Source organism: Mobula birostris, chromosome 11 (genome assembly GCF_030028105.1).
Source record: "Mobula birostris isolate sMobBir1 chromosome 11, sMobBir1.hap1, whole genome shotgun sequence".
Taxonomy (NCBI): Eukaryota; Metazoa; Chordata; class Chondrichthyes; order Myliobatiformes; family Myliobatidae; genus Mobula; species Mobula birostris.
In genome coordinates this window covers 23,462,810-23,751,167 of record NC_092380.1, presented here as the reverse complement: position 1 = coordinate 23,751,167, position 288,358 = coordinate 23,462,810, and the positions used below count along the sequence as shown (strand labels likewise).

The window sequence follows — 288,358 nt, the reverse complement described above, 5'->3', positions numbered from 1 at the left end:
TGAGATTCCAGGAGGGCTGGAAAATTGTAAAGGCCACTCCACTCTTTAAGAAGGGAGGAATGCAGAAAAAAAGAGATTATAGGCCAGTTAGCCTGACTTCAGAGGTTGGGAAGATGTTGGAGTCCATTATTAAGGATGAGGTGTCAGGGTACTTGGAGGCACATGTCAAAGTCAGCATGCTTTCCCTTCAGGGGAAATGCTGCTGGAATTACTGCTGGAATTCTTTAGGAAATAAGAGGCAGGATAGACAAAGAAAAATCAGTGGATGTTCTATACTTAGATTTTCAGAATACCTTTGACAAGGTGCCACACATGAGGCTGCTTAACAAGATAAGAGCCTATAGTATTAAACAAAAGATACTAGCGTAGATAGAAGATTGGCTGACTGGCAAAAACGGGGGCCTTTTCTGCTTGGGTGCCGATGACTTCTGAGGTTCTGCAGGTGTCCGTGCTGGGACCACTTCTTTTCACGCTATATGTCAGTGACAAGATTGGCAGAATTTATGGCTTTGTGGCCAGGCTGGCAGATGATATGAAGATAGGTGGAGGGGCAGGTAGTTTTGAGGAAGCAGAGAGGTTACAGAAGGACTTAGACAGATTGGGAGAATGGGCAAAGAAATAGTAAATGGAGTATAGTGTAGGGAAGTGTATGGCCTGACAGAAGGAATAAAGGCACGGGCTTTTCTAAATGGGCAGAAAATTCAAAAATCAGGGGCGCAAAGAGGCTTGGGAGTCCTTGTGCAGGATTCCCTAAAGGTAATATGCAGGTTTAGTCAGTGATGAAGAAGACAAATGCAATGTTGGCATTCATTTCAAGAGGGCTGGAATATAAAAGCAAGGATGTAATGTTGAAACTTTATGAAGCGCTGGTGAGGCCTCATTTGAAATATTGTGAGCAGTTTTGGGCCCCCTATCTTAGAAAGGATGTGATGAAACTGGAGAGGGTTCAAAGAAGGATTATGAAAATGATTCCAGGATTGAGTGGTTTGTCATCTGAGGAGTGTTTGATGACTCTGGGTCTGTATTTACTAGAATTCAGAAGAATGAGGGGTGACCTCATTGAAACCTATTGAATGGTGAAAGACCTCAATAGAGGAGAGGATGTTTCCTGTGCTGGGAGAGCCTAAGACCAGAGGTCACAGCCTTAAAATAGAGGGACGTCCTTTTAGATCAGAGATGAGGACGAATTTCTTTGATAGATTGTCGTGAATCTGTGGAATTCACTGTCACAAATGGCTGTGGAGGCCAAGTCATTGGGTAGATTTAAAGCAGAGTTTAATAGATTCTTGATTAGTCAGGGTGTTAAATGGTACGGGCAGAAGACAGGAGAGTGGGGTTGAGAGAGATAATAGATCATCTATGATCGGATGGCAGAGCAGACTATATACAAAGTCAGGAATTGAAAGGTTGAACATGGTGGGACTAATGTTCTGAGTTGTGTATATTTTAATGGAAGGAGTATTGTAAGAAAGATGGATGAGTTCAGGGCATTGATCAGAACATGGAATTATAACATCACAGGTTCCACAGATGTCTTCTTTTTACATTATATTTCAATGATTTGGATGACAGGACTAATGGTTTTGTGCCCACGTTTGTGGACAATACGAAAATAGGTGGCAGGGCAGGTGGTTTTGAGGAAGCAGAGAGGCTACAGTAGGACTATATTTAAGAGGGAGTTAGATATGGCCCTTGTGACTAAAGGGATCAGGGGGTATGGGGGGGAAGGCTGGTACAGGGTTCTGAGTTGGATGATCAGCTATGATCATACTGAATGGCGGTGCAGGCTCGAAGGGCCGAATGGCCTACTCTTGCACCTATTTTCTATGTTTCTATGTTTCTATAACTTAAACCGATTAGGAGAATGGGCAAAGAAGTGGTAGAGGGAAATGCATGGGTATTCACTTTGGTAGCAGGAATAAAGGCATGCTCTATTTTGTAAACGGGGAGAAAATTAAAATATTAGAGACGCAAAGGGATTTGGGAGTCCTCATACTCCCTAAGCATTAACTTGCAGGTTGAGACAGTGGTAAGGAAGGCAAATGCAGTTGCTTGTGGTTTTCAAGAACGAGAGGTCAAGGGAACATACACCGGTCCTCAGCGAGGGATGGGAAGTGGAAAGGATGAGCAGTTTCCAGCTCCCAGGTGTCAACATCTCCAGGGATCAATCCTGCCAACATATTGATGCCGTTACAAAGTGGCTATATTTCATTAGGAGTTTGAGGAGGAATAGTAGGTCACCAAAGACACTCACAAATCTCTGCAGGTATATTGTGGAGAGCATTCTTACTGGTTGTATCATTGTCTGCACAAGATCGGAAAAAGCCGCAGAAAGTTGCGAACTCACCCAGCTCCATCATGGGCAATAGCCTCCCCTGCATCCAGGACACCGTCAAAAGGCAATATCTCAGGACGATGACATTCATCATTAAGGAACCCCATCACACAGGACATGCCCTCTTCTCATTGCAACCATCAGGGAGGAGGTACAGGAGCCTGAAGACACACACTCAATGGTTGAGAAACAGCTTCTTCCCCTCCGCCATCAGATTTCTGAATGGACACCAAACCCATGTAAACTATTTCCGTATTTTTCCCCTCTTTTTTTGCACTGCTTATTTGATTATTTATCATATATATATACACACACATATCTATACACATACATAATATACATACACACATCTTAATGTAATTTATAATTTTTATTATTCTATTGCGATAAATTGCTGCCGCAAAACAAATTTCACAACATACTGTATGCCAGTAATATTAAGACTGATTCTGATTCTGATTCTGCAATATCCGTATTCATTTCAAGAAGCATCCGTTAGTCTTGCGAGACCATGGATCTGCGCCTGGGAAGTCTTCACTCTCCAGGGCGCAGGCCTGGGCAAGGTTGTATGGAAGACCAGCAGTTGCCCATGCTGCAAGTCTCCCCTCTCCTCACCACCGATGTTGTCCAAGGGAAGGCCATTAGGACCCATACAGCTTGGCACCAGTGTCGACACAGAGCAATGTGTGATTAAGTGCCTTGCTCAAAGACATTTCAAGAGGACTATAATATAAAAGCAAGGATGTAATGCTGAAGCTTTATAAGGCATTGTGCAGACTACATTTGGAGTATTGTGAGGAATTTTGGGACCCTTATCTAAGAAAAGATATTGGAGATAGTCCAGAGGAGGTTAATGAGAATTATTCCAGGAATGAAAGGGTTAACGTATGAGGTGCCTTTGATGTTTCTGAGCTTGTACTCACTGGAGTTTAGAAGAATGATGGGGGACCTATTGAAACCTACTGAATATCAAAAAGCCTGAATAGAGTGGATGTAGAGAAGTTGTTACCTATAGTGGAGGAGTCTAGGGGCAGAGGGCACAGCCTCAGAGTAGAGGAACATCCATTTAAAACAGAGATAAGGAGGAATTTCTTCAGCCAGAGAGTGGAGAATCTGCGGAATTCATTGCCACAGACAGCTGTGCAGGCCAGTTCATTGAGCATATTTAAAGTGGAGTTTGATAGGTTCTTAATTAGTCAGACAATCAAAGGTTATGGGGAGAAGGCAGGAGACTGGGGGTGAGAGAGAGAATAAAGCAGCCATGATGGAATGGCGGAGTGGATTCAGTGAGCTAAATGGCCTAATTCTGCTCCTATTGCTCTTCAGTCCCAGCCACCCACATGCACAGTCCTCTATCCGTATTCTTTGGCCTCCAGTAGACCTGGATTCAGACAATCACTGACCGCGGGGAGCCACTGACCTTCGTCGATGTTGGTCTGTTGGCCAGCAAGCAAACTGTGGATGTCACTCATCCACATCACCGACCTTTGACGCGGAGCGGAGACTTAAGACTTATGACTCTGGTGTGTCAGCTAATTCCCCCACATTACTGTCTTGAAAACACCAACCTGACCTATAACTGCCCTCTCTATCCACAAAACCATCACCACCATCTCAACAAAACACTAAAATAAAAACGGCTAAAGCTGAGCCACAACCTCAACAGAAGTCGCAGCTCAGCAAAATCTTGAGCCTCACTGTTAGCTCTGGTATGGAGCCATTCAAAGTTAAACAAGATGGATGAAAATACAAAGATATTTTGAGACAGAAAATGGGAAAACTAGGCGTATGAATGGGCAATTCAGCCTTTTAAGTTTGTTCTATTGACCAATCAAATTTAATATCACTTGATCCCTTCATTAAATATCCAGCTCCTCAGTGGCCACTTTATTAGGTATACAGGTACACATGCTCATTAATGCTAATATATCTAATCAGCCAATCGTGTGGCAGCAACAATGCATAAAAACGTGCAGACATGGTCAAGAGGTTTAGTTGTTCAAACCAAACATCTGCATAGGGAAGAAATGTGATCTCACTGACTTTGACCGTTGGTGCCAGACAGGGTGGCTTCAGCATCTCAGAAGCTGCTGATCTCCTGGAATTTTCACGCACATCGGTCGGTAGACTTTATGTAGGAGGTTGCAATAAACGAGAAAACATCCAGTGAGCGGTTGCTCTGTGGGCGAAAGCACCTCTTTAGAGGTCAGAGGAGAATGGCCAGATTGGTTCAAGCTGGCAGGAAAGCAACAATATGTCAAATTAAAATGGGTGTTACAACAGTGGTGTGCAGAAGAGCAACTCTGAACGCACAACATGTCGAACCCTGAAATAGGTGGGCTACAGCAGCAGCAGGTCACAATCATACAGAAGTGCACCTAGTGGCCACTTTAATAGGTACCTTCTGTACCTAACAAAGTGGCCAGTGAGTGTATATAAATAGAATAGACATATATTATTTATTTTTTTAATGACTTGGCTTCTAATACTTTCGATGGTAGAGAACAGCATCGCTCACACTAGGCAACTCAGTAGAGGCAACAGCAAGGGAAAGCTTTGCATTGATAGAGACAAAATCAGAACATCTGACACCACTTTGGAACTAGCGAAGTGCTTTGAAGTTTCATCGCAGGAATAGCAGGAGCCAATTTGCAGAGAGCAAGCTCCCACCAAGAGCAAATGAGATAATGTCCAGATATTCAGGCTCAGTGCTGTCATAGGAGGAAGATTAATGATCAACACAGCATGGGAGATTGCCCCTGCTCTGCTTTGTGTCATGATGCCAATGGATCTTTTACGTCCACCTGAGCAAGCAGGCAAGCTCTCGACTCCATACCACAGCCAAAAGGCAGAACCCCCAGCATAACAGCACTGAAGTGTCAACCTAATTAAGAACCTGGTGGCATGATGCGAAGACAATAACCTATCCCTCAACGTCAGCAAGACGAAGGAATTGGTTGTTGACTTCAGAAGGAGTAGCGGACCGCACGACTCAATTTACATCGGTGGCGCGCAAGTGGAACAGGTCAAAAGCTTTAAGTTTCTCGGGGTCAATATCACAAATGACCTGACTTGGTCCAACCAAGCAGAGTCCACTGCCAAGAAGGCCCACCAGTGCCTTTACTTCCTGAGGAAGCTAAAGAAATTTGGGCTGTCCCCTAAATTTTTATAGATGCACCATAGAAAGCATTCTTCTAGGGTGTATCACAACCTGGTATGGAAGTTGTCCTGTCCAAGACCGAAAGAAGCTGCAGAAGATCATGAACATGGCGCAGCACATCACACAAACCAATCTTCCATCCTTGGACTCACTTTACACCGCATGCTGTCGGAGCAGTGCTGCCAGGGTAATCAAGAACATGACCCACCCAGCCAACACACTTTTTGTCCCTCTTCCCTCCAGGAGAAGGCTCAGGAGCTTGAAGACTCGTACGGCCAGATTTGGGAACAGCTTCTTTCCAACTGTGATAAGATTGCTGAACTGATCCTGACCTGGATCTGGGCCGTACCCTCCAAATATCCGGACCTGCCTCTCAGATTTTTTGCACTGCCTTACTTTCCATTTTTCTATTTTCTATTTATGATTTATAATTTAAAATTTCAATATTTACTAATTTTTACTATTTTTAATATTTAATATTTGTAATCCAGGGAGCGGGAAGCGCAGAATCAAATATCGTTGTGATGATTGTACGTTCTAGTATCAATTGTTTGGCGACAATAAAGTATGAAGTATAAAGTATAACTTGGACGATGAGGATAGACCTGAACTTCTGGCCTTCAGAGCCAGTGTTTGAAACAATATCAATTCAACTGTAACCAACACAAAGGTGGCCGCTAGCGTAACAGATAGCGTGACACCTTACAGTGCAGGCAATCGCGGTTGGGGGTTCAATTCTCACTACAGCCTGTAAGCAACTTGTACCGTCTCTCTGTGACCATCTGGGTTTTGTTCAGGTAGTCCGGTATCCCCCACATTCCAAAGGCGTACCGGTTAGGGGTAGTAAGATGTGGGTTTGCTCTTTTGGTGCTGTAAGTATGGTGACACTTGTGGCCTGACCCCAGCACGTTCTCAGACTGTGGTCGCTGGCGCAAAACAACACATTTCACTGTATGTTTCAATATTTTGATGTACATGTGACAAATAAAGTTAATCTCTTCTCTAGCAACGCACACAGAGTTTCTGGAGGAACCCAGCGGGCTAGGCAGCAGCTATGCAAGGGAATAAGCAGTCAACATTTCGGCCAAGACCCCTCATCAGGAAAGGTCTCAGCGCAAAACATCACCTGCTTATTCCCCTCTGTAGATTTATTTATTGAGTTGCACCGCAATAAACCCCCCGATTTAATCTCGGGACAATTTACAGTGACCGATTAACCTACCTACCAGTACATCTTTGGACTGTGGGAAGAAACCCATGTGGTCACGTGGAGAAAATACAAACTCCTTACAGACAGTGGTGGGAATTGAACCCGGGTCTCTGGTACCACAGAGCGTTGTGCTGCCTGTCCAGCATTTCCTGTGTGTGCTGCTCTAGATTTCCAGCATCTTTCTCTTGTGTGTATAATCTCTTCTCTCATCACTTTTCTGTATGGACCAAAACCTCCGAAGCAAAGTCTGTTCTTCAGTCAAACAAATGTAAGAAGAGCATTAAAAGATATTAACACTACCACCTTCACGGCCATGCAGGGCCATCAACTTCTTTCACCGGTCATTGAGGGCACTCTGACAGTCACCACCATTTTATAATCCCATTTTATGATCAATTAGCTCTCACCGTTCCTTAATAACATAGTAAAGTATTTTTATTGCCACTTATTAAACTGAAACACGATAGGAGTTTTATTGTTTTCTCATGGGTAGGGAAGAGGTCACTGAATATACTCAGTGGCCACTTTATTAGGTACACCTTTACACTGGCTTAATGCAAATATCTCATCAGCCAATCTTACTGCATAAGAGCGTGCAGACATGGTCAAGAGGTTCAGTTGTTGTTCAGAGCAAACATCAGAATGGGGAAGAAATGCGATGAAAGTGACTTTGATTGTTGGTGCCAAAGAGGCTCCGGACGCACCACATGTTGAAGTTTGAGGCAGATGGGCTACGGCAGCAGAAGTCCTCACCATCTTCCACTCCTGTACCTAATAAGGTAGCCACTGAGTGTATACCTCTGGTCTTTGCTTCCAGAGGAGAGAACTGCCCACAATTGCAGATTGAAGAGTCCACCAACAGAGTAGCAATACACTTCAGTTCTGTGGGGTACAGGCAGCTAAGTGTACCGTGGGAACTCAGCGGTTCAGGCAGCGTCTATGGAGAAGAATGAAGAGCCAAGACTCTTCATTGGGACCGGAAAGGAAGTTGGGGAGAAGTCAGAATAAGGTGGGGGAGAGGAAGGAGCACAGGCTGGAATTTGATAGGTGAGTCCTATCCTACTTGAACCTTGAACTTTGAATCCGGGTGCGGGGGAAGGTAGCTGGGTGGAGAAGGGAGAGGGATGAAGTGAGAAGCTGGGAGGTGATAGGTGGAATAGGTAAAGGTTTGAAGAAGGAGGGATCTGGTAGGAAAGGAGAGAGGACCAATGGGAGGAAGGGAACCAAAGGGAGGCGATGGGTAGGCGAGTCCCCTCACTGAGGCTGTGCTGACCCAACTGTCACCACACATTCCGGTGACAACATATTATGCCCCCATGCTCAGCAAAACAACACAGAGCACAACAAAAACCAACGAGATAACAACAGCAAAACTAGCCCCATTCCTCCCTCCCACCCACACACACACACAGTTCTTGAACTCCAGGACAGGCCATCTTCTTCCGCCTCCACCCAACTTGGACTCAGACTCTTAAAGTACAAAGGACTTGAACTTGTAGACATTGGGCTTCAAAATCCACATGGACTCGCAGAGCTTCCTAGATCTGGGGCTCCAGTCAATGAACCTTGACTTTCTGAATTCCAGTTTGACCCTGGGACCTCTCTCCAGGTTATCTTCACTCCACTACTTCGGACCTCCCCAAATGTAATCACTCCACCATTGTTGGTCGTGCCTCTGAAATTCCCTCCCTACATATTTCTTTCCTCTTCTCAGGTGCTATTAAAATAGGCCTCATTGACCAAGCTTCTGATTGCTGTCCTAAAGTGGTTTGGCATTGTTTTTGTTTTGATTATCTCCTTGGGATGCTTTTACAAATATTAAAAATGCTATAAAAAGGAAATTCTTGTTAAAAGACCCGACAGAAGAAGATAGTTTTCTAAACCACCTTGATTGGTTCATTGTCATTTTCATAGAGTCATAGTTACATAGCACAGAAATAGGCCCTTTGGCCCAACTCATTCGTGCTGGCCAACCAAGTTACCTACTTGAGGTAGTCTCTTTTGCCTGCCTCTAAACAGAACGTAGAACAGTACAGTACAGCCTCTTTGGCCCAAAATGATGTGACAACCTTTTAATCTACTCTAAGATCAATCTCACCCTTCCCTCCCAAAAAACCCTCCATTTTTCTATCACCCATGTATGTAGCTAAGAGTTTAGCAAGTGTCCCCAATGTATCTGCCTCCATCACCATCCCTGGCAGTGCGTTCCATGTGCTCACCATCTTACGTGCAAAAATCTTACCACTGATATCCCTTATGCTTCCCTCCAGTCACCTTAAAATGATGCCAATTTATATTAGGCATGTCTGTCCTGGGATAAAGTCTCATAGATCCACTCAATCTATGCCTCCTATCATCCTGTACGCCTCTATTGATTCATCTTTCATCCTCCTTCAATCCAAAGAGAAAAGCCCTAACTCACTCAACCTATTTTCGCAGGACATGGCCCTTCAATCTAGGAAGCACCCTCGGAGCTGCTGGCTCTCTCTGGTGCCTTACAGTCCTTCAACATGGGGATTGAGCATGTTTGAGCCTCAACCCACCAGTTACTTTCCAGGACAATTCACTCTTCCTTCCATCTTCATGTTTGACTTCTGAGTGCCTATCGCTTCATCTGAGCTGATTCCTGACACTAAGGACAACAGTTCCCGAAAACCGGGGGAAGATTATTATTAAGAGAGGCAGATGATGCTGAAGATGCTGTAGTCTGCAGCAAAAAAAACAAACTGCTCAAGATTCAGATTATTTTGTCAAGTGAACATTAAAGCATACAGCGAAATAGGTCATTTGCGTTAACAACCAATACACCCAAGGCTGCACGGGAGACAGCCCACAAGAGTCATCACACGTTCCAGTGCCAGCATAGCATGCCTACATGCTCGGCAGAATGGCACAGAACACAACAAGCAACCAAGCAATGGCAGCAAAAGCAAGCCCCTTTCTTCCCTCCCACCCAAGCACATACACACTCCATTTAAACCAAGCCATGTCTACAGCTTCCAGTGGACACAGTTTTGGCCTGCAGACACTGGGCTTTGGCCTCCCCAGCGGGCTCACAGAGACTCACAGACTCAGCTCCAGCCCCCAGCCTTCCGATTCAATCTCAGTCCCCGGCATCGATCCCAGGACGTGCCAATCTCCGAGCACTAGGCCTCAAACTCCAGAATCACCCGCGAAAGGACCCCTGAAGATGGGCCCTTCAACTCTGGTCTCGCTGATTCACGAATCATCAGAACTCGTTTCTTCTCAGCAGAGGTCGCAGCTCGACGCCTTCTCGAAACATGCTGGAGGATCTCAGTGGGTCAGACAACATCTGTAAGGGGAAATGAACAGTCAATATTTCAGGTCAAGATGCATTAAGCATCCATTGATCAGTTCCTTCTACAGATTCGGCCTGACCGCTGAGCATCTCCAAAAGTTCCTATTAGTCGATGTTGATATACTGAATCAGAATCCAAATCAGGGTTATCATCACTGAAATTTGTTGTTTTGCAAGGCGATACGTAATAATTTAAAAAACTGCTATAATTTACAATAAGAAAGGCATCGCCTTTTGAAGGTGTCGCCAGGGGAGGGGAGGATTGTACCCACGATGTTCTGCTGAGCATTGCTGGCATGCTATGTTGGCGCTGGAATGGGCTGGCAACACACGCGGGCTGTGCCCAGCACACTCTAGGGTGTGTTGGTTGGTAACGTAGGCAACGCATTTCAATGCCCACGTGACAAATAAATGTTGACAGAACTGGCTGAGTTCACAATCCCCTGCCGGTGTTTTCCAATCCCGCGGACTGGAGCCTCCATACCGGACAGTGATCCAGCCAGCTAGAATACTCTCCACAGCACAGCGGTAGAAATTTGCAACTGTCTTTGGTGTGATATCAAATCTTAAATTTCAAAGTAAGCTTACTATCAAAGTGCAACATATACAACCCTGAGATTCATTTACTTGCAGGGATATTCAATAAATACATAATTGGAATAAAAACTGTATTAAGATCAATGACGGACTGCACCAACTTGGGTGCTCAATCAGTGTGCAAAAGGCAACAAACTGCGCGAATTCCAAAAGAAAGAAATAATAAGAAGAAATGACGGAGGGGGAGAAGATGGTGGTGTGATGACAGCGCGCGCGGCCTCTCCGGTGAATGATATCTGTAATCTGTCAAGTAGGGGACCGTGCACAATTCTGATTTGATGGAGACGGACGTGAGAGTACGGAGGAACATCTGGAGAAGTTTCTGAAGTGCCCACCTCGCTGCCGTTGCTACTGTGTGGTAACCGGAATCTCCGGAGCAGGCGGCCCCGAATCCTCGGCTTTGCTTGTTTCAGCGGCTGGGGAGAGGTCGAAGGCACTCGGCAGAGGATGGCGCTCGGGAGGCTGTATCGGAGGGGCTAGTCGGAGGCTCGGAGTTTTCGGATGGACGGACTCAGTGTCGGCTGTGGTCAGTTGCTTCCAAGGCATCGGCAAGTTGACGGTGCCTGGAGGTTTATGGCAGGGAGTTTCTCCCTTTTGCTGCCTGCTATCGGTGACTCAGGGACTTTGAGATTTTTTTTTACCGTGCCCATGGTTTGTTCTTCATCAAATTATGCTATTGCTTTGCACTGCTGTAACTATATGTTATAATTATGTGGTTCTGTCAGTGTTAGTCTTTGGTTTGTCCTGTTTTCTGTGATATCACTCCGGAGAAACATTGTGTCATTTCTTAATGCACGTATGCATTTCCAAATGACAATAAAAGAGGACTGAGTGTTCTCATAATCTAAATAAGCAATAAATATCGAGAACGTGAGATGAAGAGTTCTTGAAAGTGAGTCCATAGGTTGTGGGAACGCTTCAATGATGGGGCAAGAGACGTTATCCTCTTCGGTTCAAGAGCATAATGGTTGAGGGGTAATAACTGTTCATGAACCAGGTGATGTGAGTCCTGAGTCTCCTGTACCTTCTTTCTGTTGACAGCAGTGGGAAGGGAGCGTGACCTGAGTGGCGGGGGTCCCTGATGATGGATGTTGCTTTCCTGTGACAGCGTTTCATGTAGATGTGCTCAATAGTTCAATGGTTCCACTTATTATCAGAGAACGTATACAGTATATAACCTGAAATTCTTACTCTTCACAGACATCCATAAAACAGAAGAAAACCCCCAAACAGTGAATGACAGAAAAACATTAGAAACCCCAAAGTCACCTTCCCTCCTCCCACGCACAGGCAGCAGCAAAGCATCGACCCTCCCCATCTCCCCTTCCCCCACTTGTTCTAGCAGGAAACATCAGCTTCCCCCCACCCCCGCAACCACCCACCATGCAAGTAATGCAAAGTTTCCAAAAGGACCATGAGTAGAGTTGATCAAAAACCATAGTCCATAACCCGCTACTTCAACATGCCACAGTCTGGCAAAAGAATAAATCAAGGAAGGTGGTGCACCCGTGGCTGACAAGGGAAATTAGGGATAGTATCAATTCCAAAGAAGAAGCATACAAATTAGCCAGAAAAAGTGGCTCACTTGAGGACTGGGAGAAATTCAGAGTCCAGCAGAGGAGGACAAAGGGCTTAATTAGGAAGGGGAAAAAAGATAATGAGAGAAAACTGGCAAGGAACATAAAAACTGACTGTAAAAGCTTTTATAGATATGTGAAAAGAAAAAGATTGCTTAAGACAAATGTAGGTCCCCTACAGACAGAAACAGGTGAATTGATTATGGGGAGCAAGGACATGGCAGACCAATTGAATAACTACTTTGGTTCTGTCTTCACTAAGGAGGACATAAATAATCTTCCAGAAATAGTAGGGGACAGAGGGTCCAGTGAGATGGAGGAACTGAGGGAAATTCATGTTAGTAGGGAAGTGGTGTTAGGTAAATTGAAGGGATTAAAGGCAGATAAATCCCCAGGGCCAGATGGTCTGCATCCCAGAGTGCTTAAGGAAGTAGCCCAAGAAATAGTGGATGCATTAGTGATAATTTTTCAAAACTCTTTAGATTCTGGACTAGTTCCTGAGGATTGGAGGGTGGCTAATGTAACCCCACTTTTTAAAAAAGGAGGGAGAGAGAAACCAGGGAATTATAGACCGGTTAACCTAACATCGGTGGTGGGGAAAATGCGAGAGTCAGTTATCAAAGATGTGATAACAGTACATTTGGAAAGTGGTGAAATCATCAGACAAAGTCAGCATGGATTTGTGAAAGGAAAATCATGTCTGACGAATCTCATAGAATTTTTTGAGGATGTAACTAGTAGAGTGGTTAGGGGAGAACCAGTGCATGTGGTATATTTGGATTTTCAAAAGGCTTTTGACAAGGTCCCACACAGGAGATTAGTGTGCATACTTAAAGCACACGGTATTGGGGGTAAGGTATTGATGTGGATAGAGAATTGGTCGGCAGACAGGAAACAAAGAGTGGGAATAAATGGGACCTTTTCAGAATGGCAGGCAGTGAATAGTGGGGTACCGCAAGGCTCAGTGCTGGGACCCCAGTTGTTTACAATATATATTAATGACTTAGATGAGGGAATTAAATGCAGCATCTTCAAGTTTGCGGATGACACGAAGCTGGGTGGCAGTGTTAGCTGTGAGGAGGATTCTAAGAGGATGCAGGGTGACTTGGATAGGTTAGGTGAGTTGGCAAATTCATGGCAGATGCAATTTAATGTGGATAAATGTGAAGTTATCCACTTTGGTGGCAAAAACAGGAAAACAGATTATTACCTGAATGGTGGCCGATTAGGAAAAGGGGAGGTACAACGAGACCTGGGTGTCTTTATACACCAGTCATTGAAATTGGGCATGCAGGTACAGCAGGTGGTGAAAAAGGCGAATGGTATGTTGGCATTCATAGCAAGAGGATTCGAGTACAGGAGCAAGGAGGTACAACTGCAGTTGCACAAGGCCTTGGTGAGACCACACCTGGAGTATTGTGTGCCGTTTTGGTCCCCTAATCTGAGGAAAGACATCCTTGCCATAGAGGGAGTACAAAGAAGGTTCACCAGATTGATTCCTGGGATGGCAGGACTTTCATATGAAGAAAGACTGGATGAACTGGGCTTGTACTCGTTGGAATTTAGAAGATTGAGGGGGGATCTTATTGAAACGTATAAAATCCTAAAGGGATTGGACAGGCTATATGCAGGAAGATTGTTCCCGATGTTGGGGAAGTCCAGAACGAGGGGTCACAGTTTGAGGATAAAGGGGAAGTCTTTCAGGACCGAAATTAGGAAAAACTTCTTCACACAGAGAGTGGTGAATCTGTGGAATTGTCTGCCACAGGAAACAGTTGAGTCCAGTTCATTGGCTATATTTAAGAGGGAGTTAGATATGACCCTTGTGGCTAAAGGGATCAGGGGGTATGGAGAGAAGGCAGGTACAGGGTTCTGAGTTGGATGATCAGCCATGATCGTACTGAATGGCGGTGCAGGCTTGAAGGCCCGAATGGCCTACTCCTGCACCTATTTTCTATGTTTCTATGTTTCTATGTACGGTGGGGAGGGCTTTATCCATGATGGACTGGGTCATATCCACTTCTTTTTGTAGGATTTGTCTTTCAATGGCATTAGTGTTGTCAGACCAGGCTGTGGATATACTCTCCTCTGCATATCTACAGAACCTTCTCAATCTCCCAGTGAAGTATAGCTGCTGGCATGCCTTCTTCATAACTGCATCAATATGTTGGCTTCTGAATAAATCTTCAGCGATGTAGCACACAGGAACTTGAAGCTGCTCACTCTTTCTACTGCCTACCTTTCAATGAGACTGGTGTGTGTTCTCGAGACTATCTCTTTATAGCTTTGTGGCTGTTTAACGCTCCCCAGTAATCCAGCAGCCTGAAGTATTTGGTCTTTATGTCCTCTGCATTAAAAGCATCTCTGTGGTTGAAGTCCTGCTGTGCAATATTAGCAAGGAATGTCAGCATGATCATATCAAATTCCCTAGTCTGATAATTTAACAAGAGCAATTTGCATTTATATGATGCTTATAGCATACAATAATGTCCTAAGGCACTTCAGAGGAGCATTATCAGATAAAATTTGACAGTGAACCAGAGACATTTTGAGAGGGGACCAAAAGCTGGTTAAAGCACGGTAGGGCACCGAAGAGTGCGGTAGAGAAAAGGGAGCTGATCAAGTAGACCAGTCCAGGTAAGGACAGAAGATTTAGAACACCAGTGAATCTGTTGGCAGATGGAGTACAGCATAGGGAAGTGTATGGCCATGAATTTTGGTAGAAGGAATAAAAGCATATTTTTTTAAACGGGAGAGAATTCGGAATCGCTCATTGTAGAGTTAGTTGACAATGGATAATAATATTCTCTTGACAAGTATTCAAAGTAAATTTATTATCAAAGTACATCAGTGTCACCAAATACTAACCTGAGATTCATTTTCTTGCGGACATTCATGGTAAGTACAAAGAAACACAATAGAATCAATGAAAAACTGCATACAAAAAGACAGACGTACAATCGCCAATCAACTAATTGTGTTGTCCATTAAGGGATAAAACGTTGGCAAAGGTACACAGGGGATCGTCCCTCCTGTTCTATGAAACACGACCATGGGATCTCATGGGGCAATCAGGTCTCAAAGGATCATCTCTTTGGTTCTATGAAACACAACCATGGGACCTGAGGGGCAAGCAGGTCTCAACGGGTAGTCCATGCCAGTCTATGAAACACAGCCATGGGATTTGAGGAGCAGACAGGTCTGAAAGGTACCAAGGCCAGTGTGCCACTTCATCGGTGCAATAAACAAGGTGCTGTGGAGCTGAGCACCCTGATCAGCATCTGTGGTGGGGAGGGGGGGGTGTCAAACATAGAACAAAGAGTAATACCCCATATTACAGGTCTTTCAGCTGCTGACATTATGTTGACTATTTTATCCACTCCAAGGTCGAACGAACGCTTCTGCCCCACATAGCTCCCCACTTATTTTTCACCCATCTTAAATATCCCTCGTGTATCTGCCTCTACCACCACCTCTGGCAGGGAGTTACATGCACTCACCTCTCTCTCAGTAAAAAACTTACCTCTACCTCCCTTCCCCCCTATACATTCCTCTGATCACCTTAAAATTACGCCCCCTTGTATTAGTCATTTCCACCCTAGGAAAAAGTCTCTAGCTGTCCACTCTATCTACACTTTATATCATCTTATACTATATCATCTATCACTTCACTTCTCATCCTCCTTTACTCTGAAGAGAAAAGCCCTGGCTCACTCAGCCTATCCTCATGAGATGTGCTCTCTAATCCAATAAGCATCCTGGCAAATTTCCTTTGCACCCTCTCTAAAGCTTCTAAATCCTTCCTATAATGAGGCAACTAAAACTGAACATAATATTCCAAGTATGGTCTGACCAGGGTTTGATAGATGTGTGACGTTACCCCATGGCTCTTGAACTCAGTAGGGTTTTAGAGTCACGCAGTAATACGGCATTAAAAAAACGCCCACGATTAGTAAGGGTATCAAAGGTTATGAGGAGAAGGCAGGAAAATGAGTTCGAAAGGGATAAAAAGAAATCAGCCATGATGGAAAACCAGAGCAGACTCGATGGGCTAAATGGCCTTATTCTGCTCCTATGTCCTCTTCTCATTGCTACCATCAGGGAGGAGGTACAGGAGCCTCAAGACACACACTCAACATTTTAGGAACAGCGTCTTCCATCTGACTTCTGAACGGAAGATGAACCCTTCCTTATTTTTTGCTCTCTTTCTGGCCTGTTGAACTTTCTCAGTATTTCCCATTATAACTTATGGTACCTTTATTGTATTGCACTGTTCAGCTGCCGCCAAGCAACAAATTTCATGACATATTTATGTAAGCATCCGTTAGTCTCATGAGACCATGGGTTTGCGCCTTGGAAAGTTTTCAGGGCGCAGGCCTGGGCAAGGTTGTATGGAAGACCAGCAGTTGCCCATGCTGCAAGTCTCCCCTCCCCACACCACCGATGTTGTCCAAGGGAAGGGCATTAGAACCCACACAGCTTGGCATCGGTGTCGTCACAGAGCAATGTGTGGTTAAATGCCTTGCTCAAGGACACAACACGCTGCCTCAGCTGAGGCTCGAACTAGCGACCTTCAGATAACCAGACCGATGCCTTAACCACTTGGCCACGTGCCAACACCACTGATAATAAAGCTGATCCTGATTCTAATTCTGAGACGGTGAGAATCACATTGGGTTCAGCAGAGGCTTTGCAACTCAGACGCTCTTTGCTCAGGGCTCCCTCGTCAGTATGATCTGAACCATGCCACCCTAGGGGAGTGCTGCACTGTCAGAAGGAGCAAACGTTCCAACAATTGAACAAACTGAGAGTTCACCTTCCTCGGCCTCACTACTGCATTTTCCAAGGAAGTTGCCCCTTCTTGACATTTGCCTAAAGACCGACGAGTCAGGCCGTCACCATTCCTCGTGCTTCCAGATGAATATTCTGGCTACTTCATGTGTACGAAGCCATTTAATGGCAACCTTATCCACCATAACACAGAAATAAGAGAGCTTATATTATCAGGAGAGACCGAGTAGGCTGGGTCTGTTTTCCAAAGTGTGAAGGAGGCTGAGAGGTGTCATAGAGTCAAGGGTTGGAGAGCACTACAGCTCAGAAACTGGACCTTTGACTCATCTGATCTATGTTCAGCTGTTATCGTGTTACTTCCATTGACCTCCAATTGGACCATAACCATCCATGAACTTATCCAAACTTCTCTTAAATGTTACAATCCAACCAATATCCACCAGCTCCACTGGCAGCTCGTGCCACAATCTCACCATCTTCTGAGTGAAAGCGTTCTCCATCAGGTTCCCCTTAAAAATTACACCTTTCACCCCTTAATGTATCTCCTCTAGTTCTCGTCTCACCCAACTTCACTTGAAAAAGTCTGTTTACATTTACTCAATCTATACCCCTAACCTTTAAATACCTAACCTATTTGACCTATCCCTATAACTCAGATCAAGTCCCAGCAACATTCTTGTAAATTGTCTCTATACTCTTTCAATCTTTCCTGTAGGTAGGTGACTAGAATGAGCCACATGCCTAATAGCAGGTAGGTGACATGATAGAGGCCTATTCAATAATGAGAGACATAGATGGAACGCAGAGGTCTGGCTCCCAAGGTAGGAGTGTTTAAAATTGGATGGCACAGGTTTAATGTGAAAAGGAGGAGATTTAGAGGGGTAAATTTTTCACACAAAGAGTAAGCGGTGTCTGGAAGATACCTGCCAGAGGAGGTGGTGGAGGCAGGAACAGGAACAACGTTTAAGAGCCGTTGGGACAAGCAGTTGGAAGAGCGACAAGTGATCTGCTGGAGGAACTCAACAGATCGAGCAGCATCTGAGGGAGGGGAACGAAATTGTCAATGAATCAGGTCAAGACACTGAATCACGATGGAATGAGCACGGCAAAGAGATGCAGAATTAAAGATGGCAGGTAGTATTAGAAGAGAAAGGTGCGATGGTCACCATGGACCTGGTGGGCTGAAGGGCATGTTTCGAGATTGTATGATTCTGCAAATTCCCTCCAGCCACTCAGTACCCTCCACCACCTTCTTTACTGCCTGGATTAATACCTTCCCTCTTCTGATGAACGTTCAAGTTCACGTTCTAGTTTATTGTCATTCAGCTGTACACACATATACATCTAAACAAAACAATGTTCCTCTGGGACCAAAATGCAAAACACAGTACAAAAATCACACACAGCATATAAAATAATATTAACACAATAATGGTAACAGATACAGAAGTATTCTGTAGATGTACAAGTTGACATAAAGTGTATATCCAGTACTGTGCAGGAGTCTTAGGTACATAGATATATCTAGGGTGCCGTAGACTTTTTCATGGTACGTGGAGCAGAGAGCGAGCTTGTAAATCTAGTGGGAACAAAGGATGTTGGGAATGGTGAAGGTGGAGCACTGTGGGAGGGGCATGGGACAAGTGGCAGAGATGGATTGCCGGAGGTGGTGGGGGGGGCGCATGATGCAAGTGTAGACGCCCCAGTTCTGAGACACCAGGCAAGGTCATTTGATTCCAACTAATTGGTTTATTGATCATTACAGAATGTCTCTCTGGTGCTTCCTGCTCCCTTCCCCTTTTCCCAACCATGATTCTCCTCTCCCTGTCCCCTTCCCACTCTCAGTCCACAACAGAGACCCATATCAGAATCAGGTTTATCATCACTCACATGTGTTATGAAATTTGTTTTCTTTTGCAGCAGCAGTACAGTGAAATATATACAATTACTGCAGTACTGTGCAAAAACCTTAGGCACTTATATTCTCACCCCTTAATGGTGCTGTGTACATATATTTTTCCCTCAGTCTCAGGTCGTCTACCAGAGGCCTAGGAGCTTGTGGGTTTGGCGCAGTATCCTCGCTGTTCCTAGTCGTGCGCTCTTCTGAACCGAGATCTCAGATGTTGTTCCCGGAACTTACTGGAGCCACTCTCTCAGTCTACGTGTCACAGCTCCAAGTGCCCCTATCACCACCAGGATTACTCCAGCTTTAACATAGAAACATAGAAAATAGGTGCAGGAGTAGGCCATTCGGCCCTTCGAGCCTGCACTGCCATTCTGTATGATCATGGCTGATCATCCAACTCAGAACCCTGCACCAGCCTTCCCTCCATACCCCCTGATCCCTTTAGCCACAAGAGGCATATCTAACTCCCTCTTAAATATAGCCAATGAACTGGCCTCAACTGTTTTCTGTGGCAGAGAATTCCACAGATTCACCACTCTCTGTGTGAAGAAGTTTTTCCTAATCTCGGTCCTAAAAGGCTTCCCCTTTATCCTCAAACTGTGACCCCTCGTTCTGGACTTCCCCAACATCGGGAACAATCTTCCTGCATCTAGCCTGTCCAATCGCTTTAGGATCTTATACGTTTCAATCAGATCCCCCCTCAATCTTCTAAATTCCATTGAGTATAAGCCTAGTCGATCCAGTCTTTCATCATATGAAAGTCCTGCCATCCCAGGAATCAATCTGGTGAACCTTCTTTGTACTCCCTCTATGGCAAGGATGTCTTTCCTCAGATTAGGGGACCAAAACTGCACACAATACTCCAGGTGTGGTCTCGCCAAGGCCTTGTACAATTGCAGTAGTACCTCCCTGCTCCTGTACTCGAATCCTCTTGCTATGAATGCCAGCATACCATTCGCCTTTTTCACCGCCTGCTGTACCTGCATGCCCTCTTTCAATGACTGGTGTATAATGACACCCAGGTCTCGTTGCACCTCCCCTTTTCCTAATTGGCCACCATTCAGATATTAATCTGTTTTCCTGTTTTTGCCACCAAAGTGGATAACCTCACATTTATCCACATTAAATTGCATCTGCCATGAATTTGCCCACTCACTTAACCTATCCAAGTCATCCTGCATCCTCTTAGCATCCTCCTCACAGCTAACACTGCCGCCCAGCTTCGTGTCATCTGCAAACTTGGAGATGCTGCATTTAATTCCCTCATCTAAGTCATTAATATATATTGTAAACAACTGGGGTCCCAGCACTGAGCCTTGCGGTACTCCACTAGTCACTGCCTGCCATTCTGAAAAGGTCCCATTTATTCCCACTCTTCGCTGCCTGTCTGCCAAACAATTCTCTATCCACATCAATACCTTACACCCAATACCGTGTGCTTTAAGTTTGCACACTAATCTCCTGTGTGGGACCTTGTCAAAAGCCTTTTGAAAATCCAAATATACCACATGCACTGGTTCTCCCCTAACCACTCTACTAGTTACATCCTCAAAAAATTCTATGAGATTCGTCAGACATGATTTTCCTTTCACAAATCCATGCTGACTTTGTCCGATGATTTCACCGCTTTCCAAATGTGCTGTTATCACATCTTTGATAACTGACTCTAGCATTTTCCCCACCACCGATGTTAGGCTAACCGGTCTATAATTCCCCCGTTTCTCTCTCCCTCCTTTTTTAAAAAGTGGGGCTACATTAGCCACCCTCCAATCCTCAGGAACTAGTCCAGAATCTAACGAGTTTTGAAAAATTATCACTAATGCAAACTTCCAAATCCTTTCTATCTGCTCTTTCAAGCCCTGATATTTCAACAGCTTCTCATATTCTTCCTTCCTAAGGCTGCCGTCATTCGGGATTGCCACATCTATTACAATGCTTTCTTCAGTTCCTTGTCCAGTATTACTACATCTAGTTGGTTGGCCAGTGTCTGCTTATCAGTCTGTATTTGGAAATCCCACAGGATCTTGGCTCTGTCTTTCTCCACCACCTTCTCTGGTGTTCCTCATCTGGACTTGGGAGTGTCCAATCCATAGGTGTTCCTGTACACAATTCTTGCAACTTGGTTGTGCCATTCAGTGTGTGCTGTATTCCTTGCACAGTCTGCATCCTGGGTCTTGTCTGGTGTGGTAGATCCTGGTGTATATATATATAGTGTGTGTGTGTGTGTGTGTGTGTGTGTGTGTGTGTGTTCAGGGTGTTCAGAAGCCTCACAGACTGGGGGAGGATGGCTTCCTCTCTCCACAGACACTGATTGACCTGCCGACTGTTTTCGGAGTTATCTGATTTCATTCCCGACTCACTGTACTTTGGCAGGAAAGAAGTTTTCCTTGTCCCCTCGGGGACCTTCCCTGCCTGCTTTACCAAGGCCACCAGGGCTTGGCTGGCTGGATATTTGCCCCATTAGCTTTGCTGGATCCTTCTATGCATTTAAGGCAATTTTGCTGCGAGACCATACAAAGTCTACCCAACACAGCCGTGGCACGATTTTGCTTTCAGAAGCAACACACACGAAATGCTCGAGGAACTCAGCACGTCAGGCAACATCAATGGAAAGGAATGAAGAGTGACGTTCTGGGCCGAGAACCTCGATCGGATTTCTGAATTAATTTCACTGGGTCTCGGTGCGTTTGCATTTCACCGACTGCCCCACAAAACGGCAGGACAATTACGTGGCGCACGTAACTAAGAGCCCCGTATTTAAATACATAAAGATCCTAGTACATTTTGAAGGTCCGAATGCTGTGACTTCTCTGCCTCACATTACGGTAGAGGCAGAAAGCTCCATGCCAGCGATTCGGTTCTGTATCTTTCTGCTGTGTTTGGCTTCCTGCAGAGGTAGACTGGACAGCAGCCATCCAGAGACGAGAGAGAGAGTGGTGAGGGAGGGAAGGGGAGAGAAGCGACCTTCTCCCCCTCCACTGGGGTTGTGTCCTCTCTACCACTGCTCCGGCTCCCCACCGGACCCAGTGAACTCGTGGGTTGCGGCCGCGGCGCTGCCGCTTGGGATCGGATGGAAAACGCAGCCCAGCCCGAGGGGGTGTGAGGTGTACGCGTAATAACCGAGTGGGGCAAAGGGGGGGAGAGAGAGCAAAAAAAAAACATCCGCAGTGAGAAGGGAGCAAGAGAAGGAGGAACAACGGGCTGGCGAGCAGTGGGAATCGCCTTGGGCATGTGAGTACAGACAACGGCATTCGATTGTGCATCCACTCGTGTCGTTGAGCGTTCATCTCTGAAGGTTTTATATATATAAATATATCAGAATGACTCCCTCCCTTTTAATACATCGAGGGCAATGGGTGTACTGTGGTTTCCACAGGGTAAAGGTTCTGACCTTTATGTAAAGGACGGTCCGGGAATTGGATTTGTAGGAATCCAATTCTTCTTCAGAGGAAAGGGGGTGGGTGTCACAGAGAGGCACAGAGCGAGAGAGAGAGAGAGAGAGAGAGAGAAGATGTACAGAAACACACAGGGAGAGGGGAAGGCAGTGAATGGACAGAGCGAAGTTGGCAGAGCGATGAAGCCAAGGCGCCCACCTTCCCGTGAGGAACGGCTGCGACACGGGAGAGGGTGAGCAAGTGAGAATAGAGTTAGAAACAGGGACCGAGAGGGAGGGGGTACAGAATCAGACGCAGAGGACACTCGTTATTGGGAAACATAGACGAGGATACCTGATCTCACACACACACACAGTCAGGAAAAAATACAGACAGACATGAACGTAGGTATGGGAAGGGACACACACACACACCACACACACACACACACACACACGGACACAGACACATAGAAACATATTAACAGATAATTTACCACACAGACACATATACACACTGTCACACACATACTTACAAATTGCCACACATACGCACAGTCATACACAATCAAAAACACACACATTGGCAGACAGATTACCACACAGATACAGTCATACACAATCTCTCTCTCTCTTTCACACACACACACACACACACACACACACACACAGAGTCTGGAAAAAATACAGAGAGACATGAACGTAGGTATGGGAAAGGACAAACACACACACACACACACACACGGACACAGACACATAGAAACATATTAACAGGTAATTTACCACACAGACACATATACACACTGTCACACACACACACACACACTTACAAATTGCCACACATACGCACAGTCATACACAATCAGAAACACAAACATTGGCGGACAGATTACCACACAGACACAGTCATACACAATCTCTCTCTTTCACACACACACACACACACACACACACATTCTCCACAGAGCAGAGGTGGGAGTAGGGGTAGATCGACAAAGGAACCCGAGAGAGAAGGGGAGGAAGGAGAACGAGGAGCGCGCGCACACAAACCCGAGTGTGTGTGTGTGGGGGGGGGGAGCTGAGGGTAACAACTTAAAATTAAAACCTGCGGGGAAAGAGGGGGTATGGAAGCAAAGAGAAGGACGAGAGGACAGACAAAGGGAACGAGAACGAAATGAAAAGGGCATTTTTACAGAACGAGATCGAGAGGAGAGAACGTTTAGGCTGAATTCAGTGTGTGCAATGTATGAGCAACCTCCGGTATGTGAGTCTATGTGCGATCTGTGCCCTGCGCTGCGATGTGTTTGCATTCTGTGTGTGTAGGTGGGTTGGGGGAGGAGGGAGATGTCTTACGGTGTGGGTGGTGCGCTGGGTTGGCATTCCGATCTGTGTAGCTGTGTGGCACTGTGCGCGGGTATCTGCGCTGTGCGCTGGCTGTGCTTGGCGTGATACCCGTGCCGTGGGTTGTGTGTCATGTACAACGTGAGTTGCAGTCTGCAGTGTGTGTTCCCGGGTCTTGTATGCCGCCTGACATGAAGTCTGAAGAAACCTGTAAACCATTTGTTAACACTCCGAGCACCGCACATCCTCTGGGGACGTCTGGTCCTCGCCGGCCCGTTCACTCTGCGGGGCGTTCTGACCGGGTAGAGCGTTTGCCAGCCCCTGACTCTGTTCCAACTCCCACCCTGCATTTCTAACTTCCTTCCGGGATTTGCTAACAGGACCATCGCTTCAGTCCTGGCGGGATAAATAACGATGCGGGATATTTTACGCAATACGCGAGGGTATAATTTTAAAGTGATTGGAGGATAGTGTAGGGGGAATGTCAGAGGTAGGTTATTTACACAGAGAGTGGTGGTAGAGTATGTTATATTAGGGACTTTTAAGAGCCTCTTAGGTAGGCACGGATTAAATAAAAATGGAGGGTTATATGGGAGGGAAGGGTTAGATTGATTTTAGATTAGGTTAAAAGGTTAGTACAACATTGTGGGCCGAAGGGCCTGTACTGTGCTATGTTTTATGTTATCACAGTGAGGGGTGGGGAGGGTCGAGGAGAGTGTGCCTGCACTGTGCTATGTTATATTATCGTGTATTATTCCGAAAAATGTGTCGACTGTGCGGGGTGGGGTGGATAGGTTTTATGTTATGATTCTGAACCGTTGTAGTATTCTGCGTCCATGCGTTGTAGGTTTGTGGGTATATTTATCCTGATGAAGAGTCCGGGCCCAAAATATAAACTATGTATTCCTCTCCATAGATTAGGCCTGACCTGCTAATTTCCTCCCGCATTTTGTGTATGTTACTCTGGATTTCCAGCAACTGCAGAATCTCTTATATTTACACATACTGACTGTCAGTGCAGGTGTTATTCGAAGAAAATAAGAAAGCGAAATATTCAGCTGGTTAGGCAGCGGCTGTGAAGCACATACAGAATGCGGGAGGAACTCAGCAGGCCAGGCTGCTGTTGTGAGTGATCCAGTGAGAGGCATTTCTTAGGGCAAAAATGTCTTTTCATGAGGTGAATGGCCAGACATCAAGCTGATGGGAAGGCAACAGTAGCTCAAATAATCTTCTTACAACAATGGTGTGCAGGAGCACCTCTGAATGCACATGTTGAACCTTGAAGCAGATGGGCTACAGCAGCAGAAGACCATAAACATACACTCAGTGGCTACAGGAGGTATCCAATGAAGTGACGACTGAAAGTCCATTGTATGTATTAGGAATTTGCTATGGTATGTTGGTTAGGGAATAGCATGCAAAATTAGCTGATCAGATTAACTGGTATGAAGTTTTTTGTTTTGACAGCCCTATAGTACTTTGCAGATGGGAGCTTTGGGTAAAGGCAGTTTGCAATGTGGGTAGTGTCCACAATGATTTTTTCTGCCCACTTCTTTGTCCTGGACACACACAAGTTCCACAGTGATGGTGGACTGCAGCTGATGACCTTTTCTGCTGCAATCGTAGCACAACTCTAAAAATTCTATTAAAATGCAGTACATTTTCACAGCATTTTTCACCATCTCAGGATGCTACGAAATACCTTTTAATATATCTGAAGGAACACACACAAAATGCTGAAGGGACTATGGAAATTAACAAACAGTCGTTTCATGCCAAGACACTTCTTCAGGACTCTGCAAATGCTGGAAACCTAAAGTAACACATACAAAAATTTGGAGGAACTCAGTAGGTCAGGAAGCATCTATGGAAATGAATAAATGGTTCCTGGAAAATGGTCTTGGCTTGAAACAGATTCGGATTTCCAGCATCTGCAGACTTTCTAGTGTTTTTATATATCTGGGCACTTTTGAATAGTGGTCGCAGTTGTAAAGTGGGATATTTGCGTCTCATCTTCATAGCAATAAGATGGTGATCAGAACAATGGTGAGCATGAATACCAGCATAGAACAAGTGGCTGAATAGCTTCACTTGTGGGGTATACAACTGAGGAACTGGCCCAGAGAGGGGATATTCACTTTTCACAGGTCTGAAGCCAATGACTACTTTCCATTCATAAAGTGGCATTACCACTAACCTTCAGACTTTAGAGCAAAAATTGCTACCAATTAAGACAGTGGACTGGAACCTAAGGGTATATAAGTGGCTCACTTAGCTCAAGAGTACACTATTATCCAATCCAGTTTTCCCACTTATACCCCAGTACTGTTGATAAGAGTATCAGAACTGGCTGCATCACAGCCTTTTATGGAAACACCAATGCCCGGGAGTATCCACATCTACAGAAAGTGGTAGATATAGCCCAGTCCATCATTAACAAAGCCCTCTCCACCGCTGAGCACATTTTCATGGAGTACTGTCACAAGAAAGTAACAATCATCAACAAGGACCCCTACCAACCAGGCCAGACTTTCTTCTCATTACTACCATCAGGCAGGAGGTACAGGCAGCTGATGTCCCACACCTACAGGTTCAAGAACTGTTATTAAGGTCTTGACTGGCATGGCTAACTTCATTCAGGACCACTACAACCAATAGACTCACTTTTAATGACTCTTACAACTCCCATCATTATTATATTTTTTGTACTCTCTTTTTTGCATATTGTTTAATAATATTTATTTATGTGTAGTTTTTCATAAATTTTATATATTTCTTTGTTCTACTGTGAATTCCTGCAAGAAAATACATCTCAAGGTAGTATATGGTAACATATATGTAATTTGATAATAAATTAACTTTGACTTTTAAAACACTGACGACAGAGAGTTCACACCCAGAAATAACAGACTTCCTTTGGCTTGCAAAGTAGGATTTGAGGTTGATTTCCAATCACTAAAACATTCAGCACTCTACAAGACATATCCGAGCTTTCCAATTAATCAGTGACAGAAGCACATGGAGAGAGATTTAATTTTAAAATTAGCTGAGAAATTACCTTGCATCGCAATACAGCCTTGAAGAGTAGCTGCAATTGTCCATGTATTTCAGGCAGATTTATTAATCTTCTTTCAGAACCAAATGTGTCAGAAGGTAATTTTAGTATGAGCTGCTTAAAATTTCAATCTAATTCCTGCCATCCTGGAAATTTGAGGGATAAAGGAGAGGCAGGAGTAGCAGATTCAGGAAGGTGTGGAGCTGTCCATGGTAGCTGAAAGTTCATGTGATAGGGCTGGTAAACATCTAGTCAACTCAATCAATACTGTGCACGTTGTAACTCCATTTTCACACACAGTGAGTGTTTTCGCCCCATTCTAATTACCCCTTGAACTGAGTGGCTGTCTGGGCCACTTTAGAAGGTAGCTGCTGTGTTTCTAGAACCACACACAGGCCAATGAGGTTAAAACTTGACAAATTAATCAGACAAATTGGGTTATCATTTTAAAACGTACTGAAGTGCAGTACCATGAAAAAATTAGTTTTGCATGCCATATACAGATCATTCCATTACAACAGTGCATTGAGGTAGTACAAGGAAAAACAATATCAGAATGAAGAATAAAATTTTATAGAGAACGTGCAGTGCTAGCAGACAGTAAGGTGGTAAATTGTGAGGTCAAGAGGTCCATTCAATCATCTTAAGACACTGGGATAGAAGTTGTTCTTCATTTTGCTGGTTTGTACTTTAAGACTTTTGAATTTTGCGCCGAAAGAGAGAGGGCAGAGATAGAATGTCTCGGGTGGTGGAGTCTTTGACTGCTTCGTCCAAATAATGAGAAATACAGACAGAGAGAATGGAGAGGAGGCAGGCTTTTGAGATGTGCTGGGCTGTGTCCACAACTCCCTGCAGTTTTCTGCATTCAGAGCAGTTGCCATGATGCACTAAGATGGAAATGTCCTTCTTATGTGATATTTGTGAACAAGAAGGGTTTTTCCCAACAATCAGAAGTTCCATTTTATAAAAACTCCCCCTCCCTTTCTCCCTCCAGTCTGTCCCTCCCCACTCTCCCTCCTCCCATCCACCTTTCCCCTCACCTTGTCTCACCCATCTCCTGCCAGCTTGTACTTATCCCACTGCCCTGCCTTCTTATTCTGGTTTCTTCTCCTTCCTTTCCAGTGCTGATCAAGTGTCTCGGACAGGAACGGTGACAGTTTATTCCCCTGCATAGAAGCTGCCTGTCCTGCTGTTGTCCTCCAGTGTCTTGTCTGTGTTGTTCTAGATTTCCAGCATTTGCAGAACCTTGTGTTTATGTTCTACATAAATTTCTGATTAATTTAATTCATAAACTATTGCTGCTACGGTAGGATTTTTACTGCGTAGCCTCACTCACAGAGGAACATTTCTCTCAGACAGCAGAATAATGTAAAGGGAACCTTACTCTGTATCTGATTGGTGAAGTTCCTGACTTGGGGATGCTTGACAGGACAACGCACAGGGAGATTATGCAGATTAATCTGCACTTGACCATATGGTCTCTGAATCCGGAATGTTTAATGGGGCAACATATTCAACTTGTCGCATCTTCCATGGTGAGAAAATGTTGAGGGAGATCTTTCTTTTAATATGAACACAAGAAATTCTGGACATACTAGAAATCTTGAGAAATGCACACAAAATGCAGGAGGAACATGGCAGGCCAGGCAGATTCTATGGAGAGGAATAAACAGCTGACAGTTCAGGCTGAGACCCTTTATCAGGACTGGAAGGGAAGGGGGAAGAATCCAGAATAAGAAGGTGGGGAGAGGGGAAGGAGTACAAGCTGAAAGGTGAAGCCAAGTGAGTGGGAAGGGGATGGGTGGGGAAGAGGAGATGAAGTAAGAAGGTGGGAGGTGATAGATGGAAGGCCGAGGAAGAAGGAATCCGATAGGAAAGAAGAGTGGGCCATGGGAGAAAGGGAAGGAGGAAGAGCTCCAGAGGGATGTGAGGACAGGTGAGGAGAAGAGAAGGGGTGACATGAGAGCCTGAATGGAGAATGGAGAAAGTGAGAAAAGAGGTTGGGGGGTGGGGGAGAAACTACTAGAAGTTAGAGGCATCTTTGTGTTTAACATATGTTTTGCCTGCTTCCGGGCAATTTGTTGTTACTGAAGAGAAAACTTTAGAAAAGGAAAAAAAGCCACAGATGCTGATAAACTTGAATGAAACAGAAGAGACTAGAGATAGGCGATATATATGGAGAGAAATAGACAGCTAACATTCCAGGTCAATAACCTTTCTTCAGAACAGGCACTTTAGAGGAAGCTTTGCTCTGTGTCTAATCTGTGCACCGGATAATTGCTCCAGTGATATAACCATAATGTTACTGTACTCCAACACCCAAGCCAGATTCCAGATGTCATTAAGGGTGGAAAGACCTGAACGGAGTCCAGGGGTACAAAGTTTGCTTTTAAAAATTCTGATTGTTTCGGGAAGGTACCGGGCAGAGCAAGCGAACATATTACAGCCAATAACAGGCAATTTGCAGCTTAACACTTAGAAATACAGCGGCTTAGAGATACGTCGAGTCTGATCCCACTGGTATAGTTCTCACTCATTTTGGATGAATGCATGTTAATCTGAAAAATTGAAAGCTGCCTTCTGTTAACTACATCTGTAATCTGTCATGTTCATGCCTTCGTAACTTTCTTGCCAACTGTCTCCGTTATTCTGCCTTTGAATGTGGTGACCCCATGCTGAGTGGCAGCCCTGGTCACTGGTGACTGAGACAAGCCTCACGAGTTAGTGAATGTAATAGGCTACTTACATTGGAGTCCAAACTACCTCTTGTTCCTATCAAGTATCCAAGTGCACATACTGGCCCCTGAGATTATTTCAATCACTAGTTTCGCTCTTTCCTCAACAGGTTATAATTGTGTGCATTTGGCTGTGTGTGCACGAGTGAGTGTGTATCTGCGTGTCTATTAGTGTGTGAATGTGTATGTGTGTGTGTGTATGTATGCACAATTATGTTTGCACAAATGCGTATGTGTGCATTGTGTGTGTCTATATGTCTATTGGTGTGCCAATGTGTATGTGTGTGCACAAGTGTATCTGTCTGTGAGACTGTTGATTACTTTAATGTGTGTGCGTATGTGTGAATGTGTATGTGTATGCAGAAGTATTTTTGCATTAGTGTGTGAGTGCGTGCATGAGTATATGTGTGTATACATTGTGTGTGTGTGTGTGTGTGTGTGTATGTGTGTACGTGTGCATGTGTGTGTATCTGTATGTGTGTCTGCTGGTATAAAAATATGTATGCACAAGTGTTTTTGCATTAGTGGGTGAGAGTGTGCATGAGTATATGTGTGTATGCATTGTGTGTGTGTGTGTGCACGTATGTGCGTGTGTGAGTGTGTGTGTAGATGCTTGCATATACATTTGTGTAGCTAGCAGTAGATGACTGGGCTACAATATTAATTAGAGAATAAAATGTAACAAGCAGCATGCAATGGGGAAGCAGTGCTGGCGCCTCGACTCTTAACCGTTTCCATCAGTATTTAGATGAAGACACTAAAGAATGTTTGCTAAATTTTCCAATGACACAAAGATGGGAAGGAAAGTAACTTCTGAGAGGTGCAGCTAGATTATGTGATCAGGCAAAGAGATGGTAAATGAAGAATGCTGTAGGAAAATGTGAATTTGAAAAAAGGCAGCTTATCTAAATGAAGAGATATTGCAGAGCTCTGAGACACCGAGAGATCTGTGTGTCCTGGCACATTACCTGCAGAAGACAAGTGCGCAGGCACAAGAAGTAATTATGAAATCTTACAGAATGTTGTTGTTTATTGATCAGTGATTGCATACAAAAGTAGGGAGATTAGGTTTCCGTTATATAGAGCAACTGTGAGATCACATCTTGCGTGTTTCGTGCAACATTGGTCTCCTTCTGTAAGGAAGAGAGTTACTGTACTGGAAACAGTTCAAGGAAAGGTTTTCTGGATTATTATGTGGAATATGAACCTCCCCCTGATGAGATGAGGGAATGTCCCAAACGGTGAGCACCCTTCAGGAAGGATGCCAGTTCTTTGAGGCATTACCTTCTGAAGATGGTGGGGGTCTCATGCCCATGATGGAGCTGGCCATGTTTACAACTCCCTGTAGCTTTTACTGATCCTGTACATTGGAGTCTCCAGGCCAGGTGGTGATGCAGCCAGTCTGAATGCGCTCCACGGTACTTCTGTAGAAATTTGCTCGGGTCTTTCTTGACTTACAAAACTCCTCAAATCTCCTGGGGCTGACTGATCTGCTCCTCCTCCTAATTCAAGTGGTCACATCAGCATAACTCCCATCTCCTCACTCAGCATCATCAACGTTGTCACATGCCGATGGGACAGGGAGAGCATGGGGTAGATAGGGAGATTTCCCTCTACATTGCCCTATCACACACACCCAGCATGGGATAAATATAGCTATTCCACTGCTGTCTGTAAGGACTTGGTATATCCTACCCCATCTCCACGTGGGTTTCCTCCCACATTCCAAAGGTGTTTGGGATAGTAAGTTAATTAGTCACGTGGGTGTAGTTGAGTGGTCTGGCCTCATTAGGCCAGAAGGGCCTGCTACCAAGCTCCCTCTCTAAATAACTAACCCTCCATACCGTCCTCTCAAACAATCCCAGGATACAAAAAATGGAAGGAAATTGTCCCAGGAGACAACCTCAAAAGGTTTTCAGAAACAAAATCAAGTTTATTGTGACTGACAAAAGTCATAAAGTTTGTTGTTTTTCGGTAGCAATACAGTACAATGCATAAAAAATTATAAAGTTGAAAAAAAGGTTATACAAAAAGAGAGGTTTACGAGGATGTTACCTAGACTTAAAGGACCGAGTTATGGAAAGAGGTTGAGCAAGCTAGGACTTTATTCTTAGAAGCAAAAGGGTGACTTTATAGGGGTGCATAAAATCATGAGGGGCATAGATAGGGTGAATCCACTCAGTTCTTTCTTAATTTACTTATTTAGCAATACAGGGAGGAGTAGGCCTTTCTAGCCCCAGCAACCCCCAACAAACCTAATTAACCTAATTAACCCTAGCCTAATCACAATGACCAATTAATCTATCCAGTACATCTTCAGACTGTGGGAAGAAACCAGAGCACCCGGGGGAAACCCACGCACTCCATAGGGAAGACAGTATGGCGCCGGAACTGAACTCTGAACTCAGAAATGCCCCAAGCTATAATAACATCACTCTACTCTACCGTGGTGCCCATTTCCGGATTGGAGAATCAAAGCTAGAGACCATAAGTTCAGAGCAAGAGGGGAGAGACTTAAGAAGAACCCGAGCGGCAAAATTTTCACCCAGAGTACAGTCCATATGTGGAATGAGCTGCCAGGGGGAATGTTCGAGGCAAAGATGAGAAAATCTTCAGATGCTGGAAATCCAAGCAACACATATAAAATGCTGAAGAAACTCAGCAGGCCAGGCAGCATCAATGCAAACGAGTACACCATTGACATTTTGGACTAAGACCCTTCATCAGGACCAGAAGAAAAAGATGAGAAGTTGGGAAGCAAGAAGGTGGGCGGAGGAGAGGAAGAAGTATGAGGTGGTAGGTGATAGGTGAAACCAGGAGAGAGGGAGGGGTGAAGTAAAGAGCTGGGCAGTTGATTGGTGAAAGAGATAAAGGGCTGGAGAAGGGGGGATCTGATAAGAGAGGATAGAAGACCATGAAAGAAAGGGAAGGGGGAGGAGCACCAGAGGGAGGTGATGGGCAGGTAAGCAGATAAGGTGAGAGAGGGAAACAGGAATAAGAATAGTGAAGGGGGGAGGCAATTACAGAAGTTTGAGAAATCGATGTTCAGGCCATCAGGTTGGAGGCCACCCAGATGGAATATAAGGTGTTTCTCCTCCAACCTGAATGTGGCTTCATCGCGGAAGTAGGAGAGGCTATGGAAGTGAAATCGAAGTGGGTGGCCACCGGAAGATCCTACTCTTTCTGGTAGATGGAGCATGGCTGCTTGGCAGAGCAGGATCCCAATCTACGTCACATCTCACCGATATACAAAAGACAATGCCAGGAGCACCAGATGCAGTAGATGACCCCAACAGACTCACAGGTGCTGCCTCACCTGGAAGGACTGCTTGGGGCCCTGAATGGTAATGAGGGAGGAGGTGTAGGGGCAGGTATGACACTTGTTCCACATGCAAAGATAAGTACCTCAAAGGAGATCAGTGGGGAAGGATGAATGGACAAGGGGAGGGGAGGAGGGAAAGATGTGCTGGAATTCCATTGGAGATGAAGGAAGTTATGAAGAAATATGTGCTGGACACAGAGGGCTATTGGGGTGGTAGGTGAGGACAAGAGGAACCCTATCCCTGGTGGGGTGGCAGGAGGATGGGGGTGATGAAGAAATGCGCAGAATGGAAGAGATACTGGTGAGGGCAGCATTGATGGTGGAGAAAGGAAAGCCCCTTTCTTTGAAGAAGGACATCTCTTCAGTTCTATAATGAAAAGCCTCATCCTGAGAGCAGATGCAATGAAGATGGAAGAACCGAGAGAAGGGGATGGTGTTTTTACAAATGAGAGGGTGGGAAGAGGTATAGTCCAGGTAGCTGTGAGAATCATTGGGTTTGAAAATATATTAGTAGATAAACTGTCTCCAAGGATAGAGACAGAGAGATCGGGAAGGGAGAGGGAGATGTCCGAAATAGACTAGGTAAATTTGAGGGCAGGGCGGAAGTTGGAGGCAAAGTTGATGAAGTCGGTGAGCTCAACGTGGATGCAGAAAACAGCCCCAATGTGGTCATTGACATAGCATAGGAAAAGTTAGGGAATGATAACAGTGTAGGCTTGGAGCATAGACTGATCCATATAGGCAACAAAAAGGCAGACATAGCTGGGAACCATGTGAGTGCCCATGGCTACACCTTTGATCTGAAGAAAGTGGGAGGAGCCAAAGGAGGAACTTTTGAGAGTGAGATCAAGTTCCACCAGATGGAGAAGAATGGTGGTTGGGGGGAACAGGTTGGGTCTGTTATCTAGAAATAAGTGGAGAGCTTTAAGGCCCTCCTGAAGCGGAATGGAGGTGTATAGGGATGGACATCCATGGTGAAAGTGAAACAATCAGGTCCAGGGAACTAGAAGTTATTGAAAAGATGACATTGAACATTGAAAAATGTTTGAGCCAGTTAGATTAACAACAGTTAAAAGACATTTGGACAGGTACATGGATAGGAACGGTTCAGACTAGAGGTTTAAAAACTTTTTTGGATTAATGCTCCCTTGGCTCCCAAACCACATCCCAGCACAGCTCCTTCCCTTTCCAACCATTACATAAGAACTATAAAGAAGTTTGAATTACGATGCACAGTGAAAGAAAATAGGAACTGCAAATTCAAAGCAGTGACAGATAATTGCCAAAATTAATCAAATCCATTTAAAGCTACAAATAAAATGATTTCTTTATTTAATTACAGTAAAAACAATTTCAGACATACATTAGCAGTCCAACTATTCACTACTTCATTGCTTTTTCATCTTTCAATGAGATGGATGGGCTTGCTGCAGTGATATCAGCTCAACATCAGGTTGAGTATCACTCAGAAGGAGCCTCAGATCCCCACGTTCAGTAATTTGCTGTCTGTTTCATTGCTTTAAGAGAAGTTGGGCGACTGCACTGAAACAGGCTCCATAAATATGATATTGGAAAGGCAATAAAGAACATCTTGACCTTTTCCAGAATGCAGGGTAGCATTCATAGATTTCTTTCTGCAACCAAAAGTCTTGATATGAGTTTGTGAACATCAGCTTCAGCTCAAAGTCATTTGGTAGTGAGATCAGTTCTTCCTCCGGCCTTCCTGTTAATTCCTCATTATAACTGTTCAGGAAAGGATTTATTACCCAATCTGGAATTTGGATCGAGAGAAGATCCTGAAATCTCTCTGATATGTCTTTATGCAGCTCACTTAATAGGTACAGTATAGTTGTAGATCATCATCTGGTATTCTTTCTTTCCCCTCCAACTCAGAGAGGCTCAAAAAATGGAAGAGGTTACGGCTGCCAACGTTGCACTTAAATAGTGTTAACTTGGACAGAAATGTGGAGATGACTGACTTGGTTTTGATAAGATTCATATCATTTCCTTACAATTGAAGATTGATTTCATTAAATTTTGCGAATAATTCAGAGAAATAAGCAATGTCATGCCTAATATTCTGGAGTTGATTACTGAATGAAGCATTCATGTCTTCAAGTATGTTATCACAGTTCCAAACACAACACAAAAGCATCTCAGGCAATTTCATTTTGAGAGCCATCTGACTTCTGTGTGCAACAGCAAGTGTTCAAACTGTTCATCATTCTCAATACAAAGCTCTCAAAATACTCGAGAAATGGGAATATGGGGCTTGATTTTATTTACTGCTGTAATAAAAGTATTTGAAGATTTATTTTGTGGTAAGTTGTTATCTGCGAATTACTCAGTGGATGGTAAATATGTTAGGTACAGCTTTTCGTTATGAAAGTAATAACCCCACAGTGGCGTCCTGTCCTTGATGTTGCCCCATCTGTTGCACAAGCAAGAATGTTGGTGAGCGGAATGCCCTCCTCTTTGAAAAATTGCTCAACAGCCCAAAGTATTGACTCTTCTTTCATATCCATTTCTATTCCTCTTGCAAATAACAGCTCCTGAACCATGCTTTCATCTTTTATGAAGTGAACAGAAGTAAGACGCAAAGATTCACTGCCTGGCAAAGTTGGTTCATACAACTGCAGAGCAAATTCTGTTGCCCTAGGTATGTTGCACAATGTATCTTCTATATTCTCAGACATTTCATCTATTCATCTTTGAAAAGAGTTGTGACTGAGCAGAAGCACTTTAATAATTTGGTCTGGTGACTTATGTAATACTGTACTCAGAACCTCCCTTACTGCTGGCAGAATCGGTTCTCATCCAATTGTATGGGGCTTTCCAGATTTAGCAATGAGCCAGGAAATGGTGTATGAAGCACGCAAGCCTTTAGCGTTTTGTTGTGAAGTGCTGGGAAACATGTTTTAAAGTGTTTTCTGTTTTTGAAAGTGTTCGCAAAGTGACTGAAAATAAGCTAAGTTCTTGTTCGCTTTATCAGAGTGTATTCTCTTCAAACGTTCAAGGAGCCCGGATGGTTTCATGGCCACATTTGAAGTTAAAAACTGTTCACACAACAAACACATTGGGTGCTTGGTGCTGGAATAAATCCATATTCCAGACACTCCACACTATACTGACTACACTTCTTTTTCATCTGGTCTGCTTCTGCCACTTTCATTATGGATTAATGACCATGGTCAGTCACGTATGGTTTATGTCCAGCCTTGAGCACTGCAATCAATAAGGGGAAAGTCATGACATCATCATAGCTCAAGCAAAACATGACTCTCTGCCTGAAGGGACATAAAGTGGGGCAGCGATATCTCAGCATGGACTAAAGAAATGTGGTCAAGATCATTTGACAGAGCAGACACTGAAATTTACCCCACTGAATGCCATATACTAATTCACAGGAAATGGGTCACTGCTTGATTAGAGAATTGAAACTAGCACTGTACTCAGTAGAGTGGGCACGTGACCAAGTGGTTAAGGCATTGGACTAGTGACCTGAAGGTCGTGAGTTTGAGCCCCAGCCAAGGCAACGTGTTGTGTCCTTGAGCAAGACACTTAACCACACATTGCTCTGCGACGACATTGGTGCCAAGTTGTATGGGTCCTAATGCCCTTCCCTTTGACAACATTGGTGTCATGGAGAGGGGAGACTTGCAGCATGGGCAACTGCCGGCCTTCCATACAACCTTGCTTAGGCCTGCGCCCTGGAGAGTGAAGACTGTCCGGGTGCAGAGCCATGGTCTCACAAGACTAACGGATGCTGTACTACTCAGTAGTGAACAGAAATAATGGAAATAATATGATTTCTTCAGTTCAGATTTCTCATGACATGCCAAATATAGAAGTGTCATATTGCTTTTCAACAACTATGAGCAAAGTCTAAGAGAATGGTGGGTTGTGAAGAGATAAGTTGACTACATGACCATTATTATCAATTATGAGGCACTGAGGATCAAAAATCCACCTCCCCCAGGGGGAGGATATCCACTGTGCAAACAACTGGTTTAGAGGGACATCGGCCAAATATGGGGCAAACGGGAAGAGCTTAGATAGGCTTTGGTGTTGGTATGGACAACTTGGGCTGAAGGGCCTGTTTGCATCTACAACCTTGACAACCCCAGAAGAGCGGGAACACAGACCGGATGCCAGAACTTACCTGTCGCTTGAGAGAAACAGAGTTACTAAGTGTGGAGATGATGTGTTAGGTGTCAGCTCTCTGAACATCTTCAGAAGAAGCCAGAAATGGAGATGCAATTGAGAGAAATCCTAGCCTCACACCCTATTCCCCCCCCCCCCACCTCCCCTTCACACACTCTGGTCACTTCACCAGCCTGGTCATTACCAAATTCATCCCCCCAGTCAAAACTTCACACCATCTTAAAAGTTTCTTCCCCCAAGCAGTTAATCTATTCAACCATTCTATAAACATCACTATAAAATCACTTTTTGTAACATTGCTTACATTGTAAATACATGTTGGTGTTTATGTTTTTACGCACATTTTATTCCAATCCATACTTAAACCTCAAACCTTATTTTTATATAATTCTTTATTTTTTATAACTGTTAAATGTTGTTTTTGTTGCATGCCGTGCCCTCACCAACACACCACAGCAAATTCCTAACACAAGTAAAAGTATATAGTGAGTAAAGTTCCGTAATTCTTTGAAGAATGAGAACTCGTGTCAATGACAGGGTTTCCAATTCCTGGTAGGATCATTGTAACTTCCAAAAACTATTCCCATGCCACCCGCACTGTTGGTCCTTCAATACAATCCAATTTAATTCAAATTTAGATGTCATTCAACCATACATGAGTACTCATGAATACAACCAAACGAGATAGCATTACTCCAGGGTTAAGGTGCAAAACACAGTACCAACAGTCATACACAGCACAAAGCACGCATAGCACATGCAAGATAGCAAGCACATATAAGGCGTAAGTAAAATGCAGCCACGCAAAAAAGGACTCCAGATCCTGAGTCCATGAACGTGCAGAAATCTGCAGTCGACCACAATGCAGCTTGTCTTCTGCCAAGCAAATACTGGGGAGCAGTACTGGCTCCAGCCTGGATGCTGCGCCACACTGCCCCCAGTGGAGCACACCAGCCTCGACGCCTCTCTCCTGGCAACTGTAAGCAAGTGACACCACGGCTTGAGGCCAAGTCCTCACTATAACTGAGATCATGCAGGTCCTCCGTCGTCCGCCTCTGCCGTCTGCCAACAAATCAGTGAATCGGACTTGCAGCATTCCACACTAGCAATGTCGAAAAGGGTCTTGCGGTCACACAAAAAGTGACTGAGATGGTCACCCGCTTTTAGATTGTCTGTCTCCTTTATGGACAGACTCCTCCGAAGCCCCTCTGATGCAAGTAGCAGCAGAATATGCACCAAGCCCATCTCCATCGGTTTCTCCGCCGAAGAGCAACTCGCTGACGGGGTAGACCTGCGGTACTTTCAGTTCTTAATGTCCAGCAGGGTCTTGCGATCATATAGAAGTACATTTAAAAAGGGCGGTAGCACCCTTTGTTGACCCTGTAAGAAGCCACTGTGATCAAAGGCAACATCATGTTACCGGAAGTTGACCTGACTTGACTTCCCAAACCAATATGAAAGCAAAAAGATTCTTTGTTACATGATTGGTTGAAATCTTCACTCTGAGGGAAGTAAATATTTTTATCCCAAACTCCAATCTTTCAACAATATATCTGAATCCATGCGAAGAAAATGAACAGCAGCATTCAACATTTAGCTTGTTCTCTCCGGTGGAATATATGTATTTCAATGCCACAGATAGTGGAGGCCAAGTGATTGGGTATGTTTAAAGTGGAGGTGGATATGTTCTTGATTGGTAAGGGTAACAAAGATTACAGGCAGAAGGCAGGATAACGGGGTTGAGAAGGGAAACCTACCAAGGTTTGTGAGGACTGCTGAGATGATTATCAGGGTCTCTCTTCCACCCATTCGAGATATTTATCAGGAGTATAACAATGCATACGCAGGGCCCATAGCATAGTCAATGATCCCTCCTATCTGTCCAGCAATTTCTTTGTCCTCCTATCATGAGGCAGGAGGTATCATAGCATTAGGACAAGGACTGCTGGGATTGGAAACAGCTTCCTCCTCCAGGCTATAAGACTACTGAACTCCCTGCCAAGGCCCAGGACTCAGCATATATGAAGCGCCAATAGAGTTATAAAGTTTATTTTTTGACTTGTGCCATAAGTTCATCTTATTATTTGTTAATTTACTTGCGGTAATGTTACTTTATGTGTTGTGTGTGAGTTACATGTACTGTGTTGTGCATCTTGGTCCAGAGGAATGTTGTTTCATTTGACGGTATACTGTTGAACTTACACTTTAACTTGAAATTGAAAATAAATTAGCCACGCTGGAATGGCGGAGCAGACGTGATTAGCCAAATGGCCTTATTCTGCTCCACTGTGTTATGGTTTTATGGTTCTTGTAATTATTTTTAATTCCTGTAGACTCCAGGACAATCCTGAACAATCTCCTGCAGAGCAATAGGGTAACGGAGACATCTTCCTTGAGATTCCACCCTTTCTAACTGGTTTCTCATTTGCAGCGCTTTGGAAGAATGAATGGGGATAAAGAACTTGTACAAGTAGTGGCCACTTTATTAGGTACACCTGTTGGATAATGCAAATATCTCATCAACCAATTATGTGGCAGCAACTCAATGCATAAAAACATGTCAACATGGTCAAGATGTTCAGACCAAACGTCAGAATGGGTAAGCATTGTGATCTAAGTAACTTTGACTGTGGAATGGTTGTTGGTGCCAGATGGGGTGGCTTGAGTATCTCAGAAACTGCTGATCTCCTGAGATTTTCACAAACAACAGTCTCTAAAGTTTACAGAGGCTGGTTCAAAGAACAAAAATAAAATCCAGTGAGTGGCAGTTCTGTGGGTGAAAATGCCTGATTAATGAGAATGACCAGACTGGCTCAAGCTGACAGGAAGACAACAGTAACTTAAATAACCATGTGCTGCAACAGTGGTGTGTAGAAGAGCATCTCTGAACACACAACAGATCAAGCTACAGCAGCAGAAGACCACAGCCGTTACACTCTATTATGTACAGGAGCTATCTAATAAAATGGCCACTGAGTGTACACTCATCAGTCATTTAAGGCTTCTTCCCACAGAAGGTGGTGAATCTCTGGAATTCTATAGCCCAGATCACTGCGGGAGCAATTGACCGGTGAATTAGATTGTGGGGAAGTTCAGGGAATTGAATGCTATATCACACTGGCCAAAAGAGATGAGTCCTGAGCATATCAGCCATGATCATGTTGAATGGTCTACTCCTGGTCCTACTTTCTCATGTTTACAAAATCCCAAAGAATCTTTTTAGCCCATGAAGCAATCTTATACGTAGTATCTCTGAGCCAGCATTTGGGACCGTCCAGAGGAATGGGCTGGGGTACATTTCATTGAAACCTACTGGACACTGACATGCCTGGATATAGTGGTCATGGAGGGGATATCTCCATCAGTTCTCAATACCGGGATCAAAATAAAGGGATGTCAAAAGACAAAGAGGAATTTCTTCAGCCAGAGCATGATGAACCTGTGGAATTTGTTTCCACATTGGGGAGTGGAGATCATGCTTTTAGGTGCATTTATTCAGGGATTGATTGGCTCCTGATTGGGAAGGGGGTTAAGGATTACAAGGAGAAGATAGGAGAAAAGGGTTGAGAAACAAAAAGAATCATTGGTGAATGGTGGAGCAGACTGAATGGGCTGAGTGGCCTAATTCTGCTGCCATATCTTATGGAAAATCAGCAGGATGTTAAGATGAAACCTTGACTTCACAATCTACCTCGTTATGATTTTTCCCTTTATTGCTTACCTGCACTGCACTCTCTCTGTAGCTGTTGCACTTTATTCTGCATTCTGTTATTGTTTTACCTTGTTCTACCTCAATGCACTGTGTAATGATTTGATCTGTATGAACAGTATGCAAGACAAACTTTTCACTGTACATTGGTACCTGTGAATAATAATAAAACAAGCCAAACCAGCTGATTCTCACACAGGAAGCTAGATTCAGCATCTGCCTATCTACAATCATCCCTTTTTTCAGTGTTGTGAGGGATAAGCATTGAGCAAGATACCTGAGGTAAGTCTGTACACTTCTCAACTTGGTCCCTGGGGATATTTTGCATAGGCCTATGAGGGAATATTCTCATCGAAACACCAGCAACTTCAACACTCTTGTGTCCATCAATAGTTCAGTGTCTGTCTCCAGAGTAGGTTAAACTCACTCCCCTATTGACTGAGAGTCTGAATCAGGTTAAATATCACTGACATATAGTATGTCTTGAAATTTGTTGCTTTGTTGCAGCAGGACTCTGGAATTCTCTGCCCAATGAAGCTGTGGAGGCTACCTTAGTAAATACGTATATTTAAGATAAGGTTGGATAGATTTTTGCATAGTAGGGGAATTAAGGGTTATTGATAAAAGGCAGGTAGGTGGAGATGGGTCCATGGTCAGATCAGCCATGATCTTATTGAATGGCGGAGCAGGCTTGAAGGGCCAGATGACCTACTCCTGCTCCTATTTCTTATGTTCTTATGTACATAAAATACACTATAAATTATAGTAAGAAACATATGATCTGCTGTGTGTTTCTGCCCCACTGGTGTGATGAACTGAAGACCGAGACTTTGGGCCTACACTGGATGCTCTGAGACTCATTCTGGTCCAGGATGCTGTTAACTTGCTTCTACCATTTGCATGGTATATATATATCCCTCACCTTCTCCTTCTCCCTCTCCATCTCCCTTTGTGTGTGTGTATATATATATATATATATTTATATCTCTCTCTATATCTCTCTCTATCTCTCTTCCCAACCCCACCCCCCGGAGTGGTTTTTGGTCTTTTTTCATTCCGTTATTCGGGTCTCTTGCTTCCTGGCTGCCTGTAAACAGACAAACTTCAAGGTGTATAATTTATACATTCATTGATAATAGAGGTGCTTTGAACCTTTCGGTCTTTGAATCTTTTGAATATTTAAAAAATTAAATAAATAGTGAAAAAAGAGAGCAAAAATAGCGAAGTAGTGTTCATGGGTTCATTGACCATTCAGAAATCTGATGGCGGAGGACAAGTAGCTCGACCTGAAAGAATTGTACTCCTGTACCTCCTCCCTGAGGGTAGTAATGAGAAGAGGGCATATCGTGGGTAGTGGGGGATGCTATCTTTTCGAGGCATCGCCCCAAACAGTCCTTCCAGGTGAGGCAACACTTCACCAGCGGATCTGCTGGGGTCGTCTATTGTGTTCGGTGCTCCCAAAGCCACCTCTTCTGCATTGGTGAGACCCGTTGTTAATTGGGAGACCACTTCGTCGAGCACCTCCGCACCATTCACCAAAAGTGGAACTTCTCGGTGGCTAAACGTGTTAATTCCCATGCTGAAATGTCGGAACATGACCTTCTCTTGTGCCAAGATGAGGCCACCCTCAGGGTGGAGGAGTAACACCTTATATTCTGTTCAGGTAGCCTCCAACCTGATGGCATGAATATCAATTTCTCCTTCCAGTTAAAAATAAATTCCCTCCCTCTCCGCTCTTCTTCTATTCCCCACTCTGGTCTCTTACCTCTCCTTACCTACCTGTCTCCTCCCCCTGGGTCCTCTCCTTCCCTTTCCCCCATGGTTGACTCTCATCTCCCATCAGATTCCTTCCTCTCCAGCCTTTTACCTTTCCTACCAGCCTGGCTTTACCTATCTCCTTCTAGATATCCTCCTTCCCCTTCCCCCAGCTTTTTACTCTGGCATCTTTCCCCCTTTTGTCTCCAGTCCTGAAGAAGGGTCTCTGCCTGAAATGTCGACTGTTTATTCATTTCCATAGATTCTGCCTGGCCTGCTGATCTCCTCCAGCACTTTGCTTGTTCTGCCTTTTGAAGATGTCCTTGATGGTGGAGATTCTAGTGCCCATGATGGATTGGCTGAATTTACCACCCTCTGCAGCTTTTTCCAGTCCTGTGCCGTACCAGATGGTGGAGCGAGCAGTGGGATCGCTCTCCATCGTGCATCTGTAGAAATTTGCTAGATTCTTTGGTGTCATTCCAAGGCTCCTCAAATTCCTAATGAGATACAGCTGCTGGCATGCCTCCTTCCTAATTGCATCACTATATTGGGCTCAGGATAGATTTTCAGCCACGATCTCTCCTGAACTTGAACTCTAGTCTTCACCCAGGAACTTGAAACTGCTGTTCCTTCAATGAGCACCTGTGTCTATTCCCTTAACCACCCCTTTCCTCTTATCACTTGGAAATGAGCCTTCTTACAGCTCACAATATTGCCGTGATTGGTTCCATCGCTTGCTCAGCATAGTAATGCAGGTTCCCATTTCATCTCACTACCTGAAGGGCGTTTCAGCTCAGCCCTTGTTGATTAGAATTGATCCGGTGACACTGTTAAAAGGCAGCTCACTTCAGGCCACATCAACAAATGGTCACCAGGTGAGGAATTGAAAAGAATTATTCAGGCAGTGCACAGGACAGCTAGCAAGGGCAATGGAAAGCCCCCATTCAGCTCTGCAGAGATTGCAGGCTGCATTTTCTCATTAATATGAGCTTCACATGCCTGTGTGGCAGCCCTGTACAGCATACAAGACAGAATCAATTCCTCCCCTCCCCTCTTCTCTCTCACAAACCAGCATTGATCATTTTCTACACGGTCTGCCAAGGAACCAGCTCGACATAAGCCCAGGATTCTGAGAACTGGACTGAATATCAGTATCAGCTATTTGAATTCAAATCAGGGAGGTGACATGTTGCAATAAAAAGGGCTTTGCTTCTTTGCACTGGCTGGGCCCAGTATATCTGGTCCCTCGAGAGGCAAAGAAAGAGACCAGAGGCATGTTTAATGGGAGGAGAGGAGGGGGAGAGGAAGGAGGGTGGAGAGAGCAGGAGGATAGAAGAATTATTCTTTAAAAAAACAGAGAATCTATAACAGAGGGTACAAACTATAAAATCAGTGTGGCATTTTTTTAAATGAAAAAGCCTGTTGTTTTTACTCCATATAATTATTAGGCTTCGCCTAACATTGCCTCCTGGGAAAATCTCCCATTTCATTCATGGGTCGTTAATTACAAAGGAAATGCAGATTTTCTCAATGTTTTGATCTGAGCATATCTGAATTTTAACAGGGCAAATTTGCTCAGAGAAATTACTGTGCGTGATATTATAACTGCTTTACATACATGGATAGAAATTCATCAGCCAAATTACACACACAGTTTTCTAACCCTTTAAGCTACAATGTTGGCATTATATTTTATCGATACCCACGTACTAACCTTTATCTTCCCGTTCTGTGGGGCTCGAGTATAATAGTTAACATGGTTCTGCGGATATCCCTTACAATCATCTCCTTCAGTCCAATTCAGTCCAATCTAAACCTTGAAAGGCTCAGATAGAGTGGACATAGTAAGGATGGTTCCTGCAGTAAGGGAGTCTAGGATCAGAGGGCACAGATTCAGAATTTTATTTACTTATTTAGACACCTTGCACAGACAGATCACCAACGAGCTGCAACCACCTAGCAACCTGCTTAGTTGTTACCTGCCTATTCGCAGGACAATTTATAATTAACAATTGACCTATTAAACAGTACACCTTTGGATTGTGGGAGGTGAAGAAGGGCACCCCTGGGAGAGAGATGAGGAAGAATTTCTTCAGCCACAATGTGGTGAATCTGTGGAATTCGTTGCCACGGATGGTTGTGGAGGCCGAGTCGTTGGGTATGTTTAAAACTCAAGTTGACAGATTCTTGATTAGTAAGAGTGCCAAAGGTTACGGGGAGAAGGCAATAGAATGGGGCTGAGAGGCAGAATAAATGAGTCATGATGGAATGGCAGAGCAGATTCGATGGGCCAAATGTCCTAATTCTCCTCCTACGTCTTATGGTCTTATTCTGGTCTCTTGATCAGTCCATATTCCTATCAACAACACACAAGGTACTGGAGGAACTCAGTGGGTCAGGCAGCACCTGCGGAGAGAAATGTTCATATGATGTTTCACACTGAGACCCTTAATCAGGTCAGATGAAGGGCCTCGGCCCGAAACATTAACTGTCTGTTTCCTTCCACAGATGCTGCCTGATCTTCTGAGTTCTTCCAGTATCTTCTCTTTTCCAGATTCTGGCATATGCAATCTCTTGTGTCTTCAGACTTCCAACACTACATCATCAGTGGCACTGTCTTCATCAGTTGAGGTTCTGAGCTCTAGAATTCTCTTGCTAGGTGTCACCACCTCTTTACTTTTCTCGTCACTGTTAAGATGCTCGTCAAAACCTGCTTCTTTTAAGTCCTGATGAAGGGTCTCGGCCTGAAGCATCAGCTGCTTGTTCCCCTCTGTAAATACTGCCTGACTTACTGAGTTCCTCCAGCATTTGTCAGCGTTGCTCAAAATCTCCAGCATCTAAGGAACTGGTTGTGTTTATTCTTTGGTCAAGCATTTACTTAGAAAAGATTAGCTTTATCTGATCACTTTTACATCAAAACTTACAGTGAAATGTGTTGTTTATGTCAACAACCAAAGCACTCTGAGAATATACCAGGGGCAGCCCACAATTGTTGCCTCACATTCTGGCGTCTACATAGCATGCCCACAACTTACTAACCCGAAACTGTAAGCCTGTGGAATGGGGGAGGAAACCAGAGCACCCAAAGGAAACCCACACAATCAAGAGGAGAATGTACAAACTCCTTCCAAACAGCGTCAGGAATTGAACCCCAATCACTGATTGTCAGTGCTGTAAAGCAAAACATTAGCTGCAATGCTACCATGACAGTCCTGTGGAGCCCAGCATCAAATTTTGTCTGATAAATTTCCTGATAAGAACCAGCAACGTTTTAAAGCTACAATGTACACTCAGTGTGCACTTTACTAAGTATCTCCTTTACCTTATAGAGTGGTCACTGAATGTATGTTCATTGTCTTCTGCTGATGTAGCCCTTCCATTTCAAGTTTCAATGTGCTGTGCATTCAGAGATGCTCTTCTGCACACCACTGCTATAATATGTCATTATTTCAGTTACCGTCACCTTCCTGTCAGCTTGAACTATTCTGGCCATTCTCCTCTGACCTCTCTCACTAGCAAGGCATTTTCGCCCACAGAACTGCCACTCACTAGATTTTTTTTTGTTTTCCGCACCACTTTCTGTAAACTCTAGACTGTTGTGTGTGAAAGTCCCAGGAGATCAGTGGTTTCTTATATACTTGAACCACCCCTTCTGACACCAACAATCATTGCACGATCAAAGTCACTTAGATCACATTCCTTCCGCACTCTGATGTTTGCTCTGAACAACAACTGAACCTCTTGACCACGTCTACATGCTCTTATGCATTGAGTTGCTGCCGCATGATTGGCTGATTAGATCTTTGCGTTAGCCAGCAGGTGTACAGGTGTACCTAACAAAGTGGCCACTGTTAATATATAAACTATTGTTATTTGATAGAAATGTCCACCTACTCCTGCATTCAGTCGAGATGTCAAGAGGGAAATGGAGTCATACAGCATGGAAATAGGTCCTTCAGCTCACTAAGATTCCCATCTAAGCCAGTTCCATTTGCCTGTGTATGGCCCATATCAACTCTAAACCTCTTCTATCTAAGTATCTCTCCAAGTGTTGTTCAAAAGTGCAGCACAACAGCATAGTGGTTAGCACAATGCTTTACATTACAGGCGACCGTGGTTCAGTTCCCCACCTCTGCCTGTAAGGAGTTTGTACGTTCTCCCCGTGACCGCGTGGGTTTCCTCCGGGTGCTCTGGTTTCCTCCCACAGTCCAAAGGCGTACCGGTTGGTAGGTTAGTCGGTCAGTGTAAATTGCCCCATGATTAGGCTGGGGTTAAATCGGAGGATTGCTGGGTGGTGTGGCTCGAAGGACCTGAAAGGCCTACTCTGCGCTATATCTCAACAAATAAAAATGACGTTAGCGTGGCTGCCTCAACCACTTCCTGGAAGCTCGTTCCTTGTACTGATTACCCTCGGGGTGAAAAATTTAACCCTCAGGTTTCTGCTAAATCTCCCCTCTCACCATAACCTCTGCCTTTTAGTTCTTGATTCCTCAACCAGAGAAAAATTCTGCGCGCAATCCACCTTATCTAACCCCTCATGGTTTTATACAGCTCTGTAAGATTTCCCCCCAGACTCGTATATTCCAGTGAATAAAGTCCTACCCGCCCATTGTCTCATCATAGCTCAGTACCTCGAGCCCAGGCAGTATGCTTATAAATTAAGGGCTTTCACAGTTGCACAACCCGTCCACCATAAACACCTCATAACTTGCCTAGGCAGCAAGTTGAAACAGGAAGCATTTGCTCAACTCCAAGCACCCGTCTCCAAGCTACGTTTAGTTCCAGTAGTCATGGGGCAGTTCAGAGATTTGAAAACTAGAGTTCCATAATTAAATTACTAACTGTCCATTGCACTGCTGGCAGTTAGGGAACCCTTTTGCCAATCACCTGTCCAGCTCTTGGCTCCATCCCTCCCCCTCCTGTCTTCTCCTATCATTTTGGATCTCCCCCTCCCCCTCCCACTTTCAAATCTCTTACTGTCTCTTCTTTCAGTTAGTCCTGACGAAGGGTCTCAGCCCGAAACGTCGACTGCACCTCTTCCTATAGATGCTGTCTGGCCTGCTGCGTTCACCAGCATTCTGTGTGTGTTGTTTGAAATTCCAGCATCTCCTCATGTTTGTGTATCAATTTGTGAAACAGATTTCTGCAGTACCTTTTGCGCCTATTCAGAAATCCCAAAGGAATCGCAAACAGCTGAGCTGATAAAAGTCCTCCCAGCTCAGGTGAAATTCTGTCTCCCTATTGGTCATCACTTCATTGTGGTTCGAGTCGTAGAGCAATGCAGCAGCAATACAGGCCCTTCGGCCCGACCAATCCATGCTGACCATGGTGCCCACCCAGGCAGTCCCAATTTCCTGCATTCGGCCCATATCCCTCCCAGCCCTGTCCCTCCATCAACCTATCCAAGTATTTCATAAATGATACTATTGTACCTGCCCCAACCAATTCCTCTGACAGCTCGTTCCATATATTCACCACCCTCTATGAGAAAACATTCCCTTTCAGGTTAAATCTTTCCCATCTCGCCGTAATCCTATGGCCCCAAGTCTTGGATTCCCCTCCCCTGGGGAAAAGACTGTGACGACCCACCTTGTTGCCCCTTCCTCACATCTCTATCTGTTTGCTGCTTCATCTCAGTTTCCATGTCTCTATCTGTCTATCTCTCTCTCCCTCACCTCTTTCTCTCTCTCCCTACCCAAATGACATTATACCTCATGCATGTTCTCAATATCTCTTCTCTTTCTCACCCTATTATTGCTTTTTCTCTCCTCCATCACAGCTCTCTGACCTTGTCTGTGTCTCTCTGTTGCTCCCGCTCCCTCTATACGTACTCTATTTCTCCTGAATGTCCCACAGTCCCTCTCTCCTCTCTCTCTCTCTCTCTCTCTCTCTCTATCTATCTATCTTGGTGGACACACTATTTCACTCTCTCTCTCCCCCCCCCATCTCCCTCCCTCCCTCTCTCTCTCTATCTATCTATCTTGGTGGACACATTATTTAACATTCCCTGTCACTCTCTCTCACTCTCTCTCCCTCCCTCTCTCTCTCCCTCTCTGTATCTCTCTCTCTCTCTCTTTCTCTTTCTTCTCTCTTTCTCTATCTCTCCCTCTCTCTCCCTCACTCTTGGAACAAATCCTGGTGGTCCCATCGAAACGCTGCATTCACATCACAGACAGGTGTCGTGCCGTCTCGTCCCCAGGCACCCCTGACCCTGCACGGAGGAAGGAGGTTCAGGTGGGGACCACTCTCCCCAAGAACCCAAGGGACATTGCTGAACTGAAAGCAATGCACAGCCCTTCAAGTCGCAACTGTTGAGCAGTATCATAAATTATGGCCTGTGGCCTCTATTATTAGACTATAATCACTCCTCACCATATGGTGTCGATGAGATGAAGTTGTGCTCAGAGTCCTGAGCTGTAACAGCCTGTGTAATATTAAAGAAAGAAATAGTAAAACAGCAGTGATTTATTAACACTGAGGTGAAACCCAGTTCCTGTTGGTCTGAGGCTGGTGAGGGGCTCTAACCACAAACCTGTCCAGAGCTAATTCACACAGAGGTTTCCTGACTCTGCAAGATTCCTGGAGACAATTCTTCAATTACAGTCACCTTTGGAACTTTTCTCTTCATTCTTGTATATATACTTGCAGGATGCACGGAAGCTGACCCTACGTTTTCATAGCATCATAGAGCACTACAGAGCAGAAACAGGCCTTTTGGCCCATCTACCAAACTACCTGCACCCAAATCAGAGCCCCTCATACCCCTCCCATCCAACCTTCTCTGAAATGGAGAAATCAAACTTGCATCCACCACTTCCGTTGGCAGCTTGTTCCACACTCTCACCACCCTCTGAGTGAAGTAGTTCCTCCTCTGTTCCCCCTTAATCATTTGACCTTTTGCCCTTAACCCATGACCTCCAGTTCTAGTCACACCCAATATCAGAGGAAAAAGCCTGCTTGAGATTACTCTATCTATATCCCACATAATTTTGTACACCTCTGTCAAATCTCCCCTCATTCTCCTATGCTCCAAGAAATAAAGTCCTAACCTATTCAAACTACCCTATAATTCAGGTTCCTGAGTCCCAGCTACATCTTTGTAAATTTTCTCTGTACTCTTTCAATCTTATTGACATATTTTTGTAGGTAGGTGACGTGAACTGCACATAATACTCTAAATTAGGACTTTTCAACTGGCATTAATATGAAATTTAGCCCAGAATCCAACTTTAATCAACACCACACCCAAGACCAACCCAGTATCCAAACTCAAGCCAAACTCACAACTAGACCCAAGGTCAAAACCAACTCCAACACCAAACTAGTCTCATCTCATACACTAGTCCCAATCCCTACGCACCTTCTCTCAAATCCTTTGAACCAGACCCACCCCCCACCCAAAACCAACTCCTACCCTAAAACTACTAACCCCACAATTGGCTGTAACACCAATTAGTTCAAATACCACATGCATCTTTCACCTGTATTCATCTCTGTCATCTGCACAGTTTCCCTTGAGACACTGAACCGTGCTATCCTTAGTATTCATAAAGCCATAAGACATATGAGCAGAATTAGGCCATTCAGCCCATCGAGTCTGTCCAACATTCCATTATGGCTAATTTATTATCCCTTTCAACCCAGTTCTCCTGCCTTCTCCCTATAGTTTTTGACATCCTTACTAATCAAGAATCTATCAACCTCTTCTTTAAATATACCCAATGATTCGGCCTCCACAGCTGTCTGTGGCAATGAATTCCACAGATTCTCCACCCTCTTTGTTAAGTGCATTCAATCTATCCATGCCTCTCATGATTTTATACACCTCTATAAGGCATGAGTGAACCTGATTCCATGTGAGTAAATGGGTGCATAAGTTCATGTGTGTATGTTTGTGTGTGGATGTACTTAATACTTTATACTTTATTGTTGCCAAACAATTGATACTAGAACGTACAATCATCACAGCGATATTTGATTCTGCACTTCCCGCTCCCTGGATTACAAATCGATAGTAAATATTAAACATTTAAATTATAAATCATAAATAGAAAATAGAAAAATGGAAAGTAAGGTAGTGCAAAAAAACCGAGAGGCAGGTCCGGATATTCCGGATGTGCACACAAGTGTAAGTATCTTCAAACGTTAATTTATTATCAAAGTATACAACTCTGCAATTCTTCTTCTCCAGATAGCCATGAAACTCAATAAGAATGGCAGCATGATCATCAACACCCAAATCCCTCCTCCCCGCACAAAAAAATGAACAAAAACGGAACAGGCACAATGATCCTCAAATCCCCCTCCTCCACACACAAAAAAAACTGAGAGAGATCAGGTGCAAAACAAAGAATATAAAATATTGTAAATCTATAGTCCAAGTGCATATCCAAAACACAGAAAACCCGGGTAACACTCTCCAGGCACAACGATCCAAAGGCAGTCTCCCCTCTCAGTAGCAGACCGATCTCACTACTGATCAAAAGGCAGTCTCCCCTCTCTGTAGCAGAGCAAACCCACTAGTGATCAAAAAGCAGTCTCCCATCTCCGTAGCAGAGCAATCCCACTAGCGATCAAAAGGCAGTCTCCCCTCTCCATAGCAGAGCAATCCCACTAGTGATCAAAAGGCAGTCTCCCCTCTCCGTAGCAGAGCAATCTGACTAGCGATCAAAAGGCAGTCTCCCCTCTCCATAGCAGAGCAATCCCACTAGCGATCAACAGGCAGTGTCACCTCTCCATAGCAGAGCAATTCCACTAGTGATCAAAAGGCAGTCTCCCCTCTCCGTAGCAGAGCAATCCCACTAGTGATCAAAAGGCAGTCTCCCCTCTCCGTAGCAGAGCAATCCCACTAGTGATCAAAAGGCAGTCTCCCCTCTCCGTAGCAGAGCAATCTGACTAGCGATCAAAAGGCAGTCTCCCCTCTCCATAGCAGAGCGATCTCACTAGTGATCAAAAGGCAGTCTGCCCTCTCCATAGCAGAGCAATCCCACTAGCGATCAACAGGCAGTGTCACCTCTCCATAGCAGAGCAATTCCACTAGTGATCAAAAGGCAGTCTGCCCTCTCCGTAGCAGAACAATCCCACTAGTGATCAAAAGGCAGTCTCCCCTCTCCATAGCAGAGCAATCCCACTAGTGATCAAAAGGCAGTCTCCCATCTCCGTAGCAGAACAATCCCACTAGTGATCAAAAGGCAGTTACCCCTCTCCATAGCAGAGCGATCCCACTAGCGATCAACAGGCAGTCTTCCCTCTCCATTGCAGAGCAATCCCACTAGTGATCAAAAAGCAGTCTCCCCTCTCAGTAGCAGAGCAATCCCACTAGTGATCAAACGGCAGTCTGCCCTCTCAGTAGCAGAGCAATCCCACTAGTGATGAAAAAGCAATCTCCCCTCTCCATAGCAGAGCAATCCCACTAGTGATCAAAAGGCAGTCTCCCCTCTTCGTAGCAGAGCAATCCCACTAGTGATCAAAAGGCAGACAGCCAGCACACACCTTCTGCATTCACCTCAATGTTTCAATCTCCCTCATTGATTTAATCAGCGAACAATGGAAGTTTTAATCAGCGAAATGGAGTCGAATATCGGATCACCCCCGTCCCACAGCCTCGCCACAAGGTTCACGCACACTTCCTCTGCCTCCCGGAATCCTCACCGAGACTGCAGAGCACTGAAACACCCAAATGATCTCCAAATTGCAAATCACAGGCTCCAACAGTTCCAGAATCACACTTAAGATGAAAAACCAACGTCAATGTGCATGCCTGTGTGTGTGCGTACACATGAGTATTGTGTGCGTCTGTATAAGATTGGTTTGAGACAGCACAATATCCTGTAGTCATTGACACAAGAGATTCTGCAGATGCTGGAAGTTTTGAGCAGCACACACAAAATGCTGGAGGTACTCAATAGCTCAGGCAGCAAGTGTGGAGGGAAATGGACAGTCAATGTTTTGACCAAGACCCTTCATCTCAACTCTAAATGTAGAGGACAGAAGCCTGAATAAAAGAAACCAGAGATTCTGCAGATGCTGGAAATCCACAACAACGCACATAAAGTGCTGGAGAAAATCAGCAGGTCAGGCTGCATCAATGGAGATGAATAAACCGTCAATCTTTTGGGCTGAGACCCTTCATCGGGACTGGAATGGAAGAGGGCACAAGTCAGAATAAAAGACACCAAGGATTCTGAAAATGCCGGAATTCTTGAGACACACACACACACACACACACACACACACACACACACACACACACACACACAGTGGTGGAGGAACTCAGCAGGTCAGGCAGCACTTATGGATGGAAAAGAACAGTCAATGTTTCGGGCCGAGATCTTTTATCAGGACTGCCGCCATACCTCCAGGATGGGGCAAAGTGCTGGCACACAGTACGAGTGACCACAGCCACCTCAGAACCCTAGACCACCATTTTACGGAGCTCTGAGGAGAAAATTAAAAGATAAAAACCAGGAAGAACAACATTTGTACAGGTTATTATTCCCATGGATATTCCTGCTTCTAAATCTACTCTGGGGAACAGAGAACTATTTACAAAGATATACAAGCAATACACTGAAAGACCTGATATTCCCACCCCACTTACTGAGTACACAGAGAGTGAAAGCCTGATCCATTGAGAAATGAAATGCTATTTAAACTTTGTTAGCTTGTACATTCCTGCCTTGAATTGAAATTTGTTTTTGCCTCCTAGTAGCCAAAGCCCAAAACTTCCTTCTTTCTCAATTATGGGCACTTCTTTCTCTGATTTCTTTCACCAACTATCGTGACTCCCCATTTGGAAGTCCTGGCACAGGATTCCCTAAAGATTAATTTGCAGGTTGAGTTGGTAGTAAAGAAAGCAAATTCAATGTTCGTATTCGGTTTGAAGGGACTAGGATATAAAAACAAGGATGTAATTCTGAGGGTTTTTAAGGCACTGTTCAGACTGCACACAGTGCATAGTGAGATGATTTGTGGCCCTTATCGAAGAAAAGATGTGCTGGAATTGAAGAAGATCCAGAAGAGGTTCACGAGAATTATCCTGGGAATGAAAGGGTTAATGTAGGAAGCGTGTTTGATTGCTTTGGGTCTGTACTTGTTAGAGTTTAGAATGAGAGGGGATCTCATTGAAACCTATCGAATATTGAAAGCTCTGGATAGAATGGACATGCAGTGGGAGAGTCTAGGACCAGAGGGTACAGCCTCAGAATAGATGGATGTCCATTTAGGACAGAAATGAAAAGGGTGATGAATATGTTGAATTCATTGCCCCAGACAGCTGTGCAGGCCAAGGCATTGGGAATTTAAAGCAGATGTTGATAGGTTCTTGATTAGTAAAGGTATCAAAGATCACAGTGAGAAGGCAGGCAAATTGGGCCAAAAGGGAAAATACATCAGACATGATTGAATGACGGAGCAGAGTCAATGGGCCAAATGGCCTAATTCTCCTCCTATGTCTTATGATTTTCTGGTGGCTTCCATCTGGTCCTGAAATTCTGCACAGCCCCCCAAAATATTGCCTTTCTTTCCTTTTGTAAGATGCTCCCTAATACAAATCTCCTTTGGTCACAGTGGCAGTGATATCTTTATTAGTATGCTATCAATGATGGGCTGATTCACAATACCTTAGAATATTGATGTTAAAGATATTGTGAAAAATTAATTAAAGTTATCTGGTGCACAACTCAGAATATCTGAGAATATGTATTTTCCAATCACGTACAAGGAGCCAAAGAAGTTATACATACACTCAGTGGCCACTTTATTAGGTACACCTGTACACCTGCTCATTCTTGTAAATATCGGTGGGAGGAGAAGATGGCAGCGCGATGCAGCGCGCGCAGCTCTCCGGTGAAATGATATGGTATCTGTCAAATAGGAGCCGTGGACAATTCTGATTTGATGGAGGCAGACGTGAAAGCACAGAGGAACATCTGGAGAAATTTCTGAAATGCCTGGTTCGCTGCCGCTGCTACTATGCGATCGACAATCTCCAGAGGGAAGGCCCCAAAATCCCTGGCTTTGCCTGCTGCTGGCGACCGAGGCTGAGGTCGAAGCGTTTGGATAGAGATGGTGCTCGGTACTCGGTGTTGGAGGGCTGATCAGAGCTCGAAGTTTTCGGACAACTCAGAGTCGGACTGTGGTTGGGCATGGCAGGGAGAGTTTTCTTCCTTCTCCCGTCTGCGTGAGATGCGGGACTTTCGAGAGACTTTGAACTTTTTTACTGTGCCCATGGCCTGTTCTTCATCAAGTTATGGTATTGTTGCACTGTTGTCACTGTATGTTATAATTATGTGGTTTTTGTTAGTTTTTCAGTCTTGGTCTGTCCTGTGTTCCTGTGATATCACACCGGAGGAATATTGTATCATTTCTTAATGCATGCATTACTAAATGACAATAAAGGAGGACTGTGTGTCTTCATACTCTAACCTAATATCTAATCAGCCAAACATGTGGAAGCAACTCAATGCATAAAAGCTTGCAACCATGGTCAACAGGGCCAGTTTGATCAGAATGGGGAAGAAATGTGATTTAAGTGCCTGACCGTAGAATAATTGTTGGTACCAGACAAGGTGCTTTGAGGATCTCAGAAACCGCTGACCTCCTGGAATTTTCACCCACAACAGTCTCTGAAGTTTACAGAGAAAGGTGTGTGAAAAAAACATCCAGTGAGCAGAGTTCTGTAGATAAAAACACCTTGTTAATGGGAGAGGTCAGAGGGGAACAGTCTGATTGGTTCAAGCTAACAGGAAGATGACAGTAACTCAGATAACCGCGCCTTACAACAATGGTGTACAGAGAGCATCTCTGAATGCACAGCACGTCGAATCTTGAAGTGGATGGGCTGCAGCAGCAGAAGACAACAAACGTACACTCACTGGCTACTTTATTACATACAGATGAGTTTACAGAGTCCTTGAAAGTGAGTCAAAAGGTTGTGGAATCACTGTATTATCACCGTCATATGTCGTAAAATGTGGCAACAGTACATGGCAATATATAATTTAAAAAAACTATAAATTAAAATAAGGGCAGAAGGTGAGTGGATATCTATCTGCATTTGACCACACTCTCTCTCTCTCTCTCTCTCTCTCTCTCTCATCTCAGGGTTGTATACTGCATACACACTTTGATGATAAATGTGCTTTGAAACTTTGAAGAAATATATATATATATATATATATATATATATATAAAACTAAATTCAATAAGAACATAAGAAATAGGAGCAGGAGTAGGCCATTTTGCCCATCAAGCCTGCTCCGCCATTCAGTAAGATGGGCGCATCTCCACCTACCTGCCTTTTCCCCATTATCCTGAATTCCCCTACTATGCAAAAATCTATACAACCTTGTCTTAAATATATTTACTGAGGGAGCCTCCACTTCTTCAATGGGTAAAGACTTCCACAGATCCACTACCCTCTGGGAAAAACAGTTCCTCCTCATCTCCCTCCTAAATTTACTCCGCCAATTCTTGATGCTATGTTCCCCAGTACTAGTCTGACCTACTGGTGGAAACAACTTTCCTGCCTCTATCTTATCGATCCCTTTCATAATTTTAAATGTTTCTAAAAGATCTCCACTCATCCTTCTGCATTCCAGTGACTCAGTCCCAGGCGACTCAATCTCTCCTCATAGCCCAATCCCCTCTTCTCTGGAATCATCCTGGTGAACCTCCTCTGCACCACCTCCAAAGCCAGTATATCCTTCCTCAAACAAGGAGACAGTAATAAAATAGTGAGTTAGTATATATGGGTTCATTGTCTATTCAGATATCTGATGGCAGAGGGAGGGAGTTGTTCCCAAAATACTGAGTCTGTGTCTTCACATTCCTGTATCTCCTCCCTGATGGTACTAATGACAAGCGGGTATGTCCTGGGTATTGGGCTCCTTAATAATGGATACCACCTTTTTGAGGCATTTTGAAGATGTCCTCAATGTTGAGGAGGCTAGTGCCCCGATGGAGCTGGCTGAGTTTATAAACCTCTGCAGCTTTTTCCGATCCTGTGCTGTATCCCCTCCGTACCAGACGATGATACAACTATTTAGAATGCTCCCCACGATGCATATGTGTAGAAACCTGCTGGAGTCTTTGGTCACCTACCAAATCTCCTCAAACTCCAAATGATCTATTGACACTGTCGCGCCTTTTTTGTAATTGCATCAATATGTTGGGCCCAGGACAGATCTTCAGAGATGCTGACACCCAGGAACTTGAAACTGATCATTCTTACCACTGTTGATCCCTCCATGAGGACTGGTGTATTCCCTTGACTTCCCCTTCCTGAAGTCCACAATCAACTCTTTGGTCTTACTGAGACTGAATGCGAGCTTGTTGTTGCAACACCACTTGACCAGCTGATCCATCTCACTCCTGTCTGCCTCCTCGTCACCATCTGAAATTCTCTCAACAATAGTTGTGTCATAGGCACATTCACAAATTGTATTTCGGTTGTGTTGAGCCACACAGTTATGAGAGCAGAGAGAGTCGAGCAGTGGGCTCAGCATGCTTCCTTGAGATGCACCAGTGTTGATCGTCAGTGAAAAACAAGTATTGTTTCTGAACCGAGAAAGGCAACATTATTTCCGAACCACACTGACCACTGGTTCTGATGAGGAAGTCAAGGAGGTACATCAGCCCAGGTTCTGGAGCTTATTGATTAGAACTGAGAGTATGATAGTGTTGAACACTGAGATGTAATCAATGAACAGCAGCCAGTTGTAGATATTACTATTGTCCAGGTGATCCAAGCCTGAGTAGAGAGCCAGCGAGATTGCATCTGCTGTTGACTTATTGTGGTGATAAGCATATTGCTGCGGTTCCAGGTCCTTGCTTAGCAGGATTTGATTCTAGTTATGACCAACGTTTCAAAGCACTTCATCACATTAGATGTGAATGTAACAGGGTTATAGTCATTGAGGTAGATCACCCTGTTCTTCTCGGGAACTGGTATGCTTGTCACCCTTTTGAAGCAAGTGAGAACCTCAGACTGCAGCAGTGCGAGACTGAAGATGTCCTTGAACACTTCCTCCAGCTGGTTGGCACAGATTTTCAGTGCTCTACCAGCTACACCGTCAGGGCCTGACATCTTGCAAGATGTTCTGAAGTCTGCCTCCGAAACAGACATCACACCTTCACCAGATGCTGCAGGGACTCACACTGGTGTAGTTTTATTCTCCCTTTCAAAGTGTGCATAAAAGACATTAGGTTCATTTGGGAGTGAAGCATCACTCCCCACTGATGTTAGGTTTCACCTTGAGGAAAGCAATGAGCTGCAAACCCTGTCAGAGCTGGCATACATCTGATTCCATCTCAAACTGCAATCAGAATTGTTTTCTCACTCTTAGAGTAACCTTCTGTAGGTCGTACCTGGACTTCTTACATAGTTCTGGGCCACTAATGCCACAAATCTAGCCCTCTGTAGACTATGGATCTCTTGATTCACCCATGGCTGTTGGTTTGGGCATGTCTGGCGTGTTCTCGAAGGCACGCACTCATCCGCACTTGTCTTGATGAAGTTATGATTGAATTTGGCATATTCATTTAGATTCGAAGATGAATCATTGAATATTGTCCATTCCACTGATTCTGTAAGTGCTGCTCTACCTCCCTTGGTCATGCTGTATGTCCGTGGTCCTCACCACTGGTGCTGCAGTCCTCAGTTTCTGCCTGTACACCAAGTGTAGCCAGGTGATCGGACTTTCCAAAGAGCGGATGTGAGATGGCACGGTAACTGCTCGTGATGGTCTTATAACAATGGTTAAGTGTGTAGGTGACATTTTGGTAGTAGTTCATCAGAGACTTTCCCAAGCTGGCCTGATTGAAATTCCCATCAATGATAGAGAAGACATCAGGATGCGTTGTTTTTTGGACTGCTGTTCACAGTGCTCAACTCCTCTAGTGCCTGTCTGATGTTGACCGGGTGTGGAATATACACAACTACCAGAATGATGGTGGAAAACTTCCTCAGTAGTTAAAATGGATGACACTTGACCACTGGATGTTCCAAGTCTGGTTGGCAGCACTAAGACAGAACCATAACACCTGTGCACCACAATGAATTTATCATGAGACACACTCCACCTCTTCTACCTTTAAAGGACTCAGCTGTTCTGCCTTTGTGGTAGATGGTGAAGTCCTTGGGCTGTGTCTGAAATGGTGGAGGTGAGCCACGTTTCCATGAGGCAAAGTACACAGCAGTCCCTGATGTCCCTCTGGAACAACAATCTTGCCCTAAGATGTTCAATTTTATTTTCCAGAGACCGTATATTCACCAGAGGATAGAAGGGAGCGGGATTGATTCTATGGGCTCTGTGTTTCGATCTTACTTGCAGTCCAGCACACTTTCCACATGTCCTTTTTCTTAAAGGGAAACTGCCTCGTGAGCCGAATCTACAGTCTGGAGTCCACCAATTCTGAGGATCAATAGATTTTTAAAAATGTCTTAAAGCAATGCTGCTCACTGAAGTACCCATGGCTACTCACCAGTCCTTTGGGACCTCGCCTGCAGCTAGAGAGGACATGAAGATATTAGTCAAGACCCCAACAATTGCTTCTCTTGACTCTCCATAACCTGGCGTATATCCTGTCAGGTCCTGAGGACTTATCCACCTTAATGCTCTTAAGATGACCTGAAACTACCTCCTCCTTTACCTCAAAGTGCCCCAGCAAGTCAATAGCTCAGCACTGATCTCCCTATCCTCCATATCCTTTCCTTTGGTAAATACTGCTGTTAAGTACTCATTAAGGACCTTATCCACATCTTCTGTATCCAAGCACATGTTCCCCTCTTTATCCTTGTGTGGTCCTACCCTCTGGCTGCTCTTGACTTTCTTAAATTCTTCTTGAGTTCTCTTCTGGCTTCTTTATAATCCTCAAGAGTTCTGTTTGATCTTAGCTCCCTAAACTTTACGCACCTTTCCTTTTTCTTCTTGAGTAAATTCATCACCTCCCTCAATATCCAAGGTTTTCTTATCTTACCATCCTTGTCCTTCCTTCTGACAGGAACATACCTGTCCTGTACAGTTCGTCTTTAAACACCCTCCACATGCCAGACATGGACTTGCCCAAAAACAGCTGTTCCCAATTAACACTCCTTAGTTCCAGTCAAATATTCTCATAATTTGCCCTGTTCCAATTTAATACTCTCCCGCAAGATCCATACTCATCCTTATCTATAGCTATCTTAAAACTTAATGAGCTGTGGTCACTGTCCCCTCACTGCTCACCCACTAAAAGTTTGATCATCTGGCCAGGCTCGTTACCCTCCACCAGCTCCAGGACAGTCCCTCCTCTTGTTGGACTATCTGCTGTACATATTGATTTAAGAGGCCCTCCTGGATGCTCCTAACAAATCTAAACCTCTTTCACGCTGCCAGCCCCAGTTTATATTTGGGAAGGTGAAATCCCCCATGATGACAACCCTATTGTTTTGATCAACTTGATCATGGACAAGGATAGATCTGGTCCTAGGGTTGAGGTTCTTATCTGGAAGAAGGCCAAATTTGAAGAAATGAGAAAGAATCTAAAAAGCGTGGATTGGGACAGGTTGTTCTCTGGCAAGGATATGATCGGTAGGTCGGAAGCCTTCAAAGGAGAAATTTTGAGAGTGCAGAATTTGTATGTTCCTTTCAGGATTAAAGGCAAATTGAATAGGAATAAGGAACCTTGATTCTCAAGGGATATTGCAACTCTGATAAAGAAGAAGAGGGAGTTGTATGACATGTATAGGAAGCAGGGAGTAAATAAGGTGCTTGAGGAGTATAGGAAGTGCAAGAAAATACTTAAGGAAGAAATCAGGAGGGGTAAAAGAGGACATGAGGTTGCCTTAGCAGTCAAAGTGAAGGATAATCCAAAGAGCTTTTACAGGTATATTAAGAGCAAAAGGATTGTAAGGGATAAAATTGGTCCTCTTGAAGATCAGAGTGGTCGGCTATGTGCGGAACCAAAGGAAATGGGGGAGATCTTAAATAGGTTTTTTGCATCTGTATTTACTAAGGAAACTGGCATTAAGTCTATGGAATTAAGGGAAACAAGTAGTGAGATCATGGAAACTGTACAGATTGAAAAGGAGGAGGTCCTTGCTGCCTTGAGGAAAATTAAAGTGGATAAATCCCCGGGACCTGACAGAGTGTTCCCTCGGACCTTGAAGGAGACTAGTGTTGAAATTGCAGGAGCCCTGACAGAAATATTTAAAATGTCGCTGTCTACGGGTGAGGTGCCGGAGGATTGGAGAGTGGCTCATGTTGTTCCGTTGTTTAAAAAAGGATCGAAAAGTAATCCGGGAAATTATAGGCCAGTAAGTTTAACGTCGGTAGTAGGTAAGTTATTGGAGGGAGTACTAAGAGACAGAATCTACAAGCATTTGGATAGACAGGGACTTATTAGGGAGAGTCAACATGGCTTTGTGCGTGGTAGGTCATGTTTGACCAATCTATTGGAGTTTTTCAAGGAGGTTACCAGGAAAGTGGATGAAGGGAAGGCAGTGGATATTGTCTACATGGACTTCAGTAAGGCCTTTGACAAGGTCCCGCATGGGAGGTTAGTTAGGAAAATTCAGTCGCTAGGTATACATAGAGAGGTGGTAAATTGGATTAGACATTGGCTCAATGGAAGAAGCCAAAGAGTGGTAGTAGAGAATTGCTTCTCCAAGTGGAGGCCTGTGACTAGTGGTGTGCCACAGGGATCAGTGCTGAGTCCATTGTTATTTGTCATCTATATCAATGATCTGGATGATAATGTGGTAAATTGGATCAGCAAATTTGCTGATGATACAAAGATTGGAGGTGTAGTAGACAGTGAGGAAGGTTTTCAGAGCCTGCAGAGGGACTTGGACCAGCTGGAAAAATGGGCTGAAAAATGGCAGATGGAGTTTAATACAGACAAGTGTGAGGTATTGCACGTTGGAAGGACAAACCAAGGTAGAACATACAGGGTTAATGGTAAGGCACTGAGGAGTGCAGTCGAACAGAGGGATCTGGGAATACAGATACAAAATTCCCTAAAAGTAGCATCACAGGTAGATAGGGTTGTAAAGAGAGCTTTTGGTACATTGGCCTTTATTAATCAAAGTATTGAGCATAAGAGCTGGAATATTATGATGAGGTTGTATAAGGCATTGGTGAGGCCGAATCTGGAGTATTGTGTTCAGTTTTGCTCACCAAATTACAGGAAGGATATTAATAAGGTTGAAAGAGTGCAGGGAAGGTTTACAAGGATGTTGCCGGGACTTGAGAAACTCAGTTACAGAGAAAGGTTGAATAGGTTAGGACTTTATTCCCTGGAGCGTAGAAGAATGAGGGGAGATTTGATAAAGGTATATAAAATTATGATGGGTATAGATAGAGTGAATGCAAGCAGGCTTTTTCCACTGAGGCAAGGGGAGAAAAAAACCAGAGGACATGGGTTAAGGGTGAGGGGGGAAAGGTTTAAAGGAAACATTAAGGGGGGGCTTCTTCACACAGAGAGTGGTGGGAGTATGGAATGAGCTGCCAGACGAGGTGGTAAATGTGGGTTCTTTTCTAACATTTAAGAATAAATTAGACAGATATATGGATGGGAGGTGTATGGAGGGATATGGTCTGTGTGCAGGTCAGTGGGACTAGTCAGAAAATGGTTCGGCACAGCCAAGAAGGTCCAAAAGGCCTGTTTCTGTGCTGTAGTTTCTATGGTTTCTATGGTTTTCACACCTTTCCTTAATCAGCCTGCAAATCTGTTTCCCAATGTCCTAATGGCAATTGCAGGGGTTCTGTAGTACAATCCCATCAGAGTGATCACAACCTTCCTATACTTGAGCTCTACTCATATAAACTCAGTGGATCAGCCTTCCATTATGTCCCCTCTGAGTGCAGCTGTGATATTGTCCATGATTAGTAGTGCAACTCCCTCAGCCCTTTTGCCAGCTCCCTACCTTCCCTAAAACATTGAAGCCCTGGGATATTAAGCACCCATTCCTGTCCCTCTCTCAACCACATCTCTGTAAAGGCCACAACATCATGGTTCCAAGTACTGATCCATGCTCCAAGTTCATCGCCTACACCCATAAGTCTCCTAGCATTAAAATGCAAACACTTCAAAGCTATCCATCCCACCACAGCTATTGCTTTGCTTATACCTGTTTTTACTAGCCCTGACATCTACCTTCCTCTCTGTTCCTTCACCTTCTGACCTGGTGCTGTACTTCCCATCCCACTGCCAGACTAGTTTAAACCCTCCCAGGAAATACTAGTGAACCTCCTATGGCAAACATCTTTTTCCCAGGGCAGAAATGTCAAATACTGGAGTGCATAGCTGTAAGCTGAGTGATGGGAAGTTTCAAAGAAGTTCACAAGGCAAGTTTTTCACACAGCAGTAAGTGCTTTGGATGCTTTGCTGAGGAGATGGTGGAAACAGAGACAACGGCAATGCTGAAGAGACATTTTGACACATGATCAGCCAGGGAATGCAGGAGTATAGATCATTTGCAGGCAGATGGAATTGGTTAAAATTGGCATTGTGGTTGGCACAAACGTTGTGGGCCAAAGGGCCTGCGAGTGCTGTTCTGTTCTGCGTTCACTCTCCTCACATCAATTAACATTTCACACCAATTACACACAGAGAAGGTGCAAGTTAGGGGGCGGATTCGTGGGGTGAGTTTGGTGGAGAGGCGCTAATAAGTGACTTCTCCAACTGCTAGAAACTGTGACTGACCCACTAAAGACTCTTGCACATCGCACCCTGTTTAACACGGCTTCAGTGCAATGTTCATCCAGACAGGAGGTGTCACGGAGCCTGGGGGTGGGGGGGGGTGCAGAGTCACTTTGCCTGGTGCTGCTCGGCTATCTTAATTCTCCCACCAAATACAGAGACTCTGAGAGAGCATCGGGGAGAGAGAACACAAAAGATTATTCTGGAAATCCAGAGTAACACATTCAAAATGCTGGAGGAATTCTGCAGGTCAGGAAGCATCTATGGAGAGGAATAAAGAGCCAACTTTTCAGACTGTGACTGTTCTTCAGGACTGGGAGAATGCTGTTGTAGAGCAATTAGCATTAATCTGGAATTGTGGCTTTAAATATATGTGAGACATCAATTTCCTCCATGACCTAACTCTCCCTCCACCACGCCAAGTCTCACATCTCCTACCTAACTACGCCCTCTGTACCTTCCTCTACAAAGCCCCTCATTGTTCTCTCTTTGAATCCCATCCCTAAAAAACTTTAAACAGGTTGCCTTACTTGGTCAAGAAACTCATCTGGTTCACTCCAAACTTTTCTCCAAGGCTTATCCCTTGTAGTAGTCTCTCCCACTGAAACCAATCTCCTGTATCGCACATCCCTGCTGATACCATAAGACAAAGAAGCAGATTTAGGCCACTTAATCCATAGAGCCTGAGCAGCTATTCAATCCTGGCTGATTTATTTCAATCTTATTCTCCAGTCTTCTCCCATAACCTTTGAGGACCTTACCAATCAAGAACCTATCAACCTCCGCTTTAAATATACCAAATGACTTGGCCTCCACAGCTATCTGTGGCAATAAATTCCACAGTTTCACTACTATCTGGCTAAATAATTTCCTCCTCATATCTGTTTTAAGGGGATGTACTTCCACTTTTGAAGTTGTGCCCTCATCCTCGACTCCCCCACTGTAGGAAACATCCTCTCCACATCCATTCCATCTAGACCTTTCAAAATTCAATAGGTTTCAATAAGATTCCCCCTTCATTCTTTTAAACTCCAGTGAGTACAGGCCCAGAGCCATCAAATTCTCCTCATACATTAAGCCTTGCATTCCCAGGATCACTCTCGTAGACCTCTTCTGGACCCTCCAAGCCAGCACATCCTTTCTTAAGATAAGTACTTTGAGGTGATACAAGAGAAAAGCAGTAACAGAACACAGGACATACTATTACAGATAAAGTGCAATGCAAGTAGACAAATAAAGTTCAAGGGCCACAACGAATTAGATTGTGAGATCAAAGGTCTTTATTATCGTACAAGAGTCTTACAACTGTGGGATAGACACTGTCCTTGAGACTGGTCGTGTATGTTTTCAAACTTTTGTATCTTCTGCTCGATGGAAAGGGGGAATGAAGAGCATGACATGAGGAGGAACTTCTTTAGCCGGAGGTTGGTGAATCTGTGGAATTAATTGCCACAGATGACTGTGGAGGCCAGGTCATTGGACATGTTGAAAGTGGAAGTTGGTAGGTTCTTGATTAGTCAGTGTGTCAAAGGTTACAGGGAGAATGGGATTGAACGGAACAATAAATCAGCCATGATGTCATGGCAGAGTAGACTCGATGGGCCGAATGGCCTAATATTAAGAAAATATAAATCAGATTCTTGTCGGTGGGAGCTAGCTGCTCACAAAACATACCTTGTATCCTACAATTCAATTATAGCCACACTGCAAAAATACCTTGGGGCCAGGGAAACTCCAAACAGACACAGTGAAAGGTGTAATAGAAATGCAAGATTTTCTAATTATGCTCATCATACCCTCCCCCACCCTCCAATTCCAATCCTGCCGCAGCCGTCGCCAATCATACTCGGTGTACAAATTCCCATTCCCGGGATTTATTTATTCTCTTGGAATATCTGGGATAATTTATTGCGAAATTGGCAACGTCATTTTATGGTTCATACTATAATGGAAGCTGATTTCTTTTTTAATCAAAGTGCAAAAATAGATTCTACAATTTACAGATGATTTTGTTTTTAAAGGAGGCTGTGGCATTTAGGATATTTCTGGCAAGTTACAGCCTCCGAACTGTGAGTCACAAAGGGCTCGCTGACATATCTGGTACACACTGTGCAGGTGACTGATGGTTTTACGAGATGCTGCTCGGGAGATTTCTTAAAGGGGAGGTGTTTTACCTATAGAATTTCCCAGTTCTGTATCTTATCCACAGAAGCAAGTGGGCTGATAAGTGTGATGTGTTACATTTTGGGAGATCAAAGGAAAAGGGAAAGCTACTGGCAGGACACAGAACTGTGCTGTTGTACAAATGGATCTTACAACATGGAGCATAGACCATTACAGCACAATACAGACCCTTTGGTCCATGCTATTGTACTGACCTAAGATCAATCTAACCCATCCCACACATATAGCCCTCTGTATTAATTTTCATCCATGTGCCTCGGAGTTTCTTAAATGCCCCTAATATATCTGTGTTAAATGCGTGTCATCTAGTCGTGGACATTTTGACCCCGATACCGGCTACTGAAGTTCAAAGTAAATTTATTATCAGAGTATGTTTATGTTACCATATACTACCTTGAGATTCCTTTTCTTGCTGTCTACGCGATCTATGAATCATAGAACACTACAACACAGAGAGAGACCCTTCGGCCCATCTAGTTTGTGCCAAACCACTAATCTGCCTAGTCCCATCAACCTGAACCCAGACTGTAGCCCTCCATATCTCTCCCATCCATCTACCTATCCAAACTTCTTTTAACTGTTGAAATTGAATCTGCATGCACAGTTTCCACTGGCAGCTCATTCCACACTCTCACCGCCCTCTGACTAAAGAAATTCCATCCCAAGTATCCCTTCAACATTTCAGCTTTAGTTGTAGTCTCACCCAAACTCAGTGAAAAAGCCTGCTTGCATCTACCCTACCTGTACCTCTAATCGTTTGATATACCTCTATCAAATCTCCCCTCAAATTTCTACATCCTAGGGAACAAGTCTTACTAGCCTATACAACTTTTCCCTATAAATCAGGTTCTCAAGACCCAGTAACATCCTTGTAAATTGTCTCTGTACTCTTTCAACCTTATTTACATCTTTCTTGTAGGTATGTGACCAAAACTGCACACCATACTCCAAATTAACCCTCACCAATGTCTTATACAACTTCAACATAACATCCCATCTCCTGTACTCAATAAATTGATTTATGAAGGCCATTGACTCAAACCATGAGAGGCCTGTGTCGGGCATTTTCATGCCTTACAAGGCGCAGATTGGAAGTCTGTGTGGGGCGCCACTCCTCGCACAGACTAGAGCAATGTGTGATTAAGTGCCTTGCTCAAGGACACAAACATACTGCCACAGCTGAGGCTCGAACTAGTGACCTTCGATCACTAGACGAACGCCTTAACCATTTGGCCACATCATCCAACCCAGGATGACCTGCAGGCTAGCAGGGAAGGAACACTTTCCATCTCCTTACAGGGGTATAGATAGGGTAAATGCAAGCAGGCTTTTTTTAACTGAGGTCGGATGAGACTAGAACTAGGGGGTGATTGATTAAGGGTAAGGGTGAAATATTTAAATGGACCATAATATGAACTGTGTGAGCACGTGGCCAAGTGGTTAAGGCATTGGACTAGCTACCTGAAGGTCGTGAGTTCGAGCCCCAGCTGCGGGAACGTGTTGTGTCCTTGAGCAAGGCATTTAATCACACATTGATCTGCGATGACAATGGTGCCAAGCTGTATGGGTCCTAATGCCCTTCCCTTGGACAACATCGGTGTCATGGAGAGGGGAGCCTTGCAGCATGGGCAACTGCTGGTCTTCCATACAACCTTGCCCAGGCCTGCGCCCTGGAGAGTGAAGACTTTCCAGGCGCGGATCCATGGTCTCGCAAGACTAACGGATGCCTTAGAATATGAACTACTTCACTCAGAGGGTGGTGAGACTGTGGAATGAGCTGCCAGGGGATATGGTGGGTGCAGGTTCGATTTCAACACTTCAGAGAGGTTTAGATAAGTGCATAGATGGGAGTGGGGATATGGAGAGCTATGGTCCGGGTGCAGGTTGATGGGACTAGACAGAATAATTGTTTGGCATGGGGCCGAAGGTTCTATGCTGTATTACTGTATGACTCTATAAATCACTACTGGGGATCAAGGAATTGATATTTAGTTTAATTACAATTGTGACATGTACCAAGCTACAAGGAAGTGCTTTTGTCTGAGTGACATCCAGCCAGATCACTCCATACACCAAGGTAGTAAAAGGGAAATCGAATGCAGAATAGAGTGTTACACTTACAGAGAAAGTGCAGTGCAGGTAGACAAATAATGTGCAAAGGGCCATTACTGGGTAGATCAAGAGATCAGAAGTTAATGTTTATCGGAGGCGTTTTGAGGTATTGATCAGACCACGTATGGAGTATTATGAAGCGATTTGGGCACCTTATCTAAAAAAGGATGTGCTGGCATTGGAGAGGGTCCATGGGTGGTTCACAAGAATGATCTCAGGAATGAAATGATTAATATCCTGACGAAGGGTCTTGGCCCAAAACGTCGACTGTACCTCTTCCTATAGGTGCTGCCTGGCCTGCTGTGTTCACCAGCATTTTTTGTGTGTGTTGCTTGATTAATGTACGAGAAGCTTTTGATTGTTCTGGGCTTAAAGTTTAGAAGAATGAGGGGGGAATCTCATTGAAACCTATTGAATATTGCAAGGGCTGGATAGAGTGGACGTAAAGAGGATGTTTCCAATAGTGGGAGAGTCTAGGACCAGAGGGCACAGCCTCAGAATAGAAGGATGCCCCTTTAGAATAGAGATGAGGAGAAATTCCTTTCGCCAAAGGGTGGTGAATCCATGGAATTCATTGCCACAGATGGTTTTGGAGACCGCGTCGTTGGGTATATTTAAAGCAGAGGTTTATAGTTCTTGATTAGTAAGGGTCAAAGCTTATAGGGAGAAGGCAGAAGCATGGGGTTGGGAGAGATAATAAATCAGCCATGATGGAATACCAGAAAGCACTCAATGGGTCAAATGGCCTAATTCTGCTCCTGTGTCGTATATAAGAAGTCCATTCTGGAGATAGAAGCTGTCTCTGAGCATGCTGGCTCATGTTCTGAAGCTTTTGTATCTTAGGCCTGATGAATGAATGTGGGGAAGAGAAGAAAGGAAAAAGCTTAAACAAGAGAAAATCTGCAGATGCTGGAAATCCAAGCCACACACAGAAAACGCTGGCGGAACTCAGCAGGCCAGGCTGCGTCTATGGAAAAAGACTCCTGCCAAAGGGTCTCGGCCCAAAACGTCGAAAGAGAAATACTTGCTTTTTTTTTATTGTATCTTTTGTGGCTTTGGAGCATCCTAAAGGGTTTTGGAACAATTGAATATTTTATTTTTTGTATTGCTGTGGAAATGCATTCAAATAACATCATCCTGCACCTCCTAGTTGACCTGAATCAAAATCAGGTTTATTATTATTAGTGACATATATCATGAAGTTTGTTGTGCAGCAGCAACAGTGCAGAACAAGACATAAAAATATTACTCTAAGTTACAAGAAGAAATATATAAATATATGAATAAGTGGTGCTAATAAAGAGCAAAATAGTGACATAGTGTTCGATGGTTCATGGACGATTCAGAAATCTGATCGCGGAGAGGAATTTGTCCCTGAAACATTGAGTGTGTGTCATCAGACTCCTGTACCCCCACCCTGACGGTAGTAATGAAAGACCTTCCTGAGGGATCCTCTTTTGAAGGAAAGCTTGTTCCAACCCCCAAAAAGTAGATAATGGGGATTGTTGTTTGGGCAGAGATATTTTGGACATTAGTCTTACAAAGGCAGGAGAACAAGTCATGGAGAGCACGTGCACTTCCCCTTTAAGCCCTCAGACTGCATTCCCTTCCCTTCAATTAATTGAATGAACACCTTTATCTCTTCTAATTATCACCCTGTAGGTGTAATGTTTGTTGGGAGAGAGCTCTGCCTGTGAAGAGCTTTCTTTAAAAAAAATTAAAACTGCTGATCCCACAGAATTAATTACGACTCAGATCAAACTGTGACAAGAAAGGAGGATTTATTAAAAGTTAAAAGAACGCCAATTACTCTTCCTTTTGGTTTTTTTTTCCCGCAAGGCTTCAAACTCCAATTTATAGCTGCCTCCCACTGCCCCTCCTCTTACTTTCTCCTCTGGATATCAGCTCAGCTTCAGTAAAAAGACACACAATAGAGGCAGAAATTGCCAAGAGGTATTCTTTAAGAAAGCAGCATGAGCAGGAACAGTGGAGTTCTAAATGATTGAAGTGATTTTCCAATTGGAAAAATTTCGTATATTCAGAACAAGGCTCCTGTGGGAGCTGGTTGCACAGAAGTGGTGAGTTTCAGTAAACAGTTCCTCTCCACCATCCACGCCACGCTTTCTTGGATGTGGGGTTAGACTACAAGGAGAGACTGAGTCGCCTGGGACTGTACTCACTGGAATTCAGAAGGATGAGAGGAGATTGTATGGAAACATATAAAATTATGAAAAGGATAGATAAGATACAGGCAGGGAAGTTGTTTCCACTGGTAGGTGAGACTAGAAGTAGGAGACCCACATTTTAGGATGGAAATGAGATGAGGAAGAACTGTTTTTCCAGAGAGTGGTGAATCTGTGGAATTCTCTGCCCAGAGAAGCAGTTGAGGCTTCCTCACTAAATATATTTAAGATACAATTAGGTAGGTTTTTACATAGTAAGGGAATTAAGGGTTATGGGGAAAAGGCAGGTAGATGGAGCTGAGTTTACGGACAGATCAGCCACGATCTTATCGAATGGCAGGGAAGGCTCGATGGGCCAGATGGCCTACACCTGCTCTTATGTTCTCACTGCTACCATCGGAAAAGAGGTGCAGGATCCTTGGATCCCGCGCCACCAGGTTCAGGGACAGTTATTGCCCTTAAGTGATGATGATCCTGAACCAGCATGTATAACCACCTACCTATCAACACTGAACTGATTCCACAACCTGTGAACTCACTTTCAAGGCTCTACAACTCATGTTCTCAGTATTATTTCTTTAGTTATTTGTATTTGCTCAGTTTGTCTTCTTTTGCACAATGAACGCTTGCCGGTCTTTGGTGGTGTGTAGTTTTTCATTGATTCATTGTATTTCTTTGCCCTGCCAGGAAAGCCTGTAAGACCATGAATCTCAGGGTAGTATATGGTGACAGATACATAATACGACAATAAACTAACTTTGAACTTGAGCTTTTTGTTATCATGGTTCTATCAATTTGCAGGCAGTTACCAGCTCAGTGTTGCACCTAGCACTGAAGTAAAACTGGGGAGCTGCAATTGCAGACTAAATGTAGCAATGCTTGAATGCTATCACCTCTTATAAAATAAAATCAAGCAGCATTCAAGGGGTGATAGAAGGAGTCAATTTTAGAAAACCTAGCACATTTATTTTTCCTACATTTACACACTTAATCCAGCGGTCATGGAGCATACGGATCCCTTCTTTGTAGAAGTCGGAGTCTTGGACCTCCAGAAGTGGTCCACAGCAGGGGTGATTGATAAGTTCGTGGCCTAAGGTAGACGGAAATGAGTTATTAACTTTAAACTTTCTGCATTTTCACACAAAGAGTTGACCTGCATGTGCATGTAACGAGAGCTGTATAATTCATCTCCTTCTACCTTAGGCCACAAACTTATCAATCGCCCCTGCTGTGGACCACCTGGAGGTCCAAGACACTCTCATCACATGCACGTGCAGTTCAACTCTTTGAGTGATAATGCAGAAAGTTTAAAGTTAATAACTCACCTCCTTCTACCTTAGGCCACAAACTTATCAATCCCCGCTGCTGTGGACCACTTCTACAAAGAAGGGATCCGTATGCTCCACGACCACTGGACTAAGTGTGTACATGTAGGAGGGGACTATGTTGAAAAATAAATGTGCTAGGTTTTCTAAAATTGACTCTTTCTACCTTAGGCCACAAACTTATCAATCACCCCTCGTAGGTGACAAAAGGGCTTCACTCCCAGAACCTTCTATGCTCAGTTTGACCATCAAAACATACCATGTGACCAGCATTCAGGAGGGCGAACCCATGAAAAGCAGCTGGTCCAGGCAGGGTACCTGGCTAAGTACCAATGACCTGTGCTGATCAGCTGGCTGGAGTGTTCATTGATATCTTTAACCACTTGCTTTGGCTATCTGAAGTACCCACCCGTTTCAAACAGACTTCACTTATATCAGTGCCTAAGAAGAACGTGGTAACCTGTCTCAGTGACTGTCATCCAGTAGCATTTGCATCCACAGTGATGAGTGTTTTGAGAGGTTGGTGATGAAATATACTAACTCCTGCCTGAGAAGTGACTTGGATCTGCTCCAGTTTGCCTACCGAAGCAACAGGTCCACAGCAGATGCCATCCCATTGGCTCGTCACTCAACCCTGGAACATCTGGACAGCAAAGATACATACATCAGGATGCTCTTATTGACTCATCATCATCTTCATCATCATCATCATCATCAGGTGCGATGCCCAGTTTGAGCTTTGACTGCCATGGCCCACACACTCCTGTTTCAGGGCAAGTGGATCAATTCATTGGTATTCATTTCCAATTCTCTGGCTGCTGTCTCCATCATCATTTGTCTTTGTCTTCCTCTTGTTTTCTTCCCTTCAACCTTTCCCATAATTACCATGCATTCTAACTCCTCTTTCCTAATCACATATCCAATGAAGTTACGTTGCCTTTTCATGATCTCATACATTATTTCTCTTTTTGTGTTTGCTCTGTTCATGACATCGTCGTTAGATATTCGTTTCATCCATGATATTCTTTGCATCCTCCTCAAAAACCACATCTCTGCTGCTACAATTCATTTCCTCATGTTACTAGATATTGTCCAACATTCTGAGCCATGTAACATAACTGGATAAACATAACATTTCAATACTCTGAGGCGAGTTGTCATGTCTAGTTTAGTGTTGGTCAGTATACTCTTCATTCTCGTAAAGGTGTTTTTTGCCATCCCTATTCTTCTTTTGATGTCCAAGTCGCGCCTGCCATCTGATGTCACCCAGCTTCCTAAGTAGCAAAAGTTATTTACTTGTTTTATGTCTTCCCCGTTTATTCTCAGCCTGCAGATAGGATTCCCCTTCTTTTTGGATATCATCATACATTCTGTCTTTTTGCAATTGATAGATAGACCCATTTTTGCACCTTCAACAATTATATCAATTAAGTTTTGTAGTTCTTCCTCTGTACTTGCAATTAACACAGTGTCATCTGCATATCTGAAGTTATTGATGTTTTCACCACCAACTTTGATTCCCACAATGTCTCTTATCGACTACAGCTCAGAATTCCATACCATCATACCTTCAAATCTAATCAATAAGCTCCAAGACCTTGGCCTCAATACCTCATTGTGCAATTCAATCCTTGATTTCCTCACCTGCAGATCCCAGTCAGTTCAAATTGGTAACAACATCGCATCCACAATCTCCACCAGCACAGCTGCAGCACAAAGCTGTTGTGCTTAGTCCCCTGCTCTACTCACTTGACAATGTGTGGCTAAGCACAGCTGGAATGCCATATTTAAGTTTGCTGATGACACCACGATCATAGGCCGAATCAAATGTGGTGATGAATCAGTATATATATATATATATATAGGAGAGAGAGTGAGAATCTGGCTGAGTGGTGCCACAGCAACAACTTCTCAGTCGATATCTGCAAGACCAAGGAGCTGGTTATCAACTTCAGGAGAAGGAAACCAGAGGTCCGTGAACCAGTCTTCATTACAGGATCAAAGGTGAAGGGAGTCAGCAACTTCGAATCCCCAGGTGTTTTCATTTCAGGGAACCTGTCCTGGACCCAGCACATAAGTGCAATTAAAAAGAAAGCACAGCAGCACCTCTAATTCCTTAGGAGCTTGTGAACATCCGGTGTGACATCTAACATTTCAATAAACCTCTATAGATGTGTAATGGAGAGTCTATTAACTGGCTGCATCATAGCCAGCTGTGGAAACACAATGCTTTGAAAAGAAAATCCTAATAATTCTATTATGGTTATTATTCTATTATGGATTAATGGAGTATGTACTCAAAAAAATACAATCTCAGGGTTGAATACAGTGACATATATTTACTTGGATAGTAAATGTATTTTGGACTTTGAATATTGGTAATGATCTTTCAAGAACCGCTAAATTCTGGTATCGTTCCAGAGGACTGGAAAATTGGAAATGCCACTCCTCTCTTCAAAAAATGAGGTAGGCAGAAGAAAGGAAATGATAGGACAGTTAGGCTAAGCTCAGTGGTTGGGAAGATGTTGGAGTCAATTGTTAAAAATGAGGTCTCAGGGTACTTGGAGGCACATGATTAAAAAAGGCCAAAGTCAGTACAGTTTCCATAAGGAAATATCTTGCCTGACAAATCTGGTGGAATTCTTTGAGAAAATTATAAGCAGGATAGACTAAGGAGAATCGATGGATGTTGTGTACATAGATTTTCAAAAGGCCTTTGACAAGGTGCCACATATGAGGCTGCTTAACAAGATAACAGCACATGGTCTTACAGGGAAGATGACTGGCTGATTGTCAAGAGGCAAAGAATGGGAATACAGGCAATCTTTTCTGATTGGCTGCTGGTGACTGCAGGGATCTTTGTTGGGATCACTCCTTTTTACATTATATATTGATCATTTAGATGACAGAGTTGATGGCTTTGTGGCCGTGTTTGCGGATGATACAAAGATAAGTGGAGGGGAGGTAGTGTTGAGATTTCATGGAAATAGTTAAAAAGGTATAAAAAAAAAGACAAACAGCCATTTAACTGAGCAACAAATTGTTTATTTAAATGAAATGCAGAACAAATTAGAACATTATCAATGCTAAGGCAGTACTACAAAACTTACAAAACTTCATTAGTTGTTAACAGTTATCGATGGAGGGATTCATACAACATACACTGTCATGTTCTTTTAATGGACTGCCTTCATACAATGGTTTCAATAACTGCATCCTCCAAATCTTTATTTTCATTGTAACATTCAAGGTGATTGTAGATACCTTCAAATTCTTTCCTAACTTGTTGAAATAGTGAAATTGTTTCATTTTCACTCCCAGCCATATCTGACATCTCCAAACCTGAATGCTGAAACCACAGTGAGCAAAACAGTTCTCAATTGTCTTACTGCTCATTTCTCACCAAAAATCAGTGACAAACCTCACCGGTTTTTGAACACAAACACCTGTAACTGACGTTTTTTTAAAAATTGTTTGCTCTATTGGCCACACTGAAGCTAGCTAGAAACCGTTCAGCAACAGTCTTCTGTCCCAATTAGGTGGCAGAGTGTCCCAAATAAACAAAGGGAATCCCGGCTATTTTATCAATAATTTTTTGTTCATTAGGAGTTGTCCCAAATAATTCGCTGCACTGATTAACCATAGTTTAATTAACTGGAATCTCCTGAATCTCCAAATCTCTCTGAAATCCTATTTCCTAAGTTCTAATCTGTCTAGTTGTTCCAGCACATGAACCTCATTATGTAAACTGACCCCCATGCCTCATAGCCCAGTGATTACTTTGTGTCACCCCTCACTTCCACCTTCCCTTCTAGATTTTGTGAAGCAGAGGCAGCCTGGCTCTGAGTTGTCACTGCATCAGCAGGTCTTGTTACAGAGGACAGCAAGTCAAAGTTTCACATTAGGTCTGAGTGATTTGTTCCTTTAATGTTTGTTTAAATCAGTAAAGTCATAGAGTCATTGAGGTGTAAAATATGGAAACAGACCCATTCGGCTCAAAGAATCCAAGCTTCCTTTAACTAGTCACATTTATCCATGTTTGGCCTATATCCCCATAAACCTTTCCTATCCATGTACCTGCCCAAATGTCTTTTAAATGTTGCTACTATATCTGGCTCAATCACATCCTCTGGCAGCTCATTCCACACACCCACCAACCTCTGTGTGGAAACATTGCCCCTCAGATCTTTAAATCTTTATCCTCACGCCTTAAACTTGTGCCCTCTAGCTTGGGGGAAATGCTGTGATTATCTACATTTTCTGTGCCCCTCATGATTTTATACACCTCTATAAGGTTACCACCTCAGGCTCCTACCAGGGAAAGCAGTCTTAGCTTATCCAACCTCCCCTTATAACTAAGCCCTCCTGTCAACCCAACATCCTTGAGAACCTCTGCTGTACCCTCCCCAGCTTAATTGCATCCTTCCTATAGCTTCACGACCAGAGCTACACAAAACACTCCAAGTGCAGTCTTACCAATGTCTTATGTAATTATAAAGATTAAAGATAACGATTAGCTTTATTTGTCACATGTACTTTGAAGCATACAGTAAAATGTGTCATTGGTGTCAAATCAAATCATTAATTTTGTCTAAAGGAACATTCCTCGTTTCCAGTAACATACCATAAATATTAGATATTGAACCATTATGAAAAGGTGTCAAATTAAAAATTATGTCTAGTAAGTTCTTATCTCAGCTTATAGGAAATGTGCATAATTGAAATCTTAGAAAGTCTCTGATTTGTAGATATCTAAAATAGTGAGTTTTGGGTAAGCTATATTTAGCTGACAATTGCTCAAATGAGAAAAGATTTCCTCCAATAAACAGATCCCAAAAACATTTAACACCCAACCTGTCCCATTCTTTAAAACCTAAATCAGTCATGGAGGGTTTTATAAAAGTCGAATCATTGAAGATTGTGTTGGAGGCAGCCCACAAGTGTCACCATCCTTCTGCCAGCAACACAGTATGCCAATCTTAGATGGATGTCTTGGTTGGCAAGGATCAGTTGGGCCAAAGGGCCTGTTTCTTTGCTGTATGACTTGAGGGCTCTAATTGAGAGATTCAACCTTCTGACTTTAAATTGCAGGCTCTCAATTCTCACTCTGGCAAGTGCAGACTCTCGAGCCTTTTTGTTGGTGTGGTTTATGGGGTGGTCTGTACTGGCTCTTGCACAGAAATCACTATAACTCAGACTCTGAGTGTCAGGAAACCACAAGTATTTATAGTGGTTTTGCTGAAGCTGCACTAGGGCCAAACAACGCTGTACTGGGAAATCACATGAATCGATTTTGTAAGGTCATACCCGCTCACTTAAGAAAGCAATCGGACTTGTGCAGAATTTCAACCCAGGAGGCATCTCAGAGGATGTTTGCTGGGTTAATTCCTGAGACCCAACAGGCAGGATTTCTCAGTAATCATACACTTTAATTCTATTCTATTTCTCATTCCCACTCTGACATGTTGGTCCATGGCTTTCTCTACTGCAATGATCATAAGACAAAGGAGCAGAATTAGGCCATTTGGCCCATTGGGTCTGCTCTGCCATTTCATCATGACTGATCCAATTTTCCTTTCAGCCCCATTCTCCTGCCTTCTCCCCGTTTCCTTTCATGCCCTGACCAATCAAAAACCTATCAACATCTATCTTAAATATACATAAAGACTGGGCCTCCAAAGTGCCTATGGTAAAGAATTCCACAGTTTCACCACTCTCTGGCTAAAGAAATTCCTCCTCATTACTATTCTAAAGAGATGCTCCTCTATTCTGAGGCCGTGTCCTCTGGCCTTAGGCTCTCCCACCATAGGAAATATCCTCTCCACATCCACTCTCTCAAGGTCTTTCACCATTCAATAGGTTTCAATGAAGTCACCTCTCATTCTTCTGAATTCCAGCGAAGCCCACAGCCATCAAACGCTCTTCATATGACAAGCCATTCAATCCTGGAATCACTTTCGTGAACCTCCTTTGAACCCTCTCCGGTTTCAGCACATCCTTTCTAAAATAGGTGTCCCAAACCTGCCCACAAAACTCCAAGTGAGGCTTCAACAGTGCTTTATAAAGTTTCAACATTACATCCTTGCTTTTATATTCCAGTCCTCTTGAACTGAATGCTAACATTGCATTTGCCTTCCTCACTACAGACTCAACCTGCAAATTAACCTTTAGGGAATCCTGCACAAGGACTCTCAAGACCCTTTACATCTCAGGTGTTTTGTATTTTCTCTCCAATTAGAAAATAGCCAACCCTTTCATCCCTTCTAACAAAGTACATGATCATACACTTCCTAACACTGTATTCCATCTGCCATTTCCTTGCCCATTCTCCTAATCTGTCAAGATCCTTCTGTAGCCTCTCTACTTCCTCAAAACTACCTGCCCCTACAGCTATCTTCATACCATCTGCAAACTTTGCAACAAAGCCTTCAATTTCATCATCCAAATCATTGACATACAACATAAAAAGATTCACTCCCAACACAGACCCCTGTGGATCACCACTAGTCACTGGCAGCCAGTCAGAAAAGACTCCCTTTATTCCCACTGTTTGCCTCCTGCCAACCAGTCACTGCTTTACCCATGCTAGTATCTTTTCTGTAATACCATGGGCTCATAGCTTGTTAAGCAGCCTCATGTGAGATACCTTGTCAAAGGCCTTCTGAAAATCCAAATACACATCAACCAATTCTCCTTTGTCTATCCTGCTTGTTACTTCTTCAAAGAATTCCAACAGATTTATTAGGCAGGATTTTTTCTTGAGGAAACCATGCTGACTGTGGCCTATTTTATCATGTGTCTCCAAATACCCTGAGACCTCATCCTTAATAATCAACTCCAACATCTTCCCAAACACTGAGGTCAGACTACCTCGCCTATAGCTTCCTTTCTTCTGCCCCTCTCCGTTCTTGAAGAGTGGAGAGGCATTTACAGTTTCCCAGTCTTCCAGAACCATTCCAGAATCTAGTGATTCTTGAAAGATCATCACTAATGTCTCCACAATCTCTTCAACCACCTCTTTCAGAAATCTGGGGTGTACTCTCAGGTTGGAGGAGCAACACCTCAATATTCCATCTGAGTAGAACCCAATCTGATAACACGAACATCAATTTTTCTAACTCCCCTCACCCCTTCTCTCTTTTCCTATTCCCCGTTCTGGTTCCTCTCTCACCCTTTCTCACCCTTTCTCCTCACCAGCCCATTACCTTCCTCTGGTTCCTCTCCTCCTTCCACTTATCCCATGGTTCAGTCTCCTCTCTGATCAGATTCTTTCTTCTTCAGCCCTTTACCTTTTCCACCCATCACCTCTATGCTTCTCAATTCATAGCCCCTTACCCACCCACCCACCTTGCCCCTCACCTGGTCTCACCTATCACCTGTACTCCTTCCCCTCTCCCCAACTTCTTATTCTTGCTTCTGCCCCCACCTTTTCCAGTCCCAATGAAGGCTGTTGGCCCAAAACATCGATTGTTTATTCCCCTTCATAATTCTGCCTGACCTGCTGAATTCCTCTGTGTGTATTGCTCTGGGTTTCCACCCTGTTATCTGTTTTCAGATAACATTGTAGTATTTTAGAGACAAAAGCCTCAAAGCATTAATCACCTGGCTCATGGACAGCTTCTGCCATGCTGTTATAAGACAATTAAGTGGCTTGTTGGTATGGTAAGATGGACTCTTGACCTCACAATCTACCTCATGGAGCAGTACAGCACAGACAGAAGCCATGTGGCCCATCAACTCCATTCTACCCAGCCCTGTAACCTATGACCTCTAATGCTAATTTCACCCAACCTCAAACTATTCAAACTTTCTCTATAACTCCCAGCAACATAGAACATAGAATAGTACAGCACAGTACAGGCCCTTCGGCCCACAATGTTATGCCAGCCCTTAAATCCTGCCTCCCATATAACCCCACACCTTAAATTCCTCCATATACCTGTCTAGTAGTCTCTTAAACTTCACTAGTGTATCTGCCTTCACCACTGACTCAGGCAGTGCATTCCATGCACCAACCACTCTCTGAGTAAAAAACCTTCCTCTAATATCCCCCTTAAACTTCCCACCCCTTAAAGCCATGTCCTCTTGCATTGAGCAGTGGTGCCCTGGGGAAGAGGTGCTGGCTGTCCACTCTATCTATTCCTCTTAATATCTTGTACACCTCTATCCTGTCTCCTCTCATCCTCCTTCTCTCCAAAGAGTAAAGCCCTAGCTCCCTTAATCTCTGATCATAATGCATACTCTCTAACCCAGGCAGCATCCTGATAAATCTTCTCTGTACTCTTTCCAATGCTTCCACATCCTTCCTATAGTGAGGCAACCAGAACTGGACACAGTATTCCAAGTGTGGCCTAACCAGAGTTTTATAAAGCTGCATCACTACCTCCCGACTCTTAAATTCTATCCCTCGACTTGTGAAGGCTAACAGCCCATAAGCTTTCTTAACTACCCTATCTACCTGTGAGGCAACCTTCAGGGATCTGTGGACATGTACCCCCAGATCTCTCTGCTCCTCCACACTGCCAAGTAACCACCCATTTACTTTGTACTCTGCCTTGGAGTTTGTCCTTCTAAAGTGTACCACCTCACACTTCTTTGGTTTGAACTCCATCTGCCACTTCTCAGCCCACTTCTGCATCCTATCAATGTCTCTCTGCAATCTTTGACAATCCTCTACACTATCCACAACACCACCAACCTTTGTGTCGTCTGCAAACTTGCCAACCCACCCTTCTACCCCCACATCCAAGTCATTAATAAAAATCACAAAAAGTAGAGGTCCTAGAACCGATCCTTGTGGGACACCACTAGTCACAATCCTCCAATCTGAATGTACCCCCTCCACCACCACCCTCTGCCTTCTGCAGGCAAGCCAATTCTGAATCCACCTGGCCAAACTTCCCTGGATCCCATGCCTTCTAACTTTCTGAATAAGCCTACCGTGTGGAACCTTGTCAAATGCCTTACTAAAATCCATATAGATCACATCCACTGCACTACCCTCATCTATATGCCTGGTCACCTCCTCAAAGAACTCTATCAGACTTGTTAGACACGATCTGCCCTTCACAAAGCCATGCTGACTGTCCCCGATCAGACCATGTTTCTCTAAATGCCCATAGATCCTATCTCAAAGAATCTTTTCCAACAGCTTTCCCACCACAGACATAAGGCTCACTGGTCTATAATTACCCGGACTATCCCTACTACCTTTTTTGAACAAGAGGACAACATTTGCCTCCCTCCCATCCTCCGGTACCATTCCCATGGTCAACGAGGACATAAAGATCCTAGCCAGAGGCTCAGCAGTCTCTTCCCTCGCCTCGTGGAGCAGCCTGGGGAATATTCCGTCAGGCCCCAGGGACTTATCCGTCCTAATGTATTTTAACAACTCCAACACCTCCTCTCCCTTAATATCAACATGCTCCAGAACATCAACCTCACTCATATTATCCTCACTGTCATCAAGTTCCCTCTCATTGGTGAATACTCATTGAGGGCCTCGCTCACCTCCACAGCCTCCAGGCTCATCTTCCCACCTTTATTTTTAATGGGTCCTACCTTCACTCCTGTCATCCTTTTGTTCTTCACATAATTGAAGAATGCCTTGGGGTTTTCCTTTACCCTACTCCCAAAGCCTTCTCACGCCCCCTTCTTGCTCTTCTCAGCCCCTTCTTAAGCTCCTTTCTTGCTACCCTATATTCCTCAATAGACCCAGCTGATCCTTGCTTCCTAAACCTCATGTATGCTGCCTTCTTCCACCTGACTAGATTTTCCACCTCACTTGGCACCCATGGTTCCTTCACCCTACCATTCTTTATCTTCCTCACCAGGACAAGTTTATCCCTAACATCCTGCAAGAGATCTCTAAACATCGACCACATGTCCATAGTACACTTCCCTGCAAAAACATCATCCCAATTCACACCCACAAGTTCTGGCCTTATAGCCTCATAATTTGCCCTTCCACAATTAAAAATTTTCCTGTCCTCTCTGATTCTATCCTTTTCCATGATAATGCTAAAGGCCAGGGAGCGGTGGTCACTGTCCCCCAGATGCTCACCCACTGAGAGATCTGTGACCTGACCCGGTTCATTACCTAGTACTAGATCTAGTATGGCATTCCACCTAGTTGGCCTGTCAACATACTGTGACAGGAATCCATCCTGGACACACTTAACAAACTCTGCCCCGTCTAAACCGTTGGAACTAATCAGGTGTCAATCAATATTAGGGAAGTTAAATCACCCATGATAACAACCCTGTTATTTTTGCACCTTTCCAAAACTCGTCTCCCAATCTGCTCCTCTGTAACTCCGCTGCTACCAGGGGGCCTATAGAATACCCCCAGTAGAGTAACTGCTCCCTTCCTGTTCCTGACTTCCACCCATATTGACTCAAAAGAGGATCCTGCTACATTACCCACCCTTTCTGTAGCTGTAATAGTATCCCTGACCAGTAATGCCACCCCTCCTCCCCTCCCCCCCCAATCCCTTTTAAAACACTGAAATCCAGGAATATTGAGAACATCCTTATTAATTTACAGTACCTCATTAAGACCTTACACCTTTCTGTCTATCTGCATTGCACTTTCTTTGTTGCTGTTACACTTCATTCTGCATTGTTACTCTTTTACCTTATTCTACTGCATTGATTGGATCTGTCTGAACAGTCTGCGAGACAAGCTTTTTACTGTATCTCAACACCTGTGACAAGAATAAACCACGGTAATTCCAATTCCAGTCTATTGAGGGATCAATATTGTTTGGGAGATTGACAATGATTCCCTTGGTTTTTTTTGTTAATGCCAGGGGACCTTTTAGATCCATCTGAGAGAGCAGGCTGAACCTCTGTCGATAGTCCCATTTGAGAGGAGATGCCTCTAGTGGTTCTGTGCTCTCTGAAACATCCCACTTGGTTTTTTTGCACTCTTGCCTTTGAGGTGGTTTTTGTGGTCAGTGTAGGCTGGAGGATGAAGATGGCCTGTCCTGGGGTTAGAGGGCTGTGTATGTGCATTAGCTGGAGGGAGGAATGGAGCTTGTTTTGATGCTTGCTGTGTTCTGTAACGTTCGCTGAACAGTGTGGGCGCACTATGATGGTGCCAGAATGTGTGGCGACACTCGTGGCTGCCGCCAGCACATCCTTAAGTTGTGTTGGTTGTTAATTCAAATGACTTGTTTCACTGTATGTTTTAATGCACTTGTGATAAATAAATCTGAATCTGATTCTGAATCTAAATCTAAATCTGGATCTGGGTCTGGGTCTGCGTCCAGTTCTGGATCTGAGTCTGGGTCTGGATCCGGATCTCAGTCTGGGTCTGGGTTGGGATCTGGATTTGGGGATGTGGATCTGGATCTGGATCTGGATCTGGATCCGGATCTGAGTCTGGGTCTGAGTCTGGGTCTGGATCTGGATCTGGATCTGGATCTGGATCTGGGGATGTGGATCTGGATCCGAATCTGAGTCTGGATCTGGATCTGGGTCTGGGTTCAGATCTGGATCTGAGTCTGGGTCTGAATCCGGATTTGAGTCTGAGTCTGGATATGGATCTGGGTCTGGGTCTGGATCTGGATCTATATCTGGATCTGCATCTGGATCTGCATCTGGATCTGAGTCTGGGCCTGGGTCTGGATCTGGATCTGGATCTGGATCTGGATCTGGGGATGTGGATCTGGATCCGGTTCTGAGTCTAAGTTTGGGTCTGGATCCAGATCTGAGTCTGGGTCTGGATCTGGAACCGGATCTGAGACTGGGTCTGAGGCTGGATCTGGATCTGGATCTGGGTCTGGGTTCGGATCTGGATCTGAGCCTGGGTCTGAATCCGGATCCGAGTCTGGGTCTGGGTCTGGATCTGGATCTGGATCTGAATCTGGATCTGGGTCTGGGTCTGCGTCCGGATCTGGATCTGGATCTGGATCTGGATCTGGGTCTGGATCTGAATCTGGGTTTGGGTCTGGGTCTGGATCCGGATCTGAGACTGGGTCTGGTTCTGGATCCGGATCTCAGTCTGGGTCTGGGTCTGGATCTGGATCTGGGTCTGGGTCTGGATCTGGATCTGGATTTGGATCTGGGGATGTGGATCTGGATCCAAATCTGAGTCTGGATCTGGGTCTGGGTTCGGATCTGGATCTGAGTCTGGGTCTGAATCAGATTTGAGTCTGAGTCTGGATCTGGATCTGAGTCTGGGCCTGGGTCTTGATCTGGATCTGGATCTGGTTCTGAGTTTGAGTCTGGGTCTGGATCTGAGTCTGGGTCTGGATCTGGAACCAGATCTGAGACTGGGTCTGGGTCTGGGTCTGGGTCTGGGTTCGGATCTGGATCTGAGTCTGGGTCTGAATCCGGATTTGAGTCTGAGTCTGGATATGGATCTGGGTCTGGGCCTGGGTCTGGATCTGGATCTATATCTGGATCTGGGAATGTGGATCTGGATCCGGTTCTGAGTCTGAGTCTGGGCCTGGATCCGGATCTGAGTCTGGGTCTGGATCTGGAACCGGATCTGAGACTGGGTCTGGGTCTGGATCTGGATTTGGATCTGGGTCTGGGTCTGGATCTGGATCTGGGTCTATGTCTGGATCTGGATCTGGGTCTATGTCTTGATCTGGATCTGGATCTGGGGATGTGGATCTGGATCTGGATCAGGTTCTGAGTCTGAGTCTGGGTCTGGATTTGAGTCTGGGTCTGGATCCGGATCTGAGACTGGGTCTGGGTCTGGGTTTGGGTTCGGATCTGGATCTGAGTCTGGGTCTGAATCCGGATCTGAGTCTGGGTCTGGATCTGGATCTGGGTCTGGATCTGAATCTGGGTCTGGATCTGGATCTGGGTCTGGATCTGGATCTGGATCTGGATCTGAATCTGGATCTGGGTCTGGATCTGAATCTGAATCTGGATCTGGGTCTGGATCTGAATCTGAATCTGGATCTGGATCTGGGTCTGGGTCTGCATCCGGATCTGGATCGGGATCTGGATCCGGATCTGAATCTGGATCCGGGTCTGGATTTGAATCTGGATCTGGGTCTGGATCTGAATCTGGATCTGGATCTGAGTCTGGGTCTGGATCTGGGTCTGGATCTGGGTCTAGGTCTGAATCTGGATCTGGATCTGAGTCTGGGTCTGGATCTGGGTCTAGGTCTGAATTTGGATCTGGGTCTGGATCTGAATCTGAATCTGGATCTGGATCTGGGTCTGGATCTGAATCTGAATCTGGATCTGGGTCTGGATCTGAATCTGAATCTGGATCTGGATCTGGGTCTGGGTCTGCATCCGGATCTGGATCGGGATCTGGATCTGGATCTGAATCTGGATCTGGGTCTGGATTTGAATCTGGATCTGGGTCGGGATCTGAATCTGGATCTGGATCTGAGTCTGGGTCTGGATCTGGGTCTGGATCTGGGTCTAGGTCTGAATCTGGATCTGGATCTGAGTCTGGGTCTGCATCCGGATCTGGATCGGGATCTGGATCCGGATCTGAATCTGGATCTGGGTCTGGATTTGAATCTGGATCTGGGTCGGGATCTGAATCTGGATCTGGATCTGAGTCTGGGTCTGGATCTGGGTCTGGATCTGGGTCTAGGTCTGATTCTGGATCTGGATCTGAGTCTGGGTCTGCATCCGGATCTGGATCGGGATCTGGATCCGGATCTGAATCTGGATCTGGGTCTGGATTTGAATCTGGATCTGGGTCGGGATCTGAATCTGGATCTGGATCTGAGTCTGGGTCTGGATCTGGGTCTGGATCTGGGTCTAGGTCTGAATCTGGATCTGGATCTGAGTCTGGGTCTGGATCTGGGTCTAGGTCTGAATCTGGATCTGGGTCTGGATCTGAATCTGGATCTGGATCTGGATCTGGAGCTAATGGAGGCTCCACAGCTAACATGGGATAATGATTGGACAGCTGAGATCTGAGACAAAAAAAAAATCTAAAAATTAGGAGCACTCATCTCTTCATCCCTGTTCCAGCTCTCAACACAGTTAAGAATAATCACTTATCTCAGTACCCTGTTGTCTCCCTCTGCTTATATGTTGGTGGGTCCCTGGAACGTACTGCTGTGGGTGATAGTGGAAACATATACAATAGGGGATTTAATATACACATGAACATGTAGAGAATGGAGGGATAGGGATTAGGTGTCATTTGCTTAATTAATTCAGCACAACATCATGGGCTGAAGAACCTGTTCTTGTGCTGTATACTTCTATGCTCTAAGCTATCTAAGTCTCTCTGCAGGCTCTCTGTTTCCTCAACACTACCGGCTCCTCCACCTATCATTGTATCATCAGCAAATGTAGCCACAAATCCTTTAATACTATAGTCCTGAAGGCTGAAGGGAAGTAGCTGTTCTTGAACCTGGCAGTGTTGGACTTCAGGCTTCTGTACCTTCTGTACAATGGTGGCTGTGAGAAGATGGCATGGTCACTAGTGGGGATCTTTGATCATGGATGTTGCTTTTATGAGGCAATGCCTCCTGTAGATGCTACCAGTCGTGGGGAGGGACGTAGAGTCCACTGTTCTCCACAGCATCTTATGTTCCTGTGTACTCAAATTGCTCTACCAGTCCCGAGTGACATGTCCTGGATGGCGAGGGCAGTTAGTGAGGGATGCTGCCTTCTTGATGCACCACCTCTCGAAGGAATCTGCCTGTGATGGAGCTGGACGAGTCTCCAACTCTCTGCAGCAGTCTTGAGATCTTGTGCATTGGGGACTCCATCCCAGGTTGTAGCACAACCAGTCAGAACACTCTCCACCTTACATCTACAGAAATATTTCAGGGTCTTTGGTAACATACCAAATCTCCTCACTCCTAATGAGGTAGAGCTGCTGCTGTGCCTACTTTGTGATTGCAACAATGTGTTGGGCCCAGGACAGATCCTTCGAGATGTTGACCTCCAGGAAGTTGAAGCTGCTCTCCCTTTCCACCGCTGATCCCTCAATGAGGACTGGTGTGTGTTCCCTCGACTTCCCCTTCTTAAAATCCGCCATCGTTTCTATGTTCTTGCTGATGTTGAGTGTGAGGCTGTCGTTGTAACTCCACTCACCCAGCTGATCTACCTCACTCCTGTATGCTTCCTAGTCACCACCTGGGTTTCTACTAACAACAGTGCGGTCACTGGCAAATATACAGCTTGAGCTGTGCTTAGCCATTCAGTCAGAGTGTAGAGAGATTCTTAAACATCTTCCCAAAGGTGCTCCAAGATCTGCTCTGCACAGGAGAATAAGCTTAGTCCAGCTTCTCGCTGGGCTGAAACATACCAGGCTCTGAGAGCTGGTGGTGACAGAACATCAAGAGTGCAACAGTGAATTGAATTAAAAATCTAGCTGTTGGTAATCATTAATTTGTTATAAAGCAGACAGAATGGTGTGTGAGAGGATTAACAATACCTTATTGTGTTTAATCTTCTGTGAAGTGATTGAAAGTTTAAGGAGTTGGCCAAGAGCTAAGTGTGCACAGTCCAGGTGAAAGGCCAATTTGTCAAGTCCTGTCATGCTGTAATCTCTCTGTGTTATTCCCCAAACATTTAAAGAAAGAAAGAGCAAAAAAGAGAAAGGTTTTTTGCTTGTCAGATGTATATTGAAACATAGAGTGAAATGCCTTCATTTGTGTTCATTAACTAACATAGTCTGACAATGTGCTGCGGGCAGTTATGCTTACGGTGCCAATGTTGCATGCCCACAACTTACTAACGCTAAATCGTACATCTTGGAATGTGGGAGGAAACTGGAGCACTGGGAGGAAACCCTCATGTCCAAGAGAAGAACTCAACAACTCCTTACAGACAGCAGTGGGAACTGAACCCCAACCTTCCAACTGCTGGTGCTGTAAAGCATTATGCTAACTGCTATGATACAGCGCCATAAAGAGGGCAACAAATGCAACAAAGAGCAACAAAGATTCACCAGACTGATTTCTAGGAGACCACATTGATGTAGGGAAGAGTATGGATGCGTTAGGCTGACGGCTACTGGAGAATGAGAGAGAACCACATCAAAACCGACAACGTTCTACCAAATCTCTTTCAGTTAGTCCTGACGAAGGGTCTCGGCCAAAAACGTCGACTGTACCTCTTCCTAGAGATGCTGCCTGGCCTGCTGCGTTCACCAGCAACTTTTGTGTGTGTTGCCTGAAATTCCAGCATCTGCAGATTTCCTCGTGTTTGCGAAGATACTCCTGTTGGCTGAAGACTCCACAACCAGGAGTAACTTCCAACTGAGATCAGGAGAAATTCCTTCTCCCAGTGAGGGATGAACTGTGGAATTCTCTCCCAGAGAAACCAGTGGAGGCCAAGTCATTAAATGTGCTCAGGAGGTAAGTAGATATAATTCATAATGCTAAAGGTATCAAGAGATATAGAGCAGTGGTCCCAAACTACCGGGCCGTGGACCAGTACCAGGCTGCAAAACATGTGCTACCAGGCCGCAAGGAAACGATATGATTTGGCAATATGGGTCAGCTGCACCTTTCCTCATTCCCTGTCATGCCCACTGTTAAGCTTGAGCGCACATGAGGTCATTACCCACGCGAGGTCATCAGTCGGTATGAGTAAAAAACAAACAGCGCTTGAGAGTTTCTTTGGAAGAGGTGGTAGGGGACATAAAAGGCCTAACGATGATGATAACGCAGAGACAGCTGAGGCAGAGACTGCAAAAATGAAGAAAGTTTCCTTCAACAGAAAATACGACGAGTCGTACATAATATATGGCTTTATTGCGACCGGTGACTCAAATGCTCCAAGCCCCCTGTTTGTGATATGTGGAGACAAGCTGTCTAATAGCTACAGAGATTTCTTTCAGGAAAAAAAGTCACCACTGGCAGCACATTTCAGTGATGAGGAGTGGATAGCAAAACTCGCTTATCTTTGTGACATCTTCAACCTGCTCAATGAACCCAATTTGTCACTTCAGCGGAGAATGACAACTGTCTTCAAGATGGCAGATAAAGTGTCTGCTTTCAAAGTCAAACTGGAACTGTGGGGACGGCGAGTGGACAGGGGCATATTTGACATGTTCCCAACATTAGCTGGGGTTTTGGGAGAGACTGAGGCTGCACCGTCTTTCTCACAGCTGGAGCGCGATCACCTAACTTTGCTGTCGACAGAATTCGAGCGTTACTTCCCAACTGCAAATGACCCAAGACATGCAAAGGAATGGGTCCGGGACTCATTTGTGAATGTCCCCGGTGAATCATCCATGTCAGCGCGGGAAGAAGATTTACTCCTCGAGCTTGCAAATGACGGTGGGCTGAAAAGTATGTTGACATAACATCTCTGCCGACATTCTGGATCAAAGTCAAGGCTGAATATCCTGAGACAGCCACGGAAGCACTGAAAACGTTGCTTCAATTTCCAACATCATATCTCTGTGAAGCAGGATTTTCTGCAATGAATGCAACGAAAATTAAATTGCGGAATAGACTGGACATAAGGAACCCCCTTCGAGTATCGCTGTCTCCCATCACTCCTCGATGGGACCATCTTGTTGCAGGGAAACAAGCCCAGGGCTCCCACTAATTCACCTATATTGGTGTGTCGCAATGATTTTATATGTTCATAAGGTGAAAATATGCGCTGTGTGTTTAATATCCAAACGTTACTTAAAATGTTATGATGCTTTTGAGTTATAAGGGACTTATAATTGACTTATCGCTATATTCATGGGAGGAAAATATGCACTGTGTGCTTAATATTAAATTCGTTAGATAAACCCTTTTAGAAACGAAATTGAGTGTATTAGCCACTTATAAGTGACTTATAGTTTCACCTATATTCCAGTCGTGATTAACACCCTCCCCCCTGGGTCAGCAAGAATATTGACAATATTAAACCAGTCCGCAGTGCAAAAAAGGTTGGGGACCCCTGGCTTAGGGGAACGGACAAAGAAGTGGCAAATGAAATATAATGTTGGAAAGTATATGGTCATGCACTTTGGTGGAAGAAATAAATGGGCAGACTATTATTTAGATGGGGAGAGAATTCAAAATGCAGAGATGCAAAGAGACTAGGGAGTCCTTGTGCAAAATACCCTAAAGGTTAACCTGCAGGCTGAGTCAGCTGTAAAGAAGGTGAATGCAATGTTCGCATTCATTTCTAGAGGTTTAGAATATATGAGCCAGGATGTGATGTGTGGCACTCGTGAGACCACACTTGGAGTATTGTGTGCAGTTTTGGGCTCCTTATTTTAGAAAGGATAGACTGATATTGGAGAGGGTTCAGAGAAGATTCATGAGAATGATTCTAGGAATGAAAGGGTTACTGTATGAGGAATGTCTGGGACTCTTGGACTGTACTCACTGGAATTCAGGAGAATGAGGGGGAATCTCATAGAAACATTCCAAATGTTAAAAAGCCTGAACAGATTAGATATGGCAAAGTTATTTCCCGTGGTAGGGGATTCTAGGACAAGAGGGCACGACTTCAGGATTGAAGGACATCCTTTTAGAACTGAGATGCGAAGAAATTACTTTAGTCAGAGGGTGGTAAATCTGGAATTTGTTGCCACGAGCAGCTGTGGAGGCCAAGTCATTGTGTGTATTTAAGACAGAGATAGATAGGTTCTTGATTAGCCAGGGCATCAAAGGGTATGGGGAGAAAGCAGGGGAGTGGGGATAACTAGATGAAATGGATCAGCCCATGATTGAATGGGCCAAATGGCCTACTTCTGCTCCTATATCTTACGGTCTTATGGTCTTTTGGTTCTTGAACCAACTAGCACAACCCTGATCGCTAACACTTTGGACAGTCGGCATTAAAATAGCCTCAATTTTTGTTCTAATTGTGTTTCTTGTAACAAAAAATGCCAATCTGTCAGTTGCTGCCATGCTGTAGTCTCTCTCTGTGTCAGTCCTGAAACGTGCAAAGAAACAGAGAGAAAGAAAGAGAAAGTTTAGTTTTATTTGTCAGACGTATATCGAAACATTGAAACAGATAGTGAATTGTGTTTTTTGTGTCAACAAACAAACCGTCTGAGGTTGTGCTGGGGGCAGCCCGCAAGTGTCGCCATGCTTCCAGTGCCAATATAGCAATCAAGTCAAGTTTATTGTCATTTAACTATATACATATATATAATATTTATAACCATATAATGTACATAGAAATGAGACAACGTTTCTCCAAACCAGGGTGCGAAGCACAGTAGTACACATAACACACAATAACTTCGGAAGGTACGGATAAAATCTACAGATGAATTACACATAAATAACAAACTAGAGTGCATTAACATTAAATATTGTAAGGTACGGAACAGACTAACCAGTGACACTTCAAATATGATGCATCAGGGAGTTCAGAAGCCTAATGGCCTGGGCAAGAAACTGTTTCCCTTCCTGACCGTTCTTGTTTTTATGCATCGGAGTCTCCTGCATGGTAGAAATTCAAAGAGGATGCTGGATGGATGGGTGAGATACTTAATAATACTAAGGGTCCTGTGTATGCATTAGGGTCCTGACCCGGATCTGGGCCGTACCCTCCAAATATCCGGACCTGCCTCTCGGTTTTTTTGCACTACCTTACTTTCCATTTTTCTATTTTCTATTTATGATTTATAATTTAAATTTTTAATACTTACTATTGATTTGTAATTCAGGGAGCGGGAAGCACAGAATCAAATACCGCTGTGATGATTGTACGTTCTAGTATCAATTGTTTGGCGACAATAAAGTATAAGGTATAAAGTATGCAGCACCCTTGATAAAAGCCCTCCACAACTGAATAGCCCTAACCCCATGTGTCTTTAGACTGTGGGAGGAAGTAGGAGCATCTGGAGGAATCCCACAATGGTCAGGGGGAGAGCGTAAAGATTTCTTACAGACAGCAGCAGGAATTGAACCCAAATCTGTGATTGCTAGCTTTGAGATAGCATTACACTAAACTCTGCCTAACCATGGGACTCTACAGTGAAAATATTTCACGATATTTATCTCCATAGTATGTCACTTTATTCTAAAATTGACAAGGATGCTGTCAGGACTTGAGGGCCTGAGTTATAGAGAAAGGTTGAATAAGTTAGAACTTTATTTCCTGAACTGGTGGAGAATGCAGGGAGATCTGATAGGGGTGTACAAAATTATGAGGCGTCTAAATAGGGTAGATGCAAGCAGATTTTTTTCCACTGAGGTTGGGTGAGACTGGAACTAGAGGTCATAGCATAAGGGTGAAAGATGAAATATTTAAGGGAAAGTGAGGGGAAATGTCTTCACCCAATGGGTGGTGAGGGTATGGAACGAACAGAAGTGGTGGATTCAGGTTCATTTTCAACATTAATGAGAAGTTTGTATGCGTACATGGAGGGCTATGGTCCAGGTGTAGTTAGATGGGATTGGACAGAATAATAGTTTGGCATGAACTAGATGGGCCAAAGGGTCTTCTTCGGTGCTATAGTGCACTACTATTCAATGACTCATTGAAAGTGAAAGCAGGAGAAAGGGAAAGGATTAATTCCCTTCGGATCCTGTTAGCTTGGAATGTTGGACTGCGTACCTGCACTCTGCTCTCTTGGCCAAACCAGAAACTGCCCAGCTACATGTCAGCATGGGATGCATGACAGTCTGACGCCGTGGATCAGAGCCTAACCCTGGACAAACTGGACCCAACACTCCCGTGGAACCAGCCTGCTTGAAAGGTTGCAAGTACTTTGGTGAAGGCGATAGTTCTTGGTGACTGGCAGGGGTTGGCAGTTCACAAGACAAAGGTAACATAGTTGTTAAAATTACTCGATTAGCATCCACAGGATTGGATCGTAGATCCCAAGATATGTTTCGATCTCACCACAGCAACAGAGAATTTTGAATTCAAGTCATTAAATTCAACTGGAATAAAACTTGTACCTGTAATGATGGTCATGAGAGCTTGTAAAAATCCACCTGGTTCACTAACGACCTTCCAGGAAGAAAATCTGCCAACCGTACTCTGGTCAATGTGTGATTCTGACTCAGAAACGTGGCTGGTTCTTAACGACTTCTAGAGGTCAGGAACAATTAAGTGGAACGTAGAACATGGAATAGTACGGCCTTGAACAAATCCCTTCGGCTCACGACGTTGTGCTGACCTTTTAACCTACTCCAAGATCAATCCAACCCTTCTCTCCCACACAATCCTCCATTTTTCTGTCTTCATGTGCCTATCTAAGAGTTTCTTAAAAGTTCCTGATGTGCAGTACTGTGCAAAAGTCTTGGACGCATATATATAGCTAGGCTGCCTGAGACTTTTGCATAGTACAGTAGCAATTTTATGTATTGCACTGTACTGCTGCAAAAAAAACCAAATTTCATGAAGTGCGAGTGATGATAAACCTGATTCTGATATGGGTCTCTATTGCGGACTGAGAGTGGGAAGGGGGCAGGGAGAGAGGAATCAGTGAGAGGCGAGATCGTAGTAAAGGGGGATGGGAATCACATAAAGGAACCCTTAGGAGACAGTGATCATAATATGATTGAATTTATACTGCAATTTGAGAGGGAGAAACATAAACCAGATGTATCAGTATCGCAATGGAATAAAGGGGATTACAGAGGAATGAAAAAGGAGCTTGCCCAGGTGGATTGAAGGGGGATACTGGCGGGAATGACGGCAGAACAGAAGTGGCTAAAGTTTCTAGGAATAGTTCACAATGCGCAGGATAGATATGTCCCACAGAAGAAGTTCTCAAATGACGGGGCTAGGCAACCATGGCTAACAAGGGAAGTTAAGGACTACACAAAAGCCAAGGAAAGGTTATATAATGTAACAAAAGTGAGCGAGAAGTTGGATGATTGGGAAGCTTTTAAAATTCAACAAAAGACAACCAAAAAAACTATAAGAAGGGAAAAAAGATGAAATATGAAGGCAAACTAGCCGATAAGGAAAGCAGGGTACTAGAAGTATTTTCAGTAATATAAAGAGTAAAAGGGAGGTGAGAGTTAATATTAGAACACTGGAAAATGATGCTGGTGAGGTAGTAATGGGGGTCAAAGAAATGGCAGATGAACTTAATAAATATTTTACTTCAGTCTTGACTGTGGAAGACATTAGCAGTGTGCCAGAGGTCCGTGAGTGTTGGGGAGCAGGAGTGAGTGCCATTGCTATTACAAAGGAAAAAGTGCCAGGAAAGCTGAAAGGTCTTAAGGTGGATAAGTCACCTGGACCAGATGGACAACATCCCAGAGTCCTGAAAAAGGTTGCTGAAGAGATAATGGACGCATTGGTTAAGATCTTTCAAGAATCACTTGATTCTGACATGGTTCCGGAGAGCTGCAAAACTGCAAATATCACTCCACACTTTAAGAAGGGAGGAATACAAAAGAGAGGAAATTTGTTGGAGGGGTAGATAGTGTTGAGGAAGCAATGCAATTTCATCAAGACTTAGACAAATTGGAAGAATGGGCCAAAAAAGTGGCAGATGGAATACAGTATTGGGAAATGTATGATAATGCATTGGTAGAAGGAAAAATAGTGCAAACTATTGTCTAAGTGGTGAGAAGGTTCAAACATCAGAGGTGCAAAGGGACTCAAGAGTCCTTGTGCAAAAGTCCCAGAAAGTTACTTCACAGCATGAGTCTGTGGTAAAGAAGGCAAATGAAATGTTGTCATTTATTTCATGGGGAATATAATATAAAAGCAAGGAGATAATGCTGAAGCTTTATCAGATACTAGTCAGCAGCACTTGGAACATTGTCAACAGTTTTGGGCCCCTTATCTCAGAAAGGATATATTGTCATTGGAGAGAGTCCAGAAGAGGTTCACAAGGATGATTCTGTGAATGAAGTGGCTAACATATGAGGAGCATTTGGCAGCTTTGGGTCTGTACTCACTGGAATGTAGAGGAATGCGTAGGGATCTCATTGAAACCTACTGAATGTTGAAAGGACTAGATAAGGTGGATGTGGAGACGATGTTTCCTCTGGTGGGGGTATCCAGAACTAGAGGGCACAGCCTCAAAATTGAGGGGCGACCTTTTAGAACAGAAGTAAGGAGGAGTATTTTTAGCCAAAGAGTGGTGGAGTTGTGAAATGCTCTGCCACAGACTGCGGGGGAGGCCAAGACTGTAGTTATTTAAAGCGGAAGTTGATAGTTTCCTGATTGGTCAGGGCATCAAGGGATATGGCGAGAGGGCAGGTGTATGGGGTTAAATGGGATTTGGGATCAGCCACGATAAAATGGCAGAGCAGACTCAAAGGGCTGATGGACTAATTCTGCTCCAATGTCTTCTGGTCTTCTGGTCTAAGGAAGAGGTGAGGGAGTAGTGGCCATTACAGAGACTTGGCTGGCACCAGGGCAGGAATGGATTCTCAATATTCCTGGATTTCGGTGCTTTAAAAGGGATAGAGAGGGCGGAAAAAGGGGAGAAGGGGTGGCATTACTGGTCAGGGATACTATAACAGCTACAGAAAGGGTGGGTAATGTAGCAGGATCCTCTTTTGAGTCAATATGGGTGGAAGTCAGGAACAGGAAGGGAGCAGTTACTCTACTGGGGGTATCCTATAGGCCCCCTGGTAGCAGCAGAGATACAGAGGAGCAGATTGGGAGGCAGATTTTGGAAAGGTGCAAAAATAACAGGGTTGTTATCATGGGTGACTTTAACTTCCCTGATATTGATTGGCACCTGATTAGTTCCAAGGGTTTAGATGGGGCAGAATTTGTTAAGTGTGTCCAGGATGGATTCCTATCACAGTACGTGGACAGGCCGACCAGGGGGTTTGCCATACTAGATCTAGTACTAGGTAATGAACCGGGTCAGGTCACAGATCTCTCAGTGGGTGAGCATCTGGGGGACAGTGACCACCGTTCCCTGGCCTTTATAATTATCATGGAAAAGGATAGAATCAGAGAGGACAGGAAAATTTTTAATTGGGGAAGGGCAAATTATGAGGCTATAAGGCTAGAACTTGCGGGTGTGAATTGGAATGATGTTTTTGCAGGGAAATGTACTATGGACATGTGGTCGACGTTTAGAGATCTCTTGTGGGATGTAAGGGATAAATTTGTCCCAGTGAGGAAGGTAAAGAATGGTAGGGTGAAGGAACCATGGGTGACAAGTGAGGTGGAAAATCTAGTCAGGAGGAAGAAGGCAGCATACATGAGGTTTAGGAAGCAAGGACCAGCTGGGTCTATTGAGGAATATAGGGAAGCAAGAAAGGAGCTTAAGAAGGGGCTGAGAAGAGCAAGAAGGGGGCATGAGAAGGCCTTGGCGAGTAGGGTAAAGGAAAACCCCAAGGCATTCTTCAATTATGTGAAGAAAAAAAGGATGACAGGAGTGAAGGTAGGACGGATTAGAGATAAAGGTGGGAAAATGTGCCTGGAGGCTGTGGAAGTGAGCGAGGTCCTCAATGAATACTTCTCTTCGGTATTCACCAATGAGAGGGAACTTGATGATGGTGAGGACAATATGAGTGAGGTTGATGTTCTGGAGCATGCTGATATTAAGGGAGAGGAGGTGTTGGAGTTGTTAAAATACATTAAGACAGATAAGTCCCCGGGGCCTGATGGAATATTCCCCAGGCTGCTCCACAAGGCGAGAGAAGAGATTGCTGAGCCTCTGGCTAGGATCTTTATGTCCTCGTTGTCCACGGGAATGGTACCGGAGGATTGGAGGGAGGCAAATGTTGTTCCCTTGTTCAAAAAAGGTAGTAGAGATAGTCCGGGTAATTATAGACCAGTGAGCCTTACGTCTGTGGTGAGAAAGCTGTTGGAAAAGATTCTTAGAGATAGGATCTATAGGCATTTAGAGAATCATGGCCTGATCAGGGACAGTCAACATGGCTTTGTGAAGGGCAGATCGTGTCTAACAAGCCTGATAGAGTTCTTTGAGGAGGTGACCAGGCATATAGATGAGGGTAGTGCAGTGGATGTGATCTATATGGATTTTAGTAAGGCATTTGACAAGGTTCCACACGGTAGGCTTACTCAGAAAGTTAGAAGGCATGGGATCCAGGGAAGTTTGGCCAGGTGGATTCAGAATTGGCTTGCCTGCAGAAGACAGAGGGTGGTGGTGGAGGGAGTACATTCAGATTGAAGGATTGTGACTAGTGGTGTCCCACAAGGATCTGTTCTGGGACCTCTACTTTTCGTGATTTTTATTAACGACCTGGATGTGGGGGTAGAAGGGTGGGTTGGCAAGTTTGCAGATGACACAAAGGTTGGTGGTGTTGTAGATAGTGTAGAGGATTGTCAAAGATTGCAGAGAGACATTGATAGGATGCAGAAATGGGCTGAGAAGTGGCAGATGGAGTTCAACCTGGAGAAGTGTGAGGTGGTACACTTTGGTAGGACAAACTCCAAGGCAGAGTACAAAGTAAATGGCAGGATACTTGGTAGTGTGGAGGAGCAGAGGGATCTCGGGTACATGTCCACAGATCCCTGAAAGTTGCCTCACAGGTGGATAGGGTAGTTAAGAAAGCTTATGGGGTTTTAGCTTTCATAAGTCGAGGGATAGAGTTTAAGAGTCGCGATGTAATGATGCAGCTCTATAAAACTCTGGTTAGGCCACACCTGAAGTATTGTGTCCAGTTCTGGTCACCTCACTATAGTGTACGGGGTCTTTCTTTTGTTACATTTAAAATGGCGACTTTGTTATGTTAATCTGGGGAATGCGGCTTTGTTGTGCTTTAACGCTGAAGAGAGTTTGCGCTAACAGTTTGTTTTATTTTAAAATGAGATAACAGGGTTCTATTAGCCAATGGGTGGTTATGTATCGTTTTGTTTTCGGATACCATGCTGTATGATATGACTGTGGACTGAGTTTTGGTGGGGAGTCGGAGGAGAGACGAGGAAGACCGCGGATGTGTGGAGAGGCTCCGGTCGATCACTCAGGGTGGTCCCGAGCCGTGAGTCGACGGAATTCGGGTGGTCGTCTGAAGTCGAATTGAGCTCCAACGTAGCGCGCAAAGAACTTGGACTTCGATAAGTGTTGGCGCCTTTTTTTTTCATTACTTTCCTCTCTGTGTCAAATGTATATTAATGTCATAGAATTAGTAATATCTATAAAGTGTATGTGTTAAAATTTACTGGGTGTGCTGGCTGATGATTAATGTTTGTGATTGATTCGGGCGGCAACCGACCCTGTGGGGAGTGTTGAGGCAGGTGCTGGGCTGGATTTCCCCTAGACATTCACGAGCCAATATAACTGAACGTTACAATAGGAAGGATGTGGAAGCATTGGAAAGGGTACAGAGGAGATTTACCAGGATGCTGCCTGGTTTAGAAAGTATGCATTATGATCAGAGCTAGGGCTTTACTCTTTGGAGAGAAGGAGGATGAGAGGAGACATGATAGAGGCGTACAAGATAATAAGAGGAATAGATAGAGTGGATAGCCAGCGCCTCTTCCCCAGGGCACCACTGCTCAATACAAGAGGACATGGCTTTAAGGTAAGGGGTGAGAAGTTCAAGGGGGATATTAGAGGAAGGTTTTTTACTCAGAGAGTGGTTGGTGAGTGGAATGCACTGCCTGAGTCAGTGGTGGAGACAATTACACTAGTGAAGTTTAAGAGACTACTAGACAGGTATATGGAGGAATTTAAGGTGGGGGCTTACATGGGAGGCAGGGTTTGAGGGTTGACACAACATTGTGGGCCGAAGGGCCTGTACTGTGCTGTACTATTCTATGTTCTATGAGTGGGAAGCACCAGAGAGACAAGTGAATGAATCAATTGTTTGAAATCAAATGACCTGGCCAGGTGCTTAAGGGCTGGGTGTGCCTGCACCTGCACCACCCCCTGCCCCTGGCACTACTTCTCTGCCACCCATCCCACACCCTTCCCGCGGCGCCCCACCCTCACCATTCTCTACATCCTTTGCTCCCGCCAGATTTACAAACTTGATCTCCTCTCCATGATGGCAAATACAGTACTGTGCAAAACTCTTAGGCACCTCAGCTATATATATGTGCCTACAATTTTTATGCAGTACTATATCTGCTTCTACCACCAAAACTGGGCAGTGCAATCTACACAATTACCACCATCTGTGTAAAAAACTTCCTCTGACATCCCTCCTGTACTTTCCTCCAATCACCTTAAAATTATGCCCTCTTGTATTAGGCATTGCTGCCCTGGGGGAGAAAAGGCACTGACTGTCCACTGTATCTATGTTTCTTACCATTGCATACACCAAAGAGAAAAACCCTAGCTCACTCAACCTAACCTCATGAGACTTGCTCTATCAAAGTACTGCTGTAACCTACGGCAACCTCCAACACTAACCACAACACAGCCACTTCTGCGAGCCTTCTACAAATTTTTCTAGCCCACCCTTGCACTTCCTCATCCAAGTCATTTATAAAAATCACCAAGAGCAGGGGCTCTGGAACAGGTCCCTGTGGAACACCAGCCTCCGAGCAGGATATGCTCCATCTATTAGAGATAGAGACAATAAGATGCAGACCTTTTCCTAGGGAGGGATAGCTGAAAAATCAAGAGGGCAGAAGTTTAAGATTAGAGGAGAGAGATTTAAAAGAGGATATCCGGAACAGATCCTTCACACAAAGGATGGTGTGTATTCTGACTGTGCTGCCAAAAATAATGGTTGAATCAGGCACATTAGCCACATAGATAAGTAAATGGGTGGGAGAGGTTTAGAAGACTATGGGCCAAACGCAGGCAGATGGTTCTAGCTTGCTGGGCAACACAGTCGGCATGGACAAGTTGGGCCAGAGCACCTGTTTCTATGCTGTATGACTCAATAACACAGGTATCACAGCTAGAAAGGGTGGGGATGAAGTCTTTTGGCAGAATAGCGTTCATCAGGGCACTGAGTACAAAAGTTGGGATGTTATGATGCAGTTGTAAAAGATGCTGGTGAGGACGTATTTGGAATATTTTGTACCTCAGCTATATATATATGTATGTGTGTGTGTGTTTTGTCCACTCTGTGAAAGGGCAGATGCCATTAAACTGGAAACAGTGTGAAAAAAAATCACATAATACATGAGTGATGATAATCCTGATTCTGATATTGGTCTCTTTTGTGGACTGAGAGCAGGAAGGGGGCAGCGAGAAGGGAATCATGGTCGGGAAAAGGGAAGGGGAGAGGGGAGGGAGTGGGGAAGCAACAGAGAGGCATTCTGTAATGATCAATAAACCAACTGGTTGGAATCAAATGACATTGCCTGATGTCTCAGGGCTGGGTGTGTCTGTACCCACACCACCCCCCCCTCCCCCTGCCCGGGCACTCCTTCTCTGCCGTATGCTCCATACCCCTCCTGTGGTTCTCCATCCTCGCCACTCGCAACACCCCTTGCTCCCGTCAGACTTCCAAACTCACTCTCCACTCCACATTGTCAAATACTGTACTGCACCGCAGTCGTAGGCAGCCTAGATATGTGTATGTGCCTAAGACTTTTGCACAATATCGTATGTAAAATCATGAGGGGCATGGACAGGTTAGATGCACGCTGTCTGTTCTCCAGGGTTGGGGAATCAAGAACTAGCGGGCATAAGTTCCACGTGCCAGGAGTGAGATGTCATAGGAAACTAAGAGGCAACTTCTTCACCCAAAGGTTGGCCATAAGTGGAATGAGCTCTGAGAGGAAGTGAGTGAGGCAGGTACACTAACAGCATTTAAAAGCTATTTGGGCAGGTACACAGATAGGAAATGTTTAGAGTGCTATGGGCTGAACACGGGTGACTGGGACTAGATCAGATGGACATCGCGATCGGCATAGACTGTTTCTATGCTGTACGAATCTGCGTTCTTAATACTGACAGTGCCGGAGACATCCTGTGAATAACTAACTGGAAAAATCAGGTGTTAACCACATCGGTGAGTCTAGAGTCACGAGTAGATAAAACTGAGTAAAGACAGTGAACATCCTGTCCTGAGGAGGTTAGTGAACAAGATGGATTTTTACAACAATCTGATAGTCTCATCGTGGCTAGGAATAGATTTATAATTCTGGATTATTAAATAACTTGTATCTAATATTTACCTATTGCCCAAGTGGGACTTAATCTTCTGTGCTTGGATCATTAATCTTGCCGGATGCTTAAATGTAAATGTCTCGACCACTTCCACTGACAGCCCGTTCCATATTCTGACCACCCTCTGTGTGAAAAGTTTTCCCCTTGCATTCTTATAAATTCCCTTCTCTATCAGCTTAAACCTATGCCCTCTGGTTCTCAAATCCTAGGGAAAAAAGGTGATGTGCCTTTACCCTATCTGTACCCCTCATGATCTTACATACCTCTGTAAAATCACCCCTCATACTCCTGTGGTCTAACGAATAAAGTCTTAGCTGGCATAGTAGAGTAGCGGTTAGCAAAATGCTTTACAGTGGCTGCTATAAGATCAAGGTTCAATTCCCACCACTCTCTGTAAGGAGTATGTACTTCCTTGCCATGAATGTGTGGATTTCTTCCGCATGCTCCTGTTTTCTTCCACATTCCAAAGACTTAGGGTTAGTAAGATCTGGGCATGCTATGTTGGCACAGGAGCATGGCAATAGTTGCGGGCTGCCCCCATCACATATCGGATTGTGTTGGTCGTAGACACTAAAAACAACGCATTTCACTGTATGTTTCAATGTTTTGATGTACGTGTGACAAATGGAGCTAATCTTTAAAGATCTTTATCTTTAAAGATAATTACCCTGTGGCCATACCCACTTGTAACTGCGCAGTATGTTCCAGGTAAAAGGTAATGAATCCCACTCATCTGATATTGAGGTATACACTCAGTGGCTATTTTATTAGGTACACCCGTACACCTGCTCATTAATGCAAATATTTAATTAGCCTGTCACGTGGCAGCAAATTAATACAGAAAAGAATGTAGGCATACTCCAGAGGTCCAGTTATTGCTCAGACCAAACATCAGAATGGGGAAGAAATGTGATCTAGTTGACTTTGACCGTGGAATGATTGTTGGTGCCAGACAGGATAGTTTGAGTATCTTGGAAACTGCTGATCTCCTGGGATTCTCACAGAGAACTGTCCATGCTGGGTCTCAACACCTCCCCCTTCAATTGTGTCTATGAAGGTTCTCAGTCATCCAGGTCATTGTATATCAAGCAGTAGTAAATCAAGGCAACTGGACTTGCTGTTTTGTCTAGAAAACGCTTTGCCACTCATCCAAGAGGCTTCTTCAGTTCTGATCCATGGTGGGTAGTGTTCTAGCTTATAAACTCTGTGAGTTGTTTAAAGATATAGCAATCACATGAGGGTCATAAAGAATCACAGAGGTAATGAGAGGGTCATTAGTCTTATCTTTGCATGAATGGAGATGTGAGCTGTTGTGGAGACGCTGGGGTAAAGATGTTATGACTACCTTGTGAGTAGCTGATAGATGATGTCATGCTCCACTCTCTATTCATGCAGACATTTATCAGGAGCGCTGCATACGCAGGGCCCTTAGTATTATCAAGGATCCCACCCACCCATCCATCCAGCATCCTCTTTGACTTTCTACCCACAGGCAGGAGACTCCACTGCATAAAGACAAGAACGGTCAGGATGGGAAACAGCTTCTTCCCTCAGGCCGTTAGGCTTCTGAACTCCCTGCTGCATGATATCCAAAGTGTCACTGGTTAATCTGCTCTGTACCTTACAATATTTAATATTAATGCACTTTAGTTTGTTTTTTATGTGTGATTCATCTGTAGATTTTATCCGTGCCTTCATACGTTATCGTGTGTTATGTGTACTACTGTGTTTAACACCCTGGTTCAGAGAAACGTCTCATTTCTATAGACATTATATGGTTATAAACGTTATATAGTATAGTAAAATGACAATAAACTTGACTTGACTTGACCTGACCTGAACATTCTCTAGAGTTTACAGAGAATGGTGCAAAAAACAAAACAAAAAATCATCCAGTAAGCAGGAGTTCAGTGGGTGAAACGCCTTGTTAATGAGAGAGGTCAGAGGAGAATGGCCAGACTAGTTCAAGCTGAGAGGAAGGCGACAGTAACTCAAATAACCACACGTTACAACAGTGGTGTGGAGAACATCTCTGAACACACAGCATGTGGAACCTTGAAGTAGGTGGGCTACAGCAGCAGCAGACCACCAACACACACTTAGTGGCCAGTTGAACAGGTACAGGAGGTAGAGGATAAACTGGCCACTGAACACATGAAGAAACTCAATAGCTAAAGCAAATCAAACTATGCCTAAACACTTACTGAAAGCATAGAAATATTTCAGGAGGAGTGTACTTTCGCCAGACCCACACAAGCAACACAGTAACAGATGGTATCCACAGCACCCATACACCTGCAGTACACTGGGTGAAAGGCAATGATTCCCCCTCGTTGATACCTCAGGGCTTTTTTGTCTTGGTGTCAGTTAGTGTTAGTTTTGGCACATTTAAAGCACGCAATGAGATATAGAGGAATGGCTTACTCCCATCTGGTGTGGCTCACATCTGTTTCCCTTTGCCATCTCCTGAGCATGCACTGGTGAAGCTGGTATGGTTCAATCCCCGTTAACATAGAACATTAGTGGGTGGCGTGGTGGAGATACGTCTCTCCCTAAGGAGATGTGTAAGGCGCTCCTTCCCTCTGTTAGCCTCCAGGCACCTTCGGGTGAGGTGTAGCCCCAACTGAGCACGCACCCTCCAACAAATCAGGGTCATGTGAAGCCATGGGAGCAAGTGGTGGATGGTCGGATGAGCAGCCAGTGCATATCACAAGTCCTGGTTCTGAAACCACTGACACCAGATAGACAATCTCTCAAGAGTATCCATAATGGCTGGGGTCATCCTTCTTGTAAAGACGCAGCCCAGAAGAAGATAATGGCAAACCACTTCTGTGCAAAGATTTTCCAGGAACAATCATGCTCATGGATAAGACCATGATCGCCCATGTCAATACGACACGACACATAATGATGACGATGATGAGAACAGTCAAACACAGTACAGACCCTTCAGCCCACAATGTTATGCCAACCTTTTACCCTACTCAATCTAATCCTTCCTTCCTACACAGCCCTCCATCTTTATATCATCCACGTTCCTATCTAGGAATTTTTTAAATGCCTCTAATGTGTCTGCTTCTATCAAAGCCCCTGACAGGGTATTCTACATACCCACCACTCTCTGTGTAAAGCACCAACATCTAACGTTTCCATTTCCACACCCCCCCCCCCCCCGATACTTCTATCTGATCACCTCTGGGGTAAGTTTTTTACGCAGAGAGTGGTGAGTGTGTGGAATGGGCTGCCAGCGACGGTGGTGGAGGCGGATACGATCGGGTCTTTTAAGAGACTCCTGGATAGGTACATGAAGCTTAGAAAAATAGAGGGCTATGGGTAACCCTAGGTAATTTCTAAGGTAAGGACATGTTTGGCACAGTTTTGTGGGCCGAAGGGCCTGTATTGTGCTGTAGGTTTTCTATGTTTCTATGTTAATATTATGTCCTCTTGTATTAGCCACTTCTGCTCTGGAAAAAAAGTCTCTGGCTATCCACTCGACCTATGCTTTTTATCATCCTGTAGACCTCTATCAAGTCACCTCTCATCCTCCTTCAGTCTAAAGAGAAAAACCCTAGCTTGCTGAACCTATTCTCATAAGACATGTTCTGTAATCTAGGCAGCATTCTGGTAAATCTCCTCTGCACCCTCCCTAACATGTCCACATCGTTCCTATAATGAGGTGATCAGAACTGAACACAATACTGAACTCCAAGTGTGGTCACAGAGCAGAGAGCATAGATAATATCTTTTTCCTCAGGGTAGAAATGTCAAATACAGTGAATTCCAGTTAATCAGGCCAGCCACTTATTCAGGACAATTCTTAAAGAACAAAAACCAATCGAGAAAATAGCTGGGATTCTCTTCATTTATTTGGGACACTATGCCATTTAATTGAGACAAGAGACTGTTGCCAAACAGTTTCTAACTAGCATCAGTTATTTGTATTTGTGTGGTCGTTAGACAATACGTCGAACAGTTTTTAAGTAGTGTCAGTTGTGTGTGTTCATTTTCAAAAAGTAGTAATTTTTGTCACTGGTAGTTAAAGAGAGACAAGCAGTAATGTTATTCAGAACTGTTTTGCTCACTCCGGTTTCAAGCATTCAGGCTTCAAGATGTTATATACAGCTGGGAATGAAAACAAAATAATTTCATTATTTCAACAAGTTAGGAATTATGAAGAATTTGAAGGGATCAGCAATCACCTTGAATGTTGCAATGAAAATGAAGATTTGGGGGATGCAATTGTCGAAAGTATTGTATGAAGACAGTCCACAATCTGCACAAGGTGTCTGTGCTGATTTTGTTCATTTACAGTCAATCAAAAGAACACAGCAGCATACGCTAGATGAATTCCTCCAGCAGTAACTATTAGAAACTGGTACACAGTTTTATAGTACTGTAGTAATACCAGTGGTATTCTAATTTGTTCTGTATATCATTTAAATACATAACCTGTTACTCAGTTAAATGGTAGTTTTTTTTTAATACCTTTTTAACTACTTCCATGAAACTTCAGCTAACTGGGGCAGCTGCTTAATTGGGCCAAAATGTACTGGTCCCGATTTGTCCCAATTAACCAGAATCCACTGCACTAGTGGACATGCATTTCAGTAGAAGGTTGGAAAGTTTAAAGGAGATACGTAGGCAAGTATTTATTTTACATAGAGAGTGATGGGTGCCTGCAACAGGCCGCTAGGGGTAGTGGTGAAAGCAGATACGATAGAGGTGTTTGAGAGGCTGTAGATAGTCACATGAACATGCAGAGAACGGAGGGATGCAGACCATTAGCTGACAGAAGAGATTTAAATTCATTATGGTGTGAGGCGCAGACATTGTGGGCCGTAGGGCCTGTACCTATGCTGTACTGTTTTCTGTCTTCTGTTTTATTCTATGTTTAACTCCCCCGAGGAGAAATTTGGAGACTTTAGAGGAAGCAGCAAGTAGTTGGGAATCCATTAGGATGGCCCGAGGGCCTTGTCCTCTTCCTGAGGCCTAGTTGTAGCTCACAGCCTAACTCACCTTCCAAGGCAGGAAATAGGAGGTGAGTAGCCACAAAATTCACTGCGACACCTGAGGTCCCATAGGGAGAATATCCGATGAAGTATGATCTGGGACATTGCCCTTCATTCTTTGATCTAACAATTTGTGAAAGTAGGACATGACCCTTGGCAGGATGTTGTGGGTAAGAGTGACAGATTTCCCCTTCCCAGTTTTGCTGTCAGTTCAGTCACAGAGTATATTCAGGGCATTGGCATTTAAAACAGAACAGTATCACACTGCCCAGGCTCAAAACAAGAGAAGATCTGCAGATGCTGGAAATCCAGATCAACGCACACCAAAGGCAGGAGGAACTCAGCAGGCCAGGCAACATCTATGGAAATGAATAAACAGTCAACATCTTGGGCTGGGACCCTTCTTCAGGACTGGAGAGGAAGAGGGAAAGACACCCTTAAGTCTACAATGTTACACCGACCTTATAACCTACTCCAAGATCAATCTAGCCCTTCCCTCCCACATAGCCCTCCATTTTTCTTTTATCCATGTGCCTCTCTAGAAGTCTCTTAAATGTCTCTAATGTATCTGCCTCTACCACCACCCCTGGCTGCATTTCACATGCCTGCCTCTCTCTCTGTAAAAACCCTACCTCTGACATGCCCTCTATACTTTTCACCAATCACCTTAAAATTATGGCCCCTCATATTATCCATTTTCACCCTGCGAAGAAATCTCTGGCTGTCCAATCAATTTATGCCTCTATTTGTACACCTTTATCAAGTCATCTCGAATCAGAGGTTCCCAACCTATGACATGCCATAGACCCGTTCCATTAACCAAGGACCCTAGATTGGGAACTCCTGCCTTAGATGCAATCGGTCAAGATAAAGAGCCTCGATCCAAAACATCAACTGTCCATGTCCCACCACAGATGCTGCCTGACCACAGAGTTCAGCCGGCATCTTGTCCGTTGATGAAGGCCATTTAGATGTTCGGTAATGAAGCAGGTCAGAGAATTTGAGGATCTGTGGGTAAGGCGTCAGATGAGAAATAGGGAAAGGGGAAGTGTTAATGAGATTGAAAATGAAAGATTAATTTTATTAGCCACATGTACATCGAAGCACCAGAACTTACAGTGGAATGCGTTGTTTGCGTCAACGACCAACACAGTGGGTAGGGGGTAGCCTGCAAGTGTCACTATGCTTCCAGTGCCAATGTAGCATGCCCACAACTCATTGACCCTAACCTCTTAACCTGTACGCCTTTGGAATATGAGAAGGAACCAGACCAGCCGGAGGAAACCCACACGGTCTTGGGGAGAAAGGACAAACTGCTTACAGATAGAAGCATGAGTTGAATCTGGGTTGCTGGCGCTGTAAAGCGTTAAGGGATATCTATATAAGTGGAAGCTTTTGCATTTAGTTTTCCCCTTTTTCCTCTGTTGTGCTGATCCAGGGCAGAAAGGACTCCAGTGAGAACCGTGGCCTTATGTGATTCAGGGACAGGCCACACCAGCTCATGGTGGTCTGGAGGTCACCAGCTTGAGGCCCAGGGCTGCCAATCCCTCCCTCAAAGGCCGACAGCAGCCAGTGACTTGGAAAGTGGAATGTCTCACTTCCCAGTGCCACTGAGATAAATGGTGGCTCATGTTTACCTGTATTAATGGCCGTGTCCGTCCTCCCCACAACTGTGACTGCTTGGCAATGCATCACGATGGGCTAAAAATATTCAGCCAGGATGGTCACTTTGGGAGACGTCAGTGTGGAGAGGAATTAATCTTCAGGAGCAGAGCTCTAAGCTTGACAAGTGCTACTTAGATGCACTCGACAGTTGCGAGTCCTTTATGATGGATATTGTGTAGAGCAACTCAAAGGCTGGCCTCAGGTGAAGATAAGAAAACTCCCAGTGCCAGTAACTGTTGGAACCACAGTGGGAAGAATGCAGAGGCAGGGCGGTTTGAGGTTTCCTTGAGGAATATTTCTTCTCTGTACCTCTAACTCACCGTGCTTGTGTTTCTGCCAATAAACTCAATTTGGGAACCCACTAACTCGGCCAGCTATGCCCACGCTCTTGTCTCTGAGACGGCAGGTGAAAATCGCACTTGGCACACCGAGGACTGTTCTGAGAGGAGGCATGGGAGCACTGCAGGTAGGGTAATGCTTTATGGCACCGGCTATAAGTTCAGTTCACTTCAGTTTTCATCGATTGTCATTTAGAAATGCACGCATTAAAAAATGATACAACATTCCTCCAGAATGATATCACAAGAAAACTCAGGACAAACCAAGACTAAAACTGACAAAACCACATAATTATAACATATAGTTACAACAGTGCAAAGCAATACCGTAATTTGATAAAGAGCAGACCATGGGCACGGTAAAAAAAAGTCTCAAGTCCCGATAGACTCATCATCTCACTCAGACGGCAGAAGGGAGGAACTCTCCCCGCCACGAACCTCCAAGCGCCAACAACTCGCCGATGCAGCACCATTGGAAGCACCCGACGGCAGCCGACTCTGAGTCCGTCCGAAAACTTTGAGCCTCCGACCAGCCTCTCCGAGCACCATCCTCTGCCGAGCGCTTTGACCCCGCCCCGGCCGCCGAGCAACAAGCAAAGCCAACAACTCAGGGCCTTCTCCTCCGGAGATTTCGGACCACACAGTAGCAGCAGCAGCGAAGCAGGCGTTTCAGAAGTTTCACCAGATGTTCCTCCGTGCTCTCACGTCCGTCTCCATCAAATCGGGATTGTGCACGGCACCCTACTTGACAAATAACAGACATCACCACTGGAGTGGCCGCTGCGAGCTGCATCGCGCCGCCATCTTCCCACAGGAATGATAGGGGTTTAACCTCTGTCACTGTCTGTAAGGAGTCTGTGCGTTCAATCTGTGACTGTGCGGGTTTCCTCAGGGTGCTCCAGTTTCCTCCCACACTCCTGAAGATGTACAGGTTAGGGTTAGTAAGTTGTGGGCATGCACTGTTGGCACCAGAAGTGTGGCGACATTTGAATCAGATTTATTATCAATGAAATATGTCATGAAATTTGTTCTTTCAATGGATAAAATATACTATGAATTATAATAAATATATTTATTTATTGATGACATATATATACTTTATTAAATAAGAAGAGGTAAAAAGAGCAAAGATAGTGAGGTAGTGTTTATGGGTTCATTGTTCATTCAGAAATCTGACACTGGAGGGGCAGAAACTGTTCCTAAAACGTTGAGTGTGTGTCTTCAGGATCCTGTAAGAGATGGTTATTGACCTCAGGAGAACTGGCACCACTCGAACTCCCTTTAGATCGGTGGCACAGCAATGGAAACTGCCAGCAGTTCAAACTGACACCATTTTACAGGCCTCTCCACCTCCTCTCTGTATGTCGGCCCATCATTGCTGCTGATGAGGCAAACCACTGTTGTATCATCAGAGAATTTGATGACATGGTTCGAGCTGAACCTGACAGTGCAGTCGTGAGCCAGCAGCCTGAACCTCAGCTGATTAAACACACTTGTGTGTTCGGCCTGTGGCTGTTCACGCTACTGGCTCACGACTGCACTGTCAGATTCAGCTCGAACCACATCAAGTTCACTGATGATACAAGAGTGGCTCCCCTTGTCAGCAGCAATGAGTCAGCACACAGAGAGGAGGTAGAGAGGCTTGTCAAATAGCGTCTGAGTAACAACCTGAGTCTCAACGTGAACAAGATAAAAAATATGATTGTGGAACACACACAAAATGCTGGAGAAAATCAGCAGGCCAGGCAGCATCTATGGAAAAGAGTACAGTTTCGGCCTGAAATGTCGACTATATTCTTTTCCATAGCTGCTGCCTGTCCTGCTGAGTTCCTCCAGCATTTTGTTTATGCTGCTTGGATTTCCAGCATCTGCAGACTTTCTCTCATTTGTGATATGATTGTGGGCTTCAGGATGGCTCTACTGTACAGAGAGTGAAGAGAACAAAGTTTCTTGGTCTGCACATATAGACTATCTAATCAGGAACCACAACATCTTCTCAGTAGTCAAGAAGGTGACTACACTTTCTGAGAAGATTTAGGTACACAAGGCTCTCCGCCCCCATTCTAACAGCTTTCTACAGGAGAACCATCAAGAGTGCCCTAAAAGTACAAAATAATCTGCAGATGCTGGGATCAAAGCAACACTCACAACACGCTGGAGGAACTCAGCAGGTCGGGCAGCATCCGTGGAAAAGATTGGTTGACGTTTCGGGCCGGGAACCCTTCGTCAGGACTGTAGGGGGAAGGGGCAAAGGCCTGATAAAGAAAGTGGGGGGAGGGAGGGAAGGAGAAGGCTGGTAGGTTCCAGGTGAAAAACCAGTAAGGGGAAAGATAAAGGGGTGGGGAAGGGGAAGCAGGGAGGTGATAGGCAGGAAAGGTGAAGAAAGAATAGGGGAAAACACAATGGGTAGTAGAAGGAGGCGGAACCATGAGGGAGGTAGCTATGCCTGCCTCTTCGTTGGTTATGTGGAACAGTCTGTGCTCCAAACCTATTCTAGTACTGCTCCCCAACTTTTCCTTCGGTACATTGACGACTACATTGGTGCTGCTTCCTGCACCCATGCTGAGCTCATCAATTTCATCGACTTTACTTCTAACTTCCACCCAGCCCTCAAATTCACTTGGTCTATCTCGGACACTTCTCTCCCCTTTCTCGATCTCTCGGTCTCCATCTCTGGAGACAGACTGTTCACTGACATCTTCTACAAGCCCACTGACTCTCATAACTACCTCAACTATACCCCTTCCCACCCCGCCACATGCAAAAATGCCATTCCCTATTCCCAGTTCCTCCGTCTCCGTCGCATCTGCTCTGAGGATGAGGTTTTCAGTTCCAGGTCATCTCAAATGTCCTCTTTCTTTAAGGATCGTGGTTTCCCTTCTGCTGTCATCAATGATGCCCTCACCCGCATCTCCTCCATTCCCCACACTTCAGCTCTCACCCCATCCTCCCGCCACCACAACAGGAACAGAGTTCCCCTTGTCCTCACCTACCACCCCACCAGCCTCCGGATCCAGCACATTATCCTCCACAACTTCCGCCACCTTCAACAGGACCCCACCACTAAGCACATCTTTCCCTCTCCACCCCTCTCCACTTTCCACAGGGATCGGTCTCTCCGCGACTCCCTGGTCTACATGTCCCTCCCCACGGATCTCCCACCTGGCACTTATCCCTGTAAGCGTAAGTGCTACACCTGTCCCTACACCTCCTCTCTTGCCACTATTTAGGGCCCCGAACAGTCCTTCCAAGTGAGGCAACACTTCACTTGTGAGTCTGTTGGGGTCATCTATTGCATCCGGTGCTCCCGGTGCTCCCGATGCGGCCTCCTCTACATCGGTGAAACCCGATGCAGATTGGGAGACCACTTCGTCGAGCACCTCTGCCCCGTCCACCAAAACAGACAGGATCTCCCAGTAGCCACCCACTTCAACTCTGCTTCCCACTCCCATTCAGATATGTCCATACATGGCCTCCTCTACTGCCATGATGAGGCCAAACTCAGGTTGGAGGAGCAACACCTCATATACCATCTAGGTAGTCTCCAGCCCCTTGGTATGAACATAGAATTCTCCAACTTCTGTTAATTCCCTCCCCCTCCCTTCCCCTATCCCTATGTCACCCTGCCCCCTCCCCTAGCTGCCTATCACCTCCCTCATGGTTCCGCCTCCTTCCACTACCCATTGTGTTTTCCCCTATTCTTTCCTGCCTATCCCCTCCCCCACCCTTTTGTCTTTCCCCTTACTGGTTTTTCACCTGGAACCTACCAGCCTTCTCCTTCCCACCCTCCCCCCACCTTCTTTATAGGGCCTCTGCTCCTTCCCTCTACAGTCCTGACGAAGGGTTCGAGCATGAAATGTCGGCCAATCTTTTCCACGGATGCTGCCCGACCTGCTGAGTTCCTCCAGCGTGTTGTAAGAGTGCTCTGTCTGGCTGCATCACTGTGTGGTACTGAAATTGCAAAGCATCAGACTGCAAGGCCCTACAGAGAACAGTAAGAACTGCCAAGAAGATCATCAGGGTCTCCCGACCCCCATTCGTAACATTTACCAGGAGCGTTACAGATGTAGGGCCCAAAGCATTGTTGAGGATCCCTACCACCCATCCCACAATCTCTCTGACCCATTACTGTCAGGAATGGGGTTCAGGAGCATCAGGACTAGGACCATCAGGCTGGGTAACAATTTCTTCCCTCAGGCTGTGAGACTAATGAATACCCTGCCACTAGGACAGCGAGCTGTTTATGTACTGTTTACTGTTTACCTGTGCTGGGCTTTACTCCATGCATTTTTGAATAATATTTTATTAACTTAATTATAGTATAAGATTTTGATTAATGTGTTGAGTGTGATATACATTGAGTGGGTGCACCATGGTCCAGAGGAACACTGTTTCATTTGGTTGTATATATGTAGAGTCAGCTGGCAATAAACTAGAAACTCCTAGAAGTGCACATCTCACTCAGCCTCTTATAGTCCCAAAACACATCCTACACGGTCAGAAAAGCTCACCAACACCTCTAAATTCCAAGGAGGCTGAAGGGAGCTGGAATTTGCACATCCATACTCACATCATTCTACAGATTCGCTGCAGAGAGCATCGAACAAGCTGCATCACTGCGCGATATGGAAGCTGCACTGTGATGAACAGCAAGGCTCTACAGCGGGCCGTCAAAACTGTCCAACACATCACCAGGACCAGACTACCCGCCATCAAGGACATAGATACAGCAGGATGCCAGAAAGGGGCCAGTAACATCATGACGGACCCCACCCACCCTGCTCAAGAACAGTTTGCCCCACTCCCATCAGGGAGGAAGCTGCACAGCATCCACGCCAGGACAACCAGAATCAAAAGCAGCTATTTTCTCCAAGCAGGAAGGCTGACCAGCACCTCCACCTACTAACCCACCCCTCCACACCCCCAGCCACCACTGCTTTATCACTTGCTGTCAGTCACCTCATGTACAGACACTCCTGTGCCTAGTGTCATTTCATGGATATGCAATCAATCCATATATAAGCTATCTTGTGTGTTTATATTTATTGTGTTTTTATTATTATTATCTGTATATAATGTGTTTTTTTTGTGCAGTATCGGATCTGGAGTAAAAATTATTTTGTTCTCCTTTACACTTGTATACAGGAAATGACATTAAACAATCCTTTAGCCAAAGGTCGGTAAATTTGGGGAATTTATTACCACAGGCAGCTGTGGAGGCCAGGTCGCTGGGTGTATTAAAGACAGAGATTGATAGGTTCTTGACTGGACATGGCATCAAAGGTCACAGGGAGAAGGCCGGGGACTGGAGTTGAGGAGGAGATAGGAAAAAAGGATCAGACTTGATTGAATGGGGGAGCAGACTCGATGGGCCAAATGGCCTGATTCTGCTCCTATGTCTTATGGTCTTATGGTCTCATCCTGAATCTTCTCTCTGATGGTAGTAATGGTGCAAGGGCATAACATGAATGATGGGGATCCACAATAATGGACACCGCCTTTCTGAGGTATTGCCTTTTGAAGTTGTCCTCGATAGAGGGGAGGCTAGTGCCCACGATGGAGTCTACAGCCCTCTGCAGCTTTTTCCAACCCTGAGCATTGGCCGCTCCATACCAGACCACGTGGGCTGCCCCCAGCAGATCATCAGATTGTGTCGGACATTGACGCAAATGTACGTTCCAGTGTTTCGATGTACTACACATGTGACAAATAAAGCTAATCTTGCTTCTTTAAATCTTTACTGCACTGACAGAAGTGATGTCTGTCGGATGATTTTAGAGGCAGAATCAGATTTATTGTCACTTACTGAGATGAGGTGAAATTCGTTGTTTTCAGGCAGCAGTCCATTGCGAAGACATAAAATTACTATAAATTACAATAATAAATAGCGCTTTAAAAAAAAGGGAAAATATAGGTTGTGCTTAATAGCTAATGGACCATTCAGAAATCTGATGGCAGCGGGGAAGAAGTTCTTTCTGAATCATTGATTGAGGGTTTTCATGTTTCTGCACCTGCTCTGCAGAGATAATAATGAGAAGAGGGCATGCTCCAGATGATGAGGGTCTCTCATGATGGATCCCACCCTTCTTGAAGCTCCATATCCATGATACAGCTGGCTAAAGCCTGATTTATACTTCTGTGTTAACTTGACACCGTAACCTACGCGCATTGTGAGCATTTATACTTGTGCGTTGGTGTGTCTGCATCGCTCTGCAATTCGTGCACGTCGCGCATGCGCACACACCTGCCCGCGCAAGGCTTCATGGTCATGGTAGTCTTTCTCGTGGTAAACAAGAAGCGAGCATCTTTTTTCATAAAAGTGAAATGTGTCCTCCATAATTTCGGAGGTCTGTAAAGCTTCAAGGAAAGTACTGCAGCCAGAGTTCCTTCCCTGCCCTTCAGTCGCCCAATGGGAAGCTATTGCAGCGTAGGAGGAAATGCAATGCTACCAAGTGGACCAATCACAGTTCTTACAATCTGCGTTGCCACGACACGTGGTTACATTTTGGGAGAGGTGCATGTCACAGCAACGCAGGCTCTGGCATAGGGATCCACGTCGGCTTTGCATAGGGTTTGCGGTGTCGCCGTATTATGGTGTCGCGTTGAAGTATAAATAAGGGCTTAAGTCTACAACACTCTGTATCCTGTTGTGACCCTGTGCACTGGAGCTGCCAGAGTAAACAGAGATGCCGCCAGTTAGAATGATCTGCAGATGTATGTTACATTCTTTGGTGACATGTCAAACCTCTGTAAGCTCCTAATGAAGTACAGCAGCTGGCGTGCCTTTTTCATGATTGCATCAAAATGCTGACACCCGGGAACTTGAAGCGGCTCGCCCTTTGCACCGCTGACTCTTCGAGGGGGACTGGCGTGCATTCTCCTGATTACCCCTCCCTGAAGTCCACAGTCAATCCCTTGGTCTCGCTGTTGTCGAGTGCAAAACTGTTCTGGCAGCATCACTCAACCGGCTAATCTGTTTCATTCCTGTAAGAGTTGTTCCATCTCCGAGTGTGCCAGCTAGTGGTGTTATTTATAGATGGTGCTTGAGCTGTGCCTAGCCATGCAGTCAGAGGCTAGGTAAGAGAAACACAGCCAGGGTTGCTGTTTCAGGTTGCTAACTGTAATTCTGGACTGGTGTCAAGTAAAGATGACGGATTTCTGTGCTTTCTCTTTCACACTTCTCGACGCCCCGTTGAAGTGGCCAGTGTAATCAAACACTCCACCTGGTACGTTTTGTAACTTCACAACACTAAACTAATTCAAAGGAAGGCACGGGAGCCTGGAATGTAATTTTGTGGTTACTTTAAGCAAGGTGCGTGCATATCACGTGGTGGCGTGATGACATATGCAATCAATAATGTATTTATACATATAGCCTGTAATGAATTATTTAAATGAACAGGAATGCATATTTAACTATATATATATATGATTACTCAAATGTTACTGAAATATTAAATACACACTACCCACCCTGGCCATTCTCTCTCTCCCCTCTCCCATCAGGCAGAAGATAAAAAAGTCTGAAAGCACAGCCCACCAGGCTCAAGAGATGGACTCTTGTCCTCACAATCTACACCACCTGATTATTATCTTGCACCCTATTGTCTGCACTGCACCACTGTGTAACTGTGGTGCTTTATTCTGCATTATGTCATCATTTAACCCTGTAACATCTCAGTGCACTGTGAAGTGAGTTGATCTCTATGAACAGTGTTCAACACAAGATTTTCACTGTATCTCGGTGCAGGTGACAATAATAAACCAATTTCTTCCAAAATTAAAAATACCCAACGTCTCAAACACAAAATAATCTGCAGGTGCTGGGGTCAAAGCAACACTCACAACACGCTGGAGGAACTCAGCAGGTCGGGCAGCATCCGTGGAAAAGATCGGTTGACGTTTCGGGCCGGAACCCTTCGTCAGGACTGTCGGGGGAGGGGGCAGAGGCCCTGTAAAGAAGGTGGGGGGAGGGTGAGAAGGAGAAGGCTGGTAGGTTCCAGGTGAAAAACCAGTAAGGAGAAAGATAAAGGGGTGGGGGAGGGGATCCAGGTGAAAAACCAGTAAGGGGAAAGACCCAACTTCTCAAATTGTGGAAAATAACCTGGAGGGATATAGATCACTTATAGAACATAAAACATAGAACAGTACCGCACAGTACAGGCCCTTCGGCCCACAGTGTTGTGCCGACCCTTAAACCCTGCCTCCCATATAACCCCCCACCTTAAAAATCCTCCATGTACCTGTCTAGTAGTCTAGATAGAGTGGACAGCCAGTGCCTCTTCCCCAGGGCACCACTGCTCAATACAAGGGGACTTGGCTTTAAGGTAAGGAGTAGGAAATTCAGGGGGAATATTAGAGGAAGGTTTTTTACTTATAGGCAGAAGAGATTCATTTTAATTGCCATTGTGTTCAGCACAGACATCGTGGGCCAAGGCCTGTTCCTATAGTGTGCTGCTCTGGGTTCAAAGTTTTAAAAAGTTGCGAGTTCGAAGTAAATTTATTATCAAAGTACACTTATGTCACCATATGTGAACCTAAGGTTCATGTCCTTGCAAGTATGGACAGGAAAACAAAGAAATACAGCAGGATCACACAAAGATGGACAACCAATGTGCAAAAAGAAGATAAATAAGAAAAGTAAATCAATATTACTGGAAAAACTGAGTTGTAGAGTATCTGAAAGTGAGTTAATCAGTTGACAGTTGAGATGAGTGAAGTTATCCATGCTGGTTTTGAAGTCTGGTGGTTCCTGGGGACAGCCAGCTGATCAGATTTCCCAGAATGTAGTCTAGGGATGGAATGGTAAGCACTTTTGATTGTATTGTGGCAGCAGTATCAAATGTATGAAATTCAATGTATCAAAAGAGATGGGAGTAAGAGCTCAATTGACAGAGAGCCACAACTTGAGACCCTCATGAACGACATGGGGCTTTCAGTAAATTTGCATGCAAAGGTCTCCTAATAGTGCCTCAGTGGAAGCCCTTGCCCCTAAATCAGAGATTTTGGGCTGCCTTACTTCAGAAATTCAAGCACAATGTTCCATTGTGTTAGAGTACCTCCTGTACATTATAAAGTGGACATTGAGTGTACGATTGTGATCTTCTGCTGCTGTAACCTATCCACTTGAAGGGTTGATGTGTTGTGCATTCGGAGATGCTCTTCTGCGCACCACTGTTGGTTATTTGAGTTACTGTCACCTTCCTGTCAGCTTGAACCAGTCTGCCCATTCTCCTCTGACCTCTCTAATTAATAAGGTATTTTTGCCCACAGTGCTGCCGCTCACTGGGTGTTTCATGTTTTTCACATTATTCTCTGTAAACTCTAAAGACTGCTGTGTGTGAAAATCCCAGGAGATCAGCAGTTTCTGAGATACTCATACCACCCCATCTGGCACCGGCAATCATTCCACAGTCAAAGTCACTTATGTTTGGTCTGAACAACAACTGAACCTCTTGACCGTGTCTGCATGTTTTTAAGCAGTGAGTTGCTGCCAAATGATTGGCTGATTAGATATTTGCATTAACGAGCAGGTGTACTTAATAAAATGACTTCTGAGTGCACAAGCTGCTGTTGTGATGCTGCCTTTTTCATGAGATTAATAAAGTTGGTCTGCCCTCTGAACAATCCACTGGTCAATAATTATCATTTAACCAACATCAATGACTGCCTATACTGTGCACTGTTTCCAACATCACACCGAGAACCTACAGAAACACACATAAAATGCTGGCAGAACTCATCAGGTCAGGCAGCATCTATGGAGGGTGAATAAACAGTCGACATTTGAGGCTGAGACCCCCTTCATCAGGACTGGCACAGAAAGGAGCGGGGGGGGGGGAGGTAGGAGTAGTAGCTGGCAGGTGATAGGTGAGACCATGAGGGGGAGGGTGGGTGGGTGGGAGAGGAGGATGAAGTGAGAAGCTGGGAGGGAATAGGTAGGAGGGGGTAAAGAGCTGAAGAGGAAAGAATATGGTAGGCGAGGTCACTGAACTATGAAAGAAAGGGAAGGAGGATGGGAACCAGAGGGGGTTGCGGAGAGGAGAAGGGGTGAGGGGGGAGACGGAATGGGGAATGGAAAAAGAGAGAAGGATGGAGGGGCAAAAGAATAACGGAAGTTAGAGAAGTCATTGCTCCTGCCATCAAGTTGGAGGCTCCCCAGATGGAATATGAGGTACTGCTCCTCTAACTTGAGTTTGGCCTCATCATGGCAGCATAGGAGGCCATGGACTGATACGTCAAACTGGGAATGGAAAGTCAAATTTAAATGGATGGCCACTGGGAGATCCTGTCCTTTGCACCAGACTTTGTGAAGGTGTTCGACAAAGCGGTCTCCCGATTTGCGTTGGGTCCCATCAATGTAGAGGGGGTTGCACTGGCAGCACCAGGTACAATCCACAGAAATACCCCATTTTCTGCAGGTTACATAGAGGTTCAGTGTTTACTAACTAACTTGATAGAATCTGTAGATCTGTATCCTTAGTAACCGAAATGCTCAGCAGTTCAGCCAGTATCTGAGGAGGAATGGTTCCCCTTACCTGCAGCCTCAATAACTATCTCAGCTCAGCACAGGGCTTGCAGGGATATCTCTATCACCCTTTCCACCTTGCGCCAGGTAACCAGGAAAGCCGGGGTCACCTGGCACTCCACGCGAATATGCTCCGCAGATGAAGCAGTGCTGGTGGATAATGAACCACAGTTAATATGTCAAGTCGATTATTCTCCATCGGTACTTGGCATATTGTGATTGGTTCTGGTCATCTCATTATAGTAAGGATGTGGAAGATTTTGAGAGGGTGCAGAGGAGATCTACCAGGATGCTGCCTGGATTAGAGCATGTCTTATGAGGACAGGTTGAATGAAGTTCGTCTTTTTTCTTCGTAGCAAAGGAGGATGAGAGGACACTTCTTAGAGGTGTATAAAATAATCAGAGGTATAAGTGGACTGGGCATGCAGAGACACTTTCCCAGGGCAGAACTGGCTAATATGAGAGGGTATAATTTTAAGGTGATAGGAGGAAAGTATAGAGGGGATGTCAGAGGTAGTTCCTTACACAGAGAGTGTTGAGTGGGTGGAACACGCTGCCAGAGGTGATGGTAGAGGCAGATACATTACGGACATTTAAGGGAAACTCAGATAGGCATATGAATGATAGAAAAATGGAGGGCTATGTAGGAGGGATGAGTTAGATTGATCCAGCAATCCAAAGTATATGAATTCAAAAAGAAAAACAGAGCCCAAATGATGACAGAAAAAAATGGCTGATTCTGATACAGACAGATAGACCATAAGATATCAGAGCAGGAATAAAACAATTGGCCCATCGTATCTGCTCACCATTCCATCATGGTTGATTTATTATCCCTCTCAACCCTATTCTCCTGCCTTCTCCCTGTAACCTTAGAAGCCCTTACTAATGAAGAACCTATTAAATATACCCAAGTACTTGGGTTCTATACGTCTGTGGCAATGAATTCAACAGATTCACTATCCTCTGGCTAAGGCAACTCCTCCTCACCTCTGTTTTCAAGGGAGGTCCTTGTATTCCAAGGCTGTGCCCTCTGGTCCTAGACTCCCCCACTGTGAGAAACATCCTCTCCACATCCATTTTATCTCGGCCTTTCAATATTTAATAGGTTTCAATGAAATCCTCCAAAGATTCAGGCCCGGACTCTACCTCAGACAAAACAAAAACCAGAATGATTACAGACATAAATCTTTGGAGAAGGAGGATTGTTTAAATAGCTGACAGGATCCTCCACTTCACAGACTGAATTATTAACATATTTAAGATTAAAGATCAGCTTTATTTGTCACACGTTCATCGAAACATCGAAACATTCAGTGAAATGCATCACTTGCGTCAACTACCAACGCAGTCTGAGGACATGTTGGGAGCAACCCGCAAGGGTCTATTTGGGCAGTACGGTGGCATTGTGCTTTACAATGCCAGCTGTAAGATCAGAGGTTCAATTCCCGCCGCTTTCTGTAAGGAATTTTTACGTTCTACCCATGATCGCATGGGTTTCCTCTGGGGGCTGTGGTTTCCTCCCACATTCCAAAGATGTACAGATTAGGCTGATTAGTCACATGGGTGTAATTGCTGTATGTCTAAATCAATAAAAATAAATAAATCAATTGTTAATATCTTTATGCAACATTGATTCAATTCAGCATTCAACTTTGGGCATGGTACTTTAAGGATAGATTTTCAATTGATCTGGAAAGATTGATAGGTCGTTTATTAAAATTGTATCAGGGTGGCTGAGTGGAGATACATCTCTACCAAAAGGGGTGTAAGGTGCTCGTTCTGTCCATTATCCTGCAGATCACCTTTAGGGAAGGTGTAGTAACTGCTTAGACCCTGCTCCACCTGATCATTACCCCGTGAAGCCATGGGGGCAGGTGGTGGATGGTTGTATGAGCAGCTGGTGCATACCACAAGGCCTGGTTATGTGATCACTGGCGCCAGGCAGCCAATTGGAGGATCTCATTGAAACCTATCGAATAATGAAAGGCCTATAGAAAGAGGACATGGAGAGGATGTTTCTTATAGTGGAGGGTCTCTAGGACCGGAGGGCACAGCCTCAGAATACAAGGACCTCCCTTGTGAACAGAGATGAAGAGAAATGAATATTGATAATGACTGGGGCCACCCATCTTGTCCAGAAGAAGGCAATGGCAAACCACTTTTGTAGAAGAATTTTCCAAGAACAATCATAGCCTGTTCCTTAGCCAGAGCCTTCAGCATTTTGGGCATCGAGGGAGAGAGGAAGAGGAGAGCCATCCACAGCACCACCGATGCGGAACAGAAGGCCTCAAGATGGCTGTGGCTCAAAAGAGGGGAGCCATGGAGTCATAAGTAGCTAGCCATCTGGACACGAGCTGGGGTCTGATCAGCCCCGGCTGGGTCACCTGGAGGAGGTTGTATGATGTTGAAAGACCCGAAACACCCGATGATTCCAGGAATATCACTGAAGATGTGTCCAGAAGCATCAATAGATGTATGTACACAGCATGGTCATGGAAAAACCATGATCACCCACGACATACAACACGACACATAATGGTGATGTCATATGACACGGCAAATAATGATGTCATATGACACGACACATAATGGTGATGTCATACAACACGGCAAATAATGATGTCATACAACATGGCACATAATGATGATGATAATGATGATCAGGGATAAGGAACCATTTATTGAGGAAAGTCAAAGATATTGTCCATGCAGCAGAGGAAAATGTGAGGAAATTTAATAGAGATTTCAAAATTATGGACTCCTGGAGTAGGTAAGAAGCATCTATTTCCACCAAAGAACAAAGGTGTAAGATAATTAGAGTCACTGGGGGAGATCTTTTTCCAAAAAAGTGAGATGTTAAGATCTGCAAACCTTGGCATGCAGACAAATCCAATGTTCAGAAGGGGATTGTATTTAGTGTGAAAAGGTAAAAAAGGCAAAAAAAAAGTTGGAGGCCATAGGGAAGTTTGAGGGAGTGGGATTAATTAGGTGGCTCTTTCGAAGAGATTTAGAGGACCCAGTGGCTTCATTCTATATAGCTGGTCGGTCTACGGTCTCCCAGGATACATGCCCTTCTCAAATGTTGCTCCTAGTACCTGGCATTTGCATTACTTGGCTGTTGTGGGAACAGAAGACTCCAAACATTTCTTTTCTGTGCAACGGAAAGACAACCTCAAACAAAATACAAAGCTAATGAAGGCCCCAGAGTACAGTACATTGTGGAAATTTAGCAAACAGCCTCATCCCTCTGGCACCACACTGTGTGCTAAAGGTTCTTCAAACCCTCGCCTGCCCAAGCTTACAAATGTAAGGCACACAGAAAATTTAGGTCAGAGCGGAGGAGACAGCTTTTTTATACCGGAGCCTTAAAGGCAGTAGGATGGGTTGCAGGAGTTAGTGGCTGGTGGAGAGAAAGCATGTCAATGTTTAGGAATTGTCTCAGCAGATGGCTGAGGAGAACGGATTCGGGAACATCAGTGGGAGCCAAAGAAAGTGCAGAGGCTAGGAATCTGACAGCAGAAAGCAGAAAACATTGGAATTGGCAGGTCAGGCAGTATCTGCAGAAGGAGGGAGTAAGTGTTTCAGGTTGAAGATTCAATGTGTGTGGGAAAATATGATAAATAAGTTGGTTTTAAGTCATAGAGAAGATTGAGGTAAGTAATGGATGGATCAGAGGGAATTTCTGTGACAGACTGGGGCTGAGGTTCACCAGGGCTGTCTCAGCAAGAAATACAGCTCAAATTACAAGGTGATTGAGGGAAATTATAGGGAGAGATGTCAGAGGTAGGCTTTTCGTACAGAGAGTGGTGATTTGGAGTTCACTGTCGGGGGTAGAGGTAAAAACAGATGCATCAGAGACATTTAAAATAGGCACATGTATGAAAGAGAAATAGAGGGCTACATGGAGCAGAGGGTTAGATTGACCTTAGAGTAGGTTAAAATGCAAGAATAACATTGTGGGCCGAAGGGCCTTTAACAATATGCTGCAGTGTTCTACGTAAAAGTTAACAGAGATGGTTAGAGAGTTACAAAGGCAGGAGTGTAAAATCCTGTGACGTTCAGTGCCTTTGAAAAGAGGGAACAAAGCTGATATCACAGCAGATTGACTTACAAAGGAAGTATCAGGTTTGGGTGCAGGCTGAGAAAGTGAGTTGTCTGATGTTGTAGAATTCAGCGCAACAATTGAGATACCAGAGGAACCCAGCGGAAGGGAGAAGTGGACAATCAATGTGTGAGATGGAGACCCTTCACCTGGACCTCTTCTCTCCATGCATGCTGCCTGACCTGCTGAGTTTCTCCAGCATCTTGCATGTCACTCCGAGTTCCAGCACCTGCAGTCTCCTGCAGGCATCCCCAAAACACCCTTAGATTGTGATGATTGTTAACATGAAAGATAAAAGTAAAGTTATTACTAAAGTACATATATGTTGCCATATACAACCCTGAGATTCATTGTTTTGCAGGCAAAGTCAGTAAACCCAATAACCATAACAGAATCAATGAAAGATTTGACCAACCAGGTGGACAACCAGTGTGTAAAAGACAACAAATTTGCAAAACAAAAGAAATAATAGTGATAGATAAGCAATAAAAATCGAGAACAGGAGATGAAGAATTTGCGACGACACTACACTGATTGGCCTAATCTCAAATAATAATGAGGCAACCTAGAGAGAACAAATCATCACCCTGACACAGTGGTGTCAAGAAAACAACCTCACTCAATGTCGCAAAAACAAAGGAGCTAGTTGTGGATTACCGGAGGAATGGAGACAGGCTAACCCCTATTGACATCAATGGATCTGGGGTTGAGAGGGTGAACAGCTTTAAGTTCCTCGGCATAAACATCACCGAGGATCTCACGTGGTCTGTACATACTGGCTGTGTGGTGAAAAAGGCACAACAGCACCTCTTTCACATCAGACGGCTGAAGAAGTTTGATATGGCCCCCCAAATTCTAAGAACTTTCTATAGGGGCACAATTGAAAGCATCCTGACTGGCTGCATCACTGCCTGGTATGGGAACTGTACTTCCCTCAGTCGCAGGACTCTGCAGAGAGTGGTGCGGACAGCCCAGCACATCCGTAGATGTGAGGGGAACATTGACTCAGACCATGAGAGGCCTGTGTCGGGCATTTTCATGCCTTACAAGGCGCAGATTGGAAGTCTGTGTGGGGCGCCACTCCTCGCACAGACATTAGAGTAGCGGTCCCCAACCACCAGGCTGTGGACCTGTACCGGGCCGCAGAGCACCTGCTACTGGGCTGTGAGGAAACGATACGAGTCAGCTGCACCTTTCCTCATTCCCTGTCACGCACTGTTGAACTTGAACACAGGATTGCCAGCTGTCCCGTATTTGCCGGGACATCCCGTATATTGGGCTAAATTGGTTTGTCCCGTATTTCCCCTGCTAAGGTAAGGTAGAGCGTTCCTATGAAACCTTTCGTGCCGAAATGGCATAAAGCAAAGAAGCAATTACCATTAGTTTATATGGGAAAAATTTTTCAGCGTTCCCAGACCCAAAAAATAACCTACCAAATCATACCAAATAACACATAAAACCGAAAATAAATAACACTAACATATAGCAAAAGCAGGAATGATATGATAAATACACAGCCTATATAAAGTAGAAATAATGTATGTACAGTACAGTCGGGAAGATGAAGGCAAAACCGATTTGGACGGGAGAAAAATCGGTACATACGTGCATGCGCACACAGGTGCCCGCGCAAGGCTTCATGGTCATGGTAGTCTTTCCTGGGGTAAAGTGTCCCGGAATTTGACTGTTACTTTTGTCCCTTATTTGGGAGTGAGAAAATTGGCAACGCTAACTGTAAGAGACATGTCGAGTTGAGTTTAACCCTACTTGAACACACCCCGCCCCGCCCCGGTTGGCCGGTCAGCAAGAATATTGTCAATATTAAACCGGTCCACAGTGCAAAAAAGGTTGGGGACCCCTGCACTAGAGCAATGTGCGGTTAAGTGCCTTGCTCAAGGACACAAACACGCTGCCACAGCTGAGGCTCGAACTAGCAACCTTCAGGTCACTAGACAAACGCCTTAAGATCACTTTGTGTGTAGCAGAAGTTCTCATGTCAGGGACCCACACTACTACCTGCCAGTTTAGTTCCCACAGTCAGTCCCAGCAAACTATGCCTTCTGCTACAACAAGGTTTGATGTAAACTCAAGGAACAACATGTCATCTTCAGTACCAAGAACATCAAACCTTGAGGAGTTTAGGGCCTGGGACAGAGTTGTGGTATAAGAGGTGGCCCACTCCAACCTGAGTTTGGCCTCATCATGGCCATGGACCGACAGGCCAGAATGGGAATGGGGATGGGAATTGAAATGGGTGGGCACTGGGAAATCCTGCCTTTTGTGGCACAGAAAGCAAAGGTGCTCAACAAAGCAGTTCCCCAATCTGCATCGGTTCTCGACAATGCAGAGGAGATTAGACCTGGAGCACCATGTACAGTAGATGACCCCGACAAACTTGCAGGCGAAGTTTCACCTCACCTGGAAGGACTATTTGGGGCCCTGAATGGTGGTAGAGCAGGTGTAGTACTTGTTCTGGTGAAGAACTGAGTGGGTCAGGCAGTATCTGTGGAGGCAAACGGTGCATGTTGTCATTCTGGGTGAGAATCAGCATCCAGATTGAAATGGAATAGAAAAGACTGATGGTATATGGAAGTCCAAAGTGGGGTGGGAAAAGAGATGATAGGTAACAGGTAGAACAAGATGAGGGGGAAATGAGGGACAAATCAAACCAGCAAGGTGAATGGGAGGAATAAATTCAAAGTTCAAGTTCATATTTCAAAGTAAATTTATTATCACCACGTACCACCATGAGACTCATTTTCTTGCAGATATTCACAGTAGAACAAAGAAGTACAATATAATCAGTGAAAAACTACACACAAAGACTGACAAGCAAGCAATGTGCAAAAAAGATAAACTGTGCAAATATATATACATAAACAGAAACAAATAATAACTAAATAAATAATACTGAGAACATGAGTTGTAGAGTTATTGAAAGTGAGCCATAGGTTGTGTCCAGTAATCAGTTCTGTGTTGAGGTGAGTGAAGTTATTTACGCTGTTTCAGGAGCCTGATGGTTAGATAATAACTGTTCTTGAAGCTAGTGGTGAGGGACCTAAGGCTCCTGGACACCCTGCCCAATGGCAGCAGTGAGAAGAGAGCATGACCTGGATGGTGGGGAGTCCCGGATATATGGAGGTTGCTTTCTTGTCTTAGCGCTGTTTGTGGATGTGCTCAATGATAGGGAGGGCTTTTCCCATGAGAGACTGGGCTCTATCCGCCACTTTTTTCAGGCTTTTCCGTTCCCGGTGCTGCCATACCAGGCCACGATGCAACCAGTCAGGATACTCTCCACTATGCATCTATAGAAAAGATGGGATAGGGAGGAGAGATGCTGGAGCACTGATGATGTGTGTGTGGGAGGACATCTCTGAAGGTGGGGAGTTACCTGAAATACAAAACTTTAATGGTTATACTAATGGGTAACTAGCTACCCAAGCACAATGTGAGATATTCTTCCAATTTACATTTGGCCTCACCACAGTGGTGCAGAAGGCTGGGGATAGATGAGGCAGTCTGGGAGAATGAATAAGATAATATGGCATACAACCGGAAGTTTGAGATGGCCGTTATGGACTGAGCATTAGTAATCCACAAAATGGTTGCTCTGTCTACTCTTGGATTGGACAGGTGAAGTTAGAATTATTGTCGCTGATTTACAATGATGTGAAATTTGTTTTGTGCAGACATAAAATTATGATAAATTCTATAAATAAATAAATAGTACAAAAAATGACTAATGAGATAATGTTCATGGATTTATAGACCATTCAGAAAACTAATGGCAGAGGGGGAGAAGCTATTCTTAAATTGTTAAGTATATGTCTTGAGGCCTCTGTACCTCCTCCCTGATGGTGGTGATGAAAAGAGGACAGGTCCTGAATGGTAATCTGTGCCAGTGGTGCAGTGGCATCCACACCAGACTTTGGAGCGAAAGGTCCTGTGTTCGAATCCAGTCAGCTCCTTACACGAGTTCACTTGTGCTGGGTTGAGCATTGAGCTAGCAACTTGGCCTCGTAAAACAGACAAACGTTAAAGAAACAGCAAGGTTGCCACCCAATACGCCAGGTTGGCATGAGGGGGAGCTTTTCCTGGATTACGAGTGGCCTTAATGAAGGATGACATCTTCTTGAGGTACCGATCTTGAGGATGCCCCCGGCAGTGGAGAGGTTTGTATCTGTGATGGAGCTGGCTGAGTTTACAACCTTCTGCATCACCTTGTGATCCTGCACATTGGAGCTTCCGTACCAAAAGATGTGATGCAATCAGTCAGCTTGCATGAATAAGAATGGTTTAGAGGAATTTGGGCCAAGCACGGCAAATGGAACTAGTGTGGCGGCCCGCACACGCAGGACTCGAACCGCCATCGGGAGCCGCGAGTTGGAACTACCTGCTTGGGGCGGATCTTCCAGGGACAGTCTGACATCATGTCCGCCCCACGGGTTGCAGGGGCCCATGGGAGGGGAGATTTAAGCGCGCGATTTTGAATCAGTAAAGGTACTCTGAATTCAGCTCTCTCTGCCTCCATGTGTTTCTTTAGTAGCATGTTTGCGCGCGACTACACTAGCTTGATGGCTGTCGAGAACAAGCTGATCCAAAGGCCTGTTTCTATGTTGTATTACTCTACGACCGTTTAAGTACTGTGAAATGTCAAATGCAAAAAGGACACAGGCTTTTCCTAGTACACTGCTCTGTCATTAAGGGCTTAACTCTACCTAACTTTCAGAGTTTTTAATAAAATGATTTATTACCATACTGAGCCTTGGCTTGCCTGCTTATCTGGTAACTCTCTGACTGGCTGGAGTTTTGATTACTGACAGCCCTTGAAATATTTGCTCACTTCAATGCAATATTCTTGAGAGAGATTAGCCAACTAATGAATCTTGTCTGATTAGCTTTGTGCAATCGATGTGGCAGGATTCAAAATGTGAGGTGTTCGAGACTTCAGAACAAAATCCAGAGTGACAATTACTGTATTGAGGAAGCTGTACACATCAGAGGAGTCATTAAATTTCTCTTTTCTGTGGTCCAATGCATCCCACAGCACAATTAAAAACACATGGAATTTTCTTCAATGCCCCGGTCGATATTTATCTCAGCCATCAACTCGAATACATTTTAAAGACAGAATCATAGATGCTGAGTTCCTCCAGCATTCTGTGTGTGTTGCTCAAGATTGCAAGCATCTGCAAAACCTTTTGTGTTTTTCACAGAAGCCATTGATGCATCAAGTCTGTGATAGCATCCTATAAATGGATCCTGTCAGTCCATCCCCACATTCTATTCCTATTCTTCCTCAGAGTCACATTCTAAATCACATATGCACTGGAACACACAGCACTGGAAATATGTCGTTTTCGTTAATAACTAACAAGCCCAAGGAGGTGCTGGGGGCAGCCTGCGAGAGTCGCCTCACATTTCGATGGCAGCATGTGATAATCTGTTAGATTGTACACTCAGTGGTCACTTTATAAGGTATCTCCTGTATCTAATAAAGTGGCCACTGTATATATGTTTGTGGTCTTCTGTTGCTGTAGCCCGTCCACTTCAAAGTTCGACGTGTTGTGCGTTCAGAGATTCCATTCCGCACACCACTGTTGTAACGCGCGGTTATTTGTAACTGTTGCCTTCCTGAAAGCTTGAACCAGTCTGGACATTCTCCTCTGACCTTTCTCATTAAGAAGGCATTTTCATCCACTGAACTGCCACTCACTGGATTTTTTTTTTGTTTGTTTTTTGCACCATTCTCTGTAATCTCGAGAGCTGGGGTTTCCAACCTGGGGTACATGGACTCCTTGCTTAAAGGTATTGGCCCATAACATAAAAAAAGGTTGGTGACCCCTGCTCTAGAGACTGTTGTGCATGAAAATCCTAGGAGATCAGCAATTTCTGAGATACTCAAACCACTCCATCTGGCACCAACAATCATTCCAAGGTCAAAGTCACTTAGATCACATTTCTTCCCCTTTCTGGTGTTTGATCTGACAATAACTGAACCACTTGACCATGTCTGCATGCTTCTATGCATTGAGTTGTTGCCACACAATTGGCTGATTTGATACTTTGATAAACAAGAAGATGCACTTAATAAAATGGCCACTAAGTGTAGATTATAATCTAATCACCGTTAGGTTAACTTGTTACTGTCACACTGCTGAATTGGCTGCCTCACTGACAATTTTTTATAAGTGTTTCATTGGCTGTTAGGTATTTAGGGAGTTTAGGGGATAGATGTTGCAAAATTGCAGTCAGGTAATTAATACAGAATAATTATTTTTGCTCTGCTTTTTCTTTTTGTCTTTCTTCTTTATCTCCTTATTACATACAGTAGCACAGTAGCACTATTGTCTTACGGCACTAGCAGTCAGAAGTCGTGGGTTTGATTCCCACCACTGTCTGTAAGGCATTCGTATGCTCGCTCCATGACCACATGATTTTCCTCCGGGTGCTCCGGTTTCCTACCAGAGGTTCAGACAGATTTATTGACACAATAAGAACACAGAGAGTAGAGAACAGAACTCAGCAAAGCCGCAGTGGTGTGTAATGCCAACACACTTTTTGTCCCTCTTCCCTCCGGGAGAAGGCTCAGGAGATTGAAGACTCATACAGTCAGATTTGGGAACAGCTTCTTTCCAACTGTGATAAGACTGCTGAGCGGATCCTGACCCGGATCTGGGCCGTACCCTCCAAATATCCGGACCTGCCTCTCGGTTTTTTTGCACTACCCTACTTTCCATTTTTCTATTTTCTATTTATGATTTATAATTTAAATTTTTAATATTTTAATATTTAGTATCGATTTGTAATCCAGGGAGCGGGAAGCGCGGAATCAGATATCGCTGTGATGATTGTACGTTCTAGTATCAATTGTTTGGCGACAATAAAGTATAAAGTATAAAGTATAATGAATAATCTTTAATCACATGAAATTCGAAGGTTTATAGCATGTCTGTGCTTTGAGAACAGGGCTTCCCAATCTTTTTTTATGCAATGGAACAATACCATTAAGCAAGGGATCCGTGGACCCCAGAATCTCAGAAGACACAAGAGAGACCACAGATGCTGGAAACCTGGAACAACACGCAAAAAGGTGGAGGAACTCAGCAGGTCAGGCAGCATCTGTGGAGGGAAATAGACAGTCAACATTTCAGGTCAAGGACCTCCATCAAGATCAATTTTATTTACCATGTACATTTACATGTAAGATTATTAAGGGATTGGACACGCTAGAGGCAGGAAACATGTTCCCGATGTTGGGGGAGTCCAGAACCAGAGGCCACAGTTTAAGAATAAGGGGTAGACAATTTAGAACGGAGTTGAGGAAAAACTTTTTCACACAGAGGTTTGTGGTTCTGTGGAATGCTCTGCCTCAGAAGGCAGTGGAGGCCAATTCTCTGGATTATTACAAGAAAGAGTTAGATAGAGCTCTTAAAGATAGCGGAGTGAAGGGATACGGGGAGAAGGCAGGAAAAGCGTACTGATTGTGGATGGTCAGCCATGATCACAGTGAATGGCGGTGCTGGCTCGAAGGGCTGAATGGCCTACTCCTGCACCTATTGTCTATTGTCTATTGTCTATTGACATGCAACAAAAAACAACAACTTTTAACAATTATGAAGAATAAAGAATTATATAAAGTTTGAGGTTAAAGTGTGAATATGAAATAAAATGTGAATAAATACATCAATGCCACTATGTATTCACAATTTCAACAGTGTTATAAAGTGGTTTAGTGTTTACAGTGCAGTGATGGGGGTAATAGATAGAGGGGGCTGGGGGGATGACTGACAAGAATGGCTGATCAGATTAACTGCCTGCTGGAAGAAACTTTTAAGATGGCATAAGGTTTTTGTTTTGATAGCCCTATCGCACTTTTCAGAAAGGCGCTTTTGGAGAAAGCAGTATGCAGGATGGTTAGTGTTCACAATGATTTTTTTTCCTGCCCACTTCTCTGACCTGGAAACAATCAATTCCTGCAGGAACAGGTGTAGGTTTTGACCCAAAACGTTGGTTGTCGTTTCCCTGAATAGATACTACCTGACCCGCTGAGTTATTCCAGCTTTTTGTTTGTTTCTCTGTGGTTATAGGAAAGCTGTTAGACTGAGAGTGTAATATTACTGAATGCCTTGTCTTCAGTTCACTGAAGTTGGCAGCAGAGGTGAATGACTTGATTTCAGTGTGCATGAAATGCCTGCTCGGAAGCTGAAACAATTATGTAATTGGCATTAAAGATTTTATGATCCTAACTGCAAAGAAATCAGGGAGAAAACAAGAAGTTCAAGCCTATCTGGCAATTACAACACATCCAAGATAAAAATGATTCATCTGCAAAATCAAGAAGGCACGTCAGATTTAGAGAAGAAAGCACTTTGTATTCTCAAGCGTAGTTCATAACCTCAGGGTATTCCCAGGCAGTTTACAGGCTATGAAGCAACTTCAACATATTGTCAAGTGTCTTAATGTAGGAGAGAGGGTAGCCACACTGTACACAGCAAGATCCCACTAACCGCAATGTCGACTGCACCTCTTCCTAGAGATGCTGCCTGGCCTGCTGCGTTCACCAGCAACTTTTATGTGTGTTGCTTGAATTTCCAGCACCTGCAGAATTCCTGTTGTATGAGTATTATGATCTGTTTTTGGTGAGGCTGGTTGTAGGACAAGTAATCACCATTGTCACTGGGATAACTCACCCACTCCTCTTCAATATTGTGCCAGTAGATCATCCATATATTCAAAGTTCAATGTAAATTCATTATCAAAGTACGTACATGCCCCATACACTACCTCAAGATTCACTTACTTGCAGGCATTCACAGTTCAACAAAGAAATACAATAGAAACAATGAAAAACTACAAAGACTGACAAACAACCAATGTGAAAAAGAAGACAAACTGTGCAAATACCAAAAAATACTAATAATAAATAGATTAATAAATAAATAATACTGAGACCATGTGTTGTAAGTCCTTGAAAGAGGGTCTATAGGTTGTGTTCAGTGATAAGGGGAGTGAAGTTATCCACGCCGGTTGAGAATTCTGAACCTTGTCAAATGGGACCTAAAGCTCCTGTACCTTCTTCCTGATGGCAGCAGTGAGAATGCTGCATGTCCTAAATGGTGGAGATCTTTAATGATAGATGCTGCTTTCATGTGACAGTGCTTCTTGCAGAGGTGCTCAATGGTGTGGAAGGTTTTCCTGTGGTGGACCGGCCTGTATCCGTCACTTTCTGTAGACTTTTCCATTCTTGCTGCTGCCATACCAGGACATGATGCAACCATGCAGGATACTCTCCTCCGTGCATTTATCAGGGAAGGCGGCATGGCATGGGGTTAGAGCACCGTTTGTGTATGTGGGTGCGAGGGAGGAACATGGCCTGTTTAGCTGTTATTGTTTTGTTGATTTTTATATTCTGTTTTGTTGTGTTCTGTGTTGTTTCGTGAACATTGTGGGCATGCTATGTTGGCTCAGGAATGTGTGTGGCGACACTTGTGTGCTGCCCCCAGCACACCCTCAGGTGTGTTGGCTGTTAACATAAATGACGCATTTTGCTGTATGTTGCGATGTACACGTGGTAAATGAAGTTGGATCATGAATCTTTGAGGTGACAGCCTCATCTAAACAAAGAGGAGAGCGCAGACTGGCAGAAGACCAGGACGTGACTGATTAAGGCTAGGTAAATGCAGGAAGCTGTTCCAATCAGAAGATGGGATAAGAACCTGGGGCTCAACATGTTGGGCAAAAGACAGGAGAAGGATCTTTCAGAAATCCTTTCTACATAGAGGGTAGTTATGATGAACATAAAGATAAAGATATGCTTTATTTGTCACATGTACATCGAAATATTGAAACATACAGTGAAATGTTGTGTTTGCATCAACAGTGAACACAGTCTGAGGATGTGGGCGGTCTGCATGTATCTCTACACTTCCAGCTCACAATTTACTAACCCTAACCTGTACAACTTCAGAATGTGGGGGGAAAACAGGAACACCCAGAGGAAATCCATGTGGTCTTGGGGAGAATGTCTAAACTCCTTACATATAGCGGCGGGAATTGAATCTCGATTGGCGATCACTGGCGCTGTAAAGACATATTCTAATAGCCAGGCTAACGTGTTACCCTAGATCTGGACCACTACCTAAATATGTAAATACACCTGTCCGAACTTCAGTTCTGAATGCTAGTCACCTACTTTTATGGTTTGCATATTTTTGGGGTTTTTTTTCTGGCACATTTGGGTGTTTGACAGTCTTTTTTACTGGGTTCTGTTGGGTTTCTTTGCTTTGTAACTGCCTGTAAAAAAAACGAATCTCTAGGTTGAATAAAGTAAACATTTTTTGATAATAAATGTGCTGTGAATTTTGAACTTTGAACCTTTTAACCAACCCCAAGGTCAATCTACCCCTTTTCTCTCACATAGCCCTCCATTTTTCTTTCATCCATATGCTTATCTAAGAGCCTCTTAAATGTCCCTAATGTATCTGCCTCTACCACCACCCCCCCCCCACACACTCACCACTCTTTGCATACAAACCCTGCCTCTGACATCTCCCCATAAACTCTCCTCCAAACACCTTGAAACTGTGCCTCGTCGTATTGGACATCTCCGCCCTGGGAATAAAGTCTGTGGCTGTTCACTCTGTATCTATGCATCTTATCATCTTGTACACCTCAATTAAGTCACAGCTTATTTCCTTCGCTCATCTCTCTATACAGAGAGATTATAATAATCTTAATTAGTATCTGACAATACAAATAAAGCAGGAAATATAGGAAGTACTCAGGTCAGGCAGCATCAATAGAAAAAGTTAACATTTCGGATCAGAGATCAGAAAGAATCAATCAAGGACTTTGAAAGAATTGGAAGATATGCGATTCAAGATTCAAGATCGCTTGATGTCATTTCCCGTGTACAAGTGTAAAGGAGAACAAAATAATTTTTGAATTGAAGGGCACCTGAAGAATGTCACTCGCAGGGGAAGTGGGGGGGAAGTGTGACTGGCAAGGTTGCTTAACCAACATCGCAGAACAGACATGATGGGCCAAATGCTCCATTGCTGCTCCCATAGCTTATGTCATTAATGCTACTCTTATATCGGTATCATTTTTTAAAATCTTTATCACATATCTTTTGCATATTGGTTGTTGATCAGTCTTTGTATAAGTGGGGCACCACAGTAGTGTAGCAGTTAGCATGACCCTATTACAACTTGGGGCGCCAGGGTTCGGACTTCAATCATGGCACCATCTATAATGAGTTTGCACGTTCTCCCAATGACCGCGTGGGTTTCCTCCGGGTTCTCCAGGTTCCTCCCACAGTCCAAAGACGTGCAATATAGTAGGTTAATTGGTCATTGTAAACTGTCCTGTGATTGGGCTATAGGGTTAAGTTGGTGGATCACAGGGTATCACAGCTCTTAGGGCCAGCAGAGCCCGCTCCATGCTGTCATCGTGGTGGTGGTGGCTATCCCTCAAGGTTGAGAATGATGGTCTTCATTCTGAAGAAGTGGCCCACAGAGTGAAGACGCCTGTACGTGTATTTGTGTAACGTGTACTTGATGTTGTACTCTAAGAAGCACACGATACTTCACAAATCAACCAACTGATTCCAATGACATGGAAACCACGACGATTGGAGCTGATGGATTTGTTGCAGCCTTCATCCGCCTTCACAGCCATTGAGTTTGAAGTAACTTCGTCCGTCTGTTCCACCGTTGAGGTCTTGGTTGGATTGTTCTTTGTCAGGGACCTCACCCTCAACCTTACCGCCATGGGTGACCCTACCAGGAGCATCGCTCCAGACGGCATTGCTCTCGGGATCACAGGACCACGCAAGCTTCTCCACCATGACAAGGTCACAATTCACGGAGAAGTCCATGAATTATTCTAAATAAGTAAATATGGCTTTTCATAAAATTGTGTCATATATCTTTATTTTCCTGTAAATGCCTGCAAGAAAATTAATCTCAAGGGAGTATATGTGACATATACTTACTTTGATAATAAATTTCTGCCTCAGAAAGGTGGCGTTCATTATTAAGGATCATTCCCAGGACACGCCCTCTTCTCACGGTTACCATCAGGTAGGAGGTACAGAAGCCTGAAGGCACACACTCAGCGATTCAGGAACAGTTTCTTCCCCTCTGCCATCCGATTCCTAAATGGACATTGAACCCATGAACACTGCCTCATTTTTATTATTTCTGATTTTGCATTGGCACTATTTTTAATTTAACTATTTAATATACATATACATACTTACTGCAATTGCATTGTGCTGCTGCCACTAAGTTAAGAAATTTCACAATATGTGCTGGTGATATTAAACCTGATTCTGATTCTGAATTTATTTTGAAACTTTTTCTGGACTCAATAAAACGATGCTTCCATGCCATACCAATACATGGGAACCCTGTCTCACTACCAGATGGTTGGCCTAAACTTTTATACACAGGTCTCAGGAGTGTGGCCTGAACACACAGCACCTCCGTGGAGCTGAGGTGCAACTTACAAAGCAATGGCTCATACCTTGTCACACATGCGTGGTATAGATACAGAAGCGGATAAAGACTTGCTAAACCAATCATGCCATTTAAAATTAGCACACACAAGGCCCAAGAACCTAACAGACAACAAATCTCTATATACAACAGAATGGATTGCCAAGGGCTAATCAGTGACTTAATCACGATGTTTAAGGAAGGTATCTTGTGAATTTTTTAACATAGCTATCTTTTTTTTTTCAAACTCTGTTTGCAGAGCCAAATGTTATGAAAGAAATAATGATGTAATGCTGAGGCTTTATAAGGCATCGATCAAACTGCACCTGGTGCACTGTGGGTAGTTTGGAGCCATTTACCTCAGGAAAGATGTGCTGACATTGGAGAAGGTCCAATTCATGAAAATGATCCTGGGAATGAAAGGGTTAGCATATGAGGAGCATTTGATGGCTCTGGGACAATACTCACTGGAGAGTAGAAAAAAAATCTCATTTAAAGAATGAGGGGGATCTTATTGAATCCTGCCAAATAAGGGAAGATAGGGTGGACATGGAGACAATGTTTCCTATAGTGGAGGAGTCTAGGACCAGAGGGAACAGCCTCAGAGTAGAAGAACGTCATTTTAGAACGGAGATGAGGAGGAATTTCTTTAACCAGAGAGTTGTAGATCTGTGAAATTCATTGCTACAGGCAGCTGAGGCCAAATCATTGGGCATAATTAAAGTGGAAGTTGATTAGTAAGGGTATGAAAGGTCACGGGGAGAAGGCCAGGAAATGGGCTTGAGAGGGGAAATAAATCTACCATTGTGGAGCAGATTCATTGGGCTAAATGGCCTAATTCTCTTTATGTGTCTCAAGTTTGTATGGTCTTATCTCAGATTTTCAATGCAGTTGCATTGCTTTGTCCCTTCTATATTGGTACCTGTCGTTTCACTGCTTAATAGTACATTCTGTAACTGCTTCTTGTTACGCTTCTGTATAGCTAACCAGCAGTAGTCTGTTCCCCGTGATCTGTTTTTTAATGATTATATTTGAATTTGTCACGTCCCTGTGATACACGTGTGAGATTGAAAATTATTATCCTCAAAACCGGTGCCGTTTTTTTCCTTTTTTACACAGTCCTGTGGTGTGAGGGAATGAAAGGCTCTTTAAGAGTTAAGACCGGAGAGCAGTCTGCCTCTGTATTCGTGTATACAAGACTCCACGTGGATTTTACAGTGTGCTAGCAATCTGAGGACTGGCCTACCCTCTTCCACTGACCTCTGCCAGATCACCTCGTTAGGTAACTTGTCTGAGAAGTTCTGCAACTCGGGAAGTGACAACAGACTCCCCTCTGGAGAATAGGAAGCAGGCAAGAACGCAGATTTGAGTTTAAAACATAGAACAAGCGTAAGGGGTGCATGCGAGCTCGATTTCCACATTTAAGAGAAGTTTGGATAGGTACATGGATAGTAGGGGTATGGAGGGCTATGGGCTCGGTGCAGGTCAATGGGATTTGATAAATGGTTTGGCATGGACTAGATGGGCAGAAGGGCCTGTTTCTTTTCTGTACTTTTCTATATAACAAAACAGTATGAGTAGGCCCTTCAATGTTGTCCCAAATTAACTAAATCAGTAACCAAATTCCCAACTAATCTAATCCCTTCTGTCTGCACAATGTCCACGTCTTTCTATTTCCTGCATATTCATGTGCATGTCTAAGAGCCTCTTGGACATCTTTATTGTCTCTGCCTCCAGCACCACCCCAGGCAGTGCATTCCAGGCACCCACCACTTCCTGAGTAAAAAACGTGACCCTCTCATCCCCTTTGAACTTACCTCTCACATTCCCTTTGAACTCAGCCCTTCTCACCTTGAAGGCATGCCATCTGGCATTGGACATCTCAAAGATACTGTCCGTCTACACCAGCAATGCCTCTCAACCTTATAAACCTCTGTCTATGCCTCTCATAATCTTATAAACCTCTATCAGATCTCCCCTCAGCCTCTACTGCTCCAGGGGAAACAACCCAAGTTTTACAGCACATGCCCTCTAATCCCAGTCAGCGTCTTCTGGACCTTCTCCAAAGCTGTCACATCCTTCCTATAATAAGGTGAGTGCAATTGTCCAGATGTTACTTCCAGAATCTTGAACTCTGTCCCTTGACTAAGAAGTCAAGTACACCATATGCCTTCTTTACTACCCTATCAATCTGTGTGGCCACTTTCAGGGAGCTATGGACTTGGACTCTGGTCATTTATGTACAGTATATGGCAAACAGCAGAGGTCCCTCTATGAGTCCCTACAGAACACCACTAGTCATGGACCTCCAGCAAAGAATTAAAAAAATAAGTTATCTTAAACAGTCTAATAAGGTGGGGGGTCATCACTTCCCTGGCTATAGGTCAACTCATTATAGGGTCTAATGGCCGATGGTAGGAATGACCTCATGTAATGCTCTTTAGAGCAGCGTAGTTGTCTGAGTCTATTACTAAAAGTGCTCCTCTGTTCAGCCAAGGTGGCATACAAAGGGTGAGAAATGAGTTTCCCATGACGGACCTTGTCAAATGCCTTACTGAATTCCATGTAGACAACATCCACAGCTCTACCTTCATCAGTCACCTTCACCACTTACTCAAAAAACTCAATCAACTTAAGGCAAGTCTTACCCCACACAAAGCCATGCAAATCCCATTCCTAAGAATCCTCTCCCATAATTTCCCTAACAACATCATGAGACTCCCTGGTCTATAGTTTCCAGGATTATGCCCATTTTCCTTGTTGAATAATGGAGCATTATCTTCTCGCCAGTCTTCTGGGACCTCACTTGTGACTAGAGAGGACATGAAGATCATGACCAAAGCCCCAGCAATGTCATCTCTTGCCTCTCTTAATAGCCTGGGGCACATCCCATCAAGTCCTGGGGATCTATTCAACTTAATGTTCTTTAAGATACCTCCTCTATTCACTGGAAAATTAGCACTGATCTCCCTATCCTCCACATCTTTCCTCTTGGTAATTACTGATATGAAGCACATATTAAGGACCTCACCCACATCCACCACCTCCAAGCACATTTTGCCTCCTTATCCTTGAGCAGTCCTCCCCACTCCCTAATTATCCATGTTGGTGAAGTCCTAATGCTCTTGATGTATGTATAGAATGCCTTGGGATTCTCTTTAATCCTACTTGCCAAGAACTGGACATACCCAGGATGGTGAGGGTCCTTAGTGATGGACACTGTCTTCTGGAGGCATCATTTAGAACATGGAGCATACAGGCCTTTGGTCCACAAAGTTGTGCCAACATTTAGCCTTCTCTAAGATCATTTGAATGCTTCCGTCCTACATTACCTTCCATTTTTCTATCATCCAGGTGCCTATCCAAGAGTGTCTTAAATGCCTCTACCACCAGCTCTGGCAGGGTGTTCCACACACCAACCACTTTCTATATAAATAACTTATCTGTGACATCTGCCCTATACTCCATTCACCTTAAAATTATATCCGTTGTACTTGCCATTTCTGCTTTGGCAAAAGGACTCTGGCTATCCACTTTGTCTAGAAGACATCAGAATTAGGTTTAATATCACCGGCATATGTCATGAAATTTGTTAGCTTTACAGCAGGAGTACAGTGAAATACATGATAAATAAATATAGAAAAAAAGAATTACAGTAAGTATATACGTACATTAAAATAAATAGGACCAAAAAAACAGAAGTAAAAAAGTAGTGAGGTAGTGTTTATAGGTTCAATCTCCATTTAGAAATGAGATGGCAGGGGGGAAGAAGCTGTTCCTGAATCGTTAAGTGTGTGCTTCAAGCTTCTGTACCTCATTCCCGACAGTAACGGTGTGAAGGTAGCACATCCTGGGTGGTGGGAGTCCTTAATGATGGACCTGCCTTCCTAAGGCACCACTCCTTGAAGATGTCTTGGATACTACAGAGGCTAGTACCCATGATTTTACAAGTTTCTGCAACTTACTTCGACCCTGTGTAGTCGCACCCCCCCCCACACCTCCATACCAGATGGTGATGCAGCCAGTCAGAATGCTCTCCACCGTACATTTGTAGACGTTTTTGAGTGTTCTTGCTGACAAGCCAAATCTCCTCAAACTCCTAATGAAATATAGCCACTGTCTCAGCTTCATTATAGCTGCATCGATATGCTGCGTATATTGGAGGGGAGGTGGACACGTGGCCAAGTGGTTAACGCATTCGACCAGCGATCTGAAGGTCGCTAGTTCGAGCCCCAGCCGAGGCAGCGTCTTGTGTCCTTGAACAAGGCACTTAACCACACGTTGCTCTGTGGCGACACCGGTGCCAAGCTGTATGGGTCCTAATGCCCTTCCCTTGGACAACATTGGTGTCATGGAGAGGGGAGACTTGCAGCATGGGCAACTGCCGGTCTTCCATACAAACTTGCCCAGACCTGCGCCCTGAAGAGTGAAGACTTTCCAGGCGCAGATCCATGGTCTCACAAGACTAACGGATGCCTTTACTTTATTGGAGGGGAGGACGAGTGATGAGGTGATGCACTGTATGCCCACTTCACCCCAGCCCTGCTTTCAACTCCCTATACCCTCAAAACACCAGGCTAACACATTGCAGGCCCTTAATTTGCACGTTTGAGTGAACTGTTATAGTTCACCTTGTGATCAGATCAGAGAGTTGTCAATCACACCAGCCCGTGAAACAACAATTGCCAATTATCAGTAACAACTCCTCTGTGTGCAGAACTAACAAAACACTAAGAAACTGGCAAAGAATAGTTGTTACAGATTCTTAGTTCTGTACACTCTGATATAGAACACCGACACACATTTGCAGCTGCTTTGAAGATACCTTCTGTTAACGCTTTCCCTGTCAATTTCTGTCAGGTAGAGTCTCCCACTCATGAGACATGTGTCCACAGTCTTAGCTAACAGTGTAGTATCGAGTGCTATGTGGTCAAAAGTGTCAAACTTCAGGTGAGATTATCAATCAGTGCTCCATCTGCCTCCTCAGATGTACAGAAAATATCTTGTGGATTTATGTCAGTGATAAAATATCGGATTCAAATTCTGCTATTTCAAAGAACATTTTCGTGTCAAAATCACTATGGAAAGATCACCTACTCATTTACGCACTGCTGTTTGTGGGAGCTAGTTCTACATAGCAACAAACAATCTGTGGAGGAAAGATATAAAGATTCAAAGATTGGCTTTTATTTGTCACATACAGCGAAATGTGTCAGAGGAGATCGCCAAGGATGTTACCTGGATTGGGGAGCATCCCTTATGAGAATACGTTGAGTAAACTTGGCCTTTTCTCCTTGGAGCGATGGAGGATGAGAGGTGACCTGATAGAGGTGTAGAAGATGATGAGGGGCATTGATCGTGTGGATAACCAGAGGCTTTTTCCCAGGGCTGAAATGGTTAACATGAGGGAGCAGAATTTTAAGGTGCTTGGAAGTAGGTAAAGGGGGGATGTCAGAGGTGAGTTTTTCCACACGGAGAGTGGTGGGTGCGTGGAATGCACTGTTGGTGACAGTAGTGGAGGGGGATACAATAGGGTCTTTTAAGAGACACTTAGGTACATGGAGCTTAGAAAAATAGAGGGCTATGTGGTAGGGAATCTCTAGGCAGTTTCTAGAGTAGGTACATGGTCAGCGCAACATTGTGGGCTGAAGGGCCTGTAATTTGATGTAGATTTCTATGTTCTTCAGTGAGGATTGTACTGGACTGTCTGTAAGGGTTGCCACACTTCCGGTGTTAACATAGCATGCCCTCAACTCACTAATCCGAACCCAAACATCTTTGGGATATGCGAGGAATTTTGAGCATCTGGAGGAAACCTATGTGGTTATGGGGAGAATGTACAAATTCTTTACAGATAGTGATTAGAATTGAACCCTGATGTTACAGATGGAGATGTGATAGTGTTATGCTAACTGCTACGCTATTGTGCTGCCCCTCAGTGAATCCCCTCCCCATGGGGGAGAGAGGAATTGTCAATGTTTCTGGACTGATGCAGGGAGATGTTGCAAAACATCAACAACTCCTCTACCCTCCACAGATGCTGCCCGACCCACTGGGTTCATCCAGCGGATTGTGTGTTGCTCCACATTGCAGCACCTGCAGTGTGTTTTTCTGTTGGTTACCAGCTTTCCAACACTATAAAGGTACTTCATAAAATGCAAAGCACTTTTGCATTATCAGAGATTACAGGCACTACAGAAAAAGCAATTTTTCTTCTGGTTGACCCTGACTAACTAGTTACTCTCTGCTGATGACGACACATCCCTAATTGCTTCAGACGCAAATGTCAGGAAAGGTGGAACTTCATTCTGACACGATCAGATTTGTTCATTGGCATTTAGCTCCCAAGATATGAGGGGGAGAGAGAAAGGCAGAGAGAGGAGAAGAGAGAGAGAGAGAGGGAGAGAGAGAGATGGAGATGGAGATGGAGATGTACGCAAACCCAGACCCAGGTATTGAGATGTACGGGGCGGTGGGTATGTTGTCAATTCCAGGAGTGTATAGGTTTTTGGGAATTAGATTTGTAGGAGTCCAATTTTTTCTTGGAGGAAAGGGGATGGGTACCACAGGAAGGTCTGGAGAGAGAGAGCAAGACAGAGGGGGAAGTGAGAGGGAAAGAGGGTAAGGGGAGACAAGGAGGAGAAGGGAGAAAGGATGCCAGGGGGAGTATGAGGGGGAAGGAGAAGGAGGGCAGAGAGGAAGACGAGAAGGAGGAGAGAGAGAGAGAGAGAGACAGGGACAGAGACAGTGGAAAAAGGAGTGGGAGAGGAGTTAAGGAGAGGGAGAGAAAGAGGAGAGAGATAGAGATAGACAGAAAGATAGAGACAGAGAGTCATGGAGTTATACAGAACATGGAAATGGACCATTCGCCCCAACTCATCCGTGAAGCAGAATCAGGTTTAATATCACTGGCATGTACCGTGAAATTTGTTGTTAAGCAACAGCAGTACATTGCAATATATAATAAGAAAACAATAAATTAAAATAAGAAATATATGTTAAAAATTAAATAGGTAATGCAAAAATAGAGCAAAAAAAATAGAGGGGTAGTGTAAATGGGTTCATGGTCCATTCAGAAATCTGATGGCAGAGGGGAAAGAAGCTGTTCCTATAATGCTGAGTGTGTGTTGTCAGACTCTTGACCCTCCTCCCTGATGGTCACGATGAGAAGAGGGCATGTCCTAGGTGATGGGAGTCCTTAATGACTGATGCTGCCTTTTTGAGGCATCGCCTTTTGAAAATGTCCTCAATCCTGGGGAGGCTAGTACCCATGATGGAGCTGGCTGAGTTTACGACTTTCCGTGTTCTTATTTACAGTTCAGTGCAGTGACAGGCCCCTCCAGACCAGACAGTGATGCAACCAGTCAGAATGCTCTCCACAGAACATCTGTAGAAAATTTGCTGGAACCTTTGGTCACATATCAAATTTCCTCAAACTCCTGATGAACTATAGCTGCTGTCTTTGTAATTCAATCAATGCATTGGGCAGAGGATAGATCTTCAGAGATATTGACACCCAAGAACTTGAATCTGTTCACTCTTTCCACTGCTGATCCCTCAATGAGGACTGGTGTGTGATCCCTCAACTTCTCCTTCCTGGGGTCCATAATCAATTCCTTGGTCTTACTAAGTTGAGTGCAAGGAGCGATGCTACTCCACCTCCTTTTCTTTCATGTCTATCCCTCTTGAATATTGAATATCCCTGAACGTTGAGCTCTCATCCCTGGTCACCCTGGAGCCATGTCTCTGTGATCCCAACTATATCATAATCATTAATAACAATCTGCACTTTTAATTCATCCACCTTGTTACGAATGCTCCTTGCATTGACACACAAAGCCTTCAGGCTCGCTTTTACAACACTCTTAGCCCTTATACAATTATGTTGAAAAATGGCCCTTTTTGATTTTTGCCCTGGATTTGCCAGCCTGCCACTTTTACTTTTCACCTTACTACTTTTTGCTTCTACCCTCATTTTACACCCCTCTGTCTCTCTGCACTTGTTCCCATCCCCCTGTTGTGAACTAACCTCCTCTCTCCTAGTCTCTTTAATTTGATTCCCACCCCCCAACCATTCTAGTTTAAAGTCACCTCAGTAGCCCTCGCAAATCTCCGCAGGATATTGTGGAATCGATATGGGTAGACCTGCATAACACTAAGGGGCAGAAAACGCTGGTGGGAGTTGTGTACAGGCCACCTAACAGTAGTAGTGAGGTTGGGGATGGTATTAAACAGGAAATTAGAAATGTGTGCAATAAAGGATATAATGGGTGACTTCATAGATTGGGTGAACCAAATTGGTAAGGGTGCTGAGGAAGAGGATTTCTTGGAATGTATGCGGGATGGTTTTTTGAACCAACATGTCGAGAAACCAACTAGAGAGCAGGCTATCTAGACTGGGTATTGAGCAATGAGGAAGGGTTAATTAGCAATCTTGTCGTGAGAGGCCCCTTGGGTAAGAGTGACCATAATATGGTGGAATTCTTTACTAAGATGGAGAGCGACATAGTTAATTCAGAAACAAAGGTCCTGAACGTAATGAAGGGTAACTTTGAAGGTATGAGATGTGAATTAGCTAAGATAGACTGGCAAATGGCACTTAAAGGGTTGACGGTGAATATGCAATGGCAAGCATTTAAAGGTTGCATGGATGAACTGCAACAATTGTTCATCCCAGTTTGGCAAAAGAATAAATCAAGGAAGGTAGTGCACCCGTGGCTGACAAGGGAAATGAGGGATAGTATCAATTCCAAAGAAGAAGCATACAAATTAGCCAGAAAAAGTGGCTCACCTGAGACTGGGAGAAATTCAGAGTCCAGCAGAGGAGGACAAAGGGCTTAATTAGGAAGGGGAAAAAAGATAATGAGAGAAAACTGGCAGGGAACATAAAAACTGACTGTAAAAGCTTTTATAGATATGAGAAAAGAAAAAGATTGGTAAAGACAAATGTAGGTCCCCTACAAACAGAAACAGGTGAATTGATTATGGGGAGCAAGGACATGGCAGACCAATTGAATAACTACTTTGGTTCTGTCTTCACTAAGGAGGACATAAATAATCTTCCGGAAATAGTAGGGGACAGAGGGTCCAGTGAGATGGAGGAACTGAGGGAAATACATGTTAGTAGGGAAGTGGTGTTAGGTAAATTGAAGGGATTAAAGGCAGATAAATCCCCAGGGCCAGATGGTCTGCATCCCAGAGTGTTTAAGGAAGTAGCCCAAGAAATAGTGGATGCATTAGTGATAATTTTTCAAAACTCTTTAGATTCTGGACTAGTTCCTGAGGATTGGAGGGTGGCTAATGTAACCCCACTTTTTAAAAAAGGAGGGAGAGAGAAACCAGGGAATTATAGACCGGTTAGCCTAACATCGGTGGTGCGGAAACTGCTAGAGTCAGTTATCAAAGATGTGATAACAGCACATTTGGAAAGCGGTGAAATCATCGGACAAAGTCAGCATGGATTTGTGAAAGGAAAATCATGTCTGACGAATCTCATAGAATTTTTTGAGGATGTAACTAGTAGAGTGGATAGGGGAGAACCAGTGGATGTGGTATATTTGGATTTTCAAAAGGCTTTTGACATGGTCCCACACAGGAGATTAGTGCGCAAACTTAAAGCACATGGTATTAGGGGTAAGGTATTGATGTGGATAGAGAATTGGTTGGCAGACAGGAAACAAAGAGTGGGAATAAACGGGACCTTTTCAGAATGGCAGGCAGTGATTAGTGGGGTACCGCAAGGCTCAGTGCTGGGACCCCAGTTGTTTACAATATATATTAATGACTTAGATGAGGGAATTAAATGCAGCATCTCCAAGTTTGCGGATGACACGAAGCTGGGCGGCAGTATTAGCTGTGAGCAGGATGCTAAGAGGATGCAGGGTGACTTGGATAGGTTAGGTGAGTGGGCAAATTCATGGCAGATGTAGTTTAATGTGGATAACTGTGAGGTTATCCACTTTGGTGGCAAAAACAGGAAAACATTATTATCTGAATGGTGGCCGATTAGGAAAAGGGGAGGTGCAACGAGACCTGGGTGTCATTATACAGCAGCCATTGAAAGTGGGCATGCAGGTACAGCAGGCGGTGAAAAAGGCGAATGGTATGCTGGCATTCATAGCAAGAGGATTCGAGTACAGGAGCAGGGAGGTACTACTGCAGTTGTACAGGCCTTGGTGAGACCACACCTGGAGTATTGTGTGCAGTTTTGGTCACCTAATCTGAGGAAAGACATCCTTGCCATAGAGGGAGTACAAAGAAGGTTCACCAGATTGATTCCTGGGATGGCAGGACTTTCATATGATGAAAGACTGGATCGACTAGGCTTATACTCATTGGAATTTAGAAGATTGAGGGGGGATCTTATTGAGACATATAAAATCCTAAAGGGATTGGACAGGCTAGATGCAGGAAGATTGTTCCCGATGTTGGGGAAGTCCAGAACGAGGGTTACAGTTTGAGGATAAAGGGGAAGCCTTTTAGGATCAAGATTAGGAAAAACTTCTTCACACAGAGAGTGGTGAATCTGTGGAATTCTCTGTCACAGGAAACAGTTGAGGCCAGTTCATTGGCTATATTTAAGAGGGAGTTAGATATGGCCCTTCTGGCTAAAGGGATCGGGGGGTATGGAGAGAAGGCAGGTACAGGGTTCTGAGTTGGATGATCAGCCATGATCATACTGAATGGTGGTGCAGGCTCGAAGGGCCGAATGGCCTACTCCTGCACCTATTTTCTATGTTTCTATGTTTCTATGTTCAGAGACTTCTTCAAGTTGGGCTGTTTGATAGCCCCCGCAATGACAGGGAAGGCATCTGAATGCGCTGCTTTGAGCTTGTTCAGCTCCTCCAGTGCCCGCCTGACAATAGGCCTGAGGAGGAATGTATACCCTTACCAGGATGACTACCCTCGGCAGATAAAATAGATGACACGACCGCTAGATGTTCCAGGTCAGGTGACCAGGACTGAGAGAGAACTGTCATTTCTGTGCACCACGATGAGTTAATCATGAGGCACACTCTCCCTCCTCTACCACCAGGATGCTCACCTAACCAAGTGCTTTTTGCCTTCATTTGACCCATATCCCTCTAAACCAGGGGTTTTGCACCTTTTTTATGCCATGGACCGATACCATTAAGCAAGGGGTCAGTGGACCCCAGCTTGGGAATTCCTGCCCTAAACCTTTCCTATCCATGTACCTGTCCAAGTGCCTTTTAAATGATGTTATTGTACCTACTCGAACTATTTCCTGGAGGAGTTCATTTCCCCCTTCTGAAGAAGTTGTCCCTCGGGTCCCTCTTAAATCTATCCTCTTTCTGCTTAAACTTATATCCTCTAGTTATTGATTCCCCAACCCCGGGAAAAATACTGCATGCATTCACCCTATCCAAGCCTCTCATGATCTCAGCAACACACATAAAATGCTGGAGGAACTCAGCAGGCCAGGAAGTATCTATTGAAAGAAAGTGCTGTCGATTTCGGGCCGAGAGCCTTCAGCAGTCCTGTGGAAGGGTCTCAGGCCAAAACAGCGACTGTCCTTTTATCTACAGATGCTGCCTGGCCTGCTAAGTTCCTCCAGCACTTTGTGTGTGTTGCTTTGGATTTCCAGCATCTGCAGATTTGCTCTTGTTTCTCTCATGATCTTATACACTTCTATTAAGCATGTTAACATGATTCCATGTGAATAAATATGTGTATAGCTCCTCGCTCACACAAAGTTCAAAGTTCAAAGTAAATTTATTATCAAAGTACACCATACACTGCCCTGAGATTCACTTTCTTGCAGGCATTTGCAGTAAGTGAAGAGAAACACAATAGAATCAATGAAAAACCACACAAAATAAGACTGACAAACGACCAGTGTGCAAAAGATAACAAACTGTGCAAATACCAAAAAACACAAGACTCCTTGAAATTGAGCCCCTGGGTTGTGGGAACAGTTCAGTGTGGAGTGAGTGACGTTGAGTGAAGTTGTCCCCCCGATTCAAAAGTCAGATTGATTGATTTGTTCAAGGCAATGACGAAAGGAGTTCATACCAAACTGAAAAGAACTGTGGTTAAGTTCTTGAACAGCATGAATCATAGAGCATTACAGCACAGAAACAGGCCCTTCAGCCCATTTAGTCTGTACCAAACTGATATTCTGCCTGGTCCCATGGACCCACACCTGGACCATAGTCCTCCATACCCCTCTCATGCATGTACTTATCCAAACTTCTCTTAAATGTTGAAATCAAACCTGCACCCACCACTTCCACTGGCAGCTGGTTCTACACTCTCACTAGCATCTGAGTGAAGAAATTCCCCCTCAGATTCCCCTTAAATATTTCACCTTTCACCCTTAACCCATGTCCTCTTGTTCTAGTCTCACCCAACTTCAGTGGAAAAAGCCTGCTCGCATTATCCTGTGGTATCTATACCCCTCATAATTTTGTATGGCTCTATCAAATCTCCCCTCATTCTCCTATGCTCCAGGTCTAGCCTATTCAACCTTTCCCTATAACCTGTGAATTTTCTCTGTACTCTTTCAATCTTATTGATATCTTTCCTGTAAGTAGGTGATCAGAACTGCATATAATATTCCAAATTTGGACTTACCAATGGCTTATACAACTTCAACATAACATCCCAACTCCTATACTCAATATTCTGATTTATGATGGCTAAGTTGCCAAAAGCTCTCTTTATGATTCTTTCTATCTGAGACACCATCTTCAAGGAATTATGGATCTGTATTCCCGAATTCCTCTGTTCTACCATACTCCCCTGTTCACCGTGTAAGTCCTACCCTGGTTTGTCCTCCTAAAGTGCAAAACCTCACACATGCCTGCATTAAATTCCAACGGCCAATTTCCCATCTGATCTAGATCCTGCTGCAAGCATTGATAATACCGACAATTTCAGTCGAATGACTTTCTCCAGCCGTAGCGTCTGAACCCCTTCCCTCATCATTCAAAAGTGTTGCCAGAAAGACACTGCCCAGAAGGCGGCAATGGCAAACCACTTCTGTAGAAAAAATTGCTAAGAACAATCGCGGTCACAGAAAGACCATGATCCCCTGCTTCATACAACATGCCACATAACAAACAAACAAGCCAGAAAAAAAGTCCTCCATTAGCAGCATCCTCCGAAGGTGGGAGGTGGGAAATTACCTTGGACGAGGAAATTAATAAAACAGCCACATAAGTTCAAGAGAAGGTCTGGACCTGGGTATCCTCCAGCGAGAGATTCACTCCTGATCTCCTAAACTATTCCCACTGTCTACAAAGCACATCAGCATGGGAGGATGAAGTTCCCCAATAGACAGGAAGAACAAGGATCAGAATCTTGTTTATTATCACTGTCATACGCTGAGTGGCCACTTTATTAGCTACCTCCTGCACCTAATAAACTGGCCACTGAGTCTATGCTCGTGATCTTCTGTAGCCCATCCACTTCAAGGTTTGGCATGTTGAGCATCCAGAGATGCTCTTCTGCCCACCACTGTTGTAATGTGTGGTTATTTGGATACTGTCATCTTCCTGTCAGCTTGAACCAGTCTGGCCATTCTCCTCTGACCTCCCTCATTAACACGGCTTTTTCTCACACAAAACCACTGCTCGGTGGATGTTTTTTTTTTCCTTTGTTTCTTGCACCTTTCTCTGGAGGCTCTAGAGACTGTTGTGCATGAAAATCTCAGGGGATCATCAATCTCTGAGATATTCAAACCACCCTGTCTGGCACCAACATTCGTTCCATGGTCAAAATCACAGATCATATTTCTTCCCCATTCTGATGTTTGATCTGAACAACAACTGAACCTCTTGACCATGTCTGCATGCATTTATGCTGTTATGTGATTGGCTGATTAGATATTTTCATTAAAGAGCAGGTGTACAGGTATACAGTACCCAATAAAGTAGCCACAGAGTATGTGAGTATGTCTTATTTTGTGGCAGCAGTACAGTGCAATACATAAAATATACCAGAAATTATGATAAGAAATATATCTTTAAAAAATCAAATAGTGCAGAATATTGCAAAGAAATAGTGAGGTATTGTTTATGGGTTCACCAACCATTCAGAAATCTGATAGTGGAGGGAAGAAGCTATTCCTAAAACATTGAATGTGTGCCTTCAGGCTCCTGTACCTCCTCCCTGATGGTAGTAATGAAAAGAGAGCAGGGCCTGAGTGGTGAGAGCCCTCATGATGGTTGCTGCCTTTTTGAGGTATCACTTATTGAAGATGTCCTCAATGGTTCGAGGTTCAAAAGTTAATTTATTATCAAAGTATACAACTCTGAAATTCTTCTTCTTCAGATAGCCACAAAACCAAGAAAGAAAAGAACGGCAGTGCAATCATCAACCCCCAAATCTCGCCTCCCCGCACAAAGAACTAACAAAAAAGGAAGAGGCACATCGACCCCTAAATCCCCCTCCCCTCGCACACAAAAAAAGAGAAAGACCAGGCTGGTAGCACAGAATAGAAAAATTCCGAATGTTAAAAGGCCTGAACAGATTAGATATGGCAAAGTTATTTCCCGTGGTAAGGGAGTCCAGGACAAGAGGGCACGACTTCAGGATTGAAGGACATCCTTTCAGAACTGAGATGCGGAGAAATTACTTTAGTCAGAGGGTGGTAAATCTGTGGAATTTGTTGCCACGAGCGGCTGTGGAGACCAAGTCATTGGGTGCATTTAAGGCAGAGATAGATAGGTTCTTGATTAGCCAGGGCATCAAAGGGTATGTATGGGGGGAAGGCAGGGGAATGGGAATGTCTGGAACAATTGAATCAGCCTTTGATTGAATAGCAGAGTAGACTTGATGGGCTGAATGGCCTACTTCTGCTCCTGTATCTTACGGTCTTATGGTCTTAATATAAAGATTTATAAGACTGAAAAAAAATGTTTATTGTCCAAATCCATATCCAATATGCAGAAAACCTGGGTAATACTCTCCAGGCCCAATGGCAAGCATTTCTCTCTCTCTAGCAGAGCGATGCCACCAGCGATCAAAAGACAGTCTCCCCTCTCCGCAGCAGAGTGATCCCATCAGTGATCAAAAGGTAGGCACCCGGTGCTCACTTTCCGCATTCGCCTTGATGTTTCAATCTCCCTTGTTACTTAGATCAGCAAACAATAAAAGCTTTAATCACTGAAGTGGAGTCGAACAGCGGCTCGCGCCCTGCCCTGTGGCCTTCTCACCACAATGTTCGTGCATGCTGCCTCTGCCTTGGAATCCTCTCGGAGACAGCAGAGCGCTGAAACACCAAAACGATCTCCAAACTACAAATCACAAGCTCCAACAGTTCCAGAATCACATTCAAGATGAAAAATAAATGTAAACGACATAAAAGAGCTGAAGTATATAGTTTCATGCTCTATCCAGAAAGTGTCGACCAAAAGAGCATTGTACGCAGGCCCCATCTTGACCGGAGGACAAGAGGAGGGGGGAAGACTGTTGCCCATAATGGAGCTGGCAGAATCTGCAACCTTTTGCAGAACCCTCTGTGTAGTAGCCCCTCCATACCGGACAGCGATGCAACCAGAATGCTACTCACAATACACCTGTAGAAAGCTAAACACCATCCAGGAACAAACCTGTACCGCATTCTCCAGGTGAGAAAGACATTCCCTCCACCACTGGCAGCTCAACATGGAGCATCCGAAGTTTGCTTTGCTCCAGGTCTCCAAGACTTTGCTGACGGCACCTCCCGAGACCTGTGGCATCCGCTGCTTAGAAGGACGAGGAAGCAGTCGCAGGAGAGCACTGCGAACTGCTGTGGAACACCACCCACCCCAGCCCAGAAATTCATTACTTCTGCTGTCTGAACCCCTAAATTCACCAAATTGAGTGCAACAATCGAAGAAAGCAGTTCACTGGCACCTTCGCTAGAGCAGAAAGGCAGGGCTAGTAGATACTGGTCTCCTCATCAATGCACATATCCCATAAATGAATAGGAACATAGAAAAGCAGTAGATCTACTGAGCAGTCAGAGTTTAGTGTGTTATTTTTAACATTCTATTGTGTCACTGTACCCTGAATGCAGCTCATTGTGTGCCAGTGATTCTGAGAGGCATCTGAGGGATTTGATAAGACTCTCTTAAAATACTAATGAGGTACAGCCGATGAGGCCAGTGTGACTCCAATATCAAATCAATCCACTTAAAATAAAAGACACATTTTCACCTTACTCGTCAACCCTTCCCTGTTTAACATAGTGTTCAAGATCACAGGTTTAGAAACCACCCTTAACATCCAACTTCAAAGGTCAAAATAAATCCATCAAGGTATGTATATGTCACCACATATTCCCCTGGGAATCATTTTCTTGCAGGCATTCGCAGTAGGACAAAGAAATCAATGAAAAACTACACTCAAAGGCCGACAAATAACCAATGTGCAAAAGAAGGCAAAACAATCAAATAAATAATCCTGAGGTCGTGCGCTGCAGAGTCCTTGAAAGTGAGACTGTAGGTTGTGAAATCAGTTCAGTGGTGTGGTGAGTGAAGTTATCCATGCTGGTTCGGAAGCCTAATGGTAATAACTGTGGGGACTGGACACAAAATCACCATCAGCTCACATTGAAGAATTGGTGATTGAAAGTGGAAGACTTCAGATACAGGCCATCCAGGCAGATCATTCCTGATGAAGGGGCTCGGCCCGAAACGTTGACTCTCTATCCCCCTCCATAGATGCTGCCTGACCTTCTGAGTCCCTCACCATTTTGTGTGCATCGCTCTCGATTTCCAGCACCTGCAGAATCTCTTGATTTAAGATCATTCCATGCATCCCAAAGGAATGAAAAATACAGAATTCAGAACATAGTTACAAAGGAAACGCAATGCAAGTAGAGAAATAAAGTACAAGAGTTATGGTGACCTCTTGTCTGCATCTTTATGATACAAGAAGTCCATTCAGCAGTCTGAAAGCATTAGGATAGAAGCTGTCCTTCAGCATAGTGGTGTGTGTTCTCAAGTTTTTGTACGGAATGGGGAGAAGGGTTAGAGGGGTCAACTGTCCATTCCCCTCCATAAATGCTGTCTGACCCACAGTGTTCCTCCAGCTCCTTTGTGTGTTTTTCCAGATTTCCATTCCCTTGTTCCTGTTTCCCCCTCAGTCCCGTTTTATCAGTTGTCAACTCTGAGCGGAAGAATTCTGTTCGTCTTTAAGATTTACACAGCAAAGTTTACCTGGGCAGTACCTACACCAAGAAGGTGTGTTGTTAGGGGAAAATAAGATAAGCTTATAAACGTTCTGCTTTGATTGACTGTCTACGAGCTTTGGTCTGGTCTTACTCCAATATTTTCTCAATAGCCGCTCAACCCGAGAGATTACAATAATGGCTTGCTGAGATATTATGGCCATTAACTGCCCCAAGGCAAAGAGCCAATAATGGGACCCTCAGAGTGAGTAATGAGATCCTCTGGGGCAGTAATTACACCCTGAGGGAGAACAAGGACTGCCATCTCTGAAACAAGCAAATGCATCCTTCTACACTTCTTAAAGAATGCAGACATTGCCTTGCCCATGCCTCCTGTATGACACACCAAATCACACTCAGTGGCCACTTTATTAGGTACACCTGTACAACCGCTCATTAATACATATATCTAACCAGCCAATCATGTGGCAACAACTTAATATATAAAAGCATGCAAACATGGATTGTAGACATTCTGTTATTGTTCAGCCCAAACATCAAAATGGGGGAAATGTGATTTAAGTGACTTTGACCATGGAATGATTGCTGGTGCCAGATGGGGTAGTTTGAGTATCTCAGAAACTACTGATCTGTGGGGGTTTTCACGAACAACAGTCTCTAGAGTTTACAGAAAGTGGTGCGAAAAGCAAAACGAAACATCCAGTGAGCGGCAGTTCAGTGGGTGAAAATGCCTTATTACTGAGAAAGGTCCGAGGGTAATGCTGCTGGGGGACAGTGGGGGGTGGTGACCAATACGGGCATGGCAGCAGTAACATTCAGGCCATCGGCACTGTAGTCAGCTCTGAGACTCAGCAGGGAAGGGTAAAATCAGGCAGAACAACAGTGATCGTTGACTCAATAGTTAGGGGGACGGACAGGAGATCCTGTAGCTGAAAAGAAAAGCCTCTCAGGTGCAACGCTCTGAGATGTCTTGGAGAGGCTGCAGAAAATTCTCAAGGAGGAAAGGTGAGCAGCCAGAAGTTGTGGTGCAAAGTGGCACCAATGGTATAAGTAGAGAGGGAGAAGAGGTCCTGCGAAGAGAGTACAGGGAGCCAGAAAAGAGGCTGAAGAGCAGGACCTCCAAGGTGGTCATCTCTGGCTGGGCAATTTGGAAGACCGTGTAAGGAATCTGGAGCAGCAGCTGGATGACCTTCGACTCATAAGGGAGAATGAGGCAATCATAGATGCGAGCTACAGGGAGGTAGTCACACCTAGGCTGTCGGAAGCAGGTCGTTGGATGACAGTCAGAGGGGGGAAAGCGAAGGTGAGCAGACAGGTAGTGCAGAGCACCCCTGTAGCCATTCCCCTGAATAATAAGTTTACCATCCTGGATACTGTTGGCGGGGATGACCGACCAGGTGTGAGCCACGGTGGCTGGGCCTCCGGCACTGAGTCTGACCCTGTGGTGCAGAAGGGTGGGACGGAGAAGAGGAGAGCTGTCGTCATTGGAGACTCTATAGTCAGGGGAGCAGACAGGAGATTTTGTGGACGTGAGAAGGACACCCTCATGGTTTGTTGCCTCCAGGGTGCCAGGGTCCGGGATCTCTCTGACCAGGTGCACGACATCCTGGTACGAGAGGGAAAGCAACGAGAAGTCGTGATACATGTTGGGACCAACGACATAGGCAGGGAGAGGGATAAGGTCCTGAAGTATGAGTTTCGGGAACTTGGCAGAAGGCTGAAGAATGGGACCTCAAGGGTGACGTTCTCAGGATTGCTGCCAGTGCTACGTGACAGTGATGGTAAGAATTGGAGGAGATGGCAGTTGAATGCATGGCTGAGGAGTTGGTGCAGGAAGAAGGGTTTTAGATTTTTAGATCATTGGGATCTCTTCTGGGGAAGGTGGGACCTGTACAGATTGGATGGGTTGCACCTGAACTCGAGGGGGAGCAATATCCTTGCAGGTAGGTTTGCTAGCATGGTTCGGGAGGGTTTAAACTAATTTGCGAGGGGGATGGGACCCAGAGCAATAGAGCAGTGAAAGAAGTTCATGGAGTAAAGCCAGATCTAACATACAGAGAGGCTTTGAGGAAAGAGAAGCAGAATAAATGGTGTAAAGACAGTATGTAGAAGGGCTGAAATGTGTGTACCTCAATGCAAGAGGCATCAGGAACAAAGGTGATGAACTGAGAGCTTGGATACATACATGGAATTATGATGTAGTAGCCATTACAGAGACTTGGCTGGCACCAGGGCAGGAATGGATTCTGGATTTCAGTGCTTTAAAAGGGATAGAGAGGGCGGAAAAAGGGGAGGAGGGGTGGCATTACTGGTCAGGGATACTATTACAGTTACAGAATGGGTGGGTAAAGTAGCAAGATCCTCTTTTGAGTCAATATGGGTGGAAGTCAGGAACAGGAAGGGAGCAGTTACACTACTGGGGGTATTCTATAGGCCCCCTGGTAGCAGCAGAGATACAGAGGAGCAGATTGGGAGGCAGATTTTGGAAAGGTGCAAAAATAACAGGGTTGTTATCATGGGTGACTTTAACTTCCCTAATATTGATTGGCACCTGATTAGTTCCAAGGGTTTAGATGGGGCAGAGTTTGTTAAGAGTGTCCAGGATGCATTCCTGTCACAGTATGTGGACAGGTCGACTAGGGGGAATGCCATTCTAGATCTAGTACTAGGTAATGAACCGGGTCAGGTCACAGATCTCTCAGTGGGTGAGCATCTGGGGGACAGTGACCACCGTTCCCTGGCCTTTATAATTATCATGGAAAAGGATAGAATCAAAGAGGACAGGAAAATTTTCAGTTGGAGAAAGGCAAATTATGAGGCTATAAGGCTAGAACTTGCGGGTGTGAATTGGGATGATGTATTTGCAGGGAAATGTACTATGGACGATGTTTAGAAATCTCTTGCAGGATGTTAGGGACAAATTTGTCCCGGTGAGGAAAATAAGGAATGGTAGGGTGAAGGAACCATGGGTGAAAAGTGAGGTGGAAGAAGGCAGCATACATGAGGTTTCGGAAGCAAGGATCAGATGGGTCTATTGAGGAGTATAGGGTAGCAAGAAAGGACCTTAAGAAGGGGCTGAGAAGAGCAAGAAGGGGGCGTGAGAAGGCCTTGGCGAGTAGGGTAAAGGAAAACCCCAAGGCATTCTTCAATTATGTGAAGAAAAAAAGGATGACAGGAGTGAAGGTAGGACCGATTAGAGATAAAGGTGGGAAGATGTGCCTGGAGGCTGTGGAAGTGAGCGAGGTCCTCAATGAATACTTCTCTTTGGTATTCACCAATGAGAGGGAACTTGATGACAGTGAGGACAATATGAGTGAGGTTGATGTTCTGGAGCATGTTGATATTAAGGGAGAGGAGGTGTTGGAGTTGCTAAAATACATTAGGACAGATAAGTCCCCGAAGCCTGACGGAATATTTCCCAGGCTGCTCCATGAGGCGAGAGAAGAGATTGCTGAGCCTCTGGCTAGGATCTTTATGTCCTCGTTGTCCACGGGTATGGTACCAGAGGATTGGAGGGAGGCGAATATTGTCCCCTTGTTCAAAACAGGTAGTAGGGATAGTCCGGGTAATTATAGACCAGTGAGCCTTATGTCTGTGGTGGGAAAGCTGTTGGAAAAGATTCTTAGAGATAGGACCTATAGGCATTTAGAGAATCATGGTCTGATCAGGGACAGTCAGCATGGCTTTGTGAAGGGCAGATCGTGTCTAACAAGCCTGATAGAGTTCTTTGAGGAGGTGACCAGGCATATAGATGAGGGAAGTGCAGTGGATGTGATCTATATGGATTTTAGTAAGGCATTTGACAAGGTTCCACATGGTAGGCTTATTTAGAAAGTTAGAAGGCATGGGATCCAGGGAAGTTTGGCCAGGTGGATTCAGAATTGGCTTGCCTGCAGAAGGCAGAGCGTGGTGGTGGAGGGAGTACATTCAGATTGGAGGATTGTGACTAGTGGTGTCCCACGAGGATCTGTTCTGGGACCCCTACTTTTCGTGGTTTTTGTTAATGACCTGGATGTGGGGGTAGAAGGGTGGGTTGGCAAGTTTGCAGATGACACAAAGGTTGGTGGTGTTGTAGATAGTTTAGAGGATTGTCAAAGATTGCAGAGAGACATTGATAGGATGCAGAAGTGGGCTGAGAAGTGGCAGATGGAGTTCAACCTGGAGAAGTGTGAGGTGGTACACTTTGGAAGGACAAACTCCAAGGCAGAGTACAAAGTAAGTGGCAGGATACTTGGTAGTGTGGAGGAGCAGAGGGATCTCGGGGTACATGTCCACAGATCCCTGAAAGTTGCCTCACAGGTAGATAGGGTAGTTAAGAAAGCTTATGGGGTGTTAGCTTTCATAAGTCGAGGGATAGAGTTTAGGAGTCGCGATGTAATGATGCAGCTCTATAAAACTCTGGTTAGGCCATACTTGGAGTACTGTGTCCAGTTCTGGTCACCTCACTATAGGAAAGATGTGGAAGCATTGGAAAGGGTACAGAGGAGATTTACCAGGATGCTGCCTGGTTTAGAAAGTATGCATTAAGTTCAGAGATTAAGGGAGCTAGGGCTTTACTCTTTGAAGAGGAGGAGGAAGAGAGGAGACATGATAGAGGTATACAAGATAATAAGAGGAATAGATAGAGTGGATAGCCAGCGCCTCTTCCCCAGGGCACCACTGCTCAATACAAGAGGACATGGCTTTAAGGTAAGGGGTGGGAATTTGAAGGGGGATATTAGAGGAAGGTTTTTTACTCAGAGAGTGGTTGGTGTGTGGAATGCACTGCCTGAGTCAGTGGTGGAGGCAGATACACTAGTGAAGTTTAAGAGACTACTAGACAGGTATATGGAGGAATCTAAGGTGGGGGCTTATATGGGATTCAGGGTTTAAGGGTCGGCACAACATTGTGGGCCGAAGGGCCTGTTCTGTGCTGTACTATTCTATGTTCTATGTTCTATGTCTCCTGGTGCTATGGGCTCTCAGGGCAGGAACAGGATGATTGTACAGATGAATGAGTGGCTGAGGAATTGGGCAGGGTTTCAGGTTCTTGGATCATTAGAAGCTGTCCTGGGGCAGGGATGAACTGTACAAGAAGGACAGGTTGCAGCTTAACTGAAGGGGAATCAATATCCCGGCCAGGAGGCTCACTAGTGCTACTTAGGTGGATTTTAACTAGTTTGTCAGGATGATGGGAACTAAATCAGGGACAATATCACAGCTGTACTCAGAGGGGTCATAATGGAGGGCTTGTTCACTGAACCTATAGGGTTAGAACTTTAAAATAAGAAGAGTGCAGTCACTCTGATGGGGTTGTACTACAAACCTCCGCAATAACCACCAGGACACTGTAAAACAGATACACAGACAGATTAAGGAAAGGTGTAGAAACAAATAGGGATGTTGTCATGGAAAACTTCAAATTCCCTATATAAACTGGGACCACTCAGGATAAAGAGGGGAGCGCTTGCTTAAATGCGGAAGATGTGGGTGAGGTCCTTAATGAGCAATTTACATCAGTATTTACCAAGGGGAAAGACATGAAGGGCAGGGAGAACAATGCCAAGAGTACTAATACACTAGGGCATTTTGAAGTAATAGAGAAGGGAGTACTGGGTCTTTTGAAGAGCATTAAGGGGGATGTCCGCAGGGCTTGATAGGATATACGCCGGGTTATTGAGAGAGGCAAGTGAAGAGGTTGCTGGGGACTCGAGCAACGTCTTTGTGTCCTCCCTAACCATAGACAAGGTCCCAGAGGATTGGCAAGTAGCTTATGTTTTTCCATTATTCAAGAAGGGAACCAGGGATAATCCTGGAAACTATAGACCAGTGAGCCTCCTATCAGTGGTAGGGAAGTTACCGGTGAGAAGTCTTTGGGATAGAATTTTATGAGCATTTGGAAAACTATGGCCTAGTTAGGGAACGTCAGCATGGCTTTGTGTGGGGCAAGTCTTGTCTTACTAACTTGATACGTTTTTAGATGAGGTCCCCTGGTAAACCTCTTCTGCGCTCTCTCCTTGTAATGGGGTGACCAGAACTGTACACAATACTTTAGATGCTGTCTAACTGGAGAGTTATAAAGCTGCATCATAACTTCCTGACTTTTGAACACCCATTGTGTTGACTAAAAAAAGGCAAGCATGCCATATGCCTCTTTAACCATCCTATCAACCTGTGGAGCTACTTTCAGAGAGTATGAATGTGGATTTTTAACCTTTTTAACCATCCTATCAACCTGTGTGGCTACTTTCAGAGAGCATGAACATGGATTTTTAACCTTTTTAACCATCCTATCAACCTGCGTGGCTACTTTCAGAGAGTATGAACGTGGACCCCAAGATCCTTCTGTCCATCAACACTGTTAAGGGTTTATTTACACCCGACCTCTCTTTTGGCCAGGTTAAACTCCATTTGCCATTTCTCTGCCCATATCTGCTCATACACCTGCTTGTAAAGGCAAATGTATAATCAGCCAGTCATGCGGCAACAACTCAATGCAAAAAAGCATGCAGACATAATCAAGAGATTCAGCTGTTGTTCAAATCAAACATCAGAATATGGAAGAAATATGATCTAAGTGACTTTATACTTTATTGTCGCCAAACAATTAATTGGTACTAGAACGTACAATCATCACAGCGATATTTGATTCTGCACTTCACACTCCCTGGATTAGAAATATTAAATATTAAAGATATTAAAAATAGTTAAAATTAGTAAATATTAAAAATTTAAATTATAAATCATAAATAGAAAATAGAAAAATGGGAAGTAAGGTAGTGCAAAAAAAAACTGAGAGGCAGGTCCGGATATTTGGAGGGGACGGCCCAGATCTGGAATGACTGTGAGTGTCAGGTGGGACGGTTTGAGAAAACTGTTCTCAGAATCTCAGAAACTGTTGATCTCCTGGGATCTTCACACATAATACTCTCTAGAATCCAAAAAGAATGGTGTGAAAAACAAATAAAAACATCCAGGAGGTAGCATTACAGTGGGCGAAAGCACCTTGTTAATGAGAGAGGTCAGAGGAGAATGGCCAGACTGGTTCAAGCTGACAGAAAGGTGACAGTAACTCAAATAACTGATGTGCAGGACAGCACCTCTGAATGCACAACACATAGAACCTTGAAGTGGGCAGGCGACAGCAACAGAAGACCACGAATGTACTCAGTGGCCACTTTATTAGGTACAGCTGGTACCTAAAAAAGTGGCCACTGGGTGTAGGATCGAGTTGCACCCCCTGTCATATAAAACCACACAGTGATTTAAAACCTCAGTATCAATTAATAAATGCTGCTTTTAATCAATAACTTAGCAAGACTCAGAGTAAATTTTTTTTTAAAAAAAGGAGATGGCATTCTGTCTGTCCTTTGGTGACTTTCCTTTGTACAGAGGCAGTTCTTTCGGCACTGGCAGGGTTAAGAATCTGCTCTCACAAGCACAGCTACCCGTTGCACTTAGGATCGCGAAAGCGCCAAGCTAGCCCTATGCAGTGCCGGGGGCTGGAAAAGGCTGGCATCGAAGAAGGTGGCGGAGGGTGGAGGAGGGGTTCGGGGCGGTGCTGGGTTTTTTTTTAAATTTATTGCTTTTCATTAAAAAGGTAGGAGGGAACGAGAAGGTGGTGATGTGGATTCTTGTCTCGCAGCCCATGCACCGTCGCATCTCCAGGACCCTGCTAATCCAATTGGCCAATCGCTGCTTAGATGATGGTCTGTAATTAGATAATTGGATTTTATGTATTGATATGAGAGGAGAGAGAGAGGGGGAGAGAGAGGAACGGCAATTCAATGCTTCGAAGCAGGAATACATTGCCTCAGTCTCACTCACTCGAAGAGGACGCATTTTATATTGTGTGGTTCTTGAGAAATTGGTTGCAATTCGGAAATTAGAAGATTAACACCCCCCCCCCCCTTTTTTCTATTCAGCTTTCACGATTGAATGGATTGGTGGTACGCGAGACTCCGCGAAGGTTGCAGGGCTGTCACTCCGCGTTAGAGGAGGAAAAGAGATTTTCTACCTGTTCTTCCGGAGCACAGTTTCAATTGAAGGTTAAAAGAAGGGGGCCGGGGGGGGCACGGGGAAACGGATGGTCTTGCTGCCCGCTGCAGTCCGGGTTCATTGACTTAGGGAGAGCCGGTGAGCGAGGTGGTGGGGGGAGTGAGAGAAGCAAAAAAATATTTGTTAAAAGGAAGGAAGACAGAGAGAAGCTTGCAGATGAGAAATACCCGCACTGCTGTGTGACTGGAAACCTTAATAACTCGACAAAGGAGAGATTATTCCATTAACAAAAGGCTGGGAGAGCAAGCCACGTTGAATAGGGGTCCCACTGCAGGGGTTTGAATCTGCAGGGGAGGGGAGAGAGGACCGGAGAGAGAGGGAGAAGCCATCGAAGAGGCGGAAAATGCTGCAATTGTTCGAATTGTCATCTGGAGAGACCAAGTGAGACCCTCTTCTTCTTCTCCTCCTCCTACTCCTCTTCAAGCAGGCGAAGAGATATGGGCACTGGACAGCCTGCATACAGGAAGACGCGAGGCCTGGTAGATTGATTTATTTTCCAGCCCCCCTTCCTGAATTATCTTTTAACTGCTGGTGACAGGGGGAGTGTGGAAAGGGGGTGGCGAGAAGGGAATGCTCGGGCGCCGAGTGCCTTCCGCCGCCGATCCGACGCTGAGCTGCTATCTACCCTGTAATCGGGCAGAGAAGGGATCTTTGTTGCCGTAGGGAGATGGAAGGAGACGGAATACATAAGAGGCTTTTCATGGGAGACCAGGAACAGCGCAGAGTGGGTGAGTGGTAACCATGGTGACCGGGCTATTGGGTGAGGGAGAGGGGATGGAGGGGGTTGGCAGGGGTTGGCAGTGGTTGGCGATGGACAGAGTGTTACGGAGTATCAAGTGAGCAAGAGAAAAAATAGAGACTGTGTTCAGGGTATAAAATCAAATAAAAATCATTACTAATGGAAGATTAAATAGCAACTTACAAAAGGAATTGGAAGGGAAGCACTTTCCCAGCATGAGCAAGTGGACTGAACGGAATTGGATCTCTTAAAGACTTGGCACGTTGGGCCGAATGGCCTCCTTTCTCTGGTAGACGGATTTATTGTTGGACTGGTAGGGAAACGAGCAAGAGGGTGGTGGGCTTCTTTCCAGAGGGAGATGGAGGCCCTTGTGGTCACTGGAGACGATCAAGGTGTCTAAGGAAATGAAGGCAGAGATCATCAAAGCACCAGAGATTCTGCAGATACTAGAAATCGACACACACACACACACACACGTCAGGCCGCGTCTTGGGAGCGGAATAAACAATATTTAGAGCCGAGACCCTTCACCAGAGATTATAGAAGAGCTGGGGGAGGAGAATAATGAGAGCATTGATTAAGGGTGTGATGAAATAAAGAACTCAGAAAACAGAACGTGAGGAAGAGATGAGAGGAAGGAGAAAGGGCAGTGTCAGAAGAGAGGACGGGGAGCAGAGGTGAAAATGAACGAACAGCAGGAAATGTAATGAGAGAGACAAAAGAGTAGTTGAAGCAGACAAAGGCAGGGTGTGGAAAGTAGGCAGGACATCGGGTTAATAGGTAGAGGACAAAGTGAATCAGAACCTGTGGGAGCAACATCTGAGAGTGAGCAACAGCAGGATGCGGAGGGCGGAGGACGGAGGATGGATGTCATCTGGCCTTTCTCATTCTCCTTACCTCCATTACCCCACCACTGGTGGGACTGAAGCTCTCAAATACCCTCACCAAAATCTGTTTGACAATCTCTCTACTCCATCAATATGATTGTTACAACCTCTGGTATTCTCCAAGGCTTGTTTGTAGATTTTCTTTTGCTGCTTAATAGTCTTGTTGAGGACCTGGAGCTGTCTGACTGTGTTAAAGCTACCATCTCCTTGCGTTTTTTGATTTGAGTCTCAGCTGAACTTGGATAGATTGGGCCTGGTGGCTGCCAAATCTCCAGGAACGCTCGAGCTTCCTGAGGCAATTAATAACCACCAGAGATTCTGCAGACGCTGGAAATCCTGAGCAACACACACACAAAATGCTGGAGGAACTCAGCAGGTCAGGCAGCATCTATGCAGGGGAATAAACAGTCGATATTTCAGGCTGAGACCCTTCGTCAGCACTGGAAAGGAAGGGGAAGAAGCCAGATTGAGAAGTTGGGGGGGGGGGGGGGGAGGGAAAGAGTACGAGCGTAGCTGACAACTGAAGGTGAGAGGGGAAAGTGGGTGGGAGAGGGAGGATGGAATAAGCAGCTCTCCTTTTCTGTCTTTTGCATTCATAATTATGGCTTCTCTCTAACCCCTTCTCACCTGCCCATCACCTCCTTCTGGTGCCCCCCTTTCCCTCCATACTCCACTGTCCGCTTCTATCAAGTTTTTTTCCTCAGCTCTTTCCACTTATTACATCCGGGTTCTTACTTCATCCCCTCTCTCCCACCCACATTCTCTCTCACCTGGTCTTGCCTATCACCTGCCAGTTCATATTCCACCCTCTCTCCCCATTTTCCTATTCCAGTTTCTGCCCCTTCTTTTCTAATGCTAATGAAGGGTCTCAGCGTGAAACGACGACTGTTTGTTTCACTCTATAGATGGTGCCTGATCTGCTGAGTTCCTCCTGCATTTTGTATGTGCTGTTGAGGAAGTCAATGCTCTGCCCTTGACCTCCAGCAGCCCTGGAATGAAGTAATTGAAGCATCTGAATAAACAGTTGGTTTGCTTTTTAACATTAGCTCTCAGCATATTGTAGATGATAATTAGAAAGCGGTAGCCAATTGGTAATCAAAAAAAAAAACCAGATTGCCTCGATTCTGTTCACGTTCTGATTGGCTGTGGGAAGAAGGAGCATCAAGGAGATGATGTCAGGTGACCCAAAGTGGAGGAGTTGGGGTTAAGAGAGAGGAGACAATAATTGTGGTGTTCCTTCAAGAAGACATCCCACCAAAGTTGACAGGACACTATGGAGCCCAATTATAACTGGAATCCTTTATCCTATTACATTCATTTTTTTTGCAAATATTTTTGATTTTTTTTTTAAAGCAGATTAAAGGAAAGTATAGAGGGATGTCAGAGGTAAGTTCTTCACACAGAGTGTGGGTGCGTAGAACACTCTGCCAGGGGTAATGTTAGAGACTGGCACATTAGGAACATTTAAGAGATAGGTGTATGGATGTAAGAAAACTGTAGAATTGCGGGCTGTGTAGGAGGTAAGGATAGAGTAATTGTAGAGTAGGTTTGTATAGATTGGCACAATATCCATGATCTATGATAAGAGGCATAGATAGTGTGGACAGCCAGAGACTCTTTCCCAGGATGGAAATGTGGAATACAAGAGGCCATAATATTTACGGTGATTGGAGGAAAGTATAAGGGGAGGGGGAAGCAAAGTTGTTTTTGTTTCACACAGATTAGTGGGTGCCTGGAACACACTGCTGGAGATGGTGGTAGAGGCGGATACCTTAGGGAAATTTAAAAGACTTTTGGATAGGTACATGGATGTAAGAAAAATCAGAATCAGGTTTAATATCACTAGCATATGCTGTGAAATTTGTTTAAGTTTATGGCAGCAGTACAATAAAATACATAAGTACAGAGAGGAAAAAGACTTGAGTTACATTGAGTAGATATGTATATTAAGTTAAAATAAGTAACACAAAATAACATTATTTTAAAGAAAAGCAGTGAGGTAGTGTTCATGGGTTCAATGTTCATTTAGAAATCCAGATGGCAGAGGGGGAGAAGCTGTTCCTGAATCATTAAGTGTGTGCCTTCAGGCTTCTGTACCTTTTTCGTGATGGTTACAGTGTGAAGAGGGCATGTCCTGTGTGGTGAGGTCCTTGATGATGGATGCCGGCTTCCTGAGGCACCGCTCCTTGAAGATGTCTTGGATACTATCGAGGCTGGACCCATGATGGAGCTGACTAATTTTACAAGTTACTGCAACTTCAATCATGTGCAGTAGCCCACCACATTCCCCCACCAACCCCCCCCCCCCATACCAGATGGTGACGCAGCCAGTCAGAATGCCCTCCATGGTACAGTTGTAGAAGTTTAAGTTTCTAGGTGACAAACCAAATCTCCTCAAACTCCGAATGAAACATATGGATGGTAGGAGGGAAGGGCTAGACTGATTGTGGAGTACGTTTATCTAGATTGGCACAACATCATGGGCGGAAGGGCCTGTATTATCCTACATTCTATGTTCAACTAATCAGAGTGAATCAACCAATGATCTCAACTGTCCCAGAATGAAGGAAACATTTGCCTTTCTTGGATTGATTTCTCAGTTGGGTCTGTCATTTTATCTTGTACATCTCAATAAAATCAATTCTTAGATTTCAAAGCAATAAATCCCAACTGGTTTAGACCATGATAAATAAATGGAAATTGATCAAGGACCAGGAAACAGAGACTTCAAACTTTGGACCATAATTACAGGGTGGATATGAGGAGAAAGGTTTTATTGCTCAGAATAGTTGATCTGAAACTTAGTGGATAAAGGGGCAAGGAATGCTTTCAAAAGTGAATTATATAGACACTTGGGAGAGAATAATTTTCAGAAGATATGTAGGGAGAATGATAGGATTACTATATGGTGTTCTGGCGTAGGTGATGGTGCAAATGGCCTCAATGCAGTGACAGATTTATGGTCCTATAACCATCACTGATTCCATTGGTAAGATACTGAGAGGAGTTGATGAGGTGAAAGTGGAGAGGCTCTCTTCTCTTCTGGGACAGCCTGGAATCAGTATCTGGCTGAGGGTCTGGTTGTTTACCATGAAGATGGGGAAAAGAAAACAGTGGACTCTCAGGACGCTCTGCCCCTGGGGGTTGTGTATGTTGAGTGTGTTCATGGATTAAAATCTACAGAGGTTTGGACTTAGAGAACAAATACTCTATTAGGCCAGGTAACGTTTTGGAGTGGAGGGTCATGCTTCCATTGAAGAGCAGGGGAAGCTCAAGAGGCACCATGATCTGCATCTAATCCTATCTCCTATGGTCCTGACAGAGTAGCACATGAGGACAGCAATCAAGGACTATCGTCCTCATGTACTCCTTGTGTTCCCCCTCTGAGATGAAAGGCCATTCCAGGTGACATGATAGTGTAGCCATTAGCATAATGCTTTCTAGCACCACTGATTGGAAGATCAAGCTTCAATTCCCAAGACTATCTGAAAGGAGTTTGTGCGTTAACCTCATGACCATTTGGATCTCCTCCGGGTGCTCTGATTTCCTCCCACATTCCACAGGCATACGGGTTGGCGTTAGTAAGTTGTGGCCATGCTCTGTTGGTGCCAGAAGAGTGGCAACACTTGTGGGCTGCCTCCAGCACATCCTTGGGTGGTGGTCATTGACACAGATGGTATGTTTTTGTGCACACATGGCAAATGAAGCTAATCTTTCATTTGACTCATGTCCTGAAGAAGAGGAACTGTTGCCCCAAGGTTCATCAGTTTCTCTTCTTCCCTACCACCATCCAAAATGCAGCTTGATCCACTGGTTTCCTAAATCAACACACACCCACACCCACACACACACACACCCCACACACACACGCTGGAGGAACTCAGCAAGCCAGGTAACATCTTTGGAAAAGAGTAAACAGTCGACGTCTCGGCCTGAAACATCAACTGTTTACTCTTTTCTCTAGATGCTGCCTGGCCTGCTAAGTTCCTCCAGCATTCTGTGTGTGTTGCTTAGGATTTCCAGCATCGACAGGTTTTCTTTTGTCAGAGTTCCTGCATCAAATTGTGTACAATTTCAGCAAGGGCAGAAGGTAATCCTTGTCCATGGAACCACGAGGGGAGAGTGCATACAGGGAACAGAGCCCCAGTGCAACCCCACGCCTACGCCTGGACCAGACCTTGTATCAATGGCATCCACGTATCACAATCAGGTCTATCATCACTGAAAAATGATGTGAAGTTTGTTGTTTTCAAAATTCAAAGCACATTTATCAAAGTATGTATAATCTATAGATGCAACCTGCAGATTCATCTCCTTACAGGTAGCCACTAAACGATGGAACCCATTTAAAAAAAGAAAACCATCAAATACCCAGTGTGCAAAAGGAAAACAAATCATGCAAACAATAAAGAGTAAGCAAAGTTCATGAAAGTGAGTTCACAGCCACAAAGCCAGTCATCACTGCAGCTGGTGCAGGAGCCTGTTAGTTGCAGGCGTCAGCAATAGTTCCGCGCAGAGACAAGTAAACCTCGCTGAGCAGTGAGCTGAACGTTGGCCCGTCCCTCACTTCTGGCCTCAACCCCCTAACCTTTTCAATCCTTCTTGGCATTTAAACAAGCCAAACAGCGGCTCATTCCTCACTCCCAGGCTTGGGCCCGACTGCTTTGATAGGCTCTTGGGGCCCAGGACCTACCGCCTTGATTTGGCCCATATCCAACTTTTCCAATCTGGCTCTGCGGTTAAATCAGTCAGCCATTCCTACTCTGGGGCCCTGGACTCTGACTCTGCAGCAGCAGTACAGTACAACACATAACAATTACTATAAGTTCCAATAAGAAATGTAACACATTAAAAAATAGTGCAAAAGAGCATAAAGTATTGAGGTTGTGTTCATGAGTTCAATGCCCATTCAGAAATCGGATGGCAGAGGGGAAGAAGCTGTTCTTAAAACGTTCAGAAATCTTCAAGCTCCTGAACCTTCTCCCTGAAGGTAGTAACGAGAAGAGGGCATATCCTGAATGATGGGGGTCCACATAGATAGAGAGACGGTCAGTAATTTTTCCCCCCAGGAGTGAAATCTTCAATACTAGAGAGAATTTATCTAATGTAAGAGGGGGGAAATGCAACAGAGATGTAAGAGGCAAGTTTTTTTTTACACAGAAAGGGAAGCAGATACAATAGAGGTAATTAAGAGATGCTAAAATGGGCACAAGAATATGGTGAGAAGGGGTGGGGAGGGGTTCATAGTTGGTGCCTGGGATGATGGATTTGATAAATTCGGAGACATTTTAATTAGTTCCACCCAACATCATGGGCTGAATGACGCGCCACCCTATTCTATATTCTATGTCAGCGTAAGAGATGGCCATTTAATGAAAGGATTGAATATATTTACGTGTATGATGTGTTTAAGTGCTTGCGTGTATATAATGTATGTGGGTGGCACGTTAGTGAAGTGTACGATTTGTATGAGGTAAAGTGCATGGCATGTGAGAGAACCGTGTTTAAGCATGAGAAATGTGCGTCTCTGAGAGAATGTAAATATTTTTGCGCAACACGTGTGAGCAGGGGTGATGTGCATTTAAGCATGTAGTGTGAATGTTTATAGTTGAGCGTGTGTGTCTGTGCAAACAACAAATGCGAGGATGTGATTGCATTAGTGAACACATACAGCCAAAGACTTGTTTCTCCCAGGGCAGAAGTAGTTTCTAGGTGATTGTAGGGGAGTATAGGGAGATGTTGAGGGTTTTTTTTACAGAGTGGTGGGTGTGTGAAACGCCCTGTCGGAGGTGGTGGTAGAGGCATATATGTTAGGGGTGTTTAAAGAAACTCTTAGGCACATGGATGAAAAAAATGGACAGCTATGTGGGAGGGAAGGGTTAGATTGATCTTACAGCTGTAAGGTCGACACGACATCGTGGGCCGAAGGGCCTGTGCTGTGTTGTAGTGTTCAGAGCTTGTGTGTGTATTTGAGCACGTGTGCCCACGAGCATGAGCACAGTGGCTCGGATGCAGACGTGATGCAGCTTCAGTCACAGTGCACCCATGCAAAGACCCAGGTCTGGATCAAGATCAGGACGATTAGAGCTTTTGGACAGGGTAATGAAGCAATGACACCCTTTGAAATTACACAGTTGCTATCGATGTGTAATTGGGGCAGGATGCGATATGGGTCTACCTTCCATGAAGCATTCATGAAATGAAAGAGCGAAATGGATAGTGCAGGATTAAGAGCAAAGCAGCGAGAGAAAGCTGTGAACGATAAATTACACGACTGTTGTCAGAGCAGTGCCCGGATTATTTACTGGATACGTCACGGTACAGGCCCTTCCGCCCCAGCGAGCCACACCGCCTAGCAACTCACCTATTTAACACTAGCCTAATCACAGAACAATTTACAATGACCAATTAACCTACTAACCGGTACGTCTGGGACTGTGGGAGGGAAAAAAAAATCTCACGCGGTCACGGGGACAACCAACAAAATCCTTACAGACTGCGTCGGAATTGAACTCGCTATCTCAGACCACCCCAAGCTGTAGTGGCGTCGTGCAGACCGCTACGTTACCATGGTGCCCAAACTAGCACGGACGGGATTCAGTCAGGAGACAAGTTCGACAGAAGGATGGTTCAAGGATCGAGGCCCAGTTTAAGTTTCTGAGCAAGAGTTAGAGATTACAATGTGGGGGGGGGGAAAAATTACAAGGATGGTGATTATGAACAGGTATTTATTGTCTGTATTTCTTGGAAGTCAGTTACTCCCTAATTGAATGTAAGTTGAGTAGCTTGCTAGGCCATTTCAGGAACTGTTTTAAAAATCGATCACTTTGGTTGTATATAAACGAGCCTGGATAAGGATGACAGGTTACATATCTCAATAGATTTCTTATCCCGAAGAGCAATGTATAAGGTAGAAATGTCAAACAACAGAAGACATGCTTTTAAATTGGAAGTGGGAGGTGGGGGAATGATTTTCTTGTACAGAGAATGGCAAGTGACAGGAACAGGTTACCAGGGGTTAGGGACGGCACAGTAGCATAGCAGTTAACCCTTAGCTATTTGGGTTCGATTTTCCCCCTGCAGCTTGTAAGGAGTTGTCCCCAGGCAGTCTGGTTTCCTCCTCCATTCCAGAGGAGTACGGCTAGGGTCAGTGAGTTGAGGGTATGCTGTATTGTTGCCAGAAGCTGGTGCCACTCGCCCGGCACAATCCTCACTGATTTGATTCTCCGTAAAAACAGTGCACTTCACTGTGTATGCTTCGATGTGCAGGTGACAAATAAAGCTAATTTATCTGTCGCGGAAGTAGGCAGTTTGGTGGAGTTTAAGAACCTTTTAGATAGACACATGGATCTGAAGGGGTTGGAGGGATAGGGATGATATGCAGGAGGAGGACAGTCAGTATAAATTGGCATCATTGAGGGCTGAATGGCCTGTTCCGTGCTGTACTGTTCTATGTTCTAGTGAACTCGTTGAGATTCAACCACAATGTGGTGGTTGTGTGGTCAAGAATGAGTGGAACGGGATCACTCAGTCTTTTCGGTGAGAGTTAATTGGGCACAAAAGATGGAGCACAAAACGCTGGAGGAACTCAGCGAGTCAGGCAGCGTCTGTAGAGGGGAAAAATTAATTGTCAACCTTTTGGATTGGGACCCTTCGGGTAGACTGAAAGGCAAGCGGGGAGAGAGCCAGTGTAAAGTGATGAAAGGAAGGGTGTGGAGCCTCCCAGCTTCTGTTGATATTTCCACTCTTCCCTCCTCCATCTGCCTATCGACCCGCATTACATGGATCCACTCGTCAACTGACAGCATTTGCAGATTCCAAGTTTATTTATTGAGACACACAATGTTGTTTACGTAATACCCGTCACACCCGAAAGGTATGCTGGGGGGGCAGCCTGCAAGAGTCGCCACACATTCTGGTGCCAACATAGCGTGCCCACCATGTTCAGCAGAACAACCGGGAATGCAAGCAGCAAAACAACAGCAAACAAGTCACGCTCCTCTCTTCCCTTCCACACACACACATACTCAGTCCTCTTGCTCCAAGGCAGGCCATCTTCTTCAGTCTCCAGCCACAGCCTCTTCCCTCCATCTCTCTACACTAACTACAGTTATGAGCAAAAGTCTGAGGCACAAATATATCACTAGGGTACCCTAAGACGTTTGCGCAGTACTGTAGTAATTTTATGTATTGCACTGTACTGCTGCTGCAAATAAAAGAATAAATTTGATGATGTATGTGAGTGATGATAAACCTGATTCTGATTTGGGTCTCTATTGTGGACTGAGAGTGGGAAGGAGGCAGGGAGAGGGGAATCATGGTTGGGAAAAGGGGAAGGGAGAGGGGAGGGAGTGGGAAGCACCGGAGAGACATTCTGTAATGATCAATAAACCAATTGTTTGGAATGAAATGACCTCAGGGCTGGGTGTTTCTGCACCTGCGCCATCCCCCACTCTTGGCACTCCTCTGCCACCTATCCCACACCCCTGCCGCGGTACTCACCCTCACCATTCCCGACATCGTTTGCTCCCACCAGATTTACGCACTTACTCTCCATTTTGTGTCGACAAATACAGTACCGTGCAAAAGTCTTAGGCACCCGAGCTAAGTATCCTGTATGTGCCTAGTACTGTATCACCTCATCGTCTTTCAATCTGGATGAAGGGTCTCAACCCAAAAAAATGTAACGGTCAACTTCCCTCCACAGATGCTGCCTGACCTGCCGAGTTCCTCCAGCTGATTGGTTAGTTGCTCCAGGTTCCAGCATCTGCAGTCTCTAGTGTCTCAAGAAGAGATGGGATCAGTTGCAAGGGATGATAGGTGAATCAGGACTGGCGTGAGTTTGGTACGAGGAATTAGCGGATTGGTTGTCTGTGCCGTGACGATTCCGCGATTCTCTGAAACCTGAGCAGGGAGGTGGACATCAAGAACATGACAACAACTTGAAGAGCTGATTTAACTTGGAGTCAGTGCCTCCGTTTAGCAAGATTGCAACTCCTCGATGACAAAGTCCAGAGTGACAAAATTAAATGGGTAAACAGTAACAAAGTCTATACACGTGAGATCCTGCAGATGCTGGAAATACAGAGCCTCTTTGTATGAGCCACTTCCATCCTGGGAAAGCATCTCAGGCTATCCACACTATCTGTGCCTCTTATTATAGATCACTAATGTTGTGCCAACTTCACAATCAATCTACACAGCCCACAACCCTACAGTTTTCTTACGTTCTCCTGCACATCTAAGAGTCTCCTAAATGTCCGTGAGGTGTCAGCCTCTAACACCATTCCAGCAGGGTGTTCCCTACACCTGCCACTTTCTGTGTATTAAAAAAAACCTATCATTTCCTCCAATCAGCTTTTTAAAAAAATCAGAAAAAAGATTAACTTAATAGGATAAAGGATTCCAGTTATAATTGGGCTCCATAGTGTCCTGTCAACTTTGGTGGAATGTTTTCTTGAAGGAACATCAGAATTATTTTCTCCTTTCGCTTAATACCCAACTCCTCCACTCTGGGTCACCTGACATCATCTCCTTGGCTTCTTCCCACAGCCAATCAGAACATGAACAGAATCAAGGCAATCAGGGTTTTTTTTTCATTTGGCTGCCAATTGGCTACCGCCTTCTAATTATCCTCTAGAATATGCTGAGAGCTAATGTTAAAAAGCAAACCAACTGTTTATTCAGATGCTTTAATTACTTTGTTCCAGGGTTGCTGGAGGTCAAGGGCAGATCACTGATTTCCTCAGGAACACGCATACAAAATGCTGGAGGAACTCAGCAGATCAGGCAGCATCTATGGAGAGGAATAGAGACAACGTTACAGGCTCAGACCCTTCACCAGGACTGGAAAAGGAAGGGGGCAGAAGATTGGAGTGGGAGGAGTACATATTAGCAGGTGATCAGTGGGACCAGGGGAGGGGGTATGATGTGAGGAGTTGGGAGGTGATGGGTGGAAACTAACAGGAGAGGAGAGTGGACCATGGGAGAAAGGGAAGGAGGAGGGGCACCAGAGGAATGTGATGGGCAGGTGAGAAGGTGTAAGAGGGGAGCCAGAATGAAAATGGGAAAAGGAAAACACTGAGTAGGGTGTAGCTTCTTATTTCATTCCCACCCTACCACCCATCTTTCCCCTCACCTGGTCTCCCGCATCACCTGCCAGCCTGTAGTCCTTTCCCTACCCCATCTTATTCTGACTTCTGCCCCCTTTTTTTCCCAGTCCTGATGAAGGCTCTCCACCTGAAACATCGGCTGTTTCTTCCCCTCCACAGATGCTGCCTGACCTGCTGAGTTCTTCCAGCATTTTGTGCATGCCGCTCAGCTGTCTGTACAGCCGTGGCTGTAATATCCATAATAATAAAGGGTGCTGAACTCAGTAACATCAGAAAAATCAGTAGCATTATCGATTACCAGAAATTCAGGAGTTAACTACAGGAGAGTATAACATTTTTAGAAGACAGAGTGGGAACAAAGGGAGGTAGAGTAGGTGTACTTATCTGTAGTAATGACAGCTGCAAGTATGACTGAAATAGAATACATGTAAATAAAGGTAAGATTTTTTTTAAATATCGTCATACTTAAAGAGATCATCGACATAATAGTGCAAGAGCAACGCACACAAAATGCTGGAAGAACTCAGCGTGTCAGTCAGCATCTACGGAAAGGAATAATGAGACACCATTTCAGGCTGAGACCCATCATCAGAACTGGAAAGAAAGGAGGCAGAAGCCAGAATAAAAAAAAAGATGGGGCGGGAGGGGAAGGAGTGCAAGCTAATAGATGTTAGGTGAGATGGGAGCGGGGGGTGGGATGAAGTGAGAAGCTGTGAGGTGATAGGTGGAAAAGGCATAGGACTGAAGAAGAAAGAATCTGATAGGAGAGGAGTGTAGACCATGGGAGAAATGGAAGAGAAAGGCATTTGGGAGGTGGGGAGGTGATAGGCAGGTGAGGAGAAGAGACTGGGGAATGGAAAAAGAGAGAAGTGGGATAGGTGAGAAATTACAAGAAGTTGCAGAAATTGCGGTTCATGCTGTCAGGTTAGAGGCAAGAAATGTGCAAGCTTGTACAAGAAATGAATGATCAACATAAAATAATAATCATTGAGGATGTCCAACTGGTTCATATTAATCAGTGAATAATTGTTGGAAAAATGGATCAAATGATAATCTTCCTACAGTGCATCCACATTCCTTTCTATCAAGATTCAATATTGCTTATGTGTACACTGAAACACAAAGCGAAATGTGCCATTGTGTTAACAACTGACACACCTGAGGGTGTGCAGGGGGCAGCTCACAAGTCCCAAAGAGGAAGGACCAGCTGGATCTAGTAATGGGGAGTAAACTGGAGTAGGTAAGAGCAGGGAGCATTGAGGTAATAGTGAGCAAAACAAAATATTTTGGTCTGATGTGGAAGCCATGGAGCTAAATATTTAAAACAAAAGCAGAGTCCTCACCTGTTTCCACATAACGTATTTAAGCACTGCAAATCAGGATGGATTTTTTCAGCAACATTCTGAAAAACCAGTAACAAGCTTTAGAGAGGGTGCAGAAGAGATTTACCAGCACCAGCATGCTGCCTGGATTTGAGAGCGTGTCCTGTGAGGAAAGGTTCATCGAGTTAGGGTATTTTTTCTTTGGAGTGACAGAGGTTGAGAGTTGACGTGATAGAGGTGCATGAGACTGTGAGGCTTGTTCTCAGTGGCCACCTTACTAGTTACACCTGTACACCTGCTCGTTAATGCAAATATCTAACCAGCCAATCATGTGGCACCAACTCTGCATAGAAGCATCAGACGTGGTCAGGAGGCTCAGTTGTTGTTCAGACCAAACATCAAAATGGGGAAGAAATGTGATCTAAGTGACTTTGACCATGTAATGATTGTTGGTGCCAGATGGGGTGGTTTGAGTATCTCAGAAACTGCTGATGTCCTGGGATTTTCACATAAAATGGTCTTCAGATTTCACAGAGAATGGCGCAAAAATCCAGTGCGTAGCACTTCCGTTGACAAAAACACTTCATTAATGAGCAAGGTCAGAGAATTGCCAGACTGGTTCAAGTTGACAGGAAGGTGACACTAACACAAATAACCACGTGTTACAACTGTGATGTGCAGAATCTGAATGCACAGTATGTCAAACCTTGAAGTGTATGAGCCACAGCAGCAGAAGACTACACCGGGTTCCACTCCTGTATCTAGTAAAGTGGCTGCTAAGTGTAGATACTGTGGGCAGCCAGCACCTTTCTGGCCAACGCCAGAGTACATCCATTTAAGGTGAGTGGAGGAAGACTTTGGGAAACTGTCGGATATGAGTTTTCTTCACAAAGTGGTAGGTGTCTGGAACACACTGTCGGTGGTAGAGGCAGAGACTTAGATAGGCACCTGGGTGTAAGAAAAATAGTGTGTTTTGAGCTGTATTGATCGATCATGGAGTAAGTTTATATACAGTACTGTGCAGAACTCTTAGACACGTATAGAATTTTGCACAGTGCTATGGTAATTTTATGTATTGCACTGTACTGCCATAAGAAACTAATTTCATATGAGTGATGGTAAACGATTCTGATATGGGTCTCTATTGCTCCTGCCAGAATTGCAAACTCAATCTTCACTCCCCGTTGATAAATACAGTACTGTGCAAAAATCTTGGACATCTTTGTGTGGATGTGTGTGCCTAAGACTTTTGCACAAGTACTGTAAGTCAGCACAACATTGTGGGCCAAAGGGCCTGTACTGTTCTGTTCAAAATTCTAAAACTAAACACAAGTGAAGCACTCTGGAAGAACAGATATCAGAGGAAAACAAAGGCAATGAGTGTTGAATATGTTAATATAGAAAGCAAGACAAATGAGAATAGTAAGAGATAGGAGAAAATTGAAAAAGATTTAGTGTGGTGAAAGGAAATTGTGGAATATTACAAGAGTAATTAGCTTTGAGAACGTGAATTGTGGAGTTCTTGTATGTGGGTCCATAGGTTGTGGACGGTGACAGTCTTTATCCCAGGGTAGGAGAGTCCAAAAGAGAGGGGGATAGGTTTAGATTGAAAGCGCAAAGGGATCGGAGGGCAACGTCTTCATGCAAAGGAGGGTGAGTATATGAGCTGTCAGAGGAAGTGGCTGAGACAGGTACGATACCTTGTGACCGTACGTGGTGGAGTTCAAGAGACCTCAATACATGCATATTGCTCTATGACTCCATGAACACAAAAAAATTTAAACATGTATAATTATTTAACTTCAGTATTAATCAGGGAGATAGATCTGCTGGAAGATGAGATTAGAAATTATTCATATAAAAACAAGGGAACTATTAAATAAATGAAACTCAGTGGATTTTACTACTAGTCCTCACAGAGTCGAGAGAAAATGATGTGGGCACTATTGTAGTAATTCATTAAATAGAAATTAATGTGCCAGAGGAATTTCAGAAGACCAGCTTTATTTCTCCATTTTAAAAACCTGTTCGGTGACCTACAGTTTTGTTGGCTTAATATCAATGGAGGGAGGGATGTTATGCAATACTAACTAAAGATGGAAATTAGAATAACATCGCAAAGGAAAAGTAAAGACAGGCGGGAGGTGCAGGAGTCTTGGGGCCCCATGCCACCACGTTCCGAAGCAGTTGTTGCCCAGCAGCTGTTGGACTGCTGGACCAGCGTCACACACTTCAGCAGTGAACTGACTCTGTGGCTTTGGGCTCAGTTTCGGACACTCTGCACCTCATATTCTATGTATTATTCGTCTACATTTTTATTATTTATTATTTTTTATTTACAATTTGCCCTCTTTTGCACATTGGATGTTTATCGGTCTCTGCAATGTGGTTTTTTTTTCTGGGTTCTGTTGTATCTTTTCATTTTCCCTGTGGGTTCCTGCAAAGAAATGAATCTCAAGATTGTATACGGTATCCATACCTTGATCATAAATTTACTTTGAACATTTATTCCACAAAGGAAATCTTTGTTTCATCAGCCTCATTAAGTGGATTGGAGGGGAAGGGTGGGCTAAGATTATGGTGATGAGGGTAATATACCTAGATTTTCACAATCTACCTGTTGAATCGCTGATAACAAAGTACTGAGCAAGATCAGATCTCTCTGTCTCTCTGTCTGTCTCTGTCTCTCCCCCCGCTCCCTGTGTCTCTTTTGCCTGTTACTCCACTGGCGTTTAGATCAGCAATGAAGGTCCTCTACCTGGTGGTATACACAGCTTTCTTCATTGTGTCAGTAGCTTCCAGGATCGGAGCAACTGCAGTTTAAGGAAAGGTTTCAGAATGAATAGTTCCTCACCACCCAGGACATTCCATCTTCTCAATACTACCATCAGAATACCCAAGCCGAAAGACACACACTCAATGATTCAAAAACAACTTCTTCCCCTCTACCATCAGATATCTGAATGGTCCATGAACACTATCTTGATACTCCCACTTTTCTTTGCAATACTTATTTTTATAATTTATAGCAATTTGACGTCTTAATACTGTTTTGCTGCCACAGAAAAACAAATTTCACGTTCTATAAGTCAGTGATAGTAAATCTGATTCTGGCTTAGTGATAGATAGAAAGTTTAGGGCAGTCATAAAGATCAGTAACACAGCTCGGCAGCATTGAAAAGTAAGATAAATGATAAATGGCGAAGTCACTGTTGTTCATAAGTCATAGTTATGATTTAGATTTTGGAACTAAAATTTTCTAAATCTGTCTGCGTCATCAATATGCAAGAGAGAGTCAGCACTAGGGAAAGCAGTAACAGATTAAAAGCGATTATTAGCGTGAGATTCTGAAGATGCTGGAAATCCATAGCACAACATACAAGATGCTGGAGAGACTCAGCAGGTCAGGTAGCATCAATAGAAAGGAATAAAGAGTCCACATTTTAAGCCGAGACCCTTCATTGGGACTCGGTTATTACAGCAATCATTAATCTTGTCAAGAGGGCATATGATTGGCAAGTGAATTTCAAATCTAGCAACTGTGAAGTATAATATTCTGTAAGGAAAGCTGTCTAATTTACTAAATTTTAAAAAAACATGGGAGAAGGGAGGTAAGGATCTAGGAGTATAAATGTACGTTTGTATTAACCATGAAAATTTGCCACACAGGTCAAAAAAGGCAATTTGCAAAACAAATTGTGTTCCTTGTAAAAATGTGTTTTATTTTTTGTGTGAATGTTGTTTATCTGATGCTCCATGCCTGTGATGCTACAGCAAGTAAGTTTGCACTTGTACATCTGACAACTCGACTTTGACTCTGATAAACTAAGTGCCAGGATTTATTTCTAAAAGCCAGAACTAAAGAGTAGGGATGTTATACCCTCAGCCTGGATTGACCACAGCTCAAGGATTGTCCGCAATATTCTGAAGTGGCACTAGAGCTTTACGAAGCATCAAGGGAATTAGCCTCTGTTGTCGAGGACATCTTTTGGTTGAGGTGCCTCAGGAGGGTGACGTCCATTGTTGGGGATCCTCGCCATCTGAACCTTTCTACAGAAACCTGTAGTAGTTTTCTTTTATGTCTTGCACTGGACTGTTGCCACAAATCAACAAATTTTATGACCTCTTAGTGAGAATAAACCTGATTCTGCAGCAGGTACGATAACTAATTTTAAAAGACAGTGGGACATGTAAATGGATAGGAAGGTTGTGTAAATGGATCTAGCTTGAATGGGACCCCTTGGCTGGCATGGGGCAGTTGGGCCGAAGAGCTTGTCTTCTTGACTCTGACTCTATGACACCAACACTCACCACAAGATGGACCCACCAGGAAAGGATGGGCAGGATGTGTAAGGCTGATTCTAGACCTAATAGAGGTCTCTAAGATTATACTAAAAGGGTAGATGGTCCTTCCACTTGGGTGGGGGTTTAGTGTGTGTGGAGGACATCAGCAAAAGGAATAAGAGAGAGAAGCTAGGGAAAGATGAAAGCTGGAACTCACTGCCACAGAGACATATAAAAACAATATCTAGAGTGGAAGCTTGGCAATGTTGGGAGAAAATGATGGAGGGAAGATGCTGATAAAGTTAAAGGAAAAGTGATGGTGCAGGATTGTAACAGTTGGTGTGATGTTTCCATCCTCTGCATTTAAGGCAAATGTTCACCAGTGTTGGTGCAGGGATAATGAATCAGGATTAACTCACGTAATTCCTACGCTACACACTCAAAAAGTGCTGAAAGAACTCAGCAGGTCAGGCAGAATCTAAGGGGAAGAATAAAATGTTGATGTTTTGGGCCAAGGCCCTTCATTATGAACAGTTGACATTTTGGTCTCAGGCCAAAACATCAACTGCTTGTTCCTCTACATAGATTCCATCTGACCTGCTGAGTTTCTCCCAGCATTTTGTGTAGGTTGCTCTGGATTTCCAACATCTGCAGTATCTTAAACACAAGATTTGCAGACGCTGGAGGTCCAGAGTAACCAACTCAAAATGCTGGAGAAAATCAGCAGGTTGGGCAGTATCTATGGGGAAAAAAAAGGACAGTTAACATTTTAGGCCGAACCCTTCAGCAGGACTGGAGGAAGAAGAAGCTTGAGTAGACTTAAAATGTGGGGGAGGGGAGAGAGAATCTCCAGGTGATAGGTGAAGCCTGGAGGGGGGGATGAAGTAAACAGCTGGGAATTTGATTGGTGAAAGAGACAGGAGGCCATGGAAGGAAGAAAAATAGGAGAGGAGCACTGGTGGAAGACGATGGGCAGGTAAGGAGATTAGGTGAGAGAGGTAAAAGGGGATGGGAAATGGCGAAGGAGGGGGTGGTGTGGGGCCATTACCGGAAGTTTGAGAACCCGATGTTCATGCCATCAGGTTGGAGGCTACCCAAACAGAATATAAGGTATTGTTCCTCCACTGTCTTTATCTCTGGAGACAGCTTACCCACTGATGTCTATTGGGAACCCATGAGCTTTCACAGCTACCTGGACTACACCTCGTCCCACCTGCTACTTGTAAAAATGCCATTTCCTTCTCTCAATTCCTCCGTCTCCACCACATCTGCCCTCAGGATGAGGCTTTTCATTCTAGAAGGAAGGAGATGTCCCCCTTTTTCAAAGAAAGGGACTCGCCTTCCTCCACCATCAACGCTGCCCTCAACCACATCTCTTCTATTTCACGCACGTCTGCTCTTACTCCGTCCTCCCACCACCCTACCAGGGATAGGGTTCCTCTTGCTCTCACCTATCACCCCACCATCCTCTGCACCCAGCACATAACCCTCCAAAGCTTCCGCCACCTGCAGTGGGCTCCCACCACCAAGCACATCTTCCCCTTCCTCCTTGCTTTTGCAGGGATCACACCCTATGCAACTCCCTTGTCCATTCGTTCCCTCCCCACTGATCTCCCTCCTGGCACTTATCTTGCAAGTGGAAACAGTGCTATATCTGCCTCTACACCTCTTCCCTCACTACCATTCAGGGCCCTGAACAGTCCTTCCAGGTGAAGCGACACCTGTGAGTCTGTTGGGGTCATTTATTGTGTTCAGTGCTCCCATTGAGGCCTTCTGTATATTGGTGAGACCCAACGTAGATTGGGAGACCCCTTCGCCGAGCATCTACACTCCATCCTCCAGAACAAGCATGATCTCCCAGTGGCCACCCATTTTAATTCCACTTCCCATTCCCATTCCGATATGCCCATCCATGGCCTCCTCCACTGTCGTGATAAGGGCACGCTTAGGTTGGAGAAATAACAGCTTATATTCCATTTGGGTAGCCTCCAACCTGATGTCATGAACATTGATTTCTCAAACTTCCTGTAATGCCTCCCCTTCACCATTTCCCATCCCCCTTTCCTGTCTCACCTTATCTCCTTGCCCACCCATCGCTTCCCTCTAGTGCTCCTTGCCCCTTTTTCTTTCATCCACAGCCTTCTGTCTCTTTCACCAATCAACTTCCCAGCTCTTTACTTCATCACTCACCCCTCCAGGTTTCACCCTTCACCTGGTGGTTCTCTCTCCCCTCCACCCACCTTTTAAATCTACTCCTCAGCTTTTTATTCTCCAGTCCTGCCAAAGGGGCTTCAGCCTGAAACGTCGGCTGTACCTTTTTCCACAGATGCTGCCTGACCTGCTGAGTTCCTCCAGCATTGTGTGTGTGTGTTGCTCAGATTTCCGGCGTTTGCAGATTTTCTGTTGTTTGAGGTTAGGCAGAATCTAATGGAAGGGAATAAATAGTCGATGTTTTGGGCTGAGACCCTTCATCATGAAGGGACCATCATCTTGACCTGAAACGTCGACTCTTTATTCCTCTCCATAGATGCTGCCTGAACTGCTGAGTTCCTCCAGCAATTTGTGTGGATTGCTCTGGATTTCTACCATCTGCAGAATCTTTTCTGTTGATGATTCCCAAGCTATTTGAATACACATCTTGGAGCACAGAAAGTGCTTGGCATGAGTAGAGAATGATCGGTACTCTAGACTGACAGTCACAGAACTTCAGCTGTCTTTAAAACTGCTCTCTCAACTCCTTCCTTTCTGGAAGATTTGGTGATGGTGATCCTCGTGGGTTGGCGGAGAGTTGGTAACAACTCAGTGGCAAAGGTTATAAGGGAACGCAGAATGGTGAATGTGAAGCTGAAGAGCACGTGGAACTTCCTGTCACCATTTTGCTAAGAATATTCTGATGTGCTGTCCTGATGAAGGGTCTCAACCTGAAACGAAGACTCTATAACCATAACTTGGATCAGGGGTTCCCAACTTTTTTTGTGCCATGGACCAATACTATTAACCGAGGGGTCCATGTACCCCAGGTGGAGAACCTCTGCCTTACATGCTGTGCTGACCTGCTGAGTTCCTTGAGCATTTTGGATTCCCAGTATCTGCATAATCTCTTGTGTTGCTAAGAATGTTACCTCCTCCGCCAGCTGTAGCATCAACAGTCAGCCCACGATCATTCCCACAAGGTGTCAACCCAGAACTGATGATGCATTAGCCTACTGCACGGACAAAATGGACCCACTTTGAATTCCATTTGTTCAATCAGGAATGATGTGTAAGCCTGACAAAGCTTTTTACCGTCTTTATAGCACATCACCAGGTAGCTGCTTTTGTGGGAATTTTGTTCCGTGCCATAGAAATGAGGAGACAGAACTGTTGCAAAATAGAAGGAAGCCCTTGACCCAACCTTTCACCCCAACTGGAATAGCAGACGAATAAAGTGAAACCGCACATCCAAAGTAGATCCTTTAGATTTTAATTTCATTCTATGCTATAGGTTTTAATTCTTTAGGTTTTTAAATTTTGTTTTTGGAACCCTTGGGTTTGGAATATTTGGGTTATATTTTTTTTTCAGCTTGGATCCGTTGGGGTTGGAACCTTTTGGCTTTAATTTCGTTTCATCCCATAGAATTGCAGAGACAGGAATGTTGTAAAATCGAGGGAAGCCTTTCTCACTGTTGAATCCTTCCACTCCAGCAGGGATTACAGGGGACTTCAGGGAAATCACACACCCAAAGTAGATCCTTTGGATTTCAATTTCATTCTGTGCCATAGGTTTTAATCCTTTGGGTTTTAATTTCATTCAAGTTGGATCCCTTGGGATTGGAACCTTTGGGTTTTAACTTAATTCCATGCCATAGAATTGCGGAGACAGAAATGTTGTAAAATAGAGGGAAGATATTCCCACTGTTGAATATTTTCACTCCAGCAGGAATTACAGGGGCAAAAAGTGAAACCACACATCCAAAATGGATCCTTTGGGGTCATCCTATAATTCAGAGTTAATTCGTTTTGTGGGGAGATGTCGGAGGTGTTTTTTATATAATATACAGAGTGATGAGTGCCTTGAACACACCACCAGAGGTGGAAGCTGAGACAATAGGGGTAATTAAGAGACTCTTAGATAGGCACATGGATATAAGAAAAATGGAGGGTTATGAATTGTGTAGGAGGGAAGGGTTAGATTGATGGTGGAGTAGGTTTATATATTGTAAGCCAGCACAACTTCGTGGGCCGAAGGGCCAGCACTGTGCTGTGGTCCTCTATATGTAATGACATCTTCAGGTCCCATAATGAGGTGATCACTTTAGAAAGGACGTGGAAACTTTAATATGAAAGAAATAATACAGAGGTGGCAGGGCCCAGCCGGTGACTCATCCCTCCTCATATGGCTGCCCCATGCGGTTTAAGTTGTTAATTTCAACTTCTTTAGTTTAGGTTGTCTAACAGGTTGATAGTTTGACTGTACAGGTCAAGCAAGTGGTACCTATTTTCCACAGGAGGAATATCTGGGATGTGGGAGGCCTGACTAAGGGTCTTGGCCTGAAACAGCGATCATTTATTTCCCTGCATAGATGCTTTAGACTTGCTGAGTTCCTCCAGTGTTTTGTGTGTGTTGCTCCAGGATTTGGGAACCAATTCTACGTTGAATGCAGACAGGAAACCAGTAAGACACTGCACACATGAGCACAAGAAGTTCTGCATTTGCCTTGAGCAGCACACACACAATGCTGCAGGAACTCACCGGATCAGACGGCATCTACGGTGGGGAATGAACGTACGACGTTTCAGGCTGAGATCCTTTGTCAGGACGGGAAAGAAAGAGAGCAGAAGCCAGAATAAAAGACACAAGGGGTTCCGTAGATGCTGAAAATCTTGAGCAACACACACAAAATGGCGGAATAACTCCAGCAGGTCAGACTGCATCTATGGAGGGGAATAAACAGTCAACGTTTCAGGCTCAGATCCTTCGTCAGGACTGTAAAGGGAGAGGGCAGAAGCCAGAATAATAAGATGGGTTGGTCTCATCGAATGAGATGTTACTGAACACAGACGTCCTGGAAAATCCCAGTAGGGCGGGCAGCTTCTGTGGAAGGAGAAACAATTAATGACTTTTCGTCAACGCTGAGAGAGGGAAAACATGTTGACTTATGAAGCAGCAGTAGCAGTGAACAGTGCATGGGAAAAACAGGCTTTGTCTGTAACGGAGTGAAATGGTGGCGACATTAAATGGATAGGAGGTTAATTAGAACTTTTACAACATCTGCAGTTGTTTTGATTTTCAAGTAACATGCTAAACGACTCGATAAAATGAGTTTTCAATTTGGCCAGCTTACTTAAAACTGCCCCTACTTTGTGCTGTTGTAGCTATCAATTGAAAACTATATAAGAAGATAACTAGTAATTAAGATATAAGATTATCTTTACTTGTCAAATGTGCTTCCAAACGTAGTGAAATGTGTCATTTGCGTCAGTGACCAGGATGTGGGGGCGGATCTTGCAAGTGTTGCTGCGCGTCAGACTCCAACACAGCATGCCCACACTTGCTAATTCTAACCTGTGCTGTATGGCTTCGGAAAGTGTGAGCACCCAGAGGAAACCCCCGCAGTCACGGGGAGAATGTTCAAACTCCTTTCAATCGTGGGAAATGATCCTCGATGTTGCAAAGTATTACACGGACCACCAAGTGACCGTGCCTATCAGGTGCACCAAGACGCAGTGACAAGCATCATTTTGCATGCCGTCCAAACAGATCATTTCAAGCATAAGTACCTCAAGGTATTAACAGGGGACAATAAAATAATGTGCAGAACATAGTGTTAGAACTACAGAGAAAGTGAAGTGCAGACAGACAAATAAGGTCCATGATGAGGGGGATTGTGAAGTCAAGTGTCCACCTCTATCCTACGAGAGGACTGTTCAAGTGTCTGATAGCAGTGGGATAGAAGCTGTCCAAAGCTGGTGTTCACCTCGCTGCTCAGCAAGGTTTACTTATCTCTGAGCTGAACTGATGCTGACGCCTGCAACTAACGTGCTCCTGGATTGGCTGCGGTGATGACTGGCTTCGTGGCTATGAATTTTGTTTTTCCTGAACTTTAGTACTGAATGTTATTTGCTTCCTTTTTATTGTTTGCACGATCTGCTTGTACATTGGGTGTTTGATGGCCTTTTTTTAATTGGTTCTATTGGATTTCTTGTTTTGGGGCTGCCTGTAAGGAGATGGATCTCAAGGTTGTATATAGTATACATACTTTGATAATACATGTACTTTGAACTTTGGTGTTACAACGTTCGCAATCGTGTATTTCATTTGCCCAGTGGGAGAAGAGAGGATGCAGGGCAGGAGGGGTCTTTGATAATGCTGGCTGCTTTCCTGAGGCGTTGGAATTGTAGACAGGGTCAATGGAGGGGAGGGCATTTCTGTGATGTGCTCAGCTGTGTCCACAACTCTGCAGTTTCTGGCGGTCACATATAGAGCAGTTGTCGTAGCAAGCTGCGATGTATCATGATAGGATGCCTTCTATGGTCTATCTATGAAAGTGGAGAGAGTCACTGGAGACATGCCAAATTTCCTTCGCCCATCAAGTCAGCTCTGTCATTCCAGCATGCCTAATTTATTATCCCTCTCAACCCCATTCTCCCGACTTCTCCCTGTAACCTTTGATGCCCTTGTTAATCAAGAACCTATCAACCTCTGTTTGAAATATATCCAATGACTTGGCCTCCGTAGCCATCTGTGGCAAGGAATTCCACAGATTCACCACTCTCTGGCTAAAGAAATTTCTCCTCATCTCTCCTCTGAAGGCACGTTCTATTCTGAGGCTGATTCTAGACTTGCCTTCTATTGGAAACATCTTCTGCATGTCCACTCTATCTAGGGCTTTCAATATTTGATAGGCTTTAAAGAGATCCCTCACTATCTTCTAAATTCCAGCGAGTACAAGTTCAGAGCCGTTAAACACGCCTCATGTGTTAACCCTTTCATTCCCAGGTTTACGCTCGTAAACTTGTAATCTTTCTCTGGACTCTCCAACGTCAACATATCCTTTTTTTAGGTGTGGGAACCAAAACTGCTCACAATTCACCAAATGTGATCTGATTAATGCCTTATAATGTCTCAGCATTACATTCTTGGTTTTATATTCCAGTCCTCCCAAAATGAATGTTCCACCCCAGACGGCAACTTTGATGCTTCTTGGGAAAAAAAAACCCTTTCTAGGCAGATGCTCTTTGTAAGTGTGCATCTCAAATAGCCTCTGACAACCAAGTCCAGCTCCTGGCCTTTACATGTGGCCTAGCTGCTAAGCCTGATGGAACCATTTCCACTGAGAGAAAGGGCGAAGGTGGGTTACTGGTGCCTTAAAACCACTCGCTTTGGGCAGATGGGGCTTGTTAGCCATGGTTGGTGGCTCATCGAGGAGAAGAATAACTCTCATCTCAAACCTCGGCTGCCCTGCGGCTACACCCACTCATGGGGAAGGCTTCGGGAGTGAACACCGAGGGACAGTCCTACATTGAGTTCAATGCTGACTGGCAACTCCTGCGACGCCACTGGTAACAAACTGTATCCACCTCTATCGTTCCCGTGGATTCATCAGCCGTGTGGAGCAGGGGAGCCTACTAGGTGGACAACAGCTTGCTCTCCATATTGTACTGTATGCTAGCACGGATACTGCCTTGTGTAACATGTAGACAGCTGGGACACAATATCCGTGGTCGAACTGGACCAGTGGAAGGCCTCATTTGTAGGCAGATCATAAACACGAGATTCTATAAATTCTGGAAATTGGGTGCAACACACTGGAGATGTTGGAGGGACTCGGGCAACTTCTGTGGAAGAAAACAAACATAAGTAAACACTTTGGGCCCTTCATCAGCACTGGAAGGGAAGGGGTAAAAAGCCAGAATAAGAGGTGGGGGGGGGGGAAGGAGAGGAGTACAAACTGGCAGGTGAAGGGTGAGAACATGTGAGGGGGAAGGTGGGTGGGTGGGGGATAAAGATGAAGTAAGAAGCTAGAAGGTGATGGGTGGAAAAGATAAAGGGCTGAAGAAGGAAGAATCTGATAGGAGGGGAGAGTGGACCATGGGAGAGAATGAAGCGGGGTTGTGGGAGAATACTAGAGGGAGGTGATGGGCAAGTGAGGAGAAGAGGAGAGACAATAGGGAATTGATTCAGCCTCTTCTACCTGTATCTAGACCAACAGAAAGCTGTGACATAGAAACATAGAAAACCTACAGCACAATACAGGCCCTTCCGCCCACGATGCTGTGCCGAACATGTACTTAGAAATTACCTAAGGATATCCATGGCCCTCTGTTTTTCTAAGTTCCATGTACCTATCCAGGAGTCTCTTAAAAGACCCTATTGTATCCGCCTCCACCATCATTGCCGACAGCCCATTCCATGCACTCACCACTCTCTGTGTGTTTAAAAAAAAAACTTACCCCTGACATCTCCTCTGTACCTACTTCCAAGCATCTTAAAACTGTGTCCTCTTGTGTTAGCCATTTCAGCTCTGGGAAAAAGCCTCTGACTATCCACACAATCAATGCCTCTTATCACCTTATATGTGACAGTTTGACTTTTATCTGGATACCAAATTTCTCTGAAGTTAATTAATGACAGGCTACCAGCCCTGACATCCAGGTATTGGTAGATCTCAGAAATTATAACTTGATAAAAATGGTAATCAGATGATCTGCCAACCCTTCAATCCACTTTGAGGATTTCCATCCATGGATGCTACTTGTCACATCTAGCAGGCAGACTTAGAAGTGCAACATAAACATGAGATTCTGTAGATGCTAGAAACCCAGAGCAACACACACAAAATGCTGGAGGAACTCAGCAGGTTAGGCAGCATCTACGGAGGAGAATAAGCAGCTGACATTTTAGCCAAAGCCCTTCACCAGGATGGGAAAGGAAGGGGGGAGAAGCCAGAGTAAAGATATGGGAGGAGGACGAGGATGACTAGATTGGTGAAGCCAGGTGAGGGGGAGGATGGGTGGCAGAGGAGAGATGAAATGAGAAGCTGAAAGGTGATTGGTGGGAAAGGTCAAGGGCTGAAGAAGGAGGAATCTGATAGGAGAGGAGAGTGGACATGGGAGAAAGTGAAGGAGGAGAAGCACCAGAGGGAGGTGATGGGTAGGTGACGAGAAGAGAAAGGTTGAGAGGGTTACCAGGATGGGGAATGACACAGGAGAGAAGGGGAAGGAGGGGGGGAGATATTACTAGAAATTAGAGAATTTGATGTTCTTTCCATCGGGTTGGAAGCTAGTCAGATGGAATATGAGGCATTGCTCCTCCAGTCTGATGGTAGCCTCATTGTGACAGGAGAGAAGACTGAGGACCAACACATCAGAATGAAAATAGGAAGTCCAATTGAAAAGAGTGGCCACTGGGAAATCCTGCCTTTTGTGGTTGCTTGACAAACATCGGGAAATATGATTATATTAAATCATAAAGAATATCAAGTAAAATTTGCATACTTTCAACTCATGTGGGACAACAATAGATCCCAATTTCAAGGAGGTATGGTATTCTTTCTCTACTGTTGTGGAACTTTGGGAAGTTAAGAAAGATGTGCATTTACATAAACTCTGGCACTATTCATTTCAAGATGCCCTGAGTTGTTTGTAAATGAGGTCTTTTTCTAGTTTGGTCATTGTTGTAAAATGGGGAAAGATGGCGACCATTTGAGCACATCAAGTGGTTGTAAACTGCAATAAAAGCAAAAAAAAATTACAGAAATACTCAGCAGGTCAGGCAGCATCTGTGGAAAGATAAGCCAAGTTAACACTTTATTGACTTGAAACGCTAATTCGGTTTCTCCCTCCACAGGTGTTGGCTGACCTGCCAAGTGTTTCCAGTGTTTTCTGATTTTATTTCAGATTTACAGCATCTGCAGTTTCTTTTTCCATTTTGATTCCCATGAACAGCAATGGAGTAACAACTAGGCCATGGGCTGGGCTGCAACGATAACTCGTCAGTGCTCCCATGGAGACGTGAGGCAGCTTTAGTGTGTGGACCAGCACGTTCTGCAGACTGCGTCCTGTGCGCCACAGTGCAGACATGTGAAATGTGCCGCAGACCTACAATTGACCCCTTGTTCCATGCTGAACACCACACTCATTTTAACAGTGTTCCATGACATCCAAGGCAGAGGAGCAGGATGCATTTCGTATCTGGCCCTTCAACTTGTCCAAAACTGTCTCTTTTATGAAGCTTATGGAGTTCAGATCTCCTTCTGGTCCAACTCATCCATGCCACCAAGATGCCTCGTCCAAACTGGTCCTGTTTGCCAGTGTTTGACCCATATCCCTCTAAACCATAGGTTCCCAACCTGGGGTCTATGCTTGTATTTGTCCACGGCATTAAAAAAAGTTATGAACCACTGCTCCAAATCTTTGCAATCCTTGTACCTATCCAGGTGTCTTTTAAAAGTTGTCATTGTACCAACCTCAACCACTTCCTCTGGTAGCTTGTTCCTTTCTTCTTGTTAAATCTTTCCCTCTTAAAACTGTGTTCTCTAGTTCTTGAATCCCCAGTCTTGGGGAAAATGACTGAATGCATTCACCTCTGTCTATCTTGAATGGGATTGAAGATGGCATTAGTTATAGAGCACTACAGCACAAAAATGGGCCCTTTGGCCCATCTAATCTGTGCTGAACTGTTATTCTGTCTAGTCCAATCAACCTACACCTGGACCATAAGAAAGTAAGCTTTGCCAAGATTTTTGTCTCAGCCAATATTTACACTTTAATTAAAGTAATTTGTTATAAATAGTTTATTTTTAACCTTTTTTTAATAATTTACATTCTTTTTTTAAACAGTGATTATTCTCTGCTGGTACTAGAGCTCAGCTGTAACATCAAGAGCTCTGAATATTACTCATCTTCCGTTTGACTTTGTCGTCACTTTGCCCGCAAAGGCAAGAGGAGAGAGTGGTGGGTGGGATTATGGCCAATTAATCTTCCTTAATGATGTTCCTTGAGAGTTAAATTTGGTCAAAGTTCAAAGTAAGTTTATTGCCAATGTACGACTATGTCGCCAACTACCCTGAGGTCTGTTTTCTTGCAGCCATTTACAGAAAATAAAAAAATACAATAGAATCGATTTTTTAAAAAACTACACACACAGACGGACAAGCAACCAATGTGCAAAAGAGGACAAATTGTGCAAATAATAAAAAAGTAAATAAATAAATCAAAAGTTCAAAGAAAATTTGATATCTATGTATATGTCACCATATATGGTACTATCCTGAAATTTAATTTAGATTATGAGAACACTCAGCCCTCGTTTATTGTCATTTAGAATGCATACATGCATTAAGAAATGATACAATGTTCCTCCAGAGTGATATCACAGAAAAACAGGTCAAACCAAAGACTAACACTGACAGAACCACATAATTATAACATATAGTTACAACAGTGCAAAGCAATACCATAATTTGATAAAGAACAGACCATGGGCATGGTAAAAAAGAAAGTCTCAAGTCCCAGTCGACTCGCGATTCCCCGATAACGGCGGCAAAAGGGAGAAACTCCCTGCCATAAACCTCCAGGCACCGACAACTGTCCATGCCTTGGAAGTAGCCGACCACAGCCAAGACTGAGTCCATCCATTTGAAAACTTCCAGCCTCCGATACAGCCTCCCGAGCGCCATCCTCTGCCGAGCACCTTCGACCTCGCCCCGGCCACTGAAACAAGCAAAGCCGAGGATTCGGGGCCTTCAGCTCCGGAGATTCCGGTTACCACACAGTAGCAGCGGCAGTGAACCCGGCATTTCAGAAGTTTCTCCAGATGTTCCTCCGTACTCTCACGTCTGTCTCCATCAAATCGGAATTGCGCACAGTACCCTACTTGACAGATTACAGATATCATTCACCGGAGAGGCCAGGCGCGCTGCGTTGCACTGCCATCTTCTTCTCCTCCTTTTCTTGTGGGCATTCACAGTAGAACAAAGAAATACAAAGTATCAGTGACAAGCTACACACAAGGACAGACAAGCAACCCAATGTGCAAAAGAAGACAGACTGTGTAAATACAAATTGACCATGGATGTTGTGTCTCAGCTGTCTACACGATATGCAAGCCAGGGCAGTATGATATGGAAGGCAGGCTATTGCCCATGTAGCAGGCTCTCTCTGTCCATGCAGCTGATGAATCCAAAGGAACAAAGAGGAAAAGAGACCGATACAATTTGGCACCAGCAGTGTTGCAGGAGCTGCCAGTCAGCATTGAACTCAGTGTAGGACAGCCTTAGGGATTCCAGCCAGATTTCCTCAGGACTTACTCCTGAACCATTCCCCGTGAGTGGATATAGCTGCAAGGCAGCGGTAGTTTGAGATCAGAGTTTCCCTTCCCCTAGATGAGCTACCAACCATGGCTGAAAGCCCCATACTACAGAGAACATGAGTTGTAGAGTTCTTGAAAGTGAGTCCATAGGTTGTGTTCAGTAATCCACCCAGTTTTGGCATGAATGGACTTTGCCTGTGGTTGATTGGGCTGTATCTATTACATCTGTGAATCGATGTTTCCATACCAGGCTATGATGCAAACCATTAGGATGCTCTCCACTGTAACATCTACAGAAGTTTGTCAAAGTTTATGGTGACATGCCAAATCTACGCAAATTTATGAGAAAGTGGAGACGCTATCGCGCTGCCTTTGTGATGGCACTTATCGGCTGGTCAGGTAATTTAGATTTGCTGATCCTTTCCACCTCCAATACCCTAATGAGGACTGGCTCACGGACCTCTGGTTCCTTCCTCCTGTAGCTCTTTAGGTTTGGTGACCTTGAATGAGAGGTTGTTGTTGTGGCACCATTCAACCAGCAGGTTGGGCAACATCTGCACAGAGGAGAAACAGAGTTGATGTTACATTTCATGTCATATAAAGTCAGCGACAATAAGTCTAATTCTGTTTCTTAAGTTGATCAACCTTCATCAGAACCAGAAAGCTAAGAATCCAAAAGAGTATTTTGCTGACAATTATTAAATATATTGAATATCCAGCTTTTCCTATGCAAGCAAGAAGCATCCTTTCAGGAGGTTAGCATTGCTATTTCTGTTGTAGGAACACTGAACAATAACTGTACTCTAACTGGGAGGGACAACAACTCATATTCCATCTGGGTAATCTGCAGCCTGACAGCATGAATATTGATTTCTCCAAATATAGGTAACTTCTGACCCTCCCCCTTTTCTCTTTTTCTATTCCGGCTCTCCTCTTAACCATTCTCTTCTCACCTGCCCATCGCCTCCCTCTGGTTCCTCTTCTCCTTCCCTTTCTCCCATGGTCCACTCTCCACTCCTATGAGGTTCCTTCTTGAGCCTTTTACCTCTTCCACCTAACACCTCCCAGCTTCCCACTTCATTCCCCCTCCCCATTCACCCACCCTCCCCCTCAACTATCATCTGCCACCAACTTTCCCACCCTTCCCCCAACTTCTTATTTTAGCTTCTGCCCCCTTCCTTTCCAGTCCTGATGAAGGGTCTCGGCCTGAGCCGTCGATTGTTTCTTCCCCGCCTGACTTGCTGAGTTCCTCCAGCATTTTGTGTGTGTTGCTCTAATTGAGCTGCTGTGCTCGGAGGGAATAAATTTTTATCTTAATGCAGCCGTTTGTCATGTTCTTCGCATGCATCCCTAAGAAATATCACCAACAATTCTTTAAAATGCCGTAGTGCTTATTTAATAAGCAGAACTGGCAGATATTATGCATTCATGAAGATTCCACAATGGTTGAAGTGCTGTGTTTGATCGTAAGTGGCTAATACTGGGATTGCAAGGGCTGGCCAATGCTGACTGTTATATTTATCTTCAGTTAAGGTCAAGCAAAGCAGTCCCTTCTACTTGTGCCGTGCAGAAGAGCCTTGCTTATCACAGGACTAGCAGTCACCATGTCATTTGTTGTGTCTTTCCCGGCTAATTGTTTTCCAGAGTGTGGCGGCAATTCGTGCTGCTGTCTTGCAGCTCTAGTGACCTGGAGTTCGATCTGGATCTCAGGCACGATCTACGCTGAGTTTGCACGTTCTCTCTACGATGGTGTAGAGATGGTTGCAAGTTTTCTTGCTTCCTCCCGCATCCAGAAATCGCATTGGTTATTTAACTGTGAATTGTCCTTTAGTGTAGTATTGTAGCAAATTAAATCAAAAGGGAAGTTGATATTGCATATAGAGAGGGTTAGTAGGACTAATTTGAAGCTGGAATGGACCTAATAGATGGATTGTGTCCTGGAAAGAAATTGTTTCTTAAAATGTTCCTAATTCTGAACACCACCTATTGGATCAAGTAACAGATCCCAGGGAAACTATCAATGCTCCTTCATTCGACTGGAAATTTGCCAATTGCAAAAGGTGGAAAGGACCCATGTTTCAAAGGGTTTGGGGAGCTGTCAGAATGCAGCTGGAGTTAAATATTGTTCTTTAGTAGAATTCTCCCTTGGGAAATAGATGGATTTCTCTAGATGCACCGAGGAGAGCAGCCTGGTATGGAGATTTCAATGCACAGGATCATAAGACTACGGCAGGTTGTAGATTCAGCTAGCTCCTTCGCAGGCACAACCCTCCTCCCTACTGAGGGCATCTTCAAGAGGTGGCACCTCAGGAAGGCAGCATCCATCGTTAAGGATCCTCACAATCTGACACATGCACTCTTCTCATTTCTGCCATCACGGTAGGAGGTACAATACCCTGGAGACCCACACTCAATCACTCAGGAACAACTTCCTCGCCTCCACTATCAGATCTCTGAATAGCCAAGGAACCCAGGAACACTAACACGATGTTCCTCATTTATTTTTGTAATTTATAGTAATATTCTCTTGCACTGTAGAGCTGCCGAAAGACAACAACATTCATGTCATATAAGCCAGTGAGAATAACTCTGCATCTGACTTTTCTGGTCTATATGTGACAACAGAAGATTGCCCTTCTAGGTACTTTTTGAATCTCTTGCTGCTCTTTTCCCTCCTGTCATACACCTTTATGTTCATGTTCAAAGTAAACTTATTATGTCTATATCACCACCTACTACCCTGAGATTCATTTTCTTGTGGGCATTCACAGTAGATACAAGGAAGCACACTAAATAAATGAGAAACTACACATAAAAACAGACGGACAATTTGTAAGAGAAATCAAACTGTGCAAACACAATAATAATAAATGAGCAATAAATTATTCAATTTAACCATATATAAATACCCATGAATGCAGCCATATGAGACTGCATTACTCTGGGGCCAAGATGCAAAACACAATACCAACAGTTACACACAGCACAAAGCACACATAACATATACGATATAACAAGCACATGAAAGATGTCAGTAATATTGAGAACATGAGTTGTAGAGTCCTTGAAAGTGAGTCCATGAGTTGTGGACAGTTCAGTATTGAGGTGAGTGAGGTTATACACGCTGGTTCAGGAGCCTGATGGTTGAGGGATAATAACTGTTCCTGAATCTGGTGGTGTGGGGCCTCCTTCCTCCACCTCCTCCAAGTTTCCTCCATAATAGTGCAACTAACAAAGAGAATAACAATTTGCATTTATGTAACATCAGTATGGCGAAATACATGCCTCCCCGACAATTCAAACAAATGATTACAGAACAAAATTTAACACCAAACCTCAGGAGGCATCATTAAAAATGTGACCAAAATACTAATCAAGTAAGGAATGCACTCGGCTGCCACTTTCTTAGCTACACCTATACACCTGCTCATTAATGCAAATATCTAATCAGCCAATCACGTGGCAGCAAAATCTGCATAAATGCATGCCGACACAGCCGAGAGGTCCAGTTGTTGTTCAGACTAAACATCAGAATGGGGAAGAAATGTGATCTAAGTGACTTAGACTGTTGATGGTTTGCGGTCAGAGGACAACAGCCAGACCGGTTCAAGCTGACAGGAAGGAGACCGTAACTCACATAACCCAACATGTTACAACGGTGGTGTGCAGAGGAGCATCTCTGAATGCACAACACATTAAACACGAAGTGGATGGGCTGCACAGCAGAGGACCACGATGGGCTACAGCAGCACAAGGTACCTAATAAAGTGGCCATTAAGTGCATGTTCCCCAGGTCCTTAAAGAAGAGAGAAGTGGTAAAGTAGTTCACAGATTGTTGCTACCACTGTCACTCTCCATTCTCCTTACCCCGCGTACTGCGTTGATTGGAGGAGGCAGTTGAGACTCAACTACATTAATCAGAATCATGTTTAATATCACTAGCATATATCGTGAAATTTGTTAACTTTACAGCAGCAGTACAATGTACATAATAAATGGAGAGGAAAAAACTGAATTTCAAGTATCTGATAAATATACTTCCGTCCATCTGTCTTGAAGGACAGTGGGTGATGCTGATCATCATCACAAGCCTGGATGGAAGGTATGGAGACCCTGAGATGCCCAGTTGTCAAGATCCCCCTGTCGGCCCCACCAGTGTAGTCCAAAGGAGAGCTTATGAAGCAATACGTTTGGCACCAGCTTGGTTCCAGGAGCTGCCAGAAGGATGTTCAGTGACATCCAGCCACCTTAGGGTCTCCACTCTGGATTTTCTGTCTGCGTTTACTCCCGTAGCCTTCGTCTCTCCCGAGGCTGCCCACGAGGCAGTGGGGCTATTTACCCATAGCTGAGGATCTGGCTTACGAGTACCAGGGCGTGTCCACACACTGGTGGGACTGCGTGCTACGTGTGCGGGAGTCAGACCTCCTCCCTGTCCTCTGTAGTTCAGAGTCCGAAAGGAGTTCAGTTTCTGCGTGTCACTGTTAAGGAGGCACTACATGAGGCTTGGTGTTGGAGACGCTACGTACGGGCAGGGGGAGGCTTACACCTTCAGCTTTCTTTTTCACAAGACCGTTAGCCAGCGTTGGAAGCTGAAAGTGAGAGCGACAAGCACTACCCACTACACTACCACAATACTACAATACAATACAATAATATAAAACAAAAGCACAACAGTACCACAATAAATGCATCACAACAACAATTTTAACATCAACATTAAGTATACATATCTCTATTAAATAGCTAAGTTAAAAATAAGTAGTGCAAAAGAACAGAAATTTGAAGTAGTGAGGTAGTGTTCACGGGTTCAATGCCCATTTAGAAATTTAATGTCAGAGGGGAAGAAGCTGTTCCTGAATCACTGAGTGTGTGCCTTCAGGCTCCTGTACTTCCTTCCAGACAGTAACAATGAGAAGAGGACATGTCCTGGGTGGTGGGGGTCCTTAATCATGGACGCTGGCTTCCTAAGGCACCACTCCTTGAAGATCTCTTGGATATTACGGAGGCTGGTATCCATGATAGAGATGACTAATTTTACAAGTTTCTGCAATTTACTTTGATCCTGTACAGTAGCCCCCCCCACACCCCCCCCCCCATACCAGACGGTGATGCAGCCAGTCAGAATGGTCTCCACGGTACATTTGTAGAAGTTTTCGAGTGCTTTAGTTGACAAACCAAATCTCCTCAAACTCCTAATGAAATATAGCTGCTGCCTTGCCTTCTTTGTAGCTGCAGCAATATGTTGTGTCCACTGTGGGTATGAAATCATCTACAGGCCAAACCATGTATAAACATCCGTCGTACTTCCCAGTACCATGGAAGAAATCGAGAGTCGGTCTCGAGGCTTGAACCTTATTATCTACCTGCATTGCACCTTCTCTGTAGCTGTTACACATTATTCTGCATTGCTCAGAGTAACACACACACACAGTGCTGGAGGAACTCAGCCGGTCGGACAGCACCTATGGAGAGGAATAAACAGTCAACATTTTGGGCTGAGATTCTTCACCAGGACCCTTCTTCAGGTGGAGAAATCATGAGATTCAATCCCCTCAGGATGAAGGAACTTCTTCAGGCCTGGAACATCGACTGTTTATTCCCCTGCTGAGTTTCTCCAGCATCTGCAGAATCCCTTGTGTTTAACATTCTACATTTTTATTGTTTTACTTTATTCTGCCTCAATGCACCATGTAATGATTTGATCTGTGTGAACAGTATGCAAGACAAGCTTTTCACTGTATCTCAGCACCTGTGATAATAATAAACCAATACCAATTCACGACCTCTTTTGTCTGGTCCGCCATTCAGTAAGGTGATGGCTGAGCTCCACACTGATCCATCCCTTGAATTCTGAAAATATTTAAAACTCCATCAATCCCTTTGCTTCATGTTTGGGATGTGAGTGTTGCCGGCAAGACCAGCGGTTATCGTCTTATCCTTCGTTGTCCTGAAGAAGGGGACCATGAGCAACTGCCTTAAACTGCTGCACACGTTTATTTATTTAGAGATAAAGTGTGGAACAGGCCATTCTGGCCCAATGAGCCGCACCACCCCGCAGCCCACCTGTTTAACCCTAGAACGAACGAGAAAATCCGAGCAACACACACAAAACGCTGGAGGGTCACAGCGGGCCAGGCAGCATCCATGGAAAAACGGATAGTCCACGTTTCAGGCCGAGACCCTTCGGCAGGACTGGAGGGAAAAAAGATGAGCCATCTTAGCCCTAGCCTAATCACAAGGGCAATTTACATTGACCAAGTAACCTACTAACCGGTATGTCTTTGGACTGTGGGAGGAAACCAGAGCACCCGGAGGAAACCCACACACCCATGGGAAGAACATACAAACTTCTTATAGACAGCAATGGAATTGAACTTCAAACTCCACCGCAAGCTGTAATAGCATTGCACTCACTACGTGACACCCATTCTAGGGAAGGTTCTCTAGGAGGGCAATGGTGGGGGAGGGGAGGATCCCCAGGAATTCGATGTAGTGGTGATAAAAGATAATATATTCCAAGTCAGCTGGAAGGGAACGCCCAAGGAGGTGGCATCCCAATGACAACTAGTGTAATGCTATTAAGTGCCAGCTACCAAGTTCAGTTCTGTAAGGATGTCTTCAGTCCTTTACCATTTTCATCTATTACCTCCCAGCTTCTCACTTAATTCCCCTCCCCGACCCACCTACTTGCCCCCCCTCCTTGTCTCACCTATCACCTTCCCTCTGCCGACCTTCCCATTCTGGCTTCTGCCCCCTTCCTTTCCAGTCCTGGGGAAGCGTCTCGGCCCAAACCGTTGACAATTTATTCCTTTCCATCGATGCTGTCTGACCTGCGAGTTCCTCCAGCACCTTGTTCTTGTATGACTACAAGCTTCAATGGGCTGAGTGGCCTAGTTCTGCTCATATGTCTTATGGTCTTTGATCTGACCTGTTGATTCTGAGATCTCCCAATTTATTGAGTGCTCACTGACAGAGCCCTCCGCCCCTTGGGTGGAAAATGCTGAACATGTACTCCTCTCAGCGTGAAGAATTTTCTTTTAATTCTCTGCCATACCCCATCCCAGAAACCAAATGGGTGAGCCTTTGCTGTATTCCCTCTGTTACAAGTATAGCCTTCCTTGGGCTGAGAGACCAGAACTTTGCACTATATTTCAGCATGATGTAATCACACCAGAGCCCTATATAATTAGAATAAACTTGTGTTTCAGATGGACTTTTACAATAATCCCCAGTCTTGTGGTTAATATTGTTAGCTTTATTTTAATTCCAGTTTCACTTATATGAATTAAAATTCCCCAACTGCTACAGTCGGGATTGATCTCAGATCAGAATCAGTATCAGGCTTATCATAGATTGTCTTAGATAGTGTGAAATTTGCTGCTGCGACATAAAATTGTAAAGACATAAAATTACTATAAAATACACATTATACACTCAGTGGCCATTTTCAGCCAAAAATGCGGCAGCAACTCAATATATAAAAACATGCAGAAATGGTCAAGAGGTTCATTTGTTGTTCAGGCCAAACATCATATGGGGAAGGATTGTGATCTAAGTGATTTTTAACTGTGGAATAATTGTTGGTGCCAGACAGGGTGGTTTGGGTATCTCAGAAACTGATGATCTCCTGAGATTTTCATGCACAACTAGTGAGTGGCGGTTCTGTGGGCAAAAATGCCTTGTTAATGAGAGAGGTCAGAGGAGAATGGCCAGACTAGTTCAAGCTGACAGGAAGGCGACAGTAACTCAAATAACTCATGTTACAACAGTGACATGCAGAAGAGCACGTCTGAACATACAACACATTGAACCTTGGATGGGCTACAGCAGCAGAAGACCATGAACATACACTCAGTATCCACTTCATTAGTGAATCCCCTCTCTTCCCGGGCGTCTCAAGAAACAGCTCGTTAGCCCTTGCTGGCAGTCTCCCAACTCAGCGCCGAGAAACCCACCACACACTGCATACAATTAAAGGAAGTATATTTATGAATATTAACAACTAAAGAGTTATTAAAGAAAGTAAAGGGAAAAAAAACAAAAAAAGCACATTATAATTAAACAGTCATGTGTGCACAGGTTGGTGCTCAAAACTTCTAAAAGTCCTGACGAAGGGTCTCGGCCCGAAACGTCAACTGTACCTCTTCCTATAGATGCTGCCTGGCCTGCTGCGTTCACCAGCAATTTTTGTGCGTGTTGTTCCAAAAGTCATATTCACCGATCCTCAGTCGACTCCCACACCTTGCTCCATCGAATCACAGTCCCCACCGGATCGAATCCTACAGCCAATTCTCTCCAACATCTTCTCTCTTCATCTCCCACTGAACCAAGACAAAGGTTCATACTGGTGTCAGGCACAAAAAAAAACCCTGCTTCCACAGCCTTCTCTCCTGATTGGATGGCCCAGGTTCCTAAGCACCCATTATCTGTAACAATAACCCAAATACTGCTTCTGCAGAAAGACCATTGCATGAAACACCCTGCAACGTTAGCTGTGAAATCTTTATCAGGTGTTACATTAGGTACAGGAGGTAGCTAATAAAGTGGCCACTAAGTGTAATTTGAAAAAGTACTTAATTTCCTAGGAAGCACTTTGAAACATCTGGAAAGGTGTGTGACAGCTATTATTTAAATCCAAGTCTCTCTTCCCTTGCTGTGGTAATGAAGATACCAGCTAATTTAAAATCAACAGGGCAACATCTCCACAACCAGGATTGTTGGATACACACTTTAAGCTCAACATCATGCTCCAGATAGAGAGCAATTATTGGCAAACTAATTGGATATATCAGCGGGGGATCGCTCCCAGCAGAAAAATTATAGAACAGGATTGTTACTAATGCAGTGAGATTTACTCCTGTGCCAGATGTGGGATTGGCAACCACGTTCTATATCAAAGTTTCTCAGTGCCACCCGACCAAACTGTGAGAATTGTACTCAGTGGCCACTTTATTAGGTACCTCCTAATCCCAGGAGATCAGCAGTTACTGAGATACTCAGACCACCCTTTCTGACACCAACTCAACCATCAACCATCAGGCTCTTGAACTAAAGGGGATAACTTCACTTGCCCCATCATTGAAATGTTCCCACAACCAATGGATTCACTCTCAAAAACGTTTCATCTCATGTTCTTGATATTTATAGCTTATTTATATACTTTTATTATTTCTTTGTTTTTGTATTTGCAGAGTTTGTTGTCTTCTGCAGTCTGGATGAATGCCCAAGTTGGGCGGTCTTTCAGTGATTCTATAGTGGTTATTATTCTATAGATTTATTGAGTATGCCCACAAGAAAATGAATCTCAGGGTTGTATATGATGACATATCTGTACTTTGATGATAAATTTATTTTGAACTTGCAGCAATCATTCCACGGTCAAAGTCACTTAGATCGCCTTTCTCCTCCATTCTGAAGTTTGGTTTGAACAACAACTGACCTCTTGGCCAAGTCTGCATGCTTTTATGACATGCATTTTATGCCACACGATTGGCTGATTGGATATTTGCATTAATGAGGTGTACAGGAGTACTTAATAAAGCGGCCACTGAGTGTAAATTCAACACGTATGGCAATTTACACACAGAAGGAAACATATCCCTGTAAATTGTTGGATTGTCACCTAAACCCAGATGGTTCATGATGGTCTGGAAGTTGAGATCTGATCTGCGAATTTCTGTAAGTCCACTGGGAAAGTTGAAGCTCAATGTCTATGAATCTGTGTTTGCTGGAGGCCAAAGCAGCCAGTCCTGGGGTTGGCAGACTGTGTGGCTGGGCAGGAAGGTGGAACGGTGCATGTTTACTGTTGTCGTTTTGTCACTTGTTGGGTGCTCTGCTGTCCTGCTGAACATAATACGTTGTCACTGCAATGTGTGGTGACAGTTGTGGGCTGTGACAGCAGAGCCTCGGTAAGGGGGCTCACTTGCCCATCACCTCCCCCTGGTGTCCCCCCTCCTTCCCTTTCTCCCATGGTCCACTCTCCTCTCCCGTCACCTTCCTTCTTCTTCAGCCCTTTCCATTTCCACCTATTGCCACCCAGCTCCTAACTTCATCCCACCCTGCCACTAGCCCATCTGGGAGTGTACTGTTTGTCACCTCAAATGCCACATTTCACTGAGTACGTGTGATAGATAATCTAAATCTTGAAGTTAACCGAAAGAACCTAGTAACCCATACCCTAGATCCAACAAACACAAGAGTCCAATATATCATCATGATCAAAGCATTTTGATCAAATCATATTTGATTTTCTGCTGCGTTGACCCCTGTAAGTGGTTTGTAAGTTTCAATCATCATCTCTCATTCTTCTACACTCCAGAGAATAAGGGCTTTACTCAATCTCTCCTCATAAGGTAAAACTCACCATCTCAGGACTCAGTCTGGATGAAGGGCTGGAGAAATGAAAGGTTTTTTTTTAGGTCTGCCTGATATTGAATTCTGCAGAGCACAACCTTGGTGATCTATCCAGTTTACAGCTGACATGACTGTTATTGCAATGCTAGTAAAAAGACGCCGGAATAGATTCCATGCCATTATTGGAAGCACAAAACCCTTCAATATTGTCTCTGTAATGCCTCGATGACAATTAAATAACCAGCAGCAACAACATGTGCCATTTTTAACATAGTATATCATCCCAAGGAGGGTTATCAGGCTAAAGGACAGATGACTAAGGGTCTGGCCAAAGAGGAAGCTTCTAGAGAGCAGTTAGATAAGATTAGATTTACTAGTCACATGCAGTGAAATGTGTTGTTTTACGTCAATGACCAACACATTATGGAGGGAAAATGAATCTGTAAATGAATTTTGTTTATTCTAACGTTTTATACCTGGTTTACTGGTGATGTTCATAACAGGCACTGTAATCTTCTTGGCTCTGATTAGCTTCAATCTGTTTGTCACACGTACATCAAAACCTTCGGTGAAATGCGTTGTCTGCGTCGACGACCCAGACAGTCCAAGGATGTGCTGGGGCAGCCTGCGAGTATCGCCATCAAAGCATGCCTACAGCTTACTAGCCCTAACCTCTATGTCTTTGGAATATGGGAGGAAACCAAAGCATCTGGCCAAAACCCATGTGGTCACGGGGAGGACATGCAAAATTGAACCCCAGTCACCGACACTGTAAAAGCGTTGTGCTAACTGCTGTTCTCTGGAATTCCCATCCTTAAATGTCTGCCTTTCAACTCCATCCTCTTTTCCTATACGACACCTTCAACTATGACCAAGACTTTGATCGTCATTGTTCGGTTTGAACTAAACATGTTATCGAAGCCCGAAGTCCGATCGGAGGTCTGGAAGTTGAGGCCTGGTGACCGGAGCCCGACTTGAGTCCATTGGAGGCCAACGAGGATGGCTTGCCCTGGGGTTGGAGGACTGTGTGTGTGTGTGTGTGTGTGTGTGTGTGTGTGTGTGTGTGCGTGGCTGGGTGGGAGATAGGAACGAGGTCTGTTTTTGCCGCTGTTGTGTTCTGCTGAACATTGTACGCCTGATACGTCAGCCCTGGAATGTGTGGCAACACTTGCGGGCTGCCCCCCAGCACAGCCTCGGACTGTGTTGGTCGCTGACGCAAATGGTACATTTCACCATATCTTTTGATGTACGCGTGACAAATAAAGCTAATCTTTGATTTTTTTTTTCTCTCTCTGAGACACCAAACAACAGAGAGCATGCTTTTAAGGATCGAGGGGTGAGGTGATGGGCATGGTTTTTAGCAGTGCCTGGAATGGGTTGTCAGGGGTGGTAGTGGAAATGGGCATTTTGATGGAGATTAAAAGACTTTAAGATAGATACATGAATCTGAAGGAATAGAAGGGATATGGATGATACACAGGAGGATATTTAGTCTAAATTGTCATCAAGATTGGTACAATATCATGGGCCAATTGGCCTGTCCAGTGCTGTACTGTTGTACTGTCCATCTCTCACATTCATCTGAAACAGCTGACAGGAACTTGGTCAAAAGTGTCATGCAAACAATGATACTTCCATCACTTCAGCACTGCACTGGTGTTTCTGACATGGGGCTTGAGCTCTTGACCTGTGACACCAAAGTGAGAGAGACTGCAAGGCCTCAGGGGTTAAAGTCAGCACTTCAGCTGAGCGAAGGTCAAGGGTGCTCACCTGCATCACAAGCGAAGTAGGGCTAATCGTAAAGGAGGGAACTGCTGTCTATAACTTGTATTACACAGGCAGAGAGAGAGACAGGGCAGCTAAACATACAGAGAGAGAGAGAGAGAGAGAGAGACAAGCAACACCCACAAAAAATGCTGCTGAACACAGCAGGCCAGGCAGCATCTATAGGAAGAGGTACAGTCGATGTTTCGGGCTGGGACCCAAACGTCAACTGTACCTCTTCCTATAGATGCTGCCTGGCCTGCTGTGTTCACCAGCATTTTTTGTGTGTGTTGCTTGAATTTCCAGCATCTGTAGATTTCCTCATGTCAGAGAGAGAGATACAGTATAGAACAATCAAACATGTAGACTATAGAGGGAGAGAGAACTGGAACAATCAAGTGTGTAGAGAGAGAGAGATGGAACAATCAAACATGCATAGAGAGATAAACAGAGGAAAGGAGAGAGATAGAATCGTGTGCAGGGAGAGATGTAGAACAATCAAACATGTAGACTAGAGGGAGAGAGAAATGGAACAATCAAATGTGTAGAGAGAGAGAGATGGAACAACCGAGCATGTGCAGAGAGATAGATACTGTATAGAACAATCAAACATATAGACTAGAGGGAGAGAGAGCTGGAACAATCAAATGTGTATAGAGAGAGTGTGAGAAATATGGAACAACCAAATGTGTGGGTAGAGAGAGGGGAGATAGAACAACCACACATGTGGAGAGAGAGAGATGAAACAATCAAATGTGCAGAGAGAAATATAGAATATTCATGCGCAGAGAGAGATACAGAACAACCAAACATACATAAAGAGAAAGAGACAATCGTATGTGTGCGGAGAGAGATATAGAACAATCAAACATGTAGAGAGAGAGATGGAACCATCAAATGTGTAGAGAGAGAGAAGGAACAATCAAAAATGTGCAGAGAGATAGACAGAGAGGGAAAGAGGGAGAGAGAGAGGTAAAGAGATGAAACAGTCAAATGTACAGAGAGAGGTAGAACAAGCATTTGTGCACAAAGAGAGATGGGACAACCAAACGTAAAGGGAAATTTATTATTAAAGCATGCATATGTTATCATATACTACCTTGAGATTCATTTTCTTGCAGGCGTTTACAGGAAATAAAGAAATACAATAGAATTTATAAACAAAGACAGTCAAACAACCAGCAACCAAATGTGTAGATAGATAGAGAGCGAGAGCGAGAGAGAGAGATAGAATAACTATACATGCTACGTACATAATGGAACACAAAGGAATTTGCTCCCATCTGACAAATTTATAATATGATCTGGAAACACAGACGGTGCAATAAAAACTGCTCCTCTCATCTAACTGTATAATATTTTAAAGCTAATTTGCTTTTCTATTCAACAATGAAAGAATCCCACCACTGCACCATATCGATGTACACTTGTAAATGTTTTATACAGTGCATGTCATGGATGTCAGTCCTACAGTGACTGAGTAATAGGCATCCGTCCAGTTCTTTGAGATGTACAAACAGATGACAAAAGAAGGCAAGTATTCACTGCAACATGGTGGTGCAGTGGGGGGGCCTTTGTTCTTGGAAGTTGTAGGTAATCTGTGTGGGTGAGAGATGTATAGAATTGTTTCCAAATCAAAATGAATGCAATAACAAGCACTAGAAGAAGAGTTGCTGGTATTTAGTGAAAATATGATAAATCTGGCAACTACCGCTTCCCTATTCATTGTTGCTACACTGTTGGCAACAGAGCCTAAAGTGTCTAAATCCCAACCTCGGGAATTCTTTGTTCAGGTTTCTTTCTGTATTTCTTACCCCCCCTTTAAAACGTGGCATGGTACCGTAACAGTTGGCATAACGCTTTACAGCACTAGTGATTCCATGTTCAATTCCTGCCCCTGTCTGTAAGGAGTTGCACATTCTCCAGTGACCACAAAGTTTCCTCCAAGTGCTTCGGTTTCCTCCCACTTTGCAAAGACGTAGGGGTGAGGGTTGGAGAGTTGTGAACAGGCTATGCTGGCACCTGAAACACGGCTACACTTGCGGGCTGCCGCCAGCACATCTTCAAACTGTGTCGGTCATTGGCGTAGATGATGCATTTCACTCTATGTTTCTATGTACGTGTGACAGAAAAATAAAAGATCATCGGAGCCAAGAACATGACAGTTCCAGATATGAACATCACCACTAGACCAAATTCATTTTCAGATTCATTTTCCCTCCTAGCCTGCTGAATTCCTCCAGCATTTTGTGTGTTGCTCCAGATTTCCAGCACCGGCTGTCTCTCTTGTGTTGCCGGATTTAGAAGAGCAGAGATCCTTTGGAAGGTTATTGGGTTGAAGGTATTTCCAGAGTAGAGAGAGCTAAGGCCGTGGAGAGATGCGAACAACAAGAACTTTAAAAATCAAACCTGTCGGGGGGGCCAAAGTCAGCCAGTGAGTGCAGGGATGAATGCTGGGTAAAGGATGGGATGTCATCAGCAGAGGACTGGGAGATGAGAAGATGGCCTGGAGAATATCGGAACAATCCAATATCAGAGTGGAAATTTATCATCAGTCCTTTGAGGGTTTCTGCTTTGAGAACGGGGCTATAATAAGCTGCCGAGGATAGTCTGGGAAATGCTTCATTCGGCACAAACCCGATGCCAAACCAGATGAAGTCCTTGAAGTAACACTGCTGTATTTGTGCTAAGCCTCCACTGTGCTCAACCTGAAGCATACTCAATTCCAACACGGGGAAAGGAGGAAACAACAGGAATTCTGCAGATGCTGGAAATTCAAGCAACACACATCAAAGTTGCTGGTGAACGCAGCAGGCCAAGCAGCATCTCTAGGAAGAGGTGCAGTCGACGTTTCAGGCCGAGACCCTTCGTCAGGAGTCCTGTTAATATTGTTTAAAATTTTGCAAGGCATGGCGGCGTGAAGATGGTACAGGTGTTTATTAGCATGCAAGAAAGGATTTGTGCAGTGCAGGCGTTTCCATCCTTCTCAGGGGTTCCCACTGCATTTCGCAAATAATGAGCCACTTTGAAGTGCTGTCATTGTAATGCTGGTGGGCACGCAAGTAGGACAGGATGCAATTCGTGGATAAAACTGTGATTTTTAAGGGGGGCTGTCTTCATGAAAGAGAGCTTGATCAAAGGCCGTTTTAAAGGTGGGAGGGGTGGGGACGGGAAGATGAAAGACCAAACGCGCTCTCATCTCATGCACCACATGGTGATATCACCTAATGCAGTGCCTCAGAGCACAGTGCCCTGTTTATAAAACCATCCATCACCAACTCTGCATCATGGACGCCTGCCTGGCTTGGAAAAAGACTGACACTTTCATGTTTAAATGCTCTAATAATATGTTAGGTTTGGTGAGCGTGGATCAAGGTGGCACCTGGGCTGCCAAGTCCCGTAAATTATACAGAGATTTAATGGGGCAGTTGGAGTAGTGCTAGCAAGAAGATCAGGGTTTACTTCCCATGGTGAAAGAGGAAAGTTGAGAGAGTGTTTGTAGATTGTCCAGAAATCTGACGGCGGACGGGAAGAAACTGTTCCTAAAATGTTACGTGTGCGTCTTCAGGCTCCAGTACCCCCTCACAACAGGGGTGGCTCTGTATTAACAGTGCTGGTAATCCGGGTTCGACTCTGCAACTGTCTGTAAGGAGAGACTACCTTCTTCCTGCCTCCCACATTCCAAAGACGTACAGGTTAGGGTTAGTGAGCTGTGGGCGTGCCATGTCGGCGCCAGAAATGCGGCGACACTTGCGGGCTGCCCAGTGCAACTCTCGCTGATTTGATTCGACACAAACGACGCATCTCACCATATGTTTTGATGTTCATGTGACAAGTGAAGACAATCTCTAATCTCATTTCACCCCACAAAGAAGATTAAGGGGTAATCTGATTGAAAATTGTACAATGGTTTCAGGATGTACTGCATTAACAGAGACAGCCCGTTTCTAGAAAGAGTGACAAGAGCAAGGGCAACTTACCGTAAAACATGAGGTGACCACTGCCAAGTCCCCCGCAGTCAACATCTGGAGGTCACCCAGTTAACTGGACCAGATACATGCATACCACAGCCAATACAGCAAAAGTGTCCTCAACACCCCAAGGTCCTCCCAGCATCTACAAGTCACTTATGAGGGACACCAGGTCTCCTTTTCTCCCTTCTGGCATCTTTTTATACCGCTACCTGTCCTCTAACTTTTAGTCCAGATGAAGGGTTTCAACCTGAAACAGCGACTGTCCTACCATAGACGCTGCCTGACCTGTTGAGTTCCTCCAGTATCTCCGAATCAGAATCAGAATCCTTTATTATCGCCAAGTCTGTGGACACATACAGGGAATTTCATGCTGGTTTCCCTGAGCTCCCGCTGTTCGGAATCAAAAAGCAAACAATAGTGCAAATAATCGTAAACTATATACAATGAGGTATACCCGTGTATGTACAGGTGGACTTGGTTTATAATGGACTAAAATTCAAGTGTTCATAAGACTGATGGCATACTGAAAGAAACTGTTCTTGTACCTATTTGTCCTGGCATACAGTGATCTAAAGCGCCTCCCAGAAGGAAGGAGTTGGAACAGGTGATGTCCAGGGTGTGATGGGTCTACAATGATGCTGCTTGCTCGCTTCCTGACTCTAGATGCGTATAAGTCCTGGATCGAGGGCAGCTTCACACCAATTATCCTTTCCGCAGCCCTAATGGTTCTTTGGAGTCTATTCCTGTCTTCTTTGGTAGCTGATCCAAACCAGACAGTGATGGACGAACAGAGAACAGACTGGATTATTCCTGAATAGAATTGAATCAGCAGCTCCTGTACTTCCCGAGTTGACATAGGAAATACAACCTCTGCTGAGCCTTTTTGATAAGAGTGTCCGCGTTGGGTGTCCACTTCAGGTCCTGGGAGATTGTGACACCCAGAAACTTGAAGGTCTCCACAGTAGACACAATACCGTTGAGTATAGTGAGTGGGGGGAATATTAGGGGGCTCCTCCTGAAAATCCACTGTCATCTCCACAGTATCTCACTAATCTCTTCAGATTCCAGCATTTGACATCTCTTGTGTCTACATCTGAAGTTTGATGGAATGCTTAGCCAGGCAAGTATGGTGCAAACTCTCGAGGAAAGCTTAACATTCATTTTTTATTTAGAGATACGGCACAGTAACAACCCCTCTTTGGCCCATTGAGCCTGTGCTGCCAAATTACAACCCACGTGACCAACTAACCAAACCATTGCATCATTGAAATGTAGGAAGAAACAGGCAGCCCACCACTGCCTCCAACACCAACTCACGGGAGCTGCGGTGTGGACCATTGCAGATCACACACTGTAAACCCAGCTTTTGTCATATGCACAAAAGTACAGTGAAACTCTTACATGAACATAACATCAGATACACAACATTCACAAGAAAATGCTATTGGAACTGGAAAAAAAGTCCAGAAAAACTTATACCCTTCAGAAAGATGACAGCTCTGTCAGCTTAGCATACATTTTGTACGGCACTGGACACATCAACATAAGCACTTGTGTCCCACGATGCTTTCTCTTTGACCCAGGGGAGAAATGCCAGACCCCAGAGGACGTGCCTTTGAGGTGAGTTGGTAGAGATTTGTATGCAGAGAGTGGCAGGTCCCCAGAATGGGTTACCAGAGTTTGTGGTGGAAGCAGGCAATTTTGGTGGAATTTAAAAAGCTTTTGGATAGACACACCACCAAGTTCAGGAACAATTACCACCCTACAACCATCAGGCTCCTGAATTAGCATAGACAGCTTCAATCACCACTACTCAACTGATTCCACAACCTATACACTCAATTTCAAGGACTTTACAACTCAAGTTCTCAGTATTAATTATTTTATGTTATTTGCACAATTTTTCTTCAGTTGCACCTGTTTATCAGTCTTTATGTATACTTGTTCATAAATTCTATTGCATTTCTTTATTTTCCTGCAAATGCCTGCAAGAAACTGAATCTCCAGATAGTATATGATGACATATACATATGTACTTTGATAATAAATTTGCTTTGAAGTGAATGTAAGGGAATGGAGGGATGAGGATGTTAAACAGGAGAAGGACATTTAAGAGAAATTGGCCACAACACCGTGGCCAAATATCCTGTCCAGTGTCGTACTGTTCTATGATCTGCATGCTCAGCGGTGAGACTTAAACCTATTGAGAGGTGAGAAAGCTGTCAACTAAGATAAGGACCCATCCTAAGCGAATGTTTCAGAATTACCCTTAACCCAGCCACCATCCAGACAAACTTGCACTGTGTCCTGAGTTCTGACAGCCCTGTTTCTCTTCACCAATTGTTTTACTTACATCCGTGTGATCACCCTTTAACTTCAAAAGGTGTGAGAATAAACACCTTAATGGACTCTGGCTTAGTCTATAAACTGTCAAACAGATTTATTAAGCTGTAAATGGATGTGCACAATAGCAATGCTTGGCGGTGCACTTTACAGCAATAATGGGCTTAACTATTTCCCCAGGAGTTAGTAGAAAATAACTAACTGCTCTGTCTACTGCACTCTACTGAAAATCAAGTAGTTTATCACCACTATGTGGTAGTTACTTTAGTTAGCAATCCATTTCTTCCTGATCACAGTCAAAATAAATTGATTATCAAATTACGTTTGTACTCAGTGGCCACTTTATTAGGTGCTTGAAGTACCTAATAGAGAGACCAATGAGTGTTATGTTCGTGGTCTTCTGCTGCTGTAGCCCATCCACTTCAAGGTTCAACTTGCTGTGCATGCAGAGATGCTCTTCTGCATGCCACCGTTATAACGTGTGGTTATTTGAGTTCCTGTCTCCTTCCTGTCAGCTTGACCCAGTCTGGCCATTCTCCTCGCAATAGCAAGGCATTTTTTTTCACACCGTTTTCTGTAAACTCCAGAGACTGTTGTTTGTGAAAATCCCAGGAGACCAACAGTTTCGGAGATACTCAAGTAATCATTCCATGGCCCAAATCACTTGGCTCACATTTCTTCCCCATTCCAATGTTTAGTCTGAACAACAGCTGAACCGCTTGACCATGTCTGCATGCTTTTATACACTGAGTTGCTGCCAAATAATTGGCTGTTTAGGCATTTGCATTAACAAGCAAGTACACAGGTGTACCAAATAAAGTGGCCACTCTGTATGTGTCACCATATACTACCTTGAGGTTCTTTTTTTTTGCAGGCATTGCAGGAAAATAAAGAAATACAATATTTATAAAAAATTATGCATGAACAAAGCCTGGCAGACAACAAATGTGCAAAGAAGACAAATTGTGCAAACAGACGATTACAAACAAACTTTTAAAAGATAGCAAGGGGTCTAATTTTCAGAGTCAAAGTCCACCTTTTGGTTAAACTCAAAACAAAAGATAGGAGGCGTTGTGGATAATGAAGTAGGTTTTCAAAGCTTGCAGAGAGATTTAGGCCAGTTAGAAGAGTGGGCTGAAAGATGGCAGATGGAGTTTAATGCTGAAAAATGTGAGGTGCTACATTTTGGTAGGACTAATCAAAATAGGACATACGTGGTAAATGGTAGGGCATTGAAGAATGCTGTAGAACAGAGGGATCTGGGAATAATGGTGCATAGTTCCCTGAAGGTGGAATTTCATGTGGATAGGGTGGTGAAGAAAGCTTTTGGTATGCTGGCCTTTAATAATCAGAGCATTGAGTATAGGAGTTGGGATGTAATGCTGAAACTGTATAAGGCATTGGTAAGGCCAGATTTGGAGTATTGTGTACAGTTCTGCTCACCGAATTATAGGAAAGATGTCAACAAAATTGAGAGAGTACAAAGGAGGTTTACTAAAATGTTTGCCTGGGTTTCATCACCTAAGTTACAGAGAAAGGTTGAACAAGTTAGGTCTTTATTCTTTGGAGCGTAGAAGGTTGAGGGGGGATTTGATAGAGGTATTTAAAATTATGAGGGGGATTGATAGAGTTGATGTGGATAGGCTTTTTGCATTGAGAGTGGAGGAGGTTCAAACAAGAGGACATGAGTTGAGAGTTAAAGGGCAAAAGTTTAGGGGTAACATGAGGGGGAACTACTTTACTCAGAGAGTGGTGGCTGTGTGGAACGAACTTCCAGCAGAAGTGGTTGAGGCAGGTTTGATGTTGTCGTTTAAAGTTAAACTGGATAGATATATGGACAGGAAGGGAATGGAGGGTTATGGACCGAGTGCAGGTTGGTGGGACTAGGTGAGAGTAGGAGTTCGGCAGGGACTAGAAGGGCCGGGATGGCCTGTTTCCGTGCTGTAATTTTTGTATGGTTATATATGGTTAAAATGGCGTACATACAATGCAGATGTAAAAATTGTATTCAGTTGAATCATGTGGCCAGCCTTGCTGAAACAAAGCCCATTCACAACCTCAAACACTGACATAGAATCGTAGAGAAGAGGTTGGCATAACGCTTTCCAGCGTCGGCAATCCAGGTTCAATTCCTACCACTGTCTGTAAGGAGTTTTTAACCTTCTACCTATGACCATGTGGGATTCTTCTCACATGACAAAGATGCATGGGTTAGGGTTGGTAAAAAGTGGGCATGCTATGTTGGCACCAGAAGCATAGTGACACTGGCAGGTTGCCCCAGCACATCCTCAACACCAACAACACATTTCACTGCAAGCTTTGATACCTTGATGTGACAAATGAAGCTAATCTTTAAAAAATCTTTAACCACAGAATCGGACCCGATGGCCACACCGGCCATCGAGTGCTCACATACGTTAATGCTGCACTAATCCCACTTTGTTTGTGCCAGTGGTGCAGTGGCATCCACACTAGACTTCGGAGCAAGGGGACTCAGGTTCAAATCCGGCTGGCTTCTTGCACAAGGACTACTTGTGCTGGGTTGAGCATCAAACTAGTAAATCGGCCTCGTAAAACAGACAAACGTTAAAGAAGAGGCAAGGTTGCAGGCCAAGGCGCCAAATTGGCGTGGGGAGGAACAGCAATTATTCCTCACTGGGAACAAAGAAAAATCCCAATTTATTCTCCCCAAGTTGCCATTAGCTCCTTCCAAATTCTACCACTCACCAATATATTTTGGAAAATTTACAGAGGCCAATTAATCTATCAATTTGCACGTGTTTGATATGTGGTGGAGGGGAGCTGGAGCAACCGGAGTGAAATCTTTAAAGGCACAAGGAGAACAGGCAAACTCCACACAGACAGTACCAAATATCAGGGACAAAACCAATTCACTGGAGCCCTGAGGTGGAATTTCTACCCAGTTTTCTGAAATTGGTTTATTATTGTCTCATGTACTGAGATACAGTGAAAAGCTTGTCCTTCAATGGCCATTGACTTACCTTCTCTAACGTGTGTGGATGGGAGCAAGTATATGATGCTTATTCCCATCTCTGTAAGTCACATTGTAGAATATTATTGGCCAGTTATTGAAGGTTATAAATGAAGTTCAAACATGAGAAAATCCGCAGATGCTGGAAATCCAAGCAACACACACAAAATGCTGGAGGAACCCTGTATCTGTGGAAATGAGCAAACTGTTAACTCTTTTCCAGGGATGCTGCCTGGCCTGCTGAGCTCCTCCTGCATTTTGTGTGTGTGGTTCTAAATGAAGTTATTTGCAAGCTACAACCAAACTACTCTATTACAAACTGCACCACATCCGTTTAGGGAAACTGTTACAGGGTTACATTCCCAGAGGGAAAAAAAAATCATATTTATATGGAGCCATTTGCAACCTGATGATTTTCCAAAGCACTTTGTAACCATTGAGGTATTCCTGAATTGTACTCACAGTTGTTGCAAACATAGAACATTATGACATAGCACACGGCCTTTGGCCCATGATGTTGTGCTGACCTTTTAACCTACTCTAAGATCATTCTAATGTTTCCTTCCCACACAACTCTTTATTTTTCATTGACAGACCATAGAACGTACAGCAGAGAACAGACTCTTCGACCTACAATGTTGTGCCGACATTTGAACCTATTCCAATGTCAATCTATCCCTTCCCTCCCACATAGCCCTCCATTTTTTTTCATCCATGTGTTTATCTACGAGTTTCTTAAATGCCCCCAACCACCACCCCGGCAGCACATTCCACACACCCACCACTCACAGTAGCCTCCCTATACCTCCCTTCAGCCACCTTAAAATTGTACCCCTCGTGTTAGCCATTTCTGTACGGAGAAAAGCCTCCGGCTGTCCATTTAATCTGTGCCTGTTATCCTCTTGTACACCTCCATCAAGTCACCTCTCATTCTCCTTCACTCCAGAATGAAAACCCCTACACTGCTCAACCTATCCTCATAAGGAATACTCTCGAATCCAGGCAATATGACACAGAAAAGAAACAAACAAAGGAAAATCTGCAGATGCTGGAAATCCAGGCAACACACACAAAATGCTGGAGGAACTCAGCAGGCCAGGCAGCATCTATGGAAAAGAGTACAGTCGACGTTTCAGGCCGAGACCCTTCGGCAGGACTGGAGAAAAAAAGATGAGGAATAAATTTTAAAGCTGGGGGAAGGGAGAGAGAAACACAAGGTGATGGGAGAAACTGGAAGGGGGAGGAATGAAGTAAAGAGTTGGGAAGTTGATAGGTGAAAGAGATACAGGGCTGGAGAAGGGGGACTCTATTAGGAGAACACAGAAGGCCATGGAAGAAAGAAAAGGGGGAGGAGCACCAGAGGGAGGCGATGGGCAGACAAGGAGATAAAGTGAGGGAGGGAAAAGGGGATGGGGAATGGTGAAGGAGGTGGGGGCATTACCAGAAGTTTGAGAAATCGATGTTCATGCCATCAGGTTGGAAGCTACTCAGACGGAATCTAAGGTGTTGTTCCTCGCACGTGAGCATGGCCTCATCACAACAGTATGGGAATGGGAAGTGGAATTAAAAAGGCTGGCCACTGGGAGATCCCGTTTTTTCTGGGAGACGGAGCGTAGGTGCTTGGCGAAGCAGTCTCCCAATCTATGTTGGGTCTCACTGATATACAGGAGGCCACACCCGGATATGACACATAAGTTAATTTTAAAGTTCAAAGTAAATTTATTATCAAAATACATATAGACCCATGAGATTCAATAAATCCATAATTGAATGAAAGCCATAATAGAATTAATGAAAGGCCGCACCCACTTGCTCTTTCAACCAGAGTGCAAAAGATAACAAACTTTGCAAGTACAAGGAGAAAGAATAATAATAAATAAATAAGCAATAAATATTGAAAACATGAAACAGAGTCCTTGAAACTAAGTCCATTGGTTGTGGGAACAGTTCAATGATGGGGGAGTTGAAGTTGAGTGAAGTTATCCCATTTGGTACAAGCGCCTGAAGGTTTACTTTGCAAGATTCTGTAAACATTAATGTTAAAATGCCAATCTGTTTGAAGGTACTGGCTATGGAATAAATGGAGGCCAGCACACTGGAGATAATTCCTCAACCCTTCTGAGATATGGTGCCAGTTCTATTATGTCCAGCCTAGATAGCTGCTAACCCAGATGAATGGGCTGCCATTCATAGTTGAGTGGGTTGCTCATTGCTTGTGAACGGCCTTGTTTCAAACCTTAAATCACCACCACGTGCAGATTCCCCTTAAGTTCCCTCCACTACATTTCCCACATTATATTCCATCTGCCTACTCTTTAAGCCCATCTACAGTACTGTGCAAAAGTCTTAGGCATGTATTATATCTATAGGTAGAGCTTGGGCATCTAAGACTTTTGCACAGAATTGTAATAATTTTATGTATTGTACTGTATGCTGCCACAAAAAAGAACAAATTTCATGACATGTGAGTGAACCTGATTCTGATGTGGGTCTCTATTATGGACTGCGAGTGGGAAAGGGTATAGGGAGAGGGGGGTCATGGTTGGGAAGAGGGGAGGGAGTGAGAAACACCGCAGAGACATTCTATAATAACCAATAAACCAATTGTTTGTAATCATATGACCTTGCCTGGTGTCTCAGGGCTGGGTGTGTCGGCTCCTGCTTCACTCCCCGCCCGAGGCACTCCTTCGTTGCCACCTGTCCCACACCCCTCCCATGGTCCTCCACCCTCGCCCTCTGCATCATGTCAGCAAATACAGTCCTGTGCAAAAGCCTTAGGCACCCTAGATAAATATATAAGCCCTAAGACTTTTACACAGTAGTGTATGTCCCTCAAAAGCAGAAGTTCCCAATTTTTTTTAATACCATGGACCCCTACCATTAACAGAGGGGTCCAGTTGGGAACCCCTGCTCTAAAGTCTCTCTGCATCCTCTGCGACCACATCATGTATCATCAGTAAAGGATAGTCCCTTATCCAAGTCACTGATGTAAATTGTGAGCACAGAGAGGCCTCAGCATCAGTCCCCGCAGCATCGCACTAGTCACAGTCTCCTAAACCAGAAATGTTTCTTTTTGTGGATTTCTGTCCCTTAGCCAATTCTCAGTCCACACCAGTGCATTATTCCCAATGCTATACACTTTAGTTCTGTTTAATAGTTTCTTGTTTGGCACACACAAAACCTCCCAAACATCTGAATACAGCCCATCAATTCAATCACCTGCTAACTACAACATCAAAAATACCCTTACCGTGATTTTCATTTGATACGTCTGGAATGGGCACTGAAACTTGGCCTTCTGAGCGATGCCCATTTGCCATAAATAAGCTGGAAGAGTTAATTTGGTTTCTGAATATTCTCAACTTGAGTTTAACAGCCTGTTGGTACAACACACACCAATTACCCCACACAAATCTCTGACTTATACAATCTTCATTACGTATTGAGACAGTGTTTACTCATTCGCAATATTCTGATGTGCACAAGTATTTTTAATCCTTATGGTTGATGCAGGAAGCTCAGACGTGCCTCTCCATATGTTTACATTTCCTATGCGAATAGCAAGCATCAAAAGATGCGCACATTGCAATACATCCCAAGAGTTATCCCTTTACCTGCCAAGTGATTGCTGGATTTGCCTCTTTTTGCTTATATAATCAGTTATGCAGTTGTGTGGTGTTAATCCAATTGCTGTGGCAGCCTGCCGTCCAAGGACGAGAGGTCCCAGTAAGTCGTGATCCTTCTAAGAATGTTGCAGCTATGGGGAGAGAGGTATTGATTTACACCTAGCCTTTCTGTCTCAGTCAAATTTATTGCTTTTGAATGCATTTTAGTTTTTACATGAAAAGTATGAAATAATGTAGTGAATGATGGGCAGACTGGTTAGACCAGTGTTTCCCAACCTCCTGTAGCCCAAAGTCCCCCTTTCATATTTGCCAACACCCACCCCCCAGAGCACCTTCATGCTTGCCAACGCCCCTTTTAGACACAATATACTTTCCGGCACCCCCATAGTGTAAAAACATGTCTACCATATGCTAACGTGAGAAAAATGATTCCGCTTTAAATTCTTATTCATCTTTAAACCGAGCTTACACAGGATGCACCAATGCGCTGTACAGCCGTTTCAATATCAATGCGATCCTTGAGCTTGATGGCTTTTAGCAAGAGTTGAAATATCTGGTTCAAGTTGTGACAACAAAAGCCTTAAGTCCCCCTGCGTAACAATGGCCAAGTGGTTTCCGTTTTTCATAAGTATGTGGCTCACTGCACTGAAGCCTCTTTCAACAAGGTAGGAAGATGGAAATACAATGAAGAGCAGTTTGGCTCTTCTCCAAAGACCAAGAAACTTCATAGCCACATATCACAAAAGCAAACATTTCTGAAAAGCATTTTTGCTTCTTCATCATTCTGAATTTTGATAACCTTTTTCTTGCAAGCTTTCTTCCTGTTCTTCCACCTTGCAAAGAAATAGGTTAATTGCCCAGTCTGGAATTTTCGAATTGTTCAAATCCTTGAATTGATTCTGAAAATCCTTCTTCAGTGACTGCAGGTGTAAGCTGTAGTCTTGCAAATCACCTTCTGTGAAAGAGAGTGCCATACTTTCCATGCAGGGAAACCATGAGAACATCATTCTCCCAATGTTTTGCTTACATATTTCCAATTTTTGATAAAAGTTGACACTGCACTTTTTGCCTACATTAAGTTGAAATTCTCAACCTGCAGTTTCTTATGTACAATGTTCATTTTGTCATACAGATCAGTCAGGTACGCCACATCTCCACAAGAAGTTCAATCTTGTTTCCCAGGACTTGTAGACCTTGAGCAAAAATTGAACCACAGTGTCAAAAAGATCAAAGAAACATTTTAAGCAGCAGCCTTTTGACAGCCAAAGCACTACAGTGTGAAGAAGCAAATGTTCAAACTCTTCATCATTGTCTTGGCATATCTGGCGAAATATTCTGCCATTTATTGGATGAGCTTTAATTTTGTTTATAGCAGATATTACAAGCGTCATGCTTGAAAAAATACGCTGGCTGAGGTTTTTGGTTGCGAGATGTTAACGATGAATTACATAATTGATTACAAACAGACTTGGAATTTCTTTTTTCATAAATGCCACTAAACCAGCAAGACGACCTGTCATATATGGTGCTCCATCTGTTGTAGAAGAAATCACGTTCCTAATCAGAATACTTTTATCTTCAATATACATTTTGTGCTTTTTGTAGATTGAAATTTGTTTTTAACTTTTTACCAAAGAGAATTTTTTCATAAACTTTTCCATTTTTGATAAACTGTACATATGCCATTAGCAATTCCTTGTTGTCTCACACAGTTGACTTATCCAGTTGTATCCCAAATTCTGTTTTTTGTAACTCTGTGTATAGTTGATACTCAGTGTCTTCACTCATTTCATCAATATGACAAGCCTCTGAATTATTACTCAGAGGAATTGATTTTAAAATACTGGTATCCATTTTGAGAACAGTGGTGAGCACTTCTGATATAGAAGGCATTATTACTCTTTCACCAGATGTATAAGATTTTCCACACCTTGCTGTCATTTTGGAAATGTTATAAGAAGCAATGAGACCACTGTCAAGGTCATCTTCAGCTTTCTTAACAAATGACTCGAATGTGCAATGCTTTTCAAATGCTGCTTTCATCTTCTGGAACTGAGTAATACCATAAGTAGCCTTTTCAGGGTATCTTTTATGGAAGTGTTCCTGCAATCTGGATGGTTTCATGGCTTCATTAGACAGTACAGTATTACAAATTACACACATGGGGTGCCGCTGATCTGATAGGAATGGAATAAAACCATACTCCATGAATGTAACATTGTATTGATGCACTTTCTGCAGTCTCTGTTTCTTAACAGGATTAGAATTCAAGACTTCACTGCCTTCAGACTCATAGAAATCACATCAGACGTCTTTATCCATCATTAACGGGGCTAAATTAAAATTAAAAATTAACTCAAACTGGGAATGCCTATCAGATGTTGATGACAGCAGCGAGTTGACACGAATGGAACGATGGTAGCAACACACAAAGGTACGGCGAGGCGAAGATGAAGGCGATCACAACAGCGAAAATTACATTGACAAGGATTCAGACTGAAATCTGAATGTTAGTCAGGATGGAGCTGGTGTTCAGCAAGCTTCCTTTATACTCTTCTGGCTAGCACAATTGACCAATCACATAAGAGTCTCATAGTCCCAAAGATGGTTCTTGACTGCTTATATGAAGCCCGGGTCACTTTGAACATCTCAAAAGGAATCCTCAGGGTTAGCTGGTTCACTGAGTGGCTCTATTTTACCGTTTGGTTCTGGCCAGCGCTGTATCATTGTGCGACGTGTTTTCCATAGATCTGTGGAGAAAGTTGAGAGGATGTACTTGATTTACCAACTGTTAAATTGCATGAACTCGTTCTGTGCCGCGAGTCAAGGGGAACTGTTGGGCACCATGGCGGCTAATTTATGCATCCCAATAATGTCTGCTTGGTTGGTAAGGTCAGATGAGATTACCGCGTTTCAGACGCATTGTGACGAGTGCTCACCGATTGTAGAGCTATGGTTCTTCCTGTGTTCCAGTGCCTCATCCTTCTTTTTGGAAGTGACTGCTCTACTAACAGTCAGTCAAATCTCGTGCCTCAAGTTAGGATGCCACTTACCGCCCCCCTCCAGGAATCGAACACACCTCTGATGACTTCTACTTCCCCTAACTCCCCCTTAGGACACATAACCACCCCCTTGGGGGTGCGATACCACCCCCATTGGGAATCACTGGGTTCGACCATAAGACAGGAGCAGAATAATGCTATTCAGCCAATTGAGTCTGCTCCATCATTCCATTATAGCTGATTTATTATCCCCCTCAAACCCATTCTCCTGCCTTCTCCCCATAACCTTTGATGCTCTAGCTAATTAAGAACTATCAACCTCCTCTTTAAATATACCCAATGACTTGGCTTCCACAGACGTCCATGACAATGAATTCCACACATCCACCACCCATGGCTAAAGAAATTCCATCTTATCTCTGTTCTAAAGGGATGTCCGTCTATTCTAAGGCTGTGTCCTCTGGTCCTAGACTCCCCCACTATAGCAAATATCCAATAAGACTACTCTACCAATAAGAGCTTTCCTCATTCTTCTAAACTCCAGTCAGTACAGGCCCAGAGCCACCAAATGCTCCTCACACATTAACCTTTTCATTCCCAGAATCATTCTCATGAGCCTCCAGCACATTCTGTCTTAGATAAAGGGCCCAAAACTGCTCACAATACTCCAAGTGCAGTCTGACTAACGCCTTATACACCTTCAGCTTTTGTATTCTAGTCCACTCAAAATTAATGCTGACACTGCATTTGCCTCCCTTACCACTGACTCATTCTGCAAGATAACATTTAGCAAATCCTGCACAAGAACTCCCAGGTACTTTGAAACTCTGATTTCGGAATCTTCTCCCCATTTAGAAAACGGCCTACACCTATAGAAGGATATGGATCTAATGTAGGCAAATTTAAAATTATGAAGGGGATAGGCTTTTTCCACTGAGAGTAGGGGAGATTCAAACAAGAGGACATGAGCTGAGAGTTAGGGGGCAAAAGTTTAGGGGTAACACGAGGGGGAACTTCTTTTCTCAGAGAGTGGTAGCTGTGTGGAACGAGCTTCCAGTAGAAGTGGTAGAGGCAGGTTCGATATTGTCATCTAAAGAAAAATTGGATAGGTGTATGGACAGGAACAGAATGGAGGGTTATGGGCTGAGTGCAGGTTGGTGGGACTAGGTAAGAGTAAGCGTTCGGCACGGACTAGAAGGGCCGAGATGGCCTGTTTCTGTGCTGTAATTGTTATATGGTTATATGGTTTAAAATGTGATTAATATAGATGGGCAAAAATGTCAGCATGGAGGTGATGGGCTGAAGGGCCTGTTTCTGTGCAGGACATCTTCAGTCTTCACAAACAGGTGGGAGCGAGGCCAGCGGCTCCTGTCTGTATCATTCAGAGTTGTGAGTGAAATACTCCAGGACACAGTTTCTGTGTGAGTGATAAACACAATTTAGTCTGCAGATCACAAAATACTGGAGGAGCTCAGCAAGTCAGGCAGCATGTGTGAAGGTGAATAAATAGCTGATGTTTTGGACTGAGACCCTTCTTCAGGACTCAGTTTGAGTGAGCTTGATGAAAGCATAGCCACAGAGTCAGCGGAGGTTACAAACTTCTCCCTCAACTTGTTGGTAAATACCTCCACACACGTAACACAGCACAGAATCTAGGCATCTGTCCAGCACGTTAAGAGGGTGCTGCTCTGTTATCAGTGAGATGATAAACAAATGGACCTACTGATTGTCGCACGGGCACAACAAAGAACTTACAGCGGCATCACAGGCACAAAGCGCCAGAGACACAGCGTTCACATGAGTAGCATGAACATAAATTATGCAAAGCTAGACACGAAAAAAATGCAATCAGAACAAAAGTAAAACACACACTGTAGTGCAAGGTGTCTTAGTGTTCATCTACTTAGGTAGCGATTGGGGTTGTGCTGGTTAGCTCAAGAACCAAATGGTTAAAGGGAAGTAGCTGTTGCCTGAACTTGGTTCTGAACCTCAATAAGCAGCATTCACAAGGGAAAAAAAAACATAAACAAATTATATATCCTTTTTACATGAAAGAAAACAATAAGAACAAATAAAGTCAGTTTTAGTGCAAAATAGTCACAGTGATCAGAGCTCTGCCAGTTGATTCAGGAACCAGATGGTTGAAGGGAAGCAGCTGGTCCCATGGGAATTCAGGCTCAGTTCCTCCTGCCCAGTGGTAGCCGTGAGAAGATGGCATGTCCTGGATGGTGGGCCCTGATTCCTTCCTGCCTTCACATGGTCCATATCCCCCCATTCCTGATATATTCATGAGTCTGTCTGAAAGCCTCGTATGTGCCACTATCATATCTGCTTCCACCACCACCGCTGACAACCCGTTCCAGACATCTACCACTCTCTGTGTAAAACAACTAGTCTCACGCATCTCTGTTAAACTTTCTCCCCGATTCTAAATGCATGTCCTCTGGTATTTGACATCTCTACCCTGGGAAATACGTTCTGTCTATTCTATCTACATTTCTCATTAACTTCATCAAATCTCCCGTCAGCCTCCAGATTAAACAAAGCCAAGTTTCTCCAACCTCTCTTTATTGTTCATTTCTTTTAAATGGAAAGGACGGGGGCAGAAGCCAGAATAACAAGGTGTGGGGGCGGTGGGGGAGGTGGAACACCAGCTGGCAGGTGATAAGTGAGACCAGGTGGGGGAGGGATTGAAGTAAGAAGTTGGGAGGTGATAGGTGGAAGAGGGAAAGGGCTGAAGAAGAAGGTACGTGATAGGAGAAGAGAGTGGACCATGGGAGAAAAGGAAGGAGGAGAGGCACCAGAGGGAAGGGATGAGCAAGCGAGGAGAAGAGAAGGGGTGGGAGGGGAATCAGAATGGGGAATGGAAGGAGAGAAGGAGGAGGGGCAAGAAATTACCAGAGGTTAGCAGAATCAAAGTTCATGCCATCAGGTTGGAGGCTACGCAGACAGAATGTCCCCATATTGTGGCCTCATCATGGCGGTAGAGGTGATTATGGACCAACGTGTCAGAAGGGGAATGGAACACTGAACTGAAGTGGGGGGACACCAGGAGATCTTGAGGTGGATGGAGCAGAGATGCTCTGTCCCCCTCCATCTTCTTATTCTGGACTTCTGTCTTCTTCTTTTCTGGTCCAGATGACGGGTCTCAACCTGAAATGTCAACTGTTCATACCCCTCCTTAGATGCTGCTTGACCTGCTGAGCTCCTCCAGGATTTCATCTGTGTTGCTCAAGATTTCCAGCGTCTGGAGAATCTCTCGTGTTGAAAGTTTTACGTAGCTGTTATCAGAATCAGAATCAGGTTTATTATCACCAGCACGTGATGTGATATTTGTTAACTTAGCAGCAGCAGTTCCATGCAATACATAATCTAGCAGAGAGAGAGAGAAAAAATAATAAATAAAATAAAACAATAATAAATAAACAAGTAAACCAATTATGTATATTGAATAGATTATTGAAAATATGCAAAAATAGAAATACTGTATATTAAAAAAGTGAGGTGATGTCCAAAGCTTCAAAGTCCATTTAGTAATCGGATGGCAGAGGGGAAGAGTCTGTTCCTGAATCGCTGAGTGTGTGCCTTCAGGCTTCTGTACCTTCTACCTGATGGTAACAGTGAGAAAAGGACATGCCCAGGGTGCTGGGGGTCCTTAATAATGGACGCTGCCTTTCTGAGACACCGCTTCCTGAAGATGCCCTGGGTACTTTGTAGGCTAGTGCCCAAGATGGAGCTGACTAGATTTACAACCTTCTGCAGCTTCTTTCGGTCCTGTGCAGTAGCCCCTCCATACCAGACAGTGATGCATCCTGTCAGAATGCTCTCCACAGTACAACTATAGAAGTTTTTTAGTGTATTTGTTGACATGCCAAATCGCTTCAAACTCCTATTAAAGTATAGCTGCTGTCTTGCCTTCTTTATGTTGGGACTAGGTTAGATCCTCAGAGATCTTGACACCCAGGAACTTAAAGCTGCTCACACTCTTCACTCCTGATCCCTTTATGTAACATGACAACCTTATTCTTAAACTCAGTGCCGTGACCAATGGAGGCAAGCATGCCAAATACCTAAACGTGTATTTCCTTTGGTATTTGCAGTTCACACTGAAGAGAATCTATGCTTGTTTTATGTATGCCATTGCACTCCACAAACCCTCCTCAGTAAAACTGGTTTCTATCATTCGCTGACCCATTTTGATTATGGAGAAATGAATTAAAGTTCTCGCCTCAAGTGGAGCTTATTAAATTTAAAGCTTCTCTTGTTGATCTTCCGGTAATTGTTATCCTCTTTCACTTGAACCTCTGTCCAATAAATGTTAGCTTTTAATTCCACTTTCCCTTTCCTTTGCCCTCGAGAGCATTATAAATTGAGTATCAAGAGCCAAGGACTTTGCTATTTGTGTCTTGTTTGCACCTTTGTGAAGATTACCATGAGGCTTTGGAGCAGTGTTAGGGCATTCAGTCCATCTTGGTTGATTTATTTTCCTTCTCAGCTCCATTCTCCTACCTTCTCCCCTATCCTTTGATGCCCGTCCAAGTCAATAACCTATCAGTCTCTAGATATACCCGATGACTTGGCCTCCGCGGTGTCTGTGGCAGTGAATCCCACAGATGCCCTTTCAATATTCGGTAGGTTCGATGAGATTCCCCCTCATTCTTCTGAACTCCAGTGAGGCATCAAACTCTCCTCATATGTTAACCCTTTCAATCAGAGTGTCATTCTCATAAACCTTCTTTCCCATGCCAGAACATCCTTTTATAGATATGGGGCCCAAAATGGCTCACAGTACTCCAAATGTGTTCTGACCAATGTCTTATAAACCCTCAGTATTACATTGTTGCTTTTATTATGTAGAAGTACATAGGATGCAATGCTTCAAGCAGACCTCAAACAATTTTCTCAAGGGAAAATTGGCTTGGATGGCTGTTGTTGCTATGCCAACACCCATATTCTGGGAATAATGATAGATCCTTGACCATGCTGAGTCTGCTAGCAAATAAGCCAGAAGCAAATGTACAACAGGAAGGACGTGGAAGCTTTAGAGAGGGTGCTGAGGACATTTGCCTGGATTCGAGAACATACAGTATCTTTTGATAGGTAGGGTGGCAGGCTGGAGATCCATCTCTACCAAGGGAGAGGTAAGGTGCTCCTTCCCTCCGCAAGCCTTGCGTAAGGTGTAGCACTTGCTTAGCTCCCTGATCAGAGTCATGTGAAGCCATGGGAACAGGTGGTGGATGGTCGTATGAGCAGCTGGTGCATATCACAAGTCCTGGTTATGTGACCATTGACACCAGGCAGACAGTCTCTGAAGGGTATTGGTAATGGCTGGGGATCATCCGTCTTTTAAAGACACTGTCCAGAAGGAGGCAATGGCAAACTACTTCCGTAGAAAAATTTGCCAAAAACAATCATGGTCATGAAGACGTGATCGCCCACATCGTACGACATGGCGCATGATGATGATGTCACACAACACGGCACCTGATGATGATGATGATGATGATGGTCTCATGAGGAAAGTTTGAGTGAGCCGGGACTTTGCTCTTTGGGTCAAAGGAGAATGAGAAGAGACTTGATACAGGTGTACATGATGAGAGTCATAGATGGAGTGGACAGCCAGAATGGAAATGGCTAATACAAGCAGCCATATTTATACTTTTAAGATGATCAGAGGAAAGTATAGGTGGGCGATATCAGATGTCTTTTTTTTTACACAGAGAGTGGAGAATGCATGGAACGAGCTGATCGAGGTGGTGGTAGAGACAGGTACATGAGAGACATTAAAGAGACTCTTAGAAAGGCACATAGATGATAGAAAAATGGAGGGCTATGTGGGATGGAAGGGTTAGATTGATCTTGGAGTAGGTTTAACTTTTGGCACAAAATTGTGGGCTGAAGGGCCTGTACTGTGCTGCAATGTTCCATGTTCTGTATACAGGGCCATTCTTTTGAGGCTTATTTCACAATCTATAACTTGGTCAATGATATGCTCAGGATAACTTATCTAAACTTTAGCGGCCACATCTTTAGCCACCAAGTCCCCGATTGTTTTAAATCTCTATATCTCTTTATCCTTTTACAATCCTCCTGAAAGCCCCTTATTAACTCGCTGAAAAAGTTTTAAATATCTGAATCTTGGCATAAAATTATGCTTCATACCACTCCATGTTGTTATGTAAGGCAATATATAAATTGTGTTTTGCAGTTAACCCCTCCCAGGCAGCACAGACAAAATGCTGGAGGAACTCAGCAGGCCAGGACTGATAAAGGGTCCTGGCCCAAAATGTCGACTGTACTCTTTTTCCATAGACGTTGCCCGTCCTGCTGAGCTCCCGCAGCATTTTGTGTGTGTTGTTTTGGATTTCCAGCCTCTTCAGGTTTGCTCGTGTTTGGTCCAAACCCCTCCCACCCCCACAGCAAGATTCAACCTTCATGGTGAAGATTCAAGCTTATTTTTTCACATGCATATCAAAACACACAGTGAAATGAGTCACTGGTGTGAGCAACTAACACATTGGGGGTGGGGGGGAGGGGGTCAACGCGATAGTGTAACACTTTAAGCACCAGCGATCTGGGTTCAATTCCCGCCACTGCCTGTGAGGAGTTTACACATCCTCCCAGTGACCGCGTGGGATTCCTCCCACATTCCAAAGACGTACAGGTTAGCAGGTTAATTGGTCATATGAGTGTAACAGGTTGACACAGGCTGGCTGGGCGAGGAGAGCCTGTTCCCATGCTATGTTTCCCAAGATTGTACTGAGGGCAGTCTGCAAGTGTCGCCGGTGCTAGTGGGAGAAGGGGGCTTTAATTGACTCAATTTCTTCAACTGTTTGATTTTGTTGAAATATCTATTAATAAACCTTAGCATTCTGGGTAGTAATCACAATTCAGTTAAATTTAAAGTCAATTTTGTTGTGGTGTGGAAAGTACAGTGAGGTACAGGTACAGTGAAAAAAACTGTTTGCAGCAGCATCAGAGGCACCTCGGTGCAGACAATGTGCTGGATTTAAATTATACATAATTATACAAGACAGTGAAAAGAAAAGATGATGCAAAACAATCTTCAGTCCATGGGAGTGGACGAGCTGATCTGTGGTATTTTGTTGCTGGTTTAGTGTGAGGGTCGTGCAGGTCATTTCAAGAACCTGATGGTTTATAGGAAGGTAGCTGTTCCTAAAACTGGTGGATTTAATTGAACACTAATTACAATCTGTCTAAAATTTACCATCTGCCAAGAGGTTGTTATTTTCCTATGTTACAGTAATTGCACTTGAAAATAATTCATTTTATGCAAAGTGGTTTGGAACACAAATTAAAGTTATTTCTCTCTTTGAATTCAATCTGTTCTGTCCTCTCCAGCATTTGTATCATTTTCCTCGTTGATTCCAATGCCCTCTCTTTCCCAAATTGTCACTCTTTACAGTTTTTATTGTGAAGTCCTCTCTATAGACTCTACACTCTGACATTGTGAACTCTCAGTCAGTCCCATAGTTCATTATAACACTGTTACCGTGCTAACTGTAATTTCCCTTCAAGAATCCAATCACGTAAATTTATTTTGCATGTACTTAGTGTAAGAATAGAGGCCAAGTCATTGAGTATATTTAAAGTGGAGGTTGATAGTCAGGACATCAAAGGTTATGTGGAGAGAGTGGAAGAATAGGGTTGAGAGAGATGATGTTGGCCATGATGGAATGGCAGAGCAGACTCAATGAACCAAATGGCCTAATACTGCTCTTATGGTCTTAGCATCTAAATAATAATTAACATTTCCACTCTGTTATGTTTATATCTTTCCATTTTATTTCCCAGGCAAGTTGACTTCTATTAGCCTTACAGACCAGGTATATGCCTTTCGCAGTGACAGGAGCATGTTAACCTACGTTGAGAAACAATGGTGTTTCACAGGACTTCTTTCAAAGAAAAATTGATGGCAAGTTGCTGAAGAGTTGGTAGTTGTCCATTGTGCTCAATGAAAACAGGAAATTTGTGCAGGAAAAGCCCTTGAATTGGGTCAGTTCCTCTCTCTCGACCTCAGAAATCCGGGTTCCCTGGTCACAAACTGGGGTCTTTCTTGGTTGCAGTGGATGGCCATGATGCCTTCACTCTCCAAAGAGCGTTATAGTACCGTCTTCCTAGCCATTGGATCTCACTGTAGATCTCATCCACCAGTTGGCCAGAGCTGACTTTGCGTGCTAGGACTTGCATGTCCCTTTTTCACCGGGGACTGAGTGCACCGGCTGAGGAGATACAACACAACCAAAAACTTGGCTGAAAGTGTAAATCCTCAGGTGTATCCATTGAGTGCAATTTCTCCCCAGTTTTTAGATGTGATGTTGAACTTCTTCTGGCTGATTTTGATGTTATCTTTGAAGTGTTTTCTTTGACCTCCAGGGGCTCACTGAACTTCCTTCAACTGGAAGTAAAGGATCTGTTTGGTGAGATGAGAGATAGGCATCTGAATGACGTGACCTATCCATCAGAGCTGGTGTTGTTTTATTGTGGTGGAGATGTTGTTCATACTGATCCTCTCCAGTATGCTGGAGTTAGTGTGTCTGTCCTTCCAAATGATCCTCAGGATCTCTCGTAAGGATCTTTGGTAATATTATTCCATGGTTTTCAGGTGTCTACTGTAGGTGGTCCATGATTTAGCACCATACAGTAACGTAGGAAGAACAACTGCTCTATAGACTAAAAGTTTTGTTTGGACTTGTAGGTCGCAAATCTTCAAAGAATATTTCCCTTAATCTTGCATAGGCACTACTTGCTGTGATTGAATTTTGTGCCGCTATCTGCTTTTGAGGAGAAAGTGCTTTACATTTTCAAGGGCAATATCATCAACTTTTCTGAGGAGACACAACACAGCCAAAAGCTTAGTCGAAGCAGTAGGTGTGAATTCAACACTGTTGGCCAGCTCATTATCCAATGCATCTGTTCCAGATAAGATAAAGTTACTCTCGATTCAGGATCCAGCATTGAGGGAAATAAGAGTTTGCACAATAATGTTAAAATAATAGTTAATTTATTCAGTGCTTGATAGAACCTAAGCAATACAGTATGAAAGAAATACTCGCAGGCCCTGAGTCTGCTGCAGAGCATCTTCATTCCCTCTTATGTCCCCAACACCGCTCACAATGCAGTCCAATGGCAAAGCCCCTCTGTACGTTGTGAAGTGGTTGTGTTCAGCCCCAGTAATACTTCTTCTAGGAGGAAGTGATACCGTGCCCTGGCAGAGTTCAGCTTAAGTTAAGCGAGACAAGCGACTTCCGCAATACAGTAAATTCAGCGTAGCATGTTTAACCATGTTCTGCAGTTCATATTTAGAAATGTTTCAACAAGCTCAGCTACTCCTCGCTCAATTTAGCACAGCAGCTGCTCAGAAGTTCGTCCATTGTTCAGCTTTATATATTATCCTACCGTACAAATCATCATCCCCAATGTCAAAGTTCAAAGTAAATTTATTATTGAAGTATATATATGTCACCATTTACAACCCTGAGATTCATTGTCTTGTGGGTATACTCAATAAATCCATAATTGAATCATAACCATAATAGAATCAATGGAAGACCGGACCAACTTGGGTGTTCAACCAGAATGCAAACGACAACAAACTGTGCAAATACAAAAAGAAAGAAAGAAAAATAATAAACAAATAAGCAATAAATATTGAGAACATGAAATGATGAGTCCTTGAAAGTGAGTCCATGGGTTGTGGGAACAGTTCAGTGATAGGGCGAGTGAAGTTATCCCCTCTGTTTCAAGAGCCTGATGGTTGAGGGATAACTGTTTTGAACCTGGTGGTGTGAGTCCTGAGGCTCCTGTACCTTTCTTCCTGATGTCAGCAGCGAGAAGAGAGCATGTCCTGGGTGGTTCTAGAAAAGCATAGAAAATGACAGCACACTACAGGCCCTTTGGTCCACAATGTTATGCCAATCTTTTAAACTACTTTATCATCAATCCCTCCAACATATTTCTCCATTATTCTATCATCCATTTGCCTAGATTGGTGAGATTGGTGTTTTCCTTGGAACAGAAGAGAATGGAAGAATGAACAATGTATAAAGTTATGAGGGATCTGAAAAGTATGGATGGGATAGACGTTGTCTTCAACAGTAACATCACTAATTGGGCAGAACAGATAGAAGGATATTGGAGACCTCAGAGAGGAATTGAGTAACTATTTTGTTTTCACCTGGAGGGTGGTGGAGAATTGGAGATCATAGACCAAAAGGGAAGGCAGAAATCCTCAGATTTAAACCTCATCCACAACTTTTGTTCAGAAAGATATGGGCCAAATGCAGTTGGATGGGCATCTTGGTCAGTGTGGACCAGTTGCATCAAAGGGCTGTATGAATATCTAGATGAGTACTATACAAGGCAAGATCTGGGGATTGGGATTAGGCCACCAAGCTCCAATCTGCTGGCATGGTCACAATGGACCAAATAGACTTCATCTGCACCATACGTTTGTAAGACTCTTAAGAACAACTTCTATCAATCAAATGCTGTTAACAACTTATTCTGTCTGCTCCATCAGCTTCCTGGCAAAATGCCTAAATTTATTTTCAAGAACCTCCGGCCACTTTCTTATGTATTCCCACATGTGCAACCAATATACGAAGCAGTCCCACTTAGTGTTTATAATTAATTCAGGTAATATTAAGTAGAATGAAATGAAATACAGTTCACTTTCAATTCATTTTACATATGCTTAGCATAAGAATAAATAATTAACTTTTCCCCTTCTGGTCTTTATTATTGTTTCATTTTCCTTTTTTCTTTTCAGTCCAACTAACATGTTGGATCCAAACTTCAACACTTCAGTGCCAGCTACTGTATTTTTCACTCACAGCAAATATAAAAAATAATATATCTGAATTTTCTGATGCTACAAAACCAGTTAGGAGAATGAGCAGTGAGGAGAATGCAGAGTCAGCCAATAACTATAGACAGGCTAAGCATATTTTTTGCCTTGTGTTTTCACTCCCTGTGTGAAGTTTTTCCTAATCTCAGTCCTAAAAGGCTTCCCCTTTATCCTCAAACTGTGACCCCTCGTTCTGGACTTCCCCAACATTGGGAACAATCTTCCTGCATCTAGCCTGTCCAATCCCTTTAGGATTTTATACATTTCAATAAGATTCCCCCTCAATCTTCTAAATTCCAATGAGTATAAGCCTAGTTGATCCAGTCTTTCATCATATGAAAGTCCTGCCATCCCAGGAATCAATCTGGTGAACCTTCTTTGTACTCCCTCTATGGCAAGGATGTCTTTCCTCAGATTAGGGGACCAAAACTGCACACAATACTGCAGGTGTGGTCTCACCAAGGCCTTGTACAACTGCAGTAGTACCTCCCTGCTCCTGTACTCGAATCTTTTTGCTATGAATGGCAGGTCATTCTTAGCCTTGGTCATTCGGCTCTATAATGAGTCCACCTATAGCCAGGGAAGTGATGACCACCTCCTGTTAGACTGCTATTAACTTCTGTCTAAATTCTGTTTAGCTCTGCTTACCACACTCTACAAACGCAGACATACTATGCAATCCCTCCATCACTTCTTATCTGGACAGTGTGAATGTGCACCCATATTAATTACTGTAATATTACAGTAATTCTTGTACTACCATCTTATCTTTGTGAAGTTGGAAATCTTGTAAATCTTGTCACCTTTGACTTGTAAGTCTTGTACATCTTATTTTTAAGGTACACACATCAAAGTTGCTGGTGAATGCAGCAGGCCAGGCAGCATCTCTAGGAAGAGGTACAGTCGAAGTTTTGGGCTGAGACCCTTCGTCAGGACTGTAACATCGACTGTCGACTGTACCTCTTCCTAGAGATGCTGCCTGGTCTGCTGCGTTCACCAACAACTTTGATGTGTGTTGCTTGAATTTCCAGCATCTGCAGATTTCCTCGTGTTTTTATTTTTAAGGTAACTTATTTTTTATTCTTTCTTACTTCTCTTCTAATATTTGTATATCTGCGCACTTGTAATGCTAGTGACATTGTAATTTCCTTTGGGATCAATAAAGTATCTATCTGTCATAGCTCGCTTTCTTAATATTATCCATATATTTATTAATTTTTTTTTGTATTTTCACAATTTGTTGTCTTTTGTACATTGGTCCATCTTTGTGTGCAATTTCTCATTGATTCTATCGTGTTATTTTGCATTTACTGTGGATGCCCGTAAGTAAATAAATCACAGGGTAATCTATAGTGACATGTACGTACCTTGATGAGAAAATTTACTTTGAACTTCGGTGCGAATGCTGCCACAGTATCGTTGGATGGTGAGTTCCTGGTTTTAGACCCAATGATGATCAGAGAACATTGACTACATTTTAAAATCAGGATAGTGTGTGATGCAGAAACGAGCAGGCTGAAGTGGTGTTCCTGTATACCCAAAGCCCTCGCTTTTTTGGCGGTAGAGCTTGGAGAGGTTGTGGGTTTGGAATGTACATCCTGTTATGCATTTTGGAGATGATGGATAGAGTGAATATTTTTGGTGGTGAATCAAAGTCAAAGTACAATTATTATCAAAGTATGTATATGTTCAAGTTTATTATTATCTGACTGTACATAAACACAATTAAATGAAACAACATTCCTCCAGACCACAGTGCACCCACAATACATATATCACACACAGCACATAAAACAAAATATTACCATAAATAAATTAATAAAATATAATTCAAAAATACATGCAGTGTGCAGCACAGATAAACAGCAAACAGCTTGCTGTCCTAGTGACGAGACCTCGGTGGTGGCAGGGTATTCATTAGTCTCATAGCCCGAGGGAAGAAGCTGTTACCCAGTCTGACACTCCTAGTCCTGATGCTCCTGTACCTCCTTCCTGATGGTAGTGGGTCAGAGAGATTGTGGGATGGGTGGTAGGGATCCTCAATAATGCTTTGGGCCTTTCATCTGCAAAGCTCCCAATAAATGTCACAAATAGCGGGAGGGAAACCCCAGTGATCTTTTTGGCCATTTTTGCTCTCTGTAGGGTCTTGCGTTCTGCTGCCTTGCAGCTTCTGTACCACACAGTGATGCAGCTGGACAGGACACCCTCGATGGTGCTCCTGTAGAAAGTTGGTAGAATGAGTAGGTCTTAATCTTCTCAGAAAGCATAGACGCTGATGTGCCTTCTCGGCTAGTGAGGAGATGTTGTGATCCAGGTTAGGTCATCCATTATCTGCACACCAAGGGACTTTGTGCTCTTCATTCTCTCCACGGCACAGCCATTGATATGCAATGGAGAGTGGTCGACCTGTGCCTTCCTAAAATCCACAATCATCTCTTTTGTCTTGTCCACGTTGAGACTCAGGTTGTTGTTTGTCAAGCCTCTCTACCCCCTCGCTGTTGACCCATCATGGTTGCTGTTGAGGTCAGCCACTATTGTATCATCAGCGAACTTGATGTGGTTTGAGCTGAATCTGGCAGTGCAGTCGTGAGTCAGCAGTGTGCACAGCAGCAGGCTGAGTACACAGCCCTGGGGGCAAGGGGGGAGGAGAGTGGGGCACCAGTGATCAGAGTGCTTGAGATGCTGCTGCTGTCAAATCGGACTGACTGGGATCATTCTGTCAAGAAGTCCAAGATCCATTTAAAGGGAGGGGTGTTGAGTCCCAACAAGAACAGTTTACCCAGCAGCCTCTGAGGGATGATCGTGTTAAACGCTGAGCTGCAGTTAATGAACAACATCCTAGTGTTTGAGGCACTGTTTTCTACGTGACTATGGGATCATCATTTTCTATAAGACTATGAAATCATTAGTGTACCGGTTTTACTGGTAAGTGAACTGGAACGGGTCCCATGTAGCTGGAAGGTGGGATTTTAAAAAACCTATTACCAGCTTACAAGGTACCAGAAAAGAATTTATGATTGTTGAAGTTAGTGCCACTGGGCACTGGAATGATAATGGTTGCCTTGAAGCCTGCAAGGACAATGGACTGTTTCAAAAAGGTATTAAAGGTATCCGTTAAGACTTCTTTTGGCTGGGTCGCACAACCCCTCGGCACCTGACCAGGTACGTTGTCTGGCTCCGCAGTTTTGTGTGGGTGTGCTCTGACCGTTCTTCTCACCTCAGCTGCGGGTTCCTCAGGGGAAGAGGGGACTTTCCTGAAGGTTACATCACTCATTATGTCAAATCATGCGCAGAAAGCATTCGGCCTATCAGGAAGAGAGGATTGTTCCTGTTGATGCACAAGGCAGACCTGTAGTCCGTTATGGTTAGTGTCCCTTGTCACATGTGCTGTGCATCCCTGGTATCATAAAGGGCAGTACTAAATAAGTAATACTGAAACACGAGTTGCAGCGCCCATAGGTTGGGGAATCAGTTCAGCGAGGTGTGTGACGTTATCCATGCTGTTTCAGGAGCCTGATGGACGAAGGTTAATAACTGTTCCTGAATCTGTACCCCCTCCCCAATAGTAGTAGTGAGAGGAGAGCATGGCCTGGCATTCAAATAAGCTGCTTTGTCCTGCACAGTATCAAGCTTCTTGAGTGACAGTGAAGCTCGTATTATTTAGGTAACTGGAGAGTATCCCAGCACACTCATGACCTTTACCTTGTAAGATTAAGATTAAAGTTTAGCTTTCTCCGTCACATGTACATCGAAACAGACAGTGAAATGCATCAATGACCAACACAGTCCAAGAACTGCGTAAGTGTGGCCACGTTTCTGACGCCAGCGTAGCGTGTTCGCAGCTTACTAACCCTAACCGGTACGTCTTTGGAACGTGGGAGGAAACCAGAGCACCTAGACGAGACCCACGTGGTCACGGGGAGAACGTGCAAACTCCTGACAGACAGCAGTGGGAACTGAACCACGATCAACATCACAGTTGGCATTGTAAAGCCTTGTACTTACTGCCTTGCTACTTATAGGTAATAAAGACATCGATGAGCAGCTGACTTGTAATTATTTGCACAGTTTGTCATCTTTTGCAATGTGGGTTGTTTATATATGGGTTTTAATAAATTCTATCGCAGTTTCTTCCTGTAAATGTGTGTAAGAAAAGTAATCTCAAGGTAGTATATGGTAACATGTATGTACTTCGATTATAAATTTACTTTAAACTTTGAACCCAGCTTGTGTTACGCAAAGCTGTGTCATTTGCCTAAGAAACCAGAGTTGAAAAAACATTTATTTACCTTTTCTCATATAAATTCTGTAAGTGTGAATTGTATTCCTAACACAAAATATTGGATAGTAATTTGTGAATTATTTAAGGACAAAATTCTGCAACTAAACAGCTGGAACCCTGGGGTCTCCTGAACACAGGAGAGTGATTGTAGATGAAAACGGGTCAGCCGCAGTAGTGTGCCAGTTAACATAATGCTTTACAGTACAGGCAACCCAGGTTTCATTCTCGCCGCTGACTGTAAGAAGATTGTACGTTCTCCCCGTTATCATGTGGGTTTCCTCTGGGTGCCCTGGTTTCCTCCCACAGTCCAAAAATGTACAAGTTAGGAGGTTAATTGGTCACATGGGTGCAACTAGGCAAGATGGGCTTGTTGGGCTGGAAGGGCTTGTTATCTTGCTGTATCTCTAAATAATAATTTTTAAAAAGACTGGAAAAAGGGTTTAGTATGAGAAATTGTGAGGTTATTCAATCCGGAAGGAAGAATGTGAAAAAAGAATATTTTTTAACTAGAAATAAACTGATTTTTAGTGAGTTCGTTGAAGTTGTTATAGCCACGGGTGGTAAAGTGAACAATCTCCCACTACCTATTAAATGTTCCCAATGGTGTGCGCCTCAAATAGCCTCTGACAACTAAGTCCAGCTCCTGGCTTTCACGTGTGGCTTAGCTACTAAGCCTGGCAGAACCATTTCTACTGACAGGAGAAGGGGCAAAGGAGGGTTACTGGCACCTTAAAACCAGTCGCTTCGGGCAGATGGGGCTCTTCAGCTGTGGTTGGCAGCTCATCTAGAAGAAGGAAAACTCTGATCTCAAACCTCCGCTGCCCTGCAGCTATACCCACTCATGGGGAAGGCTTCAGGAGTAAACCCCGATGGAAAAATCCGCAGCTGGAGTCCCTAAGGCAGTCCGACATTGAGTTCAATGTTGACTGGCAACTCCTGCAAAGTTGCTGGTACCAAACTCTATGGGTCTCTGCCGTTCCTTTGGGTTCATCTGATGCGTGGAGAGGAAGAGCTTGCTACATGTGCAAGAGCTTGCTCTCCATACTGTACTGCCCAGGCTTGTATATCTAGACAGCTAGGACACAATATCCATGGCCAACTCTGACCGACAGAGGCCTCAATGAGCTAATCTTCAACCACAATTATTAGGGGAACATAGCCCAAGTAGGAGTTCAAGCTTATTGTTATAGGCATACTTGTACAGGGTGTAAGACCAGAAGACATTGGAACGGAGTTGGGCTGTCCCACTCATCGTGTCTGCTCCACCATTTCATCATGGCTGATTTACTATCTCTCTCAACCCCATTTGCCTATCTTCTCCCCGCAACCTTTGACACCCAAACTAATCGAGAACCTATCAACCTCTGCTTTAAATATACCCAATAACTTGGCCTCCACAGCTGTCCGTGGCAATGAATTCCACAGATCCATTACCTCTGGCTGAAGACATTCCACCTCATCTCTGTTCTCAATGGACACCCCTCTACTCTGAGGATGTGCCCTCTTGTCCTAGACTCCCCCATTATAGGAAACATCTCCACATCCACTCTATCTGTGCCCTCTGGTCCTAGACTCCCCCACTATAGGAAACATCTTTTCAACATCCACTCTACCTAGTTCTTTCAATATTTAATAGGTTTCAATCAGATTCCCACCCCCCCCCCCATTCTTCTAAGCTCCAGCAAGTACAGGCCTAGAGCCATCAAACACTCCTCATATGTTAACCATTTTATTCCCAGGATCATTCTCATGAATCTCCTCTGGACCCACTTCAATGCTAGCACATCTTTTCTTAGACAAGGGTCCAAAACTACTCACATGACATGAAGAGTAGCCTTTTGCAGCAGCAGCACTGTACAGGATGAGGACAAAAAGATTCAAATTTGTTTGTCACATGAACATCAAAACATACAGTGAAATGCATCGTTTGCATTAACAACCAACATAACCTAAGGATGTGCTGGGACAGCCCACAAATATCGGCTCACACTCTGGCACCAACATAGCGTGTCCCAGTGCTCGTCAGAACAACACGGTTCACAACAAAACAAGCCCCTTTCCTCCCTCTCACCCACCCCTCCTTCCAACCCATTTCCACACACAGACAGTCCTCCAACTCCAGGACTAGACTCCAGTCTCCAGGCTCCACCACCAGTCTCCAGGCTCCAGGCTCCAACTCCAGTCTCCAGGCCCCAACTCCAGTCTCCAGGCTCCAACTCCAGGACTGGACTCCAGTCTCCAGGCCCCAACTCCAGTCTCCAGAATCTAACACGCAGACTGGACTCCAGTCTCCAGCTTCAAAGTTCAAAGTAAAATTTATTATCAGAGTACATACATATCAGCACATACAAACCTAAGATTCTCTATCTGCAGTCATACTTAGCAAATCTATAGAACTGTAAACAGGATCAATAGACAACTGTGCAAATGCAAATATAAATAAATAGCAATAAATAATGAGTATGAAATAACAAAATAAAAGAGTCCTTAAAGTGAGACCATCTGCAGGACAGGCCTCGGTCTCCAGGCTTCAGTCACTGGGTTTCAACTTCCAGATCTCTGGTATCGATGGCGGGTCCCCCAAACACCAGGCTCAAATTCCACAGGCGCCAACATACCAGCCCTTGTGCCTCCTGCTTGCACAGACACCCGAACCTGGGGCAGCCCGATAGCCACGGATGTTCTTTGTCACCCGTCCACATCACTGGCCTTTGAGCACGGAGCAGAGGCCCAGGCTACAGAACATCCACCCACATTAGTGGACTTTGGTAAAGAGTGCAGGCCTGAACTCCTGATATCCTTTACCCATGTTCACATTGCTGGCGTTAGAGAATGGAGTGGAGATCTGACCTCTAGCTCCCCTACAATACTGTCCTTAAACCCTAATCAGACACATAACTCATAACTCCCTCTCAGCCCCCAAAGTCATCGCTATAAACTGTAAAAACTACTAAGTCTAGGCCTTGACGATGACCACACCTCAGCGCCATCTTGACTGGCTGTGTTAATATACAGTACTGAGCAAAAGTCTTAGGCACACATACATAGCTAGTACTTTTGCACAGTACTGTATTTGTCAATGTGGTGTGGAGGACGAGCTTGTAAATCTGGCGGCAGCAATGGATGCTGTGAATGGCGAGGGTGGAGTGCTGTAGGAGGGGTGTGGGACGGATGGCAGAGGAGTGCCAGGGCGCAGGTGCAGACACACCCAACCCTGAAACACCAGGCAAGATCATTTGGTTCCAAACAATTGGTTTATTGATCATTATAAAGTGTCTCTCTGGTGCTTGCTATGCAAAGGACTTAGGCACATATATATAGCTAGGGTGCCTAAGACTTTTGCACAGTGCTGTTGTAATTTTATGTATTGCACTGTACTGTATGTTAACACAGCATTAAATTAACGTAAACTATAACTTATGTGTATGCAAAAGTAAACCATAAATATAACAACACTCCTGCACAACTGAGAGAGACAAGGAAGTAGAAGGCTTGGTATTATCCTAGGATGTGGTCCTGTCCTAGCACCCTGGCTACTGAGAACTGAGGGAGATGTGGGGAACTTTTCCCTCCTGGAGCCATAAATTTTGAAAATTTTCTACCTCAGTGATTTTGGATCCTCAGTTATCCAGTATGCTCAAATTCAAAGGAGTTTTGGACATTAATGGAAATGTGGATTGGAAATCCAGCGGAAGTTTCAGATTCAGGGTCATTTATTTATCAGATGTATATCAAAATGTACAGTGAAATGTGTCATTTATGTTAACAGCCAACACAACCTACGATGTGCCGGGGGCAGCCCGCAAGTGCCTACACACATTCTGGCGCCAACATAGCACACCCACAATGTTCACAGAAGAACACAAATAATAGCAACAGCAACTAAACAACAACAACAGTAAAGCTAGCCCCTTGCTTCCCTCCCATCCACCCACGCACACAAACAGACAGCCCACCAACACAGGACACGCTGCCTCTTTGCCTCCAATCTCCAGTGGACTCAGACGAGCAGACACTGGGCTTTAACTTCCGATCGACTTTTGAACTTCGATCTTCAGTACTGACCCAGGGCTCTCTGATGACAAAGAATGAGGATGATGGATGTTAACCCTGAACTCTAGGCCTTAAACTCCAGACTCACTAATGACGAAGAATGAGCACTTCGGATAAGGACCTAAACTCCAAACCTCGAACTCCGAACTTGCCGATGATGGGGCCCCGAAGGCTAGGCCTTGAACTCCAGACTTGCCGATGACAGGACCCTGAATACTAGGCCTTGAACTTCAAAATCACCAATGATGGGATCTCGAACACTAGATCCCTTTATAAGAGATTGTAAGAGATAAGGTTAGCTAAATGGTCCGCATCATCATCATCATTTTGTGCCATGTCGTATGACATCATCATTATGTGCAGTGTCATATGATGTGGATGACCATGGTCTTTCCAGGGCCATGATTATTCTTGACAAATTTTTCTACAGAAGTGGTTTGCCATTGCCCCCTTCTAGGCAGTATCTTTACAAGACTGGTGACCCACAGCCATTATCAATACTCTTCAGAGATTGTCCGCCTGGCGTCAGTGGTCACATAAACAGGACTTGTGATATGCACCAGCTGCTTGTACGACCATCTACTGCCTGTTCCTATGACTTCACGTGACCCTGATCGGGGGGCTAAGCAGGTACTACTTAGGCTGACTTGCAGGCTAGTGGAGGGAAGGAGCACCGTACACCTCCTTTGGTAGAGACACAGCTCCATCCCGCAACCCAAAGCTGAATGGTAGCAGGTTTAGAATCTGAATGGTCTGCTCCTGCTCCTGCTTCCTATGTTCGTGTTAAGTTCCTCCCAAAATAGCAACAGGCAGCTTGTATTTACTTAACACCTTTAGTGCAATAACCATTCCAAAGTGTTCCACTGATACTTTCAGCAAACAAAAATTGACACTAAACCACATTAAGGGAAATTAAGGCAGGTGACCAAAAGCTTGGTCAAAGAGGAGACACAAGAGATTTTGCAAAGGCTGGAAATGTGAGGCAACACTAAAAAAGGGTCAGCACAGCAACGCAGCAGTTAGCGCAACGCTTTCGCAGTGCCACCGACCCGTGTTCAATTCCCGCCGCCATCTGTAAGGTGTTTGTGCATCCTCCCTGTGATCAGTTTCCACCCACATTCCAAAGACATATGGGTTAGGGGGTGAATGAAATCCTCCAGGCGGGTGTGGAAGGCAAGCGAGCGTTCAGCAGCGTCCACCAGCCTCTGGCTCGCTGCCACTGGAGGAAGGTGTCGGCGTGTGGCGGTCACTCGCCTGCTGCCTCCCAGGGAAGGTCCTTGCATTCCTCTCTCTCTCAATGCTGTCGGCAGACGGTACCGTAGCAATGTTCAATCATCACGGATTGTAGATCTGGACTCTCAGATTTATGATATGTTCTAGTCCTGGTCGCTCTTTTTTGTTACTATTTTTGAGTGACTCTTGAATCGAGGTGGCCTATGGATAATGAACACTGAGCTGAATTGTACTGAAATTCACCTTTTGATTTTATGTTTTTACTTGTCTTTTTTCTTGCCATTTGCCTGATTTTTTTGCGCGCGTGGGAGGGGGGGTTGATGTTTTTCTTTGAACAGATTGGTTCCATAGTTCATCTTTGTTTTGTGACTGTCTGTGAGGAAGACGAATTTCAGGGTTGTATACTGCCTATGTACTTCGATAATAAATACTTTGAACTTTTGAGTAGGTTAATTGGTCATATTGGTGTGGTTGGGCAACACAGACCTGTTGGACCAGAAGGTCGGTTACTGTACTGTATCTCTAAAGCAGGGGATCCCAACTTTGTTTATGCCCTGGACCTCTACCATTAACCAAGGATCCCAGGTTGGGAACCCCTGCTCTAAATAAACAAATAAATAACGCTGGAGGGTCTCAGGGTGTCGGGCAGTATCTGTGGAAGGAAGTAAGCAGTCGATGTTTTGGGTTGAGACTCTTAGTGCCCACACAGTATACGGAGATGAATTTGCAGCACGGTTACAGATTGGCATGTATTATGTTGTGGGCATCACTGAATCATGGTTGATAGAAGGTTATAGATGGGAGCTTAATGTCCAAGGATATAAATTGTATCAAAAGGACAGGGAGGAAGGCAGAGGGGGTGCCCTTGCTCTGTTGGTAAAAAAAAAATTAAATCATTAGAAAGAGGTGACATAGGGTCAGAAGGTGTTGAGTATTCCAGATACAGCGAAGGAACTACAATAGTAAAAAGACCCTGATGGGAATTATATACAAACCCTCAAACCATAGTAAGGATGTGCTCTACAAATTACGAACGGGGACAGAAAATGCATGCCAAAAGGGCAATGTTAAAGTAGTCAAGAGGGATTTCAATATGCAGGTAGATTGGGAAAATTAGGTTGCTGCTGGATTTCAAGAGGGGGAATTTCTAGAATGCTTATGAGGTGGCTTTTTAGAGCAGCTCATGGTTGAGCCCACTTACTAGGGGATCAGCTATTCTTGATTGGGTGTTGTGTAATGATCCAGAATTGATTAGCGAGCTTAAGGTAAAAGAACCCTTAGGGGCGTGCGATCATACTATGACCAAATTCACCCTGAATTTCAAGAAAGAGAAGCTAAAGGCAGATGTATCAGTATTACAGTGGAGTAACAGGAATTACAGAGGCATGAGAGAGGAGTTGGCGAGAATTGATTGGAAGAGAACAATGGCTGGAATTTCTGAAAGCAATTTGGAAGGCTTGGGATATATACATCTCAAAGAGGAATAAGTATTCTGAAGGCCAGATGACAACTGTGGCTAGCAAGAGAAGTCAAAGCCAACATAAAAGCCAAAGAGAGGCAAAAAATTAGTGGGAAGTTAGAAGACTAGGAAGCTTTCAAATACCAACAGAAGACAACTAAAAAAGTCATTAAGAAGGTAAAGATGGAATACAAAAGTAAGCTAACCAATAATACTAAAGAAGATACCTAAAGTATCTTCAGATACATAAACTGTAAAAGGGAGGCAAGAGTGGACATTGGACTGCTGGAAAACGATGCTGGAAAGGTAGTAATGGGGACAAGGAAATGGCGGACAAACTGAATAAGTATTTTTCACTGTGGAGGACACTAGCAGTACAGTGGAAGCTCCAGGTGTCAGGGGTCATGAAGTGTGCAAAGTTACCATTACTAGGGAGAAGGTTCTTGGGAAACTGAAAGGTCTGAAAATAGGTAAGTCACTTGGACCAGATGATGTACACCCCAGGGTTCTGAAAGAGGTGGCTGAAGAGATTGTGGAGGCATTAGTAATGATCTTTCAAGAATCACCAGATTCTGGAATGGTTCAAGAAGACTGGAAAATTGCGTATGTCACTCCACTCTTCAAGAAGGAAGAAAGGAAACTATAGGCCAGTTAGTCTGACCTTAGTAGTTGCGAAGATGTTGGAGTCAATTGTTAGGAATGTGGTTTCAGGGTACTTGGAAGCACATGATAAAATAGGCCATAGTCAGGATGATTTCCTCAAGGGAAAATCATGCCTGACAAATCTGTTGGAATTTTTTGAAGAAATAACAAGCAGGATAGACAAAGGAGAATCAGTTGATATTGTGAATTTGGGTTTTCAGAAGGCCTTTGACAAGATGCCACACATAAGGCTGCTTAACAAGCTATGAGCCCATTACATGAATGACTTCAGCATGGATAAAGCAGTGGCTGATTGGCAGGATGCAGAGTGGGAATAAAGGGAGCTTCTTCTGGTTGTTTGCCAGTGACTAGTGGCGTTCCACAGGGGTCTCTGTTGGAACCGATTCTTTTTACATTGTATGTTAATGATTTGGATGATTGGCCGCACTTGGAATAGCGTGAGCAGTTTTTGGCCCCTTATCTTAGAAAGGATGTGCAGAAATTGGAGAGGGTTCAAAGGAGGTTCTCAAAAATGATTCCAGGTTTGAACGGCTTGTCATGAAGAAAGGTTGACAGCTCTGGGCCTATATTCACTGGAATTCAGAAGAATGAGGAGTGCCTCATTGAAACCTATCAAATGGTGAAATGCTTTGATGGAGTGGATGTGGAGAGGTTGTTTCCAATGGAGGGAGAGTCTAAGACCAGAGGACACAGCCTCAGAATAGAGGGGCATCCTTTTAGAATGGAGGTGAGGAGGAATTTCTTTAGCCAAACTGGTGAATCTGTGGAATTTGTTACCACAGGCAGCCATGGAGGTGAAGTCTGTATGTACACTTAAGGCAGAAGTTGATAGATTCTTGATTGGTCAGGGCATGAAGGGACACAGGGAGAAGGCAGGAGATTGGGGTTGAGAGGCAAAATGAATCAGCCATGATGAAATGGTGGAACAGACTTGATGGACCAAATGGCCTAATTCTGGTCCTATGTCTTGTGGCCTTATCAGGACAGGATAGAGGAAAGATACCCTGTATTGGAAAGAGAAGCAAACGCCTTAGGTCCCACACCACTAAGTTCAAGAATAGTTATTACCCTACAGCCATTAGGCTCTTAGATAACTTCACTCACCTCAACTCTGAATGAATCCCATTACCTACAGACTCACTTTTAATGACTCTACAACTCATGAGCCGACAATTCGTATTCTCAGTATTATTTATTTGCACAATTTGTCTCTTTTTGCACACTGGTTGTTTGTCAGTCTTTATTTACATGTGCTTTTTTGATAAACTCTATCGTATTTCTTTATTTTTGCTGCAAATGCCTGCAAGAAAATGACAATCTTAGGGTAATATATGGTAACGCTCTTTGACAATTATTTACTTTAAACAAGGTGGGTGAAGGAGCTTAGTCAAAGAAACTCTTGTTATTTGAGTCCCCTCCTCCCCAAAGGAAGAGAGGTGAAGATGCGAGGAGGTTAGGCTGAGAATTTCACAAATTAGAACACTGACAAGAGATGGCACGGCTGCCTGTGGTGGAGCGATGGAAATCAGGAATGTTTAGGGTGTCAAAATTAGAAGATGACAGAGATTTATCCGTAACTATAAAGTGCCTCTAACATGATGAAGCATCTCAAGGTCCTTCACAGTAATATAACTCTGATAGTGATAATCAAAAGGAGACTGGCTCCTTCATGTCATTGGGACATTAATCTAGGAGCTTGAACTAGTGATCCGGAAATCAGAGCTCAATCCCACCAAAGCATCAGGAAAAATTTCAATGGAGTTAATTAAATTTGGTAAATTAAAGGATCAGGAATGTTTCTATACATAAAGCTTCAGTGACCAATTGGGGGAAGAGAACTGAAATATAATACTGAGCCAGAGGGTTAGCCATGATCATATTGAATTATGCTTGAAGCTCGAAAGAATACTGGTAGGCCATTTGGCCGTATGTTTCAATGCTTCCATTACTTCTGGCCTCATCACCTTCCTTAGTACAATGACTCTTAACCTCACCATCTACTTCCTTATGACCTTGCCGCTTTTGTCTACCAGCACTGCACTTTCTCTGTAGTTGCTGCACTTTATTCTGCATTCTGTTACTGTTTTACCTTGTTCTGTCTCAATGCATTGTGTCGTGGTCTGTATGAACATTATGCAAGAGTATCACATGCAAAATGTGTATTAAATCAAGCAACATCTATGGAAGGGAATAAGGAGCTGACGCTTTGGGCTTAAAAACCTTTATCAAGACTGCAAGGCAAGCTTTTCACTGCATCTCAGTACATATGACAATTTACCATGTTTTGTGAAACATTGAAAGAGATGCTCAAAAGCATACTCAAGCAAATACATTTTAATTCCTTGCTATTAATCACAATATCATCCATAGAAGCAGCTAGTCAGCCTGACCTGGTGGAGATGCACCCATTTATTTTGCTGAATAGATTCTTGAAATTTTAACTTAAAACCTGAAATTTGAGGGTAGTGAATCAACAGGACAATAATGAACAAGTCCTACCCTTTCTAATACCCTTTGATTGTCAAATAGGTCATATTCTTTTCACCGAACTTAGTTTTCTCTCAAACACTTAAAACATAGAACATAGAATAGTACAGCACAGTACAGGCCCTTTGGCCCACAATGTTGTGCTGACCCTTAAACCCTGCCTCCCATATAACCCCCCACCTTAAATTCCTCCATGTATCTGTCTAGTAGTCTCCTAAACTTCACTAGTGTATCTGACTCTACCACTGACTCAGGCAGTGCATTCCAGACATCAACCACTCTCTCAGTAAAAAAACCTTCCTCTAATATCCCCCTTGAACTTCCCACCCCTTACCTTAAAGCCATGTCCTCTTGTATTGAGCAGTGGTGCCCTGGGGAAGAGGCGTTGGCTGTCCACTCTATCTATTCCTCTTAATATCTTGTATACCTCTATCATGTCTCCTCTCATCTTCTTTCTCTCCAAAGAGTAAAGCCCTAGCTCCCTTAATCTCTGATCATAATCCATACTCTCTGAACCAGGCAGCATCCTGGTAAATCTCCTCTGTACCCTTTCCAATGCTTCCACATCCTTCCTATAGTGAGGCGACCAGAACTGGACACAGTACTCCAAGTGTGGCCTAACCAGAGTTTTATAGAGCTGCATCATTACCTCACGACTCTTAAACTCTATCCCTCGACTTATGAAAGCTAACACCCCATAAGCTTTCTTAACTACCCTATCTACCTGTGAGGCAACTTTCAGGGATCTGTGGACATGTACCCCCAGATCCCTCTGCTCCTCCACACTACCAAGTATCCTGCCATTTACTTTGTACTCTGCCTTGGAGTTTGTCCTTCCAAAGTGTATCACCTCAGACTTGATCTTTTTAGAAGTCTGGGAGGACAAACCAGGGTAGGACTTGCACAGTGAATGGTAGGGTACTGAGGAGCGGGGCAGAACAGAGAAATCTGTGAATACAGATCCATAATTTCTTGAAGGTGGGGTCATAGGTAGATGGGGTTATAAAGACAGCATTTGGCATATGGTCTTTGTAAGTCAGAATACTGCATACAGGAGCTGGGGTGTAATGTTGGAAGTTGTATAAGACATTGGTGAGGCCTAATTGGAGTATTGTGTACAGGACAATTCATACCTACAAGAAAGAAATCAATAAGATTGAAAGAGTACAGAGAAAATTTACAAGGATGTTGCCACGACTTGAGGATCTGAGCTATTGGGAAAGGTTGAATAGATTGGGACTTTATTTCCCTGTAGCATCGGAGAATGAGGGGAGATTTGATAGAGGTATACATAATTATGAGGGGTATAGATAGGATAAACACAAGTAGGCTTTTTTCCACTGAGGTTGGGTGAGACTGGAGCTAGCGGTCATAGGTTAAGGGTGAAATGTGAAATATTTACGAGGAATCTCGGCGGGGGGGAATTCCTTATTCAGAGTGTGGTACAGATGTGGAACATGCTGCCAGTGGAAGTGGTGGGAGCAGGTTCAATTTCAATATTTAAGAGAAGCTTTGATGAGTACATGCACAGGAAGGGTATGGAGGGATATGGTCCATGAGTGGATCGACTGGAATAGGCAGGATATCAGAGACTAGATGGGTTGAAGGGCCTGTTTCTGTACTGTAGTGCTCTGTGACTCTAAACTTCAGAAGTATTTTCTTGTACCACACAAGCACCAACTTCTAAGTTCTCTTCGCATCATCACACCTTTGTCTTCTGGAAACCACCTGCTGTACTCTACATGCTGGGCATATAAAATAAACATATTATGTAATGAAAGGAGTTAGCACATCAGGTAACGCATCTGGAAAGGAAAAATAGGGTCCACGATCAAAATAAAACAAATTGGGAGTAATTTCAAAGTTCAAAGTATATACATGTCTCCATATGTTACCCTGAGATTTGCTAGCATTCACAGTAGAAAAAAAGAAATGCAATAAAATCAATTAAAAAACTGCACACAAAGATAAATAAATCTGCAGGGAAAAACCCTTAACAGAATATGGAATAAAGTGTTGCAGTTACAAAGTACTGTGCCGGTAGGTAATAAGGTACAAGGTTATAAATTGATTGATTGTGAGTTCAAGATTCTGTCTTGTCATATTAGGAGACTGATCAATATTGCAACAACAGGCAGAACTGCATCCTGAGGAAAAATGAAAACTGAAGGATTCGGAATGTGGGAGAGTTCCTTCATCTTTTCAGTAGCCTCCTCTCAGTTCTCACTATCAACCATGCAAGTCTTGGCTGAAGATTCAGGAATACCGTTGCACACAGATGTTGAAGGATTCTTCATTGCTATTTCTGCAACAATTTTGTTTGACCAGTCAGGGTTGTTAGATTCGGGGGAGTAAAATTAAGATGGAGGTGAGGAGGAACTGCTTTTCCCAAAGAGTGGTGTATCTATGGAAGTCTCTGCCCAATGAAGCAGTAGAGGCTACCTCAGTAAATATATTTAAGACAAGTTTGGATAGATGTTTGCATAGTAGGGGAATTAAGGGTTATGGGGGAAAGGCAGGTTGGTGGAGATGAGTCCATGGTCAGATCAGCTATGATCTTATTGAATGGTGGAGCAGGCTCGACGGGCCGGATGACTTACCCTACTCCTATTTCTTAAGTTTTTATATTTATCCCTAAGCTAATTCCCCAAACCTGGAGGATCAGTGATCCAGGTCTCTACCCTTTGACCTGTTTGGCATAGGTGAATTGACTAAGAGCCAAAGCATAAAGCCCTGACTCCAACCAACATAGCCCTCTGGGTCATCGAGGCATACCAAACTCCAAATTGAGGTTCTTGTCCACTTGGAGGATGAGGGGTATAGATAGGATATACTCAAGTAGACCTTTTTCCCCACTGAGGTTGGATGCAACCATATGGAACCCTGAGATTCGCAGGCATTCACAGTAGAACAAAGAAATACAGTAATATCAGTTAAGAACTACACAAAAAGACTGACAAACAACCAATGCGTAAAATAAGACAAACTGTGCAAATACAGAAAAAATAATAAAGAAAGAATTAGACAAATAATACTGAGAACATGAGTGGTGGAGTCCTTGAAAGTGAGTCCATAGGTTGTGGAATCAGTGAATGATGTTATCCACACTGGTTCAGGAGCCCGATGGTTGAAGGGTAATAACAGCTCCTGAACAACAGGAATTCTGCAGATGCTGGAAATTCAAGCAACACACATCAAAGTTGCTGGTGAACGCAGCAGGTCAGGCAGCAACTCTAGGAAGAGGTACAGTCGACGTTTCAGGCCGAGACCCTTCGTCAGGACTAACAGTTCCTGAACTGGGTAGTGTGGAACCTAAGGTTCCTGTAGCTTCTGCCCGATGGTGGTAGTGAGAAGAGAGCATGGCCTTGCAAAAACACATAGGTAGAAGTCAAACAAGATGTAAAAAGTTGTATGGGAACGTGCAACAAGCCCTCTTCCAATTATAAACAAAAATGATGTAAATACTCAGTAAGTCAGGCATTACTTCTGGAGAGAGAGTGAAAATGGGGATTAATGTTTGAAACTAATGATCTTTCATCACAGCTGGGAATCTGCAGATGAAATAGAAACGTAGAAAAACCTACAGCAAGATACCGGTTCTTTGGCCCACAATGCTGTGCCGAACATGTTACAGAGAAATGGGGAGTGGTGGTGAGTTGTGTGTTTAGTCAAAATGCACTAAAAAAAAAGACTCAATAATTTGCAACAGAAAATGCTGGAAATGTTTAGCAAGTTATAGAGCACCTCTGGAGAAAAAAATTAATGTTTTACATGAATGGAATGCTCTCTTGTCAGGACTAATAAAACTTAGTAATCAAATATGTTGAACGCTTAAGCACAAGGGGGAAGGAGGGGCTGACAACAAAAAAAATGTGGCAGTATGATAAATTGGTTTACTATTGTGGCAGATACCTAGGTACAGAGAACAACTTTGTTTAGCATTCCATCTACGCAGCGCATTGTGGTAGTCCAATGAGGTTCAGTAGAGTAGCGGCTAGCATAATGCCATTACAGCGCTGGTGATGTGCGTTCAGTTCCGCCACTGTCTGTAAGGAGTTTGTACCTTCTCCCTACGACCATGTAGATTTCCCCTGGGTGCTCCAGTTTCCTCCCACATTCCAAAGACATACGGTTTAGTAGGTTAATTTTTTTTCACATGGGTGTACTGGGGTGATGTGGGCTCGTTGGGCCCATAAGCCAAGGTGTATGGACAGGAACGAAATGGAGGGTTATGGACTGAGTGCAGGTAGATGGGACTAGGTGAGAGTAAGCGTTTGGCACGGACTAGAAGGGCCGAGATGGCCTGTTTCCACACTGAAATTGTTATATGGTTATATGGTTTTATATGGTTATAACGTTGCTGTATCTCTAAATAAATCTACAAGGGAAAACTATAACAGAATGCGGAATAAAGTGTTATAGTTACAAAATAAGTGCAGTTCTGCTAAGTAATAATGTGCAAGGATATAAAGAGATCGATTGTGAGTTCAAGATTCTATCTTGTCTTACTAGGAGACTGTTCAATATTGCATCAATAGTCAGAACACATTCTGCATCTAAATCATTTTGTGTTTTATCTAGAAGGACTTGATGGGGATAAAGATGCTTTATTCTCTAAAGGAGCCTGAAGACACATCTACTTAACTGTGAATAATTTGTTATGATAGCTTTGTTTTCCTGTATTATTTATTTTATTCAGAGATACAGAGAGAACAGCGCGTTCCAGCCTACTGAGCCACACTGCCCAGCAACCTGGATTTCTGGACAGGGAAATTTACCCTGTATCTAATCCATACTGTTCCTGTTCTGGGCATGTTTGAAGACTGGTCTGGTCTTTCCTCTGAATTTAATCTCTGATATATTTCATGGTATACTGGCGATACCATCATGGGGACTAGCTTCACCAGTGTCGATGACACCTTCAAAAGGCAATGTCTTTAAAAAGTGGCGTCCATCTTTAAGGACCCCCATCACTCAGGATATGCCCTCTTCTCATTGTTACCATCAAGGAGGTAGAGGAAGGAGCCTGAAGGCACTCACTGATTCGGAACAGCCTCTTCCCCCTCTGCCATTAGATTTCTGAACTATTTATTTTCTGAACTGGTATATTTTCTTCTTACACTGTACTATTGCTGCAAAACAACAAGATTCATGACACACGTCAATGATATTGAACCAGATGCTAATTCTGACCTCATATATGCTGGGTTTCTAAGGGGGCCTTTGGGAGAGAGACAGAAATGGTGCTCTGTCCAGTTTCTGTGACCCCGCCAGGAACAAGAAGTGCACATCTCTTAAGGATTTCTCTCTGTATCCTGGGAAAAATGGAAACTGAAGGATTTGGAATGTGTGTGTGAGGGGTTGGGCGGGGGGGGGGGGGGGGAATTAATCTATCCAGTGACCTTTTCCTTCCAGCAACCTGGCAACTGATTGCCTCGTTTTGTAAGGAGAAGGGACAGGGTGATTCAGGCTAATGCCAGCTCAATACATCAGCAATGGAATATAGGCGATTGAGAAAACGGAAGCCATTCTAAATATAAATGCTGCAATTCCTCAGACAGTTTGGCATGCGTCACACGCTTGAGAGGTTGACAGCCATCAGAGCCTGCTAACACAGGCAGTGGGGGTCATCGCAGAGAGAATAAAATATAGACCAATTGACGCTTTGATAAAATATAGGCTGTAATAAACTTGTAAAATGAGAAAAGGCTTTAGATCAGATAATGTGGATGACAGCTAGTCTCATCGGACACTCAGTGGCCACCTTATTAGGTACTTCCCTCTGCTAGCCTGTAGGTCACCCTTGGGCAAGGTGTAGCACCTGCTTAGCCCCCCCTCCCCCATCAGGAACACATAAAGCCATGTGAGCAGGTAGTAGATATGAGGAGCCCGTGCATATCACAAGTCCTGGTTACGTGACCACTGACGCCAGGCGGACAATCTCTGGAGAGTATTGACAATGGCCGGGGTCACCCGTCTTGTAAAGCCACTGCCCAGAAGAAGGCAATGGCAAACCACTTCTGTCGAGAACTTTGCCAAGAACAATCATGGTCATGAGACGATGATCGTCCACGTCATACGATATGGCACAGAATGAAGATGATGACAGACATAATAAAGTGGCCACTGGGTGTGTGTTTGTGGTCTTCTGCTGCTGTAGCCCATCCACTTCAAGGTTCAGCGTGGTGTGCATTCAGAGAAGCTCTTCTGCACGCCACTGTTGTAACGTGTGGTTATTTGAGTACTGTCACCTTCCTGTCAGCTTGAACCAATCTGGCCATTCCCCTCTGATCTCTCTCATTAACAAGGCATTTTCACCCACAGAACTGCCTCTCACTAGATTTTTTTTTGTTTTTTACACCATTCCCTGTAAACCCCAGAGACTGTTGTGCATGAAAATCCCAGGAGATCAGCAGATTCTGAGATACTCATACTACCCTGTCTGGCACCAACAATCATTCCACAGTCAAAGTCACTTAGATCACATTTCTTCCCCATTCTGATGTTTGGTCTGAACAACAACCGAACCTTTTGACAATGTCTGCATGCTTTTATGCATTGAGTTGCTGCCACACAATTGGTTGGTTAGATACTTACATTCACGGGCAGGGGTACCTAATAAAGTGGCCACTGAGTGCATATCTGCTGCTTAGCAATTCAATGCCAACTTGACTAATTGAATCAATGCTATACACTTCCAGTGCAGTACTGAAGGTGTGTTTGGGTGCTAGAAGTGTCAGACTAAACATGAGATTATATCGACTTCTTGTTTGGACCTTTAGGTAAGACTAAGCAAATGTGCCACAGTGTCCCCAGCAAAATATTGCCCAGACAATATTCACTCCTCAACTTTTCTAACATAAAATATCTACCGTTGTCATTTTTGGAATGATATAAAGAAAAGATTAGCTGTTATGATTCCCCACACAACTTCAATGACAATACTTCAATTCATTGGCCATGAACTTCTACAAATATGTAAAAGATTCTTTCTTTATAAATTAGAATATTACAACCCAGTACAACGTTCTGCCAAACTTTTAACCTACTCTAAGATCAATCCAACCCTTCTCTCCCACCTAGCTCTTCATTTTCTTTCAACCATGTGTCTCATTAGGAGTAGGCTGTTAGGTGGAGGGGGACAGGTTAAACTTAAAATGTGTCTGAGAGAGCAACATGTCGTAAGTGAGTAGTATCAAACATAGTTTTACACCAGGTTTTAGAAATTAAAATGTTTTTGAGGTTAAAAGAGACTTTCAGGATGACTGTATCAGGAGAATATTGCAATGCTTCTAAAGTGCAGAAATGCTGTTCTGATCACTTTCCTTCTGAGGAATTTAAAGTTCAAATCTGAATCACGGATAACACTCAGGCTAGTTCTGATTTTTCACAGGGGGCCAAGTTCCCAAGTTGATTGAGTTTATCTCTTTTGGCTTTGGGACCAACCAAGATTATTTCAGTCTTATTTTCATTTAGTTTCAGGAAATGATTGCTCATCCATTTGTTTGTTGTAGCCATACCAGAAGTCAGAGAAGATAGTGTCTTATCATCATCAACCGAGATATACAATTGTGCATCATCTGCATAACTGGGGAAATCATTCTTCTCATTATTTTAATATCAGGAATAATCAGAAACACTTTTCTGATTACAATTCAGCAGTAGCAAAAATAAAAGGGAAAAGATAAAACAAAACAGATAAAGAAATACTTGCTTTTCACAACTGATGCACCAAGCTGGGATTTCACATTGTGTTCTTTGCTTTGACAGTGATGATCCACCTCCCTTCTTCTTTGCTCGTCCTGCATTCACATTGTCCTGGGATGTTGTCTGCGATTGGGAAGTTTAGAAACAGAGGGCTTAGCCTTTGAATACAAAGAATTTCCTTTTGAACGGAGATAAGGAGGAATGCCTTTAGATGGTGAATCTGTAGAAGTCATTGCCTCAGACTGCTATGGAGACAAGTCATTGGGTATATTTAAAGAGGAGGTTGATAGGTTCTTGTTTTGTAAGAATATCAAAGGTTACGGAGAGAAGGCAGGAAAATGAGGTTGAGAGGGATAATAAATCAGCCATAATGAACTGGCAGAGCAGACTCCATGGAGCAAGTAGCCTAATTCTGCTCCTAGGTCTTCAGGTCTCTATTTCCTGCCCTCCAATGTATTCCTACAGCTCCGATCCGAAGATGTAAGAGAATGACAGAGAGATCAGAAAAGGATGGGAAAATAGAATGGAAAACGTATGAGCATCCCTCAACAGTTTCCAGTGCTACAGGGAGGCAGATGGTCTTGTTTAACCATCCTTAAGCATGTGCAATGAACAAGGAAGTCCTGGGTATATCTCAAACCTAAGTGTTGACAGCAAATCATAAACACAAGAGATTCTGCAGATGCTGGAAATCCAGAGCAACGCACACTGTACAAAATGATGAAGGAACTTAGCAGATTAGGCAGCATCTATGGAGAGTTTTGTGCTGTCTGTGGCAATGAATTCCATGGATTCACCACACTCTGGCTAAAGGAAATCCTCCTCATCTCTGTTCTCAAGGGATGTCCCATTATTCTCAAGCTGTGCCCTCTGGTTCCAGACTCAAATTTCCAAAGTTCCCCATAGCTGACAGCGGACCAAGCTGTCAAACCCTGTGAGGTGAAAGAAAAGACAATGTTATTTTACCGTTATAGTATTTGTATGGGGTTAGTCGGTGAGGAAGGCGGGTGAAGAATTTCACCAGGTTAATGAAGGAGAGAAATGCTGATTTCCCTTCAACATGCTTATGACATAGAACAGCCTATTACATCTCCACTGCTTGGGGTAGCACTGCGCCTCACAGCTCTGGATGCCAGGGCCCAATTCCAACTTCCATTGTTGTCTGTATGTAGTTTGCCAATTCTCTCTATGACCGGGTAAGGCTTCTCCACGGTGGTCTGGTTTCCTCCTACATCCTATATTTAAATATATAAATTCAGAGATATACAAGACATAGGAGCAGAATTAGGCCTTAAGGCTGATTTATACTTCTGCGTCAAATGGACACCATAACCTAAGGTGAGCATTTATACTTGTGCGTTGGTGTGTCTGCGTTGCTCTGCAACTCGGGGCACGTTGCGCATGCGCACACACCTGCCTGTGCAAGGCTTCATGGTCATGGTAGTCTTTCTCAGGGTAAACAAGTTTAAAGAGACCGCCTTTTTTTGTAAGAGCGAAATATGTCCTCCATAATTTTGGAGGTCTGTAAAGCTTTATGGAAAGCATTGCAGCCAGAGTTTCTTCCCTGACCTTCAGTTGCCCAATGGGAAGCTATTGCAGCGTAGGAGGAAATGCGATGCTACCAAGCGGACCAATCACAGTTGTTGCGGTCTGTGTTGCCATGACGCATAGTTACACTTTGGGAAAGGTGCACGTCAGGCTACGGCATAGGGATCCGTGTAGGCTCTGCGTAGGGTTCGCAGCTACGCCGTACCTACGGCGTCGATTTGACGCAGAAGTATAAATCAGCCTTTACAGCCCATCAAGTCCACTCTGCCATTCCATCATGGATGATTTATTATCCCTCTCAACCGCATTCTCCGGTCATCTCCCTGTAAATTTTGACAACATGACTAACTGCGAACCTATTAACCTCTGATTTAAATATACCCAATGGCTAAGACTCTACAGCCATCCGTGGAAATAAATTCACAGATTCAGCACTCTTTAGATAAAGAAATTCTTTCTGATCTCTGTTCTGAATGGACATCCCTCTATTCTGAGGCTGTGCCCCCTTGTCCTAGGGAGGGGAATGTTGAAGACTCACCCTCTATAGGAAACAGCCTCTCGACATCCACTCTATCTAGGCCTTTCAATACTTGATAGGTTTCAATGAGATCCCCCTCATTCTTCTAATCTCCAGAGGGTACCGACTCAGATATCAAACGCTCCTCATATGTTAACCCTTTTATTTCCAGAATCAGTTGCGTGAACCTCCTCTGGACCCTCTCCAAAGCCAGCACATCATTTCTTAGATAAGGGGCCCAAAACTGCTCACAATGCTCCTAGGTGCAGTCTGACCAATGCCTTATAAAGACTCAGCATCACATCCTTGCTCTAATATTAAAGTTCTCTCGAAATGAATGCTAACATTGCATTTGCCTTCCTCACTACTGACTCCACCTGAGTCTCTTTGCACCTCTGATTTTTTAATTTTCTCCCCATTTATAAAATAGGTTTCACTTTTATTTCTTCTGCCAAAGTGTATGTCCATACACTTCCCTACACTATATTCCATTTGCCACTTCTTTTCCCATTGTCCTAATCTGTCCAAGTGCTTCTGAAGACTCCCTGCTTCCTCAATACTAATTGGCCCCTCCACTTATCCTTGTATCATCTGAAAACTTGGTCACAAAGCCATCATGTACAGTGGATTCTAGTAAATTGGGTCACATCAGGATCAGTAAATTTTGGCCGAATGAAAAAGCTGGCCTAATTAGCCAAGGTTTCATGGAAATAGATATTTAAATAAGATAATTTTTTAAAAAAGTAACTAATTACATATTTAAATGAAACATAAAACAAATCAGAACACTACCAATACTACTACAGAAACATAAAACCGTGTATTAGTTCCTAATATTTATCAATAGAGGAATTAATCCATGTTGTATTCTTTTGATTAACTGTAAATGAACCAAATCAGTGAAGACAGCTAGTACAGATAACGGACTACCTTCATAAAATGCTGTCAATGACTGCATCCTCAAAATCTTCATTTTCATTCTAACATTCAAGATGATTGTCAATGTCTTCATTTTCTTCGTAGTTCATAGCTTGTTGAAGTAGTGAAATTGTTTCATTTTCACTCCCAGCCATCTCTGGCATCTCCAAACCTGAATGCTTGAAACCAGCCATGAGCAAAACAGTTCTGAATTGTCTTCTTATTTCTCACCAACAATCAGTGACAAAAATCACTGCTTTTTGAACACAAACAAATGCAACTAATACTATTTAAAAACTGTTCACTGTATGCAGTGTAGTTTCTAATGGCCACACAAATGCATGCATCTGACGCTAGTTAGAAACTGTTTGGCAATAGTCTCCTGCCCCAATTAAGCAGCTTAGTGTTCCAAATATACAAGGGAGTCCCATCTATTTTCTCAATTAGTTTTTCTTATTTAAGAGTTAAGGCATTGGACCAGTAACCTGAAGGTCGTGAGTTCGAGCCCCAGCCGAGGAAATGTGTTGTGTCCTTGAGCAAGGCACTTAATCAGACACTGCTCTGCGATGACACCGGTGCCAAGCTGTATAGGTCCTAATGCCCTTCCCTTGGACAACATTGGTGTCGTGGAGAGAGGAGACTTGCAGCATGAGCAACTGCTGGTCTTCCATACAACCTTGCCCAGGCCTGCACCCTGGAGAGTGAAGACTTTCCAGGCACAGATCCATGGTCTCGCAAGACTAATGGATGCCTTTATAACATACTTAAATATCAAAAATGTAGTAGTGGCCATGGGTTTGTTTATGTTTGTTTGTTCAGAAATCTGATGGTGGAGAGGAAGAAGCTGTTCCTAAGATATTGAGTGGGTGTCTTCAGACTCCTGTCCCTTCTCTGTGATGACAGTAACATCCTCTCTGATGGTATATGACTCGTGGTCAGCAAAGACTCAGTTGTCTGAGGGGCGTGTATCCATGCAGTACGTCCTAATGGCTTTAATATTCTGATGCACACACTCACTCAGCCAGGTAACATTTACAGCGGAGTGATACAAAAACCTAGCCTTTATAACCTACCTTTGTGGCCTCAGTACTTTACAATCAATTAGGTACCTTCAGAAAGATTCTTATTGTTGTGGGAAACAGCTGCCACAGTGTAACCAAGACCACATGAATTGTTTCTTTGGTGTTGGTTGAGAGATAAATGCTGGTCATGGAGAAATCTCCATGTTCTTCTCTGGAATTGTGTAGAGGGATTTTTAGAAGTCCACCTGGCAGGAAAGATTTAAGATCTCTCTGAGAGCCTCCCCAAAGGCCGGGCCTGACTTACAGTCCAAATATCTGGATTGAGTAATCCCAAACCAGGTTTCAATTATGTTCGTTAGACTATAAGACATAGGAGCAGAATCAAAGGTAAAATTTAATGTCAGAGAAAAGTAAACAAAATACATCCTGAAATGCTTTTCCTTCGCAACCATCCACAAAAACAGAAGAGTGCCCTAAAGAATGAACGACAGTTAAATGTTAGAACCCAAAATCCCCCCCCCCAACTCTGCTCCCTCTCGTGCATAAGCGGCAGCAAGCAACAATTCCCCCTTCCCCAACCGGCAAAGAAAAAGCATTGGCACGCGCCGAGCACTCAAGCATGAGCAAAGCAACAGCAAAGACACAGACTTGCAGCACTTCAAAGACCACTTGTTCACCCAGTATTTGACATACCGCAGGCTCCCTCTCTCCCTAATAAGGGAGAAAGAGGTGTCTCCGTTTACACAGCAAGAGGGGAGACGTAACATAAAACTCACTAGTTTATGATGTTAAAAGTCTGTTGCGTCGCTTTTTTCGAGCTCTGTGCCCAAAGATCTCAAGTCTCTGGCCACACAGCCAAAGATCTTCCAGCTCCCATGACACACCAGTCCGGGACACCAATCTTTGATCCACCCCACCCCCACCCCCCCATCTCCAGACAGTCTTTCTACCCATTGAGTCTCCTCCACCATTCCACTAAGGTTGACTTATTATCCCTCCCAATCCCATTCTCCTGCCTTCTCTCCATGAATGGCTTAAATATACTTCATGACTTGGCCTCCACAGATGTTCATGGCAATGAATTCGACCAATTTGCCACCCTGTAGCTAAAGAAATTCCCCCTCATCTCTGTACTAAAGGGTCATCCATGTATTCAGGTCCCAGAATCTCTCACTATTGGAAACACCATCTCCACATCCACTCTATCTTGGACTTCCAATATTCAATAGATTTCGATAAGATCCCTCTTCATTCGTCTAAACTCCAGTGAGTACAGGTCCACATACATAAGCTCTTTCATTTCTGGGATAAATCTCATAAACTTCTTCTGGACCCTCATCCTTTCATAGACAAGCGCCCAAAGCTGCTCACAGTACTCTAAGTGCAGACTGACCAATGCCTTGTAAAGCTTTAGCATTACATCCTTGCTTTTATATTCTAGTCCTCTTGAAATTAACACTACCGTTGCATTTGTCTTCCTTACCATCAACTCAGCTGGCAAGTTAAACTTCAGGGAATCTTGCACGAGGAGTTGAAAAATCCCTTTTCAGCTCTGCAAAAGGTAAGGTGCAAAGGGATTTAGTTAAAGGAGAGCTACCACTTGGCCAGAGCTGATACTTGCGGTGATATTGGCTGAAGGGAGTGGTAATCATAAAATTGCAAAGATTACCCCATTGCTCGGAAAGTGCTATGGATTTCCAACTGAGAGAACAAATGGTTTTGTCTCTTAGTTGGATGATGGCATTGGCATTTAGACTTTGCAGTCATTCCTCGTTACTGCACCAAAATGTCATCATAATTTCTGTGCTCAAGTCTCAGCCTTGAATCTGCTAAATATGCAAGAATGTAATGCTTTACAGTGATCAAAAGATCGAGGCTCAATTCCCACCACCGTCTGTAAGGAGTTTGAACATTCTCCCCATGGTGCGTGGGTTTCCTCTGGGTGCTCTGGTTTCCTCCCACAATCCAGAGATGTATGGGTTAAGGTTAGTAAGTTGTGAGCTTGCTGTGCTGGTGCTAAAAACATGGTGACTCATGTGAGCTGTCCCCAGCACAATCCTTGGACTGTGCTGATTGTTGACACAAATGGCACACTTCACTGTATGTTTCAGTGTACATGTGACAAATAAAGCTAAAGCTAATCTTTAATGCTAAACCTTTCGGACCAAGGCTGAACACCTGATATTTTGCGCATATTACCAACGACCGCAGTCATACAGGAATGCATTGGACAAAAAAGTATAACTGTTTGGTGCTCCCCTATATTTCACACACTAAATGATTAGAAACAATGCTAACCGATGATAAAGTAACTTTTATTTAAATAAAAATGTTTAGTGAGTTTAATTTCCATTAAGACCGTAGGACATAGGAGCAGAATTAGGCCATTTGGCCCATTGAGTCTGCTCTGCCATTCCATCATAGCTGATTTCTTATCCTTCTCAATCCCATTCTCCTGCCTTCTTCCCGCAACATTTGTTAGTCTTACTATTCAAGAACACATCAAACTGCACTTTAAATATGCCCAATGACTTGGCCTCCACAGCTGTCTGTGGCAATAAATTCCAGATTCACCACCCTCTGGCTAAAGAAATTCCTCCTCATCTCTGTTCTAAGGTGACAGAGGTTGTGGCCTCTGAGGCAAGATCCACTATTGGAAGCACCCTCTCCATGTCCACTCTATCTAGGTCTTTCAATATTCGCTAGGTTTCAATAGGATCCCCTTCATTCTTCTAAACTCCAGTGAGTAAAGGCCCAGAACCATCAAGCCATCATATGTTAACCCTTTCTTTCCCAGGATCATTCTCGTGAATCCCGCAGATCCTTTCTTTAATAAGAGGCCCAAAACTACGCTAAGTGCAGTCTGATCAATGCCTTATAAACGTTAGTATTACATCCTTGATCTTATATTCTAGTTCTCTCAAAATGAAATGCTAACATTGCATTTTCCACGTCAAAATATGCTGAAGTGGGCTACATCTAATGTGCAAGTGGTTTTAATAATATGAGCTTATGGCTAATATGTAAATTTGGCAGATTTTGCTCCCCTATCACTAATAAAATGTACAGAATCCCTTGGAACAGGAACATCGTTTAACTAACATTGTTGCTTTCAATGAGCAAGTTATTCAGTTGTAACTGTGTTTGGCCAATAAATGCACTCTTGTCTGAGAGCCAAATAAAAATAGACCGTGAAACCACTGGACCTTTTTTGTAGATGCATTCGATTTCAGGATGTGTGCATCACTTGCTAGGCTGATAATTTACTGCTCCTTGACACACTTCAGAGGATAATCGAGCACCAGTCATATTGCTGTGGGTCTGGAGATTTCCAAGCTGGGTGAGGCTAGCAAATTTCCCACCCAGACAGATGGAGGTGATCTAGCTGTGGGTGATTGATAAGTTTGTGGCCTAAGGTAGAAGGAGTCAATTTTAGAAAAACTAGCGCACTTATTTTTCAATATAGTCCCCTCCTAAATTTACACACTTAGTCCAGCGGTCATGGAGCATACGGATCTTGGACCTCCAGAAAGTGCCCACAGCGGAGGTGATTGATAAGTTCGTGGCCTAGGGTAGAAGGAGATAAGTTATTAACTTCAAACTTTCTGCACATGCAGTTCAACTCTTTGAGTGATTATGCAGAAAATTTGAGGTTAATAACTCATCTGGGGTGATTGATAAGTTCGTGGCCTAAGGTAGAAGGAGATGAGTTATTAATTTCAAACTTTCTGCATAATCACTCAGAGTTGAACTGCACGTGCATGTAATGAGAGCTGTATAACTCATCTCTTTCTATCTTAGGCCATGAACTTATCAATCACCCCTGCTGTGGGCACTTTCTGGAGGTCCAAGATCCGTATGCTCCACGACCATTGGACTAAGTGTGTAAATGTAGGAGGGGAGTATGCTGAAAAATAAATGTGCTAGGTTTTCTAAAATTGACTCCTTTCACCTTAGGCCACGAACTTATCAATCACCCTCGTATATGACAAATAAAGTCTTCTCGGGCCTCAAGTTGGGTACAACCATCAATGAACAAAGACAGAAGTCTTGCTCTAAGTAAGAACTGGATTTTGATTGTAAACAAGGTGGTAGAGCAGAAATCTGATTGGGTGAGGACTAACCAATCAGGAGGGACAGAATACAGGGGTATAAATACCACCAGACATCATCCCTGAAGAAGATGGTGGAGTTTGTTACTGAAATGTCGGTTATAAACGATACCTGCACCTGTCTTGAAGCCCAAGAAGAGTTTATTAACTGTGTTTTGTTAGGCACTCCAAATGCTTCACTGTCCCTTTTATTAACAACCAGTCTTTAATAGCAGATATTTTTTCAACTTGGATTCAAACTTTGATATAAGCCATAGGTGCAGAATTAGGCTATTCAGCCCATCGAGCCTGCTCTGCCATTCCATCATGGCTGATTTCTCCTTTCCCCCTGTAACCTTCAACATCCTTGCTAATCAAGAACTAACAAACTCCTCTTTAAATATACCCAATGAATTGGCCTCCACATGTTATCTTATGTTTCCATGTGGGCTTAGGAAGGTAGGTTGAGCAAAGCTAGGGCTTTTCTCTTGGAGCAAAGGTGGATGACAGGTAACCTGATAAAGGTGTGCAAGATGATGAGGCATTGGTAGAGTGGACAGCCAGTGGAAATAGCTAATATGATGGGGCATAATTTTAAGGTGTTTGGAGGAAAGTGGGGGGGGGGGGTGTCAGAAGTAGGTGTTTTTGTTTTTACACAAAGACTGGTGGATGCCAGGCATTGTGGCACAGGCAGATACATTACGGACATTTAAGAAACTTAGATGAGAAAAATGGAGTTCTATGTATGAGGGAAGGGTTAGACTTTAAGATGATTGGAGGAAAACATGGGGGGAAGGGGGATGCATGAGGCAGGCAGAGTGGTGGATGCATAGAATGCTCTTCCAGAGGTGGTGGCAGAGGCAGATACATTAGGGATGTTTGAGAAACTCTTAGATAGGCACATGATGAAAAGAAAAATGGAGGGCTATGTGGGAGGGAAGGGTTAATTGGCCTTACAGTAGGTTAAAAGGCTGGCACAACATTGTGGGCTGAAGGGCCTGTACTGTGCTGTATTGTTCTATGTTCTACATTGAACTCTGGTTCTAATGGATTACCAGCTCCGGCATCTTTAGATTATGAGAAGACTATATTAAAAAAAAAACCTCTAGCCTACTGCACCAAGTAATAATTATACCCAGAGGCAATTACAGGTTACCTTTTACAACAAACAGCTTAAACCCCATGAGACCTCCAAAGTTCAAAACAAGTTCGTCACTAAATCGTGGCCTTTGCAAGTGTCTAGAAAGGAGCAAACAACGGCCACTAGATGATGCAGTGGAACAGGTTTTTGATCTCATCTTCCCACGTTGGTCACCATGTTGTGTGTCTACAAACTAGTATGTATTCCCAAAAGGACGAGTCTTCTCTCACCTAATGTTAGCATAGAATAGGTTATAAAATATTAATCAAATAGGAAAAGGGTTAGTGTAGTCACACTTCCACCGGTAAATGCAGTAATGGAAGTTTGAGTTACACAGCATAGGACAGCATAGGACAGTACAGGCCCTTCAGCCCACAATGGTGTGTTGATCTTTTAACCTACTCTTCCCTCATACATAGCCCTTCATTGCTGTATCATCCATGTAACCATCTAAGAATCTCTTAAATATCCATAATGCATTTGCCTCTACCACCACCCTTGGCAAGGTGTTCCACTGACATCTCTGTGTCAAAACCAACCTCTGACATCCCCCACCATACTTTCCTCCAATCACTTTAAAATTATCTCCCCTCTTATTAGCCATTTCCAACCCGAGAACAAAGCACTGGGTGTCCGCTCAATCTATGCTTCTTATAATCTTGTACACTTCTATCAAGTCACCTCTCATCCTCCTTCGCTCCAAATAAAAAAGCCCTAGTTTGTCCTACCTATAAGACACACTCTCTCACCCAGGCAGCACCCTGATAAATCTCCCCTGCACCTTCTCCAAAGTTTCCACATGCTTCCTATAATGAGATGACCTGAATTAAACACAATATTCCAAGTATAGTCTAACCAGTTTTATGAAGCTGCAACATTACCTGACAGCTCTTAAACGCAATTCCCCAGCTCATGAAAACCAACACAACACATGCCTTCTTTTGTGAGGCCAAATTTGGAGTATTGTGTACAGTTTTGGTCACCAAATTACAGGAAGGATATTAAAAAGGTTGAAAGAGTACAGAGAAGATTTACAGGGATGTTGCCCGGACTTGAGAAACTGAGTTACAGAAAAAGGTTGAATAGGTTAGGACTTTATTCCCTGCAGCGTAGAAGAATGAAGGGAGATTTGATAGAGGTATATAAAATTATGATGGGTATAGATAGAGTGAATGCAATCAGGCTTTTTCCACTGCGGCTAGGAGAGAAAAAAACCAGAGGCCATGGGTTAAAGGTGAAGGGGGAAAAGTTTAAAGGGAACATTGGGGGGGGGCTTCTTCACATAGACAGTGGTGAGAGTGTGGAATTAGTTGCCAGATGAAGTGGTAAATGCAGGCTCACTTTTAACATTTAAGAAAAACTTGGACAGGTTCATGGATGAGAGGTGTATGGAGGGATACGGTCCAGGTGCAGGTCAGTGCGACTAGGCAGAAAAATGGTTTAGCACAGCCAAGAAGGGCTAAAAGGCCTGCTTCTGTGCTGTAATGTTCTATGGTTCTTAACAACCTTAGCAACTTGCCCTGCAAATTTTAGGGATCCATGCATGTGGACTCCAAGATTTCTTTGTTCCTTCACCCCGCTAAGAATCCTGTCATTAACTTTCTACTCTGCCTTCAATTTCGACCTCCCAAAGTTACCCATCACCACCGAGATTCAATCTTACTTTTACCTCAAACCCCAGATTACAGGGACTATAATGTTTATAAGATTAAAGGTAATCCAGATGAGGTATTTAATATTAAAAAAAAGTTAGAAAGAAAATAATTCTCCTAGAAGAGGAGAATAGATGTAAGGTCCAGCACAAGCTGACTTAGCTTTTAATTGGAGTTGGGCTATTCAGGAGATGTGTCAGGACACAAGAGATTCTGCAGATGATCGAAATCCAGAGTAACACACACAAAATGCTGGAGGACCTCAGCAGGTTTGACAGCAGCTATGGTGAGGAATAAAGAACTGATGTTTTGGGCCAAGATCCTTCATCAGGACACCAACATTTCAGGCCAAGACCCTTCAGCTGAAGGATCCTAATGAGCAGTCTTGGCTCGAAACATCAGCACTTTATTCCTCTCTGTAGGTACTGCCTTACCTGCTGAGTTCCCCCAGCGTTGTAGATGGATCAGGAACCTCTTCTTCATTCAAGGTATAGTAGAAGTGTGACATTCTCTCACCCAAAATATTAGAGTCATAGAACACGGAAACAAGCCTTTTGGCCCATTTAGTCCATGCCAAAATATTAATCTGCCTAGTTCCATTGACTTGCAGCCGAACCATAGCCCTCCATATACCTATCCAAGTTTCTCTGAAGTGTTGAAATCCATCACTTCTGCTGGCAGCTCGTTCCACACTCTCACCACCCTCTGAGTGAAGAAGATCCCCCTCAGCTTCCTCTTCCACCATTAACCAATGGCCTCTAGTTTTAGTCTCACCCAATCCAGGAAAAAGCCTGATTGCATTCACCCTATCAAGATCCCTCATAATTTTGTATATCTCTATCAAATTTCTCCTCCAGCTCACACTCCAGGGAATAAAGTTCTAACCTAATCAGCCTTTCCTTATAAGTCAGGTCCTCAAGTCCTGGCAACATCTTTATAAATTTTCTCTGCACTCCTTCAACCTTATATTGATATCTTTCCTGTAAGTAGGTGACCAGAACTGGATTCAATACTCAAAATTAGGCCTCGTCAATTTCTTATACAACTTAACATCCCAGCTCCTGTACTCAGTACTTTGATTTATGAAGGTCAATGTGACAAAAGCTCTCTTTATGACCCTTATCTACCCATGATGCCACTTTCAAAGAATTATAGATCTGTATTCCCAGATCCCCATTTCACTGCTCTCCTCGGTACCCTCCCGTTCACCATGCAAGTCCTACTTTGGATTGTCCTGCCAAAGTGCAACACTTCACACTTGTCTGCATTCTATTAAAAACAGAGATGATCAGCGGAATATTTCTGAACTGAGATTTTTTTTTGTTAGGCAACAATACTAGGGAATTTACAACAAAAGCAAGTGGACAGAGTTAAGATGCAATTCAGATGCAATCTAATTGAACACAAGGGATTTGAGAAGCTTAGTGCCAATAATGGGGAACACCAACTTACTGACAGAAATATCCCTGCTCTGCTGATGTCCTTTGTCTAAAAGGGCAAGGGATGAAGATTCTGTGACTGCTTGGTAGAGGATGGAGAGATTTACCAGATCATTGCTGGGTTGAAAAAAAACTTAGCTCTAAGGAAAAATTGGACTGGCTGAGGGTGTTTACTTTCAAACAGATAAAAGCTAAGTGGGAAATTGAATCAAAATGCATGAAATTGTAAGACTCCTAGACAGAGTAATTTAGAGTAATTTCCCTCAGTAGAAGGTTGATAAGACCAGTAGAAGGTTCATAAGACAGGGTGTTTAAAAGACAAAGTTGGGCAGTGGAGTAGAGCAGTGGTTATTGGAATGCTATGATTGCGCCAGAGACCCGACTTCAGTTCTGTCTATAAAGAGTATGTATGTTATCCCTCGGCTGTAGGTGCTCCTGCCTTCTCCTACATTTCAAAGATGAACGGATTTGAATGTTAATTGGTCAATGGGTGTACCACAGCCTGGTAGAGGAAGAATATCTAATCACATTTATAGACTGCCTGGGTGGGCATGCAAAGTCTGAAACCCAGAAGAGCTACAGAGCTGATGCTGGGCAGTGGATTAGGCAGTCTAGCACTTTATCCACAGGCACCAAAGACCGAACCTCTCTCCTTCTCTGTCACCCCCACAGTTCTTTTTTCCTTTCTAAGCCAAAACATTTCTAGGATCCTTTTCCAATAACCCCCTTCGAGAGGACCAGAGCACAGCCAGAGAAGGAAAGGACTGTGTGACGGGGCTGCCGAATGGGAGTATAAGAGACCATAAGACATAAGAGCAGAATTAGGCCATTCAGCCCATCAATTCTGCTCCACCATTATATTATGACAGATTTAGTATCCCCCTCAACCACATTCTCCTTTCTCCCTATTACCTTTGCCACCTTTACTGATCAAGAACCTATAAACCTCTGCTTCAAATATACCCAATGACTTGTCCACCACAGCCATCCGTGGCCATGAATTCCACAGATCCACCACCCTCTTTCTAAAGACATTCCTCCTCATCTCTGTTCTAAAGGGACATCCTAGTATTCCGAGGCTATGCCTCTGGTCCTAGACTGCCCCACTATAGGAAACAACATGTCCATTAGATCTAGTCCTCTTAATATCTGATAGGTTTTAATAAGACCCCCCCCCCCTATCCTTCTGAACACAGAGTAAAAGCCCAGAGCAGGAGCGGTAAGGGGTAAGCTATCTCCTTCACTCTCACAATCCCAGTCCTCATTAATCTTTTTCTGCTCTAGCCCACAGAGATACCTGGATGTTTTGGTCGAGAAACCTGAGTGAATTATGAATGGGAGTGATGATGATGATGATGGCGAAGGCACTTCCAACACAGCGGATGAGACTCAACGTCGGCAGGACTGTTAGCCGCCTGGTGCTGGTGACCCTGTGGACCCTGTCCCTACTGGGGGGGCTGGCGCAGCCGCACGTCTGCCCCAAGGGCTGCTCCTGCAGTAACCAGTTCAGCAAGGTGATCTGCACCCGCTACGACTTGCGGGAGGTGCCGAGCGACATCTCCACCAACACGCGCTACCTGAACCTGCAGGAGAACGCCATCCAGGTGATCAAGGCGGACACCTTCAAGCAGCTGCGGCACCTGGAGATTCTGCAGCTCAGCAAGAACCTGATCCGCCACGTGGAGGTCGGCGCCTTCAACGGCCTCACTAGCCTCAACACGCTGGAGCTCTTCGACAACCGGCTGACCACGGTGCCGAGCGGCGCCTTCGAGTACCTGTCCAAGCTGCGGGAGCTCTGGCTGCGGAACAACCCCATCGAGAGCATCCCGTCGTACGCCTTCAACCGGGTGCCGTCGCTGCGGCGCCTGGACCTGGGCGAGCTCAAGAAGCTGGAGTACATCTCGGACGCGGCGTTCGAGGGGCTGGTCAACCTGCGCTACCTCAACCTAGGCATGTGCAACCTGGCCGAGATTCCCAACCTGACGCCACTGCTACGGTTGGAGGAGCTGGAACTGTCGGGCAACCGGCTGGAGGTGATCCAGCCTGGCTCCTTCCAGGGGCTAACCAGTCTCCGCAAGCTGTGGCTGATGCACGCCCAGGTGCAGCTGATCGAGCGCAACGCCTTCGACGACCTGCAGTCGCTGGAGGAGCTGAACCTCTCGCACAATAACCTGACTTCGCTGCCGCACGACCTCTTCACGCCGCTGCACCGCCTGGAGCGGGTGCACCTCAACCACAACCCGTGGCACTGCAACTGCGACGTGCTCTGGCTCAGCTGGTGGCTCAAGGAGACGGTGCCCAGCAACACCACCTGCTGCGCCCGCTGCCACTCGCCGCCCGCCCTCAAGGCGCGCTACCTGGGCGAGCTGGACCAGAGCCACTTCACCTGCTACGCGCCCGTCATCGTGGAGCCGCCCGCCGACCTCAACGTGACCGAGGGCATGGCGGCCGAGCTCAAGTGCCGCGCCGCCACCTCCATGACGTCCGTCAACTGGATGACCCCCAACGGCACGCTGATGACCCACGGCTCGTACCGGGTACGCATCTCGGTGCTGCACGACGGCACGCTCAACTTCACCAATGTGACGGTGCAGGACACTGGGCTCTACACCTGCCTGGTCAGTAACTCGGCGGGGAACGCCACCGCCTCAGCCACCCTCAATGTGTCGGCGGCCGACGGCGGTGGTCCGGCGGGCAGCGGCGGCGGCGGCGCTGCGGGCGGCTCCTCGGGCGGCTCCTCCAACAGCTACAGCTACTTCACCACAGTGACGGTGGAGACGGTGGAGGTGGTGGACGAGCCCCGCTCCACCGAGCACCAGGCCGGGCCCACCCCCTCCGGGGGCTGGGAGGTCTCCGCCGCCTACTCATCCTCATCGTCCTCCTCCTCCTCCGCCACGTCGCTGGCGCCGCAGTCGACGGAGCGCGCCTTCACCGTGCCGCTGGCCACCGAGGCGGGAGACGGGATGCTGGCTGGCCTCGACGACGTGATGAAGACCACCAAGATCATCATCGGCTGCTTCGTGGCCATCACCTTCCTCGCGGCCGTCATGCTGGTCGCCTTCTACAAGCTGCGCAAGCAGCACCAGCTCCACAAGCACCGGGGCCAGGCCCGCGCTGTCGAGATCATCAACGTGGAGGACGAGCTGGCGGGCTCGGCGCCCGCCGACAGCTGCCTGGCGCTGCCCGCTGCCGACCGCGAGCACCTCAACCACTACGCGGCCGCCTACAAGGCGCATTACGGCAACAACGCGGCCGCGCTGAACTGCACCAAAAACCCACTCCACAACTCCGTGCACGAACCGCTCCTCTTCAAGTCCGCCTCCAAAGAGAACGTGCAAGAGACGCAGATCTGAGCAGCACGCCCCACCACCCCAGCATCTTTTTTTGAGGAAGAGGGTGGGGGATTGGGTTGGGTGGAGTATATTGGGGAGGACATCTCTGTAGCCACCTCCCTCTGCCCTTGGTGTTGGGGTGGGACAGCTGTATTGCCACCTGCGTGTTGGGTTGGGTGGAAGGTATTGGTAATGACACTTCTGTCGCCACCTTACCTCTGCCTTTGGTGCTGGGGAGGACACCTCTGTGGCCATCCATCAGTTGGGTTGGGTAGAAGGTGTTGGGGAGGACACCTCTGTTGCCACCTGGCCTCTGCCCTTGGTGATGTGGAGGACAATTCTGTTGCCACCTGCCTGTTAGGTTGGGTAGAAGGTGTTTAGAAGGACATCTTTTCCACCATCTCCCTCTGCCCTTGGTGTTGGGGTGGGGACACCTTTGTTGCTACTTGTGAGTTGGGTTGGTTAGAAGGTTTTGAGGAGAACACCTCTGATGCCATCTTGCCTCTGCCCTTGGTATTTGGAAGAACACCGTCTCTTTCATTCCACCTCCCCCCCTACCTGCCCACCCTCCCTCAGTTGCTACCTGCCTCTGCTATTGGTCCATGGTGTACTGTGGTCCAGAGAAGGAGAAAGGAGATGCCAGTTAGCCGGAGTCCCATTCACTTGATTTGCACAAGCATTTCCTCTCTAGCCTCTCCACCCCACCCCACCCCTCGGTTGAGTAAGAGTTGGGCATGTACTCTTGTCTCGGTGCCTCTTTGCAAACCCCACCCAGCCACCGCCCACCACTGACCTGATATTGCCTCTGCCAAGACTGGGCCACCAGTCCAAGCCATCGGCGTGGTCACTACAGCCCCATATTCTTGGTAAGACCAACTTCCATTTACTGTAGCCACTGGGTCCCCAGTTACCTGGTGACACATGCAGTCATCTGTGTAGTTTCATCAGTTCTACATTCCCAATCAGTCCTGCAGTGTCTCATCTGTCCGCAGAGGCTGCTGTTTCCAGTGTCCTGTAAGTCATATCTTCTTGGCAAGGCTGACAGCTATTTGCCTTTTGCCATTAGTCCCGTTTTCATGACCAGAGCAGCAATCGTTCACAGTGTCCCATTGATCATAATCACATTCCCAACCAGCAACCATTTGGATTTGCTTTCCAGTCCCATTTTTCTGATGCAACATTCCATACTGCAGCCAGCTACAGTGTCTGATCGAACATATTCCCCTCATACCGTACATTCTAAGCTCATAATCATTGGCTCTCTCCACCACTTCCATTTTCCTGAGTCTGTCTGGAATTGCCAGTGAATACACAAGGTATAGTTTGTTTATAAAGCCAAAATTTCCAAAACAAAAAAATTATCTAGGTCTAACTGATACCAAGAGAATCTGAAGATCCCTTAACACCTTTAGTCTCGATGGATCCTGATCATTTCTGCTTACATTCTATCACACTGGGACAAGTACAAAGGGCCCTATCTATAATCTTTCAAGAGTGCCAAGGAGACCGTCTAGAGGGCGCAGCACTGCATGTGAGGTCTTGTGTCCTGGGTGTGGAACCAGCGTCAGGAATTCCGCATTGTGCAGCTAGGAATGGACCACGTCTTCGAGATAAGATGATGCTTCTAGAAAGGCCCTGGGACATTCTGGAGGTTTTCTTCTTCAATGCTTCAAAGACATTGGCCTAGGATTCTTGGAGTAGCTGCAACAAGTTTCTTAACAAAGAAAAAAAAATGCCCCAATGAAGGACCTGTCGCTAAGATTTCAGGAACCTTCATATCTTTTCTTCTTCAAGATGTGTTGCTATTCAGCCTGTAGGATGCTGGAATCTGATATAAAAAAAACTCAAACCAATTATTCAACTCCAATTTTTACAGATAACTGTAAGACCTCAACTTTGACCCTTGGGATTCAGCTATCAAACCGATCCCCAATCCCATTACACACACACACACACACACACACACACACACACACTTACTGAAGCAACGTACAAGAATGCTTCCCGTGGGGCCAGGAGAACTTCATGAAACACCAGCTCTGTGAAAACATTCTTCTCGGAAAAATGGGTGGTGCGGGGAGCACGTTTTAAATTCATTGTAAAGGGAAAAAATGGGTCAATGCACTTTTTTTACTTGTCTAGTGTAATGGGCTCTTTCTTGTTCTTTGTCAATAGCCCCAATTCTAGGTCAAGATTGATCTAGATCACCGATTGCAATGCGTGGTACAACATCTTTCCAGTCACAAAATAAATCCTCTAGTAATGGATGCAGCAAGTGTACTAGGGTCCTACTTACTGGCCTCAAATCCTTTTGCCCCCTCACTCTCTCCGACTTTTAAGTCTTGCCTTCCAGTTGAGCAGGGTAGGAGCTTGGGGAACGCGTTAGCTTTCTGTTCAATCATTACCTTGATTTGTCTTTTTATTTCTCTGAACCCTCTTTCCTCCTCCTCTGTTCGGAGGCAAGATGATTGTGCGTTGAATGGAGCCCAAGTAACTCAGAGCAAATCATTTTCTTTTCTATACAACTATTATTTGGGAAGAGTTGAGATGAGTTCAACCCAATATTAGCAACATCAAAGAGTATAAGGACTTTTGAGTTGCTTTTTTGTGATTCTTCAGTATTTTTAAAGCTTGTTGTGAGGTTGATATATAAAAAAGGAAATGTGGTTATTTTAACATTTCTGGTATTATTTTTCTGTGCAATGTAGTGGGTTGCAGCAATGTATTCTGACAAACTTCACCAGTTCTGGCCTGTCTCCCCTCGCTAAAGGTCAGCTTCCTTCGCAAATCAGAACTCCGAAATGTACTCAGGTTTACTTGGCCTCAAAAGGTTACCTGGATGAAGGGCTGTCAGAAGTGTGGAGAAGAGTCCAAAGGGAAGGTCCTCTGCAAGAAACGCGTGCCAACCCCAATCCTTTCCACCAGCCCTTGCGATTCTTTTGTAGAGTAACAATTCTGAACCCTGCAGCATCGACTCTCGTAGCTGAGGCTGGAGGTCTGACTGTGGGAGACAGACCCAAAAGTAACAAAAAGAAACCAGAGAACCACTTAAAACAGTATGTAAATTATGAGAAAGTTAATGTTTCCAATTATTTTATTACATTTTAGCAATAATTCCAACTATAGCTCGGAGGTACAGCTTGAAGGAATTCTGAATACTTTAAGAAACTGTCTTCAGGGTAGACAAATGCAGATGTCAGGTACGAGACCCCAGGTCAATGGCTGCACTGACGGAGCGTTATGAAGCAATTGTAAGGACTATTGGCAAATGTTTTATGTTCTAGAAACTGCAGGATCTCAAAGCTTGTGCCACAGACTGTTTAAAGAAACCTAGTTGAGTCGTTCCCCACTTCAAACAAAAAGGTGACTGCCCGGTTTGTAGTTTTTTTTCGCTTTTGCCCAAACCACCTAACCCCTCCAACCAAACAAACAGAGGCTCCCTGCAAAAGGAGTGACAGGTCAAGTGTATAATGTCCTTTAACAACACATGTTTTCTCTACATTTCTACTGAATGTCATACATGATGTCAAACTTGAGGAATTTGTACAGAACCATACAACTGTATTCTCTGAATTAAGTAAAAAAAAAGAAAAAAATGTTTGTCAGTGGAGACATGCTGCTGTTGTCCACAAGCCGTTACTTTTACAATGTTATGTTACAGATTGAAAGGGTTTTTAATTAAATTTAATACCCAAATCTTTTTTTTTTGTTATTTTCCAAGTAGTCCTCCCTGTATCTTGAGATTCCGATGCAAGTTCAAGGAAAGTTAAAAATTTGCCAAAAGCAAGCTTCAAAGAAATGAAGCCAAAAGTCCTGCACTGATTATCTAAACTACAGAAAACAATGTCTGCTGAAATTCTTTGGGCGAGATAATCCTTAGTACCATATTAGGCTATTAAAATTTATAACATGATTAATTTTTAGTCACTTTCTACAGGTTCCCTTGCTCTCAACAAGCATCGTAAAATAAATCCATAACATCTCGGTTTAATAATATGTCACTCTTGTGGCAATTTCCATTTTGCAAGTGTTTTGTAAATTGATCTTTATAGTCGAGGACAAGGATGAAGTGCCAGATAAACAATATCACAATGCAGAAATAAAGAGATTCTAATGAAAGTGTACAAAGTGGAGGAATTAGCGAAACTGAAGCTTGACACATTTTCACCATTTTATTGGCTCAACTCAAAAGTTCAAAGTAAATTTTTATCAGTGCCTATATGTCACCATATACTATGCTGAGATTCATTACCTTGCAGGCATTCACAGTAGAACAAAGAAATGCAATAGAATCAATGAAAAACTACACACAAACAATATGCAGAACAAGTTGCCACTCTGGGTTAATAAAGGAGCTGCTGAGAATACTACGAATACTAATGAGAATATCGACCAAGGTATTGACTCTTTGGATTGGATCACTGCTATTGTCACCCCAAGACTTAAGAGTGTTGATTGGGAGTAGAAGTAGGCCATTCAGGTCTAACCCCCACTATTAACTAAAATCAGAGCTGATCTGCCAGTAACTTCAGTTCTGCATTCCAGTCTACCTCAGAATCAGACTCAGGCTTAATATCACCATGATATGCAGTGAAATTTGTTGTTTTGCAGCATCATTACATAAAAAAAATCATAAGTTACAGTAAGAAATATATACAGTACATAGGTGTGTATATTATCAAGGTTGGGTCAGGGAAGATTGCTTCAAAATGCGATGCCTTCAAAAGGCAATCATTAAAGGCTCCCATCACCCAGGACAATCCCCCTTCACGTTATTGCTATCAGAAAGGAGGTACAGGAGCTTGAAAATACCCACTGAATATTTTAGGATATAGATTAGATTAGATTCAACTTTATTGTCATTGTGCGTACAGATACAAAGCCAATGAAATGCAATTAGCATCTGACCAGAAGTGCAAAAGAATAGTATTATTTACAAAATAACTGCGAATAAAAAGTAAGTGCTACAGCACACAAATATAAAAGTACTGAGACAGTACAATATGGGTGCAATACTGCTCAGCGCTGTGATGTGAGGTTCAGCAGGGTCACAGCCTTAGGGAAGAAGCTCTTCCTGTGCCTGCTGCTGTGGGAGCAGAGGCTCCTGTAGCGCCTACCGGATGGGAGGAGAGTAAAAAGTCCTGGGTTCGAGTGAGATGCATCCTTGATAATGCTTTTTTGCCCTGCCCAGGCAGCGTCAACGGTGGGCAATTGGGTGCGGATAATCCGCTGGGCAGTTTTCACCACCTGCTGGAGTGTTGCGGTCCAATACAGGACAATTGCCATATATATAATAAACAGTGCAAAAAGAGAGCATAAATGATGTAATTTTCATGCTCCATTCAGAAATCTGATGGAAGAGGAAGCTGTTGCTAAAATATTGAGTGTGTGTACCTGCTCTTTGATGGTAGCAATGAGAAGAGGACATGTCCTGGGTGATGGGAGTCCTTTATGATGGATGCTGCCTTTTGAAGCAATCTTTCCCCCCAATCCAGTCTTAGTAGTCAAGTATATAATCTACCTCTGCCCTTAAGATATTCCAAGTCTCTGTTTCTACCACCCTTAAAGAAAGTGACCTTCTAGGACTCAACCCTCCAGGAAAAAATTCTTTATCTCAACACGGTAATAGTGCAATCATTCCAGTCGAATATGATGCTCTCCTAAGGGCTTGCCTGCTGGTCCTTTGTCAGGTGACTGTAGAGGCAGATTCAGGATGCACCTATTCTGGTGCAGCGTGGGCAAGAATGTGGTGTCTGTGATTAGTGGCTAGGTCTCAACTCTCTCTTAAATGGGCAACCTCTTATTTTTAAACATAAGCTCTTAGTTTACACTCTGTGGCAAGAAGAAACATTCTCTTAACACCCACCCGTTCAAGACTCCATCTGGCCTCAGCTGTTTCAATCAAGTTCCTTCTAATTCTTCTTAAATTCCAAGTTACAAGTTTAGTCTTTCCAACTTTATAGGACAGGGCACATACTCCAAGTGATAGTCTTAGAAAATCTCTTCGGAACTGCTTCCAACATATTAATGATCTGAAATAAGCAGATGAAGAATAGACATAGTACTCAAGGTATAGTCTCATCAATAACATAAAAGATCCTACATATGCTGAAAGTCTTGAGCAACCCCCACAAAATGCTGACAGAACTCAGTAGGTCAGGCAGTAGCAATGTTTCAGGCTGCGACCCTTCATCAGGACTGGAAAGGAAGGGAAAGAAGCCAGAATAAGGTGGGGAGAGGAGAAGGAGTACATGCTGGCACCTGATCTCACCTACATATCTCTTCCCAGCGTCTTACTTCCCCCTTCCATCCACCCACCTTCTCCCTCACCTCTCACCTGTCAACTTCTGAGCCTTTGCCTCCTCCTACCTTTTTATTCTGGCTTCAGCCCTCTTTCTTTCTAGTCCTGATGAAGTGTCTCAGCCCAAAACTTCAACTATTTATTCGCTTCCATAGATGCTGCCTGATTTGCTGAGTTCCGCTGGTATTTTGTGTTTCGCTTGGCTCATCAATGCCTTTAATTCAGTCATCACAGCAATAAATAGTACCATTAGAGTCAGAGAGTTATACTGCACAGGAACAAGCCCTTCAAACCAACTTGTTAATGCTGACAAAGTTGGGTTGAACTAGTCCCATTTGCCTGTACTTGGCCCATATCCTGATAAACATTTCTTATCCATGTACTTGTCAATAGGGTTACCATTATACCCACCTCTGCTATTTCCTCTGGCACCTTGTTTCATTTCCCCACCACCCACTGAATGAAAAAGCTACCCTGTCATCTCCTTGAGGTATTTCTTCTCTTACCCTAAATCTATGCTTTTTAGACTCTCCTACCATAGGGAAAAAGAATGTGAGCATTTACCTCATCTACCCACTCATGATTTTATATACCTCTATAAAGTCACCCCTCAACCTCCTCTTCTCTAGGGGATAAGAAAGTTCCAACCTATCCAATCTCTCCTCAAGCCCTCCTGTACTGGTCATACTCTTGTTAATTCAAGTTGAGTTGGTCTAAGGAAGCAAATCAACGTTAGCGTTGATTTCCAGAGGACTGGAATATAAAAACAAGAATGCAATGCTGAGGCTTTATAAGGCATTGGTCAGACCACACTTGGAGTATTGTGAGCAGATTTGGGCCTCTGATCTATATAAAAGATGTGCTGGCATTGGAGAGGGTCCAGGAGAGGTTCAGGTGAATGATCTTGGGAATGAAGTGGTTAACATAGGAGGAGCGTTTGATAGCTCTGTGCCTGTACTTGCCAGAGTTTAGAAGAACGAGGAGGGATCTCAGTGAAACCTTTTGAATATTGAAAGGTCCAGATAGAGTGGACGAGGAGAGAGAGAATGTTTCCAATAGTAGGTCGAGCACCAGAGGGCACAACCTCAGACTGGAAAGACGCCCCTTTAGAACAGAGATGAGGAGGAATTTTTTTAGCAAGAGAGAGGTGAATATATTGAATTCATTGCCACAGATGCCTGGGGAGGTCAAGGCATTGGATATATTTAAAGCAAAGGTTGATAGGTTCTTGATTTGTAAAGGTGTCAAAGATTTTGGGGAGAAGGCAGGACAATTAGGTTGAGAGAGATAGTAAATCAGCCAAATGATCAAATTCTGCTCCTATGTCTTATGGTCTCAATACTTTTTACATGTTTTCCAGCTTAATGATATCCTTCCTATAGCGGGGTGACCAGAACATAATTTTCCCTCAACTGCAGTTTCACCGGTATCTTTACAATTGTAGAATGGCATCCCTTCTCTTGTGCTTAATGCCCTGACTGATGAAGGTAAATGTGTCAACACCTTAGATGGTGATGTTGTGGATAGCGTAGAAGGTTATAGGTTAGAACAGGGCATTGATAGGATGCAGAGTTGGGTTGAGAAGTAGCAGATGGAGTTCAATCTGGAAAAGTAAGAAGTCATTCACTTTGGTAGGTCGAACTTGAAGGCAGGGTATGGGGTTAATGGCAGAGTTCTTAGCAGTGTGGAGGAACAGAGGGATTTTGAAGTCTATGTCCATAGTTCCCTCAAAATGGCTGCAAAAGTTGCTTAAGAAGATGTGTGGTGGGTTGAGTTCAAGAGCCATGAGGTGGTGTTGCAGCTCTATAAAATCCTGATTACACCACACTTGGAGTAATGTGTTCAATTCTGGTTGCCTCACTATAGAAGGATGTGAAACCTTTAGAGCGTGTACAGAGGAGATTTACCAGGATGCTGCCTGAATTAGAAAGCATGCCTAATAAGGATAGGTTTGAGTGAACTATGTTTTTTTTCCATTGGAGCTAAGGAGGATAAGTGCTGACTTGATGGAGGTGTACAAGATGATGAGATGCACAGATCGACAGCCAGAGACTTTTTCTCAGGGTAGAAATAGCTAATACAAATGGGCATAACTTTCAGACACTAATTTTTAGTGCATTTATCCAATTTTGGATCATATTCAGCATGGACAAGATGGGCCGATGGGCCTTTTACTAATCGTATGGCTCTTGTAACTAAGTCATTTGTATAAATTGTAAAACATTGAGATCCTATCTTTGGCACACCACTTGTTACAGTCTGCAAACAAAAGAATACCATTCAACATATACCTCATTTTTCCCTATATCTAGTTGATTTTCAGTCCATGCCAACGTGTTACTTCCTACAGCATTTTCCACAATATCATCAAATACCATCTGGAAATCTTAAGGTTTCATCAATCAGATTCCTTTACCCACAGCACACATTAGAGAGGAGATCTAGCCATCTGTAGACCTATTAAAAGAACAGCCTTTGGTCTATCTCCTGTCACTCATGTCCCTTTCATAAGACTGGGAGTCATAGGAGCAGAATTTAAGATGTATTAGTGTAACACATGCTCTGAGAAGTTAAGAGTCGACTACTAACACAAGGTAGAACACTTCAATTCACCATAAACACAAGAGATTCTGGAAATCCCGAGTAACACACCTGGGTTTCATCACCTAAGTTACAGAGAAAGGTTGAACAAGTTGGGTCTTTATTCTTTGGAACGTAGAAGGTTGAGGGGGGATTTGATAGAGGTATTTAAAATTATGAGGGGGATAGATAGAGTTGATGTGGATAGGCTTTGTGTGGGAGATTCAAAACAAGAGGACATGAGTTGAGAGTTAAAGGGCAAAAGTTTAGGGATAACTTGAAGGGGAACTTCTTTACTCAGAGAGTGGTAGCTGTGCAGAACAAGCTTCCAGCAGAAGTGGTTGAGGCAGGTTCGATGTTGTCATTTAAAGTTAAATTGGATAGATATATGGACAGGAAAGGAATGGAGGGTTATGGGCTGAGTGCAGGTCGGTGGGGCTAGGTGAGAGTAGGAGTTCAGCACGGACTAGAAGGGGCAAGATGGCCTGTTTCTGTGCTGTAATTGTTATATGGTTATAAATGCTGCTGGAACTCAGCAGGTCAGGCAGCATCTATAGAAAGGAATAAGCAGTTGCTGTTTTGGGCTATAACCCTTCATCCGGACTGGAAAGGAAGGAGGAAGAAGGAAAGTAGGGGGAGGGGTTGGGCAGAGCGAGGAGTACAAGACACCAGGTGATAGAAGAGATCAGGTGAGGAAGAATGTGAGGTGGGTGTGGGGGGGGGGGGATGAAGTAAGAAGCTAGAATGGGATAGGTGAAAGAGGTAAAAGGCTGAAGAAGAAGGAATCTGATAGGAGAGGAGAGTGGACCATGGGAGAACCTTTAGATTCATCACAGTTCAGTTCATCAGCCTTAATTTGCAAAGGGAAAATTATCCTAGTTTAAATGTTAAATAGATGACTAGAACATTCTTAGATAGTAGAGGAATACCTACAAAATACTGGAGGAATTCAGCAGGTCAGGCAGCATCTATGGAGAGAAATAAAGAGTCAACATTTCAGGCTGAGGCCCTTCATTATTTTAGTCCAAGATTATACTCCTTCAGCATCTCAGTCCAAGATGATATGTCAACTCTGTATTCCTCTCAGCATCAGTAGAATCTCTTGTGTTATGCTCATTAGACAGTATTTCCAATTAACATCTGTTCCACTTCACATTAGTAGAAAGAATTCGTGGAATGTGAGGCATTTTGCTGTCATTGGTGTGGAGAGAGTTGGTTAGGTAGTAACCGAGAAAAAAAAAGATACTCTAGCATCAGTGGAAAGGAGTAAAGAGCTGATGTTGCTGCCCTTTCATCAGGACTAGAAAGAAAGGGAGAAGAAGCCAGAATAAGAAGGTGTTTGGAGGGGAAGGAGTATAATCTTGAAGGTGATAGGTGAAGCCAGGTGAGGGGGAAGGTAGTTGACTCTTTATTCCTTTTCATAGATGTTGCCTGGCCTGCCAAGTTCCTCCAGCATTTTGTGTGTGTTTCTCTGGATCTCCAGCATCTGCAGAACCTCTTTTGTTTATTATAGGTTTGTACTCATATTAACCTAACACCTTCCAGCTTGTACTACCTCCCCCACCTTCTTACTCTGTCTTCTGCAACTCCCACCCCCTACTCCCCCTCCCTTTCCAGTTCTGATGAAGGGTATCGGCCCAAAATGTTAAGTATTTATTCTCCTCCATAAATCTTGCCTGACCCGGTGAGTTCCTCCAGCATTGTGTGTGTGTGTTGCTTTGGATTTCCAGCAATACTTACTAAAGATTCTGAAGTTACTGAAGCAACAGAGAGCATACAATAGATGGGAAATAGAAAGCTGAAAAGAGACATTGATGGATTGACAGATGGAGTTCAATATGGGGTGGTCTTCCTTGGACCTACGAAAGGTAGATCAGAAATTATTTTCTGAATAAAAGAAGGAATAGTTCAAATAGATAAATCACTATACCTGCTGGATAAGTACAAAGTACATTTTAAAAATGCAAAGAAAGGATAGTCTTTATTGCAAGAGGATTGGGGTAAAAAGAAGTACAAACCATCAAGAGACTGAAGATGCTGGGATCTGGAGCAACAAAGACTCTTCTGGAGGAACTCAGTAGGCTGGTTTGCATCTGTGGGAAGGATTAACACATACAAAATGCTGGAGGAACTTAGCAGGTCAGGCAGCATCTATAGAAAGGAACGTACAGTCGACATTTCAGGCTAAGGCCTCATTCTCCCCGTAACCTTTAAATCCCTGCCTAAAAAAGAACCTATCAACCTCTGTTTTAAATATAGAATTAGATTCAAATTTATTACTTATCCCAACTCTCTGACTTCAAGTTCAATTTTAATCATCATTAAACTTGTCATTCACATGTAACAGCTCAACGAAACAATGTTTCTCCGGGGGCAAGGTACAAAACACAATACATACAGTCAGTCACACACAACACACATGGTTAAGACAGCACATACAGTGGCAAAAAAGAAATATTATTAATAATAATAATAACATTAGCTCAAGTCCCTGAGTGGCATGGTCAATCCTCTATTCATGTTAATGCATTACCCCCAACTCCATGTATCTTTATCCTATGAAAAAGTCTTTTATGCAGCCTTACCAAACACCTTCTGGAACTCCAAGTATCTGACATCCACCTGTTCCTCTCTATCCACTGCACTCACTATATTCCTCCAGTAAGTTTGTCAAACAGGACCCAAACTTCATGAATCGATACTGTGTCTGCCTGATGGAACCACTTTTATCCAGATCTCTCATTATTTTTTCCTTGGTTATAGCCTCAAGCATTTTCCTGACTACGGATGTTAAGTTAACTGGCCTATAGTTATACTCATTTTGCCTACATCCCTTTTTTTAAACAGTGGCATGACATTCGCTGTCTTCCAATCCACCAGAACCTGCCCAGAGTCCAACGAATTTTGGTTAACTATCACAAACACATCCTCGAAAACTTCCGCCATTTCTGTCAGTACCCTGGGATGCATCCCATCAGGACCAGGGGACTTGTCTATCTTTAGGCTCTCAAGTTTGCTCATCAGTACCTCTTTAGTGACAACAATTGTACCTCGGTCCTTATCTCTCATTGCATCCATAACTTCACTCTTTGGCATGTTAGATGTGACCTCCAATGTGATGACTGACAAAATAGTCCTTCAAGGCTTCAGCCATTTCCACTTTACCCAATATTAATTCTCCCTTCTCATCTTCCAAAGGACCTGCATTCATTTTAGTTATTCTTTTCCACTTCATATAATTACAACATTTTTTAGATTATGTAATTATAAAAGTTTTTATAACAGATAGTAAAAGTATTGGTATTTTGTGCTAGTTTTCTTTCAGAATCTTTCTTCCCTTTCCTTATTGCTTGCTTAGTGCTTCTTTGTTGCTTTTCAAAGTTTTCCCAATCTTTAAGTTTCTCAGTACTCTTGGTGAGATTTTTTTAAGCATCAGTTTTTGTTTTGATTTGTTCTTTCATTTCCTGAGTCACCCAAAGCTGGCTCTCCCCACCTTTACTGTCCTTGCTTTTAACTGGAATATACTTTTGTTGAACAGTGTGATTTACTATTTGAAAGTCTTCCACTGTTCCTCAATTGTCCCGCCATATAGCCTTTGTTCTCGGTCTATGCTAGCCAATTCCCTCATTGTAGGCTCCCTTGTTTAGGCATAGTACACTAGACCATAATACGTAGGAGCAGAATTAGACCATTCAGCCCATCGAGTCTCTTCTGCCATTCTAACTTGGCTGATTTATTACCCCTTTCAACACCACTCTCCTCCTCTCTTCACAACCTTTGATAGTCATAGTCATAGTCATACTTTATTGATCCCAGGGGGAAATTGGTTTTCGTTACAGTTGCACCATAAATAATAAACAGTAATAAAACCATAAGTAGTTAAATAGTACTATGTAAATTATGCCAGTAAGTTATGAAATAAGTCCAGGACCAGCCTATCGGCTCAGGGTGTCTGACCCTCCAAGGGAGGAGTTGTAAAGTTTGATGGCCACAGGCAGGAATGACTTCCTATGACGCTCTGTGCTGCATCTTGGAGGAATGAGTCTCTGGTTGAATGTACTCCTGTGCCCACCCAGAACATTATGTAGTGGATGGGAGACATTGACCAAGATGGCACGCAACTTGGACAGCACCCTCTTTTCAGACACCACCGTGGGAGATGGTACCGTGATACCCTTACTAATCAAGAGCCTATCCACCTCTCTTTCAAATATACCCAATGACTTGGCCTCAATAGCCATCTGTGGCTATTAATCTTAGATCGAACTATTTCACCCTCCAATTCTACAAGACGTTCAGCTATACTGTGATCACTCTCTCCAAGGAGACCCCCAACCACAAGCTTGTTAATTTTAACTGACTCATTGCACGGGATCAGATGTAAGATGGCACTTTCCCTGGTAATATGCTGTTAAAGCTATCACAGTTGCCGTCTATGAGGCCCTCCTCAGGACTGGCTTGACCAATTTGATTTCCCCAATCTATGTGCAATTTAAAGTCCCCCATGACAAATGTGGCTCCATTCTTAGTTATTCCTTGGTTGTTTGCCCATGCTGGTGCAATGTTATTATTTGGTGGCCTATAGATATCATCTAACATAGACTTTTTAACCCCTTACTATTCCGAATGTTCAACCAACATTCTGCTCCTTAGATCTCATATTTCTCTCACTGTTCCTGATTGCTGCCATTGTAATGCATTATGCTACTGTGTCTCCCTAAGGAACAAGATCAGGCAGGATTTAAACTTGGATCACTCGATTTAGAGTCTAGGGTACCTAACCATTACACCATGGAACCATACACATTTAACATCATCAGTGAGTTTGAAAACCTTAAATACTCTTCCTTCCTCCAAGTCATTAATTCAAGTAGTGAACTGAAGCAGGCCAAGAACCAATCCCTGCAGAAATCCACTAGTCACATCTTTATTCCTCGGAGCACAAGATAATGAGGGGAGACCTTATAAGGATATACCAAACTTTGAGGTGTATCAACAGGGTAAATGCAAGCAGGCTTTTTCCACTGAGGTTAGGTGAGACTAGAAATAAAGATCATAGGTTAAGGGGAACCTGAGGGGGAGCTTCCTCGCTCGGAGGGTGATGAGAGTATGGAATAAGCTGCCACTGCAAGTGGAGGATACAGGCGTTATTACAACGTTTAAGAGAAGTTTGGATAAGTATGTGAACGGCAGGGGTATGGAGGGCTATTAGATGAGCTGAGGATGTACTGCTGAGGATCTATAAGGCATTGGTCAGACAATATGTGGAATAGCGTGAGCAGTTTTGGACCCCAGAAAATATCTAAGAAAGGATGTGCGGGCACTGGAGACGGTCCAGAGGAGGTTAACAAGAATGATCCCAGGAATGAAAGAGTTAATGCATAGGGAGCAATTAATGGCTCTGGATCTGCACTCACTGGAGTTTAGAAGAATGAGGGGTGACCTCATTCATGAGGGGTGATGTTGAAAGGCCTGGACAGAGTGGAATGGAGAGAATGTTTCCATCAGTGGGAGAATCTGGGACCAAATTGAAAGACAAATTTCAGAGATGTATCATACATACATACTCTGGCAATAAAATGAACCTTTGAACAGCCTCAGAATAGAAGGATGTCCCATTACAACAGAGATGAGGAGGAGTTTCTTCAGCCAGAGATGGGCATAACACCAGAAACTGTTGCCCCTGAGAACTGAGAAGGCCAAATCATTGGGTGTATTTAAGGCAGAGGTTGAAAGGTTTTCAAATTTAAGGGATTAAGGCTTACATAGTCATAGTCATAGTCGTACTTTATTGATCCTGGAGGAAATTGGTTTTTGTTACAGTTGCACCATAAATAATTAAATAGTAATAAAACCATAAATAGTTAAATAGTAATATGTAAATTATGCCAGGAAATAAGTCCAGGACCAGCCTATTGGCTCAGGGTGTCTGAGCCTCCAAGGGAGGAGTTGCAAAGTTTGATGGCCACAGGCAGGAATGACTTCCTATGATGCTCTGTGTTGCATCTCGGTGGAATGAGTCTCTGGCTGAATGTACTCCTGTGCCTAACCAGTACATTATGTAGTGGGTAGGAGACATTGTCCAAGATGGCATGCAACTTAGACAGCATCCCCTTTTCAGACACCACCGTCAGAGAGTCCAGTTCCATCCCCACAACATCACTGGCCTTACAAATGAGTTTGTTGATTCTGTTGGTGTCTGCTACCCTCAGCCTGCTGCCCCAGCACACAACAGCAAACATGATCACACTGTCCACCACAGACTCGTAGAACATCCTCAGCATCGTCCGGCAGATGTTAAAGGATCTCAGTTTCCTCACGAAATAGAGACGGCTCTGACCCTTCTTGTAGACAGCCTCAGTGTTCTTAGACCAGTCCAGTTTATTGTCAATTCGTATCCCCAGGTATTTGTGATGTCTACACTGACCCCCCTGGATGGAAACAGGGGTCACCGGTACCTTAGCTCTCCTCAGGTCTACCACCAGCTCCTTAGTCTTTTTCACATTAAGCTGCAGATAATTCTGCTCACACCATGTGACAAAGTTTCCTACCGTAGCCCTGTACTCAGCCTCATCTCCCTTGCTGATGCATCCAACAATGGCAGAGTCATCAGAAAACTTCTGAAGATGACAAGAGTCTGTGCAGTAGTTGAAGTCCGAGGTGTAAATGGTGAAGAGAAAGGGAGACAAGCACACGTACTGTGGTCTGCCAGTCAGGTAATCAAGAATCCATGATACCAGGGAAGCATCCACCTGCATCGCTGTCAGCTTCTCCCCCAGCAGAGCAGGGCGGATGGTGTTGAACGCACTGGAGAAGTCAAAAAACATGACCCTCACAGTGCTCGCTGGCTTGTCCAGGTGGGTGTAGACACAGTTCAGCAGGTAGACGATGGCATCTTCAACTCCTAGTCGGGGCTGGTAGGCGAACTGGAGGGGATCTAAGTGTGGCCTGACCATAGGCCGGAGCAGCTCCAGAACAAGTTTCTCCAGAGTCTTCATGATGTGGGAGGTCAATGCCACCGGTCTGTAGTCATTGAGGCCGCTGGGACACGGCGTCTTCGGCACAGGAATGGGGCAGGACGTCTTCCATAGTACAGGAACCCTCCGGAGCCTCAGGCTCAGGTTGAAGACATGGCGAAGTACTCCACATAGCTGAGGGGCACAGGCTTTGAGCACCCTGGTACTGACACCATCCGGTCCTGCAGCCTTGTTTGGGTTGAGACGTTTCAGCTGTCTTCTCACCTGTTCAGCTGTGAAGCCCACCGTGTTGGTTTCGTGTGGGGGAGGGATATAGTCATGAGAGCAGAGTGGGGGACTGTGAGGAGGGGTAGGAGGGGAGAGTGAAATACGTGTTGGTTGGGGGTCGACAACAGATGACTCATGTGGGGGATGGGCAGGGGCCACAATGTCAAATCTGTTAAAGAACAGGTTAAGTTCGTTGGCCCTGTCCACACTGCCTTCAGCTCCTCTGTTGCTAGTTTGCCGGAACCCAGTGATGGTTCTCATCCCCCTCCAGACCTCTCTCATGTTGTTCTGCTGGAGTTTCCACTCAAGCTTCCTCCTGTACCTGTCTTTAGCTTCCCTGATCCTGGCTTTCAGGTCCCTCTGTATTGCCCTCAGCTCCTCCCTATTTCCACCTCTAAACGCCCTCTTTTTAGCGTTCAGGATGTCCTTAATGTCCTTTGTTACCCATGGCTTGTTATTTGAATAACAAAGGATAGTTCTTTTTACAGGAAAAAGGCAGGAAAAAGGGAATGAAACAAAGAACAAAATCAACAATAATGAAATGGCACAGCAGACTGGATGGGATGAATGGCCTAATTCTGCTCCTACAGGATACCTAACATCTAATGGTCTAATAGCTACAGTCTAGATGTAGATAAATAGGGTGAGGCAGGAAAACAGGTCAGCACAGACTAGATGGGCTGAAGGGCCTGTTTCTCTGCTGTACCGCTCAATGACTATAATTCAAGTCTGAAAAGGACCCATTTACTCAGTCATAAAACCAGCAGCACACCGCCAGAATTAGACACTGTGTTTTGGCCATATATAACAATGACATTATAACCAGCCAGAATAAAGATTGATTCTTCCAATAATTTGGCTTATTGGTAGAACTACTGTAGATTATTGAAATTACTTTTGTATTCTTTACCTGCTGTGAGCCTTCTTTGGGCAACTCTGCCTTGACCTTTCAGGGAGATGCTGCTTTAGTTTGCTTCCTCTGCTCTTCGAGCAGACTGTCTGCTGAGTAAGTCATCTGCTGTTGAAGAATAGCCTGCTGTGAACCAACCAATTCATCAACCCGTACCATGTCAGCAAATTTGTAGAGGTATGAGCACCAGCAAACTATAGTTACTTAAGATTCTGACATGGAAGTGCAGCAGTTAGTACAATGCTTTACAGCGCCAGCAAACACTAATCGGGATTCAATTCCCTTTTCTGCCTGTAAGGAGTTTGTACATTCTCCTCGTTACCCCATGGATTTCCTCTGGGTGCTCCAGTTTCCTCTTACATTCCAAAGACATACGGGTTATGGTTAGTGAGTAGGCAGCATGGTACGTTGGCGCTGGAACCACTTGTGGTCTTCCCCCAGCACATCCTCGGACCGTGTTGGTTGTCAATACAAACGACACATTTCACTGCATGTTTCGATGCACACATGACAAATAAAACTCAACTTTAAAATCCAAGGTTAGTAAGTTGTGGGCATGCTACATTGGTGCCGAAAGCATGGTGACACTGGTGGGCTGCCCTCAGGACATCCTCGGAATGTGTTGGTCGTTGACACAAATGACACAATTCACTGTATTTTTCGATATTTCAATGCACATGAAACTAATCTTCAATCGTTTGCATATCAGACTTACCTGCCATAACATCTTTTAGCAAGGGGTCTGAACACCCTACTCTTTCTAGCCCATTTATATCACCACCAAATTGTTTCTTAGTCTTGTGTCCGTGCTGGGACATAAAGATGAGGCTGCTACTTTCAGAAACCCGTGCACTTATTAGAGAACACATTGTTTGAAGATTTGAGCAAACTAGAGCTTTTCTCCTTGGAGCAAAGGAGAATGGGAGGTGGCTTGATAGAGGTGTACAAGATGATAAGAGGCATAGATCAAGTGGACAGCCAGAAACTTTCTCTCAGAACATAAATGGGAGCATCAATTTAGGGTACTTGGAGGAAAGTATAGGCGGGAATGTCAGAGATTAGTTTTTCACACAGAGAGCAGTAGGTGTGTAGAACACCCTGCCAAGGGAGGTAACAAAGGTAGGTACATTAGGAGCATTTGAGAAACTTTTGGGTGATGGGAACATAGATAGAAACTTTATTGATCCCAAAGGAAATTACAGTGTCACAGTAGCATTACAGGTGCACAGATCTACAAATATTAGAAGAGAGGTAAGAAAGATTTAAAAAGTAAGTTAACTCAAACAGTCTAACAGGAGGGTATCATCACTTCCCAGCAATAGGTTGACCCATTATAGAGTCTAATGGCCGAGGGTAAGAATGACTTCATATAGCGCTCTTTGGAGCAGCACAGATGCCTTAGTCTATTACTAAAAGTGCTCCTCTGTTCAGTCAGGGTGGCATGCAGAGATGAGAAACATTGTCCAGAATTGCCAGGATTTTCCATAGGGTCCTTTATTCTACCACGGCCTCCCGTGTGTCCAGTTTGACTCCAAAAACAGAGCAAGCCTTCCTAATCAGTTTGTTGAGGCTGTTAACATCACCTGTGCTGCTGGATGTAGGAGGGAAAGTTTAGACTGATCTCTGAATAGGTTAAAAGGTCAGTATGACATTGTGGGCCAAAGAGCCAATACTGTGCTGTAGTGTTCTATGTTCTACTACGGTGCAAATGATTTACCTGGATTCAATGGCAATCTTGAAGTCAAAAGAAGGAGGAGATGTTGATATAGTTTGGAGAGGGGACTTCAGAGGAATGGATGGAAGCAATAATTCAGCTGTATTTAAGGGGAGGATGGCTATGCAGATATAGGAGATGGAAATGGAGTGTTACAAACACCAAACACTGAACATAGAACAGTACCGCACAGTACAGGCCCTTCTGCTCATGATATTGTGGCGACTTTATAACCTATTTTAAGATCAATCTAATCTTTCCTTCCCACATAGCCTCCTCCATTTTTCTATCATCCATGTGCCTATCTAACAGTCTTTTAAATATCTATAATATATCTGCCTCTACCAAGGTTGAATATGGTGACATATATGTACTTTGATAATAAATTTACTTTGAACTTTGAACTCTACCAACATCTGTGGCAGTGCATTCCACACATCCAACATTCTCTGCGTAAAAACCTACCTCTCACATCCGCCCCTTTACTTTCCTCCAAACACCTTATAATTATACCCCCTTATATCAGCAATTTCCATCCTGGGAAGAAGTCTCTGGATGTCCTCTCTATCTATCCCTTTTTTCACCCGGTACACCTCTATCAAGTCACCTCTCATCCTCCTTTGTTCCAAAGAGAAAAGCACAAGCTCACTCAACCTATCCTCATAAAACATACTCCCTAATCCAGGCAGAATCCTGGTAAATCTCCTTTGCACCCTCCCTAAAACTTCCACATCCTTCCTATAATGAGGCGACTAGAATTGAACACATTACTCAGAATTTTATAGAGCTGAAACATAGCATAACAAAAAAAATAGCAGGCTATTCTAGACTGGGTATTGAGCAATGAGGAAGGGTTAATTAGCAATCTTGTCGTGAGAGGCCCCTTGGGTAAGAGTGACCATAATATGGTGGAATTCTTCATTAAGATAGAGAGTGACATAGTTAATTCAGAAACTAAGGTTCTGAACTTAAAGAAGGGTAACTTTGAAGGGATGAGGCGTGAATTAGCTAAGATAGACTGGCAAATGACACTTAAAGGGTTGACAGTGGATATGCAATGGCAAGCATTTAAAGGTTGCATGGATGAACTGCAACAATTGTTCATCCCAGTTTAGCAAAAGAATAGATCAGGGAAGGTAGTGCACCCGTGGCTGACAAGAGAAATTAGGGATAGTATCAATTCCAAAGAAGAAGCATACAAATTAGCCAGAAAAAGCGGCTCACCTGAGGACTGGGAGAAATTCAGAGTCCAGCAGAGGAGGACAAAGGGCTTAATTAGGAAAGGGATTAACCTTAACCCATGTCAGAAAGGTGTAACATCTATTATTTAAAATACTATCATGAAACTTAGGATAGCTCCATTCAATAAGATTAGGTCCGATTGGGAAAAGGAATTGGGCTTTACTATTTTGGTGAGTGACTGGGCGTATATTTTACAATGAGTCAATACTTCCTCCATCTGTTCCAAACATTCCCGAACTCAATTTGAAGTTGTTCATAGAGCACATATCTCTAAAGATAAATTAGCTCGTTTTTATTCTCATATTAACCCTCTTTGTGATAGATGTCATGGGGAGATAGCTTCCTTAACTCATGTTTTGGTCCTGTCCTACTCTGGAAACTTTTTGGAAAGACATTTTTAATATTATCTCAAAGGAAAAGGAAAAAAGATTATGAGGGAAAACTGGCAGGGAACATAAAAACTGACTGTAAAAGCTTTTATAGATATGTGAAAAGAAAAAGATTGCATAAGACAAATGTAGGTCCCCTACAGACAGAAACAGGTGAATTGATTATGGGGAGCAAGGACATGGCAGACCAATTGAATAACTACTTTGGTTCTGTCTTCACTAAGGAGGACATAAATAATCTTCCAGAAATAGTAGGGCACAGAGGGTCCAGTGAGATGGAGGAACATGTTAGTAAGGAAGTGGTGTTAGGTAAATTGAAGGGATTAAAGGCAGATAAATCCCCAGGGCCAGATGGTCTGCATCCCAGAGTGCTTAAGGAAGTAGCCCAAGAAATAGTGGATGCATTAGTGATAATTTTTCAAAACTCTTTAGATTCTGGACTAGTTCCTGAGGATTGGAGAGTGGCTAATGTAACCCCACTTTTTAAAAAAGGAGGGAGAGAGAAACCGGGGAATTATAGACCGGTTAGCCTAACATCGGTGGTGGGGAAAATGCTAGAGTCAATTATCAAAGATGTGATAACAGCACATTTGGAAAGCAGTGAAATCATCGGACAAAGTCAGCATGGATTTGTGAAAGGAAAATCCTGTCTGACGAATCTCATAGAATTTTTTGAGGATGTAACTAGTAGAGTGTATAGGGGAGAACCAGTGGATGTGGTATATTTGGATTTTCAAAAGGCTTTTGACAAGGTCCCACACAGGATATTAGTGTGCATGCTTAAAGCACACAGTACTGGGGGTAAGGTATTGATGTGGATAGAGAATTGGTTGGCAGACAGGAAACAAAGAGTGGGAATAAACGGGACCTTTTCAGAATGGCAGGCAGTGACTAGTGGGGTACCGCAAGGCTCAGTGCTGGGACCCCAGTTGTTTACAATATATATTAATGACTTAGATGAGGGAATTAAATGCAGCATCTCCAAGTTTGCAGATGACACGAAGCTGGGCGGCAGTGTTAGCTGTGAGGAGGATGCTTAGAGGATGCAGGGTGACTTGGATAGGTTGGGTGAGTGGACAAGTTCATGGCAGATGCAATTTAATGTGGATAAATGTGAGGTTATCCACTTTGGTGGCAAAAACAGGAAAACAGATTATTATCTGAATGGTGGCCAATTAGGAAAAGGGGAGGTGCAACGAGATCTGGGTGTCATTATACACCAGTCATTGAAAGTCGGCATGCAGGTACAGCAGGCAGTGAAAAAGGTGAATGGTATGCTGGCATTCATAGCAAGAGGATTCGAGTACAGGAGCAGGGAGGTACTACTGCAGTTGTACAAGGCCTTGGTGAGACCACACCTGGAGTATTGTGTGCAGTTTTGGTCCCCTAATCTGAGGAAAGACATTCTTGCCATAGAGGGAGTACAAAGAAGGTTCACCAGGTTGATTCCTGGGATGGCAGGACTTTCATATGATGAAAGACTGAATCGACTAGGCTTATACTCATTGGAATTTAGAAGATTGAGGGGGGATCTTATTGAAACATATAAAATCCTAAAGGGATTGGACAGGCTAGATGCAGGAGGATTGTTCCCGATGTTGGGGAAGTCCAGAACGAGGGGTCACAGTTTGAGGATAAAGGGGAAGCCTTTTAGGTCCGAGATTAGGTAAAACTTCTTCACACAGAGAGTGGTGAATCTGTGGAATTCTCTGCCACAGGAAACAGTTGAGGCCAGTACATTGGCTATATTTAAGAGGGAGTTAGATATGGCCCTTGTGGCTAAATGGATCAGGGGGTATGGAGGGAAGGCTGGTACAGGGTTCTGAGTTGGATGATCAGCCATGATCTTACTGAATGGTGGTGCAGGCTTGAAGGGCCGAATAGCCTACTCCTGCACCTATTTTCTATGTTTCTAAACACTACCTCATGGCTCTTGAACTCAAACCTCCAACACACCACACACCTTCCTAACCACCCTATCAACTTGTGCAGCTACTTTGAGGGAACTATGGACATGGACTCCAAGATCCCTCTGTTCCTCCACACTGCGAAGAACCCTGCCATTAACCCTGTACTCTACCTTCAAGTTCAACCTACCAAAGTGAATCACTTCTTACTTTTCCAGATTGGACTCCATCTGCTACTTCTCAACACAACTCTGTATCCTATCATGCCCTGTTGTACAACCCTCTACACAATCTGCAACTCCACCATCTATGGTGTTGGCATATTTACCTTCGTCTGTCAGGGTATTAAATACAAGAGAAGGGATGCCATTCTACAATTGTAAAGATACAGGTGAAACTGAAGTTAAAGGAGAATTATGTTCTGGTCACCCCGCTATAGGAAGAATATCTTTAAGCTGGAAAATGTGTAAAGAATATTGAGACCATAAGACATAGGAGCAGAATTGGGGCATTTGGCTAATTTATTATCTCTCTCAACACCATTCTTCAGCCTTCTTCCCAAAACCTTTGATGCCTTTGCAAATCAAGAACCTATCAACCTTTGCTTTAAATATACCCAATGCCTTGGCCTCCACAGGCATCTGTGGCAATGAATTCCATATATTCACCTCTCTGTTGCTACATCTACGGTTTCTGGCAATAGATTTAGATAAGGAGAGGGGGTAGAAGGCCCAGGAGAGCATAAATGTCACCGGAGCCTTGTGGATCTAAAAATCTCTCCTAGTGCCATATATGTACGGTTCAATGTGAAGAAATTAAGAGACTATTTAACAAGGCTGGAAAACCTGCACCTCAAGGTGATGAACCTACAATGAAGGTTTGGGATTGGGGTTCAGTGCTTCACTCAAAGGATTTTAAAACT

At 44.1% G+C, this 288,358-nt stretch overlaps 1 protein-coding gene across 1 annotated transcript; it reads left to right on the top strand.

The window, feature by feature from the left end:
• Nucleotides 1-159,125: 159,125 nt before the first annotated feature.
• Nucleotides 159,126-268,813, top strand: LOC140204934 (leucine-rich repeat-containing protein 4B-like). The gene is made up of 2 exons (XM_072271915.1): nucleotides 159,126-159,773; nucleotides 263,102-268,813. Exon 2 carries the CDS (start codon nucleotides 263,152-263,154, stop codon nucleotides 265,168-265,170), a length of 2,019 nt encoding a protein of 672 aa, XP_072128016.1. The 5' UTR covers nucleotides 159,126-159,773; nucleotides 263,102-263,151; the 3' UTR covers nucleotides 265,171-268,813.
• The last annotated feature ends 19,545 nt before the right edge of the window (nucleotides 268,814-288,358 follow it).

What these genes read in the sequence shown, in the direction of transcription:
- LOC140204934 (XM_072271915.1), top strand. Translation starts at nt 263,152, where the DNA reads ATGGGAGTGATGATGATGATGATGGCGAAGGCACTTCCAACACAGCGG.